Source organism: Streptopelia decaocto, assembly GCF_964273445.1.
Source record: "Streptopelia decaocto genome assembly, chromosome: 3".
In the NCBI taxonomy this organism is placed as follows: Eukaryota; Metazoa; Chordata; class Aves; order Columbiformes; family Columbidae; genus Streptopelia; species Streptopelia decaocto.
In genome coordinates, this window is record NC_138656.1 from 7,399,037 (window position 1) to 7,687,394 (window position 288,358).

Sequence of the window (288,358 nt, forward strand, 5' to 3'; positions counted from 1 at the left end):
CACAAACAGATGCTTGGGGCTTTTTTCTGGCTTCAGTCAGATTTTTTTACTATTATTATTATTCATTATTTTTTATTTTATTATTACTAAATTGGATAGTCTTGCCTACAAGATGAAATGCTGTGGCGTGACCTAGAGATTAAAGCTGCCTCAGAACCTGCGGGGGGATGTTTGAAATGGTTCAGGAAAGGGACAGCTGTCTTATCAGGGTAATGAGGAATTCTTGACGATGAAGGCTTTCTACCAGGGGAAGAAAAAAAAAAAAAAAAGAAAGTATTTTATAACTGAAAAGACAAGACTGGCAACAATAAAAGATGAAAATTTTGTTCTTCCTTATGAGTGGATGACTGGTGGGAAATCATTATTACAGATACTTCAGAAATAATCACCGTCGTCTCTTCTCAAATGTTACTTCTTAAAAGCCACAGACAGGTTTTCTTAAATAATGGTCTCAAAATCTTTGCTCCTTTCTAGAAGAAAACCGCTGAGCTAAATAACTGCTAGGCTAATAAGTACTTTAAGTTTTGGTCTAGTTGCTCCTTTATGAGCTATCGGCTTTAATGCCATCACCTTGAGTGCTGTGGCCACACAAAGCTGTCTTTGGGCGATGATTTTATTTTAGAAAACCTTAAGGTTATTCATCCTGTGGGGCTGGAGTGCCCACCTCTGCATCCTAATTGCAGATATCATCAGTGCTGGTGACGGACGGTGTTTCAAGGCAGCCCCTGTAAATAAGTGCAAGTTGGTGTAAGTCAGAGCCACTGAATTTGTTTTGATCTTTGAAGTCAATTTGTGGCGCTTGTGGTCCTGCTGCTGCCCTGCGTGTCCTTTTCTTCCACCTCTTCTTCGTTCCTCTCTGCCTCCTGCCACTAACACCCCAATGCCGCCGGCTAAGTCGGGATTTGTCTTCTAACAGCTGCTGTGAATCCGTGACCAAAACCAAAGCTTGAAATATTTTGAACAGACAGATGCTGGTACACGTTGACGGAGGTTTTGAGTGACTGATAGTACCACATACTGTGCTTATCTTTCTTCAGCTGTAGGAAAAGACAACAGCAAAGAGGAAAGATGCATTTTTGGGAGTTGGTGCTCTCATTTCCCCTTTTTGGCCTTTGCATATACTGTTTTGTCTTCAAGAAAACAGCATACACTCTTCATAACAAAAGCAACTTGCTTGCAAGACCTCAAGGAATTTGTCCTCTTAGGCCACCTGTCCTCCCAGGAGACATTCGGGCCCTCTCTTCATCTCAACAGACTGCTGAACCAGGGGCATATCCTTTTCTTAAAAGAAAATTATACGCAAAATAACATTTTTACTGCCAGTGAACGTGTGCGAGAGGTCAAGGCCAATCGCAGATCTTGTTTAGCTACATGGCATTGTTTAGTGTCAAAGCCAAGTTATCACCTGTGACTCCCCATAGCTATTTATTCCCTATCATTAACAGGGCAGAAAAAGCAAGTTGTGAATGGCATCACTGTGGTTTTAAGCACACACGGAGTGGCTGTACCTGCTCCATGGCTTCACAAGGGACCCGTCCTGACAATGCTCCTGGTACCGCCTGTGAGCAGCCGGCCTTGCCGCCCCAATCACGGTAATAAATGCTAATCCCCAGCACAGCCCTGTGTCATTTCCCATTGACTTTCTCGCTTCTGCTCTGCGTTTTATCCAAGGTCACAGCTCCAGGCAAGTATTTGTAACCCTTCCCTGGCTATTTGCAGGAGATTGTTTATTGCTGGAAATAAATCTTGTCAGGGTGTTAATTGACCTCCTTTCTAGTGTTTATTATCTTATTCTTCTCTGCAGCTTACAGAAAGGAGGTGCTCGATGTAATAGATACTGCTTGCTTTGCTGTTGAGCTTTTGGAAGCAAAGCTGGTATTATCCTTAAGCTTTCCCTGTAGCATCTGCTTGTAACAAATCTCAGCAACTTGCAGATTGAAGCCAACCTCCCCAGCAAGGCAGGAGGGTTACTCTCTCCCTTCCAGGTGGCTGCTGCAGTCTGGCAGCGATCGATAGACACAGGGCCATGAAACGAAGCTTCGCAGAGGGGCTGGAGAGCTGCCTGCAGGTGGGACCGCTTGGTTGGTGGTTGATTTTGCTGCTGCAGAAAGCAAGGGAGATTTCCTCATGCTGCTGCCCCCTCTCCCCTGGCCCCCAATGCTCTTTCCGTCTGGCTGCTGGACACCCCAAATACTTTATCAAAGCAAAAGGATGCTACATCATCAGGAATGGTGGGAACATGCTAATTAAGCAATGTGTTTAATGAGCTGGGAACAAGATCAGAGTTGACTGTGTAGCTATGAGGCCTTCTTTAGGCAGCAAGAAAACAAAAATATACGGAATAAGGTTAGTTAACGTTGTCCGCCTAAATGAACATTATAAGGACAAATATTCTGTTCACATGTACCCTTTCAGCAGCATGTTTAATTTGTTAAGCCCAAGTGGATTCATAAAATGAGCCCCTTTATCTTCATTAAAACTGATGAGAATGAATTGCAAGATGTAGCGTTATTATTCTGGCGTGATTCACTCCGTGTGCAAGCCTCCGAAGCATTAAAGAGTGCAAATAGGCTGCAGCACGGCCGCATTAGGCTTTGCCATCGCTAACTTGACAAACCTGAGCTGTTCACTCCCCTACCTCAGGATACATTAAAGTTATGGCAGTCCAGCAGCAGTGGCTAATAAAAAAAAGGCAGATAAGTCTCTCATTTAAGGCAGAATTAAAGGAACCGGTTTTCTGATGTCAAAAAGAGACTGCTACAAACCCACCAAATAGATGCCAAAACAGCTCTTCAGCCTTTACAAAATATTGCTGCATGTCCCTTATTGTACGACAAAATCGGTACTTAATGTTTGAAACCGCTCTTTCTAGGCGTACAAGGATTTTAATTGACATTTTCTTCATCATAAAGAGGCAGAGCTGTGTCACTTCTTGTTCTCAGATTGCCTGTAGTATGCACCTTTCTTTTGGTCTCTCTCGCTGGCGTTGATATTGCTTCCAGAGCTTTTCAAGGCTTTCTGAGAAAACTCATTACTTGGGTCATTAGTCTAAATTAGGCCAAAAAATAAATTTAAGAGTAAGCAAAGCATGTAGACCGACTGCTCCAACTAGAGGGTGCCTGTGGGCCGGGCAGAGCATCCTTGAGGCTCATAGATATAACCATAAACCTTCCTTTGTTTTGCAGAAGAACCAGTAAAAGTCTTATAGGAAATAGAAATGGCCTGTCAACAATGATGCCACATATCACAGCTTCAGGAAAAGGCATATATGGGACCATTCAGGAATGTGCTTTATGTGGACATAAGAGTAAAATGCTACAGCTGAAGGAGGAGACAGCTTCTAGGAAATAATTTCTTCCCTGGTGAAACCCTTTGGTGAAACCCTACGTGAATGCCAAATTCTTTAAACAGAAGAAGAGTCCACCAAGCACCACAATGCTTGGTTACAGGTGGGCACCAAGAGCTCATCAGCCTTCCTTTGCCAAGTATGCAACCCCAGCAGTAAATTATTTTTGCCTTGTGGGACACAGCTATGGCCTGGCCACCCAAAGCAGCTTGAAAGTGTTTGATATGATATCTCATCGGGAGAATAGTGTTGCTGCTACTAGTTCAGTGCCAGTAGCAATCTAATAAACAGCTATCCCAGACATGGTTAAGTGCTAAATGCAATGCACATATAGAGCAGATTAGACCTACTGTTCATATATTACAGCTTCATTAGATCAAATCCATAGCCTCACTTTGGCACATGAAGAATGACTGTCATTCAAGAAAAAGACTTCTTCTCTTGGCCAAAAATGCATCTTACCTCCAAACTCTCAATCAGATGATCACAGCATCTCAAACCAAACTATGAACACCTCTATGTGCTTTCTACCCAAGAGTCCAACCTGATTATACCCTCATTCGTTGATCAATCTTCTCCCTTTGTTAGACTTGTTTCTTTGAGATCCTCTGGGTGAAGGCCAGGAGAGGACAAGGTCTGTATCAAGTTCTGAACATGATCCATACAGAATTGATTTCCTAGAAGAGGCACTCACCCAGCAGCACTGCTACCGGAGGCACCTTTCTGCAACTCAACAAGCTGGTGCCATCCCTCCCACCCTGGATTTGGGTCTAGAGAGGGTGAATTCCTCAGGCATCGGGGAAGCTGTGGTCCACCTTGCTTTGAAGATTAAATTCAAGACCCTGCACCACAGTAAGAGCAGCACTGAGCATAAGCCTCTCACCTGATGCATTTTCAGACCCTCTCTGCTCCTTTGGCTGCTCACAGAGATGGCATGAAAAGAAGGCACAGTGAGCTTTGGGCAGAAGGGTAAGGAAAATGCCACCATAAGGGAAATGCAGTAGCAGGGAGCCCAGAGATGTGTCCATACCCAATGTTTCCCCAAGAGACACAGACATCACTGTGCACTGAAGGTGCAGCTGCTCCTGTAGGCACGTAACACTCAGTGAGCAAAAATGAATCCAGTGCCTCTGAGACTTTGGTTCATTTTGCTGTCAAGAGGGAAGGCATCCCCACCAGCTCCTGGTAATCAGATTTTGACTAGCTTCTCAATAAATTTCTTTTTCCTTCTCCCTTATTTTTGTTAAACTCCAGACAGTTGTCGCTTATCCACATATGTCTCGCTGGTGCACACTGTGACATCTGTTTAATGTGCTGTCGAGGAAGGACGAGGAGCGAAACAATCCCAGCATTTTGGTTATTAGTTTTTGAGGAGCTAAAGGCTCTTTGTGGCATTTCAATGTCAGGAGGAGACAGCTCTGTTCTTCTTCAGTGGGACTTATAAATATGGATATGAGGAAAACGTCAGAAATAAGAGGCAGGAAGAAGCAAACAGGCTGGCTCTGACCTCAGGGCGGGCACTTGCTCGCTGTGCTGGGTGTATGAAATCTGTAAATAGATGTACATAACCAGGGCAAGGCTTTTCCTTCATGTGTTTGCTTTTTAAAACAATGGGTAGACAAACCAAATTATTGCTTGGGTGTTTACCCACCTCACGACTCCTTAGAAAGAGATTTGCACATAAAAATCTCTTGTCTGTGTGGGAAAACTTGGTCGTAGCTTCTCCACCAGCACCTCCAGGCAAAGCTGGGTGCAGCCCTCAGGCACCAAGTAGCAGATGAATGTTTGATGATGCCACGTCTGTCCGCAGAGGGATACCGAGCGGCTGATGGGACAGCGGGGAGCGCAGAAACCTCCTGTCCCCTGAGGCAAAAGAGCAGGCAGGCATGCAGATTAACTTATAGAAATTAATAGTTAGCTCACTGGAAGACCTAAAGGCAGCACTTAGTACACGCAGGGAGAAGCCCATGCTGGGGAGCTTTAATTAAACTAAGCAGCTTGCAGAACAACATGGCAAAAAAGTGGATAAAAAAGCACGCGGTGCCAAGGAGTTATTACCATAAGCCCTCACCAGACATCCCACCGGGGACGCCCTCCTTTCCCCACGCAGCTGATTTAGGATGCCAGCGATCCCACAGCAGCTGATGGATGAGCAAGCGGGTTGCCAGAAGGGATCCCTGCTCGGGGCTGGCAGCGGGAGCGCGGCACAGCGCGGCGGCCGGCTTTCCTCTCATTACACCGGCGCTGGCTGACGGCCAGGGCTCTCGGCACTGTCTTGGCCCTGGCTGGGAGCAAGGAGCCAGAATTGCTCCATCTTGGATTTTGGAGCTTGCAGAAAGGGATTTGTTTTCTTTAGACTGTCTCCTTTCAGACGGCACAGCTCGGCTCTCTGCAGATCATGTAATTTTGTCCCCAGGCTTCTCTGGGCAATGTTGCGGCATTTGCTTGGCACCAGCATTTTTGTTGCCCTTTCTTTGCCAGCCTTCTGAAGACAGGTGCCCTTGCTCTGATCCAGTTTGGAGCACCAGTTTGAAAAACGTAGGCACTGGCTTTGCTGTTATTTCATGATGTTTTATGGTCACTGCTGGAAAAGAGATTTTTATTTGGAAGCTGCCTCGTCTGCTTATATAAAGGGGGGAAATCTCCACAAATCTTACAAATAAAATCCTCATGGTATAAAATGAACACATGCATTCACATGTGATTCCTCTTTAGTACCTCTTCCTCTTGGTATCTATAATTTAGCAGTGAACTCGGTGCTTTACACTACAGCACAATGGAGCTTCTGAGTGAGCCTGTGGATTACATGATTCCTCATGGGTGGGATTGAACTCAGAAATGTTTGAGAGAAGCCTAAAAACAATCGATGGATGGATCAACCCAAGTGAATATTTTACCTCTGCTACAGCCACAAAGCATCACCTACCCTTGCTCACGGTGCCCTGACTGCTGGGGAGGGGGTCCAGGATGCCAACAGAGGTAGCTGGACTGAGGATTTTCAGGTTCATTTCTGGGTTGTTTTCACTGGTCTTCATGGTCACAGGGGAGACAAGTTCAGAAAAAGCTGGTTCAGAGCCAGCATGCAAATAGCACTGCTTTCTCCTCTTCTGCCCCACATCACCCCTTATGGGGTTGAATTGCTCCATTGCACCAGTGGGCAGATGGTGGAACTCCAGCAGCGGTGTTTTCTAGCCCATAAAAGTGCTTGTGCAAGAGACACCAAACATCAAAACCATCTATTTTATTTGCTGCAGTGGGTCTGAAGGCAGAGAGCTCAGAACACAAGTCATGCTGCTGAAACCCCTTGCTGTTGGGCATTGCCGTGCGTGGGATGAAGTGTCCTCCACCAGCACGTGGACCGGTGGCGTGATGCATGTTGGAGATCACTTTGGCCGTGACAGGGGACATCGGATGCAAAGAGACGGTGCCAGGCACCCACTCCTCTGCTGCATAGCCTGTGCTCAGCATGTTGCCAATACATGGGAACTTTTACATAATCAATATTTGAGGGAGGGATAATTACCAGCTTAACTTGCCCACTGACATCAATATTATCAAAGAAGCCTAAATGCATGCTCTCTTTTCTGAGGAATTACCACCCTGTAACGCAATACCTTTGGCTCGTATCGATCCACCCGTGGTGGATTATGCGCAGCTGTTGACAGATAAGACCGAAAATATGTAACAGCCCCCTCAAAGTGCTGGTACCGTACAAAGCCTTTATTGAATAGCAATCTAAACATTCAGGCTGCTCCTCTCAGATAACCTAATCTTTTCCTGCGTTAACACCTCCGTACTGAAAGGAATCAATTATGTCTATCAGTCCATATAGATTGGGTGCTGCATTTTTGGAAGCTTACTCTTGTTCCTTCATTATTGGGTGATCAATAAATCCTTTCAGTAGGAGCATTTCATGGTTATGTAATGAAAAACATCATATAAGTTTGGCTTCAGTTGATCCTCCGTGTTGTTCTTTTTTGGGGGGGTTGGATTTACTTTTTTTTGTTGTTTAATGACTATGAATTAATCACATAAAGCAGTCTTAAAAACAGAAATCCAATCTGTTCTTTCACAAACTGGGCAATTATTTTGTTGCTTATAAAGAAAAAAAAAAAAAAAAGAAGAAAAGAAAACTAGCAATAATAAACCAGAAATGAGCTGTAAATATTTCATGTTTTCATTTTCCCTGAATTAACTGTTACTCTTCCCTTATTAATAAGCTACAGAAGCATTGTCATAGCAACAGCAGTAGCTCATTGAGGAAAACACAAGTGAAATGTAACCCTGAGGTGGCTGCAGCTCTGGTGGGACCAGAGCGATTGTCCAGATAGGCTCCAAGGGTGCTCCAGGAAAGGTTGTGCACACCAGCACACCAAGATAAAATGTGCCAACAAACTCATTACACCAGTGCTTGGGGCAGAGGAGGCTGCTCCTTTTGTTCTTGACACATCTTACGTTGCTCCACTTTTCTTCGGAAAGAGATCTGTCGCTACCATTGCATCTTACTGGATGCACCTGCAAAGCTTCTCCAGCTGAAAAGGTGAAGAAGACAGTGAATTTAAGCAAAAACACACCCAATTTTAAAAAAAAAATCATTGGAAAGTAAGTGTCCGGATTCCCCAAAGAATTTGCCATATTTCCCCAAGGTCACTGTGAGATAAACTGTTTATTTTCTTTTAAATCAAAGTATTCTGGAACATGGTATGGGTTTATCGAGTTTTCAGAAGGATGTTCTCTGTTTATGAAAAAGCTTTGTCAGTGAGGGAAAACTGTGCCTTGAGTTTGGATAAAAATTCAGCATTCCTCACTGAAATGTATTTGCAGACAAATTTATGGGTGTTTTTATGGCATGTATTTTCACAAATACTTTCTGCTGAAAAAAGTCTGACCAGTTCTGTGTGGCTTGTTTTTATACTATGTCCAATGGAGCACTGCCAACCCCAAACATGCACAAAACCCTCATGTGTCAGACATTTAAACCATTTAAACTGGCTTTTCTTAAAAGCAACAAGGGCTAGGGTTGCCACACCATTTCTGACTTCTAGGATTTATTTCAGTGATGTTTCCAGGTTTTTCTCTGCAAGCATGAATGGTACAGACCTGGAAGGTACAGGAGACATGGACACTTCTTTTTTGGTGGCCGGCTGTTGATGTCAGTCAGGCTTCTGTGGAGTGAGGTGTCCACTGTTTTCTAAGGGTTTGAAGATGTTTCTCTGTCACCTTTCCTCCTCTTTCAGCTGATCACCTCTGTCAGAAGAGATACAAAATTGCAAAATCTGGGATATTTTCTAGACGAAGTTTTTCACAGCAGCGAGATGTTCAGTGATGGCAACGTTGAATCCACGTCCTCTGCGGGCTGCAAGGCCACCAGCAGCACCGAGGCTGCTCTTTCAATGCCCCCTGGAGAGGGGCCAGCTCAGGTGCTGTGAAAAGGAGCCATTTATTTTTCCAAAGCTCTGCTCAATATCAGATAATTCAAGAGACTTTCTGCATACGTGCAGGAAGCAATCTGTGGGAAGCATCCTATCAAGCAAGACACTCAGGATGGTGATCTGCATCCCTGGTCTCCATCATTTGATGTTCATCTACAGGCCAGATTCAGCGAAGGCAGAACACCCTCAGCTGCTGTTTCACCTGGTTCGGCTGCTTTAGGTTTCCAGTTGGTGGCAGGCAGAAGATGAGCTTTGAAAAAGTTTCCATTGGCTCTTGCAGTACGACTGCTCCAAGCAGATTCGCCCCAATGTCAGGTCTAGTGAAGGCTTCATGGAGAGCCTGCACCTCCAAGGGTCTTTCATTCCTCCAGAGCCTTTCTCACCATCAGCCACAGCACCATGCTCTGCTCAGCACCAGACTCTCACATGCATTGGCATGTTGCTAATTGCTTGTTTGCTCCCCGCTTGTTCATAAAGATTTACAGACCACCCTACCTCCCTCCAATGGGAGGGAAATAGAGGGTCCCATTCAGCTTTTCAAGTGTATCTGAAAGTGCATTCAGGCTTTGTTTTCTGAAAAAAAGCCTGTGAACCACTGTACGCACAAAGATGTTGTTGCCAACAACATGCCCAGTTGTCTTAAGATGAGGGTGATTGCATGCAGATGAACATCAAGGTGTAGAAGAGCTATGAGAAAGGATGAATATCAGATGAATACATGCAGCCGTGATAATTACATCGCACTAAAGAAAATGTCAGGGAGACTTGATGAAGTGTTAATAAGAATGGTTTTCCAGGCTTTACTGTGCTAAAGCAAAAAAAAAAAAAAATTGAAAATGTGGCCCAGAAGCCATCAATGTAATAATAATTTTATGGTTCTCTTGGAGAGCCTGAGAGAACAGCTCTGGAAAGGACTCTGTGTCCCAGAGCTTCTCAACAGGCAGAATGCCCTAAATCCTACAAATGGGAAACCTCAGGCACTCATGCGCCAAGTCAGTAACTCATATTAATATTACAGGTGCACTATTTGGAAACACCACAACGGAGCTTGAACTGAGAGGCTGGGAAAAGGTGACACTTTTCCATAACACCTTCCATGGCAGACCATGCGCCGTGGAAGGCTGGGCTTCCCATAACAAGCCTGATGCTGGTCATGTTTCCAGGGAGGGTGAAACCCCTACGTGGTGCTCTTGGGGCACCTAGCTTTGCAATGTGCCATAATGAACTTAATGGAATAGAACAGAGAAATTTTCAGTTGGAAGTGACCTACTTTGATCATGTAGTCCAACTCCCTGACGACTTCAGGGCTGACCACAAGTCAAAGCGTATAATTAAGGGCATTGTCCAAATGCCTCTTAAATGCTGACAGGCTTAGTGCATCAACCACCTCTCTAGGAAGGCTGTTTCAGTGTTTGACCACTCGGTAAAGAAATACTTCTTCATGTTCAGTCTAAACCTCTCTAGTTTGTGCCTATGGTTCTGTGGCCCTCAGGAACCCCCTTTGCTAATGAAGAGAGTACTCATGTATGCCCAGAGCTGCCTTCAACATCTTGCAGGTGCTGACATGCAAAAGAGAAGCTTCACCAGGAATATGGCACCTGAATCAGGAGATAAATAAAAGTTAGGATTGAAACATGGTAACAATCCTGAAGAAGCAACTGAATTCCAGAATGTAAATTGGAGTGAGAAGCCCACAGACAAGGTTTCTCTCCAAGGAACACCATGGGGCCATGGAGTGAAATGGGCTAGAGGGGAAATCTCAGGTAACAGCCCAAGCTTGGCTTGGGTTGAGGTTTTGGGTTGTTTGTGGTTTTGGTTGGTTGGTTGGTTTTGTTTGTTTGTTTGTTTTCTATATAGGTTTTCCAAATCTGTAATCAGATGCCCAGCATTTCACTTAAATAAAATAAAGTTAGTGAAACATCTATAACTAAAAGCACTGCTGACAGAGAGATCTGAGACAGCTTGGCATCTCTAGAAACATCTGCCCCCAGCCTGGACTGGGACATTCCTGAAGTGCCTGGTCAACAGGGATTGTTAGCAAAGCCTTATTTATTCATTTTTTAAAATGGTTCACACATCTTCCAGCAAGCTATAGTGGCAAGTGGACGAGCCAGGGATGAGAAGTACCACATCAGTGGAGAAAAACCTGCTTTGCCATAGAGAAGCAGGGCATCGACTTCCTAGGCTGCCAACAGAGAGAAATATGGACCCCAGACAGACAGCCTGTCATCTTTGGGTTAAACGCATAAATTATGCTCTCCCTCTACACACCTTCAAAACAACAACGTGTCTCTCCGACAGGCACTTCAAATGGCAAGTCAGATGCCTGCATTAGATCCAACTTCCCCCCTATGGACTCCAGTGCCTCTATCAACCTTCACTTTTCTACTATTCATGGTATAATGATGTAATTAGCACTCATTATTACTGCTAAATAATGAAATACATAGCTATGTCATAAGCAAAATAGATATATATATGAAATACAACTATTATATAAAATATAATAAAATGCAAGTATTATACAATGGATAAGTATTATATATGCACTAACAACATCCTGGCCACAAACTAAAATGATATGGCGGGTTTCTTTGCGGTTCTTCAAGGCACACTGAATGCTACAGCTACTCATTGAACTGCCCGTCAATCTAGAGCAATTTGGTGCTTTTTGCCCCACACTGGGTAATTGTTTGGCTAGTTTGCTTGTAACAGCTGATTAACTGTGGCATAAAATACCTAGAAGCCATTAGCCTTCTGTAAAGCACTTATAAATGCACTCATCTGGTAATTTGTGGCTACTTCTTTGGGAAAAAAACCAAACCACCATGTCTACTAGGAGCACTTCTAGCTGCATATTTAAAATTCATAAATATTTCAGTGTTGAAATTTTCTCCTTCCCAAACTTGATTGCTCTAATATTCATAGTAAGTGAACTCCAAAAGACTGGAAACAAATGTAGTGTTACTTTTAGGCAAGGAGACAATTTCCAGCTGTATTCACCTAATGTAACCTCTCTAAGGAAAGGTCCTTGTTCCCCAGGCTTTGCTGACAGGCATTGTGCCCTCCCAGGGGTCCCTCTGGGGGAACACGATCTTTAAAACCTCTGCAATTCACCCTACGGCTATCCAAGCGTGCAATGAGGAAAACAAAGTAATTAATGTGGACCTAACGCATGCGATTTTTTCTGCAAAGCAGCTTATAAGTACTGAATTCATTAAAAAAATAAAATAAAATAGAGGAACAGGTTCTGCAGCAGCAATGTTTGTTTGCTCAGAAAGCCTCGGTCACAAACAAGCCTGACCCCGTTATAGCCTGAAGGATTTCTTAGTTCATGGGAAACTCAAGTATTGACTGAGTAATGGTTATAGCTCTTGCTGCTATTGGTGTAAATTTGTCCAAGAGGAAAGACTAAATCAAATTATTAAACAAGTCAACAAGCTAAAAATTTACCTTTTCCTCTAATGCTTCTGGCAATGGCTAAATGAACTACTAAATCAAACACATCATAGCAAATTAGCCAAGTATGTTACAGCAAAAATGAAGTTTAATGGCACACAGCAACTGCCAAGATTTTTAATCAATTCTTTGCAGCCTTAGTCTTTAAATGTTTAACAATGGAGGCATAACATAAAGAAGATTAGCTCAGAACACAAAAGGAAATTCCCTAGCGAAGTTAGCAACATGGAAAGTATTTTTTCCCCCTTCAGGACTGTCTGTACAATGGCACTGCATTTTCACACTAATTTCAATTGGAGTTTCAGTACTGCTTAAATTAAACAACCAAAACAAAACGTAACTGCAAATGACCGTATTTGCTCACATCCCCCTACATCTTTAAAGGTATGAAATGGAAGACAGGAAAATTACTAGGAGATAATCAAATTACGGGCTCACCTTTCACACTAACACAGGCTCTTCTTTGGAAGAAAAACAACATATTGTAAAGTTCCTAAAACTGCTACATATGCTTGCAAATTTTATACGCTTTTTTATATCTCCATCAAATACATGATTTCTTTAAGATGCAGTATTTTTTCTCGGGAAAAGTGTTGACGTTTCTGAACCATTTGGGTTACACAGTGAAACAAAAGAGCTTTATGGTGCCAGTTTGGCCCATGTGAAACCACCAAACATGAAGGTAGGCTTGAAGGGTGCAGGTAAGACATGAGGCCAGACAACGTACCAGTTTTTAAAAGCTGTGTTCCGTACACTTCAGGTCTTTCATCTTATTATATGCTGTTATATAGCAGAAGATATCAATGGTTTCTTCAGCAATTAATGGAGTCACATCAGTGGGAGTAAAAGGAGGATCAAAACAAGGTGCTGCAGCAATTGCAGAGAAACCAGAGAGGTGTAGGGCTGGGGGCAAAGGTATTTGTGACAACTTGGGCAAAGGACAGAAATGATGAAAAGACACATATTTGCAAGGATAGAAATGTAGAGATGACTGCTGTGACCACTGCTGAATGTTTAAACACAAAAGCATCGCTCATGGTGAGAAAGGGCTACAAGTGCATCCTTTCTGCACCTGCTAAAGTTTAATAATTTTGGCTTTTCAGGCAGATTGTAAATTGTCTATGTAATCAAAAGCTGCTAGGCAAATTTGAATATTGGCAAAACAAAAACGTGGAATAAAAATCAGTTGTTAGCTTACATAATGTAGCTCCATTAAGGTCATGATAACATCAACAACATTTGTCACTAACATTTGGCACTTGTCTGTTCCTCCCGGGATGCATTTTGGCAGATTTGTGTTCGTTTCTGCACACATGTAGCTCTGTGCTTATGACACAGGTGAGCCAAAGACCTACTTTGTGTCCGGGGAGCAAAGGTGGGATGTCGGGGGGGTTGCCGCCCCAGTGTAAGCTCACCCCACAGAGGCAGCATTGGCTTCTCTGCAGAGGAGCTTTGCCCATGGGGTGTCAGGCATTGGAGTTGGGCATCTCAGCCACTGCAACAGGACCTGGTGTGCCCCCGGACCGCTGACTGCCCTCCCTATGAGGACAGCGTCTGCTCATCCTCCTGCACACACCGGCTGGGCCATGAATATTGCATTGGGTTCACTGAAGAGTACTTAAATACAGCCAGCAACCGTGCGTGTCCTCCTAAGGAGGGGAAAAGAGGTTGCCTGAATTCACCCATCGGTGCTTGCAGGGATGTCGCCTGGCACCAGGATGTACTACAAGGCGAGGGGGCAAGCCAGCGAGGAGGTACCCGATACGGTCACCACAGCGTGTCCAGAAACTGCGGGTTAAACACCAAACGGGGACAGGAGCGAGAGATCTGGGAGCTGCACCCACCACAGCACCTGGAGCAGAGGCGAGTCTCGGAAGGGCAGTACTTAAGTAAAAAAAAAAACCATCATTTTTGAAACAAACAAAATATTTTAAGTGCAAAAATCTGACTTTTCTTCATCCCTGACCTCTTGCCAATTGCCAACTGAACATGAATATTTTTGATGTTCCTGAAAATATTCCTGCTTCTCCCCCAAAAAATCCCCCTAAGGAAAAAAGCCCATGGATCAATCTGCTTGTATTGCTTGTTTTAACAGCATCTCTTCTATATTTTTAGCATTATTGACCACAGCGCCTGGCACACAGGAGCAGCGTTACACCACAGCTGTGGTCTGCCCCAGAGACACCTGGGGACAACCCAGCCACGTACAGACAGAACCTAAAAGGCCAGATCGGTTTGGAGCAGCTAAAACCCCAAAAGAAAACCTGTAAACTAGCTAAATCTCCCTGGAGATTTATTTTTATTCACTTATTTTCTCTTTGCATGTGCCTTGGGCCCTGATGTAGGCTTCTACGGGAGCTCAGGGCACATTTCAGTACATGGATGCTCCTTACTCCTCCTGGAGCTGAAACCTTCTTTCTATATTCATTTCTCCCACTACTAATAGCTTTTTTTGATTTAAACAAATCCCCAGTTATGCATTCTAACGATGAGCAATGATTCATGAGCAACAGATGTCGGTGCCGGTGCTAACAGAGCGGCATTACTTGCTGCATAGTTTCAGGTGCCAAAATAACAACATTTATTAACCATCTCTACTGAGGCCACAGGAGCTTAAAAGTAGATTTTACTGCTGGCACACCAAAAAGCCAGTGAGGGTATCATTAATAAAACATTTACAAAATGTATGTCAAAGCTTGACTCCCCGCCATGCAGAAAATAATAGAGGGTTGGTTGTGTTTTGTTGTTGTTGTTTCTTTTTTTATTTGCTTGGATTGAAAGACTTATTATGAGACTCAAGATACTTTTAAATCAATAAGAAACGCTTTGGTATGTTTTATTTATTTATTTTAAGGCAATTCAAAAGGTATAATGAAAGGTTTTAATCTTATTTCAGAGATGTAATTAAAAAAATCTCAGCTTCTAAGCAGGTCAATATGGCTTGCTAAACAACATTGATTTTTGGAATATTACTGATGCACATAGTGATTTTTTTCAAGATAACTTCCATCTCTTGAAGAACTGTGTCACATATAATTTGATTGGTAAATACCTACTCTAAATTAAACTCGCACGGTAATTACAGGTGTCTCATCACAAATTATTGGAGAATTATTCAAAATGCTGAAGCAATTCTGAGGACACATGACAAATTTCCTTCTACTTCACATTTTGAACTAGACATTTGTTTGCAAGGGTTATGGGGGACATGAAGTCCCTGAAGTGGAAACTTGGTCCTACAGAACTTCAAGGGACTCTGAATATTGATTTGCACAGGACAAAGATTTTAGCTCTGGTTTCTAAATCAGGACCTTTTACCAATTTGAGGGTTTCTCGTCTGCAAATCTGGGCTGTTAATATGTTGTTTGTCTTGTACAGCATTACTGCTTAGCAATCACTTTGGAAGCTTTAATTGAAAGGGTCAGGCTGTTCCAATTAATCATCATTGTATTGCCCACAGCAAATACAAGGCTTGGAGTGGGGACCACTGCAATGGATTAGCTGTCTGATAAATCTGCCCCATTGGTTTCGGTTTTCCTTAGACTTGGGGTTAGTTTTCTGCAGGGGCTGGTGTGAGGGTGAGATGGCAGCTGGTACAGAGGGCTCACTCAAAAGGACCACTTGGGTATCGCTCAAACACTTTTAGTTTCAGCCTGCTCTGGTCTATGGGTGGGGATAGAGAGTCTGACTTTACTAAGCCCCACTTTACAACCAGAACCAGCAATTCTCCAGCTGTAAAGCAACCTGCCAACACAGGAGCCTGTCTATCACATCTCCCCATCAGTCTTTTCATTTTATGGCTCATTTAAACAATTCCACATAATTATTCCACAGGAAACACAGTCGCCATCGTACCTTTGAGGAGAAGGAGAGATGAAAGCATCATTCCCACTGAGGTGAGAGATTTCAACATTAGAGCAGCCCTCGTGCAATGGGGACACCTTATTAGCAGCTTTTCATTTAAGAATGAAACCCAGCTTGGGCTCCTTTCAGTGACGGAGACTGATCAGAAACGGGTTTATTTACTCATGATAAATAGCACATACGGCTGCAATGATCCTAAAATAATCGTCTGCTCTGAAAGATATGGCCTTCAAGAATGCTGCCTGAGAGAGGAGCCCAGCTGCTGTACATGAGCATCACTCCCATGTTTTCGGGGGACAAGTCTGCTTTCAGCTCTCTTAGCATGACTGAGCATTACCAAGTAACCTTAGTAATCCTCTATTAGCTTAAGGAGTAGACACAAAGGTATTTTGTTCCAATGCCACATCTAGGTAAATTCACAGCCATAACCCTCATATTACAAAGGTGTTAACGAGCACTGAATCAGGCTAAAAAGCTATTCTTGTAGCTATATACAGCAAGTGAGGTGCCACTTATTGCTCCAGTTTTCCAGCCAATCATAACTGCTTTGTTGGGTTTCAGTGAAGCTATGCTGATTTTCATTTTTACATTGTTCTTTTCCAGCACACAAGTGACAACGGCTCCAAAGACAACTCCTGGCACACTTACAAACATTTGGGTTTTGTCCTGCAAATACCTCCTGGTTACTGTGTCTGGTGCAGGGAAGAGTTCTTTACAGGAGAGAAGTGAACTCGGGTGCAGATGTGCACATGAGTTCTTTCTTCTGGGCTCCACCGGCAGGTCCCATGATGGGGACACCTAGAGTCCCTGGAGGTTGGGACTCAAACAGGGCTTTCCCAAAGGAGCAACTGAGGAGTTACTCCCAGGCTGATCACAGAATCATAGAACGGTTTGGGTTGGAAGGGACCTTCAAAGCTCATCTAGTCCAACCCCCCTGCCATGAGCAGGGACATCTTCACCAGATCAGGTTGCTCAGAGCCCCGTCCAGCCTGGCCTGGGATGTCCCCAGGGATGGGGCATCTACCACCCCTCTGGGCAACATGTTCCAGTACTTTACTACCCTCATTGTAAAAGATTTCTTCCTCATGTCTAACCCGAATCTCCCCTCTTTTACTATCACCCCTTGTCCTATCACAACAGGCCCTGCTAAAAAGGTCTGTCCCCATCTTTCTTATAGGCTCCTTTTAAGTACCGATGCTGATGGGCATCTGCTTACACTCTCACCCCTTCAAACATGTTTGTTTTGGACGCCCCTGTACCCAGGGTGCTGCCTGTCCTCTCTGTGCACCCAAAAGCTGCACAGCATGCAGGCGTTCACCCACAGTCCCCAAGAGTCCCCACGTCACACTGAACCCAGCCACGAGCCACCTGTGATGGACCCACGTGTACATGAGCACCAGGGGAGGCACACAAGTGAGATGGGTTTGCAGAAACTGCTCTTCCTGCAAGAAACCAATAATAGCCTTTATTGCCAAGAGCAAAATGAAATCATGGCTCAAGACATGGAGGAGATGAGGCTATGGGATCACCCCAGGGCCAGTGAACCGCGTAGATGTGCAGCTGTGTGCCATCCCTCTCCTACATGCAGCCTCGAAGCAAGGCCTGGGGCAGAGCTGAGTATGGTGTTTCAGAGTCAAAAATCATCCCCACTCTCCATTCAAACGCTGGTAAATATTAGAGGAGCAGCAGAGATGTTGCTTTGCTGCAGATGGAAACCACTAATAGCTCTGTGCTCTTTGAGGTTCATGAGGGGCAGATTAAGTGCATCAGAAACAAACAAAAAAAGGTGGTCCACATTGTTTATCTCCCTGCCATTCCCACAATAAATTTAAAATAATTCATATTCCACTCATACATGCATAAAGATGTAAAATGTAGCTTGTTATTTGGCATTTCAGCCTGCTGTACAAGCACCTGTCAATTTGAGTTAGAGAATCTCCATAAAGCATCAGGCAGGAATTTAGGAGAAAAAACACTGATTACTGGGTTTAGCTCAGAGAGGGGAAAAATATAGCCACAGTTTGTACGATGATACTTTCTGTTCATAAAAGGTGAATATTTTTAACAGCCCTAAATACTAAGTTTCAACCAGAGGGATGCATATAGGAGTATCGGGTGTGTACAGACACATCTCCTCCTGGTACTCATCTGTCACACTTTAACCCCAGCCGGCAGCTCAGCACCACGCAGCCACTCACTCACTCCCCTCTGGTCGGATGGGGGAGAGAATCAGAAGGGTAAAAGTGAGAAAAATTGTGGGTTGAGATAAAGGCAGTTTAATAAGTGAAGCAAAATCCACATGCGCAAGCAAAGCAAAACAAGGGATTAGTTCACCACTTCCCATGGGCAGGGAGATGTTCAGCCATCTCCAGGAAAGCTGGACTCCATCGCACATAACAGTTACTTGGGGAGACAAACATCATCACCACAAACATCCCCCCCGCTTCTTTCTTCTTCCCAATCTTTATAGACTCAGTATGACATCATATGGTATGGGATATCCCTTTGGTCAGTTGTCCCAGCTGTGTCCCCTCCCAACTCTTAGTGCACCCCCAGCCCACCCGCTGGTGGGTGGTGTGAGAAGCAGAAAAGGCCTCAACTCTGTGTAAGAGCTGCTCAGTGATAACAAAATCATTCCTGTGTTATTGACACTGTTTCCAGCACAAATGCAAAACACAGCCCCATACCAGCTACTATGAAAAAAATTAACTCTATCCCAGTCCAAATCAGTACGTAATCCTAAGGAAAAAAACGTTATTCCTCTCTCGAAACTGGATTAATTCTTGTTAACGGAAAAGGGATAAATTAGCTTTTGACTGATTGAAAGCTTTGAGGTTTAACTTAGCATATGGCTGTGAGAAGTAGCACTGCATCAGACAAATGGCTTCCATGTCACCCCGAGGTATCTGCAACTCCCTGTCCCTGCTGCATGTGCTGAAGCTCCCGTTCCCCCCAAAAAGTGCTCGAGCGTCATAAAATTACAACCTGCATCACTCCAGCTAACGGGTAGTAGATAACAGAGAAGGGCTTCAGGAGAAGAGCCAAATGCTGTGTGATGTGATGGGGACAGAACCAGTGCCTGCAGCCTCTGGGTTACCTGCATGTGTCCCTGTGGGGGACTACAGTGGGTCCGTGGATTCCCTGACAGAGGGCATGGAAACAGAAATTAGCCTTGAAGATATGAAGGCCTACCCGTGAGAAAGATGGGAGCAAAGGAGTATCCAGAGATGTTAAGGATGTACCCATGAGAGAGAAGGGAGTAGAAGAGTAACATTGATGATAGCAAAAATAGCCAATGAGATGTTACTGCTGTAACTTGTAACCAATAGTGAAGAGACACGTGAATTGGTAAAACTGTACAAAAATGCACTTGTGGCAATAAATGGCATCTACTACTTTCATCCTGGAAGAACTTGGTCTATGTCGTTTGTCCGTCTCAACCACGACATGTCCCTTTCCTGGAAGGCTGGATGGAGTAGTTCTGGAAAGGTAAGAAAATAGGAGCAGCACACGAGATTGGCACAGCAAGGGAAAATAGTACTTCTATAAGGCAAGCCTAGTCCTAGTTTTATCTAGTATTACGCCAGTCTTTTATTCTAGCTGTCCAGCCTTTCATTCATATTAAGAAAAGAGATTGCTGTCAGTTTCCAGCACTTTCTTTTTAATAAATGAGTTCAAAGAAAACTTAATCTGTTAAAAGATGGTTAATTCCCTAATTAAGCGTTCGTCTCCCTCTCTCATCAGTAACACCAAAAACATATCAAGACAAATTACCTATATGCAGATGCCTGGCAATAGCATCTTTTCTTCCTAAATCCCCTGGATAAATCCAGTTAACTGCAGCACGAAGTATGAGAGATAACACCTGAGCTCCCTCCCGACTTGCAGTGGGGAGCAGAGATGTCTGTTCTCTTTGCTAAGTTTTCCACCTGCTCCCTTTGATCACAGAGAGAAGACAGAAAGAAATACGTAGTGGAATGAACTATAACTTACAACCTTGCATGAGGCTTCACTTTCAAATCAGGGTATAAAAGGAGGGGGGAAAAAAAAAGGCCACACACCAGAGGTGGAATTTGGAGTGGCAAGCAGATGCCCCAGTGGGTCAGAAGGATGCGGACCAGCCCGGGCACTCAGTGGTTTGGTGCTGAAGGAGGGAAGAGCTTGAGTGGTTTGAGTTTTCCCTTGCCTCAGTTTTGGTTAATAGTGGGCAGGGGTTGCTCTTGCCTTATGTACCGGACTGGGAGAATAAACGAGGCTGACTCCATGCACAAGGTATCAGCATTTTTGTAGGTCACAGGCCACCTAAGAAACCCCACCCTTGTTTAATTTTGCCGCATAGCTGATTTGAGTGAGACATTTCATACATCCAGAAACAAGCTGTTTGGTTTTGAGAAACTGAGAAACATACTAAAAAATGTTCAGCAGAACTGGGAGCCTTATACTTTCACAGAATCACACAGAATCACAGAATCGACTGGGTTGGAAAAGACCTCAGAGATCATCAAGTCCAAGCCTTGGTCCAACTCCAGTCCATTGACTAGATCATGGCACTAAGTGCCATGTCCAATCTCAGTTTAAAAACCTTCAGGGACGGTGAGTCCACCACCTCCCTGGGCAGCCATTCCAATGCCTGACCACTCTCTCTGCAAAGAATTTCTTTCTAATATCAAGCCTAAATTTCCCCTGGCAGAGTTTAAGCCCATGCCCCCTTGTCCTATTGTTAAGTGCCTGGGAGAAGAGACCAATCCCCACCTGGCTATAACTTCCCTTCAGGTAGTTCTAGAGAGTGATGAGGTCACCTCTAAGCCTCGTCTTCTCCAGACTAAACAACCCCAGCTCCCTCAGCCTCTCCCCATAGGTCTTGTGTTCAAGTCCCTTCGCCAGGCTTGTTGCTCTTCTCTGGACCTGCCCCAGGACTTCACACGAAGGTTCCTGACTGTTCCCTCCTGGCCAGCCATTCCCAGGCATGGCAAGTGCTCAGGTTCTTGGGGGCTCTTTCTGCACATCCTAACCCTCAAGTGGTCCCTCATGTACCTTGCAGTGGCCAGAGAAGGCCACCCTGGCCACTAATGACATATCCCAAATGCCCCAGCCCCGCTTGCCACGTCAGGGGAACGTGCTTGCCTTGCTGTCACAAAGCTGAGTGCTGTGCATGGGGAGCGGGTCCCGTATCACCAAGGAAACACGCTGTCACCAGCCTGCAAATCCTTCCCAGCAATATTTTATATCCCAAGCCATGTTTTTATTTAGCGCCAAGAGCGAACCTCCCTCCCAGCCGCGTTTCCGCACTGCAGGAGCCAAAGTTCAGCCAAAGGGCCATGAGATAGAGCTACACAACAGAGGGAACACCACAAAGAAGTATGTTTGAGTAAAATGACAGTCGGTGAATACTCTCTAATTATGCCGACAAAAGAGACAAAAAGCACATACCAGCTGACACTTGGCTGTGCTTCCACTGTGCTAACTGGCTGCGATTAATGAGATGGCGGCACTGAAGCTAGAAAGAACCCAAGCCAGAAAGAAACCTCACTGATTAATTACAAAATTAAGAGAGACCCAGAAGAAAATCTCCCTACAATCCTTCCACTCTGCAGCCATCCTTGGAAAAGTTTGCCAGAGGAGGGGCAGGAGAAGTCTGAAAGGGAAGTAAGCCCCAAAAATTCAAAGTGATGTTTCAGAACTGGCCAGAGAACTTGCATGTTGTCCATCAACCTCATGCAAATCATAAAACCCGGTGGCAGGTGGCCAGTGATGGCCTGAAAATGAATAGCGCATTCGTGCTGTTAACATCATCGGAGACAACTTGCATAGATTTATGCTGTGCTAATGTTCATAAGTTGTTGCAAAGGAGCGAGGACAGATAATACCTTTGATGAGCCAAGTGCTGAGGCACAGTGGGACGTGTGCCGAGAGTACGAAGGATCCATACGGGAGAACTGGCACACAGCTGGTGTAGCTTCCCAGCTTCAGCAAAACCCTTGTCCTGCAAGAAGCAAACCCTTGTCTGGGAGCTGGGATACAGAGAACGATGAGCAGCCCTAGCTCAACTCTGATCCTTATCAGGCCCTTTACTGAATCAAACCCCAAAAGAACCATAAACCAGAAAGGAACGAAACATAAAATGGGATTGAACTGCCACACAACTTGTCTCGAAGAAAATATTTGGGTCTGATCCAAGGCTCAGCAGTCAGTGGTCATCTTTACACTGTTTCTAACAGCCTTTGGATCTGATCACTGTGTAACGTATCCTGTTCATTTCTTGCCAACATAAAAAGCTATAAAAAAGCCAAGAGAAATCCATTCATTTTAAACAACAATAGGGCAATAATGCTCACCAACTTCACAGTTGTTATGAAGACTAGTAGTATTTTCAGCGCATTAAAAGACATAAACTCTGTTTTAATCAAAAAGTACTATTAGTAAAAATAGTTGGACATCAGAAATAATTTACATTTCTATTACTCTAACCTCTTTCAGCTCAGACATTAAAGTCCAAACTTCCTTAGTATGCCAGATTCATACAGGAGTCACATATACATATGTAATTTGTAATACACATATTACTAAAGAAACTAAAATCCTAACCAACTAGTCAAAGCTCCTTTGTATTAAAAGACAATGGCTTGACTTCTTCCCTCCTCAATTTGCGCTAGCACAAATGCAGTTACTAATCACCTGCTCATTGAGTGAGCTCTGCTTGCATATTGAGCATATCTCATTGCCTGTAGTAGGATACCCACAGCACACTGCATGTGTGTGTCTGGGGGCAGGAAGGCATCCAGATGGGAGCAGAACTAAACAGTGGTTTCATCTCTTGCCTGTTATGGCCTTAAGTTGCGCCAGGGGATGTTTAGATTGGATATTAGGAAAAAAATCTTCATGGAAAAGGTTGTCAGGCATTGGAACAGGCTGCCCAGGGAAGTGGTGGTGTCACCATCCCTGGAGGTGTTTAGACAAGGCTCTTAGGGACATGGTTTAGTGCTAGAGTTAGGTTATGGTTGGACTCGATGATCCTGAGGTTCTCTTCCAACTGAAATGCTTTTATGGTTCTATTATTCTGTTTTTCTGTTTCACAGCATTGGCACCACCACACAGCCTCACAGCTCTGTGCTCTGTCCCTTACTGGGTCTCAGAAGATGGAGAAGAGCAGTTTGGAGGGCAGCAGGAACACAAGAAGGGTAACCACTCATCAGTGGCGCACTTCGGCTCATGCAGCTGTTGTCACGCACAAAGAGGCTCTGCAAGGGGGATATACACTGTACGTGTTGGCGGATGTACACCTCAGATAGGCAAAACTAAAGGGTCACTAAGGTGAGCATTAACACACCCATCACCCCTGTAAGATGCCTTGCGAACCTTGAGCAGTGGGAGATCTCCAGGCTGGTGGGGCAGCAGATCCAGAGCATGGCACTATTGACTCGCTTGACCTGCAGCCTGCAGTGCAAAACCTCTGGCCACCACAGAAATAATGGACCAGCATCTTTTTTCCACATACTTGGGCACGAAAAAAACCAAATTCTGATGATGTTAGTGTTGATTTTTTTCATGAATGAGTCAAAACTCACCCCCTGTTTGGTTTGACTATGCAGTCCACTTTCACACAGTATGCACCACTTCAGCTTATCCCACCTATTTTATGAACAGAATTAGCATAAAGATTTACACAATCTTTAGAAGACTGTCTGCCATAAACTTAATTTGCCTTCTATGTCACTCAAGGGAAATCAAGGACTGAGATAATCAATGAAGTTCACAGGAGTTCCTGAATCAAAAAAAAAGTCTTGAGAGGACAGAGTTTCTGTGTCAGGATGCACTTAGGTGTTAATTCAGGCAAATACATTATTTTCTTCAACCACGCTAACCCACAAGGTCAGTGATAATAACCTTCATGTTAGATTGCTTTGACCCATCACCACTGCTCTGGATTTGGAGAACGATAGATTCCAGTCTGGCTTTTTGCCACGTCAAATAAAATGAAAAAGCAATTTATCCAGCCTCTTGGAGGAAAATGATAGCACTCAAAGAAAAGGTGCTCAAGATATAATTTAATTTAGGTGTGATGAGCTTCACACATTTCTCCTGGGTAAATCAGTCAATGAAGTTTCCACCTCATCCATTAGATGTGTTAGACTATTTTAAACTTTAAAAAAGAAAACCCAAAACTCTTATAGAGCAGGCCAGGAGAGAAGGTCGAAGATATTAATAAAGATGATTGAAACAACATAACACCTAAAAAAATTGTGAGGTACCATCAGCCTGGGGCATATCAAGATGGAAACTGTACCTGAGACCAACCGAGATTTCCAAATAGCTGAGAGTGCCATCAATACAAGGGAGCTGGAGGTGGGCTCCTCCTCCATCCCCAGGATCTGCTCCCCCTTTGTTGACTCTCTGATGAACAGTCCTTTATGATCTCATAGCCTTCACCAGCTTGGTGCAGCCCTGTCTCATGTAACCACGGGAACTGGAAGCAAACGTGCACGGCAGACATGAGGAACAGGCCAGAGTTGCACAAGAAGGTACCTAAAGCCAAGGTGAAGCAATAACTATACATCTCATATTCCTACACGATGTGAAGATATATATTTTATATACTAAAGCACTTCTGGTCAGCATGTAGACAGTGGCCAACTTTGTGAAGAGGGGAAAGGACACAAAATGCACAGGGCAAAATAACAACAGGTACCATTAACATGTCTTTCTTTAGGGTGAGGTAGCAGAATACAAATACTTTGTTAGTATTTAGGTCCCCATCCCCAATTCCTGCTTCTTCCTGCTGGCCCCTCCAATGTGAATGCTGCCTTTCCTCAGTGTGAAGTTCAGTGTATACCTGTATCCTTACATGGACCAAAGTCTTAAAAGCGGGGAGAAAAAATGCATCCCAGCAAAGCCCACTTATGATTTCTGCTGCCAAGAGGAGGCCTGTATAAAATGTTGCCCATTTTACATGGGCAATGTATTGCAGGCACACAAATCTGTGCCTCCAACAAAACGCCCCGAGAGTGCAGATGCAAATCAGCAATTTGACCCTGTCGAGATACTCCACAGCAGCAGGAGACAGTAAAACATGAGGTGGTACCTTGTTCTTCACCTCTCCCAGTCTCCTCGGCCCACAGGGGACTTGGCAGCTTCCCTGTATCTTGGGATATTCAGCTGGAGATAAGGTCTGCTTGGGCAGGATGAATAATTAACGGCAAGCGCTTAGTGCAAATGTTTCCGTGCAGCTCTCACGTTGGGCATTAATCAAGCAGCTCCCTCATCTTTAATTGCCACATTGGCTGGTGTTTTCCCTCTCTGTATAAATGCAAGGCTGATATTGCTCTGGTCCCTGCTTGTTGTGTATTTACAACTAGGATCAGAAGAAACCCAACCTGCTCGGTGCAGATGACATTAAGAAGAGACAAGGAGGCAGCAAGGTTAGCTACTGTCAGCTTATGTGTGAAGGAGAGAAATGAGAAAGTTTGGGGTAAAAAAGGAGAATGTCATCCAAAGAGATTCAGGAAAAAAAGAGATAAACAGGAGGAGTAAACAAAATGAGAAAGCACTTGTTAGAGTAGGGAAAAACAGTAACATCACCAAGGTACCAGGAGTGCCCAGGAAAGCAGCCTCTCTGAGCTAAAAAAGCTGGTTTTGAGAAAGATGCTTGGAGAATCAGAAAACCAGCAAGGGTTTGCTGGAAGCCTCTGCTGCAGAGGAATATTGGAAAATTTGAGCATATGCTATCCAGTGATAAACATTCCTCAGCAGGGAACAAATTAACTGAGGAGCTCGTTGCACCCAGATGCTTAATTAACCAAACTCTGAACAAGCTACTTAGGGTGGCAAACAGAGCAGAGCAGCCTAAACACGGCACTAACCAGCAAAGCATCTTGCTGCGAGAGGGGGGTCACTGGATGTCACGGGCCATTGCTGGGTTGAAAGGCAGCAGGAGTGGCAGGTGAAAGGGGGAAGGCGCTTGGGTGGTTTCTGCCCAGGACACTTCATTGCCAGAACCTTGAAGTAGCAAAGCTTGCACCTGGATTTCAAAGTGAGCAAGTGACAAAAGGCTTTCTAATGGTCAGCAAGGTCAGAGCCTGAGCTAGAGCAAGTTAAGTCTAGAGATCTCAAATTAAAGCCACTTTGGGATGAGACAGGTCAATAGGCAAAGGTCTAAAAAACATCTTCCCACCTCTCTGCCAGCACAGAGGGGTTTGTCATAGAATCATAAAATCATTTTGGTTGGAGGAGACCCTCAAGATCATTGAGTCCAACCATAACCTCACTCTGGCACTAAGCCATGTCCCTAAGAATCTTATCTACATGTCTTTTAAACACATCCAGGGATGGTGACTCCACCACTTCCCTGGGCAGCCTGTTCCAGTGCCTGACAACCCTTTCTGTGAAGAAATGTTTCCTAATATCCAATCTAAACCTCTCCTGGCACAACTTGGGGCCATTTCCTTTTGTCCTGTCACTTGCTACTTGGGAGAAGAAACCAACCCCCTCCATGCTACAACCTCCTTTCAGGTAGTTGCAGACAGTGATAAGGTCTCCCCTCAGCCTCCTTTTCTCCAGACTGAACAGCCCCAGGTCTCTCAGCTGCTCCTCATCACACTTGTGCTCCAGACCCCTCACCAGCTTGGTAGCCCTTCTCTGAACTCTCTCCAGTATCTCAATGTCTTTCCTATAATGAGGGGCCCAAAACTGAACACATTTTCTCCTCATTTCACTCCAGCAACTTCCAGGTCTTCCAGTTGTGTATTTAAGCTGGACTTTGCTCTGTCAGCCCGTAGCTGCTGCACTAAGGCCCTGGCAAGGGCTGAAGGTTGAGCGGTTCCTCTGGCCAGTCTGTACCACACTGGGAAACCCAAACACAGGAAAGAAATAGGACTTGAAGACACAGCAAGCAAAAATTCATAGCCCCTGTTTGAATTTCAGGGCCAATTTCTGACTGAATCAAATTGCAATGCAGTCTGGTTAAGTAATTAATTTCTTCACACGCACACAAATTAACACGAAAAATGCTGCTGGTGTCCTGGGTTTCACCAGGCTTGAGATATTTGCTGGTTCTCAACCTCACTCGTTGGTGTCAACGCCTCAGCCACAAGGCTCAGCTATCCCTGTGCTCTGGGGAAGTGCTACATTCTCACAAACATTATTTTTTCCTATTTATATTCTTAGAAACAACCTAAAATTCTAAAAACCTGATTTGCCAAGTGTCCAGGGGGACAGCAAGTGCCTGCCTAGAGGTTTACAGCATTCCTCAAAGACTCTGGTAATTTCCCAGGAGACAGTGACTAAACAAATTCAGCCTTTCATCTGCAGCTTCCAGTTAAATCGCCTTCAACATAAACTCGGGAAAGCAGCCTGTATTCTAATCTTCCTTGGTTTTCCACAGCAGGCTCAGCTATGCAGAAGAGCAAAGCCCTGTCCTAAACCAAGAACTTGGCTTCAAAGCCTCTGTATTTCTGCAAGGGAGAAGATTATGACCATGTTGGCTTTAGAGCTGGGTCAACTTCTGGGAAGACTGATTAATCTCCAGCTTCCAGGCTTACATGCACTTAATGCTGCAGTCTCTCTAAGGTGTAACAAGGACACGATTTGGGTCAAACCCCTAAGCTCCTAACTGAAAGTCATTTAGGAGCCCATAATAAACTCTTGGAGAAGATCTCTAATTTTTTAAGATTTTGAAAGAAAAACCTCATAGGCTCCTCTCCTGAGCTCTCTGACTTCTGATTTTTATCAGTCCCCATGCTGTATTCCTCCATGCTGTGCGTGTTAATGGTCTTCTCATGGAAGTGCAGTTAACTCTCTTGACACTAATTCCAAAGCATTATTTTTTAGTTAAATGTACATATTGCAATAATGAGATGATCTAAGTTTTTTTTTTTAAAGCAATCCATGGAAAGCCTAGCTGATACAAGAGGATAGGGGGAAATATAAATGTCTCATTGGTTTCCAGTCCTGGCAGCGTAAATGCTGTTGCAGTGATTCACAGTTCTGCTGTACAGAGCAAGGACATGGTTACATCCCTGGGGGTGAGCAAATGTCAACAGCACAGCCAGGAAAAATCCTGGCTCCTGGTCACAGGGTGAAGAAGGGATTCAGGGTGTCTCAATAAACTGAAGCCAAGTTTCCGACCAAATAATTAGGAAATATTAAGCGGAATGCATTCCCTGCTCTCCGCACACCTCCCAGCACCAAGGCTGACATGATGAGCTGGATGCCGACTGCAGCGCTTTGCTTCTGGCGGGACAGCAAAGCCCTTTACCACCCTCACAGTTAATAGCACCGATTCAGCATTCACACCACCTCCACAGACACTTCCCTTCTCCTTTTCTTGCCTCAGAGATATTTACATGGGCTTTTCAAGCACTGGCATCGCTCATTTTTCAGGCCCGCTTAATTTTGCTTTCAGGAGGCTTGGCTGGTCTGTCAATCACGCCTTCATTCATATGGTCCAGGTGAGGAAAACCTGCTGCATTTTAATAGGCTCAGGTAAATCTTCCAAAGTCTGAGGATTTTATGAACTCCTGTTCCTCATCTGCTCACTGATCTCACCCTTTCATCTTGTCCCATTAATTCGCGGGGAGGAGAACTCCAGTTTTCAAAACTCTCCTGTTCCCATTTTTCCTGCGGCTGTGCCGCCGTCTCTGCTGTTTTCTCTAATCTGATTTGGATAGTGATATTGTTCACCTCGGATGTGCAGGCAAATCACAGCTTAATCTCGGCAGATAAAGGGAGGTTCACCCGGCTCCCACCATCTCTGCCTCGTGCTTTTATCCAGGAGGAGGTGCAGAGAGGCGGCAATCGGAGCGCTCTCCCAAGTCGATTTTGCAGACTGAATCTCCTTTAATTATGCTTGCACATGAATTAAATATCACCCCTTCCCTCATGCACACCCTGAGCTCTGTTTGCCAGGTGGGTGTGGGAAGCGAATGCAGCTGATTACAGCCCTGACTCACATGTGGCTGCAAAGGGAACCGCCTTGTGCTCCCGCAAAACCCTTTGCACGCAACTGCCATTTGCACACAGTTATTAATGGGCTTGCACTCCCATGGTGCAGCACACACACAGGCACACACATGAACCGAGCCCTAAGAACGTAAGTAAGGTATTCAAACATACACGTTGTGTTTTGTTTTTTAAATGCATGTTCTCGTAAATCAGTTTGTTCTGGTTTTTATATACTCTGAGGTGGGCTGATTCTAAGCACAATCCTAAAACCCAATAAACATATTTCATACTTCTCAAACACATGCTCAGAGCATTGCTGCATAAATCCCCTGGCAGGTCCTCAGTGCTGCTATCTGGGGCACTTGAAGGAGAGGTGGAAGCAAGAGAGTTTGCTCAACAGACATAATATCCATAAGGAAGTAAGATATGAACTGCAAATCAGAGCTTTTATCAATATAGAGGTGGATCACAGCGTTAAACTGGAAGAACTAGAAAACTTTGAGGAGCTGGGAAAAATGGAAATGGAATGAAGCTCAGTATTGTAGAGAGAGGGTTGTGCATTTGGGGATTACCAAAATATTTACTCTGTTGGGGGTGCACAAGATGAGTGCATGTTGGTGGGTGCTAATGCAAAGCAGAAGAAGACAAGATTTGGACAAGGGAGCTCTGCTGAGCCACCACCAGCTCATGGCTACGCAGGAGGGAAATTTCCTCCTAAATAGTAATAAGAAAAAATATTTACAGTAGAGCCAAAGATGCAACTATCAGTGTACAAGCAATCGGTGCTACATTTAGAGTATAGCAGTGAGATTTCTGGGGTGTACTCCTCAGCTCTTACTCCTCCTGTGAGCTTGTCTGTCCGACAAATTATCTCTCATTATGCTTGTTATTTCTGAACAAGTGGGGAAAGAAGAGCGACGTGATGAGATGCTGAGAAAGTCTGGCCAGAGGATTAGCTGTGAGGTTGGGTTTGCTCGCGTCCAAGCCTTCCTGGGTCAGCCAACTCATGGTGACAACCCCAACCTCCCCCAACAGGTGTTTATTCATACACAAATATGAATACAGAAGCTTTCTTTAAGGTTTATACAGAAAATTACAGGAAAAAACAAAAGGGTGAGAAGGGGAGAGGTGCAATCTGATTAAGCCCAGCCCAGTCAAGACAAAAGGTAAGTTCTGGGTGCTTCCAGCCAAAATTCTCTGAGGTAGAGGGAAGCTGCTGTCAATCCATTCCAACATATCAGTTGAAGAAAGGCTCATCAGCACCAGCTGCTTTTGCAGTCCCTGGTCCTTTGAGCATCCTTTGGCTGCATAGTCCACCCCTTACCTCTACACACAGAAAGCTCATGGCCAGGAGAATGACAACCCTGTGTCCTCCACCATCTACTGCCAGAATTTCCCTTGCAAATAACATTTTGTTCCTATGTACATTTACCTTGAAGCAGTTTGGCATTAATCAAGCAAAAATTATTTTAAAAAGTTAGCAGGAGAAAGGTGGGCTAACTCTGATTTTCTCCCAAGAAGAGCATATTCTCAAAGACCTGTGAGTTAATTCACTTGGGTAATATGTGGAGCATCTCTGCTTTGCTGCAGAAACACAGCTTCCTGGGGGATTTCCTTGCTAGGTTTTCTTAATATCACCTCTCGGCTGTCAGGTTTTTTTTCTGTACACATGCTCTTCTCCAGATTAACTTTCAGGCAGGTGAAGTCCCCAGCCAGATAATTTTGTGGTGAAATCACTGGATGTTTCAGGCTTCTACAGATCCCAGCGAGAGCAACGTGTAAGTACAGTCCATCGCTCATGGAAAAGTGAGACAGAATTAAGAAAAATCACCATAGAAAAATGAGACCGAATTAGCCAAAATTCACAGTAACAATCTATCACAAGCATATCACAAGGGACAGAGTTTCACATCTGAAAGGGCTTTTCAGTCCACCGCTGAAGGGTAGTATATAAATGCTACAGGTTATTTAAGTTGGCCTTTCGAGTAGTATAAATTGGTGAGTCAGCCCAAATATTAATCATGAGATAAATGTTAAGTCAACCTGAGTTCTTTTTCTTGGGTTTTTGAGTCTGCAGGGTCACATTTGTGACCATTTTTCTTTAGCCATGAGGAGTAAAAAGAAAATAAAATGCTTTTTTGATGAAAGCTGATACTCGCACAGAACTGAAGAATTCCCAACGCTGGGGTGTTTTGTAACCCCCAGCACCATGAAACACTCAGCGGGAGCTCACAATACTAAAACCACTACAAAGCTGCACCTCCCCTTGCAGGGAGAGCCCCCTCGCATTGAACTGCTTCTTCCAGAAATGCTCTTCTGCAAATCTCACACCATTCCCTTTGAAATGCTTAGCAGTCAACCTTCGGTTTGTGTGGTATACCATGATAACCAAATACAGTGATTATTTATACTTTTTTTTTTTACCTCCCCAGAAAGCAGCTTTTTAGCAAGAGCATAATAAATTATTTACAAGATAGAACAAAGCAAATTCGTTCTTAAAGACACACTCAAACATACAGAAAAAGAACTGTTTAAGCATAGCCAGTGTTGATATGAAATCATCCTTCTCTCTAGTCATTTAATTACTCCAGGATTAGGAGTGCATAAGTGATGGTCTGCACTTTAATTAATAAAAACATCCATTATTATTCTTTTATGTGGAGCAGTGGAGCACCTGGAGGCCTTCTGCAGCTGAGCTCCTTATGCCTGCACCCAGGCTTAGGAAAAATATGCCCACAAACACATTTGGATCGTGATAGATTCGACTGCTAGTGAACCTGGTCTCATCATACAGCAACTTTGAAATACTATACATTTTAAAAGAAAAAAAAAAGTTGAGTCCTTCAGGAAACTGGCTTTGGGCATATTTGAGTGATACGGGTGAGAGTGTCTTGCTGAGCAACAGCGCTTTGAAGTTGTTCCCAACTGGATAATGAATGATTAAAAGAACAAAGGAGTTAAGCCAAGTAAAACGCATGGGTGTGCCCACAGCACCCTTCATCTCTGGAGCACGCTGGCTTCCTAAGACTATTTCAAATGTGAGAAGGCATCTCCCTGCAAAGGAGTGCAGCACAGCACCTGACTGCCAACAGTGTTCAAAAAAGCCCATGTCAGCTCGCAGCCAAAATGCTCAGTGCCAGATGGATGACACACATCAGATATGTAGCCCTAGGTTAGAAGTCACAATGTGTTTGGGTAGGAAAAAGGCACCTAAAGACTCAGTTCGGCCTTGTGGGTGTTCTGGGGAAGTACGACATCTCCTACCTAAGTACTTGCCTAATGGAAGAAAGGTTTAGCCCAAGCCCTTCTCCTGTCCCTTAACACCAAGACATACTTTTCCAGGCGATGCTGCAGAGCAGCAAACAGGCACATGCTCTGGTCCCTGATTTAACTGCTCTGTTAATTCTCATCTCCCTTGCAAGGCTGTCACCAGCACAGTAATTGCTGCTGTGTCCTTCTTCCAGCTCTGTGCCTGTGTGACGGCAGTGCTGGGAAGGCTTCAGCGCTTCTCCTTCCAAAGAGCAAATCCATAGCTCATTCCAATCAGGGCAATCAGAAGAGGGACTTCCACTTGGGAAAACCTCCCTGAGTTAAACAGCCCCTGATGGGGCAATCTATGCAGCACCCTGAATAGATCATTAATTACACTGGAGAAAAGACAGAGACTGCTCAGCTTTTCCGTTTTAAAATCAAGGGGACTGCAGTTAAAAAAAGAACCAAGGACAGAACTGGTAAATAATGCCTCCTGAGCCCCTCTGAGATGTGCGGATGACACTCACCAGCTAAGAGATTTGCAAGTCACCTGCAGAAATGCCACCTGAGACAAAAGCACAGACAGAAACCGAAAGCAAAGCTGTTTAGTCCAAGAGGAATTATATGCAAGCTACAGACACTCCAATCTGAAAAGCATCCCTTGAGAAAGGATACCGGTGACCAAATCCTCTATTTTCAATTTGATATCCCAACTTCCACAGGAGAGGGTGTCCAGAAAAACACCACACTGAACTTAAAGCCGTGGAGGAGTCGCAGAAGCCCACAGCATCCATTTTTTAGCTCTGGACATTACTATGAGCAGCAGCAGGGGAGGTATAAGGAGACAGCGTAATGCTTGTTTGCAGAACTTTTATTGCTAATCAACATTTCCGCAGAGGTCCCCAGCCAGTCCCAGGCAGCGCTGGTTGGCCAGGCCATGGAAAGCGTCCTGTGCAATACCCAAATGGGGGCCAATTTCTGACAGAGACTCCAGCAAAGCAGTAATAGGTATAAACATGCCTAAGTGTGCTGAATCTGAGCAAAAGCACTTGCAGTCAATCTTTGTTCAAACAATAGGACTGTCTTACAAATTGCATACTTCCTTTAATTTCCACATTTGTTGTGAGATGAGCTAAATGCCTCAAGGACCATCAAAGCATCTCATTTAAGAAATATCACTGTATACAAAGGAAAGCTTTCCTTTCAACCAGCAAGAATGGCTTTAGAAGCTCATGAAAGGCTTTCTCTTGTTTTGTTATTCTCTGCGTTTAGCTCATCCATCTAGGGAAGTAACAAGGTGTGAAGACAAACTTTGTGATCGTAGAGGAAAGTTGCTAATGATTTCCCTTTCAACTGCTTGCTCAGCTTTACCTTTGCTAGAAAGCACCACCTGTTGCTGACAAAAGGTGTCATCTCCACTCAGATTAATTGTACTCACATTAATTACTAGTGTGGACCAAGGCTGACTGTGTATAACATCATTTCAACACATTAAATCTAACAAGCTTTAAGTAGAGCTTGTTGTAATCGGACAGCACATGGTTCTTCCAGTCAGATATACAATTGCTGACCCCGTTATTCACAACCAAATAATCCTTTTAGTGTGACTCGAACCATGACAGCCAGGTTTTCAAGCCTTTTCTTTCTCATTACTTCTTCTCCCTTTATATCTGCTTTTCCTCCCCTCCATCACAGTACATCACGGTACGTTGCCTCAGGGTTTATTAGGTGACTTGTGGCAGCCCATTTCCCGGCGAAGAGCCCTGCAAGAGCAATGCTCTGCTCTGCTGAAATTGCATCCCCTGAAATACACCACTTTCAGGATTACATTTCCCCACAGCACACAGCGAATGCCTCAGACTCTATAAAACATCACAGCACCACTGACTTTAGAATCATAGAATCATTTAGGTTGGAAGAGACCCTCAAGATCATTGAGTCCAACCAAAACCTAACTCTGGCACTAAACCACGTCCCTAAGGACCTCATCTACAAGTCTTTAAACATGTAGAGAGCGATAGAAACTTTGATTGAGCCCCAGCAGCAGGCGTGAGTTGAGGATCTGCTCCAGCCTCAACAGTCCTGTTGAAGATTTTGCTGATGCAATGAGAACAATAAACTTATCCAGCTACCACAGGGTCCAAGCAACTTCACGTGGGTTGCGTTGGTTGCAGCCTTCAGCTGACACACACAAACCATAGAGAGGATGAGCTGGTGCCACACCAACTGGGAGGCAACCACAATTTGGTCTCAGAGGTTTCCTAATGCTGGAGTTGGGATTAGTGCTACCTGTACCATCGGTAAATTTTCACTTGGCTCAGCACCTGCTTAATTAGCTACACAAGAACATGACAAGTGCAGATAAGAAATCTAAGAGAACTTGTACCTTAAGCATTTCTCTATCTGTAGGCAAACCCAACACTGCAGTGATGTTGCAAGAGTTCATTTGCCACCAGCCCAAAGGCATGTGCTGAGCCAAAGCCCAGCAGGAGATTGATCTTCCACTTCCCGGCGAGGCTCAACCCATAGATGAGGAATCTGCTTCCCTCAGAAGCTTTGCTCTGCTTTGAGGGGCAGAGCACAGCACCACAGAACCTGGCCAAAGCTCTTGACGGGCTAAACCAGCAGTCCAGAGCCTAAGAGCAATGCTCACTGAAGGGTTCAAAAGGACTTTTTCCACTAGAGCTGAACTTGATGCTTGGTAGGACAAAATCGAGAGCTGAGTTCACATGAGGCAGAATATCTTGCAAGCAGGGAGCTTGTAAACTTATATAATTTCTCATATAGACACAGGGCAAGTGTTAAGGTTTGATTGCAGGGTGACAACAAACTGTGGCAGATGTATTGTTAGCCCACTCTCCTCCCCCTCCCCCCCCTTCCCACTAAGGACAGGTGATTGGGGGTGAAAGAAGGACCGACAGAAGAGAGTTGGAAAAATTTAAAATGTTTTACTAATGCTACTAATAAAAATAGCATCTTGAAAGTCCCGGCAACTGCTCCACCAGATGAAGGGCTGGCACCCAAAGTCCTGGACTGGACCCTGCAGCCAACCGGAACTGGATTCAGTCTGTCACTAGGCCTCAGTTCGCAGGGACAACTCGCAAGGTCCTCTCCTAATGTCAGCTATAAGGAAAAGGGCCGAGATCCTCGTGATCTCCCATTCTATATGAAGTATCACATGAATGGGATGGAATACTCAGTTGGTCAGTTTTTTGTCACCTGTTTCTCATTGCCCCTCTCGCGGGATGTACATCTATCCTTATCAATAACCTCTCATTCCATTGCTATGTCTACCAAAACACTTATCTAGCTCTTCAGGAAAATGCAGCTAATAAGAAGGGTTTAACTGACAGGCAAATTCACTAAAAGAGAAACTTGTTTTTAACAAAACCAGGACATTCCACTCCTTATAACATGCCATTCACGGCATACTTAGACCTTGGTAATACAATCTAATTAATCACTACTACTACTATATATATATATATATATATATACACACACACTTATATACACAGGTGTAATTTATCATTCTCTTAGTCTATGGACCATCCCTTGAAAAGTTCATTAAGTTCTTTTATCACAACAGTCTCCCAGGGCAGGAAAAATGGTACATCTAGTACATCTCATGACCACTGTTTGTGGGTTAAAGACAAAAATTTCGAAGAAGTTGTCAGGCGCCACTCAGAGAAGCTAGCTCTGGTTTCATCACCACTGTCTTGATCTGAAAGACACTTATTAAACACTGTTAGTATGGCAATTAACATCACGCAGTTCAGTATTGAATATTTTCACCTAAAATCAAATCATCTTGAGGTACACACTGAACTTCTCCATCCCACCAGGTGCTGCCAGGTCCTTGAGCAAAACCAATCCCACGAATGGGCTTGCCTTTGCCTGAGGCAGGAGTAACCCAGACTGCCTTTCCTAACATGTTTTTCATGCGTACTACAGGGACTTTATCTCCTTCTACAGTCCGTAGAATTTCTGATTGGGCAGGCCTGGCTTGATTGATTGATCCTCTAGTGTTGACCAACCAAGTAGCTTTTGCTAAATGTAAATCCCAGTTTTTAAAGGTCCCACCACCCCGTGCCTTTAGTGTAGTTTTTAACAAACCACTGTACCTTTCAATTTTTCCAGAAGCTGGTGCATGATATGGAAGGCGATATACCCACTCAATACCATGTTCTTTGGCCCAGTTTGTCTATAAGACTGTTTTTGAAATGAGTACCATTGTCTGATTCAATTCTTTCTGGCCTACCGTATTGCCAAAGGACTTGCTTTTCAACACCCAAGATAGTATTCCGGGCTGTAGCATGAGGTACAGCATATGTTTCCAACCATCCGGTGCTTGCTTCCACCATTGTAAGTACATAACGCTTACCTTGACATGTTTGTGGAAATACAATATAATCAATTTGCCAAGCCTCTCCATACTTATACTTTAACCATCACACCCCATACCACACAGGTTTTAACCATTTAGCTTGTTTTATTTTGGCGCAAGTTTCACATTCATGAATAACCTGTGAAATAGTGTCCATAGTTAAATCCACCCCTCGATCGCGAGCCCATTTATATGTTGCATCTCTACCTTGATGCCCTGAAGCATCATGGGCCCACCGAGCTAAGAAAAGTTCACCTTTATGTTGCCAGTCCAAGTCCACCTCAGCTACTTTGATCTTAGCAGCTTGATCTGCTTGCTGGTTGTTTTTATGTTCCTCGGTGGGTCGACTTTTAGGCACATGAGCATCTACATGATGAACTTTTACAGGCAGACTCTCTATCTGAGCAGCAATGTCTTGCCACAGTGTGGCAACCCAAATGGGTTTACCTCTGCACTGCCAGTTGCTTTTGTTCCATTCCTGTAGCCATCCCACAAGGCACTTGCTACCACCCATGAGTCAGTATAGAGATAAAGTACTGGCCACTTTTCTCGTTCAGCAATGTCCAAAGCTGGCTGGACGGCTTTCACTTCTGCAAATTGACTAGGTTCATCTTGTCCTTCAGTGTCTTCTGTAACTCATTGTGTGGGACTCCACACAGCAGCTTTCCACCTTCGATGTTTACCTACAAGACGGCAGGATCCATCTGTGAACAGTGCATACTGCCTTTCAGTCTCTGAAAGAGTATTATACAGTGGTGCTTCTTCAGCACGTGTTACTTCCTCCTCATCTGGAGACATCCCAAAGTCTTTACTTTCTGGCCAGTCTGTAATCACTTCTAAGATCCCTGGGCGATTGGGACTTCCAATCCGAGTTCATTGTGTGATTAATGCAACCCATTTACTCAACGTAACATCGGTTGCATGATGCGTAGAGGGAACCGTCCCTTTGAACGGGCAGTCAAGGTGCTAGGAGAAGCTGTGCTTCAGTACCAATCACTTCTGAAGCAGCTCAGACTCCTTCATAAGCTGCTAGTATCTCTTTTCCAGTTGGAGTATGGTTGCCCTCAGATCCTTTGTATCCTCAACTCCAAAAAACTATGGGTCAACCTTGGGTTTCTCCTGATGCTTTCTGCCAGAGGCTCCAGGTAGGTCCATTATCTCCAGCTGTGGTGTGCAGCACATTTTTAACACCTAGTCCAGTCTGAACTGGTCCAAGGGCCACCATGTGAGTTACCTCACGCTTAATTTGTTCAAAGGTTTGTTGTTGTTCTGGGCCCCACTCAAATTGGTTCTTTTTATGAGTCACTCAATATAGAGGGCTCACAATCTGGCTGTAGTCAGGAATATGCACTCTCCAAAAATCTACAATGTCCAAGAAAGTCTGTGTCTCCTTTTTATTAGTAAATGGAGACATAGCTGCAGTTTTGTTCATCACATCCTTCGGGATCTGACAATGACCATCTTGTAATTTTATTCCTAAAAACTGAATCTCTCATGCAGGTCCCTTGACCTTGCTTCGTTTTATGGCAAAACCAGCATCCAAAAGAATCTGAATTATTCTGTCACCCTTCTTGAAGACGTCTTTCACTGTGTCACTCCATACAATGATGTCATCAATATATTGCATGTATTCTGGAGCTTTACCTTGTTCCAGCGTGGTTTGGATCAGTCCACGGCAGATGGTAGGACTGTGTTTCCTACCCCTGGGGCAAGCGATTCCACATGTACTGGATGCCTCTCCAGGTGAAAGCAAACTGCAGCCTGCACTCTGCTGCTAAAGGAAGAGAGAAAAATGCATTAGCAATGTCAGTTTTAGCATACCACTTGGCTGCCTTTGACTCCAGTTCAAATTGCAGTTCTAGCATATCAGGCACAGCAGCACTCAGTGCTGGCATAACTTCATTCAGGCCACAGTAGCCTACAGTTAGTCTCCACTCATCACTAGACTTAGGCACTGACCAAATTGGGCTGTTAAAAGGTGAGCGAGTCTTACTGATCACTCCCTGGCTTTCCAGCTGACAAATCAACTTCTGGATAGGAATCAAAGAGTCTCAACTGGTGTGATATTGCTGGCGATGCACCGTCATGGTAGCAGTTGGCACCTGTTGATCACCAGCCATCAGCAGTCCTACAACAGAAGGGTTGTCTGAAAAATGCAGCTAATAAGAAGGCTTTAGCTGACAGGCAAATTCACTAAAAGAGAAACTTGTTTTTAACAAAACCAGGACAGCAAGACATGGGGATTAGACCACGTCTTGGCATTTTCTCATGTTTTCCTGTTCTAGTGAGTCACTAACTTGCAGTGGCCTCTGTCAGACACCCTGTGGGGACTCTGCCTCTGGCCACATCTCACCCAGCCTCACCATCAGGAGCTGCACAGGACACGACTGCGGGCCTGCTCTGCAGAGCCCCAGGCTCCAAACACAAATGTGGGGTGTTCCCACTCATGAGTCTGAGCAAAACCCATCCACATGCAGCTCCTCTTGGGACTAGTTAATAAATGAAAGAGCCAAACCTGCCCTCTTTATGCAGGACTTAATAAGGCAAAGCTCTCTTACATATCACATGTGCTGAAAGGTCTGCGGTGTCTCACAAGCACAACCCACCCCAGGCCACCCCAGGAGATGACATCCATGGGGCTGAAGGAAGCTGGCAGGATCTGCTCCACACCCGCCATGGTCCCACATGAGCCTCTTCTGTTGGGCAGCCACCAGGAGCCCAAAAAACCCAAGCCCCATAATACCCAACCCAGCAAAACTCTGCTGCTTCGTGATGTCCATGTAGCCTCGTTATGAAGGGTTTTATCAATATGCTGGTAAGCAGCAAGAAAGTTAAATTAGTTCAGTTCATACATATTTAAGTACCACGACCTGCATTATCAAGCTCAGGCTCAAAATATTTGTAATGGCACAATTAGCCTCAGGCACATTATCTCACTAGTATCAGCAACTGTATGTATTTATTTACAAATGACACAGGGGGGAATTAAATATTGCTGTTGCTGTTGTCAGGGAAACAATCTACTTCTAAATTTTTAATTTTTTAATTTAAAATGTTGTATTCTAAGCAGGGATAGTCATTAAAATTGTATGAGAAAGAGGGGAAAAAAACCCTGGTGTATCTACCTATGGTGGAATTGATGTACACTGTAATTACAGCAGGTTACAGAGGGAAAAAATGTAGCTTTTATGTGAGACCATGGTTATGAATGTTTCTGCACATTACTTATGATTACTGTTGCTTAAGAAGGAGAAAATAATTTATTCTGCATGTGTAAATCCTTGGCAAAAATTGCAGGTTGGAATACGTAATTTACCTTGTGTACTGCAATTTTTATGCAAATACTAGGATCATCACCATAAAAAATGGTTGCTCAGTAGAGACAGATTTGTAATGATATAAATGATAATTTGTGTAGTCGAAGTTAATAACTAATATCCTAATTCAGTACTTTCACAGAATTGGTGATACCGAGAACATGCTCTCCTTGAGCAGATACCTTCCAAAGCTTCCGCAGTAGAGACGGACTATCAGATCTGTCAGGAAAATTGCTGCAAATCTTGTAAAGGCATTTCTGTAGGAAAAAAATGAGGTGACACTAAGAGGAAGACAGCATACTTTGAATGACATAAGGTGAGACCGCCAGTCTCCAGCCTGATGGACCCAGGAATTACACGTAATCAGTGTTCCAGCCTGTTCCTCCAAAAACATGAATCCCTGAAGATTTAGCACCCTCTGCAAATCCAAACTCACCGCCTCATTCCCTGCCCATCTCCTTGTGTTACATCACATTCGCATTTCACTTTGTAAACCAATGCGTGATTTGTGTGGCCAAAAGCCGATGCTGCACTCTCCGTCCGTACCCAAGCGGTGTGGGGAAACAAGCCAAATCGCTGCGCAGAGCTGGGAGCCGGGGCGGGCAGCGCTCATCCTGGGGATACCCGCACCCTTGGGGTCCTCCTCGCCGTCTGGCCACAGCTCTCACTCCCATCCCATGCACTGCGGGGAAGAAGCATTTTGTGATGGAATCGGATGGAAAAGCTCATTTATTTTGCTCCCTGGCCTATTTGTGTTACCTGAGCTAATAGCTGGCAAGGAGGGGCTCTCCGGGGTATGCCGTGCATCTGCGGAAATCCTGGCTTTGATTTCTCAAACACGCAAGCCATCTGTCAACAGCTCCATCACTGGGAGCAGGGGATGCCTTGGAGGCCACCTCCACTCCCGTGTCCTGGCGTGGCCTTCCGAAGCGTCCACGTGCCCTCGCCCACGCTCATCCCACATCACACAGTTGGACTGGCGGTTGGGGGAAAACGTGCCCAGAGCTGGGAGATCTGTGGGACAGCTCGACCAAACCCAACAGCCCTCCCACAGGCAGCCACTCCAGACCAGTCTGCCCAGTCTGCTCCAGTCCCCGTGGTGCCACAGGTACCACACGCACCATCCCACCATAACTGCACTGAGAGCAGAAACGTGGAGGAATATTTAATAATTAACAGTTGGTTTTGCCCTGAAGCCCATTAACAGGAGATGCATCTCTCTTTAATTACTGCTGGTTTTCACTCTCAGGCCCTTTATTCGCTTTCCTTTACAGCTCTGAAGTAGTTTGGTTTTCTCCCAAGTCTATCCCCAAATAAAATACCTAATAACACACGTCCTTGGACATTTTTGTGGTGGGGTTAGTAAGTCACAGCGCTAGCTGTGATTCTGTAGATGAAAGCTGAGGACATTAAATAGTGGCTAATGGGTTAACCCCTTGGTGTCAATAGGTTTCCAGCTTCGGTAACTCCATTTGATAGAGTTGGAAAATCCTTGACATTTCGCACCAAGGGGTTAATTTGAAAAGGGATGAGAGTTGTTTTCAGTTACAAGCTTGGGTTTAGTAATAGGGGAATGAAAAATTTAGATTACCTGGAGACCAAGCAGAGTATAAAATTGTTCTTGAAGGTGCATTTCTATGTGATGGTGAAAACAGGGGTTTTTGAACATCATAAAGCTGGAGGAACTGAGAGGAAATACAAAAACAAATGGGTACTCCAGCTTGCTTTTTTTTTTTTTAACCACCCACATGCCTGGCAATATGTAAGGGGACAGTTAACAAATTACACCCAGGGAATGAAAAGGGATCAACACAGCATGTGCATTTAATCTCTGAAACAACTCAAATTTAAACATGATTCACATTAGAAATGGCCTGAGCAGAAGAACCAGAGGAAGTGAACATCATTGGAAACCCCCAGAGACATCACAGAGTAGCTGCTTTGCACGATTTGTGGGAAGTCGTAGGAAGTAATTAGCTTTGTCAGGCAGATTAACCTGCGGAAGGGGTGTTAGACGTAGCTCTTCAGGTACCCAAGTGGCACCAGTACCCTCCTTGGTCCCCTTCTGCCACCACTAGTTTCCTGCATTTTGAATGGGTATGTACCACAGAATGAAAGTTTCCACCTGAACAGTGAATATTGGCTCAAGTGAAGACAAATCACAGGCTCACAGAACAAATTAGTTGTCTTAAGTTCAGCATATCTCCAAGGAGAGACACACTGAACACTAAATTTTCAGCACAGTGCTCTGGGAAGCCTCAATAACCACAGCCCCATCTCTCCTATCTGAATAATAAATCACTCAACCCAAGAAGGTCCTGTCCTCACTGATTTTCAAGGATATCATCTAGGCAGTCTCACTTACCAGCCTTGTAAAACTCTTTCTAGAAAGGTATTACAACAGCCTTCGTAACAGTATAGTGAATATTATTCCCTGCTTTTTGTTGTGTAATGTGCAGGATACCAGATGGGCATTAATAAAGCAGGCACACTTGTCCTGTAAAACCTCAGCTTGCAGGTAAAGGCCAGACTACTCAGTACAACTTCAAAATGCCACATGATTCAGTTCACACAAAATGAAATACACATTGCCAACACAATTGAATAGAGTCCCAGTTAGGACTGGGAAACCCTCGGCACTTCTCACTGCAAACCTTGCTCCACCACTAAAAGAGAACCAGGGAAGTGAACTCCTCTTGCACATCAGGTGTGCTGTGCTGAAGGATGCTCTCATCTGCTAGTGAGCTTTCCTCATTTGAGGAATACCAATTCCTTTCAGTGGATAATGCTGTGCAAATATTATTGTTAACACAGCTTAACAAATTTGTGATATATGTGTTTTTAGAACAAGCACTTCTTTTTATAATTTTCCTGCCATTTTTTTGGCTTGCTTCCATTCTCCATTGCTTTTCCTAATGACACGTAGTGCTACTGACACAACGGCTAAAGCCGAAGTCTGGCATATAATTAAGATGTTAAGAGGTAACTTCATCTGGACACATAAACCTGAGCACCTGCTTATGAAAGCTGGTGCCAGAATCAATACGCTCAGGCAGCTTGGAAGCTTGTCCAAGCGTCTGATTTCACAGGCTGTTGAGCAACCTTTTCATGTCGGAGCACAGAGGGCGTCCGCTGTACCTCCTGGAAGCACTTGCTTTCCAGAACTGGCAATTTCTTTTAACCATGCTGTACTAATGAACACTCCCAAGCTCAAAACTGGACAGATGTGAGTACAGGACAAACTGAGATATGCATCTAATTGCTCACATGGTCTTAAGCTACCCTGTCAGAGGGTTTTATTGTCCCTGTGTTGTCCAGCGCTCTTCCCCTGTTACTCAGGCACCAAGAAGACAAGAATTAGAGGTGGTTATAGACAGAAATGTGTCATGGCTTGTTTTTTCAGTAGCAGTACATTACCTTGTCTTATGTTGAAATCAGTGAGAACAACTGTGCTTTGATACACAGATAATTTCTGCTTCCATAGAACAATTCTTGAAGCTCTCGTTATTAGTATGCTCATTTGCACCATGAAAAGGAATAATTTCCAACCCACGCATCTCCTAGCTACCAGTCTTTGGGAATAAAAGACAAGTGTGACATGGAAGTCCTGAAAACATGCTGACATTTCCCAGGTCACATAATCATATCTTTTTTTCCTCCCTCATTTCTGAGATCCTGATTTCTGATGTAATTCACAATACCAAAAACCAAGAACACTGATTTTTCCAGAAGGTGACTAAAACCTGGTTTCCATTGGTGACCTCATCCATATCTTAAGGAAGCAGAAAAACAGATTACTACAGAATAACTACTAACCCTGTCTCAAGGTGACATTAAAATAGGTTAATGTGGAGAAAATACACTGTTGGGCAAGGATGCTGACAAAAGTCAGAGTCCCACAAAGACCTCCTGACCTAAACAAGGAGGTATCATGAAGTAGAAGGCTCTCTCTCCTCAAACACATTGTTTGAAGAAAGGCTCATGTCAAATGCTAATTACAATGGAAAAGAATATAGGGATGATCATGAAAAAGTAAGATGCCCCAAAAAGCTGTAGCATGCGAGACCTTTGAAGGCTTAGAAGTTCAAAATATGTAAAAAGATCAAAAACTCATGTTCTACTTTGCTACATCAGAAAAGGATGAGATAACTACCTCTTTTCAGATAATAAAGGGCTTTCTTCTTCTTCAATTCTTACCAGCACTTTCTTCTAAATTGTCTGTAAAACAAGAAAACAGAAAGGAAAGAATTGAAAACTTATGAAGAATGAGAACAAGCCATTCGAACAAAACTGCTATAAGATAAAAGAAGCTATCAAAAGAAACCAAGAAGGACTTAGAAAAAGAAACAGATCTATGAAGAAAAGTCTACAGACTTTTTCAAAGACTGATTTCTTAAAAACAACAACAAAAACGCTGCCAAAACCCTGTGTGAATGCACAAGCTGTGCTACGGGGAGCTGACACTTCAGCTGTCATCATGACACTGGAGAAAAATGTCAGTGTTTATAAAGAAAACACAATGATAAAGAATAGACCAGAAACAGGGCTCCCTGTGCTGCCGCTAGCATTTTTTTGCTGAGACACAAGACTAAAGCCTCTAGTCCAACATCTTGCCTCCATTTTATCAAACATCAATGTGATCCCTTAATAAGGCTTCCCCACACACCCACTCCTTTTAAAACTGTTTTAAAACTCAATCTCGAGAAGACAAAAGAACAATATCTTTTGTGATGTGGTATTCTTGTCCAGCTGGACAAGATCTTTTACTGATTTAACTGAAGCAGACAGGATAGTGTAATTGAATTTTACAGATTTCCCACAAAAAACAAACCAAACCAAACCCCATGTTTTCAGGTCACAGTTCTCCTTCCCTGCTTGTTTTAGTTTTGAGTTTCTTTTTTTGATTGACTTTGTTGTCATTCTTTTGAGAAAAGTGCATCCACAATAGCATTCTGCTCTGCAACCAAATATAACAAAACACTCTCTTGAAATAATAAAACAACAATTTAAAAAAAAAAAAAGTGGCAGGATCCAGCATATCAAAAATTCACTTCATAGGTCTGCCAAGAAAATATAACCAGGCTTCAACCCCTGAACTGGATCTCAAGGCCTAAGCAAATCCATAGAACTTAATTGCTCATGAAGACTTGCCCGCAAAACAACATCCTCTGTTTCCCATGGTGAGGTTGAGAGCCAACAATTTTTTCGTCTTTAGCTTATCAAATCTATTTTTTTTTTTCCCAGGATTGAATGAAACACAGAGAAAACAAACCCAAGGGTGGACATGAGAATCTTGCTAAGTGAAAAGTAATTAATTCCTTCCAATTCTGAGATAAAACAGCAAGGCGGCAGCATGTGAAGTTTCCAGCTTTATCACAGTCTAGTACAAATGCGTTTGTTATTCTGATATACAGGATAGGTCGCATGGACAGTAAATAGGAAATTCTGCAATATCTTTTAAAGGACCACTGATTAAACTGGACAGATTGGGTCTGATTGTCTGGAGCAACATATTCAGTGCCCGATGGCTTTATATATCTATTTATCTATCTATAAATATATCTATCTATCTATGTCTCTTTCAGTTCCTCATTTTATCTGCAACTGCTCTACCTCTTTCCATATTCAGCATATTCAGAGGAAGGGCACTTCTAGTTGAAGGAGTGGAGGGTCAAGACCAACCAGAAGGCTTTGCCCAAAGTTATTTTGCATCTTGATCAAGTCATCACGCAGAAAATAGCCCAGTATCATCTCCAGTGGGCTTTTTAGCCTTTTTTGTGCACTACTATCGATGACAAATTGCTGCAGAGTCAGCAAGGATATGAGGCAAATGGTTTGGTGACTTAAATGGAGGCCCAACTTCAGTTACACTGGTAGGAATGATGACCCCAGTTCAGTAAAGCACTTAAATACACGCATTGCTTAAAATGTAAAAAGTCCTGATACAGAAGTTAAGGTTTCACTTAAGGACTTTGCTGACGTGAAGCCCACAGGCCAATTACAGAGGCACCTAAAAAACCCAAAAAACAAACAAACAACAAAACAAAACCAAAAATAACAACTGTATGAGTCCTGGAGATGACTTTAACAATATCCTTGAAAGTGTTAATATTTTGAAAATAAAATTCATAGAGAATTTTAGAGCTTGAAGATACCTTTACAGAAATGCAGTCTGAACATCTTGAAAATAACTACTAATTTCAACATGCATCTCAGCTTTTCGACATGCATCTCAGCTTCTGCTGAAAACTTCTTATAAAGTCAGGATTTAAAGACCATAGGTTATAAGATCCATCATATCTTTAGTGATGAAATTGTTAAAAGATGCCTCTTAGTCCAGCCTAAGCTTGCAGTCATTGACTAAACTGTGAGTACCACTGAAGGATATATAAGAAGGTGGGAAAAGCTGGTAGCCTGGGGCTGTGGTCCTAATTGCATGCTTACACTTGTGTTTCTGTAGCTTTTAACTTGATGACATCTTAAACAGAGCGATTAATCAGCCTTTACTTTGTTATTTGCTACATACACATTTAACGCTTCAGGCCAGATAAACTAGCCAACATAAATTAGCCACTTTATTGGCAGGTTTATATCACTAGAGCATCTGGTCCTCCCTGAATTAATTTGTATCATAGACAGGAACCGAGTACAAGTCTTCTTTTAAATTAATGTGAAAAATATGAATATTAATATTCTTCACTTGACTTAACTCTCTGTCTAGTTGTGTTTTTCTTAAACAGGTTCTCCAAATCCAATGTGACACAAAGCGTGGGACTTACCTCTGCGAGTCCTGTGTGCTCAACCCTTCTCGCAGATCAGCATTTGCCACGTGGCACGATGGGGTGTGCTCATCAGGCTCTGCGCTGCTTGCCATGGAAAAGCACTTGACACTACTGGGTTTTTCTTCAGGTAGGACATCTGCAGAAACTGGGTTTGTGCAACACACAAAGCAGCTTGCCATTTCTTGGCCTGCCAAGTCTTTTCATAGAAGTTGCACGCAGGAAATAATACTCTACAGTTATGTAAAATTCATTATTTGAAATTCTTAAGCATTAATTCTTTATCATATTACATTGCAACGAGGCAGGAGTGGGAGCAGGCCAAGGGAGGAGACACAGAAAAGACTTTCTGGTTTTAAAGTGAGATTTAGGGTCAAAGTTCCCAGGCCACTATGAGAACCAGCAATAACATGCCCAGTTTCTGCCTCTGAAGCATTCCTGTTGAGTCACGAGGGTCAATACAGCCAAGTGAAGAATGATAGAATCGTTTTGGTTGGAAGAGACCCTCAACATCATTGAGTCCAACCATAACCTCACTCTGGCACTAACCCATGTCCCTAAGAATCTCATCTACATGTCTTTTAAACACCTCCAGGGATGGTGACTCCACCCCTTCCCTGGGCAGCCTGTTCCAGTGCTTCACAACACTTTCCATGAAGAAATGTTTTCTAATATCCAATCTAAACCTCCCCTGGTGCAACTTGAGGCCATTTCTCTTCGTCCTGTCACTTGCTACTTGGGAGAAGAGACCAACCCCCTCCATGCTACAACCTCCTTTCAGGCAGTTGCAGACAGCGATAAGGTCTCCCCTCAGCCTCCTTTTCTCCAGGATGAACAGCCCCAGCTCCCTCAGCCGCTCCCCATCACACTTGTCACCAAACTTCCATCAACACGTGCAGCAACATCAAACTCCAGTTCCTCTGCTCACTGTAGGAACCCAGCAAGCACCCAACCTCCACTTTCTGATTGGGGAAGCAGGAACATCACCCAATGACAGGGCGAGGAGCAAAGGGAAGACATGACCTCTTGGTCAGGGGGACAATATGTGCACAGGGAGGCCCGGGGAGAGATTGGAGAGGCATAACACAAGCACAGGGCATGGTAAGGATCACAGGGGCAGGTCCCTGTCAGTGATGAAGTGCAAGGGAATGCAGCACTCCAGTGCAGAAATGCACGAGGGAGACTGGGAATGGCTGAAACACAGTGCAAAACCAGCTGGGGAATCAACTGGTTTGTTTGCAATGTTTAGCTTAAAAACCTGGCTCCCAATTGAAGGAATTAAGATGTCTAAGTCAGATACAGTTAGACACATCCAAAGACATTAAAGTCTAACCTGCTGATAATAGGGCTTTGGTGGTTTAGAAATTTTACCCTAACTTTTGTTTTCACTGAAATGAATCAAAATAATAAAAATAATCTCAAAACTTAAATGAACCATAGTGATAAATTTTCCTTTCTTTTCTTTTACTCCTTCCATTAGAAATGCTTATTGTAATTGGCTAGGCTTAGTAATGGAACCCAATTATCTTTACACATCATATTAAATGTAAAACATTAGCGGTCCTATAATTTAGGTCAGGAAATAAAAATGTCACCATTGTTGTTATATTAGGCTTTAATAATCATTTTGCATATATCTTTGTAAACATTCAAGTTACCCAGGCTCTTTAACTCTTCTTTGGCAAACTATACAATTATACAGTCAAATAGTTAAAAAGTGTGTCTGGGAGGGGAAAAAAAAAAAGAAACAACAGTGGAGTACGAGCATGACCTTAAATGCCGCAGTATGCTTAAGGAAACAGAAGAGAAAATGTTCTTTCAGAAACAGCTTGGCCAGAAACTGAAAGGCCGCTCAGAAACCCTCTGTCCGCATGACACGTCACCACGGCAAATGAGTTGCTCTCACACCACCAGAATAAATCCTCTGAGCAATCGGGGAGGAAGCGCTCCAGGCTAAGGAGTAGATCCAAACGCAGTGTGAGACTCAGAATCTTTGTACAGTATTAACAGAGCAATTTACAAAAAAATGTTTGTATACCCCATGCTGGGAAAATGCAGGCACTAATATGAGAGCTGGTACAGGGGACAGGCTCGCAGTCTGTAACTGGAGTTGTTTGGATGCAGCTCCGCAGGTACGGAGGCAGATACCTGCTTTTCTTCCCTCTATTCCTCTCGCACCACAGAAGCGAAGGCACCACTCTGACTGTGCTCCACTGGCAGAAGGGTCCTGGCCCAAAAGTTAGCTGGTCCCATGGCTGCTGTAGTCAAAAACGCCTTTCCTGAAGAAGGAGGAGAACTCGCAGATGGTGTGTTTTGACAGAGTGAGCCCCACTTTGTCAATGTGCAGCGGAGACGATGGAGATTGCAGCATTGCAGAAAAAAAGCTCCTGAGGTATTTCTGTGGAATGAAACGCAAAATGTCATAAGGTTTACTTGATCAAATTGATCGCGACCACTTTGAAGAATTAAATGAACAGCAGAATAAAAAAAACCCAACAAGATCTCCATGGACTGTGAAAAGTCCTTTTAATAACCATCAGCATTTAAATCCATCTATAAAACCTGTCTAGTGAAATGTCTGTATAAAGCTCAGGAAAAGCAGAAAAGAAGTATTTTCCAATTTCCTCCCCTGCCAAGCTTAGTGACTGTTTTATTCTGTGCTTGTGTGATGCTTTCTGGTTTATTCTGCAGTCATGTAATGCTTTCTGCTAACCATGACCTGCTAATGCTGCCGTCTAGCATTACCAAACACCATAGCAGGTGCAAACCTCAAATCCATTCTGCAGGAATTTCACTACATATGGACACAAAAGGCCTTCAGAAATCCTTCCCTCATCAAGCCTCCACAATCCTTGCATCAAAAAGGATTTGTTTTGATCAAGGCCATCTGCACAAAGATTGCGCGACTTTCATATCATCTCAGAACCCACCAGCATCTTTTCACTGAGCTGCCCTCTAAATTTCATGGCTTTTAAAGCCTTACACATAAGAAGCATTCCCCTTCCCAAACGTTAATATTCACCAACTGCTGTGCAACTTGCATCCATTTCTACCTAGAGAAATTGTGACAGATGTACATTAACACAAAGTTTTCACATTCCTGATGGGGTTTCCTTCACATATGGGTGGAATTATTACAATCATTTAGCATGATTTAGTAAGTCATATTTATAACTTTTGAATGAAACACAGTATGTAAAACATTGATTAGTCAGGTGCTAATAAAAGCACCCATTGTTACCCAAATAGCTGTAAGGCAAATCTCATGTGGAGCACAGGGATAAACTCCTTTGCTCTGCTATAGACCAACCGCACTAAAAGAGAACTCGGGAAATTATTCACTCATCTTAGATGTAGTGGGAAATACATCTGCAAGACAGAACAGCACAATCTCCTATAAAGACCACAAGGTTGAGTTATTTGAATGCAGCAGCTTTTGGGTCACAGAAGTGGGTTCCATGTTCAGAAAGCAGTCCTAATTATTCACTCTTTTCTCAAGGAGAATTCCTCCATGCTCTAACAACCTGTTACCTATTTAAGTACCTTGGAAACCAGCTGTAGTAATTCCACAGAAAGCAAGATAACAAAAAAAACCACCAACAAAATAAAATCAGCTGGCACATAAGCTACTCTCTTGGCAGGACTTGGGGATTTTCTTTTATATTCAGATCTCCCACAGGTTGTACTAATGTTCATGAAAAATAATTTCATCACAAAAATGCCTTCAAGATGAATTCCAACAGACTAAGAGGTAATTTAAAGTGAGTAACAGATGTCATATCAACATTTGCCACAAACGGTTCACAAAGTAGGGCCCTTTAAACAAAGTCCCAATCCAGTAAAGCCTGAAGGATGAATATGATAGAAAATCAAATGTAAAACATGGCATTCTATTAGAGTTTTAGCACTGTGCTGAAAAGTTACTGCAGTAATTCCAGTTTATGGCTACTGAAGGCTCAAAGGTACCCAAATATTTCGCTGGAGACATTGCAAGACCTATTGCGTTCACCTTGGTATATATGGCCAGATAATTGACTGTCATGCCTTTCCTGTACAGCCATTATTCATTGTTTTGGCATGATAGCTCTAATGGCAGAGCAAAAAAATCCCTCTGCTATAAGGGTATACTTATCTGACAAGGAAACACTAGGAACTGCAGGTATACTTATTTTCCCAGATCTGCGCACAGGAATTGCTCAGTGAATATCACAGAATCTTTGAACATGAAAAAGATCCTTGGGAAAATGGCAGCAAGCGGACCCTGGCAGATTATGATGGAATTCATTTTGTGTGAAGGTTTCCAGCCATATGGCTTGGCATTATGTGCTCTTTAACAACCACCTCTGAGCAAATTAGCCCTCTTTTAAATCCCATATCTGCATTTGCCCTTGTTTGCAATACTGATGTATTAGCATAGCACAGAGCTGATGTGCCCTTGACACAAAGAAGCTGTTGCTTCAATGAAATTAAGGCAGATATGCTGGCTAGGAGTTAAGTCGCATAGTGAGGAGAACAGTGACTGATGGCAGAAGTGTTTGCTCCCCCCACAAGCATATGTCTCGATCAAAGAGCTGTGGCTGGGCAGTAAGGGGAAAGTTGCTCTGTCCTGTTGGCTGCAATGTAGACAACAAAGTGGAAAAAAGTGGTCACAGAAAAGGAAGAGCGCTCCTTATCGCTGTGTGGAAAGACACTTCCCAAATTCAGATGGGACAGGGAGAGGATGAGGGTCACGGCAAGCTGGGAGAGGGGCAGGGGCACATCCACACCAAGCACCAGAGGTGATGGAAAGAAAACTTTCAGAGTGATCCAGAAGATATGATCCAGAAGTTTGTTGCAAGGCAGGCAGCCACCGCAAGCTGCTGGAGTGGGAGCAAGGCTAGATGAAAGGACTCAGGGAGAGAATTATTTTCAAAGCTTTTACATTAAATCCATTTCCAGCAGCAGATATGATTTTTCTCTGTTTACCAAACAATGTTATCTGTGCCGAGTTAAAACTAGGTGGGAAGCACTCTTGTATCTAGCAGGCACTGGCAAGCTCAGGGTGCCTTTATAGAAATGTCCAGATTTTTTACAAATCAATGCTGTGACTTCCTACCAGCATTTCACCCCTAGCATCTAAATCATTGCCCCTAATATGCAAAGCACTACATTATAGCAACCCTACTTGTGCTAGGTTTGCAATAAAAAAAATACATCACTGCTACAAATATCCTCAAAGGCTTGGATTTATTACTTGGTTTTGTTTGTTAGCCTTTCAAAACTCTAGCCATTAGTTCTGGATTATTTAGCCTAGTAATCAGTGTTCTTCCAAATATACTTAGGAGTTTTGTTTCACTAACAGTGTTCAACTTGCTGCATTGCTGGTTTGCTGGAAAAGTTCCTAATTAGAAATATGTCAGCGTCTTAATGTGAGGGCAAAGGACCCAGGCACTGTAATAGGGTTGTAAAATGGGTAACTTAACACACCGATCGTGTTGGTTGCTCAGTCTAAACACACATTCAGGAGCACTAGTTTAGAGTGAAATAGTCTTGGCATGTACAAAACTCATACAGATCGAAAGCCAGGTTAAAAAAAAAGATATGAAATAGGAAAAGTAGTGGTTTTGCCCTCTTGCCATGTATTACAACTTTCATGGCCTTCAACTTAAAACTTATGACAGCCGTGCCTGCAAGTTTTAACTTTGTATTCCAAGTGTTTGCAAAGGAAAAAAGACTGGAGAAAGTGTTGTGAGGCCCAAAGATTATTCTTTACTTACAAGTTTGAGTAGCTTTGCCTCCCTTTTAATTATGTGAATAGCAAAATGGCAACCATTTTAAAAGCTTATTAAAAATCATTTTAATAGGGTTCACCTTTTTAGCAGTAGGCCAGTGTTCATCTCATGCTCAATCCATCAGCACAGCAAAGTCATTCTAATGATTTTTGCACTACTTTGTGATGTGGGGACCTCATAATTTTGCACATTTTAATATAAATCCATAACTTAATTTAAACTTATTAAAGTTATTACAATCAAAAAGCTTTCTGGAATGTGAAAGTGTTCTTATCATCCTTTCAATTGTGGCATATTAAAGAGGAGTTCAGTTCAATGACATTGTTCTCATAATCCATTACAAACAGCGACAGCCTCAGAGACCAATAGCAGAGCTTAGTAAGAATTGGATTTTTCATTAAACTTTGGTGTGTTTAAAAACTCATCAACTCTGGTACTTCCAGAAAGTGAAGAAACTTGGAGCTTTCTCTCTCCTGCTGCCATTTCTACCAATTTCCTCAAAAAAAGTCAGTGTTTTAAATTCTTTAAATGTAAGACTTTACAATTATTATAAATTATAAATATCACCTGCTAATATTTGACGTAGCTGAAAGCACAACAAACTTGAATAAGATAAACCTTACAAGGCTTTGGGGATTTTTGAAATGATAGGCTCTTTTCTTCAAAACAATACCCCTCTTTCAACACCTACACACCAATGTGACAGTCAAAAGCTCTACCACAAGGTCACAGAAAGTCAATGGCAGCAGAGTCAGGACTAATTAACTTGCTAATCCAACTTTTCACATTGGTTCCTCTCTCCTTTTAATATAGACGCTAGCTTCTCTCAGCACCAATCACATAATTATTCTGTTGACTAGTGTTAAGTGCTGCAAGCTCTAAATCAAATCTTGATTTGAATTATTCATAGAGCAAAGCATATGCAGGTATCAGCAGCTGTTTTCTACAGGACAGGAATCTGATTACAAAAAAAAGAAGAGACAGATTGAAGCATATTTCCTGACTCTGAAAAACTACATTATGCTGCAATTAGATATTTGCAAAGTAAGATCTTCCCAAAGAAGACTCCGGCCCAAAACAAGCAGACAGGAACATACTGCACTTCCAATCTGTGATCACAAAAATAAGGACTTGCTTAGAGAACTACGCCTTCTGTAACGCAGAGTGGGAGTGCTTCTGCCTTTGTCTCATAGAAAGAAATCATTGGGCATATGCAAAGGAAAATGAACACTTGAGGATCCTTTCCCAAATTAACCAACTCTATTTTGGACCTTTCCATTGGTGTCGTGAAGAGAAGAGAAAATAAAATTAAAAGATTACCTCTAGTGTGGTTTTTCAAATGCAAAACGCTACAGAAACACTATCACCACTAAATACAGTTTCTAAGCCTGGCTCACATGGCACCGACAGGAGATGGTGCCCCACAAAGACTTCAGGCTGGCAAAGGGCCGTGTCTGGGGTGATGCTATATACAGGATCTGAAGATATTATACACGTTCCCAAGAAAAACAGGATGCAAACTTCACATTGGATCTGCTTCCTCCATAGCTTGTTTTTTTTTTACGCATCAAGTGGTATTCAAACTGTCCAAATCGAGGTGTTTTACCCAAGCAGCGGTCCCAGCAGGCTCCTCCTGTGGTCTGCAAGGTTAACTTGGCCCTCCAGGTCATGATTTGGTTCACCACATTTAAGCTTCTTCCCCACGCCTGCCACTCAATCCATTTTCCCTTCCCTTGGGGACCACCTGAGGCTAAACCGGCTAATTAGGAGTGACTAATTGCCAGCATAGTGCTCTGATAGCTCACTAAAGTAGTTTCAGATCCATTTCTGGATCTGTTAAATATGAGCAAGCAGAGAAAGAATTGGCAGATAGCAAGAATATAATATAGGAGGTGGCATTGCTTTGGAGTACAGCAGCTCAAAAGGACGGGGGACCATACACAGACTATGACCAATATCTTCACCTCTAGCAATTCAAGATTCAGATCAAATGTCAAGCTCAGAAACATTTTGGTCTTCCGTGGGGTTTTCTTTTTAATTTAATAAAGAAAACATGAGGCTTCAATTCTTTTCCGCAACACCTTGACATATATTGCAAGATATCGTAAAGCAGATCTGAGTAAAATGTGTGCGCAGGACAGCATGTGATATTCAATATCTCAAGTGATATTTCAGGCCCTTCAGGAAGCACCTAATGTCACCTCTGGGTTTTACCTCCTGCACACACCCTTAGGTCATTACATGCAGCTCTGATTTCATAGCAATGAGAAAAAGACTGCCTGGGAGGCTACCTTGTGCCTGAAGGATCTTATTTCTGTGCAAAATTCAGAGAGAAAGCTTCTAAAATTATGACACGATCACCCAGGCGAATTTCTTTTGCAGAAAAACCAGGATGGCTGGATTCTCCTTACAAAAACTACAGCATTAGACACTGTCAAAGTTTTGTGCAAAGCTGCCTTGAGGAGTCAGAGGCAACAAATATCCCCAGAATGTATCTATCCCATAGGTATCAGAGACCCTGCTCTGGTCACACACGACTTGGGTGAGCACAGAGAGATTTTTTCAAGAGAATAAGACAGATTCGTGCATGTTTGACAAGTCACCACCACATCAGTCGTAATACTAAAGAGGGAGGTTACTTGCTTCGGATTAGCAGACATTAACTAGGCTCAGGACCGGACTAACTGGCTTCACATTATGCAAGCCAAGAATAAAGAAATGACTTGTTTTAATCAAACCCTTCCTGTTCACTTTGATTAGACCTAATCAGAAGCAAGGCTGTTTACAGATAAGGCTTAGTAGTCACTGAAAAAAAAAAAACAACACACAAAACCAAAAGACAAACAAACAAACAAAAAATAACTTCCCAATCAGTATCACCTTTTTTTTTATTGCATGTCTTACACCTCTACGTACAAGTCCACCCCATACACCAGCGATTTCCATCGCAAATAAATTCCACATACAGATTCTGCATATAATTCTACAGCCACGCACAATGCGCCCCACAAGCTCTTTGCTTGTGTGGGTTTTGTTGGTTTTGTTTAATATACTTGCCAATGTGACTGTATGTTTACATACATAATCTCTTGTTAGACTGAACTTCTTTGCTTAGGAGCTAGATAGGAGGAGACGAGATTGAAAGCTCCTACCAAAATATAGTGTAGCTCTTTCATAAGCGAACAGATTTACCTATATAGCTCCAAAATGTTGACATGGCTGCAAATGCTGGATCTACAAAAACAGAATATGCCTTTGCTAGCCGAGAATTTAGCCTTTGCTTTTGTTGTTGGAGCTACAAAACTGAACTATGGAGAGCGGTGTTCTTGCCACTGCAGTGGCACTAACACTGCAGCAGTCTGTGTTGGTGGTGGACTGAACCCAAAGCAGAGAGAGAAGCAGCAATGCCATCCACACTGCTCCTCTGGGCATCTTTAGAGGTACCTAAATTACTTTGGAACTAAGTAGGTGAGAATCAAGCTCTTTAAGCAGCTACATTCCATTAAGAAAAAAGAAGGACTCACATTTTAGCCCCTTGGGAAACTCTCCCTCCAGTTTTTATGCACAATGTAATGCAGATTCCTTGAATCAGGGTTACAGTTTCCCCCACAGCTATGCAGGTGAAAGCAGATTTTAGCGCTACCTCTTCAGAAAGTATTTGAGTGCCACTAAAATTAAATTTTACCCAGGGTAGTACTGAAATTTACTTGCATTCATACACCTTTTTGAATTTTTGTAATGTACAAGCATTCTGAGAGATGCCAGTTATGATTCAAGGTGAAATCGCTCTCCTGGGTATTCAAAATCCAAACTATTCATTATAGCTATTTAGAGTGTTTTTCTGTGCAAGTCTAATGGTATGAGCACATTATGTTGAATTACTATTATGCCGCATCAATTGAATTAACTTCTGAAGTCAGTCTACATCCCAAATTACAATCTTATTCTGCCTGAAATTCATTTAAAATCCACAGGACTTAATATTTCTTACAATGCCTGCACGCTAAAAGCTTAGATTCATTGGCTTTAAGCAGCTCCAATGGAAACTGAATTGTAGGCTAGCAGGAAAAAAAAGCAAAGGGCAGCTAGGGCTATGATTTATAGGTGCTCTATCAGTGCAAGTCTTCTTTTGGAAGGGAACAGCCATATTAAAAAAGATCAAAACAGATCTGACTAGTGAAGGAAACCAATCCTTCCTCCGGAGCACAAGTCAAAACAAGTCCTGTCAAAATCTATTCCAGAAAGAACAACAGGATTGAATTTACCGCGCATCCCTGGGCCGGCAGCGACAGCGTCTCGTCTGCTGGAATGGCCTTGGCAAACAGCTACCAAAGCACTTGATACGCGTCTCCCTCTGCTTTGGCGAAATCGGATGCCGGGGAATGACTGATACGCTTGCTTTGAAAATGCATTGCGCCAAGTTCAACCCAGCGTCCTTGGGCGAGCGCTCCCTTTATTCATCTGCTCACATCTGAATGTGGAAGGCAATGATTGGAGACCGGTAAAGGTAAACAGCTTCAAAATGTGATTTGTAGAAGCAAGTTGGGAAATTTATTCTGAACTGAGAGCAAAATACACTGTGATGTGGAGCTAAACTAGAGTTCAAACTATACGCTGTCACGTTTTCTGAACTTACTAAATTATGATAAACATACCTCCTTATTTTCTGATACTCTGCCATCTCTAAAAAAGGAAGAAAAAAGGTCTCTGATTTGCACATCCTATTTAATTATTTGGTAGTAATGGAGATGAACTTTTTATCACAAAAGCTCCAGTTTTTGAGGTAGGGATCTGAAGTTATACATCTCAAGAAATGCTAAAATTACTGTAAAGGCGTATATGTATTATATGTAAACTTACCTCTAAGCAAACTCTGCAAAACAGGGTTTCAGACTCTATCTTGAATAAGGCACTGAGTTTAAACAAATGACACCAAGGGGCTGCTTATGCTCAATGTTCCTTTTGCATCCAGCCTGTTGGACTGGAGCCTAAAATTAACTCATTCAGAAAATAACCCCAGGCTTTCACTCCTCCTAAACCACCATCTTTCTCTTCTTTTGCTATTATAAGAATAATATGTTGCATTTGCCATCGGCCTGGCTGAGAGTCTACGGTATTTAATCAAAGTAACATCTTATTGGTGTAGGATCAACTGCTGATGTACGCAAAGTCCTAATTTCGACTTACTTGTATGCAGTGACTGTAATCAATAAGTAAAATTAATTTTATTTACTCACTTTTTGAGGCCAACATGCCTTGCATGAGAAGCAGGACCACTCAAAAAAAGATGAAGCGCTTCACTGCTGAGTGCCGCTACTCCTCTTTGAGGGCTGCCGCTTCAAAGCAGAAAAGCCAAGGCCTTGGGCAGCCCTGATGCTGCACAGAGGCTGGAAACCTGATGTGTGAAATTGCTTGCAGTTTTACTGGCTGCAGGCAAGTCAAGACTTTGGTGTCGTTGCTGAAAAACAGTTATTTTTGGTTTTAAACGGTTATTAGAGGTTATGAAGGGCACATGGTACAGACTGAGTGTGCCTAATATATTTATCCTTGACATAGCTTTAACATACTCTGCTCTGGTAAGACCCCACCTGGAGTCCTGTGTCCAGCTCTGGCTGGCCAGAAATGAGAAAGATAATTTTTAAAATGAGGGTGGTGAAATTCTGGCCCAGTTTGCCCAGAGAGGTGGTGGATGCCCCATCCCTGGAGACATCCCAGGCCAGGCTGGACGGGGCTCTGAGCAACCTGAGCTGGTGAAGATGTCCCTGCTCATGGCAGGGGTGGCACTGGATGAGCTTTGTAGGTCCTTCCAACCCAAACTATTCTATGATTCATATAATTGATATTCACAATATAGCCCAACCAGACACACTTTTTTCTTGTCTTTGTGGATGCATCTGTGCTCTTTCCTCCTGTGCTCCTGTTGCATCCATATTCCTCTAGTGGGAAATTAAAAACATCAATCCAAGATGTTGCATTCTGTAATTTAGACTATGGCTATGAAACAATCTTCTCTAGGATTATCAAACACTAACATTTGCAGCAGTTCGCTTTTGTGCTAGCAGTCATATCTAGTGTGCATTCATGTCCGTAACAAAAGGAAAAGCATCCTTTTATCTTTCAATGATTATCAAATGTATTCTGAATGCTTTCTAAAGTCCTTCTCATTGAGATCCTTCTAAGAACAGTATTTACAACCACGATGTCGGAGGCAAACATTCAATCTGCAAGAGCCAGGCTGGTGAGCAGCTGGCTTTAAAGCTCTTCTTAAAAAGCTTTGGTGTTAGGGATGTTGTTGTAAGCTGATACTGGAGTCTAATAGTTTCCTTTTAATAATCACTTTGAACGGACACATAATCAGTGGGTTTGAAAGGTCTTTGTGTCTGGCATCAGAGTCGGGAAAAATCAAACAGAAATGGTAACTCTGACTCCACGTGACAGGGCTTTGGCACTAGAGAGATCAGTTCACCTGTAACTAGTATGAAGCGGGTTGTCTCAGTTAAAACATAATACAGGATGGGGCTGTGATACAAAGGCCAGAGGGATGTACTCCTATAGTTCATACTGAATGTTCAGATGATGAATCATCTAAAATCTCATTTAAATGCTTCTGTCCTCATGACTGCAAGGAAAACATCAAGAAATGAGGTCTCAGACAGACTCAAACATCTTGTTTGCCCAAATTCGTCAACAAATACTTTTGAGGGTCTTTTTTCCCCTCACATGTTTCTTTTTCCGGTTGCCATCGAGCTGTTAATTCTGAAACTAATACTACATTTAAAAAACAGAATGAATTCAAGTTCAAAGAAAGCTGCCATTTTCATTATTTCATGCTTTCCTTAAGAACCAGATCCTTGGAGCCATGCAAAACCAGCAGAATCTCACTTTTGAAAGGGAAAGGCAGAGCAGCTAAATTTAGAGCTTTGTTAAAAACAAACAAACAAAAAACCACCAAACCAAAAACCTAGAAACAACACAACCCAAAACACCAACATCAAAACAATCCCCTGGAACTTCAAAGGACTCAGGTGAGAATACAAACTAAAACCAAACCAACGCACTTGGGTTCTAATTTAAAGAATCTTGTTTTGGAAGCTTAATTTTGATTGTAGGGAACAGTAATATTTCAATCAGTTCAGTGTCTATGGTGCCTTCCCCAGCCAGTTCTACAGATTCAAGAGCAAAATTGAATTATGCAGTTCATACAAGATTTATTTCTGCCTCTTGCATTAACACCTATCACTGAAAACCTCATCAGATGACAGCAGGAAGTGAGGAGGTTAAGGACAATTGTATTATTAATTTTAAATAAATTGAGCGTGTCTAGCTTTTAAAGAGGTTCAAAGTACCAAGAAAAAAGAGCAGAGTCAATGCCAGGAAGATGTATGTGCTCCAACAAAACCTGAAGTAGGCTTCGCTTTACCATACTGTTCCAGGTTGACTTTCTTTCATTCCCTGAGCTCTGTAAGTGGCAGCAAAAGGAAACACACGACTCTACCAACTGTTGGTCTTTTTGTCGGTGCATCCTTGACTGGGGATTCTGCTTGTCCCCCTTTGCAATCCACAAACAACCTGAAGAAATGCAGCAGTAGGAATAGGGAGTGGGAAACAGGGAACACAGACAAGGAGACAAGCCGAAGCCTGGGGGAGTTTCTGTTTTCCTTTACACAACCACCTCTTGGGATTTTGTCACCGTAACATTTGGGGTTTTTTTTCTGAGCACAATGGTAACAACAAGAGCAGAAAAGAAAGGCTTGTGGGTCCATGACTGCAAGGCTTCTGACCAAGGAGTGAAGAAGCACAACTCAATCTGCTCCATCAGCTTAGACAGTTACTCCTGTCCAGTTTTTCTGGCTGCACAATAGGACAGTGGGGCTAATAATAATCTTCATTACTACAGCAAAGCATGAGTCTAAGAGAAGAAGAGAAACAATCAGGGCAATGATATGATATATGATATGCAGTATCCAAATGCTGTATCCAAAGAAGCTGGGATTTCAGGAAAGCATCTTTTTACTGTCATCCACAGACCTGACAACTCACTAAGGAATAAAAGGTAGTTTGCAGTTAAAATAGGAACAGATACATTCACTTAATCACGCATCTTGTGACATGTGTTTCCTTTACAAAGTTTTTGCTTAAAAAATAGAAAAAGGAAAACACATCATCTGATTTCATTTTAAAAAAGGATCCTATACTCTTATCTACTGATTTCTAATTGCACGAAAGGATAGATACACACTACCTTCTATTCATTAACTTTAATCAAAAGAATTCTTGGCTGTTTCATTTAAGGCGGATTTAATCAAGCAAGGTTGGCTCTGAAGTGAAATTAGTGTCTTTAGACTGCGGAACAATTAATTTAGAGTTTTTTTCTGCAACAGGTCCCTGATGAAATACTAAATTAATAGATTGCAATACAGCGTTTTGGATAGGTAATTTTAAATACAATTTAGGTGTTTTCTCGTAAGATGTATAGGCAAAACCTTTGTGCAAACTTGCATGCTATTTTTCCAAACCTCAATGGAAATGTAAGATATTGCTCAAAAGACTTTGCAGTACCAAAACCCATGAAAATAAAAGTGTTTGCATTGCAACTATGTATCATGCTAGAGATCAAAGACTTCTTCTCAGGTTCATCTCACACAAAAATAGTTCACATAATGTGCTTTCCTACCAACAAGGTATTGTGAAGCTTTTGGTTATTAAGCATTTGTACCAGGTAGGATAAATAAAATAACAATGTTTTACATAAACTTTGAGGATTGTGATTTGAAATCACAATAAATGCATAATGTGGGTCTCTCTGGAGTCTTTTACTCCAAGTAATTTCACCTCCATTATGATAAAATATGCCCATTTCTCGTCTCAAGCTAAAATAAGGTAACTCTACACAACCACTGTAAACCAAAGCAAACCCTACAGTCAGCCCCCCGATTCTAGTTGCCTTGAAAGGTACCAAACCCCCCCTGCTGTCCTCAGTACAAGAATCCAAAAGGTGATGCATAGCAAAAAAACGAACTCTTCCTAAACTGTTCCACAAAGGATGTTTTAGACAATTTTTTTTATAACTAGGTGCAAGGAAAATTTCCCTGACTAAAGCCACAGTGAGTCAAATAAAATAACAGTTTAGATATCTGCACTAGAACCAGTTCTCTGATTGTTGTATGTTTAGTTAATTGGAAGAGTAGTTTTGCTCCTACAGTGACTTCCAGTCTATCTGCTTCATTCCTCTGGATCAGACCGAGAGCTGCAATTTTGTTTTGGGGTAAAGAAAAGAGCCTTCAAGACCATTTCAGTAACCAGCTGCTGATTCCACCAAATACTTTACCCAGGTTGTTTGACTGAAACAACAACTTAACTTGTCTTACCCCTCACACAGGTATACAGTGGAGTTTGAATGTTAATTTGGTATGTGCATACTTTAAAAAGAATAAAAAGTAAAAAAAGAAAATGCTGTTACTCAGAGATGGCCTGTGCATGATGGCACTGGCCTAGCCAAAGCTGTACTATCCCACTTCAATCCAAAAAGTTCAGGAAAAACAATGTGAAGTCATAGCCTGTTCAAGATGTACAAATACCTAATGTAAAAAATTGAAGAGCAATTTTTTTGTCACCCACCACTGGGATGACAGCTCCACTAAGGATCTTACAATACAGAATATTTGTTCAGAACACTTATCAGACTGTTTATCAGGCTGTCTAGTCAACAAAGTCAGCTCAGATGTTGGATAAGAATATACATGTTTGTTGGCCTGGAAGCTGTGCTTTGCTTTTTCTGAAGGTACTGTATTAGTTCATTAGCTCTTGACTAACCATGTGGAACAACCAAATAAGCTTTTATACTATATGACAGCTCTAACAGCATATCACCTGCAAGGCTTGGAAGAGATTGCAAAGGGTTTTCAGAAAATCAATGTACAGGATCAGGTATGTAAGTCAACTGAATACAAACCATGTTTCTGCTTGTTACCAAGGTCTAATGCCCTCACCTTTTACCTGATCAAATTTCCACCTGAGAAATGTGCTATGGTCAAAGGGCCACGAACCCCCATCCCTTACAGAGGCAACCCATCCATCCACCTCATTCCAGATAGCCCTCTGAAGTGTGCTCAAGCTTCATATCAACCTGAAAACCACCCGGCAATAACACCCAGCGTTCTGAATACAAGTGCTGCCTGTGCCGTCTTCTACCATCACACTTTGCCTGCCCAACACTTTCTCAGTATAACTCAAGATGTACTTGGAGTCTTCAAAGCATCATGTGACTTTGGAAACCATCACTACCTAGGTGGTTTCTCCCACTGTTCGCCAAGTAGGCTGTAGCTATGTTAGCTGAAGCTCTCCAGTCGTTGGCCTACAGTATAGAGCCAGAGGAAAACACTGCAGAATACACAGTGGAAAGAAAATACCACAACTAGAGATCCAGACATAAGGGGGTTTTGACCAGCTTGTTGCATCAAATCCCTTGTCCTGGTTTTGTTGGCAAGAATGGTAACATTTACTTGACTCCTTGTCCTCTTTAACTTTCCCTGAGCCATAAGGGATCTTCAGTGTCAAGATTATTGAGTGGCAAGACCAAGTATACTATGTGGCACATGGCAAAACATATGCACGTGAACAGTGGTCACATATTATTTATTATTATTACTAGGTTTGCAAAATGTATACGTTGTAAGTTTTAATGACTTAACTTAGTTAAAATAGATACAATTTAATTCCAAGCTAAAAACTGGCTATATAGAGAGAGCTATAAGTACTGTACGACCATGATCAAAGCATCACTATACCCAGTAGTTTTAACATTTAGAAATGTTACATTAAAATTTGTTATTAAATCAATGAAAGGTCAGAAGGATTAAGGGATTAAATTTCTTACTGGTACAAAAATATGCAAATCAAGTACTAGACCGGAATGTGGCCATGCCTTTAGGCCCTCTATAGAGGACATGAACAAAAACCAGATTACATTTTGTGCTCCATGTACGACAGACTCACATCAAAAGTCAGTGGGAGGATGTTTTGTTTGTAGATCAAAGAAAAGGTGAAGTACGTAGAAAAAATTCAAAACATGCATGAAAATATTCCAGTTGGAAGCAGCCTACTTTTATATTAATTTCTCTAAAGCTCTACTTAATGCCACTTCAGGTCTACAAAGGATGTAATTCTTAATGATTTGCATGATCAGGTAACCCACATGCGGCTACAATACAGTTGTGGGGTGTATGGTTTAATTTTTGTTCATGCCCACTCTTCTTTCCCAAAACCACAGCTCCTGACTTTGGGCTGCAATAAGACAGGCATTAATATAGAAATATAAAGACTTAATGTGTGATAGGAGTCAAAACTGTGCCATCTACATGGCACTGCAAAAGAAGCAATAAAACCCAAACTCTTATAAACGCAGTAACCTTGTCCAGGGTAAAATTAATTTTAAAAACTAATTGAAAGAAAAAAAAAAATACATTTGGAAAGCTGGGTTACAAAATAAAGCTAAAAATGCCTAAATATTGCTTTCTTTCTGTCATGAGATATTTGGATATAATAACTATGGTAAAATAGCAAATCTTCAGCTAACAAATTGCATTTGAAGTAGCGATATTTTTTTTGATCTTTTGTCTTGCACAGAGACCATCTGTCTACAGCGAACACTTACCTCACCCACAATCTTTCCCCCTTAAATAAATGTATCTCCTATGAATATCTCTAAAGAGACGCTTGTTTCCTAGACTATGATTGTTTTTTTTACGGCAGTTTCATTACTTTGCAATCTACTGCTGCCATCTCCTGTGTTAAATGAGGCAGCAAGTAACTTCATTCATACAAGCAGCTATCTAACTTTCACCATATGGGAATGGTTTCTGTTGGTCAAGCAGAGAGCACTCCACCTAAATATGTTGCAGAAACCTGTTAAAAAGTTGGCATTACCTCTAAGTGACTCCGTCGTTCTGCAATCACTCGTTCATCCTTGTTTCCAAAGAGCTTCTTTGGAGGGAATTCTAAAGTGGCAAGCTGGAAGACATTAAATGATGAATCGGCATCAGAAGTGACAAGCTCAAATGAAAAAATTCTCTTTAAACTACAAAGCAACTGGGAAAAAGAAAATGCCACATATTCATGAGCTACACTATGTGCTATTCGCAAATATCACGTTACACATTTCTACTGATGTTAGTACGATCTGGTCTGTAGTACTGCTAAGATAACAACGCATTTTGTCACAAGTGAGTGACAGAAAGCAAATTTAGGAATTAGGCTGCCACAGTTTGCCCACATAAGGATTACAAAGCCGCAAATTGAATCTGATGTGATAACACCAACTAAGAACTATGAAAGATCTCTTCAGAAATTCTGTCTTAGAAGAATGCCATTAGTCTCTTAAAACCTGTGGTCTCCAACCACACTGTTGTGTTAATTTGATTGCCTTATGTTGTATCATAAATGTAAGATCACTGAAGTTACATTGAGGAAGACGGCATTGTGGCACTCCAGTTGACATCTGAGCTGGATCTGAGGGACCTTTTAGTTGTGTATTGAACTACAACTTCTACCTTCACAGTGGGGACAGACTCAAGAGCATGTACCTATACTGTGATGGCAGCTAAGATGACGGAAAATGGGGCTTCTTGAGCTGTAACTCAACTGTAGCTCAGTCACATTCAAATGTGTGTCCACGCTGGAAGCTGATAGCTTTAATTTCTGAAGAGAATCCACACGAGCAGGCAAAATCCCATTTAACATACTGAAAATGAAAACCAGGCAGCAGCACAGCTCCTGAAAACAGCTATTCAGATCTGTCCTTTTAGGAGTTCTTCCACAGAGGTGTTCAAAGCTATCTTCTCGTTTCTCTCTAGGAACTGTGGCAAGCTACACTGGTAAGGAAGAGAGTGAGGGAACTGTCTTCCTTTCTTGTACACTGACTAATAAAATGCTTGAACAAATTCCAGCCAGCTATATCTGGAAAGCACACAAAAGACTCAGGAGTTGGTAACAAGTACCAATGAACCTGGTCTGCGAAGCCGCTGCTGCTGGGAAGGCTGCACACGAAAGCATCATTTGTGTTTGCACTTGAAGACACATCAAAACTAATTTACTCCTAGTTCTCACTGTATGAGACAGAAATGTGCAACCTCACACTGGTATTGCTGGAGCTGTTCTGCAGGCGAAAGCCCTCTGTAAAAATGCCTCTTGCATGAATTCCCCGTGCCATTTGATGATATTGAAATAATAAACAAGATGCATCATTTTTAGTATATCAGCACATAAAGCACTGTAGAGAATTTATGGCGCAGAAGTATACTGAATTAAATGAGGAGCCTCACTATTAACATCGAATGTAAGCATCTTTAAAATAGAGGAGTTCTGCAATACAAATAATTTATGCCCATTCTCTGGTTCAACTCCAGCTTGGAGAATGAGTGACACAAAGTGATGAGAGACACTGAAAGGAGACGAAGGAGATGTCTGCTCAGCATCAGTCTCACCAGCGTGTCCCAGTTGTATTCCTCAGGTTTCTCTGACCACATTCTCAGGGTGCTGCTGCTTCATCTTGGCAGGACAAGCAGTACACAACCAAACTGTATCCTATAATTATGTCCTTGAGACCTACTTTCACTTCTTAATCTATACAAGATTATAAGTGCTAATATTTCTAAGGACTTCAAAATCCCACCCCTGCAGAAATTTTATTTTTTAAAACACTACTGCATGATGTAACTGCAAGAAACAAGCAAAGTAAAACAACTACCATCACAATCCCCTTCTGGCCCTAGAAAGACTGGCTTTGTATTTATTTACTGATAAATACTTTCATTATAGGATTTTAAATTAGTATGTTAAGAAACAATTTGCACTAATAAAAAAAGCTACTGCTACAACATCCTCAGACATACTCTGTAGAGTCAAAGCAAGGTATTATAGCTAAAATCAGGAATTATTTCTTCATCCAATATAATTTGAATTTAACGGACATTCTACAAAACTATGGGATGGGAAAGTTGCTTTTCTAATCTGTTAGCTTTCTGAATACGTTTTAGGAGAAGAACAGTTACATTTTCTAAAGCCAGAAAGCTTTGCTAAACTCATTTAAACCGAAGTAGCTACTCACATAGTTCTAACATTTCTTATCTCACAGATCACCATGATGCACAAATCTTTGAAAGCAAGTCAACAGAAGTCCATTATTACAGTCATGATTTTAATATGCAACAGAAAGGCCTCAGCCAGTACAACTGGCTCCAAAATGTTCAAATTTGCAACATGTACCTAAATGAAAATTATAATTTCAATGGTGATCAAGACCTGAATCTGAATACTTTGGACTTGGAGAACTACAGATAACAAGGAGTTCTATCCAATGGGTCAAACTATACTTGGCATATTATTTGTGTTTATATTACATATATTGTTATGCATATTATATAATCTATAACATATAATATATTATGTATTATATATTATAAATTATGTATACAGAATATACCTATCCATGCAACTATGTACTTGGAAGGATTTTGCATCTTGCAGGTGATGTATCACGAGGCACTGACCACCTCCTGCAGTCACCACCTCTATGGGGCTGGATGCAGAAGGCACAAAACCTCGTGGTGCTGGAACACTTCCATGTCCTGTTCTTTGCTGCCATCTTTCCAAGGGCCCTCAGCCTTCTCTCCTAGCCAAATGATTGGCAGATGTCCATCACGCAAAAAAATGAAGGCCATTTCTGTCCTGCAGATGACCACCCAACTATATGACAGAAAACCTCCAGCCATAGACTTCATCACCACGGCAGCAAATCTTGCAAGCCCTGAATTATTCCAATACGCTGTACTCCACTACATGCCAAGAGTCTGAATCCAGCAAAATAAAAGAGATTTAAAACTCGCCAGACTTGAGTTTCAGGCTGTCGAAACGCTTTTGCAGACATGACAGCACCAGTTTCAACTTGGTTCACAGCTTGAAAATTATCTTTGCAACATGAGAACTAGAACCATTCATGCAGCAATGTGAATTATGTAGTCCTCTATGTGACCGTGTAATTTCACTGTAATAGGAAGCTTGTCTATTGTAGTACATTGATCTAAAAATACAATATTAATATATTTAGCAGAGGTCACGTGCTTATATGTACACACCATTGATCTCTGTCACTCTAACTTACAGAATTATTCTTTTAGTGTGGGGAAAAATACATTGGTGTAAGAGTTCCACAAATATGTGAAGTGATGACAAAATTTTCTCATCTTGTCATAACAGTGGTTCTTTATAAAAAGAAAAGAAAAAGCCCAGCAATACAATTATACTGAAGTAATGACAAACGTTACAATAATTTTCTATAAAGAATCTCTATCCTGATGTATCATTTGACATACAGACTCTGAATGTAACACTGTGCAATTCAGAAATGCAACGATTCAAGAGAATTTTGTGGTTTATTTAAAATACTTTACTCATTTAAGCCAAATTGCAGTAGAAAATATTTCAATAAATCCAAATTTTGTTATTAGTAGGACTACAATGCCTTTAAGAAACGGCGCAGTAACTTCAGATGAGCTCACCCCTGCTATGGGTTAATGCACATAGCACAGTATATGAATGAGCCGCATTTGTTCTGTTGCTTAAATATAGAAGGGATTTGCAGGTGGAGATTTTGCATCGAGATGTTTGCCTCAGCGGAAACACCGTAAGAGAACCTCACACTATCTAGATTCAGGAGTATAAATTATTCTTTTAGAATTAAACGGCCATGTACCCTCTGGCTCAAGTTAATTCTTCAAGGGTCGCACCTTGACTACAAGACAAATATTTTGCGGCACTAAAAGGCGTAAGAGTGGGACTCTACAGGTAGCAAGGTAAACCATTTTACTTGCCTGAAATTTCTGCAGCACGCCCATCCTCTCCCTGTCCCCCTTACAGCAGCAGCAATGACAGCGTTTGGCAGGCAGTCTTTTTCAGCAGGGATGTTTTGTCATTTTTTAGGGCTGCTGATAAGGCGATATGTTTTCTGTCAGGGGAAATTAAGAGGCATATTCCCCGGCCTGACAGGAAGAGAGAGCTCAAATGATTTCCTGAGAAGCTTCTGCATGTAGTGTGCAAGAATTCTAATTTGTAGTTTGGCTGCAGAAGCATTGCTGCATACAAATTCTATTACATACATACGAGTGTGTACATGCACACCATGGAATAGGCTGGGACTACTCTTAGACCTAAAATGCAAAGCCAGATAATATTTTAAAACAGTAGAGACACACCTCAAGACTGCACATCAGCACATCTAATGTCTTTTAGACATTAAACTTTTTACAGTTAATGATGTTTATTCTATCTGGCACTCGTTGCTAGGCAGTAGCAGTTTTAAGGAGAGGCAAACAGTCATTTGCAATTTATTCCCTAATTTCTTTACAATAAATAAAGGCTGTGTTTCATTTCTGAGTCTTGTATTACTTGGGGGTATGCTATTTGTCTGTCTCAGTAACTGCATCTGTAAGAAGCAATACTTACCTACCATGACATAGTATTTGTGAGATTAGTATGATCTGGTTTAGACAGTACTTGGCCCAGTCCTCAAGGGGAAAGTGCTACATCCCTAGCAATTATTATTCTAGCAAATTTTAAACAGCTTAATGGATTCCTGTACTTCTCTCACTTTTCTGCCAGAAGATGGGTTTTAACAAGGGTATCAGCAGTTGGTTAATGCTGGTAAGAGTAGATGGCAGAACAGTAAGCAACCCTTTTTTTAGTCACCTATTTTATCTTATATACGACTCTTTGACATTAAGATTTGCCTACTTTGGGCAACAGTATATACCTAACAACATCTATATGGAAGCACAGTCCTTTCAAGTGAAACCATACATCTTCAACTACTGAGCCCTGAGAAGACATGTAAATTTGGATCACGACCTTCTGGAAGCCGAGAGAGTGCACATGAAGGCTCCAAAACCACAAAAGTCTCTGCCTGGGACAGGGTGAATTCTCATTTTAGGACTATTACAAAATGAAGCCATCATCATTTGAAGGGTGCCCTTTATTTTCTATTATATTCAGTTGGAGACTCTTCACTGACATTAACTGAAGGTAGCCAGGGACCTGCTGGATTTAATTCAGTTCAGGAGTTTTACAGTAGAGCAGAACATAATATTAATAGAAAGTCTTGTACAGTACTTTGTAGATCATATTTCAATATATAGTGGACCAAAGTAAAATACCACATAATACAGTCATGTAGGCTTGTCACTTCTGAAGTGTGAAATTGCTCCAAGTGTTATGGCTCCCTAAAAATTAAAAAAAGGGCCATTTTCAAACATCAAGGAAAAATCTACAGGATTTGAAAGATCTCATTATTTTTGGTGGGTAAAATCTACGTTATAGTGCCTACAACGTGGTAAAAGATTTTTTTAAGAAGAAAAACAGGGCAGACACTGATGGAGGCTGAGTCATCTTTAATCTTTCATCCCAAATTCTCTTTGTGCTTCTATGTTTTGATATATTTAAATGGGGGGAAAAGGAGGAAAAAAGAAAATTAAGAAAATGCTAACTATAAAATTTAAAAGTCAGTCTTCTTTCACTCTCCTGTTACTTTTACAACTCTGAATTTTCTCATTTTTCAAAGAGCACGTCTGACTTTTGATCCTTTGTACCAGAAATCTCTGTCATAGATGAGAAAAATCAAAGAGAAGAATGTGGCTTGGTTTTGCAGCCACTGTGGCTGCACCTGACTTGATTTTGCAGTGAGTAATGAAAGAAAAAACTGTCCTACTTTTAGGTTTTGAAGTTTAAACAAAGTAACTTAAGCCTCAGCTTCTCAAGATGTACTAAGACTCTAAAGAAATTGGACAAAAGCTGAAATCTTAACTAGGAACCGGCACTAAATATTCAGGGATTTGACAACATGGTAAAAAGAAGAAAGCTTAACTTCTGTATTTTTACTAGTATTTTGTGTGAAATAAACTGTGACACACCTATTCTAAACAATTTCATAAAAGAGCCTTAGGCAATGGAAAAGAGTTAACACTTAATGAACAAATTAAAGGCAACTTTATACATCCTGAGAAAAAAACCCACAAATACGGATCAATTTGAACATGTACTATCCACTAAAAAAGAAACCAACAAAATAACTTAAAAACCACCTAAGTCACATTTTCAGGTGATATAGCTCAAACTATTTAAAGTTCAAATGATGTTTTCCCAAATAGGAGTGAATAAAACTCTACACTTATTCTCCTTTTAGAAAAATAACAATATAGTCCTCCATCATGTAAGCCCTGCAGTGCTTCATTGATATGTATGCTGCAGGGAAGTGATGCTCTCAAAGGACAGGAAAATCAAAGACAATACTTTCCATTATCACCTAATCCAGGAGAGGGAATATCCAGGGGATTATTTTCTGGATATCCAGCTTGTCACCTACTTTTCCTTTTCTAATATTCTCTCTCAAAATTCTTTTCCATCTCTTCCAACATGTTCTCCCACACTTCCCAGCTTGCCTCTACTTTATTGATATGTTTTTTCCACCCTCTATGATCTAACTAATTATTTTTCTTGCTCCATCGTCCATTTGCCATATCAAAGTTCCTGTTCCACCCCATCCTCTCTACTATGTGCCAGAAGGAGAAAAGGATTTGATATTTTCAGAGGCAGGATAGATATCTGAGCAACTACAGATCAGCCAAAGCTCTGAGGTGGACCCATGTCAAACTTCTTCACGTAGCAAACTCCTTGGCGAAGACTGAAGAGCTTTTAAAGAGCAACAAAAGGCACCATTTATTATAACAAACAAACAGGAATAATTAATCTCCTAAAACAAAGAAAACTCAGATGACGAGGAAACAGAACTCCCCAGGTCTTCGTGGTGTTTGGGACCTGAGGAGCTCCTCCATCAGAGACACATTCCAGCCCTCTGGCGTTGTCCCCCCTCACTGCTACAGGCTGCACCTTACTCAAAGGAGACCAAAGAATTAGGAGACAAAGGAATTAGCATCTTACTTGTTCCTTGAGGGAGTCTGCTTTGAAAAATCCTAGCTAAATCAGTCAGCAAATATTCCCTTTCTGACAAATACAAGAAAGACCACATTGCAGAGTGATGTGATAGAGTTTCATTTTTGGGTTTTTTGGTCTGTGTGTGGTCTCTCCCAAATACAATTTATGCCACAACCTGGTTTCCCTGTTTCTTCACAGTGCAGCCTTTCCTCAAAGAGGAAGCTGTTTTGCCCCTTATACATGAGAACACTCTTTTCTCCCTGCTCTCCATCCTTTTTGCTCTGTGCTAAAGATTCACCTGCCCACAGAACTGCTTCAACCTTTGCATTTCTGGCTGGCAGCAGCGACTCCAGGTTTGCAGGTTGTTGTTTGCCTGGCCCCTAGTGCAGGTATCCTGGTGAGCCAGGTCTCTTCTCTGCCCTCCAGAACACACCCCATTTTGGCCTGAGCATCCTGGAGACCCTGTTGGGCTTAACCTGCCCGGTAAGCAATTCTGTAACTTCCTCGCTGTACTCAAACTGGCGACAATTCCTTGCCTTTTTCCTACTTACGTCTCTGGAGCGTCACCCATTTATAGGTACCTCCTCTGCACCATTTCCCTGTGATACTGGCACTAAGACATGCCAAGAAGCACAAGCACTTAACATCTCCTCCTGTAAGCAGATGCAGTTCTGTTCTGAGGCCCCTCAAAGTCTGGACGCTGTGACTAACCCCCACAGATCATCTTTTCTGGATTCACCAATACATGAGCATCTCCTCAGGATGCACAAGTTCTTACAGCTCTGCTCTCTCTAATTCTGCGAAACTCTCTTTAAACTTCTAAGATCTTCCCGGCATGCTTGCCAGTTACCTTCCTCAAAGACAGGCCCAACTGCATCTCCAAAGAACATTTCAACTTCATCTGTCACTGAAGAGGGCTAAGAATACAAAAAAGAAATTCACCTCCTGTGAACCTCTCTGAAACCTCACTCTGACGATGCAAAATTACCAAGTAGAAATAGACACCAAAGCTTCCTCTTTTATATTTCACTAAGTGTGCCTCACTGTCTTTCAGTTCTGCCCACCTGCCTATCAAACATAATCTGTAATTATCAACAAGGTTGGGGAGTTCTCACATCCAAGTTTCTCCTTAAACAAGCAGGCTGACCTGCTCAATATGCGTTTTTGGAGCTATGGTGAGATGTGGAGGCCACAGCTCACCACATTATTTTAACTCCATTTAGTCTGCCTCCTGCTGTTGAGAAAAACTGAATAAACTGCAGCCAAAGAAGTTACCTTGCATTATAGGGGTGTTTTTCTTTTCCTTAAAGCAATTTCTAGACTAGTCAGAATAATAACATACTGAAAAAGAGCTATAAACGATGGTTAATATAATATTTGACAAATTACTTCATTGTTTTGTTCATTACAAGCAGCACGATAGCATTTAAATACAGAATAACTATAAAAATGAGCAAGAGGATGTATCAAAGTTCATGTAAACCTTTCATAGTTCTATAAAATTATGCAGCTTCGGGCTTTTAATCTCTCTTATGAAAACTGGCAACTAATACAGCCAGGGCATCTTTCTAAATGTGAACTACTATCTGCATAGCTCAGGATTATCAACTAAGGAAAGAGGGACAAAAATTGGCTCAAATGCCAAAGAAAATATATTAATATATTCTGGCTGCAGAAAGACAGAATAAGATGGTGGAGGAACAGCATACACCAACCCAAAGGATATCATTATCTCACCTGTAAACCAGTCAAAACCGAAATAAAACATAATTAAATACTCTCCATAGATGTGGGAAATAAGCATGAAAAAAATTGTAACATACTATGGATTTTGCTCCCCTATTCATCTATCCCTTGCCCTAAAATATTGGTCTCTGGGGGAAAATTAGCAGTACCGCATGGCAGACAGTGGTCTAAGACAAGGGCACGTGCTGACCTAGAGAGTCTATGGGCAAGTTTAACACATATTCTCTATGATTTCAGCTCATGATTTTGCAAACTAAACATTAAGTTTTTGTCATGTAATCTCAAGTCATGGTGCTTGGTTATTTCTTTAAAGAAATGGAAACTACTGATGGGTTTGCAAGGTCACGTCTTCAAAGCTCAACACGTTCATCAATCTTCACCTGTGCATGGCTCAAATCCCACTTCTCAAAGAGAAGGTAAAAAAGGAATTTTCTGGTACTCTCTGCAGAGTTTATTTTCCTTTCAAAAATTATTAGGGATTTGATTCATTATCTTCCCACTGGGATTTCTAGCAAGGTTAAGGCAATGCCATGGTGACTATGAGGCCACTTCACCTGCACACCGAGAAGTCCCAATCCCATTTGACTTCAGCAACAGAAATACGTTCAGAGAGGAGAACTCACCATAGCAGTTTTAACAGCTCTTCCAAAAAAGATTTGCTTGTTGCGTACGAGCTCATCGCGGTGACAGCTGGCAGCACTTATGAAACATCCTCATCTCGTGCGGCCAACTGATGCCATAAATTTCAGTCACCCTTGCCTTTGAGAAATGCTAATAATGAAAACCCAAAGAGCGGTGATAATTTCTACTGCTGACTAGATGGATGCCTTTCTGACTACTCAAAATTAATGGCAGATCTCAGGGTCTCAACGAACAGCTGTCAGAGAGAAACACACCTGCAAACAAACACGCAATGTGCCTCTGAGTTTGATTTGTTACAGATATAAAGCTGCAGCTCTCACAACAAACTGGACTGATTAGAAGGAGAAGCCAGCTAGCCTTCTGCCTCACTTCAAATGATACAACCCGAGAAGGAGCAGTGCAAGTACACAAGTGGGAAGCCTAAAAGGAACTAATTAGTGCCCCCTCCAGCAGTAAGACTGAGTGACAGCCACGTAGGTCATACATCAATTTTCACTTATGTCTAGTCTTACAGACATTATAGAACTAGCTGCTTTATCACAAGACTAAAAACTAGCTGTAAACCTCATACAAATTCAGGATTTTCCTCCCACTATTGTTGTCATTAGGTAAAGTTGAAAATGACAGATAACTAATTAAATGTAATACCTTTAAAAGATACATTTTCAGGACCTTCCTTGGCAAAGGATTTTGAATCTGCAGGACAGAAAAAGCAATTATGGGGACCAGAAAGGTCATCGTTATGATCAGATTTAGAATTGCTCTTGAGACCCTAGATGCACAGTGGTGGGTGAGAGTAGATATTCGTTTCCAAGTATAACAGAATTTCTTGTTCAAGCACTTGAAAATAAATGTTTAGCAAGCAAGATCCATGTATATACCACATACAGAAGGAAAACTCAAAGACGCACTTGATTAAAATGACATGATATCGAAGCCACCATCATTATTAAGGGTCAGGGAGAAAACAGGGATGCGTTTAACTATTGCAAGTATTTGGGTTTGGATTACATGTCAGTAATTTCACATCTACTGTCTTGTCAGATGATTTCTAGAAAGCTATATTTCCATCCTCAGCAAGCACTAAATCACTGAGTCCATATACATGTGATGCTGCTCCACCTACACAAGTTTTAGTAACCCAAGAAAGCCGGGGCAAGCTACAGGATGACATGGAATTATTATTTTTTACAGCATCCTTAGAATGAGTTACAGCACATAGGAGCCTTCGGGTATGATCAGAATGGAAACTATGCTATTCTAGATATGTAAATCAAACCCTGCAGTACCTAAAGGGGGTACCTGTGCCTAAAGGGGATGTACCAGAAAGCTGAGAGGGACTTTTTACAAGGGCATGTAGTCACGGCTTTAAACTGAAAAAAGGGTAGATTAGATGTAAGGAAGAAATTGTTCACCCTGAGAGTGGTGAGGCACTGGTTGCCCAGAGAAGCTGTGGATGCCCCATCCCTGGGAGTGTTCAAGGTCAGGTTGGATGGGGCTTTGAGCAACCTGGTCCAGTGGAAGGTGACCCTACCCATGGCAGGGGGGTTTGGAACTAGATGAGCTTAAAGGTCCCTTCCAACCCAAACCATTCTATGATTCTATGATCTGAAACTATTTTACTGATAAAAAACCATGATTATGATACTATGCAATTCACTAGATCATTGAGCAGAGCCTTGAAAATCAAATTATCAAACAATCAAAGCAATTATTATGTCCAATGGATCGTGCATTATGAGATGAAGGACTCACCCCCCTCCAAATGTTGGGGTTTTTTTTTCAATTTCTACATTACTAATGTAAAAGACTTTTGCACAGCACAATCAGTGAAACCTGGCATTTGATGTCTGCCTGCAGTTTAATTGTATCTTGTGCTGAATTTATCATAAGACCTATAAAGCTAATGGTATTTTCACAGAGAACTATTTGGAAACTCACAGGTTTCATTAGCTGCTCAGGATAGACAAAAACCAAACATACACAAAAAAGCAGTCTCATCATTGACCAAAACACAGGAGAGAGGACGGGAAGGAGAGAAACTATTTCTGCAGGATTGCCTGTACCAAGCCAAGAAAACTTTGCTGCACAAATCCAGCACACAAAACCCCAGTAATCACAAATTAGTCCCAAAGCCAGGCTCTCACAAGGCTCTTACACATTCAGATTCAGTTCTACAACGAGAAATTCACACACTGAATTCATTTTCCCACTAGAAGTACATTGGGAATTGCAGATTATGCTGGAAGCAAATACACCGGGGTGGGGGGGTTTGCTGTATCTCAGGATACAGTCCTGGTTAGCAGCTATGAATTCAGAGGGACCATGCGGAATAAATACACTTCCCTGTAATCGAACTTGCACTGAACTACATGATACGGTTAGCAGCAATGTTTTCACACTTCACTTATGGGAACAAATTCTCCTGTTCATAGATATCTGTAGACTGATGTACTGAGCAAAGTCCTGAAGTTTCTTTTAAAAACAGCAGCAGCCAAACGTCTCGTGCTGCCGAAAGGAAGGCAAGAGAAAGCATTTAGGGATCTACTTCTTAAATCGCTTCTGTAGCTGGTGGCAAACTAAAGCTGATCTGGAAGTACTACATATATAAACCTGCAGGCTTTCAGAATGCTCTGAACATACTATAATTAGGAATGGGAGCTGGAAGCGTGTATATGACAAAATATGCTTCCTGTGTATGTACTTCTTGGCTGTTATAGGTGACAAGAATATGAATGTTAAAAATCTAAAATTATCTATACCATAATTACTGTAATTGGTACTGAATGAAGGTGAAGGCTATAATCATACGCTTGTATAATGGTATTATAAGGTTTACGCACAGATACGGATTCTAAAATTTACTACTTTGTTTTTCTTTCAATATTTATGGAAAGATATATTACTAAAGCTAACGAAGTTCCAGGCTAGAAAGTAAAAATTAAGGTTTACTATTAGTTTTGGTTTTACATTTCAAAAACCATTTTCTAAATGCTTTTCTATATACTTGCAATTCTGCTAGAGGTATTATTTTAATACACATCATGGCACTTGATATTTACAAGCATATCAATGTTGTAAATAATTTTCATTCTAATCTATGCTCAAACGTAGAGTTTCTTGCAAAAAAGCTTTTAGACTTTTCATGCACGCTTGGTGTTTGTCCTTAGGTTGCCATGTTAAATTTGTTACTCTTCTATTATGTTTTTCCATTGTATAAAAGCAAATTGACAGTGCATATTCTTGATTATTAAAATACATATGTATATCCAAGTTTGGTAGTTAATATCCAGAAACATTCTTCCAATCCAAGCAGAACACATCAACAAGCTCATTTCTTCACTGGATCAAATTTACACATACAGAAATAAATCTTAAAATATTGTCATATACTATGTGCACTAAGGGTTATGGAGCTCCTAGAGGCTGAAAAAATCCGAATTAAGAATCCATACACAGGCAAAACTAGACTTTCTAAAATAATGAGAAAACATTTGTAGCAAGATTTGTACCATCATGTTCAATACTATGTGCTATATCCTGCTGTCTCTAGTACATGTAACCCTTGATTTTAAATAGTTTCTTGGTCAATTTGGTTTCTATACATCCATCTCAATAATCATTGAACTTGTGAAGGGATTGAGACTTTAGTCACTGCAGGATCAACGCTTCAGCATAAACATTGAAGGTTTCAGAACAAACTAATATAAAATGTAATCTTAGAAGTTTTTAGTTACAGTTATGTACAGCTACAGTGCTTTACACTACCTACAACACTAGAAGCATCCAAATGTCCAGAATTTGGCATTCAATATGAGCATACTCCCTAGATCTTCTATATTAATTAAATATCCACCAATAAATGAGGCAAAAAGAAAAAGGTAAAACCAGCAGAGATTCAGGCTGGCCAGCTCTGATGCACCAAGCTTTCTCCTGCTGCCAAAGCAGCTCCCAAGCCCCAGGAGCTCACTGGTTACGTGGCAACCAGCTCGCCAGCCGTGCAAGCCAAGTGCCTCCAGGGTATTGCTTCCTCCTCCTTTTCCCTTTCCAGGTCATCCCAGGAGATTAACACAAATTTTACATTTGGTGAGACACTACAGCTGCACAGTTAAAAATCAGAATCGGCCAGATAGCCAAGACCTCAGCCAGAACGCTGCCCTAAGTGCTCTGCACAAGTCTGCTGCCTGGCTGCTCTGCTCCTGGTTTAATTTCTCTGTGTTCTTCCTTATGAGGGAGACCTCTGCATCTGTGCTAAGGAAGTAATAATTACATAAATAGAGAGAAGTTGCCTAATTACCCTTAAGGCTACTGGGGGGGGAGGGAGGAAGGGAGTGGGCAGAATAAAAATCCCCAAACTCCCACCAACTGTGTCTTAAATGTTAGTTAAAAAGTTGCATTTCTCTGTCAGTGATCCTGGACAAAATCTCTTCCAGAACCCAAGGATGCTCTCCTAAAATTAATGGCTTCATCTCAAATCCATTCCCTCACCATTATCTCTGCCAACATGTCACGTTGCAGATTTCTTCTACATATAACTTATTGGGAGCACCAGATGTATGGACCACTGAAAAAGAGAATGGAGATTCCTCCCTGGCAGTCACCCAAAAGAAGAGTAGGGAGGCAAAAGGAAAGGACAGCAAGATCAGTCAGTGGTGATTAAACGAACAGTTAATGCCTCTTCATTCATCAGCGGGGCAGAATTAGTCCTAAATAAGCGGGTCTATAAAAGAGTCTAAAAAGAACTTAAGAAAGGATTACAAAACTGGTGCCTATTATATTTTAATAGCAAACATGTACATAAAGTTGGGGGCTTATGGCTGGATGAAATGGGAAATGGCTTCACTGAGATATAACATATTTTTTATATCTCTTCTCTGAGATAAAAAACACTTCCAGTAAAAAAATTAACAAGCTACTTCGAGTGTTGAAAAATCTGAACTATTTAAAAATATTTTAAAAATAAGCTTGCAAGAAACATTTTGAATGCAATATGTTTTTAAAAACATTCACATACTATTTTTGAAAAACTAGAGAAACATCTTCTGCTCTTTGAGTTTCATGCAGTTCTCACAGGTATGCAAGGCAAAGATCAGCCTGCTAACTCCTCCCATTGACAAAAGCCTCGAGTTCAAGCCTCAATATTATTCAAACAGAATAATATTCTGTCAGAGATTTCTGATAAGCAGAGGATATTATCTTCAGAAATAAAAAGAAGCAGTATGTAACTCTCACTGACACTAACAATGAAAGCCCTTCCTCCGGAATACTACATTAAAAATATACTATACTTAATGTACCTGAAAAACCCTGTCATCCAAGCAACAGTGTCTAATCCCAACCTCAGAGATTCCTGATATTGATGTGCTACTGCAATATATCCTTCACACTCATTTCCCTGGGAAATAGCAGATGGGGGTAGATCACCTGGGAACTTTGGCTTGAAGGTATAAGTTTACATAGATGTTTCTGATATGGGTGTTATGCATCCATTCAGTCACGTAAGACAACAAAAACCAGACCAGCAGAAGGGGAAGCTGGCTCTAATACAACCTAAAATTCCTTAATAATTATAAACAGTCCTTTTGTGCTTTAGACTGTGAAAGATACCAATATACACTTACATACAGAATCCACATATTAAATACAAACACACAAATTAATACATTCTCTTAAATAAGCTAGAAGGTGATAGCTTCAGCACTCCTGTAGCAATCTTACCTATAGGCATATGTCCTTAACTCCATGAATTAATCTATAAATGCAAGCATACCTTTTAGCTTCTCTTTAGCAGTTCTCTATGGATTTGCTAATATTTTAAGTTGAGAATCACTATTAGTAATAAAAATGCTTCAATAGCTGGTGCTCCCCTTAACACCATGTAGACATTTTTATGGACATAGAAGTTTCAAGAAGATTCACAGGCAAGTCCATAAGCAGAGTCTACAGTGAAAGGCCCACAAACCTTGGCCTATAAACCTGGATGCAAACAGGAATTTAGGATGAGTGACTTCATAAGCTTTGGATTCAGGTAGGGAAAACAATCAGACAACCGTTTTTCTTCTCTCCTTTGAAAGAGGGAAGAAAGTGGTAGGAAGAGGAAAGCACTGGCCATCACAACAGCGCATCACTTGAACTTGCTGAACTAACGGGGATGGGAGAGTGAGTTTTCCCTCACAGCAAAACAAGGATAAGGAAGGGAAGGTTTTCTGCAGCAAGCAGCACCCCAGTAATATGTCGAAACCATGAACTGGTATGAGAAGATGAAGGAAAAGTTAACAAAGGAGGATCTTACTCTGAAAGTTCTCATTTCTCTATTAAAGAGCCCGTTTGCTCCTGCTTCTGACAATGACAATTAAAAAGTACATTCATCACAGAGACTACTGCAACTAAAAGCCAAGTATGGTCTTAATTAAAATTCCAGAAATAATAAGAGAGTCATTAACAATCTAGCAGCATAAGAAAGCTAAAGCTGAGCAATTGACAATCATGCAGACGTAAAAAAATGAGGCACTGTTAAAATGCTGGTAGTCATCTGCCTCTGGCACAATCTCACCTTGCTGCAGCTTCTTCAGTCTTTCAAAATTCGCATGTGACATATTTCAATTAGATACCCAGTTGTCAGCAACCACTTAATTACATTAGAAGAAATATGCAAGTATATAAAATATATGGCATATTATAAGACTGGAAGACATTTCTGCTTCCGAAAGAGATACTATTTAAAAGAAAAGAAAAAAAACACAAAAAAATCCTTCCTAATAAATCAGTTTGCCAATACATTCCTTTGGGAATTCAGTGGCAGCAACACGAAATGCAAGATCAGCAAATTATTAAAATACTGATGTAGTAACTCTGAGCTGAGCAATTAATGAGCTGTAAAGTTCACTTCTAAAAGCAGGACACTCATACATTAAACACGTCCGCAGTATTTTCGCTGTTCATTATAAATATTAATTTAGAGTTGGAAGGTGAACTATGCAAAATAAAATTCAACCCTGATGGATTCTGATAACATTGCTTTTAAGGATCAAGTTTCTCTGGAATAATATACAGTAACTAAGGACACAACTTTGCAAAGTTTGGTATTAAAATGCATTTTAGTGTCATGGTGAATCCCAAATTAGGTCAATGACAGATGAGCAGAAGCAGACAGATTATTTTCAATTTACCAAACAAACTGAACTCCTACTTACATTGCAAAATTAATCCAAAATTACCATACATAAAGGCCATTTTAAATAAAGGTAAAAATATGGGAAGCTATCGATCATTCACATATGCAACATTGATAATGAAATCTTCACTACAGCGCACATTACGCGTTTCATCCACCACAATGTGCTCTTCCCCTCTGGTAAACAAGGACACAGTAGTTTGTAGAAGTGCCGATCAGTGGAAGAAACGAACTGTGTGCCAGTCGAGTTTCATCTGTCCCCATACGTGCCTTTTCCTTCTAGTGCCCTAAGTCTCAAAGCAGGAATGGACGCAACAGCTGTACTATGTAAAATAAAGAACACAGTATCAGTTCTGCAAGGGTTTCCAAAGCCGGCACTCAAGTGATAGTAACTATCGAAAAGCAGGAGATGGCACAGCCAAATATTTATCTCGCTTCTCCTGAACTTCACTGTGCTTTGTATTTATCAAAGATACACATACTTGAACCTCACCGATAATTTATTGAAGGTTATTGCGAAGTGAAGGCTCATTAAAGGCTGGAAGAAGATACTACTAACACTATAAATCTATTGTTTTAGAAAGTAACATGACTAAACATTTTCTTCAAGTATATTAGAAGCCAAAACACATTACTATGCTTCTCCAAATAGTATAATATTTTAGGGAATGTTATAACGGCAAACTTGTGAGCCGTGGTATTTGCCCTGACTTCTAAAAATTGTTGAGAAGGGAACAGATAACATTAATGTTTATATTAATAATAATAATAATTATAATAATAATAAAACAAACTACTATATGGAAATTCGAACTTTAATCATCTGCATAGTTAAACAAATAGTTCCATTAATGTACTAGATGTGAATCTCAATAAGTTTAACTAAGACACAGACATATGGCAACACAGAAGTGTCAATCAGAAACAAACTGGCACATTAAACTAGACAATGTATTAACCTTGTGAGCATGACCGCAAACACAGAAAGAAGTTATTAAAAAAAAAAAAGAAAAAGAAAGAAAATTATCTGTGTAAGATACCTATAAAGTGAGTGGCGTAGAGAATAGAAAACATAGATAAAATCCACAGGAAAAATATTAATCATGAACTATTAATTACAACCAAAATAATTTCAGCTGGGAAGACTCCAAGATGAAGAAAACAATGTACCTTCGCTCTGTGCTAGGATATTATCTACTTTGTATGCTCTCGGATGCTAGACTTCATTTTGACCTAATAACACCACTCCTGTGCTCACAGAATCATTTTGGTTGGAAAAGACCCTCAAGATCATCGAGTCCAACCATTAACCCACCCCGGCACTACCCCATGTCCCTGAGAACCTCATCTGTGTGTCTGTTCAACCCCTCCAGGGATGGCGACTCCACCACTGTCCTGGGAAGCCTGTTCCAATGCCCGACAGCCCTTTCTGGGAAGAAATTGTTCCCAATATCCAATCTAAACCTCCTGTAGTGCAACTTGAGGCCATTGCCTCTCATCCTGTTGCCTGTTACTTTGGAGAAGACACATGGGTGTTGGTGTAGCACCCAGGGTTAGAAAGACCCAGCACCACAGCTACAAGGCTTACTCAAGGATTATTCCACGCCCACAAAAAGCCCCACTCCCTCCTGTAAAACCAAAAAGGCCTGAATTTGTACTGTGAGTCACAGAGGCTTGATTTAAAAGGTGACATTAATATACTGCAGCACACAGGACATTTTAATAATGGCTTTAAGAACATCAGATTCCTCCCAACCCTGATTACTACATACTACAAAGAAGTTGCTCTCCCTCTGACATAACTGTAGAAGCCAGATTCAATTGTTCCTCGATGTATTGTCAGGACTGATAACAGACTCTGGAAAAGTCTATGCAAACACATTTTCACAAACGGGGAAGATCAGTCTGCAGAAGGATTCAGGTGGCCCTTTTCTGTTTCAGCTGGATGACTGCCGAGCTGCTTTTTCAAGACTAAGATGCAATTAGGATATTACTGTCGACAGACTGTAAGTTTAACATCCAAGAGGAAATGGCAATTCATTCAAATCGAAAATATGATACTGATGTTCATTCAGAAGTAATATTTTTAAAAGCATATGTGGAAATAGCACTTTTCAATTCTCCATGCAAAACTCATTTTTACCTTTTTCCCTAATTCTCTCTCTCTCTCTAAGCTTTTTGTTAGATATTTGGTGTGTGGTAGTTTCAATTTCTGGTTTCCATACTGTATTGGAATGTCTCTTAATGACCAGAATCCCCAGAAAATACAAATCTATATATTTTACTCTTTAAAACTCAAGGTCTTTTCATGCTCAATTACTTTTTAGCTTAAAGAATATGTCAATGAAGACCAAGGAAGCACTTGCACACTATTGCATCTCTCTCTTTCTTGAACATATAAATGTTTTCTAATATATTGCCCATGAATATATGGCCTAGGCTTCTTTTCTTGTGTTAACTCTCAAATCAGGATCACTTCCATTGCTGGAATGATTTATTTCTTCTAATATCCAAGGGAACAAGTAGAAAGTAAGAAAAATGTTAATAATTAAAAATCAGATGTGGAAACCAAGAACTGTAATTCTACAAACGCTCAATTCCAATGAACTTAATCTCTGTCAGCCACAGCTGCTCATATCCCAAACACCCAGAGTCTCCCAGGTGGTCAGAATGATCAGTTTTCCATTCTGCAGAAACCTGGAAGCCACTATTACAAAAGGGTATCTGTGAGACAAGGCTCTTCTATTAAATGAGGAGTTGTCCGGATGACCTGACCTGACTGCAAGTATCTTACAATGAACGCACCAGCAGCCTCCAGGGAACGCCGCCGGTCAGCAGTAAAGGGAATTAATGGCTGGAGGCAACACACGGAGTCACAGTTTCACCGCTATATCCATCCTCTATCTAGGAGTCTTGGAGCTCTGAACTGCCAAGGGACTTGCCAATCTTACTAGAAGATGCAGCTGAGAGGAATATTGGTTTTAGGCATACAACTTTAAAAACAAACAAACAAACAAACAAACAAACAAACTTATTTTCAAGTCTCTACCTCCACCATTTTCTGCAAAAGAAGTTTTACCAAAACTTACCTCTGGGTACTTTAGTTTTAAAGTTTTATGCATTTCCCGAAAACGACTGTACCGCCTGAACACCGTCCACGTCTCATGCAGGACTGTTATCTATATCAGATAATATAAAAAGAAAAAACAGAAGTAAAACCACACAATGCGTAACACTGAAAACTTGCAGTATACAAGGTTATCAGATTAAAACAGACAATTCTTAGTTCCCTTAAATCATAAGTTTTTATAGGTTTACTTAATTTTTCTTTCATTACAGTCACAGTACTCCATTTAACAAGGAGCACTGATTGCAAAGAAAAAACACTGAAGGCATTTAATTCCTTATTCTGGAGTGGTTTGGAAGGCTGTAAATACATTTAAATATCCCAAATCATTCCTTGATGCAGCTTTTCAGCTCATAGCATTACAATCAGTGGGTGTTCCACTGATGAATGGACACCACCCAGCACAAGCACAGTAAAGGCTCTCTATACATTCACAGAAATGTAAATGTTCTCATACACACACATATACGCAGCTACACACACAGATAGTAAATATGTGTTTCTCATACACATGGAGTCCATTACCAGGATAGGATTCCAATTTGAAGGGTAAAAAAAATTATATATGCCGGCTTTCAGTAGAAGATATTCCTTTAAAACATTTTGTGTCATCAATATGTTGATGTACGTCTCATTTTACAGGAAGTTTCATTAAAATCAACAGAATTACCCCTTGGCTTTTAACCCTAAAGTGACTCCAGAAATGAAGGAGTAGATCCCTCAACTACTGAGAGTATCAGAAAGTTATAGAGTCACAACAGAGCAAGATAAATGAGTAGAAGAAAAAGAAAACAGCGCAATAAAGTCAGAGGAAACCAGGACCCACCCTCATCTCTCGTCCAGCCTTCCCCATCCCCACTGCCTTTGGCGTACTCAGAACAGGGTAGCCATGGGAACTGTTCTGGAACCCCCAAAACTATTGTGTGTTTTATGACATCAGGAACCAGGTTTTGGGTGGGGTGCTTTTTCCCCTGTGTTTACCTCTGTTTTTAGCTAAAAGACGCAAATAAGCAAAACTCAAAAACTTCTCACAAATATTAAAGCACAGGTTCCTTCTAGCACATCTCCACAATCCAAATTCATTATTTCTGATAAAATTAATCTTTTTTGTCACAAATAAGCTTGACTGCTACTAGGACATCTGCATGACAGACTATATTCCCTGTTAACAGGATCTCAAACTTTACAAACCAGGTGAATGGATTTAACATGCATAGGCAGGTTTAACAAAGAAAAGTAACAATTCAGGAACATGCAGGTTAAACTTATTTTGATTGACCAATTAATCATTTTGTTTTGAATCATTTGAACATAGAAATCACAAAACCCTTTAGGTAAACATTAGAGTGCAACGGCTAATCATAAAATACAAATTTGCTTTAATTCTGTATTTTAATACTTCTGAGTTGTGAAATTTTGCTGTGATCATTTCATTTGTATGCGATCTTTATTCAAAAATGACCTCTTTTTCCCCTCGAGTTTTCACAGCAGCGTGCCTTTAGGGAAGCAATCCAGCACAAAGCACCCAGGACTGGTCCAGCTCCACATTCTGGGGAAGAGCACGGATGTCATCTTGCCAATCAAGTTGTTCTCTGTGCATCTGACAGCTCTCTGGGTGATAAGTGGCACCAAACATACCCAAACCAAATTGCCTGCAGCCAATTATTTATTAGCTTTATTCTATAAAGCTTAATAAACAACTTGTTAGAGATGGACAAAAAGGAAAACAGCAAAGCCGTGTAGCTGTGCTGCCTAAGATCTGAAGGATCAGTTCTCTGGTGGCTTGGCTTGACCCAACTCAGTCCCTGTCATCTTCTTCATTTATTTTCCTAACTCCTGTAATGCGACTAGCAGGTAATGCATTGCAAAATCTTATTGTTGTTACTGCTGAGATTATAGGAAAACACATTTCAAAGCTAAACCAGTCCACAAAGCTTAACAATAATGTTATCAGAATCAGCAGGAGAATCACAGCTCACCTGGCATAGCAATAGCACTTCTAAAAAAGAGTATTTTATTTCTAAAGCTGATCCAACCAGTTTGGGCTGGGATTCTTTTTCTCCATTCAAAAAGCTGTATGACAGACTACATAGGCCCTGTGCATATGGCACTGAGACATATGCAGATCTTTTGGACAACAGCAAGTACAGCAAATTTGAAAAGCCCTTCACTTTTTACTTGTAATTTGCTAATATGGTAGTTAAAATATTTTCTTAATAATATTAATAAATATGGTTGAGTAAATCTGTAAGACAGATTTTCAAAATATTCTTATCTGGGCACTTATGTGATCCTAGACTTGCCTCAGAATTGTGACTTTTTTTTTTCCTTCAAGCACAACATTTCCTATGTTTTCTTAGAAATTTGAAAGGAGATGCTACAGTCCCATCTCCTTAATTTTTCTTCTACACGATGACTGACAGCAAATAACCTAACAGATGTTTTCAACTTATTTCACTGTAGAGCACGTCACAGAGTTTGTTGCCCCTCTGCCCCATATAAATGGAAGTAAAACCATAAAGGGAGGGAAAAATACATTCCACCTGATTCTGAAGCAACCAGAAGGAACAGAACATGCCCACCTGCGCTGGCCAAACTGTCTACAGCCATTGTGAAAGCTCATCTTGCTCAAAATGGACCTTGTTCAAACTGTTCCTCACGCTGTCTATGAATACAGCATCTGAAAAGCTAAAACCTGCTGTAAAATTTCTTAGAACCTTTTAAAATTCATTATTGAGGGTATTAAAACAATAGAGTTGAGTGAAGATGGGGCTTTTTCTCTTTTCTAATTTAAGTAGATATGAGGTGTTGATAATTTTCTTTAAGAACTCTGCATCAGTAAGTACTGCTTCTGCTGTACTCCAATTCTGCTATAGTTTGCTGAGCTCAGGAAGAAACTTTGATTAGAAACATGGACAGTTTGAACAGACCCTTCACAGCATTTGGCTGAACAGAACTGTGACCAGACCCAGAGAAAAGCACTGCTTTGGGGTGCATCTGCCTGGATCTTCTACAGGGAACTTGTCAGAAATTACTGAAAGGCTTTGAAACACAAGGAAAAAAAAGCAGGCGTTGAGAGAATATCAAAGAGAAGAAATAAAATGAGAGAAGTCAGAACAACCAGGAAAACTGAATAAGAATGAGAAGGCTCATCTACAATTTTCCCTCTTGGCAGAAGATCCCTTGCAGGGCTGCGCTCGGTTCCAGGCTTTGCTTCCATCACCTGGGACCCTGCGTGTCTCTATTGGAGCTGCTGCTTCCCTGCTCCTTCTGCCACCCCCAGGTACCGTCTGGAGCAGATGCCATTGGTTTTATTGATGCAAAAACTCTTCCCATCTGCTGTTTCCAGCACAGCCTTGTCTGAATATTCTGCACATCACAACATGAAAGGGAGAATAAAAGAATATTTTTCTGCTATTCTAACATAAATATGTTTAAACCTGATCAAGTCACTACTGTTTCATCATGTCTGTAAAGACAACACATAAAAACGTCACTCAAACAGAAGGGTTTTTTTAAAATGTATCTATTCATACTGAATAATTAACAGCAGATTGGTACAAACCGCTGCATGATGTCTCCTGCTGTAGAAGGAGAAGGTGCTACCTGAACTCTAATAAAGTATGGATTTGCTTCTATTTTGAACTCTTTCCAGTAGGTTCTAATGGGAGTCACTCAACAACTTAACATAGGATCTGCATCCAGTGGAAGAACCTGAGTGGACAGACCATCTGTCTAGATGGACAAGCTGCTGAACCTGCACTAAAAGAAAATATTTTTTGATAGTATATTAGGGTTGAAAGACTTAAAAACTGACTGTGATGGTGCCAAGAAAAGCAAAACAAGCTCTCTCTCTTTTGGCATCTGAAGGAAATAACCTTTACTATTGTATATCACAAGAAGAAATCTATATATTTGCTATAGATAGAAATTTGTTATATTTCTTCCTCTAAAGAGCAATATGTCAGGATTTAACTACGAACACAGTGACTAGAAATATCTACTGAAGAAAATACTTCTGAGATACCTACAAATCAAAGGTTTACAACTCCATTCAATCATCCCATGTCCCTTTGTCAGATTTCAAAGTGCTGTTACATGCAAATAGGTCAGCTACTGATTCTCCCAAGACTAAGGGGAACCTTGGTGAAAAAAGATTATTTGGGAGCTGGCAAAGGAAATGAGATAATCAATGGTCCAACCCTTCCCCAAGACCTAACACTTATTCTGGTGTGAGGTCATCTGAAAATAAACCTGAACAAAGGACAGCTGATATAAGGAATTATTTCAGCAACTGACATTGTGTCCTGACCCATCAAGAAGGGATGAAATAAGCAGGTACACGTTCTCTCCTCCCTGCCCTGTCTTCCTACTTTCCCCAGTTTTAAGGAAAAAATACAATTACTATACATGTATCCTGATTTCCCATAAAAGTAACAGCAGCTGAAGATTATAATGGATCTAATTATTACTGAGAGATCTGCAGGGGAAAGGTTTAAAGTTTTGTTTGTGCAAGGTCTGTGGATTGTAGCTTGGAACGAAATCCTGAGCACAGCAAAAGCAACCCACTGACATACAGAGACCTGGAGGCACAGGAAAGAGCATAAATAGTTGATTGATCAGTATAAGGGAATGACCATAAGAAACATCCCAAAGACAGCCAAACTAAGGTGCATAGGAGCTGCAATAAAATGTTTAGCGCTCTAAGGAAGTTGACAGCAATGGGATACAATTATTGAAGTGATAACCCATTCCCTAACCCATATGTCACCCATTAATTTTGCTTTGAGCTTCATCAAAGCAGTTACTTAAACAGCAGTTTCTTTCAGAGGCAGACTAGAAATGGCACAGGAGAGAGAGAAAAGGTGGTACTGGCAAGTAGGACAGAAGAGAAGAGCTATTCCATGTACAGCTCTCTTAGCCAGAGCATCCGCTCATTCCATGTCATGACTGAGGTGAGGTTGCAAGACTTGCTTCTCACAGAAACACAGTACAAGCCACAGAACTGCTGGAGCCATGTTTCATATGCATTTGTATCTCTCCTCAATATATCCTCCTGTTCTTTCCTGGTTACGAGTCTCACCCATTTCCAACATTTTTCTTTTATTACATCTGCTTCCAGGTAAGGCCAAGTCTTCCTGCACATACTCTTTAACTGTCCGTTCATCCTACGATATTGCAACTGCTTACAGTGGTTTTAGAGGTGAAGGGAGAATATTTGGAAAAGAAATCCACCAAGAGAAAATACCTTTTTACTGTATTTATCTTCCCTAACCATTATCCAGTTTAGTAAATCCTGTGTGCTGAAAGTAGCTGGCAGCTAGACCAGCCCTTGGGGAAGTTTTGTATGCGCTTACTCTTCTCTCAGCATCTCTTTGGCTCTGAGCTTTCGCTGGCCCCAGGAAATTCAAACGTTCAAAAGGCAGAAACAAGTACTTCATCCGCAAATTGTGTAGTGTGTTTCAAGATGAGAATTTAATTAGCTCAAACAGAGCTAAGATTGCCCATCTTAGTAAAAGCCTTTGGAAAAGAGAATGTGAGGATAGTTCAAAAGTGGTCCAGCACACCGTGAGGGCAGGTCACTCCTCCAACTCACACCAGCTAATGAAGCATCTGGCAGCCCATTCGGCAACAAAGGCTGCCAAGTCTGTCTCTGATGCCATGTACATCACTTATGCTACATGTCCACATGCACCGAGAGCACATTTCCAATTAGACTTCGCATCTTGCTTTGAAAAAACTCTGGCTTAGTACCAGAGGAAGCATAATGAATATGCATTTTCTTCCAACATTTCTGTATAGAAGATCAACTGAGGAAGGCACCAGAATGGAGGCGAAGCAGATAACATTTTGGAGAAGCAAGATCTTGGAAAAGCAGGGTGGGAAGAATTTGAACAACAAAGAGAGCCAGAAATGAATCAAACCTTTGTTGTGGATATGTGCAAAATACTTTAATTATGCTCTCATTTCAGGTAAATATTTCAAGTCTAATAATTTTTTATACCTGACACATCTCAGTAAAGGGCTTTGCTATAACCAATATGCTTATAACCAATATGCAACACCTTTAACAGAATTTTTTCACACTGGATCTGGAACTGCCCACCCCAAGAGTCTGACCATCACCCTCCTGCGCACAATCGATCCACTTGGAAAATACCTGTCTCTATAGTGTACTGTAGCATGCATGCCTTCTCACAGACTCTGGCATTTAGCAGTACTGAGGCCACTTAGACAATGAAAAGGGACAGAACCAAAAATTGCAGTTAGTAGAAACAAAAAACTACATTTCATTGGAGTTAGTAAAGTGATTTTTGGAATCTGCAGACTCTCGAGCATGTTTCAAGCTAGCATCTCCATCTTTGTCAACTGTGCTGCTGTCACTGTGAACACTGACGGCTGGACAGAGTGAACTAGGAACTATTTGGTTTTAAACAAAAGGCATTTTTCTATTATTATTGCTACTACGATGCTGCTGTTGTTCAAATGCAAGCAACATGTGTATGGAAAAACCAAACATTAAGGAGAAGCAAGTGAAAAGCACTTACCTTTATTTCAAACTCATAGTGCTCATCCCTTCCTTGTCCACACAGGACATAGCGTGGAATACTAATTTTAATTGGGTCCTTTAGGTCATCTGGATTTGGTGCCAGAGAACGACAGACCAGCCGCTTTCATGTGCATACCAAATAGGGAGAACAAAGGAAAACCAAAATCACTACGTAAGAAAAAAAAGAAAAGAACTTCACTAAAAATGAGAAAATGTTCTTGGCCAGAAAAACAGGGAAAGAGAACATGGAAGAGGTAAAATTATTTCACAAATGAAGAAATTACTTGAAAATAAAGTGGATCTCCTTTTATAAGCAAGCCCTATCATTTTGTTATGCATGGAAAAAATGAGGTGAAATGTCTTCAAAAATATTGCTTATTCTTTGAAAAGGCATTTTTAGCTTAGATATCAAAAACAAGGGAAAGCAGAAGACTTTGTATTAGCCCTCTTTTTTAAAAATATATGAATCAAGCATTCACAGCCAGTCATATTTTTCTATATCTTTATCTTTATATAACAAACCTGTTTACAGGCTTACAATTCAGAAATTCTTAGACTCTTAAATCCAAACTCTTTTTATAATTAAGTTATAACTAACACAGTAATCCACCATCAGAACAGTTTCCTACTATTTTATTTAAATAATATCTAATTAACAGAAAGCTCAATTATGATAAATTTTCGTGCTCTTGACAAAAAGTCTAAACAGGTATTTGTAATGAGGGCACATTCCTCTGACTAACAGCCAGATGGAATCTGTAAATCTGAAGTTAGTCAAAAATAAAACAATTTTGCAGCTGAAAAGATTAATGCTTTGCAGTGAGTGTGTCCACAAGTAGCATAAGTATTTACAGTGAATAAGTAAGGAAACTGCCTTTTAGGAAGTCTTCCACTTTCTCAATAGAACATATTTGGTCTGAAAAGGTTAATGAACTTGTACTTAAAAGACCACAGCACCATGACAAGTTATACTTGATAACAAAGATGACTGAGAAACTATCACTTTAAAGTTATGACCACGCTATATATTTGTACTTAGTGATGTTATCCATCACTTTTATAGATACTGTATTCTTAACATTCATTTTCGATCCCTTTGCAACTACCGCAAGACACGTTGCTTGGTCAAAATTCTTCAGTCTTGACCAACACTACCCTTCCACATGAACGTGCTCACGCCTCTGCTCAGTGACACCTGGTCTCTCTGGGGCAATGCTTGGGGATTCCCAGTACACGTGATGCTCTGTAGGAGCTGGAGAAAAGTGCGAAACTCATTCATAAATGCCTCTCTGAACGCTGTGTGTTACAGACAGCTTTTTGGCATCTTCATGTGCCTCTCGAGAAGGGCAGGCTGTTATTTCATTGCTAGTAAATTATAAATGCCAATGCCATTTCCCTTAAAATTAGCATTAAGACTAAAAGAAAATACAAAGAAAGGGAATTTTACTTCCAATTAACTGACTGTATCTAGAAGGTGTTTTCCACTAACTTCTTTTTTTAGTGAAAATACAAAAAACATTTGCATTGGAATGGAAAAACATTTTTAGCAACCTTTGTTTACACAACAAGTATTTTCTCCATGCCATTTTGCCCTTCTTCCACTTCTCCCCAGGTTACTGGCTTTTTCAACTAAAACTCATTTCTGGAGTGTAGAAATGTAATTCTTTCCTTGGGGCAAAGAGGAGTTCATTGCCTTGACAACAATATGATCTGTTTTAAAACAACAATAAAATCATAAAGCCACTCCTAAAGCCACCTCTGTCAAGATGTAATTTATTTGCAGTCATTTCCAGGGAAGTATTACAAACAGCTAATAGTCAGAGAGAAAATAATCTCAAACACAAAGTACTGTGAAAAACACACCATGATGTATTAAATATTAAATAATGCTTTGATAGTCATAAACATCGACCATTATGTTATGTTTCCTTTACAGTAGAATAAAAGAAATTGCTGTGAAGTCATTTGGCCACAAAAGTGCAGAATATTCATCAACTTAGATTTGAAAAGAAACGCAAAAGAGGAAAACCATGTTATCTGGAACACAACATGCATAAATATTTAACTTTGAGGTATAATCTGAAAAGGCATTATTTGCAGAAATTGCTGTCATTTAACTGATTAAGACAGTCCTTCCAGATAGAGCCACTCAATGTTCACTTTTGGCAAGGCTCAGAAGAAACGCCAACGTGATCCACTGTTGGGCTGGACTGACACAAAATGAGGGTCCAATTCATAACTACTCTGTCTACCGCATGTTCTGTGTGATATATGTACATACCTTTTTTGTTAAAAAAAACCCAACATACTTCAAAATAACATGACACACTTTCCTCACCTTTGGACTTCCTTAAGGTAGAAAGGTTTGTTATGATTAAAAAAAAGCCCTTAATTCTCTATCCAAACCAGTGTTCATCCTTCCAGACACTACTTACTCATCCAATGCAAGTCATTTCTTTTTAAATCCCACATGAATTACACTACCCTGTCTTAACATATGGTAAGAACAAATGGGAAATGTTCTTATACCAGTAGAGAGACTGAAGTCTAACTCTGTCTAGTAGAAGATTGCACCTCTACTGGCAATATGCTTACAGAATTTAGAATTTTAGATTAGATACCACTGTTTTTTCTGCCAAGGACCATCTTCCTCAAACAAGGCAGATGGCACATTCAAGCAACAGAATTCAAAGGTATTCAGCTCCCTTCACCAGGGAAGAAACAAAAGATGGGAGACAACAGCTTATTTATTATTTGAACATCTGACAAGGGTTAACAGGTAAAAAACAACCTTGTACCAAGCTAAAGTGAAGTCTCAACTAATGGAAATCTTTTATTAATGTTCAATACCTCCATTATTTCTTGGAATGTAATATTAAAGAGACTGTCAGAGACGCAATCTCACAGCATCAAAACCCCCATTAGTAAGCAGGCAGAAGGAGAGGAAAGTCAAGCCAGACAAGTTACATGGAGATAACTCTAGATTTAAACTTACTCCATCCTTCAGGCAGTATCCCCAGTCTCTATCTATTTAACAGCATGAGAAACATGTACGGAGATCATAAACCTCAAAATGTTTGTCTTACCCTAGGTATAGTAGCACGACCAAAGGTCAAAATGCTATTTAAAGCACAACAAATGTGTACAGCCTTTAAGCAGGTTCATTTTCACATTATACTTTCCATAAACACTCATATTGAGCGAAGTGAAAGACTTATTCTATTGTGTAGAATACTTTAGTATTTGGACAAAATAAACAGGAATTACTTAAATGACATAGTTTCCCACTCAGAAAAAGAAAGGAGGGGGAAATCTGTCAATGCTGTTCTTCCCAAAAAGTACAAAAGCTATAAACATTCACAGTATTAAGAGCACGCAGTGAATGTACAATAGGAACCTAAACATACCTTACAGTTCAAACAAACAAACAAAAAAGCCGATGTTTTGGAATATTGAGATCATAGGCATAAAACAGATGAGAATCATGAAAAACAAAGATACTCAGAAAGATTAAGGAAAAGGCAATAAAGGAGGAACGGAGAAGACATTAATGAAGGGAGATAGGAGATCGAGGGAGCCAGAAACTACAGCCAAAATGGAAATCAGAAGACACAGTTGTAATTTTAGTTTTGATCCAGCTACTACATAAGACAGAAACATTTAATTTCTTCACTTTCCCAATAAAATTTATATACAGCATATCAGAGACTCACAAAAAGTAAGTACTCAAGTAATAATGTTTTTTGCTAATATGTATGTTCATATTGTACAGTATTCCCTTACAGGTTTAAGAGACTCTTTTGCCTATTGATAACATAAAAGAAAAAAAAAAAAAAGAAAAAAAAATTATCAGTATTCATTAACGTATTTGGATTTCAACACCTAGTCAGATGCTTAATTAGCCAAATGGCTTCTTCACTTGAACTGAATGTTAATTTCCAGGTTTCCAAAGGGATATGCGAACTGCTTTGAAGAATTGATGGGATGACTGTCAGCTGAGTATTTATTTCTTTTTCACAGTATTTAGAACAAACAATTCCTGAATCAGATCCAACCTTGCTCCTTCTAGAAAACACAAGCTCAATTTTTGTGAAGTTCTCTTTGTCTGGAAAAACCACACATCGAATATCATTCAAACTGTACAACTGAAGGCTGTCAAATTGTGAACGCTGGCATGAAGCACCCGGAAAGTTAGGTGAAGGATAAAAGACTTTATTTTCCCTTAAGAGACCTATATGAGTAGTTGTAAGAATGAGAGTTCTATACAAAGTCTGCTTAGCAGAGTCTACTTTCACTGAAGAATACAGCAGTACATGAATATCAGCTAACGAAGGTTTAATACTTCCCATATTTTCATGGAGGAGGTAAACCAGATCAGCTAATTCAGTTCTAAAATTACAGGACAATCGTACTCCATTTGAAAAAATGAAATCATTTACTTCTGCTGTCCAGTCAAGTGAAATTTGCATCAAATCGTCTTTCAAGAGCTGGTGATTTAAATAAATAGCATCATCCGTTGTAGAAATAAAAAGGCTTATTATATCATGGCAAATTCTTTGAGTCAAGCGTTTGTTATAGGTAAATATTGTTAGTAAACCATCTTCAGCAGAACACAGAAGACTAATATTCTGTCCGGCAAAGCCAACTTGAATCTCCTTTATCGTGACAATGGGAACCTCATGAAGCATTGCCAAGGAACTCGGGCAGACGTCTTGTTTGACGGGTGAAACAACATAGAGGATGGAGCTGAACAAAAGCAAGCACGCAGGTTGTGGTTCAGGCTTTCTGCAATTGGCAACCACAAGCCAATAGACACCTCTCAACTCCTCCATTCTCATACAAATTTGAGGTAAGGCACAGGTCAAAAATTCCAGGACTTTTTCCAGAGAACAGACCTGAAGCTTCGAAAGGACAGCAGGAAAATGCACAAATTCCTGTCTTAACACAAGACTCTTTTCCAGCTCTTCATTTTCACAACAGCACGCGAATCCTTCGTAGGGCTTTCTTGCACAAGCGCCAGAGATCTCTGTGCTTGCACACACTGTGATAACCTCTTGCCCAGGACATTCAGGCTGAATGACATTTCCAGTATGAACTTTAGCATCATCAGTAGAGTTGGACGCGTCTTGATTCGTATCTGACTTGAAGAATATATTTACTTGCAAGTTTCTTAGAAATGGCAATTTTTTTATTAATGATACCACTTGTGTACATCTCTCACTTCTGTCACACAAACTTCCCAGCTCCTTAATTTGTTTCGTAACCACCGTACCATTGAGCAGCTGACTACTGGTATCTTTGTAGAGGCAGGAAAGCTTACTGTAAAGATAACCCAAGCCATAGCTGTGCTCTGGGCTCACATCGAAACGAGAAGCTGTTGACTTGAAAGAAATCAATTCAGAGGTTTCTTGTGTTGGAAGCTGAGGATTACTAGCCTGATCTTTGATTGTCTGGTGCATCATCTTAAACGGGCTGTTTTCTTTATAAGTTATTATTTCAGAATGCACATTAGACTGAGAAAAGTGAAGGCACAATACACTGTTAAAGCCATCCTGCTCATTAGCACCCATTAAGGATCCTACAGGAGACAGCTGTTTCAAGTGGGAACAATCAGATTCAGTTCTTGAGCTGCCAAAATCCTGAGAAATTGTTATTTTGTTGTCAAAATGATTGAAATTTTCAACCTTGCAGAGCGAATAAGCCACGTTATTTAAGTCATGACTTCGTAAAGAAGTAGATGAAACATTCTGATAAGGAACATTCTTATTCTTTAAAGTATTAATATTTTTAGAGTGAATTAAACTATTTTCAACGTCACAATGACAAGCAAAGTTCTCTTGTTCCGAATTATTCCCTTCATTCTCAAATGCGTTCTCTGATGTAAAAGAGGAGGAGATTCTTCCAGAACTGGTAAATAAATCCCACATCTCTGTATATTCCATCTGTCTTTTATGGCCTCTTACTCCTGCGTTGGCTCCACACAACTCAGAAACACAATTGCCATCTTTAGGCATAAATGGAAAGCCACAATGTGGCTGCCACTGTTGACTTTTCTGTTAAAGATTTCAAAAGAAGAAAACAGAAACGTCTCTTAAAGAAAATCTTTTGATTTGAAAATTTCTTAAATTGATGACTGATTTTGATTAGGTTTGTACAATCATTCAAAACCGGTACAATCATTGTACAATCTCTCAAAATTTGAGTGAGAGAATCCAAGAGAAGCGATTGAGATCTGATTCAGGAATGGTTGATCCGCCTGGCCCGTGACTGCTTTTCTTTGTACAGTATCCATTTCACTTTGATGATATTCGCTTTACTTGGAAATGATAGGAAACTCAAGGGGTGATGCAGAAATTTTAAGCCCTTTATTATTTTTCCACACATGCACACACACAAAAAATTCCTATAGTATCACAGATACTGTTCAAAGTCCAACACAGTTTAAAAATAAATGTAAAAGCAAAAACACAGTCCAAATTAGAGTTGTTGCAGCCCTCCTACTATTAAGGTTTAAAACCGTGAAGGTATTTGTGATTTACTCACCAAGACGAGTAAATAACCATGTTTCAAGTAACAGTTAGGCAACCAAACACAGTGGGAGAGGTCTGAGCCTCAGCTTAAAAATACATGTATGAACCCTTCATGACAAATTTGTCTGATGCTGCTATAGACACACTTAGAGCAGTCAGTTCCTTGTGAGTCAAAAATGCGAAGTATTCTGAATTCAGACAATCTCTCCTCATTATAAGCTTTTATCCTTCAAAAAAATCAGGAAAAGGATACTGTTCCAAATTAAGAATCATGACAAAACAAGGAAGAAACATCCACAATAACACCACAGCTTTCAGATAGAGAAAAGGCTATGTCAAATCTGAAAAAAAAAATCACTTTCATTCCAGTTGGCAAAACACATTTCTGTTTCTACTCGCCATTAATCTTGCTGTGAATTCAACATTCTAATTATGCAGCTAAACATTAAGAAATTTAATTATAGGACATGCCATAATTTAAGACAACCATTTCATTCTGACAAATTATGACTTACCTCATACTTCAGCTTGCGTTTAACAGTGCCATTATTAAGCCTCTCATTATCCTAACAATAAAAAGGTACAGGTGATTATTAAAAAGAGTGACTTCCTTGTACAAGTTCACTTAAAACAATTTAGAGGAAGAGATACTCTTTTTAGTAGCCAAAAATAACTATTTTCTTATTGATATTTATTAAACCATTGGCTTAGAAGTCAATCAGCGCAGTCTTGAGATGAATTAGACGATTAGTATTTAAATGAGAATTTGTTTGCAAGTATAAACAATTACCATTCTTCTGGATGGAATTTTATCCCTGTATTTTACAGAAATAAAATCAATATTTTTATTTCATCTGTAAGCCTCCTATTGCTTCCTATTGCCAAAAAAAATGGAACACAACATAAAACAGCCACTGGGAAAAAAATATGACCAAAATCTAAAACTGATATCCCTGATTTACTGTTTACTTTTTTGAAAATCAAAATTAAGAACATAGGAAAACATGAAAATTATTGAACAAAACTAAATCAGTTGTTACACATGGTATAGTGAAGGTCAGGATTTCCTACCCATCTCTGCTCACCTTTCCACTTTCTGCAGACCAGGACAGGCTAACGTCATTATCCTCAGCTTTATGATGAATATTCTGGAGCCTTCTCTGCACTTCTTGTTCAATAAAGGCATTTATCCTTCAAGATATAGACAATTTTTTTTAAAAGTAGCTTAGATAAAAATCAAGACAGGCTAAAGGGCTCTTCGAAATGCTTATGAACCCCCAGTACTGCACAACTGCTAATTGGCAGGCTTAATGTTAGACCAGGTTTTATCGCTCCTTAAGGAACATGGACTTTTAAGCGAGTGTTCATTTAACAGGCAAAGGTTAACAATTTGTTTTCACTATTAGACAATATAATGGAGCACAGGTTAAGCCACTGCTATGCATACAGCTCTGCTTACAAGTGGCACTGAGTGTACGAGAGATGAAGAAGAAATAGGAGGCTGGGGTTGCATCTTTAGTTATTTAATGGTTTGCTTTTATCACTTGTGCAATATCGGCAACTTGGGCTAACAAAGCTCTGGTCTTCAAACAGAAGGAATGTTCCAAGAGTTGGTACTAACAACTGTGTGTGTAAGTGTAAACAGAACAGAAAGGAAATAGATTTTAAGTGATACCAGAGAGCTACCGTATTAAACAATGCTTAAGACAATTTCATTTACTTTGTTACTTTAAGTCGATTTAAAGCAATTCCATATAGACAAGTAACGGTAAACACAAAAACAATTTAAATACATTTAAGCCTACAGTTTCACAAACCTCTAAACCAAACTGCACAGGAGCAATAGATCAATCTTTTGGTTATTTAAAGTAAAATACAGCAAATTAATTTTCTTTCCAGATTAGCCTTTAAGTACTACTACAGAATTTAATTAAAAAACAACCCTGGAGGAATGACAATTTAATATTTTTGTTTTCTAAAGCTGTTGTTTGCATTCCTATCAAAATATTGCAGAAATGCAGGTTACCTACCTATCGTCAACTAGTGGAGCAGCAGGCGGCTGTGGCTTTGTCGGGCTGGTAGGGAAAGCGGGGTGGGACAGTCTCTCTTCTAACGTTCCATGATTTCCCTTCTGACAACCATCGCCCTCGTAGATTTTTTGCTTCAGCTGCTGAATTTCCTGGTCCAGCCTATGAAGAGATCTTAAAATGTAATTCACTTTGTCTGGTTTAGAGCTGATTTCCATAGCTCTTGTGGGAAGTGCTGTAATTTCACTGGGACTGATGTACGTACGACTGTAAGTATTAATATTTTGAAGATATAAAAATAATAATTGCTCTTTAGGCACAGATCAGAAAATAGAGACTGATCAAAACCACATTACAACAGCAGTTTTAAGTTGAATAAAACAACTTCAGTAACTTCCAATGCAAAAGGTATCTAACTCGGAACATTAAATATTAATAAGATTTAAGCCATCTATTAGCAGAATTCAAATAAACTTTCCTCATTACAGAACTCTACCAATGACATCATTTATTAGCTTCCAGTGTGAAGTAAATTAATAAATAGGGAGGGGGAAAGAAAAAACTCAAAATACAGCACTAATAATAAAAATACTAACTAAAAAAAAGGACAGACAACCTGAAACGATGTGGCAAAAGATAGCTGAAGGAAAATCTTTAGGTTTTGTACTATACAAAGTAATCTTGTTTTCCAGTTATTCCTTCTGTCTGTATATGTATTTTTGAAAATGTACTTACAAAATTAAAAGCTAGTATTTATTTTATGAATACCTAACAAATCGTCTTTTGAAATGAAAACCTCCTTGATTTAACAAATAAATTTCATAACAGCCAGATTCATGCACAGAATAGAATATGTAAAATCCGATACTGTATTTTTGACAGAAAATGCCTAAGGCACCTATTATAAAAGAGGAAGCACTTCTTGCACTATTTATCACCTAGTCAAATTAAACTATATTATAACAAAGTAACCTCCAGCACACACTTTTCACTTGCAATGTAGCTGAGATGAGATTAGTAACACAGTAATAATCTTCCCCCTTTCCACAATGACTTTTTTCTCTAAAGGCAATTGTTTTTCTAGGGGTTACTTGAAAACTAAAGACTAAAAGAAAAGAAGTTCCTGCACAAGAAGGGGAAACAATGCAAAGTTGTGATTCTACCACTTACCCAACAACTGCATATATCTAAATGGAAATACAATGCTACAACTACTTTATTCCATCCTGGAGGTTAAACCAGAAAATTAGAGATGATGAATACTGAGGCTGAGGTAAAGCGGGCTGAATTGTTACTTCATTTTTAGAGTACTTTCTGCAGCACTGCCAGGAGCCATCTGCTCCTTTTGATTAGCAGCAAAACAATCTCGCATCCTGAGGGAAAGTGGATGGGAGGTGGCTGATGGATACAGCAGAGTGTTTGCATCTATGGAAAATCAATTTAACCACAAAAATCAGAATGACATTAAAGGAACAAAGCTTACCTCTTGATCTGTAAACATTCTACTACCAAAAGATATTGCTTTTTATAGCTATAAACTTATGCGCCTGTGTGATGCAACCACCAGTAAGTTCACTAAACTGTGCTTTGTGAACAATACATCTCATTGTCTCAAAGGTGACTCTAAAGATACTTCATGCTCATCCTATTGCCACAAACCTCTGTCAGCAAAGACAAAATGTGTATGCATTATTCCAGTATAAATTAACTTCAAATTATAATTCTGGAGGTCATCCTGTAGGTGAAAGAATTTGCGCTAACATATTATTCAAACTGGGGAAAAGACAAAACAAAACCAACCAGTTATGATGGACTTATGCTCATAGAGCAGTTCAAATAAATATTGCATTTAAACATTTTCAGAGAGTTAACACTGATCTGAACCAGAGCACATCATCACATAATGGTACCTAGCTAAACAATAAGAAACATACACAATTCATATGCTTAACATAGCGCCTGAGGCATTCTGTACTGTGAAGTGTAAACTCAAACACAAGAACACCACGTAGCCCGAAACATGTAACATATCATCATGTACCTTAATATTTTCTTCAGCCTCACAAAAAATTTCATAAAAATATTCTGAATTGAATTATTCAGGCCCATGAGCAAGCCACTGAAAGACTTCAAAGTTTTATTTAGTTTGTGCAAGAGGACTTTAAAGTAAACAAGAAAGGAAAAAGAAATAGAAAAAAGAGGAAAGATCTTTTCACTTCCTTGGTACCTTTTTCAAACCTTAGTCTTCTAGCTGACAATGTATTTTTTCACTTATCACACAATCCAGCAATCTCTTGAGGGCTAACTAAGTTGCCTATTTTTGTGGAGTGTCCAGCTGTTTATAGCTGACTTTAGTCAAGCGAGATGCTTAGTGTAGAAAACAGGATTTTATGTTGAAGGCAATTATGAAAAATAATGGCAATATCCACAACAAAATGGTAAGGAAAACGCTTAATTGACATCCACACAATGTGGCTCTAAACGCTGAAAAAGTGACCTTTACACAGCGTATAGAAAGGAACTATTCTCTTCTGATAATGGTTTAAAAGGAAAAGGATACAGAAGAGCTTTTCATCTTGGCTATAGGAAAGTTTCTAATCAAGCATCTGTTTGAAGAGCTTATGAAAGAAGAGCAGATAATTACTAAATACTAAAAGCCAAATGGCAAATGCTACCTCAAGAAAAAGGATATCACTGGTTCACCAATAATCACCAGTTTTAAAGATCTACTGTTAGCAAAACAGATGACACATTTTTCCACACTGCATGGATTAAATGCATTAATCCCAGAGGATTTTTGGTCAAGACAAAAATAAAACATAATATTTCTTCTTCTTCCACATAGGAAGATCCTCCCTTACCTGAATCACTTTTCTCTGACTCTCCCATACTTGGGCTGAATGTACAGATATCATGCGTATAACTACAGATATGTGTATAACTGACGAAATGGATTCCAACACTGCTTCTATTTGTAATCACATAGGGCCCTATTAAATCCTCTGTAGACTTTCCAATAAGTTTTAAAACCATCATCAAATTTTACATTGATATATGGCTACTCTATTTTATTTACCCCTGAAACCAACAGCAAAAATTAATCATTATACCTGTTCACTTTGAATACCAGAAGTGTTCACTACATCACCACTTGAGACACACGGTTTGCAATCTACTATCACTAGCAGTCTCCAAATCTTGAACAAACATCTAGTTTGTTACATATAAAGAAACAAAATGTTACATGTTAATGTTTTAAGAGAAAAAAGTTGTTAGATGGCACATGTTTTTGTAAGGGTAGATCATAAGGTTGGCTGAGCTTTCTAAGTAGGTAAAAAGATTTATTTAAGTGTTGTGATGGCTAATGCAAATACTATATTGCTGAGGATGGGATAAGTTTCTAAACAAAACCAAAATCCATGAGTAACCAAGAATTCTTTAAAGATCAATACAGAGTCTCATTTCTGGTTAAACTACTTGAAAGTCATCAAGAAACTCAAACACTGGGACACGGAGCAAGTTGCTCTCTCAACATGCAAGGTATAAAACGATTCACTTTTTGTGGACAGGTTTAATAAATGGAAGCTCCCACAACACTTACCTTTCTCGGTCTTGTTCGAGGGCTTTTTGCTCAGCTTCCAGACTGGCCTGCAGCCCGGCCTGTTCGCCGCAGGTGTTGTTCAAGGTGGCAAGCTTCTGCTTCTGCTCCTCGATTTCAAAGTCTATCGTCGAACGACGCTGCAAAGCAGAGTGCCTTCTTTCTAACTTCGCGACAGCCAGCTCCAGCGCCTCCCTCTGCTGCTTCTCCCTTGACTCAAGGATTTCTTTTTCCTTTTTCCGAACCTTTTCCTCCTGACGAGCTACATTGGCTGTGAATTCAAATGTTTCCTGAAGCTGCTGCAGCTGATTTGTGCTGGCTCTATACTGGGCAAGCTGCTCTTCTTTTTCCTCTATTTCCTTCTCTATTTGATAGAGAGTGTTATCTAACCCTAACAAGCCCCTATCAAGGACTTCAGAAGCCCTTCGTTTTTCTTCCAGCAGAGCTGGCAAATGATTACTTTTCAGGTACTCAAGCTGGCGTACTTTAGATTGGAGCCTGTACTCTGCTGGCTTTATCTTGTCAACTTCTTCAGCCTTGAACACAGCATCCACAAAGTCATCATCATCTCTCTTGAGATTTAAATGTTCCTCATGTGCAAATATTAAGTGTTCCAGAGCTCCTTTGCCATCTGCTATTTCCTTTTCTAGGTGATCCATTTGCTGAATTAAATCTTTTTCCAAAATAGTCAATTGTTCCAGTTGTTTCCTTTTAAACTCCACAAAATCATGCTGTGCTTTTTCTAACTCTTGACAGTTTTCATCACCTTCAGATCGGGCTTCCTTGACTTTCAAAAGAGACTCCCTAATATCTTCAAGATCTCTTTTCTCTTCTTCAACTCTTTGTACATCCCCTCTCTTCAGGAGCTCTATCATTACCTGTTTTTCTCTAAGTTGCTCCTCTAGATGAGTCACCAGCATCACCTGCTCCCTTTCCTGCTCTTCAAGTCTCTTTTTTTCTGATTCCAGCTTAATATACTGTTCGTCTTTTTCCTTTTTAAGTTTTTCTAGTTCACGGAAAATCTGCATTTTCTCTGATTTCTCATCATGATTAAGTTCTTGTAGTCGCTGCAACTCCTCTTTGACCCGGGCAAAAATTTCTTCCTGCTGCTTTGTCTTTTGAAGCTCTATCTCCTGTTGTTCCCGTAATCTCTCTTCTTCGAATTTTTCCTTTTCAGCCAGCAAATCCTTTAACCTGCTCTCAATGTGAACACTTCTCCGTTTCAAACTCTCTTCCTGTTTTCGAATTTCCAGCTGTACTATTTCTGTCTCTTTGCGCTGCGACTCTACTTCTTGCTGCATTCTTACAAGTTCGGCTTTGTCAGATCTTTGTTTTTCTTCCATCTCTTCTATTTGTTTCCTACAGTAAAACATTTAAATGCAACATTTCAAACTTTTCTTTTTTTTTTCCAAAAGACAACATATCCCTTAGAAGTTAAAATGGTTTGGACAAGAATTTTGCAGTATATATAGCAGTTTCTTTTTTCTTTTTAATAGTTTTGTTTTGCCACAGATTAAGACCTTACATTGCGTGGAAGTGACTCAATGCATGAGACAAACGGTAAAGAGATTCAGATAGTCTATACTGATAGACCATATCACTGCACACAGTGAAGAGTAAATACATATATTTTTATGTATACATCCATTCTTATATACACAAACTTGTATAAAAGGAGCTGATTAGAAATTTGCCTCACCAAATTTAGAGCCAATAGATTAATTGAAACAATGTCTTCCCTTTAGCTGAACCCAACTGAATTATTGATAAACAGGATTATAAGATTAGGTACAGATGTATCTGAGAGAGAAATTACTTTAGGACAAATTATTTTGTCCTGTGTAATATCTCGTTAAAGGTTCTAGTGCATTCCAAATGAGGATAGACTGAGACTTGAAGGTCACCATTATCCCCACGATACAACTGCCTGAATACAGAGACAACCTGCATATCAGATGGTTATTTTGCAAGAAGTCACATAAATTCAAGCACAAGTAAACTGACTTCAGCACAACCTGAATTCAAATCCTATCAACATAACAATGAGGATAACCATCAGTGATTCTGTTGCATCAGTTTTTGAATAACACCTCGAGCTTCAGAGTTTCAGGGTTTTTCTGAGTTTACTTAACTCAGTCCAACCACATAAATAGCTCTTTCAAAGCAGAGCCAGCAGTCTAAAGCTGAGATGACAGAAAGTGTCTTTCAGCTTATGAATCTAACCAATGCTGTGATCTGCAACCAGGTGACAGCTATTCCTTCTAAAGTCTCAGCAGGTATGATGAGCCAGAACAGTCAGCTCAGTTTGCCAGCTCACAACAATACTGATTGCAAAATAATGTTCTGATAAGTATGATGGGTATGCCCACAGCAGCACTGCAGTTTTATTGGAGAGAAACAGAGCTTATAATGTGAGTTTTTCTGATCAAAATTCAATCCAAAGACAACTAAATGATAAAAAAGATCTGAATAAAGAATGTAATTTGCCATCTTTAAAATAATACCATGAAAATTAAGAGTAATACAATTGAGCTTGTCTGTTACTAACCATTAAGAATTAACAGTTCAAGAAAATAACCAAATAGAAGACAAAACAAAATAAAATTACTCATATGAGGATTGTCTGCTTGCTGAGTAACACCATGTTTTCAAATTAATGATTTAAATGAGTCTACAACATGTATATATACACACACAAACACATGTAAAGACCACCAAGAATGTTACCTTTTACTTTCTAATTTTTCAAGCTCTTCTCGTTGCTGCCTCTCAAATTCTAGCCTGAGTTAACAAAACAAAAAGAACACAGTAAAAAGGTTATTATTTCCTGAATATGACAAAAAATAGGAAGCTATGATGTAATTCAATGTCTATTTAGAAGATCATAACAATGGTATAAATCAAAAGTCTTATAAAACTACTTTCTACAATAACAGAAAATATTTCCTTCATTAGGGTTAGAAATTAGAGATCATGCTGTCTGACACGAGTACAAACAAAAGTAAATGAATGTCGCGGCGTGGGGAGGAACTAATTAAAAAGTAAAGGTAAACAAGACAGATAAATGATTAGCATAGCCCCTGCAAGTTAACTACATGCAGACATGGCAATCAATACATAGAAATTGAATTTCTCTACCTTAGACAGATCGGTCCTTTTACAGGGAAAAGACTGCCATGGGAGGCAGGGGGGAACAGAGCGATCAATTAAGAAAGGAATTGATAGAAAAAAACATATTAGCGGTACAGAATATTTACAAGTCAACAACACTTTGTTTTCCGAGAGGTTAAATTGGTTAGATTCATGGAACATTCATCACATTACAACTCAAAAGTCAAATGTAAATAATTACTCTTTCTAAACACATTTTTCAAATGCCAATGACAGTTAAATTGATGCCCATCATCCTATGGTTTATTAACTTGGCCACTTCTGAGAAGGGAAAGAGTTACGAAACTAAGCTACGGCACGCTCATAGATCTTCCTTTTCCTCCAAAGAAACAACCTATGTTATTATAAGGTGACCTGTAGGGTAGAAAAACCCCAAACTCCTGTAAATGTTCAAGTATGGAACACAGTTCAAACTCATTTATCTAAAATATTTTGAGATTTTCACATAGTTAGTTTGATAAGGTTTTGAATAATCACCGAAGAGTATGTCTTTTTTAATATCAGCTCTTACTACAGTAGTACAGAAGTTATTTTAAGTTTCTTTGAAAGACTTGTTTTCTAAGGAAGTTTTTCAAAATAAATATTCTCCTTGCTTTTTCAAAGCATAGAGAACCTATATATGGACTGAAATACTCGACTAAATACACAAATATCCAGTTATTTCAGACCTGCTACATCTTAAGGAGTTTAAACGTTAGGAAAATGATTCACAAACACTGAAAAAATGCAAGACTGCCCCACAAGTTAACTTCAAGTATGTGAGGAACTGCAGCTTAAGATGTCATGACCACAATTATACAGTTTTTAAAACAGTAAGATAGATTTAGTATTTCTTTGTAAAATCATACAAATGCCTATGACAAAAAGGACTCACCCTTGGAAATGTGCAAATAATCCAATAATAATCTAACATTTATGAAGCAGTTTAAATGAACTTTGATTCCTATGTGCTCAAGCAGCATCTTTCTAACTGTTGCAATAACGGAGAAAGGCTAGTTTAACAAATTCCTTTTTTCCCTACTTCTCACAAATTCATAAAAAAATACTTTCTACAATGCCTAAGAGATTAGCAAATGTAGATTTTTATACACTAGTCCAGACATTTGGAGCCTTCATACAAACATCTCACCAAGAGCCCCTTCACGGTTGCATTATGACTGTCTAGGCTGGGCACTTCTGGGCACTATCTCAATGTTACAGCACGAGGAGAGATGAAAACAACTTGGTATTTTTAATTTTTATCATCATTTCTGTAGCAGCAATGCAAAATCCACAAAGTTACGCAAAGAGAACAAAGAGCTATCTTAATGGACTTTCAGAAAGGAAAAGCTTAATTTAATGGTTATAACACACCTTAATTTTTTCTTTAAGCTATATGTCAAAAGCCCTATTCCTGGCTACTGTCCACGTCTGGAATTCATAACTGTTAGCTGTCACTTCTTACCCAGGGCTTGGCTGACAAATACCACTATATCCGTCATTAGTCCAGTCCAAAATACTATATGCCATGGGGAATATAGTTCTGGTCTGTGCAAATGCAATGTCTGTCGGGCGCTGTCAGATGGAGACCGACTTTGCTCCAACAACTGGCAAGGATGATTTACAAATATCCCCATGCTTGGTTAAGCCCCAATGAAGTAAAGCATTTCAGGATCAGCTAACATAATGTGCAAAACCCAGGGCAAAATCTTTTGATATTTTGACTGTCCCATAAAACACATAATTTGGCAAATGTATTTTATACACACATAAAAATGGAAACTAGCTTTTGATTGATACAAGGAAAACAAGCCACCATAGAATCAGTCTGATATAAAAACAGATCAGTTGTGAAAACTCCATGATTTTCTCTTGGAAGAAGTGTCTCTAATACCTTCAACAGTGGTATGATGACAATCAGTTTTACCTTCCACTGAAATGAAGCAGGTGGTGCTCAAAAGGTTCAGGAAAGAAGAATGAACTATGCAGAAATGATTCTTTCTTCAGTGAAAATGGCTGTTTCCCAAAACTAAACTTGGATCACCATCAACACCCCAATCAAGAGCTTCCAAACACTAGGCCCAGCCGTTTTAAAAATGCATATTTAATGTATTTTAGACAAGCACAGAATACTCCTATGAACAGACAGGGTAACGCAGCCTGGTGTTTTGCTGCTATGGAGATTTGGTGGTGCCTAAAAAGGTCTGAGCTCCCTCTCCCACCAGGGTTTACTCACAGTGTCTCTGTTCTCTATCAAAGGCACTCATGCTGCAGCCTTTATTTCTGCAGGGGTAATGATGATGCCTTGTTTCTTTAGCTGGCTGCCTCTTTTCTTGATATATTTAGGAATTCACCACTTTTTGAGACCATTACCTCAGCAGTATTTGCTTCAAACTGGTTCTGAGTTCAAAGTTATTTCAGGACAGGAGAGAATCTGGGGAGGCAGGACAGGCTGCCAATGATCACAGAAACCTTGTGTCTTCAAGACACTAGTAAATAAATAAACCTCAGCATCACCAAAAACATCACTGACGATAACAAATCACTGCCAGTTTTACAAAGTACAGATGCAAGATTGATGTTTTTCAAATTAGCTTATGCACAATAAAACCCTTTTTCACATAACCCCCTGCTCCCTTTATAAATGTGAGCACTACTGTGAAGAGGAGAAAATATTAACTTGAAATTAAAAGAAAAAAAATACAAATATTAAAGACTAGAATCCACTGTTCTTTTGTAGATCTACCACAAAGGAACTTAATCTGATCATAGAATTAAATATTCACCATTTTCCTGGAAAACGTGGCATATCTAGTGATAAGAGCAGAGTAGATAAGCTGCAGAGAAAGGAAGTCAGTTCTACTAGCACAGTACTACAATAGCTTCATTTATACAGCAGAAAAGTATCATCTGGTACTACACATATTAGGAAAGACTGAGTACTGGCAGGACTACAAAGATGTTATGACAACATTCAGTAGCCCAATTTATGAGATTAATTAAAAAAAAACCCCACAAACATGCTAAATCTATGACAAGACCAACGTTTCTCATGAGTGTTTTTAGAGTTACAACACAATGTAGCTAATAAAAGGTCCACAAATGAAATCTTCAGCATAAATCTATGGGCAAAATTCTGTTTTATCCAAAGTTTATTATCTGAAGCAGTGTTGCATGACACCAGACTAAAGACAAAGACTGGCAAAAAGTAGAACAGAGAATTTTGCATGTTAAGCGTAAATTTTATGCAACTATACGGGAAATCAACTACCAAACACAAAACCCCCACACACAACAAAAGCCACACACAAAGACCACCCATCTGAATCCACAATTAAATATAACACTGGTTTTCACACAGCAAAGATACAGATACAGTCAGCAAGATCCATCATTTATCTGCTTTCACAACAACTGCAGGTTACCCCACAGGCTCCTCTGCCATTGATTGCTAACCATGCTAAATCTTACAAGCTGTTTCTTGTAGCCTACAGAAATTGCAAATCTAGCTGCTAGCCTTTAGCTTTTCAATACTGAAACTGGAAGAAAAGATGGTCTTGAAAGTGCTAAGTTAACAAGCAGAATGCTGGTCAGCTACAGAAGTCATGAAAAAAACAGCCAGATACTGAATCTAGATCTACACTGCTGGCGGGCAGTTCGCGATTACATTATGAGTTACGGTCTACTGTAATAAAGGGTCGTATCAAAGGAAGTTGTCCACATCCTCCATTGTCCCTGATTACAAAAAAAAAAAATCCAAGCCAAATTTAGTATAGGATATTCTTTTTCATCGGCACTTTTCCAGGAAGCAAGGTGCTCACTCCCACCTAACGCCTTGGATACAACTAACGTGGCCACAATCACCATGGCCTTCGACAGCCAGAGATGGGATTTACGGAATGTTTTACCCAGGCTGAGCAGTCACCACGCAGAAGAATCTCCAAGGCAGCACTTCACTTGCTCAGCAGCATTCCCAGCACAAGCACCCTGCAAGCCACCTAAATCCTTACAGACATGGTGCCATTGGCTTCAGACTATTACTAAGACCTAAATGCTTGGGGTCTGCTTTATTCAAAACATGGTTGCTTTTGTTGAACTTGCAATTAGCCTCAGGTACCAGTTCCCTTTAAAGGAATTTCTGCTTTCTGCAGCATTATCTCTTTGGACAAGTTCAACACATGACCAGAAAAAACCCAGTGCTATTGCAAAGGAAAACCAGTGTTAGTAACAACATAAATAAATGTAAAATTATGATGAAACCCCAGCCTAAGCTGAAAAGCTGCTGTTGCCAAGTTTCCCTCCATAAAGATGTATCAATTGTGGAAAGTACTTTGTTCTACTTATTTGTAAGACCAGGGCTCAGTTAAACTGTGGTGCAAACTCCAGAGCCTACCTTCTCTTTGCAGCAGTCAAAAAAGCAGTAAAAACATACTTGAGATTTATTTATTTTTAATTACGGATCTTTTAGGACAACAACACTTCTGCACTTCCTGGGCAATGCGTATTATAAAGTATGGCATCTACTGTTTTAACTATAGTTTAAGAACCTAAATATAGGGATGAGAGTTTAAATGATGAATATGCAACCATGAGCTTCCTTGCTTAGAAAAAACATATGTACATAGCAGTAACTATGGAACAACCTCAGACAGGTTTTATTGCTCTCACACAAGTGACAGTCATGCAGATCTACATTCCTCCTTAATGTGAGCATTAAGCATAATCCTTTCTTCTGTTTACAAATTAAGCAGGACAAAATATCTATTCCTGCAAGCCAGTTCACAAAGATTAATTGAATGCAGACTAGCAGGAGAATATCAATACTTAACCCTCTGCTCAGAGTTTATAGTCTAATAAAACACAGGCCTGAAAGTGTTCAGGAATAGGAGGATTATTTCACATAATCTTATCCTCAATTTCAACAGCAACAGCACTCTCATAATCACACTCAAGAAATGAAAATAAAAGTTATAAAAAGTTTTAGGAAAAATGGTAGTGTTTCTAAAAATTGCTGCATACGTTGATAATTTAATTCTATTATTCATAATGTTTGATTTCCAGGAAAGCAAGGCAAGATGTTTGAAGAGCTGATAATGAGAAGGGAAGCTATATTCCACAAAACATATCAGGGAAAAAGAAGAACTTGCTGCCATCTTCTCTATCATAGAGACAATCAAGTAACTCTCCAGACTTTCTCCCTCTCTTGTATTTTTTTTTTAATAAGGGTTATTGGAAAAATCCTCTAAGACACAACTTGGCAATATCTGAAGAACATATGAACTTGTTGGGCAGGTAAATCATTCTTAGGCCCATCTTCGACTACGCCTCCTTGCCCATATCATTATATTTCGCTGCAAATCTGAAAAACTAAAAGTGAGGCGATGCTGCAACAATCTGCCCTACTCTATGCTGACTGTGAAGTCAAAATCAGTACTGTGGGCTATAATGCAGTGATTCGTAACAGTATTGCAGCAGAGTAATGTTATTAGTCAGAGAAAAGCCCACAGTAGCTGATCAATAACTACAGGTAACAAACAATACCCAGGAACTTTCCCCAACCCACAGAAAATATTTTATCAGTAACTGTCACTAGAAGCTTTTAGATAGAACTACTTGAAAAGCTAAAGAAATAGAAAAATAATACATATATTTTCTGATGTTCTCTTTCATCTCTGTCTGAAAAAAAGATGTAATTAATCAGCAACTGGCTCACTATCTTGAAATGTCTGTGCGTAGCTCAGTAGCAAAAGAGTACCAGTCACATTTGAAGCAGTTATTATATATACACACTGTTTTTAACACATCGCCTAACTTGAAGTTATTATTACCTGTCCAATCTTCTTAAATTCTAATGGATAAAGAGCAACCCCACAGTAAAACCTGGGGATAAAGCTGCACTATCCAAGCCTCTAAGTCAATTTCTAGTCAATTTTTGAAAAGGTGGTTAAAGTGCCTCATCTCACACCCAATTCAAAACAGAGGCACTAGCTATTGAAAAAAAAATAAAAAATAGAACAAAACACCATCAATTTTCTGTAAATCACTTTAAGAATACTGGTAAAAACATTAAAACCAGCTTCTCTAAAATAAGCAGTATATGTCATTGTAAGTGTATAATAAAGCTGGTTTCTACATCCTAACTTGTCCACCTACTAGGATCTATATAGGTAAGAACAGAACACATTAATTTCTCAGCTTTTTTGTGCTTATATTGGTACTATATGAACTCAAGAAACCTTAATTTTCAGTTTATAACACATTTTTCTCAGCAAAAATAGTTAACTTTTAAGAAAGCATAAACGCAAAATTTGTCACGGCGTTATTGTGCTGAACTGCCTTGGTTATAACACGAATGTGTCCCTGACTCCAGGTACAACTTTCTCTGTGTCAGGTCTATCCGTGGGGCTGTTTGCTGGTGCAGTCACGCTTCTTGCATTTAAGTAGAAAAGTCCCAGGTAAAAGAAAGTTTTAAACAGCATGGAAAGTTCCTCAGTGTCCCTTCACTCTATTTTCTATCATGGACTAGTTCAAATAACGTTTCTGAAAGATTCTGGCTTCATTCAGAAGTCCATTATTTAGCAAGCATATACTATTAACCCAAGAACAAAATATGTTCTATTACTGCCATCTGGAACACTCAGAATGAAGATCAGTTGCAATTTTAACAACCGCATTTTAGAAGGTACTCACCCTGGATTATAAAGCATAACTGCTGACAGGTTCTCACAAGATTTTGAAAGATCTGTCATAGACAAGCTGAAGGAAGACAGCAGTCCAATCTAACAACAGACCATAAAATAAATGTATTAGACAAACACTGATGTGCTTACAAACTCTTACTTTGTTTCACTCGAAATATTAACTAAAGGATGTGATGCAAGTAAAAAAAGGTATTCTACAACAATCAAGGTACGTATACAACAATCAAGGTACGTATACAACAATCAAGGTACGTATACAACAATCAAGGTACGTATACAACAATCAAGGTATGTATATATTAGCAAAAAAATTGTGAAAAGGTTTAAATTTCCCAAACACTGATTTAATCTCACCTTTCTTTTCTCCCTTAGTTTAGCAGCTTCTTTGGGGTGGTTAAAGCGAAACATATTGGTTCTTCCAAGTAATATAACAGCACCTGATGAGAAAAACACACACCATTTACTGGCAATATAAAAAACCCACACATGTTCACACACACAAAGGTCAATCATGTTCGTTCAGTTAAAAAATAAGTATAGGTAGAGGAAGCAGTGGAAACAGATGCCCCAATTTGACCTATACACCCTTCAACATCTTTGGAGGCTACCAGAAGGTACCAAACACAATGGGAACATCCATAAATGTGACTAAGAACAAACTGTTATCCATCCACTACTGGTCGCAGTCAGGTTTGAATTCACCTACACTGAAAGGCCCAGTTCTCCATAATCTGGACTCTGATTTTCTTGTTTTTCTTCTTTGTGTAGAAAAACATTGAGGTTTATTGTCACTCAAAGCAGGATTACTAGACTTTTATACCCAATAGTTATTTTCTGAGGGAAGAACCATGAATAATTCATATTGCTCAATGCACATCTATTATTGTATTTTATCAGTCAAGGTACAGGTCACAAATAATATAATTCTGGGTAATTCCTATATTTTAAAGACAATGGCACCTAGATGAAAACTTCCCTACTAAGAAGTATATTGTCAGCTATGTGTCATTGCTGTCACAACATGGAAGTCTTCCAGGTTCACCACCACAGAATCAAGCATTTATCTGTTGGTCAGTGTGAAGCATTTTTAAAATGAAAAGGACTCCATCACCCTCACTTTATGAAAAATAGTGCACTTCCACTGTTCACTGCAAACAAACTCTTACCATCTGAGAATGAAATGCTGTCCTTAATAAGGAATGCTCCTCTTAAAATTATCTTACTATTGACCCAAATAAGGCCATCCAGTCTTGGCAAATAAACAGCAAAAAGCATTATTGCCACATCATTGCTTCTCACTGTCTATGCAACACCTCAATTTTGGACCACAGGAACTCAGGTTTATCTCAGTCTAATCTTAAAAAGAATTACCTTCCCTAAAGGTGCAAAGTCATTTTGACACCACCTCTGTAATTTGTGTGATGCTGCAGGTTGACCTTTCCTTTGGGAATTGCGCTGGGCACACTTTTTATGTAAGGATATTAAAAGGGGTCCATGATGGTCACAATTGCTGTAGTGAAAGGGCCAAAACTGTTTCTGTTTACCACCGCTTCATCTGCTCACCCAAACCTGTTCCCCTCTTGCTGAATGCCTGGAGGGGGATTTGGTGACAGCAAGGACTTCTATGGAAGTCCTTCAGTTATCGAATCTTAGAATTATTTTGGTTGGAAGAGACCCTCAAGATCACTGAGTCCAACCATAACCTAACTCTGGCACTAAACTATGTCCCTAAGAATCTCACCTATACATCTTTTAAACACCTCCAGTTACTTTCAAACGAAGATAAAAATAATTAATGGTAAACATTTTTACCATGTTACTAAGTGGAAGCAACTTTAAATAAACAGATTATAATTTCAGAACATTTACAGATATAGATACATGTTCCCAACTTGACAAATTTAGGAGAGGAGAGAGGGGATTAACAGCATGTCCATGACAGCCAAACCCAGACAATGGATCATATGAACAACTCCTAAGTTTCTCTTTTACTACTTGTCTGAATCCTACGATCATGAGCCTAGAAGAAGATGTGGCATCAATCTGGATAGGAGGAAGGAGAAGGGACACATACATGCCACATGATGCATGGCTATGGAAGTATTCAGTGCACTAACATGGCCAACGTACAGATTAGAAGGGGAACTACGACTCCCTCACTTCTCCCATCACATTCCTCTTTTGTATCCAAACGTGTCACAGGCATAATTACTTCATGATGCCACTTATTGCATTATGGAACCTCTCTGCAATTTTTATTTTTTGTTTTATTCTATTATTAAGGAAAATCACTACAATCTCAATTCTCACTTGATAGAAGCCCCTTTAAGAAAAGAAGTCTGGACAAAACCAGACAGTCATATTTCCTAAGCATAGGTGGGATTGTCCATTGTTGTACGGTGCAGCTCCCCATCACAATGCAAGTGTGCAAAGAGCAGCATAAATGTCATCATGGAAACATAACTGGATTTGCTATGGGGTTTGCTTTCCATTTATTTACTGTAAGCAACAATTCTTGTTCTCCTTGACTCTTAAATGGCAAAGTAAGAAGTTTTGTCAAATGCAGTGGCAGTACTAAGAACAGCAACAAAAACTAAGCAAAAGAAGTCTCTATCATTCGTGAAGCTCTGATCTCTTAATTTAACTGGCCTACACAGAGCAATAGTTTGGAACTGTGCAAACAAATGTACCTATAATTAAGATTCTTTCAACTTCTAAAAGTCATTTTCCATTTTTAAAAGTTTTTTTTTAAATTAATGAACTATAAAAAACAAGCAGTGGGAGGTTACGTTAAGTACGGAAGGGTTGGCAGTTTGGCCTAAAACCGGAAAAACTTGGTTTCTAGTTGAGGATAAATTTAAGGTAAAGGACAAATTACGAGTATTAATTCAGTCACCTCTAGAAATCCTACCATTTGTTCTTCAGAATAAAAAAAAATAGTTGTAATCTGCATTTACACAAAAAGGCCACATCAGCCAGAATTCACAAATGCTGGAAGTAATCTGAAGAAGGAAGTGATAATTAATTAATATGCTTTTTTTTTTAAAACTCCATGCCAGTCTAAAAACTTAATACATTTTCAAATGAACAGTTATTAATGATGAACGGAAACATTTAAATATATTAGCAGTTAATCAGCATTACCTAAAGAGGATGTTTAAGGAGGCTGGTACTTCATGCTGTGAGACTAAATGCTAACACAGCTAAGACTGACTGTGCACGAGCCATTAAACTATTATTTCATCAGCTTTGCCCACCTGACGTCATAACTGCCATTCTTCTGTCAGACTCAGGCTGGCTACACAAGCTACAAGTCAGCTTATACAGCTGGTTTTCACAATTTAGGAATGCAAAGGAACGCTCTCCCCTTCTTTTGAGTTGCAAATTTCTTTAGAAAGACAGGAATCGGGGAAGAAAAAAAGTCGTGTTTTCACTCTTCACAGTACAAAAATCAAGTTGTAACATATGCCTGGAAGAGGTAAATCGCATCCAAACTCCTACTTTCTTCTATGGCGCATCAAACCTTTCCTGCCTTTGAAATTCAGTAGGATAAAATTAAAGATGAATCATTGCAACTGCAATTGTTTTTGTTTACAGTGTTATGTGCATTAATGCCAATGTTTCTATTGCTAACAACTTATCAGTGGGATTTAACCAAATAGAAGATAAAGGGGGCTGGGCTTGTTTGGTTTCTTCTTTTTTTGCCAGTATCTGTACAGAAACAAGTGTGTTATGCCTCTGGTTTTGCATGAAGAAATAGACGCTTTCCAAGATCAACGTCCTCTCTCTACACCAAAACTGAAAGGGACATTTGAATCACTTGTTTGAGTTCAGAAAAGGCACCAAGACTCTCCGTGTTCAACTCTGCATCCTTCCCTTGTTAGAATAAGCTTATAAGCTCACTCTGAAAGCTCCTTTGCAGGAATGTAAAGTGACTTGGTTTTTCGGCAGCAGAGCTGTGTCTCAGCCTCACTGCTCAGGCCTTCAGCTCACTGCTAAATGGCAAGATATTCTGGGTGCTCCTGGAAGATAAAACATCCCAAATCTCCTCACCAGCTTACGTGTTAGCTCGTCCTTTCCAGGCCAACACAATGCACCTTTGTTCCCAGCTGCCCTGCCTGCTTTTTCACTTCCAGATTGTAAAGCTTTTATATTAAAATTATAATTCTCTAAATTTCCTCCATAAAAGTTAGCCTCCCCCTTTTTGTCATTTCCCTACAGCTGCAGTGAACAGATACTCCAGCTGAATCTCCTGCTATTCAAGATGATTTGGCAACAGTGTTAAGTAGGACTGGCCTGAAGCTTCGGGAGGTGTCTCTGATATTATTTTAGTCCTACAGAGACCAATATTCTTTCCCTTAATATTACAGCAACCTAAGCAATCTGGCACAGAGTTTCATTTATGTATAAATGTGGAATGAAATCAAAAGGTAACTATCAATTCATACTCAAGATTATGAAGTGACTTAAATTAGTAAAGAATTCTCTTTTCACCACATGGCTATGCTTTGACAGAACAAAAACTTTGTAGCTCTCCTGATCGTTTTGGGTTCTAGTTGAGAACACATGGAATTAAAATTGATTAAAGAATACCCTTTTTATACACACACAGATTTTTTCAGTGCTGTTGCCAGAAAGAAACAAAGATGCGGTATCAAAAATGACATTACACTGGGTAATACCTTGGTTTAGTTGTGTGGCCTCTGTAATCTGAATACCATTCACAGAACACTGTGCTCCATTCAGCGGTATTAGATTCACAGTACCGTTGAGATTCTCAAAGATGCAATGCTCACTTTCCAAATCAAGGCCATGAAGAACTAAATACAAAGAAATAAAACAGCTTAATTAGTCTTTCAATGACTAGTAATATTAGCATGCCGATATTAGTTTATTAAGGACATAGTGCACTAAATATTTGAGAGTATCTTTTCTCTTTATTCTGGACAATGTTTTTTCCCTTCTTTCATCACATCCTGCATGCCTAAATGTCAACACTGTTTATTGTTTTATTTTAGTGGAAAGAGAAGTGAGCTGGGCTGCTTGGGTTTTTTGGTGTAAAGTTCCTTCCTCCTATGTTTTAGCACCAGATTAGCAAATGCTTCTTTCCTTCTGATAGCAAACGGGAAAGCAAAATTTATATATTTGTGGAGAAAAGGGTTTTTTGACCCGTTTCTAGGAAATTATGAAAGCTTCTTGACCTTAAAGCAACCATGCTGGTCTGAAAAGAAAGGATATGATTTGTGTTTGTAGACTAATGATGGCTGAAATAAGGTTCTTACCTTCTACTATATTCAGGCCTTTTATCAATCAGTTATGTTACTTTCTGTCTCTTCTTCAACTAATGTATGATTGTCTCTACCTGTATTGTTTAATACCACAAAGCAAGTTTGGTAGTTTCATTAAATTTATATAGAAATTTTAATCCAGGCACTTTTGACCCACAAAAACATACCAAATCATTGTATTTGACTCTCAGTCTCTCACCTGAGAATTAAAGGAGTCCAAAGACTCCTTTAGGTGTAACAATATAACAATACAGTCATTATACAAAGGTTAAGAGAATGACTGTGCAGTAATTGAGACAGGTGCTGTATCAAAGAGGATGGTATTTTTAAATGATGCTATTTCAAAAGAAGCGATAAATAAATTAGTAACAAGTATATGAATAAATTTTAAGCACACAAGCTATTCTAGGAGTCATGCTCCTTGAAGCAAATCACACATAATTCAGCTCTCAAATTTTCTAAGACTTAATATATGCAAGAACATATAGACTGCCAATTGAAAAAAGGAAAAAAAAAAAAATGAAGCTTTGTTCACATATTGAGACAGAAGAAAGAACGTCAAAAAATCCCAGATTCCATACCAATATCCTGTTCTGTCACAGCATCTTCTCTGCCAACATACGTTTGGCCCTCCTAAGTAAGAGAGAGACATACATTATTTTCAGTTGAAATCTCCCTTCCTCCCCCACAAAAAAGTTATCCTTCCACTTACTCTGAGTGACCTGAATGAAATATATCTTTAAATATACAAGAGAAAAATTGGGTAGCATTATTAGAATGCTTTCACAGTCAATAATTATACAATATTATTAACAAATTCGAGTTTCAACTGTCCTTTATATTTTTGAGGCAATTAATCTACATTTGGATTTCAAGTCAAGTTTTACACTGAAATGAATGAAAACTCAATATACATGGGCAGGAATATTAAACATTTATCTCTGGTTAACTATTTGACCCTCAGGATAAACCTAAACAAGTAAATTAACAGATATTTTAATTAAATCAGTTGCAACCTCTTAAGAGCTTTTCTTACTGCAGTGGAGAGATGTAATGAGCTTTTCTTACTACGGTGGAGAAATGTAATGAGCACTATATTTAGATAGAAAATTAATACTACAATTTGTCTACTGACAAAAAAATAATCATGAGGCATAGGGGGGCTGTGGAAACACAGATGCGTATTTACCTTCAAGTGGTACAAGATGATACCTGTACTGAGCAGATCATCATCAATGCCAATGAGATGAGGCAGTTCAGAATCCAAAACAACACCTATCCCTTCTTTCCGCAGAGCCAAGGTTTGTTCCTGTAAAGGACAAAAGTCTATTTATTAGGATAAGCACGAAATACCACTCTTCCTTCTTTTTCTAGAACACATTATATGTAACTTATTCTCTGTTACATCACACACCAAAAAAAGGCACTGTATTTTTTCTTTAATTGTGTCTTTTATATTTCCATTAAGCATTCCAAATTTGCTTTTCACAATATCTGTGAAGGTGTTATTTGAAAGAAACCAGAAAAACAGCTGAATTATACCAGATAAGGAAGATCAATCAAGAGCATAACAAAGCAACGCTGTCTAAAAGCAAGCTACATACCACCTTGCATAATGGTGAGGAGAATTTAAAACTCCTCAGAATTCAGTATGACTAAGGTATAGAAAACTGGAAACTCTTTGACGATCCTTTAGATGAATTGAACCTTGCTCAGTAAAAACCCCAGACACCTGAAAATTTGTTAAGTCTAAGCAGTTAAAACTTCAACCAATGCAAGAAAAGTATTGACAACAGTAAATAAATGTAAGAAATATTTGCAGCACTTAATTTCAATTCTTCAAAATTCCTTTGGGCCACCTTGTACAGCCACCTGTAGGATGAAGCGCCATTCAGTAGGACAAGTGAGAGACTTCAACCTTGGATAAATATAATGAGATGTAGTACTGATCAGACAGTCTATGCAACAAATAAGAAATTCATGATAGCTTTGAAGTAAGTTTTAGTATTTATGAAGTTTATTTTTCAAGTTGAAAAAAATGCTCTTGGCTTTTAGGCCTGTAAGATAACAGCAACAGAGATTGTGAATGCGTACACACACCGCCTTTCAAAATTAATGTGTTTTTCTACGTAAAGTCATCAATATGCTTTCTTCAGAGCCAAGCAAGACACTACACTGGTAGTAAGAAAAAACAACAGCTAGATTGTTATATGTATTTTCCCAAGTACAGCAACTTGCAAATCTGAAGAAAACAGATGTAATATCTCATTTCCCTGCACAATACAAAACATCATCAATAGTGACACTGTTTAAAAAATTCTAAGTATGGATACACCTGGGCAAGACCAGATGATGACACAACATACAAAGGACACTCCAAAATAAAACTGGGAAATCCCACTCTGGCCACGGATGAATGAGAAAGGTCTCCCACATTCAGAAAACCATAAAGAACCTGTGATTCATGTTGCCCTGCAGCTCTCTGACATTCAAACTGCACCTGGCTATTCCTTGGTATTATAATAGCGTCACCTTATAAAGCCAAAAAATACTGCTTAAATCATGGTTTGAGTGAAAAAGTATTTTCAGTCAAAAAAATACCTATCACATATTAAATATTTATTGAGTAGCATCTACTGTTATACATAATTTATAATGCTCGTATACGACGAGGCTGAAGACTTCCAACATTGACGACTGGTGGTCATATACACAACTGCTGGCACCTTTGCCCCAATGGAACTGATAAAATATTAAGAGCTGAACACTTTTTCCCCAGCATAACAAAGCATTTGCCAACATCCCTGACTGAGAAAAAATGGACTTCCCAGGAGGCCAACAAATTATCACTGGGTGAGAAAAATATCTCACAAATAATTAAGAATAATTGTAAAAATGATTCTTCACTTTCCAGTCTTTTAATATTTAATGCATTTTTACTATATTCAGAAATGTAGCATATATAATGATGATTTAAAATACATGTGTTGCTTAGTTAGTCAGATCTAAAATTAAAGAGCACAAATTAATTGAGTTTCTAAACGTTTATTTTGTAAATTACTACGATTCACACACAGAATGCATCCTGTTGATGGAAGCATTATCATAAATGCAGCGCACAGTAGCTGCGATTAACTAAAATGGTTTTTTTCTTTACTACTTGTAAATTAGCTTTTCTCTTCAGATAGTTTACTAAAAATCCTCAATCTTAATTAGGTATCTGGACTAACTGCTAAACTTTAGGCATTTGGTTTAAAATTTAATTCCAGATTCAAACGCTTCTGCAAGGATGCCCCCAAACACCAAACTGTGCTCTTTCGCCCTAAACTGAAATCACAGAAACCTCTTTATCACTCTCTTCTCCCACAGTGAGAGAAAATGATAAAGGTCAGAAAGACGTAGCCAAATTGTCCCTCTTTCATCCATGACGGCATAAGAAGGATGCTTCTGAAGGAGGACAGACCTCTTTTGAAATAAATTGAAGGTCTGTAAGCTGGTATAAGACAGGGAAATTATTACATTTGAGCCACGATTTGATTCACTTGCATTTGCGCAACACAATTTTAAGAAGCAGTGAATCCATAAGTCAAATGACAGGAGCAGGAAAGGTCACTGTCCCTATTAGAGAAAAACACTAATTCAGAAAATTTCTGAAAACCTTAAGGTACAGTTTAAGAAAGCTGAATGTATTGCATGCATCTTTGCTTCAATTATCCTTGAACAGAAAAGTGTACACGTACTCCCTCAGTATTTAAGATGAATTCATAAACTCTGGAAAATAAAGCAAGCCAAGTGTTATCCACAAAGGAGCACTCCAGTTAATATAAACAGCTACTGTGTGAGGAGGAAAAAAGGTTTTCTTCTTTAGAGGCTCCTAGATCAAACAGACTCATTTGAAGTCAGGACATGAGAAAACCCTTCCTCGAGCCAAGGTTAAAATAACGGAATCATATTCTGTATTTAAATAATAGTCTCTTTGAGTTTAGCTCTGACTCAGCAGTCAGAAATATCCTGATATAGTAAATTCATTAACACTTCTGAAAGAGATACAAGAGCTATTGTGAAATCTCATCCCTTCTGCACTCATGTTCTAAGTTCGCTGTATTAAGTGATACGGGGGCATCTCCAAACTCACAGCTAAGATATATTTCTGCAGTTTAGAAACAAAATGTTTGTGTAAAGAACTTACTTGAGCCTATGAGTTCATTCATCTTCACAGTATACAACTGCTCATGATAAAGAACACCTTCGTGATACATAGGATTTCTTTAAATGCATTTATTTACATACATACAAACACACATGAAAATGGAATCACAGAATTTTACTTTTTTAGCCAATAGGATATTGAATTAAACTAAAAAAGGAAAACGAGCCCAAAAGATATTTCTAACATCGCTTGACCGGTCTACCAGTAGAGCAAAATATATGCTGCTAGTGGCCCAGCACATATTAAAGAGCACACGCAATTAGCACACTGCCCTTTTAATGAACAGAACCTCTTAGAGGAGTTTAATTTTTGTTACACTTTCCAATGCAAAAACTCCGCTATTTTATTTAAAAATCGAACAGTTAGTGGCTGGCACACAGTCCTGAGAATACACTGTGCAGACGCTTTCAGTAAAACATAACATTATGCTGGCTAAGTAAATTGTCCAGATGTCTATATTTAAATTATGCAAAAACACATAATACCAAATTAAAGAAATTATGGGTAAAAATGTGCAACAGCAAAAGTCTTTGCATTAATATTTAACCAGACTAGTAGAGCAGATTCTTACACTAACAGGTACTTTGGGTACATTTGATTTCACTGAAAATATGCTATTATACCCTGAGTTCACAAAAATGTCTGAAGATACTCGGTGGCCCGGCGCTAACATCAAGCTCTCTATAAAATAAACAGATGTAAACTGTACACAAGGGAAGTTCTTAATTCTAAATTGCTTTTCCTCCAGTTATGAGTTCAGTACACCTTGTGTTCCCTTTAAATCACTGGAAACAAATGTTTCATACCTACAGAAAAGAAAATATTCCATACTGCTCAGAATTCAAAGGCATCTAGAAATGTTGATTTCCAAACCCAGCAGACACATGGCATAAAAGAGGCTACGCAAACAGAGAGAAGAAGAAATATGGATGAAGTAGACTCAGTTGGTTACTCTAATTAAAGTGGGTGAAAAACTCAGAACTTCATTTACAGTAAGCACAGAAAGGCTTCTGGGCAGGATTGTTACCTCCTTGCCATGTTTTATATGCCAAAATCAGGTATTTTCAGACCCTGCTTCACCTACGGGGCTATTTAATGTGAAACTGTATAATTTTTCTTTAAACAACAGCACAAAGGACAAGAAGTTTGAAGTTTAACTTAAAACCAGATTTCCTAGTGCCTTAATAGCCTGGAGAGCACTGGTCTCTTCTCCCAGGTAGCAAGTGATAGGACAAGAGGAAATGGCCTCAAGTTGCACCAGGGGAGGTTCAGATTGGATATTAGGAAAAAAATTCTTCATGAAAAGGGTTGTCAGGCATTGGAACAGGCTGCCCAGGGAAGTGGTGGAGTCACCATCCCTGAAGGGATTTAAAAGACAGGTATATAAGGTTTTTAGGGACATGGTTTAGTGCCAGAGTGAGGTTATAGTTGGATTTGATGATCTTGAGGGTCTCTTCCAACTCAAACGATTCTACGATTATCAGTAAATACACCTTAGAGATTTGTGTCACCAGTACAAATTCTGAGCCTCTTTTGGCTCCTGCTAGTTTTTTAACTTTAAAAAATTCTTACAGGAATGAGTTCTTTGGCTACTATGAATAAAAATCAACATAAGAAAACACTTCTCATTCCCATTTACTCCTTTTTTTCATACAATGAAGTTGTTTTATCCAGTCTTTCTAAGGGAGTAAGAAAGATCACAGAATCACAGAATGTTAGGGATTGGAAGGGACCTCGAAAGCTCATCCAGTCCAATCCCCCTGCCGGAGCAGGAACACCCAGATGAGGTTACACAGGAAGGTGTCCAGGTGGGTCTTGAATGTCTCCAGAGAAGGAGACTCCACAACCCCCCTGGGCAGCCTGTTCCAGTGTCTGTCACCCTCACTGAGAAGTTTCTTCTCAAATTTAAGTGTACCCCAGTTTGTACCCATTACCCCTTGCCCTACCGTTGTTTGTCACCGAGAAGAGCCTGGTTCTATCCTCATGACACTCACCCTTTATATATTTGTAAACATTAACAAGGTCACCCCTCAGTCTCCTCCAAGCTAAAGAGCCCCAGCTCCCTCAGCCTTTCCTCATAAGCGAGGTGCTCCACTCCATCATCTTTGTTGCCCTACGCTGGACCCTCTCCAGCAGTTGAAACTCAAATTTGAGGTTAAAATAAAATTATTTATATCATATACTGATTCACTATTCAGCATTTTCTGCTTTTGGCAAGTTACCTTCCAAGGGATCTGTGCACAGATGGGGCAAATATGGAAACAGCACTTCTGAAGAGAAATGCCTCCTCTCCTGGCCACCTCCCCAACTTTGCAATTTGTGAAACGTTCCATAATTCCTGACATTTTTGAGAAAACAAGAGGAAAAAATAGTTGGGGGGTTATTGTAATTGTCTGTCTTTACCTAGCCCTTTCTTCTTAGTTTCCACAAGGTCTAGCCCAACAAGCCTATAGACACTGTGCTTTCATGGATATCATATCCCCTTTAATAATGTGCAGCTTTCTGCTTCTTTGCATAAACAAAGTACAACAATGCTACCAGTGTTATCAGCATTCATAGCTTTATATTTTAATAACATGCACAGTCTGTCTTATTAAGAGAAAAAAAAATCACTACATTTAATTTGCATTAGAAAGCAAAAACCTGTGTAGATTCACTCACCATCCCGACAACTGAAGAAACTAAACTCCAATTTACCAGCACAATTTTTCACTTAAACTCTGTTAACCTGTAAATCATTTCTGCATTTACCTGCAGGTTGTCATCACATTATAAAGCCAAACAAGCCAAATTATGGATCAGTGAGGTTTTATAGAATAAAACCCAGAAATAGTTTAGCTGAATAAATTACTAGAGCTTTCATCAAACAATTGAAGTACAGGAGCTAAATTATTCTGCAATTTTCCATATTAATATACTGCTTCAAGACTGTAACTAAATTATCCAATAATGAGGAACTCAGATCAACAAAATATTATCTTATTATTGTACGCGTCATCTGTGCATTCCACAGAAGTCTAATTTATCTTTAGAGTTTAAAAATTTTCCAGATATGTCATTGGGATATCCGACTCTTTTATTATTCCTATATCACCCTGAATACACTTATGCATTTATCTACATTAACGAAATACTCTTGTAAAATATGAAAGCTTTCAGTGCAAATGAAAAAAATACTGTTTATCATCATGTTTGATTCCCCTTCTTCTTCATTTTAAGTGGAGGAATGTTTTGCCTACTTAGAAGCAATTCTCCAGCATGCAATTCCCTCCTTACATAAGCTTTAAAAATGTTGTTTGCAACTGTGTTAAATTCCATATGGCACTGGTAAACAATAACTGTCCTTCATGAAAACGTCTCTATAACTTTGTTCTCGTTCTCCGACTTGTACGCACTTCTGCACGGCTCATGTAGTTGCGGAAGCCTCAAGCCTGATGCAGAACCCACAAAACATTTCTATGGCGTGTACTCTGGTGTTTGACCAAATGCTTGCAAAGCATCAACCCGTTACCAAGTCCAAGGTCTCTGACAAAAGCCAGTTTGTGACTACACAACAAGATCACCACCCTTGTATCAAGCAGATGTAGGTCATGGCCGAGCATTGGCTCCACCTTATTTCTTCTTCCTTCCAAATACAAACTTTTTAACTGTTATTTCCACTCAGAGCTTATTCCCACAATTTGGGTGGTACAGTCCTAATATTTGGAGAGGTTTTCAATAGATCAAAAATAGCAGGATTTAAGAGGAATGCACTGCAGGCAGACTTCTGTTTTTTATTTACAGAAGTTATATCAATAATTCTAGATTTAATTCTTCTGAAAGAAAAGCGCTACATAAACAGATGGACGACTCTGAATTTTCAACTGCATTGCAGGCTAATTATTATATTTATAAAGAGGACACAGCCAACTATTGAAGTTGCACTCACAATATTAAGAGGCAAGCATATTAAATTTTCTGTAAAGTTGCCAGTAAGCCCTACAAAACACAAGAGAACTCACTTGATTGGTTCTGTAATTTAAGCAAAATTTCGGGAATTTTACCTGTGCTTAAAATTCCAGCATTGTTTCTCCTACCTGAGAGGGAAGAATTGAAAGTGACCTCCTATGTTACCAAGTGCAGCTCCCAAATATCCTAATAAATAATTTTATAGATTATGCTTAGGGTCTTATCCCTTATATAAGGTTATTTTTTTCAAGTATTTGGTCTGAGCTTAACTAATAGTTCATATTCATGTATTTTGCATTGTTATTGACATTCAGATGAAATAATTCTCTTCCTTCTCCGGCATTTATTCATTGATACAGTTACTGACAGCAGCCATATCCACTCTCCTTGCTGTGGTTTTACCAGGCCAAGCTCCAAGCGCCTCCTTTCATACAACCAGACTCACCAGACCCAGGTATTTCATGTACCCTCTCAAGGGCATCTCCCTTGACCTTAATGACTTACACGCTGTTTTCCCAGGGTAGACGCAGTGTAGACAACTGCACCCCTGTTTCCCACTCACTGCACAAAACATCTATGTGACTCTTTCAATATTACACTTCTCTTTCATGTGGACATACTATTTCATGAAAATAAAGTCTCATGCCATCCTCCTCCCCTTCCGTGGTGTATTACGTTCTTATTAGTCCCAATGCTTTTGCACTGCAAATTATTTACCAGCAATCACCCTTCTATTATTCTAATCCTTAGCCATCCCGTCCTCTGCAAGATGTTCTGCTAAACAAATAATGTCTCCCAGCTTTAATATCAGCAAACGTCACTGGTTAATGCACCTAAAGATATTGCTAAATGTGATCAAGCCCAAAAAATGAGCTCCAACACCACCTCCCAAAAAACTCCACTACTACTACCGAGTACCACCACTTCCATCACATCCTCTGTATAACCATTTTTATTTATTTAAGTTTTAATCTCCACACTGTCTAATTAAGAAAGTGGTTTCCTCTGTGTCACGGAATCAAATGCTTTACTGACACCCATTGAGATGAGAACCAGTCCCACAGCTGTTCCTAGCAGGGATTGCTGACGGGCCGAACCAGATCCACACACACCAGCTAACTCTATAAACAATCACAGACTACAGACATTATTAATATTAAATAGGAAATGACTATTTTAAACCCAATATATTTAGAGGAAAGAATTCAGTTATGATCATTCCCATTCCAATTTTTGGGAGACATGTGGAAGAAATAAATAAGCCATTTTAAAGAACTCTTCACAACAAAAATGAAAATTAAATTCTCCTCACTAGTCCAGCAAATACAAGTCATGCAGGAGGTGATATTAGTTAAGGTTTTGAGTCCCTCCACAATTTACTTCAGCATAATGAACATAGGGCAGAGTAGCAGTTCTGAATTTAACATTTGCATTTAGCTTTAAATGTTTAGTTCCACTAGGCAGTATTTTAGCAGACTGTTTTCCTTTCATTTCATGTTGAGAACAGAGTTTATAATGCCTTTTCTGGTATTGATGAAGGTATAGCCACCTTACTTTTTTCCCCAGAAATAATATGCTAGTTTTTATTAGATCAGTGACAGCAAACAGAAGTTGTCACTTACGTGGAGTTTTTAATGCAAATTAAAGGACTACTAAAAGGTCAGAAATCACCAAAAATATAATCCCTTTGATCTCAAGGCAAACATTTGAGGATGCTACAAAAAGACAGAATAAAATGCCCTTTAAAAACTATCGGTTTGATTTTGTGTGCACAAAGCATAAAATAAAATAATTGGGGCTTTAAGGTGGCACCAATGGCATTAGCAACTGCTTCTATGTGACAAAGTGATGAGGATTGTTGATGCTCTTCTTTTGTAAAGCTGGGAAAACACATTTTTTCTTAGCAACTATACCTCCTTAATTCAAACTCCTGTGAAGTAAATCTCATCTAAAAACAAACTTGAATTCTGTCATTAACAGTATGCGAGTTATACGTATGTACGTATAATTATAAAGTCTCACTATATACGTAGCGTACTATCAATTGACCTGAATTCTCTAAATCACAGCATTTACAGTACAACTTGTGAAAGCCAGGAGAAGAGACACAGGAGATGTCCACGATCTTTAACTATATTTAATGAAACTACAGTTTGTTTCAAAATTTTAATAAAAATGAACAATTTGCAATAGCCCCACAGAGTCATTTAACTGTTTCAGAATGAGGGGATGCCACATGCTTGAACTGTAATCGTAATAGAAGGACCTCAATTTTAATTAAAAACAATAACGAATCACATGTATAGATTCCAAATAAGATTAAAGCATCCATTTAAAAAAAAAAGAGAGTAGGTCAAACAAAGAGGATAAACATACAAAAAATAAGGAGAAAGGGCAAGATGACAAGGGTATAATTCCCAAAATACATTCACAAAACACAGGTACTATTTGTACCAAAGGGAAGTGTCCTTTAAAAATCATTTCAATAAAACAACCTGTACTGCAAAATCTATAATCTGGCATCAGTCCCTAAAACCAAGGCCAAAATAAATATACCTAATGAAAAAAAATACTTAAATCATATTTCATTGCCAAGACAGACATTCCAAATATTGACTGAACGGTAAAGTTCACATCACATTTTGGATAAGTTTATGTAAAACTGAATGGAAAAAAAATTAGAAGAGAGGGAATCTCTCATGATCTATATTATCTAGTCTACAGTACATTATGGCATTCTCGGTAGACTGTAGTTTTGCCAGATTTGAGTATTTTTCAAACTTAAGGCCAATCCAGCCAATGAGAGTAAATTAGCACAGCTTTGCCAATTACTAATGGAAAATAATTGTTCCTCAAAAGATACAAACCTGCTGTATCTTTCGGGAGAAAATGCAAAGAAATCTACTCAAACCTCAAGAAGGTATCACTGACTTCTGCATTTAGCTGATTGATCTGAATCCTAAGTCAGAAAACTGTCGTCTTTTTTGCATGCTCAGAAAAACCTCCAAGGGCCTAATTTTTGCCAGCTAGTACAAAATAATAAAAAAGAAAGTCATATTTGCCAAAAGACGTATGACACTTGTTATATTTACATACTGTAAAAAATGAGGGAAGCTTTTCTCCTTCAGTGGCAAATTTTTATGGTATTTTTATAATCCTACTGAGATTTGCAAATGTTGGTGCACAAATTCTGCGTATCATGGCGGCCTTGTCTCTCACCTCAATTCTCAGCGACTCCTGACAGGTATCACTGCACCTCAAAAGTCTAGATCTAGCAGAGAGAATTCATCCCACTATGTAAACGAACTCAAAAGATTAATGCACTGATATGGAGTACAACGTAGCACTTTTCAATGACTTATAATGACCGGCAAGTAAATATCACCATCCACAACAGATGGAGGGCAAATCCACTCTTTCAAGCCTAGGCCTTTGAGGCAGCCAAGACACTAAGAGTTTCACATTTTCAGAAGTTATATAGGACTTCATAATAGGTCTAATGTTAACTCTTACAATAAAAAGCAGACTAGGTGTTTGAAATATTCATTAACATGAACTGTCAGGAGCACATTAAAAATATCTTCTAAAAATGTTGCCAACCAGGACTAGGTGACATGAAAGTCACCTTGAATTTCACATGTACAGTGTCCTTTCTTAATGAAAACCAGTTCATAGGCAGATTAAGACCAAAAAGATAAGTGGTAAGCAAAAGCTTATGACTTCTGAATACCACTTGTGGAGTTAGGACAAACTTTGATATTGCTTTACCAAAAGCTCTGCATGGATTTAACATTTAAATATGTTATTTTAAAAATAGAGAAAACTTTCAGATTTCCTATCTAAGGCAGCTTACACTTGGACAAAACTACAGAGAATTAGACAAACCTAGAGATTTAGAGAAAACTACAGAGATTTAGACCAAATATAACCAAATTGTCTCCCAGGCATATTTCAATTAAGTGTCTTAATGAGTGTTTTAAATTCAGCTAATCAATTTAGGTCTTAAGAGACCGGCAATTTTAAAGGAAAAAGGCCAAAACAAAATTCCTCAGAAAGAAAACCTCTCAGATTTCTCTGGGTTAGGGATACAATAACATTTCCCTGGGTCTTTAGCCTTAAAATCCTCCTTTGCCTTTCTGCTATGCTCCCTAGATATGATCCACACTCTGAAACCAACCAAGGTCCATCAGACCACATTCTCCTTCCCTCCACATCTCAAAACTCCGTGTTGCATTTTGCAGCCATCTGTCCAGTGACTGAAACCAGAGAAAGAAATAATGAGGGACCATGACATGATCATGTAATTAAAGACTGTGTCAATAGAGGTAAATGGCAGCAGGATTACTGTAATACAGTTGGGCATTATAAATATCTACATTTCAGCTGCCCAAAAGTGTGACTTTGTATTTGCCACATTATCAGTTGCATTTCTCAATGGAAAAAGCTTTCCTTGCAAACATTAAGTTAGTATATGAATCCAAAAAGACAAAGAGATCTGTGCTTTCCTGTAGGGGCCAATTCACAAGTCAAACACCAGAAAACCAAAACTACGTGCCTTTCTTCCTCTCTCACCTTAACACAGTTAATTCTTGGTTACATGATATCACTCTGCTTGAATAATATTTATTGTCTTCCCCAAAATTCAGGCTGTCCCTGCAGCATGTAACAAGTAAACACATGAATATTGCCACACTGACGTTCCAAACTCTGGTTTTCTCAGAGTTCCCATTAAAAAACTGTCACCACAGATGCTGCAGAAACTCAAATGACAGGTGGATCCCACTAGAAAAAACAAACAAACAACAAACCAACCAAACAAACACTAAGGACATGTCATTCCTTCATGCAAAACATAATCCACAACGAGGTATCTTGATTTTTTTCTTTTTTTAAGTTTCTGGGTAGCTTACCTTGCTCCTTAGAGCAATCAAGCTTTCCATGATGACGAGGGTATGGGATTTTGAACTGCTTCCCTTGACCAGAATTTTGTCTTTAAAACAAACATCCCCACATTCAACTAAAAAATTATATATATATAAGTCAAACACAACCACAAACAAACAAGGCAGAAGAGTCCAATTACTGCTTTTTCCTCAAGACTCAAAGTACATTTCCTTCAGTCACGTCAGCACCTTTCTTCACCCACCATCACCCCACCAAACCCTTGTGCTGACCAGGCCACTATCCAACCAAAATTAGTGGTCCAGTGTTGTAGCCTGAACTCAGGAATGCAAATTCCCCCTACTTAATGCCAACAGACATAGAGGGAACAGCATCAAATGGCTGTTCCATGTCAGCAGCCCCTAAAAACCAAGACAGATAACTCAATCCTGCCCCTTCCTAAATTTCCATAAGCCCCCCACTTAAATGCATCTCGGCCCTGATTTTCCAGAAGGAGCTATTAAACAACAGAAAAAAGACAAGCAGAGAACAGCACACTGAGCGAGTCTAGCAAGGAGATGAAAGAGCTTCAACAAGGAGGTAATAAGCTAATTTTGCTTCTTATGCATCAGGCTGCTTCTTCAAATAATTAAGGTCTGAGCACCTTTGGGCTGCTACAGAATATAAGAAGTCGAAATGTTGTTCTTCATGAAGAGTTTTGTAATGTAACTCATCTCCAGATTTGTTTCCTTATGCTGTATGAACATAGTCACAAAATGAGAACTCGAGGGGAAATGAAAAACAGTTGGAAACAAAATAAACTCCCAGCCTTTGACAAGCAAAGATTTGGAGATGTGCTCATGCAGGAAGATACTTGTCAACAGAAATGTGCCATACGGAAAAATGCGAGAATTGAATAAAACACATTCAGAACAAATCTTTCAGCAACAGTTTGTCCAGATGCTGCAAACCAGACTTTTAGAGAAATTAAATGTAAATATTTAACAAAAAGCTTTACAGAAGTTGACATTTTGAAGACAAATAAGTCCTTAACGGGTCTGTTGCGGACTGCTTGGTCCTAATTATGCCTTCTGGATTTACCTAAGGGTAAAAACTCCAGACGCAGAAATGGTGATATTTATGGATGAACTATTACTAGGTCAGAAGCTGCCCAAAATCACAAATCTTTTGCTGAAAAAGTTCCTGCAAAACAATGAGATTTCTTTCACACGGAAGGAAGTTGTGCTGGGGAAAAGAAAGAATTAACTACCCCAGAGGGGGGCTGGACTACATGACCTTTGAAAGTCCCTTCCAACCCAAACTATTCTATGATTCTAAACACGGTGTTTTTAAGGTACTCATAAAGCCAAATCCAACCAAAACAAATAGGAATTAGGCACCTAAAATACTTTCAAGAGCTAACTGATGTTTCAGTACCTAAAATAGGGGTAACCTGAAACACCAGCACATTACCCTCCAACAAATAAAACTGAACCTGCACGGTCTTTAACAAGAATCTATTGGATGAGTCAATCACTGCTGACAAGATTTTTTATTTCCTTCTGGGAAGACTGGAGTGGAAAGAGAAGGATATTAAGTTATATTAGGTTGTCAGGGCTGAGTATTCTCTATACTATATGTCTCAATAACATCCTCATAGTCAGAGAGGAAAATATTTAAGTGTGCCAGAAAAAAAATGCTCTGCATAATAAAGCAATTTTGCTATGGACCAGCTGGAAAAATCTACAATAACAGTGGCAGAAAAATGATTTTGAAACAACACAGATATGTTCACAGAGCTTTTTGCATTTTCGTTGATGGGTTAAACTATCCAGACTACATGCTGAGAGATGGAACAGACCCACTCCTTACTTTTAAATGCTGGAGGGCCTCCTGGATGACAGGCAGACATTTCATCAACATTTTTCCAGACAACTAGCATATCCATAGTCATCGCGCCAATATTAGGAAATATTGGAAATGTATGCCAGGAAACACTAGAAACGCCAGCATTAGCAAAGTTATTGATACGATGACTTAGAATGCAAAAAGATTTCTCCAAGCACAATATTGTTCAAAGAACTAAAAGAGGAACAAGGAACTTTACTGCAAAGCATGAGAAAACATTGGATGGATGGATGGATGGATGGATGGATGGATGGATGGATGGATGGATGGATGGATGGGAGAAACAAGAGGTAAGAGGAAAAAAAGACTTCAAAAGATTATGAAATCTGGTTTGGGCTTACTACTAACAATTTCTTAAAAGATGAAAGAAGCAGCACAGCTGAGTATTTAGCTTGTTGTATTTTGGATGGGAACTGGTTACATGGAGACCCTTCTGGCTCTTCAGGATGGCTCCCTTACAAAATACCTTCTGCAAAGAGATCAGCCCAGACAAAACACTGAACAGCAGCTGAAAGAAATTCAATTGTGTCTAATCGTGATTGACAAGACAATTCCAGGGTAAAAAAAAAAAATATCTCTCTTCCAAGAAAACAACTTTGAAATATTTGAGATTCCCATTAAAGTGGCAGCCTACACATTAACTAGGAAAAGCTGTTTTGTTCCATATTGTATCAGTGTTTCTGCTCCTTTCCTTAGTGGGTGTCTGTTAAACAAGCTTTTTCTGTATTCTATAAAGTTGTATACACAATATCAAATATCTGTCCTATGTTTTACTATGTTCAGGTTCACAGATGTATGATTTCTAGAATAACAAAATAAATTCTGAGTACCTGCTACAGGTGCTATTTGGGAGGCAAGGGGAAGAGAGGAGGGAATATGGAACACACCATCAGTGATGAGGCATATCCTTCTTAATCCGTGGACATGTCAAAGCTATGTTTTGTACTATCCTAGGACATTAATAAAATGATTTTGAACATTAAATAATATGTTTTTCCTTTATAAGCAATAAATAATTTATTTAACCATCAATTATGAAAGAGGATATTGATTCCCTCATATTTTAGGTAAGGTACAAATTCCCACTACATATTCTCTTTCTAATCAAGGGGACAAAGAAATAACACCATCTCTCTGGCTGCCACAGTCAGTTTAAGTACAATTAAAACAAAAAGTTTAGTAAAATTAAAACTCTTTAGCCTTCCAAGAGGAAGAAATTTCTAGTATCCAGAGCCATAAAGATAACCACAACTGAGGAGAAACTTCCCAGATTTTTCGCAGTCTCCTAGAGCTTTAGGCCACATGATCCCCGTCAATCAAGAAAACCCATTAAAAAGTGTACAACAACTAAGATCAGAAAACTGTAGTTTTGTTGTGAACGGCTTACTGTGAAAGTGCAGATGCTACAGCAGCAGCCCACACAGGCATCGATAGCTCTCTGAAACTAATGTCAATTAAAAAGGCAGATGCAGAACTGCTCAAATGACGAATTGCTAAGATAGTGAAGCTAAAATGATGGAAAGTTAATTATGCTATTCCTTTAAAGAATAAGAGAATTACAGGAGCAGGTCTTACTCTCATAAGGTCATTGTACCTTTTCCATTTTTCATTGTTTCTATTTCCCCCTCAAAACTGATTGCCGCGTGCTCACTGCTGACATGCAGCTGTCTATTATTATAATACACAGAAACCCTGTTATTGTAGTGGTACCCCAAAGCGCCACTATACTTAACAAGCTGCAAGGATTTCCATCAGAAGCCTTGGCAGATTCAAGGTAATTCCTCAGGAAACTGGGCCTTCATTCCTAGAATTGCAAGGACAAACTTAGCAAGTTGCAGCGTCTGCTCCTGGACACTTTAGACCTTCTACAGACAGAACTACTGCTGACGTCTGAGAAAAATTCCCTGAATAGAACTGCAGGATTTGGCTAATTGTTAATAGAAGTGCCTGCTTGGCTGCTCAGGCTTCCTGGATGCTAGCCTGCAAAATCCTGTTCTCCAGTGGCTTATAAAACTCAAACCATAAAGGCTGCCATTTTCCCAGCTAGAGCATCTGCTCCAGGCTGGTTTCTGCCCTGACCAGTCTGGGTTTAAGGGAAAACTCTTCCTCTTGTTCAAAAAATGAGGTACACAGAGCATTTTGCTATGTCTCAAGTGGCTTCATCTCTTCCTATTCGTGACACACTGAGCATACACCAGTCTCAAGGGAAAAACAAGTTATATGTTGCAGCACTGATATTTTGGGCTGAGAACAAGACTTTTCTTGCCATTAGTGATCCTTCCTAGCAGGATTAACTATACCTTCCAACTAAGAGACAACAACTCTACTCTCAGTATTCTTTGTGCTGGTATCTAAAAGGGAGAACGGGCCTGGCTTGAGGAGAAAGAAACAGACTATCTTAATTCATCCTCTTCTCCCATATGTATTACAATACAGTCTTTAATTACATGATCATATATTTTCTACAGGACCTGTGAATAATTCATTCCATAGACTGTACTCTGGGAATGAATCAAGAGAATGCAGTGAACTAGACTATTATCTACAGGACTCCTACCTCATCTGTTGCTAAAGCTGCATGATGAATGAGTCCTGGAATTGTACAGGAAAAAAACAGTCTCATAGCTAATACACTTATTCATTTTAAAAGCTTCTTTGGTTTTTGTGTGTTTCTTGGTGGATGGGAGAATTAAGAAGTGTGTCACTTATCTGGAGTTGTGTTTTGTTTATTATTTACCTAAAAATTCACCTCTAGTTCTGCAGAGATGGATCTAATGTAATAGATTAAATCTATTAGTTCCTTCCTCAGGGACAAAATGTAAGCCTTGCCATTGAAAGAAACTGAAGGAAGGAGTAGGACTATGCAAACTAGTACGCAAGAACTACCAAGGAGGGAAAAAAAACCCAAACAAAAGAAAAACAAAAAACACACCAGACTTCAGGATTAGCAATGCAATAGCAGTGCCTTTTGCAGATGAAGCTGCACAGGCTTGGTTGCCAGCACATCCTTGTCCCTCACAGCCCAGCTGCTGAGGTACAGAGATTGAATGAACCTGAAGAACAGTCCCATGTGCTCAAAGCCATCAGAATCATGCAGCAATAAACTCCTAAATACACTGCTAAAAACACCAGGTGAATAAAATTGCTCTAGTATTCATAGTCAATACACACTGCCATTAGAAACAGTTCCTTGGTGAAGGACTCAAGATAAATTTATGGGTTTTGTCTAAAATGTTGATACTGAAATGCTTGTTTAACCTTCCATAATCAAGAGCAATGAGGAATTTATATTGTCTTTTCTCCTTCCTACTGCTTCTCCGCTGATCCTTTAGAAGAAACAGCTTTCAGGGTATATTTCTTCTTCTATTTTCTACAGGCTAAATCGGGAACTTCCACTGCTTTCAATTTAGCTCCCCTTCCTGCCACAAGAAAATTAATAGAAAAGCAGACCAAATACCCAGGAGGAATTGTTGAACAAGTGGCATCTGAGCTGCAGAAAGGATTTCAAAGGCAACTCGGCAACTCGCTCTTGTCTGACTCCCTCTCATTTGAAAACCTCCTACAAGCCCAAGGGATGGATTAAAACTAAGCATGGCCTGGATAATCTACAAATGCAGAGCCCCCGTTGTAAGGAGGGCAGCAGTGAAATACTTGGGAGTATGGTTATTCCTAGAAACCAGAGGGCCTCTTTTGGAATGTGTAGCCTGGATCAGCCAAACTATTCAACCCTGCCTTAATCCGTGGTTGGTGAACTCAGAAACGGCGGCCTCCAACCGTGCTTCTCTGATGGTCCAGGTGGTTTGAAGTGGGTAAAACGGTTTAAAACTGAAATAAAAAACAATCAGTAGCATTAGGCATCTCTTGATTGCAACCTTCTAGCAGAAACTGAAAGTTAAAAGTGGTCAGACCAACCGCAGAGCCATCATAAGCAGCTAAAGAGGCTACAAGAAAGAAGGGAGGTTTCTTAATAAGATGAACACAGGTGGCAGAGACAGACTTGAAATCAGACAACTATTTCTTTTGAAATCTACTTTTGACTGCTGCACTTGGCGTTCCCCAGGTGGCTGGGACCCTTTCAATAGCGCTTCTATTAGGAAAAGACCTACAGTACATCAGTAGCACCAGTTCCCAATTTAGTATTTTTTCTTCCTCTGACAACAGCAAGCCAATGCTGAGAGTAGACAAAGCCCTGAAAAAATCACTGGTGAGTGAAGAGCAATGAGAGCTGCTCTCCTGAAGAAAAAGTAATGTGTATCTCAGGACAACCATAACACCCCTTAAAAAGTTCCTGTTTGTTTGCTTTTATAGGAAATTCCACTGTATTTCTTTCTTCTCAGTCAGCATTGTCCTCAGCATACATACCAGACTGAAGAGAGATGATCAGTTATAATAATAGTCATAATTTAATAATGGCATCTGTTCCGTAATACACTATGAAAAAACAATGTCTATCTATGGTAAAACAGATCATGTTGGGTTGATCTCTGTCCAAACTCAAACTCCAAAACAGAAATCCGTGTGTTGGCCAATAGCATAAAGATCCTGGGATGTAAATACATTCATTTCATCTTAACAACAACAACAAAACATGGGGCAGGAAGATACAATGCCACATTTTCATGTTCTGGCTTCTGAAGAGACCCCTATAGAACAAGACGCCTATCAATAGCGGCTTTGGGGGAGAGAAGCTATGTGACATTTAGTAACGACAATTCATCCCACCTTTAAATCTCACAACCAGAGCAGATGATTTTATAGACTACAACCACTGCCAGCAGCTGCTGCACCTGGGAAATAAATAAGTAATGCACAAGGTCAGGTATAAGCAAACAAACCCTAAGAAAATCAAGAGCTAAACTAGATATTACTCGTCTTCATTCAGGAGGCAGGAGTTGTGGGTAAATACTGGATTGAGAACAGGAAACATTTCCTTGTTGCCAGACAACTTTCTCAAAAAAAGATGGGAAAACCCCCCAATTTTTAAAATTATAATGTACTGACGTTCAATTCTAAATGTACAGAAGTGATTAATGAACAGAAGAATGTTAAGGAAAATGGTCATAAATAGAAGCTGCACATCATTGCTTCTGGCTTTTCAACTGCAAGATCCATTAAAAGAAAACAAATAGTAGAAGTGGCCTGGTGAAAGATCTGTATGTGCAAAAGCCTGTTTGCTTTCTCAACAATATTACCTGGTCAAATAAAAGATACCACCTCTTCCAGAAACTGTTCTTTTATATCTACAAAGCATCAGAGCTATAATAAAGTTAAGAAAATAAATATGTTTTAAAGGCTTTAGGTAATTTGTGAACTACTCTAGATATACAGTATTCTGAAAAAGAGAGTTGAATAATGTACTGACAAATAATTGCAAAAATTTCAAATGTACATAACCACTTTACAGTGCATCCCACCTGTGAATTGTTGTTTAGAAGCATTTCTGTCAAAACAGTTACTCAGGTTCTTCGGGACTTGCTCCTAAGCCAATGTTTTGGCATTTTCATAATCTTATTTTAGTAGATCCGAACAGCAATGAAAGTCAAGATATTGCAAATCATTTTGCCTTAAAATATCTGTATTAAATCTGAATTAAGCATGCAGAAAAAACTGATTTTTGTATCTGCAGTGACATCTAGTGTAAGAAACCAAAATCACATTTAAACAGGCTTCTAGAAAAAGAAGCTATCATCATTTATTGTGATTTCTGACTGAGATAGGCAAGAATAATTAACATCAGCACTTTTAAAACTTTCTTAGTATCTTGTCTTCTGCATAACATTCACAAACCAGCTAAAGGGAATCCTACTAAGCGTAACATGTTAATAAGAGACTAATTCAAATGTGCATTTTTCCTTTCCATACAAATTCAGTTTGATAAATGTATCACAGTATCACAGTATGTTTGGGATTGGAAGGGACCTCAAAAGATCATCTAGTCCAATTCCCCTGCCAGAGCAGGAACACCCAGATGAGGTTACACAGGAAGGTGTCCAGGCAGGTCTTGAATGTCTCCAGAGAAGGAGACTCCACAACCTCCCTGGGCAGCCTGTTCCAGTGTCTGTCACCCTCACAGTGAAGAAGTTTCTTCTCAAATTTAAGTGGAACCTCTTGTGCTCCGGTTTGAACCCATTACCCCTTGTCCTATCATTGGTTGTCACTGAGAAGAGCCTGGCTCCATCCTCGTGACACTCACCCTTTATATATCTGTAAACATTAATGAGGTCACCCCTCAGTCTCCTCTTCTCCAACCTCAAGAGCCCCAGCTCCCTCAGCCTTTCCTCACACGGGAGATGCTCCACTCCTTCATCGTCTTTGTTGCCCTGTGCTGAACTCTCTGCAGCAGTTCCCTGTCCTTCTTGAACTGAGGGGCCCAGAACTGGACACAATATTCCAGATGTGGTCTCACCAGGGCAGAGTAGAGGGGAAGGAGAACCTCTCTGGAACTACTAACCAACCTCCTTCTAATATACCCCAGGATGCCACTGGCCTTCCTGGCCACAAGGGCCCAGTGCTGGCTCATGGTCATCCTGTTGTCCACCAGGACCCCCAGGTCCCTTTCCCCTACGCTGCTCTCTAATAGGTCATTCCCCAACTTACACTGGAACCTGGGGTTGTTCCTACCCAGATGCAGGACTCTACACTTGCCCTTGTTATATTTCATTAAATTTTTCCCTATCCAACTCTCCAGCCTGTCCAGGTCTCTGGATGGCAGCACAGCCTTCTGGTGTGTCAGCCACTCCTCCCAGCTTAGTGTCATCAGCAAACTTGCTGATAGTACACTCTATTCCCTCATCCAAATCATTGATGAATATATTGAATAATATAGGCCCCAGCACTGACCCTTGAGGCACTCCACTAGATACAGGCCTCCAACTGGACTCTGCCCCATTGACCACAACTCTCTGGCCCTAGTTGTTATTCTGTTTATCCTATCAGCTTTTCTAAAAGAAAACAAATTCAGCAGTAACATCTGACAAATTTTTTCTGCCAGGTCCATAGATACGCTACCCTATTTTAATTTTGCAGGGATTTTTGAACCTCTTCCTCAAAAATTCAAGCAGAAGACAACTTGTAGAAAGGAAACAAAAACGAGAAGCACACGAGTGTTGTCTAATACAGATGACAAATAGAAGAAGTTATAACAAATAAAATCAAAGTACAGATTTAACTCTCCTATTAAAAGTACAGTTATGTTTCAAACACAGCCAACAGACATCATAACCAAGATGCAACACCAACATGTCTAACTAGGAACAACTTTACAAAAATGATTCACTTACTGAAACGTTAAAAATCCTTAGAAACAAGCTTTTCTCTTGCCAAACATACAAATAAACACATATGTCAAAACTGAAAATGAACAGTTTAAATACAGTATGATGCATACATTGTTTTGTATATAAATGCACATCATTCTTAAAACTCTCTTTTTTCCATTCAGCCTGTAAATACAACCATTTTAGGACCTGTGTTCCAAAGTTTCAAAGAGGTCTCAAAAAGCCACAGGTACTTTTTAAACTCAGGATTAAAGCCTACATTGGTGCCTTTCATAAAAACAACATTATTTGCAACTTTCCAATAACCAAACTTAACCAACGGTAAAACAATTAAAGTTATACAATCACACATATAAAGCTGTAGTTTTTTTGTTCATCACATAATTTTACATATATAAAATGTACGTATATCTAAATTTAAAAAAAAAATCACCACCAGCTATTCATTAGTGATCAAGAACTAATATATTATGCATTCAGTTCCTAATGTTCTAGTAATCATACTATGGAATAAGCACAAACCCCACAAGATCTCATTGGTTGCGGAAGGTATTGAGTGGGGAAGTGTCACAATGACAGATTTTTGGACAAGAATTACATTCCATGACTAATGCACAATCACCAAGTACTGGGGTAGAACATAAACCAAGTGAGAAGAGGAGGAGCCAAGCCAGTCAAGGTTAATAGGAAGTAACAAAAAGACCGAAAACAGAAAAATGGTGATGTGTGCCCAGTCTTTACAGGCAGAAGAACGGAGATAAAGGTGTATAAATACCATTCAGCAACTGCAGCTTAAAAATTATGTAGATTAAAGCAGCATTTATAGAGAACACAACACACTGCTCTTGACAGGGTTCACTACAGTATACAAACCAGCATGGAAAGGAAATGATTAAAATAAAAATCTGTTAGCTTCTGCCACCCTAATCAGCACCTCATAAATAGTTACACAATTACTTTGAGTTTTGGTCTCCTAGTGTCTTTGCTGGGTATAGCCAAGATTCATAAAGAAAGAATATTCTTCCATTTAGGTGAGTTTGCCTACCGAAATAACTGATATGAGTCTTTATGTATTCATCAGAGCAAATTAAGACTATTTCATCTCCCCAAAGACGCATGATATAAAAAAAAAGGTACCTGTTAATGCTTGAAGACAGGCATACAAGCAACAGTTTTCTTCCTCGGGTAGGAACAACCATTGTTAAGCCATAAAAATGCACTACTAACCTGCAGTACTCAACCAAAGGGCACAAAAAAAGATCAAATCAACAGTGTTCAATAACATATTTACACAACATGCGGTAAAGGGCTGCAGCAGAATTAGTATTATTGATGAAAGTGAGGCTGTGCCACTAAATCCAACAGGACAAAGCCAGTTGACGCAGCTACTGGTTAAACTATTGATCATGAGAATTAGACACATACAAAAAAACCTCTGTCCTTTAACAGAATCCATGAAGACAGATCTCCCTGCATCCTTTCACATCAGCTGAGCTCTGCCACACAAAGCTAATGACATGATTAGATGCAAACAACAGGATAATGAAATAAAGGTAACTCTAAATCTACTTAAAAAAAAAAAAAGTCTCTACCTTAATGCTAGGTGCAAAAAATATACATCAAAAGAAGGCAAAAGCTACACAAACAGTAAAGGGGAGAAGAAATTTAAAATGAAGTTGGGAGGGAAAAAAAAGCAGAGGATTATATAAAGGAGTATACATTTTAAAGAGATTAATACAAAAGCTGCTAAAGGTTAGAGAAAGAAATTGGAACATGCACAAGAAATGGCAAAAATAAGACGCCAGTAAAAGAAAAAAGATCTCTAGGAGAATGACAACACATGCAGGCAAATATAGAAGCCACATCAAAAGAAATTTTGTACCAATTAAAGCCTCAAAGAAAGAGAAAAATCGAAAGTTGGATAGGTTACTCTAACATCTTAGAAAGCATCCGAAGAAATTACAGACCCCAGGATTGATCTTTAGCAGAACAATACATAAAGGGCTAAACTAAGAAAAAGAGCAAACAGTTTTTCTTCCTTCCTCCTCTTCTCCTCAGGGCTATGTACGGAAGATCATTAACAGAAGGGGAAAAAAATCCATTGAAATTTTCAGTGACAGCCAGATGAAAGCAAAAACCTAGAGTTAAATAAGTGCTGAGGTTCCAAGCCACCTGAAGATACAGGAGCAAAGTAAAGCAGTGCTAGTTTGTAAAGTACAATTCTTTCAATAGCTGGTAACATTTGATGTAAGCCAAAGGTTACAGGTTTCAGATAAAATGCTATCACTTTGGCTTTCAATTCAGTATTTTACCCAATGCTGAAGCATCATTCTACATATTTATTAAGTTTATTAAGCACTAAACTATCCTCCCCTTGATTAAAAAGAGCAAGAGGGGATGGAGTGTAGCACTAGGTAAGTAAGGTTAGAGCGTCATAGAATCATAGAATCATTTTGGTTTGAAGAGAACCTCAAGATCATCGAGTCCAACCATAACCTGACTCTGGCACTAACCCATGTCCCTAAGAGCCTCATCTACATGTCTTTTAAACACCTCCAGGGATGGTGACTCCACCACTTCCCTGGGCAGCCTGTTCTAATGCCTGACAACCCTTTCCATGAACAATTTTTACCAAATATCCAATGTAAACCTCCCCTGGCACAACTTGAGACCATTTCCTTTTGTCCTATCACTTGCCACTTGGGAGAAGAGACCAACACTCTCTATGCTACAATCCCTTATTTGTTGTATAATAGTGAGGAGTTCAAGCACGAAAGCAAACATCATCACGGAAAACAACACTTGTCACTTCAGAGTGATTAACACCACCATACCTCATATGGAACCAGCACAAATTTAAACCCCCCATGTATGCAGTGTTCTAATCTCTGCATAAGGAAAATGGGAGGATTTGGGCTTTAGGTGAAAGAGAGCGTGTTATCAATACTCCCATCACCTGTCCAAGACACGTCCCATCTGACAACAGCATATATGAAGGATTATACAAGATGTTCACAGCTGATAATGACATTCAGCCACACAGACTCTGCACCAAATCCAGAACTGACAACATTTCAAGATAGGGTAGTCCAACATCCCCAGCCTGAAGATGCACACCGTGATGGAAACCCGTAACTTCGGGTGAAATGCACACAGACAAAAGTCAAAAGGGATAAAAGCTACAAGCAGAAATAATGAAGAATACTGGGATGTGCATGTCAGCTGCACACATGGCACTGTGCCAGCTGAAATAATTGAATTTTAAGCTGCCAAGTACTTTTTATCAAAACCTTGCCTTCACACGGTATTCCCTCTTCCTCAGTATTTTCTAGCTGGATAGTATTTTCCATTCTCTATGAATTATTTTTAAGGTAGGATTTAGATGTTGCTGCTCTAATTTAAAACAAGGTTCAAAATAACTGGCAAGGGTGAAGAAGTTTGAGGAACATCTTCCCTGCAAAACAGAGAGCATCGCTTCTTTGTGAGACCTGATGAAAGCGCTGTGTTCAGTAAAAGCCAGGTAACTTTTTCCAGCAATATCTGTTAATCTAGTAGAAGATACCAACATGCTCTGTGAATCTTGCTTCCTGTATTTTACAAGCCTTATGCAAAACCCTTTCAATTATTTTGGATTTAAACATGAACAGATTTTCCCATTGCCCTGTGAGAAAAATTCAAAACCATGTGAACTCTCATATTTAGAACCTAGAATGAAAATGCGTAACTACATATAATAGAATAGCAAATAGCATTCAGCTACTAGTAAGTGCACCTGCATCTAGCAGGCATGTATTAATAGGTAATAGGTAGCTGTTTACATTAATTTTCAAAACCTACTGCCTAAAAGATTCGGAGCAAAAGGTGTTAGGGACTGAAAAGCAAAAGGTTTTTAATTCTCCACTGTAGGGCAGCAACTATCTCAGGACCGTGAGCCCAGGGGGAGGCAAGGAGAAGCAGGTTTTGATCATAAATAAATGCAAACGTGAAATTCTAAGTACTTTAATGAAGAATGACCTGAAAGATACTGAATTACGGCATGGAAAAAGTTGCAGTTGTGGCTGTGGTGTGGTGGACACTCAAAGCCAGTCTCTCAAGGGGTGCTGAGACATTCTAGTTTTACAAATGAACAATGTGTCAGGTCTCTGTGTGCAAGGGGGTGTACATCAATAATGAAACAAAAAAGCCAGTGAAATTCTAGGAGCCCAGTACAAGAAACACAGCTGCTCTCCATAGTTTAAAATCAGCTTTGTAGCTGCTAAGCCTGGCAAATTTTCAAACAGCCCTTTTCCACTTGTATGCTGGCAATGATTTCAGGAATCATTAAACAAGGAGTGAATAAAAGTACTGATATCTTCAGTAAAACTGGGCAAAATAAAATAATACAACCAAGAAAACTTTTGCAGATTTTCAGCTTTCAAGGCCAAGAAAGTCTTATCAGCTTTAACCCAAAAGTGAAATATAAGCTACGTTAATGTACTCAGATATCAGCATATAAAAGAGCAAAATACAGAAGCCACGTGAATTAAACTAACAAAAGCTCCATAACAGAGAAGCAAAATCACAGCTTCTGTGTTTTTAAGTCCTGTGTTCAGCTATTTAACAAATGCAACTTTCCCTTGTTTATAGGAACTGTTCACTTAACAACTTCTACAATGCTGTATTTTCTGTGGAAGAATCAGTGCATTTCCAACATTGAGCTCTAAAGACTTCCCATACGCTACATCATGTTCACTTTCACAATTGATGAAAATTCACAAACTCTCCATGTGACAATGAACTCCCCAATCTAGACCTGAGTAAAGAGAGGCTTAATAAAGTTCTATGTGCATATAGATGCTTCAAGGTAACAAAATAACAAAGAAATAATGTAAAATTGGACCGAAAACATCTTGGAGGAATATGCAAATGGTAATTCCCAGTTCAGTAGGTGGACAGACATTAAACAGTCCATTCTGTCACGCCATCTGCTAGGCAGTTACCAACTCTGCTCTGTTCTCCATGCTATTTGTGCTTTATTTTTAAGCACGGAGTCATTCAACTTACTTGGAAGTCAGATAAAAGACATGGTGGTGAACTTTCAAAAAAAATTAAAGTGATACACAAAAAGAAAAATCAACTACAAAAATCAAGTTTCAGTGATAAGGGGAATTAAAAAATTACTTCTAAATGCTTGCTTGAATTGCAGTCCAAACAAGTTTATGTACAGCAAATCATGAATGCTTAAGATTTGTTTTCAAAATGTTTATTTAACAGGGTAGTTAAAAAATTTGGTAAAAAATGTCAGTCTATGTTACGGAAAGGAAACTGTGAATTATTCCTCTGTGTGTGCGCACACACATGTGCTTATATACGTGTGTGGAATTACAAAGCAGCCTATTAAAATATCACCTTAATCATGAGCCAAATGCCAACATAAAATCTTACCCATACAACTGAACAGCAGCAAAGATACATGCAGAGAACACAAAAGTCTGAAGTCTACATCATGCAAAAATCACAGCACAGAAAATCACCAAGTTGCCCCCTTGGATCTGTATTAAATCTACAAAACACAAGAGAGCACCGCGTGGATTTAACTGCTCCAGATGTAGTCTGGAGTCATATAAAGAGCACAATGTAAACCAGCTTATGTGAACCAGTTGCAAAAATCCCTGTGCTTGGGACTCCAGAGCATACTTACCTCAGATGCATCTGTCTGGTTTGATCAAGACCTACTGGAGGAGATTCAACTGCAGAAATCCCATTGAAAGCTGTTTTTCAAGTTTACAAGCCATTGCTGACCGAAACATGAATCTGAAGGCCAATGCAAAAATCTGTATCCACTATGCAATACATTCACTGAGATGAATGTAAGATAAAACGTGATTATTCACAGGTCTTATTGATAGAACAAAAACACCAAGAGGATGAGAGATGTACTGGTGCTTCTGCCATGTTTTCTTCGTTTGTAACTCAATAAAAACATGCAGCATTTTAAAGATTTGTTAAGAGAGAAGCTGTTTTGCACCAAGGTCAATATGGTGAAAACAAAGAAAGAGTTGTGCTCATTTTTATTAACAATTATTTAAAACCTTATTCAAAAATAGCAGCATACCTGAATATTTGCTCTTAGAACAGAAACATTTTTGAAGAAAAAACTTTTAAGACTAGTTCAAATGCCAAGTTGAAAATGTATTTGTTTTCCTTACTTTCAAGATATCTTGAGTTTCATTCCACTTGTTTGTCCACTCTTTGGTCAGTTCTTGTACCTATAAAATAAAACAAATACTGAAAAAAAAAATCACATATCTTCTGAAGTCCTTGATAATGCATTCTCAGAGAAGTATTAAATATTTGTGCAATTCTTTGTGAACATTAGTACTTAAACATCTAGAAGAGCACTGTTGCTCCTCCAATAAGTGGCCATACCTACAATTTCTCTCTCTCAAAAAGAAAGAAAAAATCTTATTTATAGTATAAAACAAAACAAAGGACAGGAATAGCCACTTCACATAATGGCATTCATTTTGGAGGAAATGGAATAATTCCATTAAGTGCTTCATCAGTCCTACAAAGTCTACTGCCACAGATTGATCCCTTCGCTGTAACAAAACAGCTCCTTTCCTACAGTGCAAATAGGCACGTTCAGGCTAAAATACCCTGCAGAGAATGGCATGCAGAGGAAAAATCAGACAGGCAGCCTTCAGGAGAGAATCAGAGTAGAGTTTGCTGCAACTTAGAAGTCACATACTTGATCAAATTCAGCACACAAGAGGGAAGCTGCTGGCAAAAGCGTTACAGACAGGGACAGTATTGGCTATGAACACTTAGGTTTCGTCCATCTCATGAGTTAACTTTCACAGTTGTCATACCAGTAAAGGTTCCTTTCATTTCAGAGCCTTTTGGGCTTTTTAGAAAGCACTGCATAGAGGGTGCTTCAGGCACATCCACCTCAAAGCTTTGGCTGACTTGGAATCATAAATCACCTTGAATACAACATGTATACAGAGAGACACTTTCATTTATTAAATCACCAGATTTCTGTGCAGGAATTAAATACAGAGACTTTTGAAAACATAAGCAATTTTTTTAATTCACTTCAACTGCAAAAAGCTGAAAAAACCCAAACCAAAAAACAAAACCAAACCACCAGCTACATCCCTGTATTACTTTATGTATAAAACCATTGTAGAAAAAGAAAAAAACAACACAGGTAATCAGTGCAGTTCCTCCAAACATCTCCACATTTGATATCTCCAGCTTACCATCCTACTTGTCTCTGCAGATCAGCTGCAAATTAATCAATGGGAACTAAAGAAGTTTTTCTCATCTCTATATCTCAAGATTTCAAAAGACAAAAGTAAATACATCTTTCAATGCACCATATGGGTCCTAGTGTTGCTTATCAGAATGTTAAAACAAAAAATAATTCAAAAAAAATTAAAGAAAAGCATGGAGGTCCATAAGTCTATTTACCATACCAGAATAATTTCTGTTCCTCAGAAATCATTTAAACATTGTTGCTATATGAGAACAAATCAGCTCATTAAAGAAAGCCTCCATATATTTGTCAGATAATTTAAATATGGTGATAAAATCTTTAGATCTGTATAAACAAATTAATTATTGCACTCATTCAATTATTAAAAAAGCCATAAACTGCAACACCTAGAAAGACTTTTCAGTAATTATGGCTATTGTAATTATCATGAATAGTAATCACGTAACCTTCTAATGAGGCTGACAAAAGATAATAAAATATGCTCGATATACTCCCCACGCAGAGGGGCCAACACTTCGGAGCAGGACAAGCAGTGATTACTGTCAGAGCATGAATAACATACTGTAATTAGCAAATAGTCAGCACTTCATATTACTCAGCTACTGTTAGATAAAGGCCTTATGTTTGTGCCCAAAAATAAAACCATACTACATGTACTAACAATATTATCATTCAGCTCTGATCCAGCTAACCTGTTTTCTAAACCTCGTATGAAGATGAAAAAGATAATTTGCAACTGAAGGCTCCTACTACGGTTACGCAGGTCCTACTTTAATTTTTGAACACAACACAATAAGGGTTCTTGCATATACTACCAAGTTCTGAAATGCGTTTCCAGCAGAAACTTGGCTTATGGAGAAGCCTGGAGTCTATTTTGCAGCTATAGTTCATACTAAAACACGTGTTTCGTCCAATTTTGTCAGGAGGTTTATTTTTAGAGTATCATTTCACTGAAAAGTTTCTTTTAAAATTGGTTGTACCAGTGGGAATCCTGAAAAGCACAGACAGACACCGTGCCAATTACTTAGGTCAAAACAAGATTCTCAAAGCAATGCATTCATTCTCTAATTGTATTAATAAAGATCCAAGCAGCACCAGCATAAACCTTACCATTTAAACCACCTAAGGAGCCCCTATTTTTTAAAAGCATCATCATCTATAGTTGATTGGCAACTTCTTGACAATATACAGAACTAAATATTTGCTGCCATGTAGGTGAATGACTCCATATACTTTCCTCTCCTCTCTTCCAAAGTCTGAGTAACGCTATTTTTTTAAAAACAGTTTGCAGTACCATGGTGAGAGAAAATTAAATTGTGCATCCAAAAAATCCTGATAATTATCAACACTATTGCATCCAGGCTTCCCCACTTTTCTTTTTCTGGATTAAAAACTGCTTTATGAAATTGTAACTCACCCTTGCTTCATTCTGCTGAAGCTTTTCTTCCATACTTAGAGCTATTGGAGAATCCAAGAGTGCAATCTGAAATTGTAAAGAGTAAACATAACCAAGTTTAGAAAAAGAAGGAAAATGTAACAATTTCTGGCTGAATCAAAGAAATGCAATTGTTCAACTTTTAAAATTGTTTATGATAAAGTATTTTAAACTGCAATATATATAATTTTACCTTGAAATACTGTAAACAGAGTAATGAATCTTGTCAAAGCAAATACTTCAAATACCAGTTATCGATTTGAGGGCACTATTTTCATTCACTATGGATATACATGCATGCAGACACTGGAACCAGCCACAAGTTTCTAACAGGTAATTCCTGATACATCTATCCTTATATTTCTTATTATACATCAATAGTTAACCATTTTGCTATAATACTTATGTGCACTGCTTATCTTTAATATATATTAATGTAACTGGCCTTAGAAGAGGAAAACTACTATACAACATGTACACACACACGCAATACTCATTGTTCTGTGACCTTCTGCACTGAATCCAGCACTATTTTTTGGTAACCAGTATCTTCAGTGATCTACATAAAGATTTGCAATACAGTATTCTGGGAATAGAAAGGAAAACTACAAAAGAAATTAAACCGAGATTTATATTCCACTGTGCATACATAACACCACCTGCTGTTTTACCAACCATCACAAATTCAATTAACTTCAGCAAGTTTTCTATTGTCTCCCACACAGCCATTTATCACATCCTACAACTGAAACAGATTTATTTTGCGATATCCACTGTTTTACAGCTCAGAACTAGGTTAAAGCATTAGATCTTCAAAGGGGTCCAAGTTACATCTACTTCGATAACTCTAAATCAAATCATATTCTGAAAATAAATTAATTTTCCCCTCCTAAAGAATAAAGAAGAAACACAAGTACAACAGAGTAATTCAACCCCATGAAGAGTTTTCTAATTGTTTGTAACAAAGCAGAGCTCTCCGCCTCAGTCATCTACAATGCCTATTACAGCTTCCAACTGTGGTCCCATCCCCTTTTTCAGCAAATATTTTATAGCATGAAATCTTGCTGAAGTACCAGTCTTCTATTAAAAAAAGTCTGTGCTGAGTGACATTTCACATTGCACAGTCTATCTAAAGTAAAATTAGATGGTTCTACAAATAAACCTGAAGTATCGTTTCAGATATTTCCCAATCGTATTTGCTCAAGTATGAAATCTAGCAGTCCCAAGTGACATTATTTAGAAAAGACGACTGGCCTGGGCCAATTGCATATTCCTTACTGTTAGTTTGGTTTCACTATCCTGGAAAGAGAGGAGAAATAAGCCTGAGCTTGTGCAGCAAGTGTTTATAACAAGAAAGAGAGCTGTGCAAAAGGGAAGCAAAGCATGACACACATTTTCTTACACCACCACTGAAAATACTTTTACATATTTAGCATGTTACGTGCTTTCCAATGTACCATGCAGCCAAACACATACACACACACAAAAAATTGTTCAAACCCATCTATACTCCTACATTTTAATATTTATACATCTTAAATGCTTTATACCTTCTACCAATAAATAAAGTACCTCTTCAGTCCATCAGGCTAGACCCAGGAAATAATGTTACTGCTCAGACTCCGTATGCTGTGGTGACGACCTGTTCCACAGCACACTGCAATCAAGCTCTGATTATATCAAGAGAAAGCTAAAAGCTTTGGGATGACAATTTTTCCCCCCTTATGTTAAAAGAGGTAATCTACTGGCCATATGGAAACTGATTCAATCACGAAAATAATATTCATTCATAGCCTCATAGAGCTTGTTTACTCAAATCAATATAATGAAAGATAATTATCTCATTACATTCTAGAAATAGATGTTATAACTCAAGGAAAATTACACATAAATTTCAAGTAAAGCTAACCTGATTCCCTTGAGCAAGCAGGGCTTTTAATCGGGCTATTTCAGCTCTCAGCTCACGGATCAGTTTGACGTTAGGATCCTCATTAATAGTAGGCTTGTTGATGATGTTTTTGGCTCTATTTGCATAGCGAAGTGTACTTAAAGTTTCTCCATAATTGACATCAGCAGGTGAAATAGCTAAGATGAAATCAGAAACAGTTTATCCAGCAGCATATGTTTCATTTAGTAAAGTTAGTCTATATTTTAGAAGTCAGATAAACTTAATGTGGATGAAGAAACAGAAATATATGATTAACCAGTATGGCTACAATTAGTTCCAGTTCTTCACCTATCTCCACTGCTTTCATGTCATTATACCTTTGGTTAAGTAAACACTGTATTAGAATAGTGTATTAGAATAATCAGGTCCAACAACCAAGCGTTTTAAGGAAATCTTGCTGTCAATCTACTTAACATTTACATTTCTCTGGTAAGCATAAACATCCTACGTGAATACTTCACAAGCTTTCTTGGAATGTTTTTAGAAGAACAGTGGGACAAACAGTATTTTGTAGTTTTCAATGTAATCATGGCATGGAAAAGTCACTTCAGATAAAAACACAGTAGGTTCAGTCCAAGTTTTGAAGAGAAATTAAACAGCATTCAAACATAAAGCAGGCACAAAAAGTAAAACATATGAGAGCTGCTATAATTTACAAACCTAGCTGTTCTGCTGAGCTGCAGGCATCTGGCAGCACACACAACTATTACCTAGCTGATGCATCAAGAGAAATTGGTATTATTTTTACAGGCAATTTAATCAGGAAAAACAATGGAGTTTAAATGAAAGTGCTAATGCTCTCCTTCACTTAATTTTCCTAACAATATACAAGATGTTCCCAATTAAAAAGATAATTACTGCATTCAAATAGATGAGCAAAAACACAGAAGAGAACGCCATGCAGAAATGCCAAAGGACCAGAAATCAGTAATCAAACTGAACAAGAGACCCAGAGAATCCGACCATGAAAACACCTGTAAAAATTATCAAGTAACCAAAATATTCTGCCTTTCCTCATTCTCTCAACAGTAATAAATATTATTCTTGTGGTAGAGACTCCCTGAATGAGGGGAGATGCACTTGGCAACAGACTATACTTCCCTTGCTCACGCTATTACTTCCCTACTTTATCTACAGTCTCCTCTGCACTAAATTATTCTATTTCTGGAAGGATGTTACAATACGTTATAGAAATATGACAAATGGGAATTGGATGTTTAAGAGCCTTTCCTACAGTCTGAGATGATCTTGCTGCTTTTTTTGTGTGTTTAGTTACAGAAAAGGAAGGCCAAACGGATCTGGACAGCTTGTCAGGCTCTGTTCGGCCGTTCAGCCGCATTACCAGTTCAGTTACTGTTGGAGAAAAGATCAACCATCAGGGCTCTGCCCAGCAGAAGCATCCTTAATAGACAAGGAGGTAGCTGAAAAAGCAGCTGGGCACTCTAACCATTAGTATAGGCACTAAAAGCTCACTATGTTTCTATAATTTCTCTTCCCAATACCTTTGTCAATTAAAACAAAAAAGAAAAAAGAAAAAAAAAAAAACACAAACCACAACCCAAAACAAGTTACTCAACCATCCCTAACATTCTCTGATTGTGTGATTGTGTGTGATTCTGTGACTGAAAGAAAGCATCAAGAAGAAAGATGTCAATACAGCGTGATTTAAACAGCCAGGAAAAAAAAAGCAGAGTTTGGTCCAAGATCCTCTCTTGGTACTACAGTGATGAGCCCAAACAAAGAAAGTGGCACGGATTCTAAAAACAGCCCCCAAAATCATGCAAACAAGGAACTGCTACACTGAGAATTTGACTGTAACAAAACCACTGAAGACCCAGAACTTAACCCAATGCATTTTATTCCCTCAGTTCTGCTCTCCCACCATTCCCAAGAGAGGATGGTGAAACTCCACTTCATTTGAGCAGGAAAGAGTGAGAGAAATTTCAGAGCTGCTCTTCTCTTCACACCTTATATCCAAAATCCTCCCCTTCCCTTAAACATCCTCCTGGCTTCACCTGGTTATTTTGGGAACGGAATTCCCATTCCAATTTGTTCAAAAACCTGCAATAAGTGTGCTACAGGTAGGTTTTTAAACCAGGTGATCCTTACAGAGCTTCCTACGGGTAAAAAGGAAACTGTGAGAAAAGTTTGCTAGATGACTGATTATAAATAATTAAATTTAGACAGAAAGTTAAAATACTGTGTGCATTCAAAAAGCAGGTTAAATAAAAAAAGACAGTCTTACCCACTGAATGTCAAATGAGACCAGGTTGTTTCTGCTACTAATGCAACAAAGCCAACAGTTTTGGAAAGGCAAACCAATTCACACATTAGTATTAAAAACATTCCAGCTTTACGTATGTAGTCATTTTTTTTACTGGGGATCGAAGACTGTAAGCAGGGGAGGAGAGGTGTAAGGGGAGAGAAGTACAAGACTTTATCTAGAGCCAGGTTTGAGCATTGACCATAAGTAACAGAGCTGTCTGGAATACGAGTGAACCTCAGGAATAAGCAGGAACTGTTACTTGAAGTTTAACTGATCGGATTGGCCGTTACACTGGGTATGTGTCAAAGAATCACAGCAGTGAGGTAGATGAGCAAACGAAAGAAATTAGGCACATACATTTAGATGATCCTTACTTATGCAAACAAATGTCTAACGACTGCACATACACAGTCTGGATGCTTTGTTACCTTTGTGACCAAACAGCCAGTGACACATGCACCCATGTAGGTAAAAGCAGGGTGTTACTAGAAGACTCAGAAATAAAGAAAACATGAATACATATAAACAATTTTCTGCCGTAACAAAGCATCTGGAATCTCATTATTTACAGCCACTCTTATTAAGAATGCACTATTCAGGATTCAAAAAAAAAAGTACTTTAAAACACACTTACTGGCAATCATAATAGTTTTAGAGTTTCCTCCTAGGCTATCTTTTAACAGCCAAGTCAACACAGAGTCCCTGTAAGGCACAAATACTTGTTTCTTCTTTGAAAGAGGATTTGTTGCATCCTGAGATAAATCAGCTGTGACAAGGAAATAGGAAATAAAAAACCAAAACAGTTTTTGAAAATGAATGGAAATATGTATGTGTTAGACCTCTGCTTGTGTAAGTAAATATGAACAGAAGTGTAATGATAAAAAAAAAGACAAGTATAAAAGCCGGTGACTTACCTAAGGCAGAAATTACATTTCCCAGAGTAACCAGAGACTTATTAATATTCCCTCCTTCCTTTAATCTAACCCCTGTGGCACCAGTGGCATCTGCTCTTTCACTTCCAGCAAGATCTACCAAATGAATCTTGCTAACAGTCTCACAAGGCATTTCAGAATCAAATTTAGCCTACAGAGAAAAACACAAAGAAAAGTGTGTTAAGCTACCAAATTCTGAAATTTTACTGAATCCAACCTAGTAGCCTTTTTCATGTCATGACTGAATTTAACTTGTTCACAAGAGCAGAGCTTGAGAAGACAAGTGGATTAGAGATGCCACAGAAAGGCATCTGAATTGCTGGATTACTCCCACACAAGCACTTCTTTAAATTGTAGTACTTGCAAATTTCTGGTCATTTATGCACATGCACTGACTAATGAGAGTTGCTATTTACACAATGCACAGTGACCACGTGCTGATACCATTTTATTATGCTTTCAACATATAAAGTTACAGCATACACAGACATATTTACACTCAGTTTCTCCCCCTGCCTCCAAGTTCAAGTAGGTAGCAACTGCAATTTTATTCTACAATTTTAACCGAGGTTTCCTCTGATTTTTATCTTAATTCACCTAAGTCAAATCCGACTGTCCTGTCTCAAAATTCCTTCTACTTTTACAGTACAACAGTAGAACAAAACCTTTCGCTGCTTGCCTGTCATCTTCTTTCAAAAGCTTTGTGATGAGCAAACCATCATTGGTGAACAGCTGGTGCATGTGATTTTGTGTATGTCTGGCAGGGAGAGACATGCAAGTTCTGTCAGTAGAGCGAACCACCTCTGTATTACCTTCTTTTCATTTAGCAGGTTATCCATGGACCATTTATAAAGCTCCCCAAAAACAACGATGAAGAGCAGGAGCCATTAGAAAAGGAGTTTACCACATATGCACCAAAAGATCACTATGTCCTGAGAAAATGTGTTAAATCTCTCAGTTTTTCCATCAGTAAATCAAGGAATATAAATAGTTTTCCACTAGTAACAGAGTCAGCAAGAAAATGCTCAGAAAACACTTCTACACTATGATTCAGGCCATGGAGACAGCTAGTTTCATAAATCTCGGATGTGATTCTGTGATAACACGAGAGCTCTCACACAACATGCACCTCACCCACTCCTCCCCATTGCAGCACCGTGAAACAACCTGGCACCAGTCTCTGTTATTCAGCCTGACCTCCCTATAATTATCTCCTCAAAATCAACTAAATATCATTTTAAGTAATCCCATTACACTTCAAATTTTAAAGATTATAATCACTGATAAACATATTTATAATTCTCAAAACAGTACTTCCACACTTTTAACTTTCCCTAGCACAAGACAGCAACATATTCCTTTTCTACCCATACCTGCTTATTTGACAACCTTATTTTTCCATTATCATATGAATTATTGAATCTAAACACATATTAAGACAAGGGCTTTTGTTTTGTTACCTGAGTGAAGTTGATCGTGAAAATGGCGTGCGACCTGCTACTGACAGCATTCATTCCAGTTGCAGCCGTCGTTCTATTTATATTTCCTGCATCCATAAGTTCCTCCACATCAGTGTAATTTTGCACTAAATGTTTAGACAAGTCTGAAGAAAAGCAGAGTGTTTCAGTATGCTCATAGGTGCACTTGATTGTCGTTGCAAAAATATTCAAATTACCCTCACTACTGCAAAGTATTGCTGCAATTAGTGTTTATTGTCGTACTTGTTTATCAGTTAAGGAAAGGAATGAGGCCTCATGAACAATGGAGAACTTACACATTTACAGTAAATTAAGAAAAAAATATGCAATCTTACTAAAGTATTTAGTGCAATAACATAAGCGTAATCCCTCAAGAGACATGAACCTTCCCTGGTAGAGGACAGATAAAGACAATTACTTCCTAACAGGTTGTTTCCATCTAAACGTTAAAGACTTATCATTTATAGGCAACAAATCCTTAAAACCAATTGCATCTCTTAACGTTGTTTAAAAATGTGTTATAAATGTACAGATAAAGCTCTATATGTATAATAATCTTAGAACTATGGAAGCGAGTGGGGATACAAAATGAGAGGCTATTCTCTTTTAATGCTTTTATATCAAAGGAAAGCACTGTATCCATCATCATTTAGATTTTAAAAGATTAAAATGCCCTATGCAATTAGACATGACATTTTAGAATATATAAAGGCAATAAAATATCCAGTGCAAAACACTGAAAGTGTTTTTACCCTCAACATAAGGCCCTTCTTTTGGATGTTCTCGTATTCGTAAATTGTTCGTTTTTGATGACTTCCGTCTGAGAAGATCTCTCACACGTTCATTATAAATTTCTAGATAACTGAAAGAGAAAGGTTGGAAAAAGCACTGACTGAGTGTTTAAGGAAAGGAAAGTCACGTTAACACTGTGTTTGAAAGCAAGATGGATCCAAAGTTGGCTTAAGATACTAGTGACTACAGTGCATTTGTATCATAAGGAAAAAAAAGCCAAAAAAGAAGCGAGTAGAAAGGAAGCAGACATTAGCGATATCAAGATCTCCTAATGTCAGCCTGAAATAAAGGGTAAAAATAAGGAACATGCTGTTCAGTAGCAAAGGCATTTTCACAATCATTTACGTAAAGCAAAACGTACAGCTGTTGGATTGAAGTTAGAAGTATTGTGCATTTTGACTACGACTGCCAACAAAAAAATCAATTATAGGACTGAGGCCAAGCATGGAAAGTTATTTGGAAAACACACACTTTTCTCAGAGATAAAGTGAGACGGGGTGGTTGTAACTGAAACAAGTTTGATAAGCAGCAAACTATTAACGTGCCAAGACCTACCTGACTTCTGTTCGAAAGGATGCCTCATTCCGCTTTGTTTTCTCACTTATTTTGCTGAATAATCCTTCACAAATTCGAGGTATTAAACCTGCATCACCCTGCAATAACAACAGTTCTTATTTCGAAGGCTGTATATGCATGCACAATATATTTTGAAGAATAAAATCCAAGATCACTAGTTGAGAGTTCCGACATGCAGAAAATGGGGGGGAAAAAAAAAATCAAAACTTTTCAGCAAATACTTTCCTGCCCTTTATTTAACTGCAGTCACCTTGACACTAATCCTCGTGTTTACTGGAATGCATAGACTTGCTCCAATTCTTTGCTGTTGGGATATATTTCGCCCTTTGAATAATCCTAACTGCTTAAAGCAGAAACTGGCTCCTCAGAGCAACGTGTGAACTGTCTTATCTCAACACTATCTTTTCTAACTTCTTCCATCTCATTTCACCATGGACTTGCCATCTGCAGACAACGGGACAGGATCCATCTACCTGCATCCGTGAGCCATTCTCATTCAAAGCCCAAATCCCCAGCTGCTGTCTTTAAAGATGCAGCAGAAGATAAAGTAGCATGCAACGGCAATATTAAAACTACATTCACTGTATCTCACAGTACAGCCAAATTAAATTTGATATTCTATTCCTGAATGTTCGACTCTGCAGTTAGAGTTTTCATGCATAAAGTTGGTTGAATAAAGCAAACTGAAAAAACATATTCCTTCTCACAGATCCCTACAGACCACACGGTTTACTAGCAGGGCTGCCACTATCCATTACAGGGTCCTTGCCACTTCAGCTAACAGCAGGATGTCATCTTCCTGGTTACGCTGGCACTTGAGAATTGAGCCTCACGCCAGCGAGGCTGTTGCTGCACCACTGATGTCAAGCACATATCGGAGTGCGAGGCAGCTGCTAACAACACTGAGATACCCAGAGGCTCAGCGTGCAGCTTTCCCCTTCCCTGTGCTCCAGGGAAGCTTCATTCCCTGCCCGTTGCTCCCTTCCAGCCAAGAAGCAAGGCAATAAGTCAAAGCCAGGCTTTTCCCCAGCAGCAGAGTGTCACACAGCTCTGGTCTCAGCTGCCAAGGAGCTGCTTCTTCCCTGCCACCCCATTCGCACCCAGTCTGATGAGGCTGATGACCAACAACCTGCTGTGCACACCTCCTGAGGAAAACAGCAGCTAATGCTCCTTCAGAGCTGAAATGAGTGAACGTGGCTCTCAGGAATGAAAGAAGAGGACGTATACATACAGATGAGCTCTGGGCTCCGAGCTGCAAACTCAGAAGCAGCTTACAAAACAGTCTGTCAGCTACAATTTGCCTCCAGTCCAAAAATGCAGAAGATACTTGATGCGATGGACTAATTCCAATTCTATGCGTCGCTGAGGCAAGAAGTGTTCTTGCTTAGAGATCGGGGCCTTGTAATTCAGCAGGAGGCAACTTAGGACAAATCAGACCCAACATCCAACATGAGCACAGCCCAGGCACCCAAGCAAGTTTGCCTGGTGGGACTCTACAGATATCTGGCAGCAGGAAAACACAGAGAGTGGACAAATCTGCAGCAGACTCTGGCAGAGGGAGCGTTCCTTGGGCGAAGATTTCTGTTCTACTTGGACTCCCATACAAAATCCAACACTTTTAGCCCAAGCCCACTCCAGTCTGCTCCTGTGCTGGTCCCCTCTGTCCTCATTCTTCAGGTTCCCACTGCATTTTCTGTCCCAGCAGTCTTCTTCCAGGTGTTCCTCTTCCTCTTTCCTTTGCCTAGATGTAACTTGTGATTCATCATGCAGTCTCTTCTTTATTTTAATCATACTCTTATCCCTCCATTTTGCCCTTTTTTCAGCTCCTTCCTCCTCTAAATCACAGCCTCTCTGTCCTTTTCAAACCAGGCTTCCTTCTTTGAAACAATAATCTGTTCTCTCCTATGACACCTAGCCCTTCATCTGACTGCACCCTGCTTTAAAGAAAAATAAAGTACAATAAAAAAACACCCCCACCTAGACAAAGGGAAAAAGTTGCAGCTTAACTGGGCTTTTTTTGAGACTTTGGTAAGAAAGGAGCCACCTTTGTCAATATGTATCAGTATCCAGGTAAAGCATCATGGTTCAATGTTGGAATTTTCCCTTCACCTTTTGTTTTTTAAGCCACAGGAACAGGAAAAAGTAAGACTTTTCTTTCATCTCACGCTTGGAAACACCTGAACAGTTTTAATTAAAGCTTAAGGATAAAACATGAAAGATCCATCACAAAGTTTTAGGCAAGTCATTAGTGTCTGACATAATTTAGCAACTGCAAAGAGAGTCTTAAAATATGAAATATTGGTTCTAATCGAGTAACTTCAACCACAGCAATATAGTGATGATAAAGGAAGAACACACAGTTCCCAGCATTCTTCATCAGTAAAATATACATCTCACAGAATGTATACTCTTTATTAGAAACTATATTTAAACGTTTTCTCCCTTTTTCACTCCCTACAGCTTCAGGGCAGGATCAACTACATCTTTGACAGGTTGTTTTCTGGGTTATAGTTTCCAGCCATGGAAATCTGAAGAACCAAAACAGGGAGTTCACTCCAGAGCTTAATTTTCTCATTAAAAGCCTTTCTTCCCCTCCACATTATTCAACCAGAAAACTCCTTATTGCAATTTAAATATACTGTTTCTTACCCATCTACCTTGGACACAGAGAACAAATAATTCCACCCCCTTCTGCAGCAGCCTTTCACGTCTTGGAAGACTTTTGTTCCTCCACAGTGTTCTTTTCTCTGCTTACGCAAGTCTGACCTTCTTGATAGATGATATTTTATACATCTCTGATCATTTCAATATCTCTGCTCAAGACTTATTCTAAGTGGTTCACATATTTCTTGAAATGATTGCTGCACACGGTATTGCAGAAGCCTTTCAGAGCCAGGAACAGCAGATATTGAAAGGAAAATGAGAATGGAATTCATACTTTTTAAGGAGAAGTAAGGAAAAAAAGAAAATTTATTTCCAATTCAAGTTTTCTTATAGCAAGGTAGTCTCTCTGACAGGGCCATCAATTTTCAAGCATTTAACTTGGCATCTGAGAATATTTTATACACACGCTGTACAAATCCAGATTAAAGTATTTATGTATCATGGCAAGAAGATTAGACCTTTATTACTGAATAGTGTCAAACAAACTTCAGCACCTGTTCATTTGCAAAATGTCTTGATGATTACGGTCATTACATACAGTGAGGCAGTCTCATAAAAATGTCACTTTTATAAATTTCTGAAATAGAAATCCACATCTAGGTCATAACATATTTTCTGGTTACAAAAGTCTAATCTGCTTACCATATTGAAGTCAAATATAAAGCTACTTCTTCAGTGACAACTGAAAAAGATTTACAGCTAATTTACTCTCCTAAACTAAAAGAGGTGCAAAGTGGCCAATCTTACTATATTTCAAAAGAGTGATCTACTTAAGGAAGGACAAGTGATAGTATTCCCCTTTTTCAATTCTGCTGGGAAAAGAGATGCTGCGTTGTTTTCCCCCCAAGGTCTAAAAGAGAACAAAACCTGCAGAGGTTGCCTTGCAAACAGGCTTCATGAGTCCACCCTTTTAAACTGCTCCACTAGGTTCCTTATGTCCTTGGGCAGTCATGGAAGCAACTCCTGTCCTTCACTCAAACACTGCCAAATGCTCCTCTTGCAGGGTCTTCACTGCAGTGCTAAACAGGAGTTTAACCTTAAAATTCAAGTTACTGTACCATCTCATAATGGTTTGCTGAAACTTACCTTTAGCACCTCGCATCCCCAGTTTCTACTCCTCACTTGGTAGCCTTCTCTAAACAGGGCTCAAGGACCTATTTTAATCTTTCGACCCTTCAAAACAGGCCTAAAAACCAGATCTCTTCCCAAAGAGCTGATCATTCATATTCTCAAAATCAGTATCTTCTTTCTTGCCTCGAGTTCGGCACAGATAATCAGCAGTAACAGTTGACATTTTTGGTTTTGTTACTGAACAAAAATATTTGCTTTTCATCCAACATAACGGAGTATCACTTAAAGACACTTCTTCCAACTGTAAATACCTACCCATAAACAGCTTCTAAAACCTCTGATTACCACTCCAAGGTTCAATAGATGGGAGGTCAGTAGCATACAGACAGGATCAGCAATGATAACGTGTTCTTGCAACAGCATTATTTCAACACAATGCTACAGAATAAAAATGCACATTTGCAAAATCCAACATACCGCATTTCCCATCATGGTGTAGGACTTCCCAGATCCAGTCTGTCCGTACGCAAAAACACAAGCATTATAACCTTCGAAAGCAGACCTAATTACATCTGTACCAAGATTCTTGAAAACCTAAAAACATAGAAAGTTTTTTAAGACAAAAGAAGCTTGGGGAAAAAATTTGTCATCAGTCGGCAATCCAGCACGGCAAATATTGAACAATAAAATGCCACAACATAAGCTATTGGCATCAACCAATGATGTTTACTATAGGACAGGAAATTAGTACTTCAAATATAATACTAAACTTTACTACTGTGTTTATCTTATAGCACTGCAACAGTATATTTACTTCTTTTTCTGTCGGAGATCTACTTGACATGCAGAAGTACAAAAACAACACAAAACCACCAACCACCAAACCTCCTTCCTATAGCTCCAATTTCTTTCAGTTTATCTCAGACACTTCATTTACTTTTCCTTATTGTTAATCTCACTCTTTGTATCTTTGCCAGCTCTCTATGTTCTGCAAATACTCAGCCCCTTCTCAAAAGGAAAGGTTTCAATGATCCTGTCGGTTTCTTGGTTTGTGTTTTTGGAGGGTTTTGCTTGGTTGGTTTTGGATTTTTGCTTTAACCAAATGTAAGAAAATGTCCCGTTATTTTCTCTGTATTTCCTCCCTAACTGGCTTTTACATATATTTATTTTTAGGCTGACAAACATGGAAACGTGTTGGTTTTTTTTTTAAATGCGGTATGTGGCCTTCTATCATCAGTTGGCCCCTTTCCTTTTCCCTTAATATATACAACCTGGTATCGATTCCTCCTCCACATCCCATAATATGGGAGTCTGTTCTCAGCTAATAACCTCAGCTCTCAACAGATGCCTTCAAGCCCCTCCCAGATCCCCAGCCTTTAATTATCCATCCCTTTCCATCCATCCCCACACTGGTCAAGGAGTAACACTTGGTGCAGCATTTCTCTCCATTAAAATATTAATCTGGGTCTCCCAATCCAGACATGATTTTCAAAAAAAAAAAACTCATAGATGTTTTACATAATTTGGCTACTCATCTGCAGAATGTGTGGTTTAAATTAACCAAGGTGTACAAGTCATTACTGATAGCAAATGGCACACCCACACAGTATAATCATGCTGTGCCTCCCTTGGAGGAGTGCTGGGTAATTTCTTTAATCATTAACACTGAGTTGAAAGCATGCCTTTGGAATACTTAACTTGACCTTCCCTTGAGCAAAAGAGTTGCAATTCTGTAATCTGTGATACTTCTCAAAGGGGAAGAGTATAAAGATCAGCCAAAGTACAATTTCACTTGTCATTTGAAAAGGAGCATCTTAGTCAAAGTCTCCCTCCTAAATAACTGCTCCTTTATTTTTCCACCTCTTTTTCCCTTTCACTATGTCCAAGTTTTTACCTCACCATCTGAACCAAGTCTTCATGCACTAGTTTTGACTAGTTTCTCTTTTAAAAATGTGTGTATGCCTTGCAAAATGATATGAGATAGTATATGGGACACTTACAGTCAGTGGTGTCTAAACACAGAAGCTTAACACAGGTTAGAAGAAAATACATTATCTGGATGGAACTTTGACAGAACCAAATGACTGGGACACTGGTTTATCCCAGAAGAGCAGTAAACTCATCAAAATTCTATTTGTTTCTCGTCCATGAATAAAAACTAAGTAGCTTGATGGTAAATTGCCGCTCCCACTCCAAATTTCTAATACTAAAGCATAGTTTGCATCTACATATTAATATGCATCTGCATATTAATGCAGCATGTAGCATTAGACACCCATTTATTATTTTTCTGCCTTTCAGAAGGAAAAATATAACAATCATGAACAAAGCACACTAGGCAACCACATTACCAACAATCAAGATCAATTTTATTCCGTGGCACAATGAATGTGAATGAAAGACATCCTTCTTCTATGCCACCGGTGCAGCAAACTGGAAATTCTGCAGCAACTTGATAAGAGCTTAACTACAAAGTCTTCCAATTAAACACAAAATGAATAACATAAGCAAAACAATAGCTTGTGCAATATTTGTTTAGAAATCGCACTCCCATGGTTTGAAAACTCCTTTTGTTTTCAATGTGCTGCGCGCACTGTAATTAAAATGACACTTGACGCGGGGACAATATTTTTGTGGCTGAGAAAGAGAAGTTTGTGTTCTTGCCAGTAAGGATGGAGGAGGCAGTCTGGGGCTGTGGGACACGCTGTAATAGCAGAATATGGAACACAGACATCTAAGCCATGTTTAGGATTTATTGTTAGCATCCTATTACTATGAACCATAAAGCTCATAGGTTTAAAAGAACAAAAAAAATTGCTGATCCACTCTGAAATAGAAGCAAAATGGCACCAATGAGAAGGAATTTAAAACAGCAACTGAAGGTCAGAACTTTAATTGACAGCCGGCCTGATGAAAGTGAAGAGATCTGATGAAGAATGGGGAGACCCCAGGCTCTCATCTTGCAGTCAGCCCAGAGTGACACACAGGGCGTGGTGGCTTCAATTGGGGGGTTATAATTGTCCCAAGTTTTTTTTCTGCTGAGGATCCCTCTAAAGGAGGCACCCAGCTTGAGCTGCTCTATGCTCTACCTTGCAAATCAATCATTTATTTTTGAAGATTTTCCGGAATCCATGCCTGAGTCTCCCCTATGGAAAACCTTATCTAACACAAGGGAGGAGAAAGAAGAATCTTCTTCAATGTGTACCAAGACTTTTGGAAAAAAAGAAACAAAACCCACTTCAATCAGATAAGAATGTTTCTCTCCAAGTGAATTAAGGATAGATACTGGTTTCTCAAAAGTGATTTTTTTCAAAAAAGCTTTTCAAAAACAAATTTAGTGATCAGAGAAGTTTTCTAATTTGACCTTACAAGACAAATCAGACCAGAGAAGTAGAAAGAAGAAATTTAGCCTGCTGTATTAGGAAACACGGCACTTAAGAAAACAAAACAAAATTCAAATTCTCAGGCACCTAGGGAATTTCTAAATTGCACAAGAAGCACTTTCAATGGAAAGAAGTTTAAAAGAATGCTTTTAAGGCAAAGAAAAGGGAAAAAAATCAATTATTAACATTCAGAAATCCTACCATTTCTTGACAAACAAAGCTGGGACTTTCACTGTCTGCTGAGAAATAGGAAAAATCATAGGTAAAGGTCTTAGTTCTTTCTCGTCCTGGGTCTCCACTACCACCCTCTGGTACCTATTTAACAAACAAAAATAGAGTGAGAGAGAGCTGGTACAATACATCTTGATGAAGTAATTAAATTTTTTTTACACTAAATAATCAAAATATAAATTTAACATAAGGATATAAACATTTAGAAATTTACAATGACAGGTTAGCCTGTTATTCAAACAACAGCAAAAAAAAATAGCAACAGATATACCCTTCAGTAAGGACAGTAATGTTACAAGACAGCACAGCAGGAATTATTTGGATTTCAGCTTACTGCTCCCTAACACCACTCTACATTTTTGTCACTTATATTCAGTTCAATCAGTCCTGTATATGAAATTCAGTTTACAATAAGGGATTATCCCACATGTATAAATAAGAGCCCGAGAGATCTTTGCATTGTGAACAGCGTTTCAATGTGGACTCATAATTAAATGGTGTTACCTACCTGCTGCTTAAGGCCAGCATCATGCTCAAGACAGGACAGCTTGCACTACACTTCAGCAACAGTCACTGCTTCTGAATCAGTCCAAACAAACCATACACTGAAACTCCTTTCATATATTAATATTCTTCATTGGAAACTATTTTGCAAAAACCTATTTGCTGTGCATGATTTCTCTTGCCAAGAGAAAAGTTAAAATATACCATGAAGAGATCATAGCAAGCGATGGGTACTTTGGATTTAGTTCATTTTCATGGGAATCCCTGAGGACGATTTCTACAGATGAAGCAAAGGTTTAATAGCTACCAGGCAGGTACCTCTCTTCTATTGCTGGCTGTCATCTTCCACCTACATAATGACCAGAGTGATAAACCTTAGGAAAAACCTATGAGATACAGCCTAGAGTGGTTTGCAGAAAACTGCGGTGCAGTAAGTTAACAGTTTAATCTGTTTCCCCAAAGGATTACTTCAACAGTCTATTTTAAAAACTAAGGGCTATTCTCCACAGCACAGTGAGCACCACTGTTTCATCCAGTCATATTTTGTCAGATATTCAGTTAGGAGTTCCTTCTTTAAATTGTGTTTACTCACCTTTAAGTTTGTGATTGTCGTTTTGTTTTTGTCCATTGAAATAATAAACTTCGCATTAAGTTCTTTCTCCCTGAAAGAAAAACAAGACTTGAGTATGTTAAATAAAACGTATCACAATAATCCACAGCCATATTTCCACTCATGAGGTCGCTTGCCACAATCAGCTACCACGGGAATTCATTTTTATTTCATTGGTTTTGTTTGGGTTTTTTGGGGGTTTGGTGTGGTTTTGTTTCTTTGGTGGTTTGTTTGTTGGTTGGTTTTGTTTGTTTGGGGGTTTCTTGGGGGGAGGTTCTTTGGTGTTTCGGTTTAGGTTTTTTATTGTTGGTTGGTTGTTTTATTCTTGTGACCAAAGTTTACTTATTGCTGTGGGATCCAGTTGAAGTACTCAGGTTTGCCTCCAAATCCTTTCATCTACAAAGAGAGCAGCAACTCAGGGAAACCTGCTTCCGGAGTTTGACTCTGCAAGGCAATTAAGTGGTTTATACTTGATTTTAAGTACTCTGATCCACAGCCCAGTGAAGTCAACTACCTGGCTCTAAGGAACTACGAAACAGAACATTATAAGATAAGACCTGGCTTCTTACCACCGTCCTAGCAGTAGCAGTCCCCATTTACCCATATAGCCTAGGTAACAGGGACTAAATATTTAATCCACAAGACATCAGTATTTTAAACTTCACTTAAAAACAAGGTACTCAACATTTTTTTGAGCTGCGATGCCCATGGCAATGCGCAAGAGAGGCTCTGCTGCTAAGGGAATGTTACACAGGTCTGTTGCTTCCCAGAGCACAATGATTCCAGGAAGAAGAAAAGTCCAGTTCTCCAGCAGTGTTCTTGTACATCCACATTTATTTCACATCAGTTGCTTCTGACTGTTTTCAAAACTATCATAAAAAAATCATTAGCTTAGTGTCTAAAAACATCATGTATCAACCTGCTTGCTAGACATGGGATTTCACTCCAGTTAGTCGTAAGAGTAACACAGGCTGCTCTTGAATGAAAACCTGAAGCATAACATCTCCTGTGTTGTTAAAAACACGTGAGAAAAAGCGATGGAAGAGGAGGACTGTTATATACACCATACAAAAGCTCGCTCCCCAAATGCTGACAGACATGCCTGTTCCAAAACCAGCTGCTAAATCGCCCGACAAACTGGTGTGCCTGCCTGCCTGGTGCCAAGGAAAGCAAAGGGCTTTAAAGTAATAAAGTGCTGCTTTACCACATTGCACGGCATCTCAGAGATTACTGGATATCTGCTTGCACCAAGCAAAATAAAAAGGAAAAGCCTGAGTTCAGGATCTTGGTGACATTTTCTTACTCGTGGCGCACTAGATCACCCAGGTCTATGTTCATCAGCTGACACCGCAGCTCCTCTCTATTCACATTCAGTTTCCCAGTAGAAATTGTAAAGAAAAGCAAAACCCCATTTTAAAATCTACATTAATGAATAAAGATTAGGCAAATAAAAGTGCTTATTTAAATATCAACACATTAAGTTATTTTCTAAGGTAATAAAACATATAATTGTTATAATTACAGCATTAATTATACAACTGAATTTAGATCTACCATAGAGACACGTCTTAAGATATGCCTCTCAGTCATTTCCATGTCATCCTTAGTAGCTTTTACTAAGGTCTACACTTAAGAGACTGAAATACTAAGATGCAGCTATGAGTAATAAACAAGGAAACTGAGAAGTTTCCAATGGTATTTTTAGTAATAAAGAGATTTTGACACGGCAGTAATGCCGCCTGTGCATGGCTACTACTCACCCTGCTTCCCAAACTGCCTCTACCTGTCTGTAACTATTTGCTCAGCAAAGTTGTAATAAGTAATGTGGCCCAATTAAATGGTCTATATTCCCACAAACATTTGTTTCAAATATAATTTGTAACCTGCTTCCTATAGGAAGTTCAGAAGGACTCTAAGGGGGAAGTAATTATTGCTTTTTTGTCTGGATTTCTTTATGCTTGAGATATATGAGAAGAAATAGTAAAATATGTTTGTGCTTTCTTTCTCAGAGCTAGCCAGCTCTCCATATTACAAAACCTAAAGCTACGCAATAATGGAAAAAGGATACAAAATAATCCAAGTCTAACACCCATGTACAAACTACACACAATTCTGAGAAGTCTACAGTCATTAATTTTTGTGTTAACACCAATAACAATATTAAACACTAAAGAATGAGGATTTAAAAGTGAAAAAAAAAAAAAGCCTTGTAAAGCACTAGCCAATAAAAAAATTAATAAATAGAACCCTGCGTTCTTGTAGGGGAAGGGATAGAGAGAAGACAACCTGAAAGAGGAATACTAAGATCAGAATCAATAAGCCAACCTGCAAGATGTGAAAAGAATTAACAGGAATCAAATGCTAAACCCTCATTTAAATATATGAGACAGCTGAGTATAATTTATTGTACACATAAAGAGGTTGAGAGGATCCCGTAAAAAACAACTGCTTGCATGATGCCAGTCATTTCCAGGCACTCACTTCATGCAGTTCAGCAGGGTCTGAGTCCCTTCCAAAAGTTTTGATTGCAAGTTCTACCTTAATTAAAGGTTCATGCTGTAAACAGCTGTATGGCAGTATTGGGTACCATTCTGAGAACCTTCAGGGCAAGGAGAACCCTGCTGCAACCAGCTACTCCTCCAGCATCCCTAGAAACTCATTTCAGCCCAGAGAGAAGCCCCAGCCACTACCCAAAAAAACACCCCCACCAACTCCATCCCCTTCATTACAAAGCAATGTAAAGGGGCTGGCTGCCAAAACCAGTTCACAATTAATGCTTTGATTTAAGCAAGCCTGCTTCCCCCCAAGCCCAATGTGTTCCCACAGCGGTGATTTGGGCCAGCCTCCAGGCTTCCCTTGCTGCTGTTTCATACACCACGTGGAGCTCCAGGATCACAAGGGAACGAAACTTCTAACCCGTGATCTCATGGCTCCAAACCAAACTATGAAGCGATCAAGGAGACAAGTTTCTTGGCACAGATACCAGGAAATACAGCAGCCCAGTGCTACTATTGCTAAATTCAGCTAGTCATCTAGCAATTAATGGCGAGGAGGAGAAAGAAGGAGAAGGAGAAAGAGAAGGAGAAGGAGAAGGAGAAGGAGAAGGAGAAGGAGAAGGAGAAGGAGAAGGAGAAGGAGAAGGAGAAGGAGAAGGAGAAGGAGAAGGAGAAGGAGAAGGAGAAGGAGAAGGAGAAGGAGAAGGAGAAGGAGAAGGAGAAGGAGAAGGAGAAATCAGAATGACTACTTCAAATAATACCAGCACTTTGTTTTAGTATAAACAGTATTAATGTTATTACCAAGATACACTTAAAAGAACTAGTCTACTACTCTTGCAATGGGATAACTTCTTAAAACTTTGCCCAAGTAAGGCATTTATCTATTTTTTTTTCACCACAAAGGGCACACGGATTATGAAGAACCGCCCTAAACTGAGTATGATTCAGAAGCCATATCAAAACACAGCAGTTCCATGGTAGCTCAGAGGTAGATCTCTTTATGCCAACTTTCTTTCTCTCCTTCCTTTGTATTCCCTACTTATTTTCAGGGCAAGGATCAGAGCAGCTTTTGCACCTCCATGGGCATCTGGTCAAAATCCTACTACAGGTAGCTGACTATGAGCACTATCTCAAGATTTCAAGGCAAATTTCAGTGGCATCTGTTCATTATGTCACAAGACTTTCTCAACATCCTCTGACAGAGAAAAGGAAGAAGAGCACCAAAAAGCACTGTTACCTCAAACATAAATCAACAAGGAAAGCTTTAGAAAAATTCTTATTACAGACATGCAAAATGTGTTTGGTCTTTTTCCAAGTTCAAGTTCTTTCCTTTAAGGTCTTTCAATGGGATGTTCGGTTATTTAAATAGTGCCTTTTTATTGATCTCTTCTGTATTATTCAGACACTAGAGCATTTATTATAGCTTATTTCATTAGAAAATCATGATACTAGGTTTTCCATTAAAATAATACTACGGGAATCAGTTCTGTTTACCGTAATCCCTTTCAGTCATAACTCTGAAAAGAGAAAGATGCATTTCATCTAGGGGGTGGGAGGGGAAAATCAAAAAGGACAGGACAGAAAGTGCAATCAGTTTTCCCAAATAGTGTTTCAAAAGACCACTTCGGAAAACCTCCAAGGCTGCACAGCCAAGGACACAGGCACTACCACAACTGCCTGCAGAGCATCTTTGTGTCAAAATGGAACAACAGCCTGTAAAATATACTCTTGGAAATTCACTTAGCTATAGACATCTAACAGAACGTCTATTGGAAAAGGATTATACTGAAGAGCAGACATGCGATTTTTGTTTTTCAGCTACTCAAAGACATAGTCTGAGCACTTGTAAAAGCAACTCAACCATGCTTAATGGCTTTTCTTTTCAGCAAAGTGCCTGCTGCTTCTTATATTCGCATTTGAGGCACAATGTTACGGATTTCCTATTTTATCGCTCTGCTTGTTCAATACCCAGGTGTATTTCTGAGGTCACAAAGTGAAAGCATGAGGGTTGCTTAATGACCAGGAAAATTCAAGGTAGATTTAACTGAAAAACAAGCACAAAGTGTGTCACAGAAAGAACTTGGCTTTTTCTTGTAGCTTGGTAACATACCAACTGTACGTTTGCCCTGATGTCCCATCGAATTACACAAACCAAGAGCACTTCCCTTTGTTTGAGTAACTCTTAGAAGGGGAACATTCAATTCAACCATATACTTTAAAAAGTCAAACAAAAACTCTCCTACACAAGAAATTCTTTGTTACTTTCTGTAACTACCAGAAAAGCAAAGTTTGTGCAATCTGAAATATCACACAATTTCTCTTTCCTATTCAAAGGTTTTTGTTTGGTTTGGGTTTTTTTTAACTTCTTCAATGTTTATCAAATAACTTTGTAGAAAGTGCATTTTTTTTAAATGTGATTCCATATCTAGGTGCAGTCAAAAACATAAATCTGGAGGTCTGTATATAAAACACATTCATTACCCTTTGGGTTAAAATAAGTTTTTCCATAAACATTGATAACAAACAGTTTCAATGTAACGTTGGCTGAGATCTAAAATCAGAACAAGTCAAGCAATCTGATTTAAACACAAGATTTGGGGAATCCATTGTGGCTTGAGTTACCAGTACTACATGACTACACTGTATAAAAAAATCACAGTCATCTCCATAGTGGGGCAACAGCCCAACAAATCCTGATCTCCAATGACCCCATGCTCTTGACCGATGTCGCTACAAGCCCATAATCAAATGACGCAAGCCACGTTTACACTAATATAGTTTAAAAGGCACTTCTTTCATAAGGGGATGGCCTTTCAGTACTGAAAAGGGGCCTATAAGAAAGATGGAGATGGACTTTTTAGCAGGGCCTGTTACAACAGGACAAGGGGTGATGGGTTAAAACTAAAAGAGGGGAGATTCAGGCCAGACATGAGGAAGGAATTTTTCACACTGAGGGTGGTGAAACACTGTCCCAGGTTGCCCAGAGAGGTGGTGGATGACCCATCCCTGGAGACATCCCAGGCCAGGCTGGACGGGGCTCTGAGCAACCTGATCTGGGTGAAGATGTCCCTGCTCACGGCAGGGGTTAGGCTGGATGAGCTTTGAAGGTCCCTTCCAACCCAAACTATTCTGTGATTCTCTAACTACACATTGTACATCAAGCAGCATAACTACAATTAGTCATCCTTCAGCCTTGGTTTGAGACAAGGTCCCTGGATGGATCCTCTGACAGCCAGGAAGGGCTGCAGCCTTCCCCTCATTCAGGAGAGCTCTGCAGCCTCTATACAGCCACCCGTGTTCTCTGAACAACACAACTTCATTATCTTCCAGACCTCTACCAAACTGTCAAATCTGGCTGACAGCAGCCAACAGATTCAAAAGCTGCTTGATGAGAGCGGGACCGGCTGACAGACAGGCTGCGCTGTCTCTCAAGTTTCACCTCAAGAAGCCAGACAAGAAAAAAGCAGAAGAAAATCCTGGGAACTGAAGTGAAAAAAACCAGCTTTCTACGGATACCATTGCGATTGTGTCTCAGTAAGAGAATGAAACCATACACGTACTTGGTACTTCAAAAAACAGTTTTGTCAAAAAGCCCATTTTGTGTGGGCGTAAGGTTTTCTGTGATCAACATAATCTTAATAAGTTCCTAGTGCAGACCCACATTCTCTTTTCTGATACCTGTTTTGTAAAAAGCATTGGCAAACTTTGCAAATACTTAAATGCAAATAGCAAATAGTTAAACTGTGAACTTCCGTCACAGTGCAGCAGAAACCAGAATAAACCCAGCGACAGAGAAAGCAGAAGCAGGGGAAAATCTTGTACATCTCATGAAACAGATATATTCCCTTAGTTTATATGCCAGTACGTACCTATCAGCTCTTGTATGAAGGACAACCTAGATTAAATGCCTTTAGCCATAAGAATAAATTTTACCAACAATAGTGAAAGGCAGTAGTTTAATCTATAGCTGTAAGGCTCTCCTGCAAAATGAATATACCCATGTCCTTGTGCTGTCTTCTCTCAAATGATATCTAGCTTTTTGGGGGAAACTATGCACACTCGTGGTAACAGACCAGTCATTATATTAAATCATGTATCTGACGTGCTTTTTAAATTTGCATTTTTAATAATATTTTAGGTAAACTTCACCTCCCAACAACTCAGATCAGGTCTGGTAGATAGCCACAAAAGCAAATTTTTAAATCACCAGGAAAAGGTAACTCAAAAAAAAAGTTAACGTATCCACACATGCCATGGTCAATGATCACATAATAACCTGAAAAATATTTAATGTTCAATTAGCAGACTACCTCGACAGCAACTTTTTTGCTTTGCCTGTGTAGATGGAACATCAGACCAGGCTCAGTAACGGTCTTACCAGTAGGAACTAGTCCTGCATAGCTAAGTTTTAAGATAACCACACGTAAAACCTCTTACCTGCTTCCGATTTTGGCCTTTAAGAAAATGTAGCAAATGCTAATCTTTGGCAGAAGCAACATAAAATATAAACTCAGACACAATTGAGTTGATTTGAATGACAGCCTGGAATTTTGTTGTAACTATTATTATGACACTATGAAATTTTTCTAGGACTCCTGCATTTTAGTCCATGTGATATTTTGCTTTTAATACCTTGTTTCTTCTGATTTGTTCTTTTAGTCCTGCTATCCCAAGTCATAAAGACAGTATTGACTTGACCTCTTGTGTACAGCAAAGCACGATTCAAAGAAATCACGCTGCTTCTCTGCAGTGCCCTTGTATTTTGGGGCAGGAGGTCCTCAAATTAGAAATTCAAAACTAAAAAATTGTACCTGATCTCACAGATCTATTAACCCATCAAGTAATCCAAAAGGCTGTTCTGTTGCTATTTCCTCTACTGAAACACATGCAGGCAATCTGGACAGAACAACAAATTATTTCAGTTATGTAAGCACAAGTATCTTTCGAATATATAAGCATTCAGAAAAATAATGGGTGTACTCCAGGTTTCTGTATCTCACCACTGCTTTGTATTTACAACACAAATGCTTTGGAGAAGAATCTTCATAAAGAACAAATATTTGAAGTGTCTGAGTTTTCAACAATAAGAACTTCAGCCCATCATCAATTAAGATGCTGAGTGCCACGTACACCCTCTGTTAGATGACTCTGAAAAACCCTCTCTGAATAAATAACCCTGGCTTTGTATTCATAGCAACTGCAAAATAGAGGACTTTGCTCTTCAATTCAGTCAGCTGTTCTCACCAACAATACCTGCCTTTCACATGCTCAGACTTCTAAGAGTCTTCAAGTCCAAGAGCTCACTTAGGTTAAAAGAGCTGAGTGCTAATCCCATTTATCTAAAAACTGATCTTAATTTCAAATAAACAAGACCAGAGAAACCGACAGGCTCACCTTACCCTCACTTTGTTTCATTATGAAGCCTGCAATACAGAGAGACTCATTACCTTTTACTCTGCTGGTCTCGGGGAGCTCTCAACAAAAAGCAGCATTTGAAAGTATTTTATTGCTCATCATTTTAGTGATATAACATAAGTAAGTAGCCTGGTAACGTGTTTGATAGCACTGAAATTAATTAGGAAACACTATTCTAAAACTTGGGTTTTAAGTTCAAAATGCTTAAGATCATAACGTTTTGGGGATTAGAAATTGTAAATGAGGCCAATTTAATTACGTTGCCCCACACATGCCCACGCTGCTGCTGTGCTCCAGCACCACTGGCACTGGAAGGTCTTTGTTCTTCAGCGCTAGGGAGGGGGACAGACCAAACAAGGTAGCGATTGTGACAAATCCCACAGGCTTGAAAACCTTTTGAAGCACTTGCATTAATGCACTAAAAAGGACAGAAAAATAAGCTGATGTAAACAGAGGCTATACGTGGGCGTCCTGATCTCTGGTGCTTTATGCAAGATTAACTGTCAGTCCCAGCCATTAACTCTTCAGTCAATGGGAATCCAGTATTTTGCTGAAACTCCTTAGAGCTCCTTTTGCAGCAATCAGGTCTGTTCCGTTTTTGCTGCTCACAAACACAAGGATAAATCTCTGCATTTGGGACTCTCTCTCCCTCATACATCTTGCCCAACACATGAAAAGCCAAGATCCCATTTTAAAGACTACACAGGACAGAGAATAAACTGGGTATGCACAAAGTTGTGCAATAACCACCACAGAGGAAGTTGGAGGCAGAATGGCAAATGCAGGAGCTACTTATAAGTCACCCAGGTCTGGTCTCACCTTCCCATTCGAGCAAGATAATTTCCTGTAATGACTTTCTTCAAAGGAATTAGCTCTTCCCAACTGCCTGGGCTTTCATTCCCTTTGGGAGACTCTTCCACAACCTGCACTATCTCATTAGCAGTAATTCCTTAGGTACAGTCTAAGCTGATCCATTATTAGCTTCATTCCATTACTCCCAAGATGTTATAAAGGAGCCATAACTAAATATTTAATTCCTCTTTTCAACATTTAAGCCCCGCAAATATTTCTCGATTTCCATCTCCTAATCCATTCTGGTAGTCATAACACATACAGTATACATTTTGCTCAGTATTTTTTGAATCGATGATTCCAGACATTTCTGTTGATGTTTTCTAACGTAATTCAGCTGTTAAGGTTCCAGAAATGCGACTTCAAGATATATTAACCCAGAGGCTCACTGGGCAAAGCCCCAACCACAGCTTCAGTGTTTGGCTCTGCAAGATATTTGGAAACAAGAACTGCACTGTATTGTATGACACTCTCAAGTTCAAATTCATTGGTTCTAAGCAGAAAAACTTCAAAGATTAACCTCGGAGGAAAAGGACATAGAAAAGAAGAGGAAAGCAAGCTACAGGCCACTGATGTTCAAAGACCATGTATTTCAGCAGGGGTGAGAAACTCTAGAGACAGAAACCACCAGAGAGTGCTGCTATTCTCTACTGCTTCTACCCATAAGTTGCAGCTTGCAGTGCTGCTGGCTCTGGCTATTGTGGAAATGCCTCAGGAGAGTCCAACAAGTTTTTCTAGACTATCCTGACCTGTGGCATCCAAATTCCCAGCCAACTACCATCCTTGGTGTTGGCTTCTCCATTTGGCTTTAACTTTTCATTTTATCAAAGGTCACACGCTCAGTCTCCGCTCCTCACAGCTGCCCAACGCTGCGTTTTAACACCCCTTAGGAACACACAGCCAGACCATTTGAGATTTAAACTCTTCAGGAGAGCAACTATTCTGCTTCACATTTGAAATGTTCTCTTTAAAATAATTTTGTAAAATAACTTTGGCGTTTTTCCCCCCACCTCATAACTGCTGCTTCTTCCCATTCTATACAACCATACCTGTACTATTTTCTGCTACTTACTGCCTTTATGCCCCCCTCCCAAAAAAACAAACAAAAAAACCAACCAAACAACCTTGAAACTTAAAAAGTAACCATTACCCATGCTACTATATTGATTATAAGACCTTCATCACCTCTTATCCTTGCTACTGACAACCAAGTCCTTTCTGTAAGCCCACTAGGTTCTTATTTTTTTCTAATCCTTACAAGTTTGAGTCAACGCTCTGCTGTGGGCAAGCTGTCATTTCTACTTCATTTGCTTCAACAGCAAGTTCTCCAACCTCTCCTCTATTTTCATATGGTCCGCTTGCAGCCTTACAACGCAGCTTACTACATTTCTTTCTCAAACATATGATGCCCGTAGATACCATTTAAAGGAGCCTCACAGGACATAGCACCTATGTTTCCCAACAAACACTGCTATCTCAATTGCATCTTCATTCCAGAACAACTGACAGCAATAATGACAGCCATCAACTACCATGATTTAAACTTTTCTCATCTTTGAGGGCATTTTTACATAATTACAAATGTTTATGCCACTTTTTTTTGTTGGTACCCATGCTTGAAGAACACACGTTCAATGCATTTAACAAGCAGAACCCTCCCTAGCACTGGTCAGATACCATCTAAACCAGGGACCAACAGCTCCTTTCAGAGCAGAGCCACCTGTTTTCCTACCCACCTCTCCTTTGCTTTCTCTCTAAGTCCTACATACTAAACCATCAGGTAACATGGCCATACAAGGACCATTTCATTTCACCTATAGGGAAAAACTGATCTTATTCTACACTCCTCATAACTGAGCGAGTACTAGATTTTTGTGCTCTTTCACATCTGGCAGTCTCACTGTGCAGAGCTGCAAAGGCCAAGTGGATGAAGCACCCACTGCTCTTCACCCCACCCCAGAACCTGGCCGTATTCACCGGGTATCACCACCTCATCGCCAACCAGACCCATCTGCTAAGCACATCTTCACTCAGTTCAGGGAAAAGGTAGTGATTATGAAGGAGAGATGACGTGTTCATTGTCATGCCAACACTCACCTGTCTGGTCCTCACAGTACTAAGGGACCTGTCCTGAGGAGCTGAGCATGACCACAGTGAAGAATAAAAACTCTTACTGCTGTTTGCTTCTCTTGAGGTGGTGAGAGATAATAAATAGAAAATAAAACCATTTCTTCATGTACCTTACAAAACAAAACATACTATACTTTCATTTCAGACTAAGTTCTGCTAGGATCAACTTTACACGATCCAGGAACTCAGATCACTGTCTACACCTTTAGGCACTGGTCCAACACTAACAACAGAAGTAGCATGCTGACAAAGGTCATTACACATATATATGTATACATATACACAGATACAGCTTACTCCCAGGGAGAGAAGTGTATCTACTCTGAACATTTTCACAAAGGAAAAAAATCTGCTGGAGGTCATTAGGTGGGTTCAAGGGTTTGGACACAAAATACAGCAAGGTGAAAAGGTCACATTCAGAACAGTTAGTCTGTCTTGCCAACTCAGCATCAAAGTAGATTTTTATTGGATTTGCACTCACCCACAGATAAAGGCAAAGGCAAGAGACAGGCACACTCACCCCAGGAACACTAGAGCCTCACCTATTCTTACAGATCTTACAGCTTATTTTTATAGTAGAGAAATTGTACATGATTGTAAATCAAATCACAGGCACCATTATTAAAACAGAAGTTCAAACACTTAACATAAGAAATAGCAAACTCAGCTTGCTGATAAACGGCTTATCCTCATCGGTACTGTAGTTTAGAAAGTGACAGTACTGCAACACTTGGCTAAATTTAAGCTTTGAGCTACATTACTGTGATCACTCTGGATCCTTTTACAAGCAGCAACCAACAATCAGTGCTCAGAAACAGTCGCAGCAAAAATTTCACCGTGCACTTCAGAGACAAAAATGATATTCAGCTATGGGTGTCCTTGCTTGTAATCACTCCATCTTTTCTCACTCTACCTGTGTTACACTGATGTTATACACATTTTGTCAAAACACTCTATCTTTACAAATTCATGAAAATGAAAAATATACACAGTAACCATATTTTAGACATAGTAATTCATCATGAAACAGCACCTCATTCCCTTCTCCCCTGCACTGGAAATTCTATAATATATTGCCCGTGGATTTCTTTTGCTTCTCAATTCTAAAAAGCAAGGATAGTTAATTATAACTTTCATACTGCCAGTAAGCTCCTACCTAAATCACTTGTACACATCCAGAAGGAAATTAAAATTTCAGCTGGCTCTTCACTGTTTACCTGTTTATCTCTTTTAGCTGCTAGAAAAACACTCTAGTCACAAGTTCCTTGTAAAATGAAACTGCTTCATTTCCATCTCTGTCCTTTGCATTGCTATATTAATTTCAGTGGTTGAAAACTCTGCTGTTGACACTAGGGCTTGGATTGTGCAAGCGGTTATTTTTAAAGATAATATAAAGTTGCTCCTAAATTTCCCATGCTACTCTGACTCCAGCTCTGCACACAGATGAGTCACTTAGACTTACAAGCATAACTGAGGTGTAATAATGTAAAACCAAGAGGGCCAGTCTTACATCTAATGAATAATTACATGGAATGTACTTGTGGATTTAAGTATCGACATTGGCCTGGCTTTTAATCCAAACAAATCCCAGAGTCACACAAAAGCCTTCTCTGAGCAATAAAACATATTTTTCACCTCCCCACTATCAAACATAAAAGCTGTTTGTCTTCATGTGGTAATAACCATATAACCATGTAAAGCACTATAGCTACTGGCACACATTGCGGTCCTCCCCATCAGTCACTTCTGTTTCAAGAGCAGATCTAAGGAGTGTGTGCATACAGGGTTAAAAATTGATAATTTAAAAATTAAATCAAATTGGAATTTCTATGTCACTATACTGGAAATATCAGAGCTGTGGGAAAGTCCACACAGCTCATTGAAATAAACATTTAAAAATGCCAAGAGCACAGGATAAGCACAGGGAAGAAGAACTTAGTGCAGTGCAAAACCCCATGCTGATGTTTGCTGCAACTTCTGCAGTTAAGGACAACTTATGACCCTCGTTTACTTCGTTCAGACAGTTAAATACATTAATTAGTTTATGCAAATGCAAGAAACAGATTTAAAAGGTTAAAAAAAAAAAACCCCTCAGACAAAGCTTGTTTTTCTCTATTACTTCGTGAATTGAAAGCCAAACAGAACATAGCTAACAGGTGTAAGAAATTGAGGGGCCCAAGAACTAGTATCTGAAAGAGTCAAGTTGATATTTCCTTTATTAAATATAAAAATATTTGTTCTTATTTAGCATACTTTGAATGGTTTAATTTACCTGACAAAAAAAAGTTAAAAGTTTGGTTTTCCCAAACACTAACTGAACTCTAGTTTTCATTCAGACAAAATGTGACATAAAATGCAAATAAGAAAGGATTACCCCTCATTCTTCTGAAAAGACTCTGAGCAGACGAACATAAAGCAATGCATTCACTTGAACTGTGCAGATGCAGTGTATAATACAAAATTGAGAGCCAGCATTAGGTTAGGCTTAACAGCATCCCAAATATCTCACACTATGCAGGAGACAGTGACTAGTAACCAGTAACCCAAACTCATCCGTGCAGTAAGTGAAAAGTGCCTCAAAGCTGATTACACTTCTCTATAATCCCATTATTTTACCCAGGAAACAGCCATTCTGAGGAACGACAGGATCTTGATGAGAAACTGCACTTTGTGAGAGCAGATATGGGATTCTCCAGTCTGGTCCTTCAAATAATAAGACAATGAATGAATGCTTCTAGTGACTGTTTCAGAAAATGAACCTTAGAAATAATGGTGACCAAAATCATTAACTTGCCAGAGCAAAATACATCACCCAGCCAACTACACCTCCCTGCAGATTTCTACTTGACGAAGAAAACCTAGTCTTCTGCCAGCTGGCAGGTTTTTAGCCACTTTACAGGTACATTAAAATATAAGCACAAGCTGAAATTCAATTCAGTATTGAATTAGGGAAACAGAAGGATAGATCAAGACTCACCAAGTAACTTGACTTTCTAAGCTCATGCTCACAACTACTTTCAGAGTAATAACTGTAAAGCTATTAGACATCATTTTTATTGCATTATCCAGAGATACAGTCAAAAACCTCTAGTGTGACCTCTGTGTAACACTATTTGGGATGTTAACTACTTTAAGAAGAATGGTCAAGGGCTTTGCAACAGCACTGAAATGAAGAAATTCCTTCTAGGTCAAGCAAGAGAACGAGAAGACTTAAAATAAATCACAGAAAAAAAACAAACCTGAAATTTGTCACCTAAGCAATGCAATAGCAAGTAAACCTTAAACAACAACCCCCCCCATCACATGATTCATTCCAAGATCCATGTTCATGACTTATTACACAATTAGCAGCACTATGACACCACACAGTGCAACTGCTCCATAATGCAGGAGTCTTACCAATAACCATTCATTTACTGTCTTCTCTAATTAAAAATGACTCATGAAATAAGCTGCATTGTATGATTAAGCTTTGAAAAAAACAAAGCAAATTTAGAGACACAAAATTAAATTTAACTCTATACAGTATCATGGTACAGATTTTAAAAATAAGTGCTGCAGATTGAACACGGGATTGAAAAGTTCTTTTGAAGAGGCAGAAAGGCCTTTCCTCTGTAAATCACTGCAGTGACCCATAGAGTGAAGGGAAAAGCTCAGAGAAAACACATACAAGGGAAACCAATAAAAGCTAAATATTATTCCTGCTCCTGTCTTAGGGGTCACCACACCTTCACTATCACAATATGAAACCTGTGAGATCCTCTAAGGCTTAGAATCTGTTTTACAACACACAGCACACAAGTCCAGCACTGACTGAAGGAGAGAAGCACCACCGACCCCAGCACCGCGTCTGGGCTGCAGTACTGGGTGCCACACCAAACAGCAACCATGCCCCTGAAAATCGAAACTCAGATGCAACATCCCATGACATTGAATCCAGCTTCCTGAGAATTATTTACAAGCATCAAGCACCATCTCATAAATAGCAAGGCTGTAACAACTTGAACTGGAAGGCTCTTCACGGTTTGCTTAGCTCCACAGTCAGGCAGTAGTTTTCAGAATAAGGTTATTCACAGTTTACCCTTTGCCACTTAGTACACGGTGGCAAAGACTATGTTGATCACACGCGGCCTCTGCCTGCCCTGCTCTTAGGTTCTTTCTTTTCCATCATTTTCTAGGTGCATTCTGATCTAGCCCCATCCAAGTTGCTCTCCAATGTGCACTCTAGATGCCAGGTCCAGAGTCATTGTCTGTAATATTCTTTTGCCACAACATTTGCAAACTTCTGCTCACACTTCACCTGTTGGTGATTCCACTGCCTATCACAATTACCAGCCCTTTTCCCTTCTGCCATATGCTTTCCATTTCCTTCTCTTCTGTCTCTTGGCAAGTCATGGTTCTAGTTTGCAAATAAAACTTCTCCCTGCTACCAAAACACTACAAATAAGAAGTCTTATCAACACTTTAAGACCTACCCTGTCATCAGAGATGCTGAAAGGAAGAGTGAAGTATATATACAGAATAATTTTTAAAATTTATAGAAACCATATGGTTAAATAGCAGGGGGGTAAGCAAGGGGGAAAGCAAGAGGATGTGACAAAATTATTCACCAGCCCTGACCCCTTCATCAAACTGACTCAGCTCCATCAAACTGCCTGAACTACTTGAAACCAAACTGCAATATTTTCCCCCTTCCAATCTTCAGCAAATTTTATTTTCATGTTTGTTTGTTGTTTGGTTTTTTTTCCCCCCACTGAAAATGACAAGATACAGACTGACTTTCAGAACTTGGCAAATTATACTTATATTCAGAATTATAATTATATTCAGAACAAGGGAAGAAGTAAGAGCTCTACCAGTAGAATCTGAACATTTTCTACATTTCTCTTAAATTATATAATTAAAAAATAACTCTAACATGCACATTATGCACTTGTTTCACCAAAGAGTGTTTATCTCCTGGACTCATCCCAGGAGGCAGGTGAAAAACTCTTGTCAATATAGTAAGTGGGGCGGACTGCCTCTTTTATACTGTGAGCTTAAGCAGCCTACTAATAACCTTTAGCAGAGTGGCTCCTCCGCAAAAACTGGCATTATAAACGAATTAGACAATGTTTCTTTTTCTAGTCGGTAGAAGGGGTTGCAGTTGCCAGATGAAATGAAGTAGCTTCCTTTCACATTTCAGAAGCCTGGTTGTACACGCTTGGCAGGTCACTGCCTCTCAGTTTCCTAACTTCACCAAAGTAAACTTTTTTGTCATTACAAAAGAAACAGGCGAACCGATGCTTAAGACCATGACACAGTGAACTTCCCAGGAAAGGCCCCGCACCTTCCAACATAACGGGGGAGCCACTTCCCAGCCCGCCGGGGAGCAGCGCTGCCGGCAGCCGCCCCTGGCACCCCGAGCGGCTCAGCCCCCAGGTCCCGGGCAGAGCTCCCCCTCAGCGGCCACCGCCGGCACAGGTGCGACACGGAGTGTCCCGCACCCCCTGCGTGAGCCACCGCCGGCGGCTCTGGCGCTGCAGCCCAGCGCCTGGGACCGCGCAGCCCCTGGGGAGCGAGGCGCAGGAAAGGCCGGGGCGGCCCCGCCACCGGGCCGCACTCACCTGCGGTTCATGGGCCGCACTCGCACGGCCACCTTCACCGAAGCCATGGCTCATCCCCGCCGGGCCGCTCAGACCCGCACCTGCTCCAGTCGCCACCGGCCCGGCCCAGCCTCGCCCCGCCCGGCCTGGCCCCGCCGCCGTCCCGCCCGCCGGGGCCGAGTCCAGGCCGGCTGCTGGCCTAGGCCATGTCGCTATGGCAACCACCCCCCGAGCGGCTATGGGGGCTGTGCGGGGTCAAACAACGTCACAAAGCGCTGCTCCGTCCGGCCCCGCCCTCGGCCGCGGCGGGGGAGGAGGAGGGGAGGAGGAAAAAGGAAAAGAAAAGGAAAAGGAAAAGGAAAAGGAAAAGGAAAAGGAAAAGGAAAGAAAAGAAAAGAAAAGAAAAGAAAAGAAAAGAAAAGAAAAGAAAAGAAAAGAAAAGAAAAGAAAAGAAAAGAAAAGAAAAGAAAAGAAAAGAAAAGAAAAGAAAAGAAAAGAAAAGAAAAGAAAAGAAAAAGGAAAATGAACAAAAGAAAAAGAAAGAAAAAGAAAAAAGAAAGAAAAAAGAAAGAAAAAGAAGAAAGAAAAAGGAAAAAGAAAGAAAAAGAAGGCTGGGAGGGGATGCCTTGGGGAGGAAGGGTACAAGGGCCATACCCCAATGTTTATGTATATAGTTTATATATTATATATATTATCTATAATATACATGTATATATTTATATATTTAGAGGTGTGTGTATCTGCCTATACATACATATACATGTATATACACACAAACACCCCCTATCGATATGTATCTCCCCATTATCTATAGGGATATATACACAGTTGTAGGTGGGGATGGCTATATACATATAGACCTGTATATATACCCCTGTATACACCCCATATGTATCTCTCCTTATATATCTACACACCCCTGTGCATATACACACCTCTCTCGTCTGCCATTTGATTCAGCAATGAGTTAAATCATACTTTGCTTGAAACTCCCATCGGTTCAGTCGGACCCATTAAATTACTACACTCTACATGTAACATCTGCAATTTCAGTGAGGAACAAGTAAGTTCTACAAGAGGACCCAGGAGGAACCTGCCTTCTTAGGGCTGTGTCCTGTAGCTAAGCTGCTCAGTGGATGTTGGAAGGGTTGAGGCTTTAGGAAAGCCGCTCTATTCTCAGCCTGACTTCTGCAAAACTTGCCAGAAAGGGATATTTTTGAGACTTTCATACACAGATCACAGTGTGTAGACATCAAACCAAAAAAGCCAATCTAAAGGTATGCGAATATGCTTATCCACACCAACCACCTCAACTGCTTTTCTCTAAAAATCTGGTAGAAAATATAGCGTCAGTTTCTAAATACTAAATATTTTACACTCAGAAACACCTGGCAAAGTTTGTAAACCCAAATCCACACCAGACCCAAAGCACACACATTCCTAAATACTCCTCTACTCCTGTGATATAAATGTCTTTGATGAACACACGGTTCAGATACAGTTAACGAAGCATTTCCAAGGTTTTTTCTTGCATTATCACAAAGAGCCCCTCTGCTGCCCTTCACTTGGAGCTGGGAAAGCCAGTTCCACCTGCAGCAGAAATTATCCGCGGGTCTTAGAGGTGGCATCTCTGAAGCTTCTGTGAATCTCCAGCCTGCTGGCAAGATGAGCGGCACTGCAGCTGACCAGCTCCTGACCGCTGCCTTCTGCACTTCCTTCTTACTCCTAATTGACCTCTTGCAATGGACCTGCTCATTCAGAAACACCTTCAGACACATACCATCACTTCCTGGAGTTGCAAAACAGGTCCCAAGCCCACGAGATGACAGGCTGGGCCTTACTAATAACAAGTGGTACAAAGTCTTTCATTCAGGCCCTTTAATGCACACTTCCCCATGATGATGACCAGTTCCCTTTCCTTATGGTCACATGCAAATAGCCTGAAAGGGCAAGAATTAACACCTCGGCCAATGGTTACATCTCATCTGCTATAATCCTTTCTTCCCATCACAGTTTGAAATATGTTTCCATTGTGCCAAATGGGGGACACATCGACTAGGACCTCTACCTCAGTGTGCTGAGATACCCTCCAGGCGGGCAGACAGTGGAGGGGACAGACAGTGGATGGGACAGACGCACAGGCACCTCCCCATCCCGCAGGACTCACCATCGAGATGGAGCTCATCATCAGCCCTGCTTCAGTTTGCTGATAAGCAAATCAGTATTTGCTAATTCAATGCAGAAAGCTCAATGCTTGCTGCTAAAGAGATTAAGAGGTTCTTCCATGGCCAATACTTGGGAGAAGGTATTATCTTGTCACGGATCGATCCATCAGGAAAGTTATCCATCTCTCCACTCCTCAGAATCCTTTGGGGACAACACTTGCTCAGCATCATCCTCCAGCCTGTTTCTGTGGGGCTTTTGTCACCTGATGTGCCACGCAGAGTCAGATGTTATGTCTGCTGCGCGTTGTGAACTCCTTCATCTCAGCCAGGGGAATCGTCCTCTTCCTCAGGCTGCTCTGATTTTCCAATCTGTCAAAATCACAAGGAATAAACAGCATTGCCCATTCCCAGCAGCACACAAGCACCATCCTTTTGATTCATATACACAATTTTCCTTTCCTGAGTTCATGCCCAAGCCAAGTTTTGTGTCAATATTCATACCCAGTTTGCATGGAATGCGTTTGTACATCTCCAGTTTGAACTCACACTTGTATTCAGATGGATAACTTATCAAGGGGACAAGTGCCCTGCTGCGAGCCCCAGCGAGTACCAGGGCTTCACTACAGTTTCCCGATGGAAGGTCCAAACGGAGCCGCCTGATGGGTGAAAAATAAAGGATGTCACTGTATTAAGAATTAAACCAAGTGCTGCATGAATCCACACTAAACAAGGAGAATTATCCAATTTCCAGCAGGTCTCAGCATGCAGCATCAAGTAAAAAACAATCAAGATGTCAGCTTGAAATTCTCCTTGGGAGCTGTGCAGTTTTAATGAGCTACTACTGGTGCCAGGTTTTGGTATTTCCCCCTTCGCTCCTTCCTACGGTTGCCTTTTTAATGAAATGCCACGGACATGGAGCCGGACCATCGGCCAGGGTGCTGCCAGCAGCTCAGGATGGGAGCAATGAATTTGGGGCAGCCCCAGAGCTGACACTGCCAGCACCATCCTCAGCAGTGGCTCAGGGAGAGCAGCAGCAGCCATTGCAGAAGACACGGCAGGACCTGGTGCCTTTGGCAGCATCAGCAGCGGCTGCTGCTGTGCCAGGCTGTGTGCCAGCACTCTGCTTGCCACAAATGGGGAAACTGGCTTAAACTGAACAGTAGCGAGTGTCCATTTCCCTCGCATCTTTGTCATCTGCATCCATCCCTCTCATTGACCTTCATGGCTGGGGTTGTTCAGCCTGGAGAAGAGAAGGCTCCATGGGGACCTTATTGTGGCCTTTCAGTACTTAAAAGGGGCCTGTAAGAAAGACATGGACAGACTTTTTAGCAGAGCATGTTACAACAGGACAAGAGATGATGGTTTTAAACTAAAGGAGGGGAGATTCAGGCTGGACATGAGGAAGAAACGTTTTACACTGAGGGTGGTGAAACCCTGGCCCAGGTTGCCCAGAGAGGTGGTGGATGCCCCATCCCTGGAGACATCCCAGGCCAGGCTGGACGGGGCTCTGAGCAACCTGATCTGGTGAAGATGTTCGTGCTCATGGCAGGGGTGGCACTGGATGAGCTTTGAAGGTCCCTTCCCACTCAAACTATTCTGTGATTCTGTGGTCATAATGGTGATAATATAAACCAGAAGGTGACCATTCCTTTCACACTTGGAGGAGGGACTACCAGCAGCTCATCTGGCAGCTGGATGTCGTGGCTGGTGAACACTGCCCATCTTTCCAGGTGCATCCCTTCCTGGAGAGCCCTGTGCCCATCACAAATGTTTGGAGGCTGCATCATGAGAGGTTGGTACCTGAGGCAGTGGCCTGTTTCCAGTGCAGACAGCACATGTGCAAGGATTCTCCAAACTCCTGGCTGAAGTATATAGGTGTCATGGTTTAACCCGAGCCAGCAATACAACCATGACAGCTGCTCGCTCACTCCCCCCAGACCCCACCCCTAAACAGGGGAGAGAATTGAAAGGAAGGGAGAAACTCATGGATTGAGATAAACAGTTTAATAAAATAATGAAATTACACTAATATACTACTAATAATAATTTTATATATATATAATGGAAATAGAATATATAATATAATGCAAATATATAAGATAATACAATTCCTCACAAACTCCATCCACACCGAGCAGCCAGTCCCAGGAAGCAGAACCTGGTCCCAAACAGCTGATCACAAAGAGAGAATAAAGGAAAAAAAAAAAAGGCAGAAAGGCCCAGAGGCATCTGCAAAACAGCAGAATGGCAAAAGGCCAAACTAGAACAGGTCTCCATCCTGACTTCAATCTGACTCCGTCCCTAGCCAGAAGGTCCCGACTCTCCTTAAATATGAAGCATAATGCTAATGGCACAGAATATTCTTTCTGATCGGTCTGGATGCCTCACACCTCTGGGCAGAGAGCTCAGGACCATCCTTGTTTCCTGGACAACAACAATTAAAAACATTAACTCTGTCCGAGGTGTTATCTTCTTGTTCTTAAACTAAACCCAAATGACGGCCATACTAGCTATGAAAAAGAAAGGTTTCTAACTGCACGAGGGAAAATTAACTCATTTTCAGTTAAAACAGTGCAATAGGGAGATGGCTAGCTGGGTTGAAGGGTGTCCTCGCTGGCACCCCATCACCCAGACCTTTGTTTTAGCCACAGGGCAGGTGCAAAGGGGTTAAGGCCACCCTGGCTCTCTTGTTGGTTTGGGGAAGCAGACACAGCCCCTGGTCCCGCCACAGAGGGACCCAAGAAGCCACAGTGGCGTAGCTGTGGCAGGATGAGGAAACACCAAATTTGCACAAAAAGTTTCCTGTGGTCTGCTGGACCACACAAAAGAATGAAGTTTGTAAATACCCCTTGAGTTGGATCATCTGGGGGAATTAATCAAAGATTCAAACTGCTGGGTATACATCATCATTTTCAAGTTGTTGTGTTAAACTTGATCCCGAACTGAACCAGAACAGCTTCAGCCAAAGCGTAGTTAGAACTGAACCACAAAGTCACCAGCCTGACTCTGTGCTTCTTTGATCCACTGCTAATGGGTTAATTAATTCTTCCATGAGTTGAGTTTCCTTTTGCTTTGCTTTCCACCTCCATTTAGTTTCAAAGTGTTTTAAACATACTTCATGTGGGAATAAGCAAATAAGGTACATAACAATGGAGAAACAAGTTTACTGCTTATATCCTTATATATATTCTATAGGAGACAACTTTCTCCTTTGACACATAATTGTCACTTTGATCTCTAACGGGGAAAATGCAGACACTTAAATTCTATTTTAAAATATTAATGAGAGATGGCTTTGCACAATAGAAGTTTGCCCTACACAGAAACTTTTCTCATTACAAAGAGCACTCATGAGTTTCACAGACTATGCTCTAGCATTTTAAATGTGCTGTTGGCTTCTTAAAAATGAGGTTGTTTTCGTCCCCTCTCCTGCTTAACTTGCAGTTAAGGAGCCTGACAAGGAAAAGTATGGTACAGAGAAGTGGAAATGAAGAATAAGTGGTTGTAGTTGACATTTAATTTCTGCACAGTTGGAAACAGAAGTGAGATTGTCTATTGTTCAACTCATTATTTTTCCCAGCCACCCAAGAATGGAGCAATTTGTTGTTTCTTTATTAAATATAATAAGGAGATGTTCTGATAATTTCTCCATATCAAGTTCTTATTATTTACAATTATTTACAATTCATGGATGGTGCCAGCCTCTGAGCTCTCTCATTTGTTCTGTTTTCTGGTGTATCTTTCAATTAACATAGAGGCAATATGTTATGTCCAAAAGGTAATATGACGGGGCTTGATAAGCAAGCAAGCCACAGAAAGATCTAATAACGTTTAATGAATTATTGCAGTGCCGTGTTTGAGACGTTCTCTCAGCAGCACCCTGGGATTTACACAACACATCAACATGTCACTACTTGGGATCAAGAACAGCTGTATACATCAAGGCTCTGTCAGGGCCAAGTTCTGGTGTACGCCACTGCAGTTTTATCCACGAGGCCAAGGGAGTTCCTTGCACACAGCACTGCCATTTATTCCTGGCTTTTTAAAACTCAAGCACTGCATTCCCCCTTGCTCTTTCCTCTGAGACCCCTTTTATCGCCTTTATTTGTATTAAAGATGGAGGAGGTTTGGGGCTGCAAAGTCTCTTCCAGACTTTCCAGTGAGACACAGGACTGAGGACGTGTTGCCATCTCGTATCCCCAGCCATGCTGCACCTCAACGAGCCACAGAGCTGAAGGGACCAAAGAGTTTAGGAGTAAGAACTGTTTCTTCACTCTGCATCCTGAGAAGCGAAGCAGATGATGCTGATGCCAACATCCCCACCAAGCAAGACATAAAGGTTGTGAAAAGCATCTGTCTAGCATCTTAAACCCAGGATCTCAACTATGGTTGCTGTCAGGGTATTGAGGTTTAAGGCAGGAAAGGGTCCTTCAGGTATCCACCTTGGAGGACATCAGGCTGCAGACAGAAACCATGAGTTGCATGGAAGAAATTAAAAAGCAAGAGCAGCTTTCCTAGAGGCCAAAAAGGTTTGGTTGATAGCATACGGGAAAGGAATAATAATTAAGCTTGCTTTCTGTATTTCCAATGTTATTTCTATTCCTTCTCATGGCAAAGTCCATTTTCTTTTGCCTAGATTGGTTCAGGGAGGAAATTAGTGAGCGATTTATACTGTGGGTTTAGGGCAACTGATAATGAATGACTGCTTGAGGCTGGACACTGGAAGGTCACAGGCACAAAAGGTATCTCTGTGTGTGTTTCACACTAAGTTTGTTCCTTGATCTTCAGCAGTTACTGGATTTCCAATGGAAATGAAGGTTAGCATTATAGCCAAGCTCAGAATAAAATAAGAACAACCTGGGAAAATATAAATTGATGCAAAGCTGAAAGTAAAACACTGAAAATCATTGAGAAGTCTTGTACTGACTTCAGTGCAATTTGATCAATATCTACAGGGAAAAGCAGACAAATACATTCTTGGAATAATGTTCCCTGAGAAAACAGTTAGAGGATTTGGATAAGCCAAATTTGGAGAGAAATAAAGAGATTATTCTGAGTTAGTACAGAGCACATTTATGTCCTAATACACTGCTTCTACATGAAATCTTGTTGTATTTAACATTAAGATTAGGATCAGTGGAAAAACAGACTGGAGTACGGGTCAGCCTTCTTAATAAGATAAGTCTTTATCTGTAATCCCCAGGGAAAGAGACGGTATAGGACTGAGCTGCTGAATATGGTAATATCCATAAGAAAACTATTTGAGGAGGTACTTGAAAGGCGGCACACACATCTTCAAAGGATCTACAGGTTCCTCTTGACTGGAATGAAATATTTAGGCAGTCTGGAAAGCAGTTTTCCTGTTACTCGCTCATGAAAATAAACATAACCTTCATTCTAATCAGGCTAGTAAGCCAAGTCTACCACCCAGCGTGGCAGCGTGCAAGTCCTGCTGAGATTTTCAAGGGGTAAAAGAAATGGCAAGAGAAGAAACAGCAAACAGAAGTGAAGGTGCGATGAGAGATGAGGCTGGGGAGGGCAGGGGGGCTCCTGCTGAAGAAAAGAGCCCATGGGAAGCACCAGGAGAAAGAGAATGAGTGACTGATGAATACAAGCTGTGTTTTTGCACGGGGTGGGCAAGGGAGGATTCAGCCTTTTGGGGGAACATCCCGAGAAGCCCACTGCTCACGTCCATCCCTGCACTTCCTGCACATCCCCTGGAGATCCACTGAACTGACTCCACTTTTGTTGTCCAAAAGATAAATTGGCTTCAAAGGCCAGTTTTCCCTGAATAAGGAGTAATAACTGCAGGGCTTGGCCTCTTTTGAAAGGCAGATGGACGGGTAGAGTTGGTGTGCTCTCCAAAATCGCTGTCCGTGTTGCTCCAGCTGCAGAGCAGCCTCCATGATGAGGGCATCCCTTTAGGGCCTGCCAGGGTACCAAGCCCATGAAACACACTCCCAAACACGGCCCTCAGCAGACAGCTTTAGATGACTTCATTCAGTGATGCAAAAAGGATTTCGTATACTGTTCATGAGCAGAAAAGTTGTTCAGATAGTCATTAAACAGCCCACTCAAACAAAACAAAACCCAACCAAACAAACAAAAAAACAGATTTGGGGAGTGGTATATATTTTTAAAAGTGTTTGGGGGAGAATTTAGCAAGAAACTAACATCATCAGAAACACTTCTTCCTTCCAAGTTGCCAGTGTTACGTGCTCCCAGTTCCTTTCAGAAACAACCCTCAATAATAAGAAACTACTCATTTATTATTAAGTAGTCTTTCAACTTGCAAAAATTATTTCCTTTTTAATAACACCCGCAAAGGGCTTAGGCAATGCTCGCTGCAATTTACGCACAAATCAAGCCAAGCAAAGTATTTTAATAAAACTACAGCTTGTCATTCTTACTTCATTGTGCTTCTTCAACAAGATAGAATTAGATTAGGATCACACAAACCAGAACAAGAAAAACAGGTTTTATGTGTCAGTAACTGCATATAGAAGATGTATTTAATATGAATAATAAGTATGCACGTCCAAAACAAATGCAGAACCTATTCTCCCTCTAGTGGTAGATGTTGCTCCTTAAAAAATATAAAATAAAAGGCATGGAGATAAATCACACCACGCTGGAAAAGAAAGAACGAGTGAAAAACACCCGAAACTGCTTTTCACATTTCAAGTGTCTACTAGTCTGTTCAGCAATGTCTCACTAACAGATCTAATGCTGCTGGTCAAGGGCAGGACACCAAGATCTTGCACATCCTCCTGCATCAGCTACAGCAAGAATCATCTGGTTTAAAACCACATCCAAAATTATTTCGTTGGCGAGGGGCCAGCTGCCTTTCAGTTGCTGAATTACTGATCCAGCAAAAAAAAGCACAAACCCCATTTCTAATCTGCCATATAATGATTACATTAAAAAGTTGCCCCTCTTCGCTACAGTTCAAAATAGAAGAAACACTAAGTTATGAACGTGTTTTTGCTAAGTACTTCAATTGATACAGCTTCCTATATTTGATATGAGGTATAACTAGTATTACAATTATTCAAAGTAATATGACTTTCTTATTGGCAAAAAGTTGTGCGTATAAACACATAAAACACTAATACAGTATTTTACTGATACTTGACTGCATAAAAAAACCTGATAGCATTTGTTGGCTGTGAGAAGCATCATCGCTGCTATAATGATGATGGCATATTTAGAAAATTTACATGGGATATTGTTGCACACATACTTTCAGATGATAAGCGTTGCCAGAGAGAATTTATGTTTCCCCTCCTTGCCTCGGGATAAACATGGTAACATTATTATCGGCAATAACAATTTATATTGCTATATAAAATGTCTGGAGTACCCACTCAGTCAAGCCAGAAAGCCCATGGCAGCAGATATGCTGCAGCAGAGTTCCTTCCGTGCCAGGAATGCGCAACCTGAACAGGGAAGAAAGGTAAAAGAGCATGGGAAGAAAGAAGGGAAAGGAGACACACAGAGTCACGCAAGCAGTCAATGAGCACCTAAGAACACAGGTTTTATGAACAGAGGTTTTAGGCGCCATGTGCTCACAGCCCAACATCAGGGTCACACAGACCTGATGGAAAGGGCAGAGCCAGAGCTCAGTGTATGTCATGTTAGAAAACCAAGGAACAGCCCCCTGTGTCCCCCTATCTAATCCTTCCACTGCTTAAAAAGAAGCAAAAGACTAAGGATATAATGTTACGCATATGTTTTATCTCGTGTACCTGCCCAATCTGGCATGCCATGGAGAAATAGGCCTTGCCTCTAAACAAAAGCCAACTTGCTCATGTATGAAATTGAGTCTAGTAAATCAATAAAGTCCTGAAATTTAAGTGCAATTTTAAGGTGTATTTACCATTCAAAGGCTGAAATAAAACACCTCATAACAGTGTTTAGTCAGAAGGCGCATTGCTAATCCCATGTGGAAAAGCAGTGGTAATCAGTCTGTTCCTGCACACTTGACAGCGAAGGAGAAGCCCTGGACAGTAAAGGCTAAATCCAGATCACAGTTTTCAGCCATTATGTTTGTAACGTAGCCCTAAATCAGCTGTCAACTAATACGAGTCCCAAAAGACGTCCCTTTGACTAAGAGCTTCTTGCTTGGTCACATCATCGTGGACATCTTCCAGCTGTCCACCCACCACCAAGCAGGCCAAAGCTGGTGTTCATCTCGCTGAGCAAAGGCATCCTCCTAAAGGCAGGGCAGTAGGCACCTTGCCATTAGAGAGGCTGTACCCATTGCAGTGGTTTCACACAGCCTTATGTCTTCCAGGAAACCATCTTACTTCCCACTTTCTCTCTGAAGCTGTTTAGATGAGGCCTCTAACACAAAAGCAAACTCAACACTTTGGGGCTCTCTTTTGTTCTGCTTTGTCTTTCCTCAGAAGCTCCCCTCCAAGGAATGAGTTCTGCCTCTTTAATCTCCCCATTTTCACATTCCATTGGCTGGAAAGGTCAAAACCACAGGCACATTTACCGAGGCTTCTTCCTTCAGAAGCCGGGTAATACCTTTCACAAGATTGTTTTTGCTTCTCTCAAGAGATATTTACCAGAGGTTAGTGCACTTTTTTTTTTTCTTTGGAGATGATTGCTATCAGCACTGGAAGAGCTTCCCAAGATTGCTAAAAGGAAATGTCATATCACGGTATCTAATTTCCAAAGTGATGGTACAAAACAGCCTCTCTGCATGCGACCCCAGAGCAGTGCTCAGGAGCTCTGTATCACTTTCCATCATGGGAAGTTTTGAGTATTATTACGAATTTAAACACTTCTCAAGGAGCACTATTTGAATAATTAAGAACCAGATGTAGGTTTGCTGCTTTCAGGATGATTGCAATTGAAGACACATAAATGGCAGGCCAGCTGTCAGAAGACGAGCGAGCTTTCCAGGGTGACGGGCACGGATAATGGCAAGCGCTGCTGCTGCTCACCCCTACGTCCTTATCCCCAGCGTTGCTTCAGCTGAGCTATACTTTCCACTGAGCATTTATAAAAGATGTATGGAGTCATTTTACAAGAGCCATGCACACGAAGATTGCTTTTCTTGAAGATTAAAGAACAGAAGGACTAAAAGCAGGCTAGGACTTTCATTATAATCAGCCCTCTGCCTTGCAAGGAGTCTCCTGTATGAGAGTCCAGCAGAGCTCAAGGACACTGAGATTGTTCAGTGTATTCCTTTTAGACACATATAAACAAAATATTCTGAAGGAGTGGTAAAAACCAAAGAAGCAGATTCATAAAACTTTACAAGATTTCATTGCCCTAGCTAGGAACTGACGCTAATCCCTTGAGAGGCAGCAGGACAACATAAGGTGCCCTGAACAGAACAAACCTTTAAGAAACTCTACCGTATTATGAATGCACAAATATGAACCTTATGTCTTTCCCACTAGAAAATATTACACATGATAAACAAAAATAAAAGCCCTCAAATTTAGGTGAAATCCTGACCATTCCATCTGCATCCCTGGAACTTACCACAGTCCTGTCTTAATTCTGCTCACAGGCAAGCCTATCTAGAAAAGCCCAGTCACAATTTACCAGGTTTTTTCTTTGCCTTTTGCAGTAAAACATGAGCATCCCTCTGCTTGTTAACTAACAATAACACCTGATGGTCCCTGATCCTTGCAGAGGCAAGTCACCTTAGTTACACTCTCCTTATGTCAAAAGCAACAGCACAAACACTTTATTCACTAGTATATCCCATAAAACTGTATTCTACAGGGTAGAGGAGATTTTTTTCAGAGCCCTTGCATGATGCTGTTGTTGGCTTAAGCTTTTCTGATGTTCCACATTTCTAGAAAACCATTAGCAAAACGACCTTCCGAAATTTCCGTCAGCCTGTGCAGGCATTCATGTTTGCAAATGATAGAGATCTCATGTCTGCAAAGCACGGGATTAATGCCGCCGCCCCATAGCCCTATCATCAAGCTGGCATCCCTATACTTTCATTACCGTTTCCTGGCAACAAAGCACTGAGGCACTTTTATGAATGCTAACAATCCGCATTCATCCCACCGGCAGACCTTTCCAGAGAGCCCTGCTGAAATGAATGAGCGGATCAGCGGTATCAGCTCCTGCAATACCAGACTCAAACACGAAATCTTCTCTTTTTTTTCTCTCTGCACAGAGAAAGCACTATTAATGTGACTTTTTTATCTAAAAATCACTTCTATTTTTCTTTCTAGGGATTTCTTTTTTGAGTCATCCCATATTATTTCACCCCAAACACATAACAATCCCAGTTCTGTTCATATTGCATAGAACAAGCCTGTTTTTATCAGGAAGTTTGGCTTTATCAGCTGGGTGGTTTGATGGTTGGGGTAATTTTTTTACAGTTTGCAGGATCAAAGTGTGGCAATGTGACAAATCTACTGCTGGGCATTTAACAGGTCTTTATTTTAAAAAGGAAAATAATTAGCATTTCCATTTTTAAACAGAGATGAAGGGGAAGGGGAAGGGGAAGGGGAAGGGGAAGGGGAAGGGGAAGGGGAAGGGGAAGGGGAAGGGGAAGGGGAAGGGGAGGGGACGGGAGGGGAGGGAAGGGAAGGGAAGGGAAGGGAAGGGAAGGGAAGGGAAGGGAAGGGAAGGGAAGGGAAGGGAAGGGAAGGGAAGGGAAGGGAAGGGAAGGGAAGGGAAGTTTTGAAATATATGGAAAGAAAAATGAAAATATAATTATTCCCTGTTCTTGGTTACGGAGAACTTCTACCAGGATTCTGATACCAGGAAGCTTCTCTCTTTCATTTCCATCATGCTGGTTATATTAGATTATGCAGGGTATCTGCAGTCCTCTGATGAACATCTCATTTTACTCTCACTCCTCACAACTTCGCTGCTCAGCCCTGGTAAGGCTTTAGTTAATGTTGTGGTGTTCTAACAAATGAACAGACCCTTACACACTGTGCCTGCCTTGCCCAAGGGCTTGCTCATGCCGAAATGCTGTCAGCTCCACAGCATACAGAGAAGATACATTGCCTGGTCTCATCATCAAGAAAAAACACTTTATTTACAAATAATTAATACATGTGCTTGTACCAGTGTTGTCTATATTCTTAATACTTCAGTGTCTTAAGGCAAAGTTTGTTTGACTTGAAAAAGGTCTGAGCATACCCTGGAAAAGTAAATTTTTTGTGCTTTTCCCTCTGGCAGCTGGCTCTGGTTTGAAGTCAGAGCAAAGAAACCTTGTCATTAACACAGCTCTGTGATTGTCTGCATAGTGAGTTTTCCCCCCTCAATGATTGTTTTCTTGGAGAAAACTAAGTAGTGAGGAAGTGAGTAATGTGTTTCAATCACACTTAGCAGATCTAAAGGGTTAGCTGCCCCTTTTTGTAATATACGGCTGTGGCTGTGTTAGCCTAAAATGAGTTTAAGATGGATTCCCTGCAGAAATGGTTCATGGCATATCATCTGGCTGCTGAGCAGTATTTCTTAGGGTGACAGCATCCCCAGCCGACTCACTCAAAGGCTTTGATTGTCGAACAAAATCAGCATGGGGATGTTCCCTGTGTATAAGCAGATGTCCCACAAAAACAAATAACATTTCTGAAGGACTCACTGGAGAAGGGAAATTCAACCCCTGACAGATGAGCCTTGACACAACCTACCGCTGTGGACATTTATACATACATGTGGTCTCGGTACACGGGGCAAGACACCGTTACGGCCAAAATGGACCGGGGGAAGTCACACAGGGTGCAGAGATGTGAGCACCAAGCACAATAAACAATATTGATCCTCTCCTCATTGATAGACCCACTTAAGCTAAAGGACAGGCTACTCCCTCCTCAGGGTATGGATTTCTTCCTTCAACTGTCACCCGAAATTGAGAGTTCAAAGTTTACTGAGGTCCAAAGGGGCAATGTCAGTCCCAAGCCTTGTTCATTGCTCAGCTATAACAAGCAGGCATGGATGCAGCATGATAAAGTCCAAATGCAACCGATTAGCTGACTCTCCCTCAGACATGGTTTTAGATGTCAGTTCCCCCTCACAGGTCCTGTTTTCAGGAGATTAGAGGCTGATTTACCAGAGCTGCAAAGCTTCAGGCTGTACCTCACAGGGCTGTCTGCAGATCAGCAGCTTGTGCTTGGACACAGACCCAAATCCAGTATAAGAGAATAGGATCAGAAATAGGTTTGTACCTTTATTTAATATTAATAATATTGCATGGAACAGGCTACTGAGATTTCATCTCTGTCACAGAAAATGCATTCAAATTTCGATTTGTTGTTACTTGTGAATGGTTAACACCGCTTTATTCTTAATGCAGTGTTAGGAAGGGCTAAATATTCACAGCGACTGATAAACTAGTTAAAACGTAGACCAAAAAGCCTCAAACCCTAAAAATATTTTACATTCAGCAAACAGAAAGAGACTACACATTCTTTTTTATTGTTTAGCTGAGATGCCGTATAATTTGGAAAAGGTAGTATTGGATTTCTAACACTTCAGTGCAGGTTTAGGAGAGTGGAGTCTAGAAGGCAGCGCTGTATTTTGAGGCAATGCTACCCAAGAGATGCATCTTCACTGACAAACTCATACAAGCTTGCTCTGGCCTCCTGGTCCTGTCCTGTGGATAGAGGAGATCTGGGAAGATCACTTTTCTCATCTGTCTTATGACTTCTCCACTCCTTCTTAGATGGTTTCCATACCTACCTGAATCAAGCAGAGGAGTGAAGAGCGGTGAAACGCTGCCATCCAAGTACCTGAGACCATCAGCGGTTTTGCAGAAGTCATCCTTCTGTGCTTTTGTCACCCTGATGTTATTGCTTCATGAGCTTGCTAAACTACTGTCTGAGCAGAAATGCCTCGCTGTGCTGGAAATCACAGCTTTGGCAGCGACGTAGACTTACCTTCGGATACCAACCGCAAGATCACATCTGCACATTTATCTGGAAATGACTAACCTCAAGATAATGAAGTTGTATCAGTTGAATGGGATTCTCCCAGATAAACTATCACACAGATTCAAGGAGGCGGAAGGAGGAGTATGGGCAGACTTCATAGTTTCTCTATCTTGCAAGAAAAGAACAAAATTCCTTTTTTAATAAAATTTTTCAGTGCTTGAAAATGTCCAGGTGTTTTATCCATTTTATAAATAACAAAACCTTTTATAAAAAAATTACTGTAATTTATAAAAATACTCTTAAACGGAAGTTCTTTTGTCACCACTACTTTTCTCTTGAAAAATTACAACCAGTTGTATGTGAAATAATTACCTTTCAGGCTGAAAACAGGAAATTTCTATTTGATTTAGGAGGCTGACTGCTTAATATTGTATAGACTTACTTTGTAACTAGAAGTGTGGTGGAAAGGATTGTCTTAATCCACCTGTGCACTTAATTTTAAGCCAACAGATTCATACATTCATATATCCAAGCACCTGTTCTCATTTCACTCTCTGGAGGTGGGAAATTTATTCATGCGGAGGTAAGATCTCATCTCACAGAGCCAAGATTTATTTTTATGTTACTAAAGGCAAGATGGTGTAAATCATTCTCTGAGCTGAGTCTTTCAGAAAGCCAACACGCACAGAGCTGATCCATGGTGGAATTCTGATGGCAAGGAGATTGAAGCCACATTTGATGTTGCTTTTGACCTACACTATTTGTTGATATAAGGGTTTTTTTTAAGGGGATGGCACAGGAGAAACCAAACGCTTGGAAGGGGCTCTATTACTACTGTGGCTAAATGAGAAATAAGCATTGAAAGGCTCTCCGGCTCCCAGCACGGCTGCAAACATAAGGTAGCACAACAGAGACGGTCCTTTCCACAGCCAGCCAAGCTTTAGGAGTGCTAAAAGAATTTATGGTCAGCTCGAGTCTACCAGATATGGCAAATTTACAGTGAACTCAAGCACCAGAGGTGGCATGATTTACCATCAGCTCCCCAGTGTCTGCTGTGACTGAGAACTAAACGATTTAAAACAATAAATGTTTGAAGGAATGAGACAATCAAAATAACTCACGAGCTATATTAGTATCCATACAGCACAAGCCCAGGCAGAACTCGCTAGAGGGGCTTCCTACTGCTGTTTGCTGAAACTGCAGTAGTTATTAACCATAAGACTAGTAATAAACAAGGTTATTTATGGCTTCATAGCTTGATGCTAGCATGGGTCTCGGCAATTTCAAGATTGAGCTGGCTTGAGAAGGAAGCATTTAGAAATCTAAGAGGTTTTTTAGAGGACCTTATCGTTCACGGAGCCTCACACTTCATGCTGACGGCAAGCTGCCAGCGCTGTGGGAACCCTCAGCTGAGGAAACCTCCCTCCTCACAGAAGCATAGAATAGTTTGGGTTAGAAGGGACTTCCAAAGGTCATCTAGTCCAACACCCCTGCCATGAGCAGGGACATCTCACCAGCTCAGGTTGCTCAGAGCCCCGTCCAGCCTGGCCTGGGGTGTCTCCAGGGATGGGGCATCCACCACCTCTCTGGGTGACATGGTTGCGGTGGTTCACACTTCCCCTGGTTGGTGAGGCTCTCTTGACTAAATTACATTGTCTACCTGAAAGGTCTGCCAAGCAGTGTATTTAATAACTGAAAGTATAAACTGCCAAAAATAAATGTTAGACAAATGTATGGTTGTTCTTTTCTTCTAGATCGAGTAGTAATACACTCAAGCATCTTTTTAAGAGATTATGAAACAGTCTTATTAAAGGAACTGCAGTACACTTTTCATCTTCCACGTGGTGTTTTTGTTTGCCTCACTCCCTACCAATGGGTGTTTTATTGTCACCCAAAGGGGGTCAGCCAGCTCCTCTTCCCAAATGGCTACAGTTAATTCGGGCACTTCAAATGATGCTTTTCCGAGTGCTTTGCCACACATTTGCCAATACTGACTTTCTCCTGCCATCACGTTGTCCATCCACTTTGCTTTGTTAGTTTGCAGAGATCAGGTATCCTCAGCCTGCGAACACTGCGGCCTCCTCAGCTCCTGGCAGTTCTCACTGGGGGATGTCAGTCAGGAAAGCTGCCCAGCAACCACTGATTTATAGGACCCAATTCCTTCTATTCTACACCTTCCAATTGAATATAGATCCCTAAGTTGTTCACCCTTCAAAGAACCTTTTCTGTCTTAAATGTGAGGTGTCATGTATATCGACTTTGCAAGTGCCCACAGCACCACTGTTTGCACTTGCGAGGGAATTTCCTGATTTCCCATAATTCTGTTCACTGCCCCTGTCCATGTTCCGATGGTTAGTGATGTGTTGTGTTATCATACTCCTTGATGCAGCAGAACACATCGGTCAAAGGCTACAAACAAAGTAGCATAGATGAATCCAGCCGTATCACAAAGCATTCACACATGTGTCTTTCTAGCATGATAACACACACATAGGTGAGATGAAAGTATTTCCATACTGATAAATTAGAGTGACTTATTCCACAGTCTTCATACAGGAAGGTAACAACTGTGAAAAGTGTGAAGCATCGTTATGTGTATCTGGACCAAATCAAAGCTGTGAGGATTGGATGATGATGTGCAGCTTCCACTATGTGCAGCTCTTGGCTCTTGTTCTGCTTTAGTTCAGAGAATTGCACTGAATTTAGAAAAGGAAGAAAAAAAAAAAAGAAACAAAAATATTTTTATTACAGGTTTCGTAACAAACAACAGCAATAATAATGAAACGCTAGGTGACCTTGACCTTGAGCAAAGGGCAGGAAGGGGGAAGAGCAGTAGCTACAAAGATATTTTCAAGAACCCTCTGCTCTCTGCTTTGCTTCTCCAACACTGTTCGACAGTCTCTGAGGAAGCAGCTACCTGTTGGAACTGGAACCCTGTTGGTGATGAATTATAACGGCTTACTAAGTTGCTACAGGCATTTTTGCTGAGAAACTTGAAATATTTTTTACAATACTTCAAGCTTTCAAGGACTTCTAAACAAATGACTGTTGTATTGAGTATGAGAGCACTGTAGCTCTCTGTTTGGGGATTAAGAAAACAAAAGTAATCCAAATAAACCTTGGGGAGAAGGAGGGGAAGCCAGCCTGAGGAATGAATGTCACTTCTATCGAACCGGCAGGCAGACTGTGAAATCCCACCTGAGGAGCAAGAAAGACACAGCTTTTCTGCTTTACTGCATTCAAATTCTGCAAGAATAAATCAGCTGCGCTTAAAATGACTTTGAGCAAGCATTAGTGTGGCACGATGCGCTGGAAGAATTATAGAAGCCATGAATTCATCCTTACTTTGTGTCAGATTGAGTTTTTTCATGTGTTTGTTTTCTTTAGAGTGTCTTCTCTATGAACCGTTTAAGGATTTTATTTCAAAAATCATTTATAATATGTCAGTATCTTTGATTCCACAAGACAAACTCCCTTAGCTATGTTGACTAAATAAGAAGTAGTTTTGAACACTGTTACTGTATTATAAAGTTATGTGGACTATACTGGTGATGAACGTATAAAAAACAGTCAGCCTTTTTTGAAATATCATGGTTTAGTGTATACTTGGATTTCAAAGTTATGCTTTGGCTTAACAACTACTTCTAAGACAATAAACAAAAGAAACAAGAAAAATAAATAGGACGTGAAAACTTGACCAAGCTGTACATATCACGTATTGAACTGGTAGCATGTATGCATTTCATATGGCACTGTACCAGCACACTATTTCCCATACAATACAATGCTATAAACAACTGAAGCACACACTATTCTCTTCAACCACTAGGTAACATCTCAATCAATGGTGCTTTTTTTTTAATTTGCTTTTATATCCAACTCAATGTGATCCATGTTGTTATTTACAGGCTTCCTAAATACCATGTTTCATTTTACTCAAGTGAACTTTAGAATCTGGAAGTAATGGGTTTTTTGTCTGAAATGTAACTGAACCAAGAACTCTCTACCTGACATTCCTGCCTCTTCACAAAGGGATGGCCTGTCCAAACATAATTTATAGTTTAACTGAGAGCTATCTTATTGATTATATTCCCCCCTGCCCCAAGAACTTCTTTTTAATATGTAACCAGGTCAAACCTTTGCAACTTAAAATTGTTTCTGTAAAGGCCTGCATAATTATTCATAGAAATGAAGGTATGCAGCCTGCAAAATTATTTCAAAAATTCAAAGGCTGCAGCCTCAATCTCTACTTTGTTTATTTATCCTGAGCAACCCCTACCCCTCGGATTTTCAAAGTACCTTCAAGAAATTACATGCTCAAATACATTGCCTTTTTTCATATCAAAACTTAAAAAAAAAAAAAAAAGTTAGCTAATGACTGTCTACAGGCATTTTTGAGTTACTTCTTCTCTTAAAGAACCATAGAATGTTTTGGGTTGGAAGGGACCTTCAAAGCCCATCCAGTGCCACCCCTGCCATGAGCAGGGACATCTTCACCAGATCAGGTTGCTCAGAGCCCTATCCAGCCTGGCCTGGGATGTCTCCAGGGATGGGGCATCCACCACCTCTCTGGGCAACCTGGGACAGTGTTTCACCACCCTCAGTGTGAAACATTTCTTCCTCCTATCTAGCCTGAATCTCCTCTCCTTCAGTTTAAAACCATCACCTCTTGTCCTATTGTAACAGGCCCTGTTAAAAAGTCTGTCCCCATCTTTCTTACAGGCCACTTTTAAGCACTGAAAGGTTCAATAAGGTCCCCATGGAGCCTTCTCCAGGCTGAACAACCCCAGCTCTCTCAGCCTGTCATCACAGCAGAGCCGTTCCAGCCCTCTGATCTTCAATCTCCACAATGCTGTGTCAAGTGTTAAATGTGAAGAGACAAAAATCGCAACTAACTGCTCATCACTGTACTGGCACCAAGCAGAGCTTAAGCCTGGGGCAGGAAATCCTCATTTCAATCACTGTCAAGCCTCTCTGCCCAGCTATGACCCCCGTCCACCTCAGGGCTGATGGAAAGACGGACCGAAACCCAAGGCGTTTCTGCAGGGTTCACCGTACTGCACTGCAGGCTGCTGGGCTGTGGGGGACTATGGTGGGTCCGTGGATTCCCTGACGGAGAGCATGGGAACAGAAATTAGCCTTGAAGATATGAAGGCCTACCCGTGAGAAAGATGGGAGTAAAGGAGCATCCAGAGATGTTAGGGATGTACCCGTGAGAGAGAAGGGAGTAGAAGAGTAACATTGATGATAGCAAAAATAGCCAATGACATGTTACTGCTGTAACTTGTAACCAATAGTGAAGAGACACATGAATTGGTAAAACTGTATAAAAATGCACTTGTGGCAATAAATGGCATCTACTACTTTCATCCTGGAAGAACTCGGTCTATGTCGTCTGTCCGTCTCAACCACGACACTGGGCCTCTGGGATAAATAACCGATATAGTTTGCTACCCCATGATATTGAAATCCAGACGCTTGCAGAATGGCTTCATAACCCATTTCCCCTTTTATCTTGCTGCCCAGAGCATGTAGTCATTACCACTTAAAAGAATGAATCCTGTTGGCAATTGCTAACCTAAAGATACCCTGTTTCTCCAAAAATAAGACAGGGTCTCCTGTTAATTTTTGCTCCAAAACTTAGTACTTTTTTACATGTATAGCTGCCTGGACACAATTTAAATTGACTTTTAAAATGATCTGTAACTAGGGCTTATTTTTGGAGTAAGGCTTATATTTCGAGCATCCTCAAAAATACTGAAAAATCATGCTAGGGCATATTTTCAGGGTAGGTCTTATTTTGGGGGAAAGAAGTTACATAAATCCTTTCAGTTTTAGGTCAGTCTGTCCTCTAACAAAAGTGAGTGACTTGCAGAACAGCCCATCAGAAACTACAGATCATGCTGACCTTGCAGCTTTGGACACTTCGAAACCTGCACAATTAGTTGAGTCTTAAGATGTTGAGACTCTTGGATACAGTGTCCTCTACCTGAAGATTGCTCATACGCTAAAATTATGATGTAACCAGTATGCCAATGTGTAACCCGCTGGGTCTTCAGGGCTGCCCTGACTGTGATAAGATTCTGTATACAGTGGCTGTTGCTTTTCTTCCTGGCGTGCTGGCTTTATTCCATCATCCAGACCTGTGCAACTCTGCAATAAGCAATATCTCGTCGCTGTGTGTAAATTCGGCCGGTTGGAAGCACGCGGGGAAAAGAACCATTTATTTGAGCCAACAGCCGCGCCAGAGCCTGAGTGGCCCGAACCAACATGGCGCCCGCAGAGCAAACCCCGCACCGGGCGGCAGCCGGGGCTGCGCATGCGCCGCGCCGCATCGATGCGCCGGCGCTCGGCATATCGATTGCTGCGGGAGCGGCTCTGCTGCTTGCGCTGCGTCTTCGCGCGCGCGGGGCAGGGCGGGAAGGGGCGGCCGCCATCACGGCGGGAGGAGCTGAGCTGAGCTGAGCTGAGGTGAGGCGAGGCGGGTAGTGTGGGGCTGGGGCCCAGGATGGATGGTGTTGCTGGGGGTTGGGGTGTTGCCGGCGGTGGGAGCTGCACTCCCCTGGGGCTCCGGCCGCGCCTTGGCCGCTGCTAACAGCTCCCCCGTGTTCTCTGCCCGCAGGCAGGCCTGCAGCCGCCGCCGAGGATGGACATCAGGCCGAACCACACCATCTACATCAACAACATCAACGACAAGATTAAGAAAGAAGGTACCGGTGCCTGTGACTCGCCGTGAGAAGGACGGATGGTGTCACACCGGGCTGGCTGCCACGCCTGGGCATGGGCTCTCTTATAGGGCTGGGTGTTTGGCAGTGTCGGGGTTTGAGGGGTCCCCGGGACTGCTCTGAGGTGCCAGACGAGGGGACCGTGCACCCAGCTCAGCAACCGGCTGCTAGTCATGAATCACAAAATAGTTTGGGTTGGAAGGGACCTTCAAAGCTCATTTAGTGCAACTCCCCTGCCACGAGCAGGGACATCTTCACCACATCAGGTTGCTCAGAGCCCCGTCCAGCCTGGCCTGGGGTGTCTCCAGGGATGGGGCATCCACCACCTCTCTGGGCAGCCTGGGTTTTACCACCCTCAGTGTAAATAAATTTTTCCTCATGTCTGGCCTGAATCTCCTCTATTTTAGTTTACAACCATCACTCCTTGTACTGTTGTAACAGGCCCTGCTAAAAAGTCTGTCCATGTCTTTCTTACAGGCCCCTTTAAAGCACTGGAAGGCCACAATAAGGTTTTCTTGGATCCTTCTCCAGGCTCTCTCACGAATATAACCAACAATGTTTTGTGTCATACTAACTTCTAATTAACTTTTATCACAGCTTGCCTATAATTATGATACATGTCTATCACTTGAAATCTTTAAACTATGGCTGGATAGTAATATATGTGTTACAGACATGTCATAAGTTATAGCCATATTATGTAAACTGTTGGTTTCTGTTCTTTAGGATAAATTATGGAACACACAAGATGAGCTCATAATTCCTTTTATCTTTAAATTCTTGCAGCAATTAAAATCAGCAAGAGTAGCACAATGTCTTTTTGTAAAGCAGGGGCTTTGTGTCTAAGGAAGCTTCTTATTGCCTCTCTCCTGTGGTTCTGTAGCTGACTGCGTAGGTTAGACTGTGAATAACTGTAACGATAGGAGTAAGGAGAATATCCAGTGGATGCTAACAGGCATGTTGGTATAGATTTCAGTGGTCAACTGTCCCTTCTCACTGAAATGTGGGGGCATTTGTACACTCCTCATTTGTTTTAGCACCGTGCAAAAGTTGTGAGTGTGACATGAGCCAACCTGCTTTGCATCATCCTGTTAGATGCTGCCTTGCAGTTACAACAGCTCTCACTAGAGACAGATGACTTTGTGTTGGGAATTATAGATCCTCAAAGTGTGCCGAAAACAAAATCTCTTGCCCTTATCTGCTGTGTATTCAATGTCTGCATGGAACCATTCACTTAAAACTCATGCTTTGCTTGTATTCTGAAGTGATCATTGTAATTTATTTGTTATTGTTTGTGAATCGAGTGACTGGATCTGACTAGTACTAATTGAATGTTTCTTCAGGGTGCTTCAGAGAGAGATCTGAAAGTGGGAACAGCTTTGCTGAGGAATTATTTATTAACTTGTCAAGATGGTTCTACTGAATAAATTTAACTTGGGGCTTTGTTTATAGCTTGTTAAGTGCACTGTAAGCTAGTAAGTCTCCGTTATGAAATTGTGTGGGTATAATTTTTATATGTAGAATTTCAAATTACCTGTGAAGTCTGCAAATGAGATTTTTAAAAAATACAGATTTTGAAGTTATTTTTAAGGAAAGTGTTTTGTTAAAACTTTAAAAAAATATATAGCACTGTGCCTGGTCAAGCACAGCTGGAGAAAGTGACAGTGGGCTGGTATCACCAAGTCTGAGTGAGAAACAAGAGGCAGTGCTCTTAGGATTTGTGAGGTAGAATGATTACACAATAGAGAGGGTTTATTTAGCTTGGTTGGGTAAAATTCAGGTTTAGGGTGGCTTGTAGTCAGGTGTTTTTAAATAATGAAAACAAATCCACTGCAGTTGTAAGGTACAGTATGATCATACAAAAACATAATCAGATCCAGAATATAAAAAAACATAGTGTGTGACAGAATTGATAAAAGTTACAAACAAAATGTTGAAATTTAATTAGCCTTTCAGTAGTTACTATTTTGCCATGTTCTTGTTTTAAGTCATACCTCTTTACTATTGCATGTTAAAATGGGGATTTTCTGGTCAGTCTTTGGCTGTCATAAATCATACTTGAGTGTGTGTGTGTCTGCATATATATGCATTTGAAGAAATGTGTATACATACCCATGTGTAATTGTTACTCTCTTAGAATGGATGATGGTACAACTGTTTCCACTACCTGAATACTCAAGTTGTGAAACCGAGTGTTATACACAGACTTAGAAAAACTGGGCAAATAAACTCGTACATGTGCAGTTTTGACTAAACTCATGTAACGTCACACTGTGAGAGCTAAAGCTGGCAAAAAACATTGTCCCTGGAGAGCAGCAAACTTCATAGAAGTGGACATTTGCCTGTAACCTGTTGTAATCTATTTTTTCATATTGTCAACAGAACTGAAGAGGTCCCTGTATGCGTTATTCTCACAGTTTGGTCATGTGGTCGACATTGTGGCTTTAAAGACTATGAAGATGAGAGGACAGGCCTTTGTTATATTTAAAGAACTTGGTTCATCTACCAATGCTTTGAGACAATTACAAGGCTTCCCGTTTTATGGGAAACCAATGGTAAGTTATTCTGTTCTCTTTTTAAAGCAAAAAAATATTGCCATGGTACAATACAGTGTATTGTGTACTTGTACTGTTATTTGGTCGCATCACGTATTGATAAACATATGTATTTATGCAAGTTAGAGGGATGCTGGTGAGACTGTAGTTAAAACGCACATGGAGTTTGAACTTTTCATTTAGATTTTCTAAGTGATTGCTTTATGTTTTTGTATGCTGGACTATAGTTTTTAAGATACTCTCATTTTCGTCATCATATCTTCTGTTGAACTGATTAAATTCATTCTGTAATATTATTGAAATTAGTTGCTTTCAGTTAATTTATCTAGAGTAGCCTTAATTACTATTATGTTAATGATAAACAGCTGGAATATGATGCTTCCTTTGTGAGGTAACAGTGAGTATGGTGAAGATCTCTGCCGCTTCCTGTGGCAGAAATCAACAGATGTGACCAGTGATTTATTTTTTGAATCAATGGCTAGTTCTGTTTTGTGCATGCATCAGATCACCAAACCAAATAACTGAATTTTAGTGTACCTTCAGTGAAACAAATATACTGCTGGTTGATAGAACATCATTTAATAATGTGCTTGATAATGTGTGGAATAGCACAACAATTGACACGTTGTTGCCTGCTTGAATAATTAAGCATCTCTTGATTCTGCAACTATTTGTGAGGTGTAATGATACATGCAAATGGGCTGCTTGACTTCAGTGATAGCTTTGTACATCTTGTCAATGACAGATGTTACAAAGGTGCTGTTAGATCAACAGAGCTCCAATGTCAGTGAATTAAAATTACTGATTTCCATCTTAGGGTTTTTTTAGAGTTCCATAGTTGTGTTCAGAATTACGAGGAATAGATATGCTGTAACTATACCTACAGTTTATAGCAATATTATTAATACAAGAAGTTTCTGCAAAACAATGTGTAAATGTAAAGTTAAGGAAGGTGGTGCAAAATGTTCAGTATTATTACCGCATTTTTTTCTTTTTTCCTTTTAAAAAGCGTATTCAGTATGCAAAAACAGACTCTGACATAATCTCTAAAATGCGTGGTACTTTTGCCGATAAGGAAAAAAGGAAGGAAAAGAAGAAGGCCAAGTCTCTGGAGCAGTCAGCAAATGCAGCAAATAAAAAGGTTATCCAGGTAAGTTGCTTCTCTGTTTACACAAAAGCTATTTTAAATAATTTTTTAAAGAATCAAGTGTTGTATTTTGGTACTTCTCAATTCCTTAAACTGTAGTCTATATCTAGTGCTCTTGAGCACTCACTGTAAGTTGAAAGAGGAGGATGGTTACATAGTCCTTGCTGTTCCTTTAATTTTTTTTCCCTCCTTTCCTATTACCAGATGAAAATAAGATGTAGGGCAAAGATACAATAAATCAAAGCAGAAACTAACCTCTTTTTAAAAAGGAAAAAATGGAAGCATGTGTGCTTTACCAGCTTTCAGTGCTCAAGCAGTTTTTCCCTTCAGCGTTTTAATGCCCTATTTGCTCTAAGCACTGAAGAATGGTACATGGGAACAAGATAATTCTTTCACAGGTGGATGAAAAGGAGTTGGAAAATCAATCACTATATACAAACCTCTTAGGAAGAAATAATTGCTACTAGCTATAATGGCAGTGGCTTTTTTTCTGCTATTACGTATGTCCTGTCTAGGCCTTCATTTTCAGACCTGCTTCCTTCCTGTCTATTAAACTAAATTCTATAATGTGGAGAAATAGTGATTTGTTGGATCTGCTGACTTGACCATTAGTCAGATCAGATACTACTAATGTATTATCTTTGCCTGGTTTTGGAGTTCAGCAAAATTCATGTGCTTTATGTTTCCCTTTGGGCAGTATCTTATAAGCAACTTTAGCATACTTCTTGAGTTGTACAGAAACATGGCGATATGTGTTTATGTATTTCTGACAGAACACCTCTATAAAACTATTTTGTACTTATTTGATAGGGAGCAACACCAAATTCAGCCAGTGCCCCAGGGACTGCAGCACAGAATCAACAGGTAATGCTTTTTTTTTTTTTGTGACTAAAAGCACCGATGTTTAAAATTATTCTCCAGGAATAATAGTTTGTTACACATGGACACTCGAGGGCATACTTTACAGCTTCCTTTTTGTTTTATGAGACATTTGTCTAACAGTGAAATTATAGTAAACATATAAAAGAAGTCCCACTTCTCCTATATCTGGTTGACATGAAATGAAAATCTGAAGTTTCTCAGAATTATACAGAAAACTGCACTACTAACAAATCCCACTTAATTCTTAAATTTGGACTATGTTTAGTATTGGTTGAAGGATTTTTAATTTTTCATTGTTAACAGATTCCTTTTAACTTGCTTTGTTCTAGTAGTGGAAATGGAGAAGGAAATGTACACAGGGTGCTGGAATATCTGCCTTAAAGCTTCCTTTCAGGAGTTTTGGGTTCCTCTGCTCACTTTTTTTCCCATAATTGTCTCATTTTCCAGAGGACTGTGTGGAGATGCAGTACTAAAGAGACAGAATTTGCAGGAGGGCAAATAATGTAGAAGAATCTCTTTGCCTGCCCTGTATCTCTTTCTTGAGTACTATTATTGGAAATTGCATATGCAATCCACAGGGAAAATGTCTTGCTCCCAGTCTGCGTTTTCTTTCAGCTGCCATTTGTAACACAGCACAATATGTGTATGTCAGTTTGCATCAAAGCACAACACAGAATATTTAGATATTTGTTTGAACTTTGGAAGTTTATTTTCTCATGGCACTGCCTGGAATATTTCCATCAGCTCAAGGAAATTGTTCTGCTGAAGCAGTAACTTACTTGGCACCGCTATTAGGACATTTGAAGTAGTGTCCAGTTTCTGTTTATTTTTGTAATTTCCTTGATGACTTAGGAAGGTTCCAGCCTTTCAGTCCAGTGTCAGCAAACCGACTGCTCAGCTTTGCAGGTTGCTGCAAATTCATATTATCAGACAAATCTGTTAGATAAAGACTCTAAAGTTTAAAATCTAATGGAGTTTCTGATTAATACATTTGAGTAGAACACTGTAGTAAAACCGTGTGTGTTTTATGGGTTTCAGTTGCCCAAAGATATTCAGTATTGTGGTACTACTCCAGATGCACAGGGTATTTATCTTGGCCTCCAGCTGCTCTTCTAGAAGGGTGCAAGGCTTTCCTAGGTTCTTCTGCTGGCATGTGGGTGTTTTGGGCAGCACTACAGCCCTGGCAGTACCAAGAATACTGCAGCATCAGCTGCTGAGATGTCTAGTTTAAATGACACCTAAGACAATACGTTACTGCGATTATTTATTTATTTATTTATTTATTTATTTATTTTTGGTGAAAATAAAGAGCCTCTCCAAATTAATGCATCATTGTAAAAGAATCAAGGGGCTATGTGTGCATATTGCATGAGGGTGCACTGAAGTCCAGCTAGCAGTTTTGCAAACAAAGCTAAGGATACATGAGTCTTGGTTCAAATAATCATGCAGACAGATGCAGAGGAACAGATAGCTGCGTATAATCTTCTGAGCTTTGATCTTCTGTTGTTGCAGGTGCCTGATAACCCACCAAACTATATCCTTTTCCTTAATAACTTGCCTGAGGAAACAAATGAGATGATGCTGTCCATGTTATTCAATCAGTAAGTTTTGAATAGAAAGGACTTCTCCTTTGAATTCTTCTGTTACCTGTATGCTTTTTCTTTTTTGGCAAGCTGACTTTTTAGAAATGAGAGTTTCTTCTGAAGGTATTTCAGTTGTCTTACTGCCAAGATTGCAGATGTCAGTTCTGATGACTTGGTGCAGAAAGCAAATAATATTTTATTCATAGCTGGTTTGATTATTTAAGTTACGTGCTATCAATCTGCACCAGATTAAAGCTGGTGACTGTAATATTAAAGACTTCACGACAGCAGGAGCAGTTTTTAAACTAGCTTTGGTTGCTTCTATATGTGCGCAAGACTGATTAAATTGCTTCCATGTCATGATCCCTAATTGAGGCATAGTTCTCAGGACTGGACATCTAAAACCCTTCAATTTAAATATTTCATTAGTAGTAACTACTATACTAGTAGATGCTTATGATGAGGTCTTATGGCTACTGAAGAGAAATGTATTATCAAACTAGGAAGTGCTATCTGACTCTTTCACTTTATTTTAAAGGTTTCCTGGATTCAAAGAAGTGCGCTTAGTGCCTGGGCGCCATGATATTGCATTTGTGGAGTTTGAAAATGAGAATCAAGCAGGAGCTGCTCGAGATGCTCTCCAAGGATTCAAGATTACGCCGTCTCATGCAATGAAAATCACTTATGCAAAGAAATAACCATATGCTCCTATAAAGGACTTCTGTGGCTAGGGGTTGTTTTTTTTTTTTAATACGATGGATGATACTTTGATCAGCTACTGTGTTTGCTGTTCTCTGCAGAAAACTTAAGACTTGTGTAAGACTGCCAGAATGACTAGGACAGAAGTAGGATTTCCACAGATCTACTGGATAGTAAATTTTTGTGTTGAAATACTAATTTTTATAAAATAAATTTGGTTTATGGTGTTTTCAAGCCATGTTTTTCTTTGAATCTCTCTTACTTGATCTGTTAGGCTTGCAGACCTTATCCACTATATTAGTTTAACTACATTTTAGGTGACTTTCATTTCTTAGAAGTGAGTACTAGAAAATTAGTTGTTTTTCCAGAGCAAAAAGCTTGAGCAGGGATGCTAAATGATATCATATTTAGAATAAATACAACACTCAATCTTCAGCTTCATTATCAAAGGGACAGTCACTTTTCAGCAAGAATAATTTTGTCACTTAAGAAAAACGGATTATTGTCAGGTTTTTTTTCCAGATGTGGGTAGAAATTGATGAGAGTTTGACAGCACTATTGTTCAACTTGGTTTTGTCTTCATATAATGGTGGCTGGTAGTAGAAGCAGGTCCACAGAAGAAACATAAAAATTTATCTTTTGTCTTCTGCTCTTTCCAGCCCTATTACCAATGATTTTAATACACAGTTTAGGAAGAGCTTTCTGGCTCTTTACAAAGACAGTGTAGATGAGCCGATGATCTGGTTTTAAGACAGATTTTCTAAAATACATGTCCTAGTGCTTCTGGATGTGATTTGTTGTTGGTTTGGGTTTGGTTGTGGTTGTTTGGTTTTTGCTTGTGGGGTTTTTTGTGTAGTTTTTTTCTTTCTTTTGGTTTTGGTGTTTTATTTTTTTTGATTTGTCATAAACCTTTACAGGTCTTGTGTGATATGAAATACACTGAAGTACATGAAGGTAGTTCTGTGAGTTGCAACTGTTCTAAATATTTGGGTGCAACAATTACTTCAAAAGCTGAAGTGTTGTGTTCCAGTGATGGAAGACCTAGAATGATATTTTAGGTTAGGAGAATAACGAAATTTACTTAAAATATTACTATATTGTGAATCTCACAGTATCTGTTGCACGGTGTTGCCTAGGATTGCATTCAGACTCTTGCAGATTCTTGTTTGAGAGGAAGCGGTTGCACTGCGTGCTCATGTTGCACCATTCCTCACTTGGACACTTTCTCTGTGAGGCCACTAACGACCCTTTCAGATGAAGAAGTAATGGGACAGAGTTAGCATGGTTTCCTTTAGAAGTAGTTCAGGCAAGTATTGGAGTAGCTGGTGTTACAAGGAAGATGTTTTGCAGACTGGCTACATTGCAAGTGTTGAGGCTTTTTGTTTCCAGAGTAATTTGGTCAATGGGGGTGGGAGGAGGATGCTGGAAGCTGTAGCCTTTCTGTCGTGGCTGTGGCTTGGTGCAGCCCGTCCTGTGTTGTGTGAGCTCAGCTGTAGCTGCAGAGCATGATTCCCCCAGCTTCTGTTCTGAAACACTTGAGATCGGACTTAAACCTGCTCTTTGGACAAAGTGCTGCACCTTCAGGGAAGCATAATTGTTTTGTATAAAATCTTGATATGCTTAATAGTTTTGGCATGTCCACTCAATTCCTGAGAAAAAGTTATGCATAAAACTAGCTATGTAAACCACTTCTTTTGCACAAGACCTAAAAAATCTTTTATCTTCTTCTCCCAGAGTACATTGCAAGATTATTCCCCTTTTAGTGCCATCTCGACTACTGTCATACCTCCATACGCGTATTTTTTTGTTCTTTTTAGTGTTTTTTTTTCCTGTGATTTCATGAATATACTTGCAAGTGAGAACCATTTCAATGTGCCTGTAAGGGAGCAAAAGTGACTATATTATTTTCTCATGAACCTTATGCTTTTTCTTCTGCAGTCATAATATTATAGGTATTAGATATGCTGTCTTTGCATCCCAGTAGTCTGTGTACATGATACCATTGCATACCACAGCTCTTCACCTTCACTTGCTTTGAAGGGTTTGCATAGAGCTGTGTATGAAAGAAGTTAGACACTTCATATGGGAGGCTGAAGGAATGAATAATGGGCTGGAAGAGGAGAGGAGAATACAGTGAAGTCAGTTGTTATAGGAGGGTGATGCTAGAAATTGCAAGATGCTCTTTCTTTAAAATAGAGCATGGGATTTTTTATGACAGTTGACAGCTTCCTCCGTTCTGCTTGTGGACTGAAAGCTGGTGCAGCCAGCAGCTCTTGAGGCCTCCTCATGAATCAGGTAGGTTATCTGGAGTGACATTTTGGGAATTCCCAAACTTGCACTTGGTCATTTTTAAGGGCTGATCCAGAGCAGCCTTCTGCAGCCTGACATCTGGGATGCATATTGCTTACAGTGCGGTAACTCCAGTGGCTGTTCCTTTTATGCATGTCTGTGCACCTATTTGAATTAAAATACTTCCTATGAGTCTTGCCTCATGTATGCTAGGACAAGATTTGGGGAAGTTAGATGAATTCTAGATGTTCTCTCCAAGGTTTAAAGAGGAACATTTAATTCAGCCTGTGGCACTGTATGTTGCTCAGTGTCTTGCATCTGCAAACTCAGCTGAACTCAGCTATGTCAATAAAAGTGGTCACTGTCCTGGTGTAACCTGTGTGTTTTGCTCTCCACAGCATTTCCCTGTGGAAGGGATCTTGTCTATGTGGCTGTGCAGTGCTTGAACCTTTTAGACTTCAAATTTAAATTGCTGACTTGCAAAACCTTTTTACTGGGTTTCAGCTCCCTAATGGTTTGTTTACATTTGCATCCATGTGTTAGGGTCCTAGCAGGTCCTTTCTGTAGACCAAAACAGGAGAATCTCTGCCACAGAGGGCTGACGGTCCAGTGAAGATTACACTTGTCAGTCAGCATTTGTGAAAATAAAGAACTTGAGGATTTGGAAGGATGTAATTTCCTTTGCTGCTTACCAGGGTCTGACTTAATTTTCATTCTTGAACTTTTCTTGATGTAAGATTAAGATTATGGACAACTACAGGAAGGTTTAGAACATTTAAATAATACAGTTACTGACTGAAATGTTAATGCAGAACAGCTTTGGGAAGGGATTGAGTTTCATGAGCGAACCCTGAGGTCTTCCGCCCGCAGCTCCTCTGGTGGGGTGGAATGTCACCCTGATCATTTCCCATTGGCCCGGCATGTTTGTCCAGGTGTCTGCCTCTTCCATAAAGGATGGGGATCGCTGGATCCAACACATTCAGCAACCACTGCAGCAAAGAAACAAAAATGACACAACCTGTTTATTTGGTTGTTTTGTGTGTCGGATTAATGTGTCCTCTTGTAACTGGAATTTTCATGGACAAGCTTGCTAGCAAGAAGCTGTGTGCTGATGACAACTGTGTCTGTAAGTAATTCTAATTTTGAGAATGTGGTCTTAACAGTGACTGCAGTGTTTGGATGCTGTAGTGTGAGGGAAAACTACTCTGCTTATTTAGCTCAGTTATATTTGCATTGGTTTGTCAACTTTAAAAGCAGAGTGGTAGAGTTCGTGTGGAATGTCACATGCAGTTTTACTGCAAAAAAAGTTTATGTAAGGGACATTTTTCATTCCAGTGAAAAGCAGGTACAGAGAGGATTGTAACTTCCACTGCGAACATTCTTAAGCTGTTAACTTTGCTTACTGGAGAATATAAAAATGAGCAGAACAAATTCTTGAAAACTCTTATTTATTTCAGGATAACCTACTTTCTCTGTAGATACAGTTTTACATGTGTGCACACATAAATTCACATATACTTTGGTAGAGAGAAATATGAGTTTGTCTACTTCATTCATGTATTTTTGTTGTTTTGTTTTGTTTTGTTTTTTTCTAGACACCATTTCCCTTGCCAGAGCAGAAGAGGATTACAATGCTCCAGACTGCAGATTCATTAATATTAAAAAAGGGCAGTTGATTTATGTTTACTCAAAACTAGTGAAAGAAAAAGACTCTGGAGAATTCTGGGCTGGAAGTGTAAGAGGAGATTCTTGTGTATATGAGAAAACCAGAAGTAGATTAACACGCATTTCTGTCAAGAAATGGATGCTAATGCTGAGCTATTGTGGGTTTTAAAGAAGCTACTTAGTTTTCAAAGTGAATGTTTAAACTTAAACTGATTTAGGAGTCTTGAGGGTTTTAAGCTTTTTTTTTTTTGTAATGGAATAACTATATGGTAATTATTAATGGAAGGGCTTGACAGTTTTTTCTGTGCCTGTTTGCTGAAACTGGAGGAAAAAGCTTTTACCACAGTTGGTCATAAACCCCTTAAAATTAAGGGAAGCAAAGATAAACGTTAGCTGTATTTATAAAAGATTTCCAAATAAACTATAGGCAGTATTAATTTACTCCAAAAATGTATGCCTGGATCAGAACTTGTGCTAATGGTTTGTTTCATGTGCCAGCTAATTGGAAACTAGGAAATCTTAAACCAGGGTAAAAAACACTATTAGTCACTGCTTTTGACTAAATTACAAACTAGCTCCAACCAGATGAGAACTGTTTTCAGGGACCTAATTATACATCTCCTTGCTTGAAGGTTTATGGAGAGCAGTATGAAGACCATATGGGGACAGTTGGTTATTTCCCTAGCAGTTTAGTCTCAGAACAACACGTCTATCAAGAAGCAAATAAGACTGTTCCTACAACGGTAAGGAATTTGCAAAAGCCCAGCTGGCTACATAATTATACTTGGCTGCGTAATGCTAATTTGCTGTAAAAACAAATCATAATTGTGGCAGTTGATTGTAGCATATCACAGGTGCTTAGGGATCCAATCTTTGGGCCTTTATACAGGCAAACAGCCTCAATAAAATCCCTAACATAAGCTCTGACATTGCAAGCATTGCGAATACTGCATTAAGGGCTTGATCTTACCAGAGTTCCTATTGATTTGAATAGTATTCCTTCAAGAAGTTTTATCCAAACTATTTGCAGTACATTGCAAGAAGCTTTCTTTTTTAGAGTCTGGATATTGTGGTGTGAACTTCAGCAACACACATAAGCACACTTTCTCTTAATTGTGTTTATAGATTGACACTGTCATAGAGAACTTCTGATTTACAGTCCTTTATGAGAAAGCAAGCACTCTTTCAAAGGTATTGGTATGGCTATCAAAAAGCTGAATTAAAATGTGAATGGAAACACGCTAGTGTTCTGTGAGTGAGCAGGTTGTATTTCTGAAAGAGTAATTGTCCCCAAGGAAGTACAGTAGTGTCTCATACACCAGACAACTCTTAATTTAACTGAAGATCTGAAACACTTCACAGAGCAGTGCAAAAGGGGGGTCCTTTCTCAGAGGCTGGTATGGTTTAGTTTACAATTAACACTTACTGGTAGCTTATTTCTGTGCTTAAATTGAGTCCTATGTTTCCAATAACTACCTTCATCAATGTTGAATATTTAGCTATATGCCATTTTGAAGCGTATGGCAAAATACAAGTAGTGTGTCAATCTTGAAATTCTATATAGAGTTTTTAATCCTAGGTCCAGATTATTAGATGGGTTTCATTAACATAGAGGAAGTAAGTGAAAGAAAGAATTTTGTTTCATGTTAATAATCGCTAGGATTTGCGTTGTCACACAAGCTTTATTTGAGGAAATGCTTTTCTTGACACTATATTCAGTTATTCTGAATTTGGCCTAGAGGCACTGCAGCAATTAATTAATCACAGAACATGAAAGAATTGGTAATATGTTTCTAAGCTCTTTTCTCAACAATATGACAGCCATTCTGCTGCATGGCAAGCTGAACTGGAAGCAGAGGTAGGTTAAAGCAATGTTGCAGCCTGCAGGCTGACTCTGGGCCCAGAATGGGCTGTTGCCAGGCTGCAATGCAGAACTTTAATTGGAAGGTAATTTTCTTTGGCAAAACTAGCAACGTAGACTTTCACAGGGTTTTTTTATCCTTGTTTCACATTCTCATAACAAAAATGAAGGGTGATACAAGTATGTTATTTTCCTTGTTCTGCTGCTCTCAGCTGTATGTTGCAAATGTGACCTTAAGGATATGACTGTAAGTTCCCATTTAAAACTGTCTGCAGCACATCTGGACCCATCTGTGGATGGGCCTGCTTGTTTGCTCCAGCAATGTCCCTTAAAGATGCTTTTTTTAATACAGAGCTAGTGTTGCACACTGACAGAATTCTCTTGGGAAGGGTGTGAGAACCAACCTTCTCCACCCACCCCTTCTCCTACCCCTGAGCTCTGGTGTTTCATTTATATGAGGCGTCCTGCCGATGCCCCAAGGTTAACAATTAATCAGCATGCAGGACTGATGGAAGCACTGGGTGGCACACACAAATGGCAGAGGAACCTGACGGGCAAAAGTATTAGCGGGGGAGGCACATGCTGCACTGGAGAGAAGCCTGAAAGAGGACATTAGTCTGGGGGCCTCTGTGTCTCTGAGCCTCCTCTTATTTTGTTTCTCATTTTTGATTTTGTTCTTTTTCCAAAAAGTAACTTTCCCTTTTGGAGTCAATGCCATCAGCTACAGACCCTGCTAATAAACACTTCTGCCTGTGAACTTCTCTGAGCATCCTTTTGTGCAGCACTGGGTAATCCATGCCTGTTGGTTGCTGTTTGAGCAATACATTTTAGGAGATTTTTTTTTTTTTCCGCCAGCGCTGCTACTTCTGATTCACACTAAATACAATAGACTCAACACAATAGACTGTGTACTACAAAGTGGTGTTGGATTTGCCTGCCTTCCCTCCATCACTTAAAACTGGCCATTTGCTGGCTAACATGAGAGCACTTTCATTACCAGCAAGCACCTGCTCTGAAACAGCTCCCTGGCTTCTCCTTCCAGTGGACAACTATACGCAATACGCTGGGATAATGTAAATATTGTACAGTTTGAGCACCACAGCGTGATAATTCCCTGCAGCAGAATCGAGATCTACATAGCTGTATGAGGTAATAGTGGGAAGTTAGATGAAAGCAATCTGCTGTGAACGTCTGGCCCATGCTGGAAGTTTTCGAGCAAAAATACTGGCATTCATTTTCTAGTCACGTTTCTCCATAGCAAGTGTATTGCATAGCCTCAGTCTGTTTAAGGCATCTTTTCATGAGTGATTAGGAGCTGTTTAAGGATAAAGGGTTACATATGACTAATAATTGCAGATATGGATGTGGGAATAAAAAAAAAAGAGAGAGATAAAAGAAGCATTTCAAATAGAGAAGGTGGTATTGTCTAGTTCACTTTAAATATATATATCAGAAACAAATCATTGCAGCTGTGCGAAAGGAGTTGAAAGACAAAGGACCTTTTTCTTTTCCAGAATTGTGTGAAGTTACTTTGTTTACAGAGTACATTATTGTGTATTTTGAGTATATTATAGTGTATTTGGTGTTTACATCTACTTATGTACCTTTGGGGGTGATAAAGGAATGTTAATCCTTCATAATCCCAAAGCATCTTTCCTTCTTTTTCAGGACATCGATTTCTTCTGTGAATAATGCTGGAAGCAGCCAGGTAATCTCTTGGCTGCTACTCGGGAAAGCTGGCAGGAGGAAACCTGGACACCCTCCCTCGACGCACAGCCTTGTCTGTAATGGACGTTTGTGAAACAAGTAATCTGTCTTCAAATCAGTAAAGTTTTCATTTAAAGGGAGTGATTTGCGATGGGGAAATAGCCCCAGGCAGGATTTGTTTTTAGACATTTTTTACCTGTGTGTACTTCATTACTTGTTAATAAAGCTAACAGCCTTTGAATTGCTTTAAGTCTTGTGTGCTATAAATGTTATGTCTGGGATTAGATGTGCAATCTCGACTTGCACTTCCCTGCCACAACCTCACACCACATTAGATATTAAAAATAATTTACTTGGGTGAGCCATGTGTGACTCGCTGGAATAAATAACTTTTGTTGCAAGAGAGTGCCAACAATTCAGAAATCACTGATTAACTAACTATGGGCCTCAGCCATGTGTCAGAACAGTATCTCGCCCCTCGTGTGTGCTGGTACGGGGCATGTTCAAGCTGAACCTGTGGCTGAAGCAATAGGACGGGGTGAGGCTGAGGACCGTGCCTGCCTAGGGGCTTCTTCCCCGGCTTCGGGGCACCACAGCGCCTAGTTTCCCCCCGAGTGCTGGTAGGGAAGACGGTCAACCTCTGCTGGATGCCGAGCTCCCCCTTGCGGCAGCGCGGCGCCAGGCGCCTCAGCCGGCGCAGAACCTTCCAGAAGGGCGGGGCCGAGCGCCCGCCGGCGCGGCAGCCAATCGGAACCGCGCTTTTGCCCGCGCCTGCGTCTGTGAGGGGAAGGGTCTCCTGAGGTAAAATGGCCGCGGGGTTGGTGGGACTGCTGCTGTCAGTGCCCGCTGGGCTGGTTATCGCCCCCTGGGCTCTCTGCTGCCTCCACTCGGGGCGCGGGGACGTGTGGAGAGGTGTTGGGCTGAGCATCCTGCCCCCCCCCGCCCGGTGTGGGAGGTTGTGTTACTCAAAGGTGTCTGTGGCTGAAGGTGGTGGTATTCAGCCCCTGTGCTGCCAATTCAGCCTCAAAAAGCAGGTTCTTCAGGTGAAGTTTTGTGTTTTGGAGGCGTTTGAATGACAACGTTTTAGGACTAGCAGTACTTGAACTTGTCAAAGGCCTCTGGCGGTGTTTGTGAGCAAACAGTTACTTTTTAACAAAGTGTAATATTTTAGCTGGGTGGTTCCTACTCAGCACAGTTTTCCAAGATGAGGTGTCTGCAGTTGCATGCATTCATTTTAGATAGTCTTGCTACTTGGTGGAAATGGATCCTACACCTCGGCACACACTAGGAGCGGTGAGTACCAGAATAGTATGTGTAACAGTAGGTGTTTGCAAAAAACACACAAAATAGATTAAATTGCCCTGTGGATTTGAATAAAAATTGTGATATTTAGCACTTGCTATTGGAAAATACAAGTTTTGCCTCAAATCATCACATCATTGCTTAAAGTTATTAACGTACCCAGTTCTACATGGGCGTATAGGAGGCAAATGTAAAAAGTGTTATATAAATTTCTCCACAAAGATACTATCCTATTCTCTTCCCATGCAGTGCAAGAGCTCCAGGCAAGAATGGACATTTTGTGGTATAAAGTGAGACCAGTGTTTGTAGTCCTTGACGTTGCAATTAATCCAAAAAGCTTGCGGGCATAACTGGTTCCAGCTCCTGTTTGCTCTCTAACCAGCTTCTGTGAGCTATGGATATTTCAGGATAGCAGAACAACTAAGAGGAGAATACTTTCAGTGCAGCTGCATACGACAGAGCATAGGTACGTGTTTACTTTCCTTTTGGTGCTTGTACAATGGTCAGCATTTGGCATATCGGTGAAAAAAAGCCTGCTATGACTTCCTCAGGCAGTTGGGGCCAGTCTGGGGCCATCATGGCAGAATGGCCAGCATGTGTTTATTTCTCTTTGCTTTTGCCCTGGCTGCCATCAGAGACCCTGTTCTGCAGTTGTCTCTTCTGTGCTGAAAAAAACCTCAGCAGGCTTTCAAGAGGCATCAAAGTCTGTCTTTGCTACTTGAAAATCTAATTCCGAGGAAAGTAAGATGAGGGTTCACTTTGTGGTATTCATAAAGCATCTGGCTGTGAAGAAGCATTGTACTGGCAAAGCCACTAGTCGACTGAATTCAGTCTCTAATGTGCAACTGTTGGATGGTGTCCAATCTAATGAAGCTTTATAGCACCTTTAGTCTGCACAATGTCATAGGCGCTTGTTTCATATGCCCACATTGTGTAAAACCGTCATCTCACAAGCACTAGTGACCTATGCTATAACCTGACTGCTGGTGTGATAGACTAGATAAATTTATAGCTTCATCATGTGACTTATTAGCAGGATCCTTTTTTGAGTTGTCCAAAAGAGAATTGTGACTTCATTCGTCAGTCACCAGGGATGTGATACAATGAATGCAACAATTCCTGATCTCTATGGTCGTTGTCTCTCTGAGGTCAATCTCTTCACTATGTGAATTCTGCACTGAGAAGGTGTGTTGGGTAGATTCACTTCGCAAAGGATGATGTGGAGAAATTGCAGTCTGACGTGGTCTTCTCACTCTAGAGAAGAGGCACAATGTGCCTCAATTGTCATTATTTTGTTGTTTCACAATGTTTAATTAAAACTCCCATTGCTGAGGCTTGATTATTACTTGAGAATCTCTTGTTTTTAGAGGAAAATCTTAAGTTTCTACCATTTACAAATGCAGGGAAGCAAGACAGCCTTAATCTTAACAGTACTAGCACCAAAGGTAAACAAAATTATCCCAGCCTTGTATAGTGAAATCTGGGGGAAGTGGGGAAGGCAGAAGTGGCAGGGGAGCACAGAATGTCTGTAGAAAACTTTTGAGTGCTTGCAGTTGGCAGCACTATTAGTGTGAAGTTGACAGTTAAAGATCAATAGTTTTGATGCTGAACACAGATCTGCTTTCTGCATTTCACATTCTTAGGTGAAGCTCGTTTCAGAACACCACAGCTTGCCATTCAGACCTCTAAGTGTTCATGCTGTAGCGTACCTGGCTGAAATAAACAGGAACTGACTTTCAGGAGGAGAGTAGAATCAATATTATGCTAGGAGGCAGTGGAGGATGTTTTTGAATTTCTAGTTTCTTTTTCCCCTACGGTGATTATTGTCCTTGCAGTTTCCTTACAGAAATTATAGCAGTTTCAGTGTTGCTGTTTTAGTAATACATACACAATATCTTACATGCAAGGTGTGCTATTTATATGACAACATCTACTGGTCTGTTTCTATTCACTTTATCCCAGCATAGGGGAAATACACACCCAGCTTGATGTGTATTTCAGTTTTGCATTTAAACAAGACTGTGGAGGACTCTTGATGTGCCCTTGTACTGCAGTCTGAACTTGTGACCTCATGGTATCTATTTGGCTGAAATTAGCCTTAAGTTTTCAACCTTAGGTGCAGATTCAGAAGCTTTTAAACTAAACTATTGTGTATTTTTCAGCAAGGTTGGTTTTGAAGGAGTGTAATACTCCTAAGTTATTACCTGAAGTAAAAAGCTTGTAATTAAGCAAGCCTTCCTGCTGCAGTGGGATGTGATCCTTTGTTTGCGGGTGCGAGCAGTGCTGTTTGGCAGGCGCAGGCTGACATCCAGTGGTTGGCTTCTGCCTGGCCATGGAAAGGATCGGCTGGTGAGCAGCATCACAGGGACACCCCAGCTGGGAGGCTCATTCCTTAATTATTCTCATAGTGACAACTACTTTATCTAAAATCTGTTTTTTTAAAAACTTATGTCCATCGTCCCTTTTCCTCCACAGAGCACCTCAATAAAGATCTCAGATCAGTCTTCTTAATAAACCTCTTGTAATTCCTGGGGGATTGGTTTTGGGTCCCCCTGAAGCTGTTTCTTGCCCAGGACTAACAAGTCCAGCTTGCACAGCCTCCCCTCTTGGGTTTGGTGCCCCTGCCCATCTCTGCACAGAACATGCTCAAATTGCACAGCAGCAGGTCAGCTTTCACATTTGGCTTGTTGCTAACAGTAAGGATGACTGAGTTTATAAAGGATTCACAGATGCTTATCTAATTCTTACTTGTGATGCCACTAACATTTTACACTAGAGATTTTTTCCTAATTACATATGCTGATGTAAGCATACTGTTATCTGTTTTACTAACAATAAACATGCCTCAGGACTTACGAAAGTGACAGAGTTGACTCAGGGCTTTCCTGTAATGTGTTTCTTCCACAGAAAATGTGTCCTTGCCACCACAACTTTGTCATACCAATGCACCCTGACAAGAAGAACGCTGTGTGTTCCTGAAGTTGGGCTGGCAGGTAGGGCAGTTGCATGAGAGGATGAGATGGGGTGACCTCTCATCTGAAATGTAATGGTCTGAACTGTCCTGTTCACTGTCACCCAGAGTACTTTGTTTGAGCTGGCTGTTGCAAGAAGATACCTTCTAATATGAATCGGAAGTGTCTTGTGACCTTAAGATTTAGGAACCCTTGTTATGGAGTGGCCAGGGAAACCAAAGAATAACTGGAAAATATTATTGCTAACCTTGGGGCCTGAGTTGACTCTTAAAATAGTGCTTGCTATTAAACTATTCCTGATTTATGATTATTTACTGGAAATATCTGAGTTAAGCTTAAAGATAGGTCGTCTTTCTTTTCTCTGGCAAAGGAGAGATGCTTTATCTTCTGTTGGCTGACATTGACCTGTCTGCAGGGATTTTTTTCTCTTACAGCATCCCACTACTGCTTGGTGTTCTTGAACTGGCATGGTATGGCTGTATCACCAGCCCTCAGGTGACTGATGGGTTTGTGGAACAAAGTGGCTTTCAGGCTTAAAAATTGCTGTTTTTTCAGAGGTGTGTGGAAAAAAAAACCTGCTTTGGGATGGATGAATAGTGTTACGTCAATACAAATCATAAGGAACCAGTGTGAGGCTGATAATTTTTCCTGTTCAGACTGAAATTACACTGCCAGCCAAAAAAAGCAGGAGCTCAAAATATATGGTGTTAGGTAAAACTGCATGAGCAAATAGCGTTGAATGTATATGCATGTAATAAATGAGTTCCTTGGCATGGCTTAAACAAAGGTGTGAATGTCCTTGAAGAGTGTAAAATGCGAAAGAACACTTAGTCTTGAAGAAGTACACAAACTGTAAAGCTTGTATTATATCATAGTGCAGGGAGAATGCAGCTTAAAGATGGCTCACCTGTCTGTATTGTAATGTTTTGTTTTATATATGCTATAGCAAAGCACTGCCAATTGTAAGGTCCTTAAACAGTGGCAGTGAGGTTAAGATTTGTTAGAGGGTTACCGAAGTTTGTGGTGTTTTTTGTTTTTGGTTTGGTTTGTCTTTTTTACCAGATGGGGGAAAATTCCCATAAAAGGAAACTGGGCTCCACTGTTGTAATTTTGTCACAGGATTGTGTAAAATTGCTTAAGGGGAGGATTAAGTTTGGGGGTGTAGTACTCAGCTCTTAATCAGATTAGATTTTTTTTTTTTTTCTTCCCTTATGGCATACCATTTGAGGCCACAGAAAGGATCAGCTGGTGAGCAGCATCACAGGGATACCCCAGCCAGGAGGCTTATTCCTTAATTATTCCATAGTGACAATTACTTTATCTAAAATCTGTTTTTTTTACTGATGTTTTGTTGGCTGAAGGTTGCTCAAGTCCCAGGCAGGCTTTCTGGAAGCCAGAGGTGGAGAAATCCCTCTTCATGCTTAAAAAGTCAGGGTGCTGGACATTCAGCTGTGATACAGGGAAGTGCTCTTTCTAAATCCTAGTATTTGAAACTCTAACTGCATCCTACCAGTTCTCATTTTTTAAGGTTACAAGGGCAGTTATTGGTGGCAGAAGGGGATGGTTCCCAGTTCTGTTGCAGAATAGAGAAATTCCTCTGTAAGAAAGAGATGCCTGGGTTGTTTTTTAGGCAGTCTCTAGCACTTTAAGCTGCAAAAGGTAAAATTGCTAGCAGTGGTCTAATGTAGAGTCAGACTGGTTTAATGGGCTGTATAGCATGTATTGATCATGATGCTAGCAAAAGTATTAAACTGCCTTGCATCATCTTTGATATGTAAATGGCTTTCTGTGATATTCCACATGCTGTGCCTGGAAATATCTAGAAGATGTAATAGAGAAATGATAAGCTGACTGCTTTAAGGATATCTTTAAATATCGTTATCATTCTATGTTACCCCTTAAAAACAGAATTGTCAGAGATTCGAATGGGAAGGCAGTTCTGAGAAAAGGGATGAAGTAATAATTCCCAGGGGAAGTTTGAAGTTAAAGGACTGTAGCAGTATGCAAAATAATAGGAGAAGCAGAAGATGCAAAGTCACTATGAGGTCCTCAGTGTGTTATCCCACTACACTGTATAATGAGGAGTTGTAGAGAGTTAGCAAAACTTCATATGGGCTGTAGCTCCTTCTCAAGGCTGTGCAAGTAGAGAGCTTAAGCAATGCCTGGAGGAGCAGACCTTACCCAAGTAGCTGAGATCTGTAATCATTTTCCATTTCTGCTATAGACCCGTTTCTTGTGTCTCTTTCTGTATAGCAAATCTGGCCTCTTACTATCGTGTTGCCCTTTCTCCTTGGCATATAACTCATCTTGCTAAAATTAGTATTTTAGCCTCGGTTTTGTGGGAGGAGACAGTGAATGTTAGACCCTGGGCTCAGTTTTCAGGGGACATTTGACATTTGGTTGCAAAGATATGATATAAATCCTTGAAATAATTCACAGTCCTGAAGGGTACTCTATCCACCATGGTCACGGTCTGAGAAAAGCTCTCTGTGAGATCACTGCTGTAACTCAAAGCAAGAACGGTATTGTAAATGTAAGAGTGTACCAATAGGTAAAGTCTCCTGGCTTGAATTATACCAATGGGGATGAAACAACTGTGGACTGAAAGGAAGCAGTGAGAGATGGGGTAGAGGGCTGGGGTAGAGAGATGCCTGGAACCTTGAAAGAGCCAAGAGGCGCAGACCTGACATTGGAAATAGCCCAAGTAGGGGGAACAGGGCACAGATGTTGCAGGTTGTGCATTCAAGAATGCAGCCATCCTGTGTTAGATGAGAGATTCATCTCTACACTCCTGGGACTACACGTGATGTCTTTGCAGTTAGTAACTCTGGATGGATGCTTCTTTCAAAGTTTTGCTTAGTTGCTCTGTGAACCTCTTTCCAGTCACCGTAGCTTTATCTACTTGGTGGGCCTGCCTTGTTCCACTTTCTGTGTTGCAAGGATACTCAATATGTATCAGACTTGGCTACATGTACACAGCCCAGAATCATGTTCCAAGGTATGGATGTGGCTCTTGAAAGCTGCTTGGCCAGGTGAGTTTGACATTGTATCTGGTGTAAATTATCCCTGTCTTTCAACTCGATAAATAGCTTCCATAGCACACCACAGTGTTTTAACTCTAATGCTCACAGCTTGTTTTTAGCCAGCTCAAGGCTCTCATCCTTATGCTGCTTTTTGCAGGGTGGACAGACTTGTGGATCTTGCTGTAACTTGGAAGAAAAGGTCAGAGTGTTGTGGCCGAAGTGCCATGCTTTTCAACAGGAAAAGCTGCATGTACAGAGAAAGCCTTATGTTCTTAAACCTAGTCAATAGAGGGGAGACAGCAAAATCTCTGTCCCTAAGGCATTACCACCACCTTCTTCCCTGGGGAGACGTAGTCTTCTGCCAGAACAAACTCAATGTTTTTTCACTATCTTGTGGTTTGTTTGTACTGTAGAATTGTAAGCAGATGCTACGTGTTCTTAAGGGTTTGAACTGCCATCTTTTGTTCCAATTACAGAGCTCTGTTCAAAACGTACTTTTTTGTTTTCTTTTGTTTTAAGGGTGAGAAGAAAGTGCAGAACGAAGTATCTATTCAAGGATACTTAGAACAGTCATGGCATAAAAATAGTAGTTCTGTCATTCAGGCTGTTAATTCAGCCTTTGTTATTTGCAGCATATGTGTGTGTAAAGTCATAATATGCTGCTGGACAAATTCTTCTTTTTAGCTTGTGGTTTAATTTGTGCAGGATAGACACACTTGGGCACTAGGAAAACATTGAGTAGTTTGGAAGTTCATGTAATTTCTGAGTAAGTGTTAGCATGTGTGTAAGTACTTTCTGGGGTTGCTTCAAATTGCCCGAATATGACCAGTGAACATGGGGAGTCTTGCCGGCCAGCTATGGAGCTTTTTCAGAAAAGTGATATTGTGTGAGTATCTAGCTAAAGAGTCTATGGAGAGGAAAAAAAGTGTAGTAGAAAATGTTTATTTTGACTCTTTCTGCAAATATGCATGCTAATATTTTCCCACACTCTACCTGTCAGCTGAATACCACTGTAGCTGTAGTACAGTGAGTGATGGATATGCTTCTTGAAGTATTCCTCACACTGACAGTTCTGCAGCTCTGCTCTATTCTACCTTGAGCTGATTGTGGCACTTTGGCTCTAGCTGTGCTGCAACTTAAATCTGGCAGCAGCAAGGCCCCTCCCTGCAGGCAGTGGCTTTTTCATTCTCTTCAGTTTTGTACCTGCTGATGGCTGGTTGTGTGTGAAGAGCAGCTGGTGTGATTGGGAAAATTGGTGGATTTTAAAGCATTTCTCTTTGTCGGAAGCACAGTGCAGCATGTCTCTGTGATGTAATGGAGCTTATTACTCTGGTCTTCAGTTGGTGTTGCAATGCAACTTAAAGCAGCAGAGTTCTGTATATTTAAAGTGTGACACCTTGGTCATCTTGGTGTGACCATCATGAGACTCCCACTCATAAGCCAGCCTTGTTGGTTTCTTCATCTGCTTGCAGGCACAACCTGATCTTTTTTCTCAAAAGTTCTGAAGTCAACTTCTTTAAATTTTTCTCTTTCCTCAGGTAACATTTTCTTTTATAAACAAGATGAAGCTACTTAGAGCCATCCATTCCTACTGATAGCCTAGAGCACAAACATGCAAAAATCACGCCCTGTTATTTTTGGCACAGTCTTCTTGGGGGTGGGAATAACACCTTGCATCTACTCCTATGTTGGGGTTGCTGTGGTGCACTCAGAACGAACGACAATTGCTACTCTGTCTCTAGCTAGGAAAAAAAATTTAGGATTCAACCACTAACATACATGATGGTAGCCCTAAACAGTTCTACTAGCTTATGCTTTTAAGAAATTAATTTGTACCCCTCTTATATTTAACACCACCACCAAATTCCTTCTCCCATGATGTTAAAAATGGTAATGTAAGTGAATCCTTTATTGTTCTAGTCTTAGAGAACCTGCAAGATGTTCTTCGAGATCTATAGGCAAGTAAAGGATGTTGCCCTCTTGTCATATGCAACAACAGTTTCTTCACTGAAGCACTACTGAGATTCACAGAGCTGTCCTCAGTCCCCTTACCATGCAAAGAACTGGTTTTATTCAAAGTATAGCTTGTTCCACGCATACCATGAACAGTTTCCCTACCAACCCCTTCTTTGTCAGCATGGGTTTACTGGCATCCCACAGGAGTTCAGGCTGTAAGGCCTACGGAAGTACAATCAGCCACATTTTCTAACCCCAAATGTATCCTTAAATAGATTTAACTTCTTCTACAGCTGGCACTTTATCCAAACTAGAAGTGCCAAGATGGATGTGTACACAAGCTGACCTCTTCCAGTCTTCTCACAAACCACTGCAGGGAAAATATTCAAAGTGATTGTACCACCACATAGAAAACTAAGTGCCTTCACAAAGCTGGCTGCAAGCCCAAATGTTAGCAAGCTTTGGCAGGTAGTGTCAGCCACCCCCTCTAATTTTTGGGGAGAATGCTTTTGTTTTAATCCTGGCAGGCACCTTTTTAAAAATAAATTGTACTTTCTCTTGTTTCTGATCTTAACTGATGAACGAAGAAAAACTGTTTGAAGATAAAAGCTATTACTCCTTCAGGAGGAAAAAGTAGCCTTAGTCTCTGTTGGGTACAGGGTGTGCATCTCGGGCAGCATCACATCTTGTCTGAGGAAAATGAGTAGAGACCCTATCCTGCACAAACCTCCTGCTCAGTCTCTCAGTTACCACAAAAGGTTGTGACCAATATATAATTAGGAGAAGATTTTTGGTTGCTGGTGACTAAGTGTGTTGTTTTGGAGGCCTCAGTTTTGAGGGAAAGTCAGTTGAGGAATGTATTCTAAAAAAACCAAACCAAACAAAAAAAAAAATCCTTGTGATCTGTTCTGTGACACATTCTATCACCACTATCCTGCTGTGAACTATAATAGCTTAAGGGCTTCTCCAAGGCATAGAATTAGGCTGTTAGATCAATGGTTAAGTTCTGTTTTGCACATCTAGTGTTATCCTTTTTGTGATGGAGGGTCATGAAATTTATTTAACATGCTGTTTGTTTCTCTGAATTGTGACATGAGGTGTATTAAAGATACATTTTTGTGGGCTCTTTTTGTTTCTGTGGTTCTTAATGTGGCAGTTCATGAGTTTCTGCCTCGCGTGGCTGCAGAGGCTGTTCTAGTAAAACTTGTGTGAGCCTGATTTTCTTTGAGTACCTGAACACAGGGATGTTCTAGGTTTCCCGCTGTCACAAGCTACCTAGCTAGAAAATAATGCTTCATTTTGCTCAGATGAAAACTTTTAGAGGCTTAAATACCTTCCATGGTGCAAATGAAGATCTGAGCCCTGTAAACTTAGTTTCCCCACCTGGCAGTGGGGAAACACTCAAACACTTTTGGAAAATGTTGACAGAAGTCTGGTTTTGTTTTGTTAATCCAAGTGATGCTTTTACTGACAGAGCTGCACCTTAGGGGCATTCCCATTTTAAATTCTTCAGGAGCTAGAATTGATTATGTGAACTTTTGAAGCTACAGTTTATGAATTTAAGTATGTCCCGAGCATGGGGAAAGAGTTTGTGCCGCAACTGGGGGTTCACTGGGATTGTTGACTCATGGGTTCCTGACTGCAAAGACTGGGAATCTGCAAATGCAGGGCAACTGATCATGTTTTGGTCTTTCTGTGTATTAGACAAGACCAGACCCAGGCCACCTGAATGTTATCTCTGTCTTCATCTTTCTTGCTGTTGGTCTGACATTCAAAGATCTGTCAAAGGATGGCAATATTAAGGGTAACCACATTTTCCCAGGAGATGTGCTGGCAAGAGCTGCAACAGAAAGGCCTGCAGCAGCATCACATAGCTGTGTCGGTAAGGTGAATCTCACAGTGAGTTGTTGGTATGTGCAGCTTAAAATCTCTTCCTGGAGGCTTCCCCATAGCTTCCTCCCCACTAGGCTTATATAGTTCCTAGGTTCCATAGAGTTTCATGGAGCTGAAGAGACAATTTTCTCTGAGAAATCAGAAGCAGCTGTTGCTGAAGCTTTTGAGACAATGGAACAGATTTCTGTTTGAACAAGTATTTGAGAACAGAGACAAGATCTCTTTGGACACAAACACCCTACTGGCAAAGTGGTGTTGTTTGTTGTGTGTGATGTGGGTTTTTTTGTTGTGTGTGGTGGGGTTTTTTGTTGGTGGGGTGTGTGGTTTTGTGGTGGTTTGTGTTTGCTTGTCTGTTTGTTTTCCCCTTACAGTAGGCAGGCTGCTGAAGATTCATAGTTATTTTGCTTTAACCTGTGGGTGCTCAAGAAGGACACTTTGCAGGCTGTTGTTAATGGATCCATAATTCTTAGCATCTGATGCACTAGTTTACTGCTTGTAAAACTCAAGTGTGTTTCATGCATGTGCAGGTCTGCTTCCTCCAGTGTAACAGGCAGGTAAAAGGGGGCGTGTGCCTGGAGATCTTCAGTTTAAAGGAATTAGGCTTCGTATATCTGCAACTTTCATATTCTGGCTGTACTTGGCTTATGTGGGTCTTCTGGGTTTGTGTTTGTGGTGTTTTTCTTCCCCTTTTTCAGCCTCTGCTTCCCTTTCAGCCTGCATGAATTATGTCATAGCATCAGTCTCAGCAGTATTGATTTAATTCAAGGAAAATAATTTGGGCTCTGCGGTATTATGTGCCAATAAGCTTCTTATAGAGGGTAAGATCTCTTAAAATATTTCCATCAAATACCTGATAAAGAGGAAGGGAAGTCTGCTGGGTGATACAGTGAAATAATAGCTGGATCCATTTGGGCACCCTTTTGTAAAACAAAAGGCTATTTGCATTTGATTTAGGAAAACAATAAGTTATTGGAGGATGAAAAGCCTGCTGCTTTTTTGATAATATACATCATCTTATTAAATCATTCTTTGCAATTATCTGCATTTGTTGTGTCATATTTTTATGCAATGCTTTTGATGAGGATTTTATCTGAGAGTTGGGGGTTGTATATCAATATCCTTTTCTATTTCATTTGTAGTTGTTTGTTTCTGCATATGCAGCTGAAATTTTTGTTGCTGTGGTTGCATGTCAGTTAAATGGGAATTGTTTTCTCAAAGGGACAGTCTGTAGCTGTTGAGGTGCTAAAGTGAATGATGAAAAAATCACTGAAGTAATTTTACAAATTGCTACAATCCTGTTTTTAGAAGGCTCTAATTTAAAATTCTGTAAAGGATAGCTTATACTTACAGCTCTTCATATATACATTTAATCCTAGATTAGATTGTATTCAGATTTATTTTAAAAAAATCAAGATTTTAATGCGTTACTTTGTACCAGCTACAATGATTGAAAGAACTATGTTTAAAATGAATCTGGGTAACAGCCGATTAAAAGTGCTCATTTAGCACTTTTAAGGGGGGAAAAAGGATTGCTTGCAAGAAAGAGGGCAATTATTAAGCCTGGCTCAGGGCAAGATGCAGTAAAAGGGAAACACAGAAGCAAGTTTGTAGGGTCAGAGAAATGCAAGGAAACAAGATTGAAGATCATGAAAGCAGATTGACAAATAGAAAAATAATAGATTCTTCTGGATTAGCGGGTACCATGAAGAAAAGAAGAATGTGTTACAAAAGCTAACCCTCCCTTTGCCTTTTTCTTTTTTTTTTTCTTTTTTAAGGCTGGAGCTTGAAATTCCCAAACAGACTTTAAAGTTGTGCTTTTCAAAGCACATAGCAATTTCATCTGGAGGAGTGACACTGCACTGTAGTTCTGTAGAAAAACAGATTGATATTGGTGTTGTCAGAGTCCTATGAACGTAGGCAGAGAAAACAGTATTTCTTTCATGGTAGTTCTAGGGCTGGCTGGTTGGTTTGTAATCTAAGCTATAATTTGGAGTAACACATCATTGAGAGGGTTGGGTTTTTTTATTTTGCTTAGTACAAAATATTTACAGTTAAATGAAGGGAAATAATTCTAAGAATTTGGTTGATTGTAAGCTGTTTTCTGAGAACACCTTGGCCAGATTATTACAATATTCTGACAAGCACTTGTGCTGCTGGAGGGTTTGAGCTGCCGAAGCAGCCACAGTGGTGCTGCTGGCACTGGATATGCTGGCTTGAGGATGTTGTGGTCTGGAAAGAATCACTGCGGGTAGAGCTGGTGTATCAAGTCTCAGGTGGCCCTATTTGAAGTTACACGGGTCTCAAGCAGTGCAAGACTTACAAGACATCTCTAGCCATACTAGGCATGCCACAAAATGCAAATCTTCTAAGTCCTGGATGTCCTTGTCTTTATTAAAACTCGAGTTCTTCCGACTCTCTTTTAACTGTATGTAGCAGCATCCCCAAGCAGTATCACTTGCTCTTAAATGCAGGCTTAATGGCATTATTATTTCCAAAAAGAATGGCAATTCTGTTAGAATGCCTGTGTATAGAAGACTAATTCTATAATTACATGAGTGAAAATGGCAAATTTTTCATTTTACGACACTGAAGAAACTCAAGTACACTTGATTGCAGTATGCTGATGTTTATTTACCTATTTTTAAAAGTATTAAACAGCAGGGCAGAGTGAAAGGGTGTGGTTGTGTGTGTATGTTGTTTGTTTGTTTGGGGGGGGTGTTTGTTTTTGTTTGTTTGTTTGTTTTAAATCTAAAGTTAGGCTTTATATTTGTTTTGCCTGATGCCTATTCTTAAGTTTGGTAGCTATTATAGTTGGTCGATGTTTTTCACGTGGGAACTGCTGTCATGGACTCATGCTACAAGTTGTCATTTTCAATGGGCAGTCATGATTTGTAGATAACAAAATACAGTGAAAGGATGACTGCTATGTTACAAGGCTTTCCAGTGCCTCTCATCCTTATTTTGGTCAACTTCAGAGCCTGAGATACAGCTTATCTTCATAGAGCTTTTTTTGTTTTTGTTGCTTGACTGCCTTTATGGACTCCTTTGGGAGAAGTTCTGCTTGATTTATTTGCCAAAACCAGTATCACTGTGAATGTGTGAGCATAACATTTTGTGCTCGCCACTTGAAGCATGCTGGTTACAGTGCCTCTTATTTTTCTGCTATGCGCTTTTAAAAGCTTTTTTTAGTAAAGTTACTGGTTTCAATTTTCTTCCATGAGTGGACTACGGACATTGTTACAAACAAGTCTCTTTTAACCAAAGAAAATCCTACAGATTCACCCAAAATGTGGAATGCAGCTGAATCGTTTGCAACAGTAAATAGAAAGGCAAGTGCTTTGAATAGATGCAATACTCTCAGTGTGGAGTGCCTCCTTGTACCTTACTTTCCCCTCTTCTCCATGTGAAAAGGGTTTGTTTGCACCTTCATTCCCCTCCAATTTCTTGTAACAGCACCAGTGAAGGGGAAAAGATCAAAAAGGCAGGAATGTGGGGAGTTTCTGGCTCTGACTTTAGCACCTGAGTGAAGGAAGAAAGTCTGGGCTCTGCCTGATCCCTCTTCTGAGCAGAAGTGTGCTCAGGGTTCTATGGAGAGAAGGTTCCTGGAGCTGTGGGTTGGACGTGCACTTAGTTACTGCGTGCTCCTGTCCTGATGACTTAACAAGGATTTGTTGTCTGGCTTTGATACGATTAATTGCTGTGTTTCTAGAATGCTGGACTCATTTTCAGGGAAGAGCTTGTTTTGCTCAGTGTAATTCATCACTTACCCAGTAGTGCACTAGACAGAAGAGGCCTTATAACAAACTCAAGTTCACCTCTGCAGTGACTCAGCTGAAACTGGTAATTGTATCTGGGGGAAGAATTTTCTTCTGCAGCTGTGGAGTATCTAATGTGGTGTTGGAAAAGCTGCTTTGTCTTGTACCTCCAGAGGTATTTTCCATGTAACATTGCAAGCTGCTGTCCTTTGATGAAATACCTCAGCCATGTGCACAGAAGCCTTTGCTGAAAGGGAGTGATTTATCTTGGACTTAATGTTCTACCAGTCATAGGGGTTTAAAAATGGGTTTTTTGTTTGTTTTGTGGTGTTTTGTTGTTGTTGGTTTTGTTTTTTTCCTCTGAGCTACCTCTTGCACGTAGGGGAAAAAAGCTCCTGCCTTCAGGGGTATTGAGGCTTGTTAGACAAAGCAATGCTGTGGGTGGCTAGTTGCTTTCCATCTAGTTTTGATGGGCCTTGACAGCTCGTAAAGTTTTGTGTAAACAAACCTGACAAGTAAAATGTGCTTATTGATCTAATTGAAAGAAACACATTGTGGCTTTTCTGAAGTTTTGGTTAATGGGCCAGTTCTCTTTGTTTCAGAATTGATTTTTATATTTTTTCCTCCTCTCACATAAGTATGCACTCATTTTTAAGGTGCAGGTATGACCACAGATTCTGAGCAGCATCATCTTAACTGTTCAGTGAGCTGAACAGTTAGGAAGGGAGAAAGGGGAGGGTTTATTTGTGAATGGTGCCTAAAATTCCGTACGATGTACAGTTTTTCAGCTGACCAGGAAAAAACAAGATTATGCTATAGAGTGCCAGCAGACTTCAGGGGAGATTAAAAATTCCTTGTACTTGCTTATACTTTACAGCTGAAAATCAAGAGGGCAAAGCAAGACATGACACAATACATAGTGCTACAGTAGTTTGGGAACATGGCTGAGCACAGAGCCCAGGTCACCCAGTCACTGTTATGTGTCTTATACAAATAGTTCCCTGAGGCTTCAAAATATGGTTCTTCAAGCTTATATTATAGCTACTCCAGATGAATTGCAGTCCATGAAAAAGCCCATTTTCTAGTGATTTGGCCCTACCCAGAATGAAACCTAGAATCTCACTAGGAGATTACTACTTACATCTTTTCAGTGGACCTGAACAGCTGGGGACATGTAAGCAGTTCAACCACTATTAACCAAAAGTATGTCAGTGTGTCTGTGGGTGGTAAGATTTTTGAAAATGGAGGATGAGGAAGCTGGGGGAGAAGATTCAGTGTTCAGTGTAACTAGGAAAAAAAAAAGTGTGGCTTTTGTTTTGTTAGTTAAGGGAGGAAAATTATTATTTGGAAGCTGAGTGGAAAAATAACAAGATTTGGATTTTGTGGTGGGGTTGGAAAGCTGAAATCTAGACTGAAATGTAAGAGAAGAGGAAGACGCAGTGACAATGGTGTGTGGTATCTGGGTTTATCATGAAGAGGGAATAAAATTGTTGGCTGGTAAGGCAAAGCATTGGTGTTGATCACATGGAGTCAAAGCCTGCGAGGGGAAAAATGGCTGAAAGTAGAAGCGATCACAACAGGATAGAAGTGGGAGGAATTATATTTGGTCAGAGCTATTTGTACAGAACTTTCAGTCTCTGTAGTAACTACATTTAACTTGTTACCGAGAAACAAATTGCACTGTGTGGCCTAAATGAGTGAGTTTCATTTCTTTTTTGCTACTGTGGACAGATATTAGGAGCAACACAAGTGTTTTCAGAAGCACAGCCATCTGGGAGAATTGCCCTTGCTAGTCTCTTAAGATCCTTGCTGTGTGTCACTGTGGCATTGCCTGGAGAAGAGATGGGGATTCCTGAGCCTTGGCACAACCTGTGACGTGGGGAGGCTGCGGAAGGTGTTAGCTCGGTCAGAAAGGGATTTCTGTCTCCTTTCATGGGGAAGGGGAATGCTAATCAAGGATGACGGAAAACTACGTTTGCAAAAATGCTTCTGTTACAGACTAATTTCCATTTTTAGTTCAGTGGCCATGAAAATCTTCATGGAAACAAAACCATTTTCACTTGGAAGCTGTAGGGTTTGATTTGATTAGAGTTTGAACAAATAGCTTAGCTTTACTGCATTCATATCAGTGTAGAGCAAAGTCAAGCAATGTCTCAATGGCAGGAGCAATTAAGCTATTTTTATTTCAGTGTTAAACTCATTATTTTGGCAGAGAGACCAAGGCCTTCTGGAACACAAATCAGCTGTGTCCATTATCACTAAATGCATTGTCTTCATACAGTTTCTCATGCATCCTAGTTCTACATCACAGATACTAGTTTGCTGTTGCTTTGATGAGTTAAGAAAATAACAATCTTGAAACAGCCTGTCTCTGTGGCACAGTGGTAGCTATATTCTTGACCTTTAGTATTCTTGCTCTTGAAGCCAAGCTCACTCTATTCAGCATCAGTATCTTGTGCCTTCTGAAAGTAGTGAAAATCAGGAAGGGGAGATGCACAGAAAATGAGAAAAAGTAATTTCCACTTGCACTTGGCCGTCAGAGTATTGTTCCTGTGTCCATGAGGATGGGAACATCCCTCTACGATTTTCTGTGTATAAAATTGAGTAATTGATCTCACACTGAATTTAGTCAGACTGTTTTTCAGTAGCTGTACACACTGAGCTTGCCTGCTAAACATGGGTACGTGCATTACACGTGTGGAGAGCGTGATGTTAATGAGGTCAGTATATATACAGCTACTTTGCGCTCATATAAGTTTGTTCTGTTGTAACTTGGCTTGTTTGCACAGCTGATATGTGCTAGTTTCTATATAACTGCAATGTATCTCTGCTTTAAAAACATGGACTTTAAAAACTCCATGAAAAATATCTGCAGAGTACCTGACATTATTTTTTTTTTCTGTGGGCTGCTTTATAAAACCCAGTTTGTAGTAGAAAAGCAGCTGTTATATAGAAAAGTCACTAATATGCCATGAATTGTTTTTCTAACTTGGGAGTTCATGCGTATGGATTAGATGGTGGCAGATGACTTAAAACGCTAGCTCTTCTCTGCCTCGTTATTTGTGAAATGCAGCAGCTCATGTCACTTGCAGATCCAAGAGTCAGGGTAGCTTTTGCTCAACAAAATTGCCAGCCCCTTATTTCTCCCTTGTCTCTTTGCTACTCATTAGGTTTTAGGTAGACTGGCTTTTCAGCCATGAAGCAGTAATTTAGTTTTCAGCACTACATATGTATTTTAATCTTAATGGCAGTTTGCAACATGCTAATTTAGAGTGGAATCTTTTCCTGCATTTCCATTTTCAAGGACCCCGGAGTTCTATTAAACTCTCTCTGTGTCTATATAAATGCAGCTACTTCGTTAGCACAAAGCATTTCAGATACAATGTGAAAGGTCAGGTACACAAAGCTTTCCTGATAGCATTTCAGAAAGGATGGTTTTTATTTGGAGGGGGAAAGAGAAGAAAGGATGGAACTTAAGGGAAATTTTAAATGCTGTGTTTACAAACAAAGCTGTAGAACAAGAATGTGTTGGACAGATGTGCTGCTGTTACACATCTGTGCAAGTGTTTACTGCAATGCTTTAAATGTACAGGCCAGAGTACTGTTTTCTGTCGGAAGATATGCTCACTAAATAAGATACCTAAGTCAAGGTCATTTGTACAGATGGTCCTAACAATTGGTTACTTAGAGCAGGAGTTTTTCTACTTGCAAAAGCACTTCCCTGACAGGAGGTGTTATCTGTTGTGATTGGAGAGGGGTCAAAAAGAATATAACCCAATCAAATAAAAATAAAATTAATATGGTGCATATCTATAGAGCCTTAGTTAAGTTGGTCAGAATGCAGTATGAGTTAAGTCTAGTACAAAGGTGCTGCTTCAGGTACTGTTTGGGAATTTTCTGGTAGGGAAGGACAACAGCAATTTTCTTTCAAAGTCGTAACTCAAATCTGACTGACTTCAGTCACTCTGGAGGCAAGTAACACCTTTAAATGTTTTTGTTGACAAGAGAAAAAAAATACAGCACAAAAAACCCTAAAACTCAACAAAACAAAAAACCCCAACTGCTCAAGACTTCTGTAGCTTGGGACTCTTGCCACACTGGAAAATGCTTGAGAATGAAAATATTGGGGGAAACAGTCTAGGTGGTTATGGTGAAGGCCATTTATATCCCCTCAGACTTTAACTTCCATCTTGAATATGAGAGGAGTTTTCATTGGAACTTAATTGTTTTGGAGAAAAGCTTTGTCTTGAGTGAAGAAACATCAGGAAAAAAACTTGAAAGTGCTTTTTGGCTTGATTTCAAGTGTACCAGGCTTTGGCTTTGTGCTGTCATTGTGCTCCATTGATGTGACCCTAATGTCTAGCAAAAAGATCTTTACTCTGCAGAGCTTCACTGAAGGAGAAACCGAGCACTGACAGGCTGCAGAACAAGCAGATGCCATTGGGTGGCAGAGGAGACTAAACCATGCAACAGCGCAGCGAGTGGCTCTACATCTTCTGTTCACAAGTACAGGGAAAGGGATCAGACAAAATGTGCCTCAGCTCCTTGCTGATATTTTCTAGTGCAGGGGTGTCCAACTCATTTTCACTGGGGGCCACATCAGCCTCGCCATTGCCTTCAAAGGGCTGAATGTAATTTTAGGACTGTATAAATGTAATTACTCCTGTCAGGAACTGGAAAGGCAGAGAAGGGTAAAGATTACTGTACACCTAGTAATAGACCTAAGAACTCTGCAGACCAGCTTGACTCACTGCACTAGAATTCCATGGAGAGTCAACATAATCAGATTGCACAGTTACGGGGTGGGTTTTGAATAACATCTGTGTCCAAAAGCAACATATGTTTTTACCGTTGTCCTTTTTTTCTATTTGCTTCTTATACAAAAGATAAATTATTGGCTATTTTAAAGAAGGTGAAATGGGAAAAAGCTCTCTGATTATTTTCCCTTCTCTGGCGTACTGAAAAATTAAATATTGGTATTTTTCTTCAGTAGGATAGTAACATATTCCCATTTGCCTGTTGGGGGTGAGGGGCGTCTCTTATGCCCTGAACTCTACTGCTTCTCCACTCACTGCTCTATCTGTGACAAGGTTACAGAGGCACTTCAGGATTATAGCTTTAAAGAAAGTGAAAAAATAAATTTTCCGAGTTGCAGCAGGGGGTTTCCTCTGACAAAACAGTTCTGCATTCGCCTTGTTCTTAGTTTACTAGATTGGTTTCAATTAGATTTTCCTTGATTTATGGTCAGTGATATTTGTGCTGCAGCGGACTCTGCAGTTCATCACTTGAGGTTTCTGCACCAGTTCAGTGCCAGCAAATTCCCAGCTGGCAGCTCAGGTGCCTGCCATGAAGCAGGGAGATGAAGTATGTGGTCACAGCCCTGGGGGGGACCTGGATGAAGGCCACGTGTTGAAGGAGCAGCTTTGTCTCCTCTCTTGCGCTCTCTGTGTGCCATGGCGTGGACTGGGGCACGCGTCATACCACCTTGGAGTTGTGTGAAAGCTGCCCCTTTAACTAATGATGAACCTTTTCTGCACATCCTCGGTGAAAATGTACCTGCTAGTATAAAAAAAAAAAACCCAGAGCAGCATCTGGTAGGTGAGCAGCAGACGGCTTGTCAGTAATAAAGTCCAGTTATTCACTTCCTAGTATCAATGAATAATCTAATTTCCCACTACATTGAGGAATACTGTTAATTGGCTAAAACTGAAGTATGGGGCCTGTGTGGCTGGTTAAAAACAGCTGCCTGGAGACTTCAGGCTTTGCAGGTTTGGCAGGAATAACACTGTTTTTAAGACCACACAATTTCTGTATGACAGCATATGGAAATCAAATAGCAGGGAAACCACAGGCATCACTAGTCACTGAAAAAGGAGGGTGTTACAAAGTAATTGTTTGCTTCGTATTTTGGAACTATTTCCAGCGTAAACTTCTTTTCTAAAGCAAGCAAGTGGTGGACAGTGTCAATGAACCTATGTTCTCCTTTGCAGACAGAGCCTGGGACATGCATACATTCTACTTGTTCTGGAAATGTAATTTATGATTGAGGCTGTTCTCTGATTCATAAAGAGCATGGAAATCATTCACCTAGGGCCTGAATGCTCTGCCATGTGCTTTCTTTCATGTTTAGAGTAAAGCTTATCTGCCATGTGCTAACCCTTCTTCTCTCCATGCTGCAAATTAAAGTAATTAGCAAACAGAAGCCAGCTTGTAGACTTTCCATTGAAGCTGCAAAAGTACAAACAAACAAAGAAGCATCAAGGCACTTTTTCGTTCTTGTTTAAACATTACAAATGTCACTGATCACTTTACAGAATTAATCTTGGAAGGTTAAAAAAAGCCTAACAGCAGAATGATTGTGAAAGGGTAGGCAGTGAAAAGCCATTAGGGTGAATGTTAACGCAAGTATTCTGCTTGTCACTGGTAGTGATTCAAGCAAACATGACACTTTACTGTAGCTTGGCTGAAGAATATTTCTATAATACAGAGAAATGAAGTGTGTGGCAAAGTAAATGCACTTTTAAGAGCCATTCTTGGAAGCCAGTTTTGTTTGTATCATAGCCCATCACTAAACAAAGCATGGCTGCCCTTTTCTGTGCTTTTGTGCTGGGACTTTCCATTCTTTGTGGTGAGCTACAGCAATGTGGGTTTCCCGTTGGGAGGGGAAACTTTCCAGGAAGGTGTAGATGCTAAATGAAGCAAAGGGTTGCTTCTTTGCTTATGCAGAGTTTTGCTTGGAATAGTAACCCAGATTATGATAGCTCCTCCAATGATGATTCAGGTTCAAACATGTCTGGGAGATCAACTCTCTGACTTTTTTTTTTTTTTTTTAGTAGTTGAGAGGTTTGTGGATGGCTGACAGGTTGTTTAAAGTTGCTTCTCTTTCGCAGTAACATGTTTTGCTTGCTTTACTGCACTATGGGCAGCCGTACCACTATCTAATTTTCAATAATTTTTAAAATGTATTTTCTTTTAGTACCTCTAGTTCTTGGTTGGATTTAAAGTCTCTGATGCTCAGCCATACTGAGCTCCTGCATCACGTTACAAAGAGTGGATACTGCAAAATTTATGGGATCCCCTTCTACCAGGAGCTGAATAGATAGATGTTCAAGTGCCTTAAATGAGTCAAAGCTGCACTGTCTCTCTGTCAGTCAGAGCAGGTTGTAGGAAACAGTCCAAGTGAACATGGTGTGCTGGCCCCATGTACTGTTACACCCCTCTTTTGAATTCTCCTGTGTTGTGCTGTAGAGATGGATCTGTCTGTGAAGGCCCTGTTATTTGGCTCATGAGAGGCTGACTCACGAGCCCCACAAGCTAGGATAAATGGCAAGATTCACAAACATAAATCAATCATCAGTGGGCCTAAAGGTTTTGTTTCTTTCAGGATAGTGGGTATTCCGATTTCCTTCAGTGCAAACAGTGCTGATTAGGCTCTGAAAAATTGAGTGTGGACAGAATACAGTGCTGGTGCGTTCTCCGTGAATAAAACGTGGTTTTATGCAACAACTGTTTTTATGCCTCAGCTGAGGTTGAACTTGTTTTTACTGGTCAGACTATTAAAAATGTCACGAACACAGAAATGTGTGCACCATTTCTAGATAACTACGTAAATAACCTAATTACCAGTCCAGATTTTTCCCCTTTCTATTGGTGTTAAAGGCAGCTATGAAACAGAACTAGTTTTCAGTGAATAAAAGTTCTTATTATACTTGGACTTGATGGTAAATGAGTCATGCATTCAGGCAGTGGATAAAGTTTGAGAGAAGGAGGCAAAACTATTTCTCTACAGTGTCATCTGTATCTTCATTTTATGAGTCATGACATAAAGAAACCCCATGAAACTGTCTCCAGGTATGCAGCAGGGGTCCTTCATCAGGAATAAAGATGTAGAAAACAATCCTACCCCACAGAGTGAAAATCCAAATATTGCTGTCAGTGTAAACATTTTAAAATCATACTTCCCTGAGCTGCAGCTCAAACAACCTGTGCTCTAGCAATGATTTTTTTTTTAATCTGATGACAAAATTTTCAGGATTTTGAATCAACCTTACTTCTTGTTCAAAATGTCTTGCTTTGCTATGTGTGTTGTGGTTGTGTTTGTTTGTGCTGTTGTTTTTGATTGTTTTTAAATGAGTTATTACTATTTGATGGGAAATACTGAGAAGAAAGCTTCATGGATGAGGAACTGGCTGGGTCATCACATCCAGAGAGCAGTGGTCAATGTCTGGATGGACACCAGTGACAAGTGGTGTTCTTGAGGGGTTTGTAGTGGGATCAGTACTACTAAACATCTTAATCAATGACGTAGACAGTGGGATCGAGTGCACCCTCAGCAGGTTTGCAGATGACACCAAGCTGAGTGGTGCAGTTGACACACCTGAGGGATGAGATTCCATCCAGAGGGACCTGGACAAGCTCGAGAAGTGGGGCCTTTTTGAACCTCATGAGGTTCAACAATGTTAATGCAAGGTCCTGTACCTGGGTTGGGGCAACACCCGATATCAATACAGGCTGGTGGATCTCTGAGATACTTGTTTATTTTTCTCTTTCTGTATCATTCAGGTGTTAGGGAGGTGTGAGGACATCCTTCAAACAGAAGATTTCACACTAGGTGGAGAGTTAACAGAAGGGTGGTCTTGTTTTGGGATGTGTGTTTACTGACATATCCAGAGGTTCTCTGAAATTCTGGTGTAGATTCAGATCTCCTTCTGCCTGATGTTTCTTGTGACCTAAAGCTTAATTAAGATGTTTGTTTTACCATGTAAACTCTTAGAAATGTTAATTTCCCTTGGGCATGGTTTGTTGAAGCTATCTCCTGTCTAGATGGTAAACAAAAGTGTTAATGAAGTGTTAATGATTGCTCCAGTATATAACTTGGAGAAAAACAAATAGCTCATTTTGAAATAAGTGCTGCCTTTCCCTGGAGCAGTGTGTGTGAGGGTGAGAGGGCTTGGAAAGAGAGTAAAAGGATTCTGTGCAGCCCTTACTCTATAGATCTTCACATTATAGGACAGCCTTTTTTATACCTAAGATGCGTGATGCTACATGTTGCAGATACATGTAGTCTGCATATGTATGTATGAGTAATGTCTGTAACTCATTATTGGCTTTTAGGAAATACTGTCACAATGAGAGCTAACTTCTCTGGGTTGATGGCAGGTTTGTGCTGCTGAGGTTGAATTTGGGGGATAATATAATAGCAGGATGATGCACAAATGGGAAATGAGGGTAAAAACAGTCTGGATAATGAAAGTGGAGGTTGTTCCATAACACAATACCTCCTCTTTTATGTTTGAATTAAATTCACATTTGTCTAGATATCACTTAGATATGCTCAGTGCCACATGAGAAAGGAAATATAGGAGGTTATTAAATAAGTCTTACATGGAGGAGGGGAAGACAGAACCAGGAAAGAGAAAACCCTTTAGAGTTTTCTACTGTTGTTTGTTTTAAGAAATCTATTTCTGTAGGAGAAATCCTGCAAGAAGACAGACTGTACAAATTAAACCTCTTAGTGACAAAGTTAGACAAACCAAAAAGTGTCATTGCAGAGAAGGGGTCTTGGATTGTCCTGAAACCTTGAAAACAAACCTCTGCCGAGTCCAGGACCATGGACTTAGCAACGCATAATAGGAGCTCCTGCTTGGGGCAAATATTTTTTTTCAAAACTGGGCATAGTTAAGAAGAGTGAAAGCAGCTTTAATGCCTTTGCAAACAGTGATAATGTTGGTCCTCCACTGAATACAAACAGCAACCGGTTCAGAGAAGAGTCATGTGAATGGAGGAGATTGTCAAATTTGGGGTCTGAAACAGCATGTGGAACCTGGCAGATGGGTTTGAGTGAGTGGGGAACCGAGGGGGCTTGGCCTCTGCTGCTCCTTTCAGGGCAAGGGTAACTTTCTGTAAATATCATAACAAGTGTTTTGTTTCAGGGACCCTGTTACACCTTTACAGTGGCATGATTTTATTCTATTGCTTTTTGTGACACGGTGCCCTCTTTGCAACAAAATCTCTGCATGAGCTGCTTACTACACCTGGCAGACCTGAATATAAACTTTGTAACATTAGGCAAAAGCGCTAATGAATTGGAGATCATGAGTGAGTCCTGCATGGACAAAGCTCTAAGGTAATGTACAACAATGTTTATCAAACACTATGATGGCAAATATGTACAAGATTTTACAGGTTGGGAGGGAAACTGGCAACTGCATATTAGCACAAAGCTTCAAAGGAGTGAGGGGCAATGTGTTTCAAACAAGATGTATTAACAGCATGGCAGGTGGGGTGATTTATAATCACATTGCCTTTCTTCCTATGAGCATTTTCCCTGAAATGTATTGTTCTGTGTACCTGGCTACACTAGGAAGAGAAGCTGTTTACACATGCCAGACTCCAAATAATCCTCAGTTTAGCCTGAGATTCAGTTGACTAAGTATGGACTACCTGCTCACTGTGTAGGTGTCTGTCTCCGTGCTAGTCACCTTAAGCTGTCATCTTTTTGCCTTTTTAGTGGATAAAGTCAAGGGAGTCCAGAGCACGATTTGTTTTACCCATGCGTATGTTCATCCTTTTGGTCACACAGATCATGAGTTAAACTCCTCGGAGCAGGTTGTAGGCATTTCTACCGGCTGCAGGCAAGTGGTAGGTCATTTGCACATGTGTTGGCCTGTGTCTGGATGTCTAAATTTAGAATTTTTTGCAAAAGTCATCTCACCTTTCTTTTCAGCATGACCAGCGAAGGGTAATGATAATTTTTCTGCATTGTTTCCTGGACTCTACTTTTGGTAAAGTGTTTTAAATGTCACAAAAGGTGTCGTGGCTTAGTATGCAAGAATGAACAGCTCTTCAAAAAACTGTTAATTTCAAAAGATAGATAAGACTCATCTATGACTTGAGTAGGATTTCAGCCTTGGCACATATGGAGATTATGCAACATCAGAAGGTAAACAAATTAAAGATTTCCAGGTATATACTTGCAAGCTGCTGAGCAGCAATTTGCTTAGAGGTGCTGGTTTTCCAGCAGAGAGCAATAGAGCAGGAATACAGGATGGGTAAATGTTTGCAGGAGGAAGATAAGCTTGTTTGTGATGAGTGCTTATCATGAGTTGGGTCATGAGGGCAGCTAGCATGTCATAGAAAATATTCTGTTCTCTCTGCAGCTTACGTATGTCTCTTAGCTCGAAGTGCATCAGAGCTTTAATTCAGATACAGTAACTCTGCTTCACATTGCTTCATGCTGGAAAATAGATCTTTTCCAGTGAACTAGAATGAACAGATGCAGTTGCAAACAGCTAGCAGATGTTAGAAGCAAGTGAGCAGAAATTGGCTTGAGGGGCTTGTCTGGGAGATCCAGATCTCCCTGGAGTCAGGAGACAGGGAAGGAGCTGAGGACGTTTTCCCTGAAGAGATGGCAAACAATGCAGGAATGACATTTTTAGTTTAGGTGAGCAAGGTCCCATTAAATTTCAGAAATCTCTTCTATTGCCACCCTTTCTCCCTGCTTTTTTCTTTTTAAGAGAGTCCAAGCATCTTACGCTTGTTGCTTGGCAGCCCAGGTGAGACTGCTGTCTTGAATGCATATATTTAGGGCATAAGAAAGCCCAACAATTATTCTTCTTACTCTCCAGAAATTGTCAAGTATCTAAAAAGAAAGTAATGGCCTTTCTGTTACCTTTTTGCAGAGCTGCAGTGAATGGGAGAAAATGATAAATAAGGATAGGGCCATGTGAAAAAGATAAAGGAAAGAAAAACATAATTAGTCCCAGATTCGTTCTCTGCACCTCTGAAAGAGCTGATTGTTCCCTCCTACCAGTTTTGCAGAAGTTTTAAGCAATCTCTGTAAAAGGGTGGGCTACTGAATTAAAAGCTGAAAATTACTGTTGTGGGTAAGGTGCTTCAAATGATGCAGGTTGCCTAGTTAATTATTTTATGTAAGGTTTTACACATAGAGCATTAAGAAACTTTGTAATTTACAGAAATCTATTTTCAGTCTGCTTGTGAGACCATGCTGTGCTGTTGTGCTGCTCTGTTTCTTGGAAACAAGATGTTATGAAGAATCAGTTGATGTGGTGTTTGGTGTTGTGTTTGCTTTTTTAAATAACCACAGAGGCCCCCACCATTAATAAGGAAAATCTGAGCCTGTGAAGTGGAAGTGCAAAATGGATCTTAAAGCAGGTGGGTTGCCTCCGTGCTATTAAATACAGATGGATTGAGGAGTGGGTGGAAAAGGCATTGTATCATTCAATCCAGGAGCCGAGACTCCTGATTTAAAGGACAAGGTGGCTTAGAACATGGGAGTTGTAACTTCCCACTGATTGCAACAGAAATCATGAAACAGCTGAGGTTGGAAGGCACCTCTATATATCATCTGGTCCAAACCCCTCCCTCTAAACAAGGTCAATTAGAGATTTTTTCAGTGCTGCATCACAGAATTGCAGAATGGTTGGGATTGGAAGGGACCTGTGGAGATCTAGTCTGACTCACCTTCTAAACCAGCTTCCCCAGAGCAGATCACACAGGAATGTGTCCAGGTGGCTTTGAATGTCTCTAGAGGAGGAGACTCCACAACCTCTCTGGGCAGCCTGTTCCAGGGCTCTGGCACCTCAAAGTAAAGAAGTTTTTCTTCATATTCAGAAGGAACCTCCTGTGCTTCAGTCTGTGCTCATTGCCCCTCATCCTGTTGTTGGGCACTACTGAAGAGAGTCTGGTCCCATCCTCTTGACATCCACCCTTGAGATATTTATAAACACTGATGAGATCCCCTCTCAGCTTCTCTTTTCCAGGCTCAACAGACACAGCTCTCTCAGCCTCTCCTCATAAGAAAGGTGCTTTAGGCCCCTAATCATCTTCCTAGCCTACCACTGGACTCCCTCCAGTAATTTTGTCCTTAAATTGGAGAGCCCAGAACTGCACACAGTACTCCAGATGTGTCCTCACCAGGGCAGAGTAGAAGGGCGGGTAAACCTCCCTCGACTTGCTGGTCACATGCTTCTTAATGCATCCCAGGATACCGTTGGCCTTCTTGGTCACAAAGGCACATTGTTGGCTCATGGTTGACATCACCCAGAACTCCCAAGTCCTCCTCTGCAGTGCTGCTTTCCAGCAGGTCCACCCCTAACCTGTACTGGTGTCTGGGGTTATTCCTCACCAGGTGCAGGACAGCTGGGTATTGTCCATCTCCAAGGGTGAAGATTCTACAGCCTCACTAGGCAACCTGTTCCAGTGTTTTGTCACCCTTAGAGCTTTCTTCAGTCTTTCTTGTTTAGTATAGAATGTCCTGTATTTCAGTTGGTGGCCATCTTGTCCTGTCACTTGGCACCGCTGCCCCCCTGTCCTGTTTCTCTGTACACACTGATCCCCCTGAGCGGCCTTTTTTCCAGGCTGAACAAGCCCAGCTTTCTCAGCCTCTGCTCATGTGTCTGATGCTTCAAGTCCCTCATGTTTGTAGCCATTTACTGGCCTCACTACAGGGTGTCCATGCCTCTCAGAACTAGACCTGGCATTGAAGATGTTTCACCACTGCTGAAGAGAGAAGGATCACCTCCCTTGACCTCCTGGTGAGTCTGAACAGAAATATATACAATGATAAAAGATGGGTGAAGTCTCTTCACACCACCACATTCCTGTCCCAAGTTGGAGGAGGGTGGTGCCTGAATGCTTCTTAGATATCTGTGCAAATACGAATGCCAGGCGAAGCGGATGTGGCTTTGCAGCTCCCCTAAAGGTGAATCTTTTCCAGAAAGAGATATTATTTAGGGTATTTCACCAATTTTCCTTGCAGTCTGTGCTGACCTCCTGTGCTGGCTCTTGTGGAGCACCTCGACTCCTATGTACATTGTAAAGCAAGGGAATGTAACCATGGGCTGAGTACCCCTCTTTTGGGGCCTACACATGCCTGCACCCCTGGAGGGGCAGGGACCCATATTGGTTTCCCACCTTTAAAGAAGTACAATAGCCTTTCTTTATACATATTGCAGAGTTATCTTGAAGGTGTACTCATTAAATGAGCTCAGAGGAGAGAATAATGGTCACCATGTAAGTATATATTAGATATGTTAAAGGCTCAAATAAAGAATATGAAACAAGATCACCAGATATCTTCTGCAGCCCTTGCTGGGGCTGAGAATCTTTTAGTGAATGAGCACTCTCAGAAATGGTAGCATGGTATTTGACTGTAGCTTAGTTATTCTAAGTAGAGAGGGAAAGAGAAGCTGATGATCAATATTGTGCTTGCTATCAGTTAAAACCAGTCGGTAGAAACAAAGTACTACCTAATGGCAGCCCTACTTTATTTTTAAAATAGGATAAGTGTTTAAGTATAGTGAGTACACTGGTATTATATTTCTATTAATGAGAAGGCAGGGAAATTTTTTTCTGCAGCAGCATCTAACACAAGGCTAGCTTCAGCAATGGTGTTTCACTTGCAGCCAAAAAGCCATTGTATGTCTTCTGAGTAATTGAAGTGACACTACTGATCATTACCATGGAAAAAAAAAATCCTGTGCAAATCTCGGGGGGAGAACATATTACTGGTTGGGCATTAAATCTATACTGTGTCTACCCCGGCTGCCCTGCTTTGACTTGTAGTTATGGCTGATATTAACCTATTTAGCAGGGGGTTTACTGTCACTGTTACTGTAGTTAATGTTACAAATTCCTCATCCCGTGCTGTTTAATACTGTCTGTAACATCAGCCTCATCCAATATGATCTGTGAAGCCCAGATGTTTTTTGTGAGATTGCCCACACTCTCTTAAAAGCAGAGAGTAGTTTGCAGAGCAAAATTAAATACATTTAGATCTCTTCTAGGAGTTATGCCTTTTGGCATGACTAGTTACTGGTAGATCAGGACTTTACGAGCTCTTATGTAGAGGTTGGCTCTGCCATGCTGTCTACACCCTGTTGTAAACACTGTCCCTTGTGGGGTGGTGAGGAGGGCAATGGGGGCAGGAGATGCTATCACTTGATTTGAGTCACTGATGTAAGGCCTGTGCAGCCTTTCCAACAGAGCAATTTTCTTCATTTAGGAACAGACCTCTGCTTCATTCCCCTGCCACTAGTCTAGAACAGAAAACATCTCTACTGTAATAAGTAATGCACCATTTTTTGAGTGGAGCTTTCCTATGACATTTACAACTTGAGCACAAAATTGTTTTCTTCCAGAGCTCTTACATTCTGTAACTACCTTTGCAGGCAGCAGTGAAGTGGTATTTCATAAAAGGGTAACATCTTTGTTGTTCGGGGGATGATAGCAGTTTTGTGCACTTAACTTTGCAACAATATAGAGAACTTGTTGTCTCTAGTACATGAGTGGCAGATCAAATGATACAGAAAAATAGCTAATCCTGTTTACGCTGTCCTGTACCCCCTTTTTCCCAGTGCTCCTGAAGGATGATTCCTTTTAATTCCTTCAGTTCAAACATGTAACTCCTAAAGGAACAAACTGTTGAATACATTGTCTTTGCCTGCAATGGAATACAAATACCATCTATTAATCCAAGTGGCAGACTGTAGACTGGTATATGGGTAGTTTTAGTATGTAACTTAATTACAAGTTTCTGCTCATGTGCTTGGAAATCAAATGTTTTCAGACTTCTGCACTGTATTCAGCTAAGACTTGCATCTGCGCTCTGTGCTGTATTGGTTACCACAAGCTGTGGAAAGAAATAATAATTTGATTGCTAATTGTATGTAGTAATAAACTGGGCATTCCTGGTAGCTTGGATTTGCTTTGTGTGAAACTGCCAAAACTTATTGTCAGCTTCTGTACTTCCGGACTTTGATGTAAAACTCTGAAGGGGTCATAAACAAGTGAATTAAAAGCCACAGAAAATCTGGGGTTTATGTTTCCGTCGGTGATTTTAACTATGCTATTTTAAGATTAGTAAACACGTATGTCTTTCATGTATCTATTTGTAATTCTTCAGCTGTTAAGTTATACCTTTGGGGAAAACCAAATACCACATAAAGGTGAGAATAGTATTTTTGATATCTTTTGGTGACTTATTAGTCTGGAAAATGTATGACATTGCTGTCATCACAGTGTCTTAAGCAAAGATGAGGTATTACTGCAGCGACAACACGTGTGAGTGTGTGATAAAGCATGTTTATTAATTGAACAGTTGCTGTGAAACTGGGGGAAAAAAACACTGTGTTTATATAGGATCGCTCTGTCGAGAAGAGATCTGAGTAATGCCAGTCACTCATTCTGTCCTCACAAAGGTTACTATTTCCTTGGTTACACTGATTCAAACATGAGCCCTTCCTGAAACATAATCTGAGGAATGATCAGGCTTAAAAAAAAATCAAACCAAGCAAACGTTCCCCTCCCTATTCCAAAGAAAACGTATCAGAAGACAGTTTTGATTTGTTTTTCATTATGTATATGCCATATATATGTTCATATAAAATCCACATATAAACAAGAACTGGTAGATATGGTTTAAAAATCAGCTTTATGCTTCTCATGGCAGATCTGCCAATGTGGTATCTCTAGGTAGGGCGCAAAGACAATGCTGAGAAAAGAACTGTCATCTAATGTTGGTGATAATTTACAGCAGTTCTGGTAAGAAAACAGTTCATGTCACCTACATCCTTAGTATCAATACATTAAAAACAAACAAACAAAAACTCATACCCACAGCACCCAAAAAAACAAAACCCCACTCCTCAAAACCCACTGTAGGCTATCTGTGAAAACTTCATTCCAGATAGATAGGGAGATCTTTTTGATGTTTGGTGTCCCCAGAATCTTTAGGTGAGTAAAGTCTTGCCATGTAGGAAAGCATTAAGGGTCATCGTAGTTGGTTAAACGTAGAACAACAGATGGGGCCATCTAACCTTGTGCTGGAACTAGGAGCGTCCTTCTTTTTTGGTCTAATGCTGAGTAGATTAGGCTGAAAGATTGAGTACTGGGGAGTAAGACTTCTAATACAGGGTGTGTTGTTAGGTTTGTGTTTTGTTTCATGCAGATGTAGTAGCTTTGACTTTTGAGAGCACAGGCCAATGTAGAAACATTTGAAGAAACAATGAAAATAGATGTCTGCATAGCTAATCTGGCTTCAGGTTCATCCTTTATCTAATGCTAGTGCAAATTTTAATATCTTCTTTTGGGAGAGAGAGGAAAAAAAGAAGTCACCATTACAGACCCTTCCTTCTGATTTTTGTTTATTTTGTCTCATAATATACTAGTATGAAATTTCCTGTCATTTCTAGAAAAATTAAAACTTTGTGTCCTCTGTACATCTCTCTGTATTTGCTGTAATTTTGGAAATAGAAGAAAAATCAAAGCCCAAAGGAAATGGAGTTTCTGCTTCCAGCAGGCAATTTTCTGGCCCTTATTTAATATTGAATGACGTACTATAAATAAAATAAATTGTGATTTGTGTTTCTTCTTTCCTCTATGAGAACAAAAATCTGGTACTAGTATTTAAGCTGTAGCTATGTTCTATGATTAAATATTGCCTGTCATTCTGCAATTAGGAAAGGTACCAAACAGAAAGAAACACAGAAACTGAATTCAGAGAAATGAAGGAAAATACTGGTGAAACAGGAAGCATTTTAGAGATTAGTATGATGCATTGTGAAACAAAGGCACCTTCCTGCCAATGAACAAAAGGGTCAGGAAACTGGAGAGCAAATAAATCTTTGCAGTGAACTTCCAAAGAGACTTGACAGTTTATCTTATTTTTGCCTTCATAAGTCTAACATTGGTGGCCAGGAAGTAGTCAATTAAGAGTTGTCAATTAGGTCATTTACCTGACCAACCTAGTGGCCTTCTAAAATGGAGTAACTACATCAGTGGACAAAGGAAGGGCTATGGATGTCATCTATCCGGACTTCTGTAAAACCGTTGACATGGTCTCCCGCAACATCCTTCTCTCTAAACTGGAGAGTTATAGATTTGATGGGTGGATGAGGAACTGGCTGGGTGGTTGCACCCAGACAGTAGTTAGTGGTCAATGGCACAATGTCTGGATGGACGCTAGTGACAATGAGAGTGGTAAAATACAGGAACATGTTTCCCAGAGAGGTGGTGGATGCCCCATCCCTGGAGACATTCCGAGGCCAGGCTGAACAGGGCTTTGAGCAACCTGGTATGGCTGAAGATTTCCCTACTCATGGCAGGGGGTTGGACTAGATGAGCTTTGAAGGTTGTACAGTTGATAGTGCTTTTTGTGGTCTCATGGAGGTTCTGTACCATGCAGTGTCTTACCATGAAGTCTAGGTAGGAATCCTAATTTTCCAGAAGGTATTGACCTTGTGTGGTAGCTTGGAAGATTTCAGACTAAACAAAGAGATTGAAACTCTTTAGCATAATTGCTATGTAGAATAAGTTTTTGTTGTCTGTAAACATAAAGCTTTATAAATTACCTTTATGGTGTCTTTTCAGGATAGATGAGTTGGAATTACATTAATACTTCTTAAACAAGGAACCTCTGACCAGGGAAATGCTGGGACATTTCTCTGCAGCACAGACGTGATGCCTGTTACAGAAGTACAAAACTTCTTATCCTCAAAAGCCATAAATGGCTTATTAAGAGCACTTTGACCTTGTTGTCTTATTAAATTTGTGGCAAGGTGTGAGCCTTTAAAAAGATTTAAAAGGGCTTGTCTTTGTTACTTTGAGAGAGATGTCATCATTAGTCAAAGCTAAGAGTCTGCTTTTGAGTTGAACTTTCAGCATTCATTCCATAAAAGAATTCCCCATACACGCTAAATTCTGTAAAAGTGGCCAACCAGAAGGGTGGATTTTGGTTTTCTTTTTTTGCACAGTAGTCACCTACAGAACAAGTCATACAGTTTACTCATCATTACAGGGAAGCTTTTAGAAAGTTATGGTGACATTTAGTCCTCTAAACTGGAAAGTCTGATCTTAAGTTTCAGTACCAGCAGTTTCTGGCTTAGTGTCAGGCTCTGGTGAGGATACAACCAACCTGTAAAGAGCTTGTTTGTGTTTTCTGGGAAACCAGTTTTTAAAGACTCCTATGGATTTTTAAGAGACTTGTTGGATACAGCTTTTGGGCAAAACTGGAAATGGTGGAGTATTCAAATTTTGATCCCAGCTGAGGGCTACACCACTTAGAATGCTGGGTCAGAATCTGGTTATGGCCAGTATCAAAGATAGCTGAAAATAAACCCAACAAATTAACTATGTTTCTCTACACATGGTCACCTATAAAAGGGTCCTGGAATAGGAAATGAGGAGGTTCAGTAGAAAAATATGGGTTTAACTGCATTAGCTGTAGCTTCCTGGAAGATTATGGAGGCACATAAGAAGTAGCAGGACATTTCCTGGGAGCTTTGATTTATTTACATTCATTTTTAATAGACTGAAGTGTTTCTGACTTTGCTCCCATATACTATGTGTAGCTCAATGCTGTATTTAGCTCTTACCATACCTTTATTTAGTGTGTCTCAACTTTTAAATCTTGTCTTTTACCCAGTGCACATGCTCTGAGCTGGATATTACTAGTTTTGCATCTCTGGTTTATCTGGAGTTCAACTAAAGCTCCCTTGACACCCTGAGTGCTCTGAGTAGGGTGGCACTGTTACAGGGGGTTGGAAGTATCTGCTGAACTTTTTAGAGTTGGGATTTTTTTCTGTAAATGGAGAGCACTCATCTGCACCACTTTGCTAATTGTAGACTGTACTGTGATTAAAAGGACTGAGAAGCAGAAATTGGAAAGGAAATGAAGCTTAAAAACAAAACAATGACAAAAAGCCCATAGGGTTCCCTAGCAACAGGGATTTACAATTTTCTAGTGCCAGACTGCTTTTTGAGAATTTGCCCCAAAACTAGAATCAATGCTCTGCTGTCCACTTGGGGGCATAGGAAAGATAATTAAATGGTTTCATTGCCCTGGGAGTGATGAGGAATGTTGAAGCTGAGAGAGATGCTCTCCAGGGATCATGTACTTTAGATTTCTGTTTCTGATGCTTCAAATGACCCTCTGGAAATGTGTTCACCTCTTAATTATCTTCTATTACGTATAGTCTTGTTTATTGTCTGTCTTTTTTCCGTTCTCAGAGTTTTGTTCTAAAACTTTACACTAACTTTTATACTACTGAGATTAATATTTACAATGCAAGATATGAGTTTGATTTGATCTATAGACTAAAACTAATCTGCTTTCCTTGAGCAATAGAATAAGGCAGCTGAGTTTTCAACAATGTATTTTAAGGCTTTGTTAGTGTCCTTTTGTTCAGGTGCATAGAGAGGAGGCACCACTTGTACCTACGTAAGTCCTTGGTATCCATATGAGGCTCATCTACAAATCCTTCTGTTATAAATGGCATTATGATTACAACAGTTAAACATCTGATTACTTTTTTTCTTGAGAGTTATAACTAATGTTTTTCCAACCCTGTGTCATTGCAAAAACACCTCCTCATATAAATTGCTTTGGTACACACTGTACACATCTCCTTGTGCTCTAGATATAAGAGGCAGCTTGAGACTTCACTTTGTTAGCTGCCAGTATTGAATACTGACCTAAATTAAAACTTCATATGCATAGGGACAGTGGCACATTCGGCTTTAGTTCATCTGACTATGTAGGATAATGGGTTGCTATGGTAAAAATTGCGATGATGACAGGCCGTGTGACGTCAAGCTAATGTAAGAAGGTTTTAGCAAAATGAAGAAAATACATTGAGAGAAATATTAGGCAGATATTTTGGATGAATAATGCTCTTTTTACTTAATGAAAGGAAATACTGTTCTACCTGCATTACTTCTCTTTGGCCAGTGAATCCAAACCAGATGGGGCTCATGTAAACACCTGGCCACTTGTTCTGATCAGTGTGCTCAGAAAAATGAGATCTAATTGACAGAGAAGCATTGTCATTTCATTTCATGCAGGCAATTTCTACATTTTTGAAGATTAAGCTGAATCACAGATGCTTCTGTGAGTGAAAGAATAGTGTGTTCAGAGGAAAAACAAGTATGTCCAGGAAGATGTGTTGACCCTCACTCTTGTTATCCAGGTTTCCTAAATCTCCTATTGCTGCTCTTTTGAGAAGTATGAGGTAGAACATCCATCAGTTTTCAAGATTTGTAGTTCGGTGAAGTCTAATGGATTCACACCAGGCTTTACTAGGCATCACTTCCATCGTGCTTACAAACTAAAGTTTTGTGATTATGTTTTGGCTAATTTGTCTCTTTCAGTACAGTGGTGAGTAAAGGGCAAGAGAGATACTGCTGTAAATGAAAACAATTACTGTCTTTAGTTCTGAGGAATGAAGATATTGGGAGATGTTGTTATCAACTAATCAAATCACAACATAAAACTGCTTAGAAATACATTAATGAATTAGTAAAGTACCTGTTGAGAGGGCACGATGACACTTAAATGAGTTCTTTTATATTTGAATTTGACCTGCAAGTTTTCACTCGGAGATGTTAAGTCGTTTTTTACAAAGAGGATGCTAAAATGTTCTTCATGCCCTGGCAATGGTCAATTTATAAAGTAATACAGTAACAGCCATAAAATGGGTATGTGGGCTGCAAAGTGGTGAATCTACTATTCATCTAAGGTGAGGTTTCAGTATTTTTCCTATATTAAATACAGCACATTAGGTACTGCAAACACTGTATTTATCTGTGTAGTAGTAGAGTTTTTGAAGGTTGTGTTTGTTCCTAGTTTTTACTTTTAGGAAGGCACTGTCAAAATATTAGGTTGACTTCTGCTGTGACTATTAGGGGGGCGCAGAAATTGGTACTGATAGAGCCCACTGGAGAGAAACTACACATTCATCATTGTCTAGGTCTCTGATTTTCAGAGGTTTCTTCAGTGCCATAAGTAAACTGAATTACAGCGCTGCATGTATTCACAGCTATTCTCACTCTATCTTCAAAAGTGCTGTGTGGCCACTTAGTAAGGATGGACAAGTGGACCAGTTTTCTGTCACTTGGGATTCTCCTGTAGTCAACGCATATGCTGTTGTTTTTTTTTTTCCCTTTCTTTTAAGGAGCTCAATGTTTACAGTGCCACAGAATTCAGATTTCATTTATATCTGTTTGTGGTTTTATGAACCCTTCTCACATTGGTCTTACGCTTCCCTATGTCTTACCAAGAACAGAAAATTGTGAGCCCAAACTGGGAAATAAATCTAGATGAGCTTACTGGCTCAGCTACCATGCTGTTGCTCAGCAGAAAATGTATATGAAACTTGCTTGAGCCTGTAAGAATGAGAAGCTTACTGGCATGGATAAAGAGCAATATAGCATTTAAAGTATATTTATTATAATTGTCATTCAGCTGTTAATCCCTTTTTCTGCAGATATCTACCCATGAGTTCAAAGTATGATACCATTTTTCATTTTCTTTTTTAAAGGATGAAATAGCCTTGCACTTGACAGTTTGTTTACAGCCTGAGCTGATTTCCTGTCTTGTGAGCTCTTTGACTGCTGGGCTGAGAGAAAGGGCTGCAGGTTTCCTTTAGCACTTGACCTTATGTCTTTCCATTCATCACATCTTATTGTTGGTGTTGTTTTCATCTGGAAGAAGTAATTTTCAAAGCTTCCTTTCAGCTTCTCTTCCTCTGGTTTCTAAAGTGTTGTTTTGTTTTGTTTGTTTGTTTGTTTGTTTGTTTCCCAAATTGATTTTTTTTTCCCCTCAACTCTGCTGCGTGCTGGTTGAGGAATTAATATTTTAAATCCAGAATATATAGAAGGCTTCTGTGTTGCCTCTTCTCAAAGCAGTATTGAAGCCCAATAACATTGGTGGTGTTGTGGCTTAACAACGGGCAGGAAGATCTCATTGATACTTCCTAGCGCCTACCCCAGCTCTGGTGTTATGTTTGCCCTTCCATAGTCTCTCTGGGTCCTAATGTTGGCTCAGGTGAGGGTAAAGGGTTTATAGTGAGTTATATGACTGTCCCAAATAATCATCACTCGGAGGAACGTGGTGTAGTTTTTAAAAAATGTTTTCTAACAATCTTATGCCTTTTTCTTGACTGTCTTGTATCTCCCCATTACATCCAAATTTACTATATATATGGTGTGTATTTAATTTGCTGGATAACTGTACTTTGTATGCTATTACCCTTATGATTATTTTTACCCAGCTCCTGGCTTTGCATTTACTTTTATCTGCCCATTGGCAAGTTCTTTATAACCTGGGGATCCCCAGTGTTAGCTCTGTCATCCCATGCCTGTGTGCCTTACATCAGGGGATGTTTTTGTGGGTGGTTTGGGGTTTTGTGTGTGTGGTGGTGTGATTTTTATTTTATTTTATTTTATTTTATTTTATTTTATTTTATTTTATTTTATTTTATTTTATTTTATTTTATTTTATTTTATTTTATTTTATTTTATTTTATTTTATTTTATTTTATTTTATTTTATTTTATTTTATTTTATTTTATTTTATTTTTCTCTCTAAGAAAAGAGTAATCTCTTTTGGGATGTCTCAAATGTTCTCAGCTGAAGGGTGACGTGTAGCCTTTGCAGACCAGCTATTGGGATAACCCAGCAGATCTTCTAGGGCTTGACCTTCCCAGCCCTCACCTCAAACACTTCCAGGGGATGCCTGGAGCCCTCTCTGCATCGCCCCCTGCAGAACAGATCTGATACCCCTTGGGGAAATCCTGTGGCAGTTACTACCACAAGGGGGATAGCAAAGATCAGCTGGTACCACTGAAGGAGTTCCACATGGGTTAAAAGCCTCTGTGTTGACTATGTAAAAAACCTTTATAGGCTGTAATAGGCCAGAGGGCTGCATTTTTAGTTCCTCTCTTCTAAGATACTAAGAAATCTGAGTAGCTTACGCAGGAGAACTGTAGAATAATACAGGCTAAGGTACAAAATCTATTTTTCTACTAGTGTTGCTATGATGGCAGCTTCAAAAAAAAAAAAAAAGCTGTATCTATAGTCTTCCCATGTCAAAACAAAACAATCCTCTCTTCCCCCCAACTGCAACACCAAAAATACCTTCAGTAGAATTTTAACACAGAATTTAACAGGATTGAATTAGGCTATCAAGCAAACTGACAGATGGCTTTTCTTCTACAAAGAAAGCAGTTAAGTAGAGAATATTGTGCCAGCCTCTAGCTATTGAAATATCATCAGTTAGATTTCCCTCCCTTTCCTTCTCTACCCCCTGTCTTCCCACCCAGGCTGCTGGGTTGATTCCCTGGATATGCGCATCACAGGCTGCTGCATTCACAGTCTGAGAAGCTGGTTGGTGCCAGCTGGGCTTCAGTGCCCAGATGTGTAGGGACAAGTGCGGCTTTTTGATTTGTGACCTGGTGGAGATTTCATAACTGCTGTAACACCCCGCTCTGTAGGAGGGTGTCTTTCTGCCAGCTCACCCTGGCACAGCCAGCCATGTCAGCTGCAGTTGCCCCAGGTGGTGTTTGAAACCAGTCCAGCACCTTACCTTGTTATTGTTCTGGATTTACTACTGTCACAGTCTCCTCCTGCCCTATCTTCTCCACTTTCTGCCATCAGTTGCTCTTTTCCTGTATGTCTATCACTTTCTTACTCTCAGTCTATTCCAATCGAGTGACATTAATATATATTGTTGAGGCGAGTAAGAATAAATTGAGAAGAGATGAGTATGAGAACGAAGACTCAACAATGTGTTCTTGATCAGGATTTAGATGCCTCATTGGAAATACAAGGAAAACCACTAGTTGGAGTATGTACTCATTTCATACAACCTTGTCTCCATTGTGCTGAGATGAGACAGTGGAAAAACTACAGGTTCTTTTTGCCCTCTAAAAACACTCAATGAAGCCAAGTTCCTTAAAGAAGCTTGGAAGTTAAGGTGCTTTTTGGTTTGTCTATTCATTTCTCATATTCCACAGTCTTATGTAGGGGTGCAGACTTCTGCACTGGTGGATGCTTTATCAAATAAAAAGACTACAATCCAGTCTCCTTTTGATAAGCAAAATAATTGGATTTCTCTATTCAGCCAGCATCATGTTGCATTTTGACGACTTGGTAAACAGCATTGTCTGCCAAGTCTTATGTCTTTAAAATTGTAGGAAACTAGACTATTGCTCTTAGAAGTGAAATAGATGATTTAGATTTGTGTGTCATCAAAGTGCTTCACAGACAGCTGAATTCATCCTGGTTTGTAGACTGTGATATTTTAAATTTGTTTTTAGAATTTCATTTGAAAGTTGTTGAAGGTCAAGTACAAAAGTGTTTCTTTATCACTTGTAAGCTTCCAAGAGAGAATACATCCTTTGCTTTTAGCTCTTCTGATCAGAAATGTGACCTGCCGTTCACATGTTCCAAGATGTAAACTCCTGGGTTTTAGCACCTTCCGGAGGAATGTATTCAAATGGGCACCCTTAGCACTGGTTTGAGGAAACAGAAGATTCCAGGTAAGTGGGTGTCATAGCAAGTATTAGCTTGTGTCTGTCTTTGCTATTAGAAGAAAATAAAGGAGAGGAAATGAGATCTGCTAGGGCTTTACCTTGTATTGACAGACACCTGGTGACAGTATTTGTAATCCAATCCATTCCATGTCTTCAGAGGAAAATACTTGGGGGAGTGGCCTTACAAAGAACAGTCTTATTTGCAGAGTGGGAGGAAGGTGTAAATGGCCCAGAGAACTTGTGAGTCCGTCCCTTAGGTGCTGTTGTGAAGGCTGCAAATAGAGACAGCTTCTGAAAAGTCAATGTTTGCCAGTAAGTCAGTGAGAAAACTCAGGTATGTGCAGAAAAGCACTTGCAAGTGGAGGTCAAGACTTGAACCTGGCTTTTGGTTTAGTTAATTTGCTTTTTTCTGCTTGCTTTGGCAACCCCTGTAACCATCATTTCTCAAGTGAAAGATGCATTTGAAGCCTGGAAGAAAATGATGCACATCAATGATGGCAAATATTGTACTACTGTGATTATCAGATTGTAGGTCCAGCCTGGTGCCCAAGGAAACTGATGAGCTCCCTTGAACTTCAGTGAGCTCTGCCTCATGGCAGCAGAAGGAATACATCTTCCTGCCTTGGATTTGGCTCAGGAAGTCTTACACTTTAATTCACTAGCTATATATTTGTGCACAGGCCTGTATTTATAAGTGCCCTTTCCAATGATAGCTTATATTTTTATATCCTTCTGTCTGAGTGCAAAATTGGAGCAAAAAGAAAGGTTTAGGTTGAAAGTGGTTGCACACATATATGGTATCGCACACTAGATTCTTTCAAACCACTGGAGATTTCTGATTTCTCCCCACCACCACCAGCAGTTGTCCTCTGGATGTTTTCTCCCAGCACTGAGTGTTTTGTGGTGTGTTCTTTCCCTCTCCCTCCTCCTTCCCCCCCAGTTTTATTTATTTTTATTTGATTTTTTTCACATTACATTAAGTATTCTTTTATCCTTGCTTAGATCTGGAAGATATTACCATAATCAGAATTTGCACTGAGAATAGATGCAGAAAATAGCTGTTTTAAGTGAATATTTTTGTTGACTGTACCAAAGTCCCTTTCTCCCCGAATGACCTGACATGAGATTGAATGTTAGCAGTCAAAATGATATGAACCAATGTGTGTCTAACCTGAAATACAGATAATCTAGTTTTAGATTAAATTTATTTAATCAGACTTTTTAATTTTAGTTTTTTCCTTCCCTAATATTAAAAATAAACTACTTTCAGTAAAGCAAACGGACTAGGTGAAGCTTGTATGATTTGGTAATTTATCAGTGTGGCTGCCAGGGAATAGGACCCAAGACTTTCGTCGGCTGCTTTGAAAAATGTGTGTTTGCTTTCATAATGGAGCTGGAGTGCAGGCAAGTACATGAGGTTAGGGAACTGGCTTATCTCTTTACACAGAAAATGTTCTGATGAAAACATGCTGATACGTGCACAATCATAATTAGAAATTGTGGCGTTTTCTGAAAGAGGAGAAAGTCAAATGGAACTGTAAAGACTGCAATTTTCCCCCTTCTGTAGAAAGCACTACCTTAGACCTAAACTAGTAAGGAAGAACGAGAGAAAACTAGCAGAAACAGGAATATGAAGTGAGTCGAGGCAACAGATGTTGTTTGGCACCCTAAGTTACTTTCAGTTCTAGCATGAAAAATGTTAGACCTTAGTCCATTGCTAATATAAATCAATTTAACTCCTGTTCTGACCTTCTTTGTGGACTGTGTCAAATTCTTACCACAGGAGAATCTGACCTAGTATTAAAAAGCTTGTGTTAGTATGACATTAGGAGCTCTTGTGCCAGAGTTGTCAAATTCAATGTAACTTAGTTCAGCAAAACGCAATGTGAATTTGTAATGTGGAACTGGTTGAGGACACTGTAAATCTGTCATTCAAGCTATTGCAAGAAGTAAAGTTATATTCTTGAAACTCGAGTTCTCAGACTGTAAGTTGATGTAGCAGGGTCTGTACTGCTCTGGGAAGGTCCGTGCTGAGCATTGGTAGAACAGTTCCAAATATCAAACTAACAGGATAATACAATGTACCGTTTTGCACCTGCACAGATTATTAATGCTCTTCTTGCTGCTGTTTCTTCCCTGTAATTCATACCCTATCTTGCATGGGGCTCTTATTTTGCAAATAGATGTTTGTCATGAAACTGCATGTAAGTAGCTTTCTTTTTACACTACACTGCAGAAACTGAGGGCAAACAACAGTGTGCAAGTTTTTCCCCAAACTTGGCATTTACAGACATTTCTCTGTACACTTTTTTGAGTGTCATGTCATGAAAAATTCTGTAATGAGATGCATCATCTCTGCCCCTTCCTGTCCTACTCAGCTGATGCTCCTCAGTGAAGGAGTGTACTCTGTGGTGTAAAGCTGTAGCCTTTTCCTGCAAAATACTTGAAATTTGCCTGTGTATGAGAGTCTCTGATATTCATACAGGGTGTTTTGGTTGGGAGAACTCTATGTGAGTGGGAGAGGGTTGAGGGAAGTGTCGATTTTTTTATTGTGGCAGATATGTGTTGTCTAGAAAAACATTTTCCTGCTGAATACACACATTTAATTTCTCTGGGTAAGTATCTTTAGAGGAATCTTGAATCTCAAAATGTGGTAATAAGGATAGTTAGTGTTACTTATGAAAACTATTCTTTGTCTATTTTTCATTTCGGTTTTAGATTGTATGGTAAAACTTTTGAAAAGCAAAAGGTAGAACTGAGGTATCAAAAAAAGCTGCACACTCACTTCAATAAAAGTCTGCATCTGATCTATTTTACTTTTTTATTTCAGTGTAAATATAGATCAGACATTTTGTCCCTCTAGCCCTTAAATGTGACATCTTAAACTTATTCATGCAACAAATACTCCCTTAACTTTAAAGCAAATGAAAGACAAAGTTCATCTTCATAGCATTCAACTTTCCATTTATGGTTTTTCTTTTGCAAGACTGAAGCTACAGGTCATTATGACACAGCATGCAAATACTGTATTATTCTTACTGAAGTTAAGGAGATATGAAATGTTTTTGACATTTTCCAGAATAGCTGTGGTTAGGCTGTCTGAAAGATCAAATCTGGATGCGAGCTGTAGTGCCATAAGATGAGTAGGAAGAAGTAAAATGGCAGAAGGATTTTATGTTTTGGGATTTTAATGATTTACAGTAACTTTGACATCTAATACACTGATTTGGGAGAAGATATTCATTTTTTCCAATTTTAAACACCACCTTTGTAGCTAATTGTGAAATTACTCAGCGTTATCTACCAGTATAGATTATTATATACCAAAATCTGGTACCTTAGCTTTGTCAGCTCAGGTACAGCTTGTGTTTGCAAGATGCATTGCTTTGATTTTGGAAGGCAAGTTCTTGAAACAAAGCATTTGCTTTCAGCTGTGATTTGTTGTTGGTTATTTTGTTAGACTATGGGTTGTCTGTGTGAAGAATAATATTTATTACCATGTGTTTGTTTATGTGCGCAGGACAGTCACCTCCCCTTCTTTTTTCCACACTACAGCATCAGTATTCAGAGCTCAGCACTGTAAGACTGGAAATTCACAGTTGAATTTTGTGTAAACAGGGCCGTGCCCTCTCCAGGGATATTGCTGCATGGCATGTGAGCTTTGCCAGACTTTGCCATTTTGTTGTGAGCACCAGTATCCCCAGACATGCGGCAGGTGGGGGCAGCAGCAGGTGCCTGTGTACGGTGCTGCTGATCGTGCTTGTACCTGGGTGCTACATGATGTTGCCTCATACTGGATAATCAAAGTCACTGAGACTGAGCAGGGGCATTACTGCGTTTTCAATCTACTGTCTACCCACCTGCACACCCAGGCACTTCGCCTCCTTTAAAAATACGGGTATCATAGAAAAAAGAGCTCAGTTATTCCTGACATAACTAGAAATAATGGTAAGAGAGTCATTGGGAGTTGGGGATGGAGCAGACCATGAGGTGCTTCTATTAGAAAAAAGGAGAGAGAGTGAGGGTAGGAGAGTTGTAGGAAGAAAGGGGGCTGTGACATAAACTTTACTTGCCTGCAACCCAGCAGCAGCAAAGCGAAGATAATTTAAGAAATACACTGCAACTTCATGCAGTAAAATATGATAACTCTGGGTACAGTGAATAAGTCGTAAATTCCTGTTTGGGGCATACATACTTCTTATGTGAAAGTGAAGCATTGATTTGTACAAATATTAAGTTTGCAGGATGTTATGCGAAAGGTATCAGCTTTATAATATTTAGCATTATTTCCATCAGTAGGTCTCAATGTACTTTGAAGAGGATGGGTGGACCAACTCTTCATCCCCATACACCTGGCTTTGTGGAAACAAAGCAATGGTGTCATATCAATAACTTGCAAAAGGTGTCATGACCCAGGACCTGCTCTGCATGTTGGACCCCAGGGCAGGGCTCTGTCCTTTTCCGCCTGTCCATGCAGATCTACATGTGAAAACATGTACTACGTATGACAGCTTAAGGTACTTTACAGAAAAAGACACTGGATGGTTTTCCTGTTTACCTTTTCGCACAGCTAGGACTCCCCATCAGTACAAGAAAAGAGGAATGATAAGTCACTAGTATGAGTGAACAAATGGCATGTGGAGATATGCTTTTAGATTTTCTAAACCAATGATTGAATCTTGCTTTGAGTTTTGCTTTATCAGCGGGAACTCAGCCTGGATATTAAGGCCATTGTGTTTTCATATTGTGATATGGCATTTGAAGCTGAACTCTTCACAGTTCAAATATCCCCATCCTCTTGAGCCCACTGAGGCTTTCATCACCTAATTGTTCATTGTGTCTGAAAAATTCCAGCATGTCCCCAAAGGCCTCTCTGCCCTCTCAGGTGCCCATGGGAGCCCTGCACACAGAAGGGAGGCAGAAAGCTGTGCTGCTTTGAGCATGCTGCTGAGCACGGGGAGAGGTGTGTGCTGGGATACGGGGCAGAGAGGAGCAAGTTGGATGGATTGAAAGCTCTTTTAAGATGAGCGTTGCCATGGAAACCACCTCCTTTCCTCTGTGTGTGCAGAGGTATGTTGGATGCTCACCTCTTGTGAAGTGAAGCTTGTATCTCAGAGCTGTGGTGCAGAAGTGCCTCAGAGGTCGCTGGGGCTGTGGCTGCGGGAGCTCAGGGCTGCCTGGGTAGAGCTGCTTCCAATGCTGCAGCTCAGGAGCTGGCCTGCAGTTTGGCCGCCTCATCAATATCTAAGCTCTTGTGGCTTCCTGAGAGAGGGAGCAAGTGTGGTGCCTTGTCAGGCCTGCTCTGATGCCTTGAAAGCATGACTGAGTCCCATGGGACAGGGAATCTGTATCCTGTTCTAAACCCTGGACATGAGTCCCCTTTTGTGCCTTGATTTATCCTCCTGTAAAATAGCATAGATCTTTTTTTCTTCAGTTACAAAAAGATCAGGCCAACATGATCTGTGATCCAAACTGATAAGAAATCCTCCATAAAAAGCTCTTTAAATTAGTCAAAGAAAAGACACACCACCTAAAGTTGCTATATATGCTGAAGAGGCATCTGGTACCTCTTTCTGTGCCCCTGCAGTCAAAGAGGGTTTGCATGGCAGGATTCTTCCTTGTAACCTAATTGCTAGGTTATTTGCCAAAGAAACCTTAAAATTCCTACATACCCATTCTATGCGGATGGTTTGATTTTTTTCTTATTGGTCTTGTAACTCTGGGACACAGGACACATAGTGAGGGGTGCAGTGTGTAAGAAGGCACTGGAAGCTGAGCTAAGGAGCCTCTGGGTGAATTGCCCATCATAAAAATCGATCCTGGAGTTGTTCAGGCCTTGTGGCAGGGCAAGGCAGTGTGGCAGAGCTCGGCAGAGAGGACCTGTACCCCACCTCAGGGGGACTTGAGTTCACATGTGTGTCCCACGGGACACATACACTGAGGTGTAAGTGATTAATATTATACCTATAGGACTTCGATCAGATTTTCAGTTGCTACTTTGTTAATTTTGTAGGGGCTGGAAGGTGTTCTGTATTTATGAATTGATGTCTGTTTGGTTCATGCATGTAAATGTACCTGAAAAGTCTCTCAGTTCTTCTGGGGTTTGTTTGTTCTATCTACACAGTATGATATGCTACCGTTATATTTTGCTTTCCTGAATCCATCTTTGAATCTTTTAAAATGATTGATCACTTTTTCTTGTTGAGGCTTAAATCTTGCTCATTCTTCTCCTCTGTTAGAGAAGATATCCATGTTTCTGTCTGGAATAGCACTTATGCCTTTCTAATGGTGTGTGACATGCCTCCTTTGTTTTAACCTAATGCAGGTTAAAAAAACAAATAGCCTGAAAACATGATTAAGTGTTGTGATTGTACTTTACTTTCTATGTTTACTGAGCCTTCAGAGTTCCCCCTTTTAAGGACCTTTATTCTGTAGAAAAAATGGAAGCTGTGAGTTTGAGAGAAGAATTGGACTTCAAGAGCTGGAATTCCAGGAGAAACTTTGGCTCTTGGATGCAGATTTTGTTAGTGCGTCGGATCTGCACAAATCTTTACAACTGTTACAGAGAATCACTCCTTGTGGAATGTATTTCTTGGTCTCTGCTCCCTGTGTTTATGAAATGGAGATCTCGTGCCTTTCTGTCATCACTCCAGAGGCAGTCAGTCTCTTGGCAGGATAAGGAAAGGCTGTTTCTAATTACTGTTTGCTTCATGCTAGTGCTGCTTTCAAATGTTAATGATGCAGCAATAGTTTAGAACCATCCTTTTTTGTTTGTTTGTTTTTGGACTTTGTGTGCTTCCTTATTTACCTTCTGCAGTTATTATAATACTTTATTGCATTTAAAGATACAAGGGAAAACAAGAGACCAAAATCCATTGATATTTTAAAGACTCAAATTGCTCTGAGAACAGAGCAGGGCAGTTTGGTGACTGACATTTACAATAAGCCCAAATACACAGGTCTTAAAAGTTCTCCCAGCTCAGAGCAGGTGTAGATGAGGGAGATGTGGGGACTGTGAGATAGTCTAGTCTGTTGACACCCTTCTGTGATCTATATGAAAACTGTTATGAAATCTTCTAGTTGAATTTATATTCAAAAGTGGGGCTGTGTATGTAAATTCAGAGCGTCTGTGTGTGGAAATTTAGGACCCGTGTATTCCTCGAATAGGCATCATACTATTTATGGCTTGCCCTTGGGCAACTTAGATCATTGTAGAAAATCTTTCAGAAAGCTAGTATTTTAGATAAATGCATGGTAGTGAGGGTACAAAACTGTAATTAGCATGTGTTGACTTAATTGTTCTGGAGTGTGATAGGTGTTCAGATGGAACTTCAGTCATTGCTGCTTGAAACAAGGTTAGATAGTTGTTTGTTCTGGAAAAGTATAAAGCTTGCAAGACTGGATATTTAACACCAAGATTTTCATTGTCTGGGAGAGAGGAGGTTGTTATGTAACAGTGAATCTGCCAAGGAGAATGGAGCAGCTACCATTGTGAAATGCAGAGATGTTTTTTAATGGATGAAGCAGACAACTATTTTTTATGAGGGTGGATGTTGCTGAGGGTTGTGGACAATGGCAGAATCAGTTTTATTGTGTTCCAGCGTAATGACGCAGTGCAGGAAAGGTAGTGCTGAATCAGAGCTACTCTGTAATCATTCATCAGGGTCAGGAGAAGGGTGTTCTCTGCAGTGGGAACACGCTGTGCCCGAGCACCAAGGGGGACATTACCAGCCAATATATGAGTGTTCTTCCAGGACAATGCTGCATAAGAAATGGGAAGGATGGATAAACAATTTACTGCTTTTGAAGCTTGGGTTCCTGCTGAAAGAGATCTGAAAGAGACCATTTAATTGCACAAAGGTCTGTCCTCCCAGTGCAACTTGTTTACCTCAGCACACTGACAAATACATATAAATAATGATGCTGAAGCAATATGTAGGTTATTTTCTTAAGAATTCTAGACAGTCTGTGATTGTGAGGAAACACCTTAGTTCTCAATAAATTTCATTATTTGTAAATCTAGATACACCAAAAACCTGAGCTATGGCGTTGCACCTACTCTGCCACAGGCACTTTTTGATATTTGTCATTATTAAGAAAAAAGGAATGCAAAATATGTAAGTTCAAGTGTGGTAGTAATAGCTAAGAAACTACACTGGGACCAATTTTACATGGAAGAAAAACAGATGAGCAAAAATACTGTACTATTTGAAGTAACACAGAGAAGTATTGAAGCTAGTACTTTAAAGTCTTTAGAGTAGGGGTCTAGAAAAAGGAAACCATGCTGGCTCTGAACATAAATTGTTCTGTGATCTTGAGTCTTAATGAATTTAAAAAAATTGCAAAGACATTTGGATCCCTCTGATTTTCAAAGATATTAGATGGTTATACCTACCCTTAGTGATTCCCATTGCTCTCTCACCTAAGGAAAAACAGGATTTAGTGCTCCTGTATTTTGAGGAGATATTACTAGTAAAATAATGCTAGAGCTTGGTTCTCTGAAGTGTTGCCTATGGAGAGTGAATAGATCAACCACATAAATGACATGGGAGATTATGAGGCTAGTACCATTTACATAAGAAAACGTTCAGCAATTGTTTTCTTTTTGGTAGAATTTCTCCCAAGTCACTAAAGATTCTTCTGAGAGACGAAGTACTTATTCCTGTTATCTGAATTCAAGGGTATGATCTGAAGGCTTGTGCTAATCCAGAACACAGTATTTTCCAGCTGATTTTTATGGTGTTATCTTCACACTGTAGTATGAACCTTTAATCCAGTGATGGAGCATGTGAATAGGGTGAGCTGAATGCAGGGAAGAGCCACAGTATTTTGTGGAGCTCCCTTTGGCTGTTGTGCAGAGAGGGAGACTCAGGGAATGATCTGCTCCTGTAAATGAAGGTGGGTGCAGTGATTTTTTTGGCACTGCTGTACTGATTCTGTGTTAGTCAAGAGGTAGGGCTGGGCATTCTTAAGAGACCTTAATTTGTGCTCCAGGAGGAGAATAGTTGGTCACACAGAATATGTTTTTGGAGTGAGGGACCACAATCTAAGTCCTCTTAGCAAAGGTCCTGTGGTCTCCCTCTCCACCTGTAAAGCCTTGCAGGGTGACATGTATGTGAAGAGAAGAGACACAGAGTCAGACCTCCCCAGGAGGAGCAGGGGGTTGAACTCAGGCTACCCATGGCTCTGATGAACAGGAGCAGTGAACCTGAGCAGACACGCACCTGGCTGCTACGTGCTGTGACACTGACTAATATTTCTCTCTAATGGCACTGTAAAGCAGCAACTTTGTAGTGTGTTATAGGTAAAAGGCACTATTTACCCCAGATTTTACTGCCTGCCAGTGTCCCATTACCGAACTGTGTTAACAACAGAAATGCATGACGGAGTTGACTTAAACACCATCTGGGGGCTAGTTTCATGACCACAAGACAGATATGCAGAAGATAAAGCTTCTATAGCTGTAAGGAATATTTGACAGAAGCCTAATGAATAGCTTGCTAAAATCCTTGTGACATCCTAAATATATTTGAGGTAAGAAGAGTGATAAAGTGCAGCGGGTCATGGCTAAAAAGCAACCTTCCATGCAACACCTCAAACTCTTAAAAATCAATTTAAAAGCCTTTATAAGAATTTGTCCCATGTCAAAAGGGCTAGGCTGAAACCTGTCAGGAAGCAAGTTGTAGGGATCTGAGTCAGATGCATCCAAGGAATGATAAGAGCATTTAGGAACTCTGGGGAAATAAAGAACTACAGTAATTCAGCCCCCAGTGGAATACAAAAAAGGGGGGTGGGAAGTAAGAAAAGAAAAAGATGACATTTACTAGTAACTGAATATCTTTTGTCCTGAGGGGCAATTCTTCCAGGCAATGTCATGCAGATGATAGATTTGTACTTTGCAAATTGTTCTGGGGACCGTTGTCCCTTTAAAGAGAGATCCCCTTCTGGGCATTTTGTTCCACATAAGTACAGCTTGTGCAAATGAGGAAATCTTTCCTTTGTTTTAGTAGAACCTGGGGAGCCTGTTTTGTAATTGGAACAAATGCAGGAGGGAATCCCTAATGCTCACTACACCAATTATTCAGTACAGTGCTTTCTCTGTTACTAAAATATCATGTTTGACCTTGTCTGAATCTTGGGGAAGGGGCTGAGCATCTGCTCGGCAGTGGTGGGAAGAGAGAGATGCTGAAGGCGAGGTCATGTACAGTTCTGTCAGTCTGGAATGCAGTTCTGCTTCTGTGGTAGGTTTCTAATATGACTTGAGGCAGGTTAATTGGTGCTCTCCGATTGACTTTCCCTAATGCCAAACAGCAGTAATAAAGCCACTTTCCTCACAAGGGTACCATAATGGCTAATGCTTTCTGAAATATTAGGTATGATAAAGGTGAGGAGTAGCGAAGAAAATAGATGCTGGTTTGAAATTTATTGTGTACAGTCTGTGCTTATTTAGCTGTGCTAAATGAGCTGTAGCATATAATAGAGAATACCTGAAACTAGATATTTTCTTTATTAAAGTTATGTGTTTCTGGCATTTCTCACCCATCTTTCTAATATGCTGTTGTTATGGCAACAGTGTTTCTATCAAGAGATTAATGTGAACTACTAAACCCTCCTTGCACTTTTACCTGTTCTGACACACTCAAGATGCTTAAATTCATATGTTCTTGAGTTGCGTGGGTTTTTTTGTTTTGTTTTAACCAGAAGGAATTTAATCATAATTTTGAGCAGAACTTTACTTGCTCAAAGAGGACAAAGTCACATCTGCTGTTAAGTACTGTTTTTTTAACACAACATTTATTTTAAAAATGCTATGTCATATTTCCTCTTTCATGTCCTAGAGTTGGACACAGAGGCATCCACAGCAACCTCCTTGTAACTTCTATAATCATGGATGAGTGGAACCAGTATCACCAAGTTCACACATGATTTACTACAAAGGTTTGTATTTAATTTTACTTTTGCACACCCTATTTATAAGCTCCTGCGTTCCTCTAACAAGAGCCTGTGGAGAGAGGAGATATCTCAGATATGACAGAATGTGCAGCTACATGCAGCGGTATCAGAGCTACCTCTTCATCCCCCACAATAGACAATAACAGCAAAGTGGCTCTCTGATAGGATCATGAAATAGTCATGAGGAGTCCCAAAATAACAGATGGCAGTAAAGTGTTATTGGGTCTCCTAACCAAGGGGAATGTAGGTGTGTGATATTACAAGCTTCCAGATGGCAGAATATGGAAAAGACAGCTTCATGATCTGCTCTTATGAATCCTAACCACTGCGTGTCACTGATGAATGAAAGGTATAATTATTTAGTGGGGTGAAGATGTTTTTTATTTCTTCGAGTGCTATTTCATTAGTTGGACACGTTAACTCAAGTTGCCTTGTGAAGTATTTTCTGGGCAGATAGAGTAGAAACTTATGCACGGTTCTGTTCAAGTGCTAGGTGTGTTCTGTTATTTTCCTTAATTGTGCCTCAAATCTTCAGTTTTATTGCTCTGAAAATACCAGTAATTTATTAAAATGGCTAGAAAGCACCTCATGAATAAATATCAACCATGATCAAAACTTGTCACATCTTGGTAACACTTCATACTGAGTTGTGCCTTTAGCTTTGTTTGGAAAACATTCTTCAAGATGGATTTCTTTGAAACAGCATTTCAGATGTGGCAGTCCCAGAAGGTTGTGACTGGAAATCCTAATCGTTTTACTAATTAGTTGCTTACTACAGTGGATCTTGGGCAGTATCTGCTTCTATGATATGAAAAATGTAAACTACATCCTGATGTTGAGTAAATAAATTGATTTTTATTATATTAGTCTTAACATATATCTCAGTGAAAGGGTAATTCTGGGCTGCCTTCATTGCACATTGCTTGAAACACAGTTTGCAATTGTAGTGTTCAAGGCAATATTTGTGTGTGTTTGGGATTTGAAGGGGAAATGAGGGCATGTTGATGTTCGGTTTAATTAAAAAAATTGCTGCTAATCTAAGCAAATGTATCTGAAGATATTTGCCCGCTCTTTATTTCATATATATAATTTTTAGCTTCTACATTGGCTTTTGCAGCTAGCAGGTGGTTACTGGCACTGGTCTCAATAATCAGCTTCTATGTGACTTTTGTGTATAATTTCAATCTGCAGGCAGCCCTGAGAGAAATCATTTTCTTTGCCTATTGCTCTTAGGCTATATCTCTATATGTTAGTAACTTGGTACATGAGCAGTGAACCAGTAGATGAAAACAGTTGGTACTATGGCCCTTCGATGTACCTTGTGTGCTGCTTGTCAGGTTTGTCTGGGACTGGGTTTAGCCTGGCCTTCTGGACTGAGTGCCAGCATTAAATGGGCTTCGAAGCTGACCGAAAGGTCAGTCATGGATTCACACTCTTCCGTACCAGTGAGGCTTGAAAATGCAGTCCCTGAGCTTTTTTTCAAGGTTTTGTTGCTATTGCCCTGGTGCTCTTTAGGGTTCTGGGCAGTTTTGCAGGCCCGAGGTGGGAGCAGCGGCATTCAAGGCAAAATTTGGTGCAAATATTCTCAACTGGTATTTATCAAATGTTCAGTATCTGTGGATGATTGTTGCAGGGGGGAGGTGAGAAGGTGATTAATCCTGATGGTGTTCCTAATTCTTAGTGTGTTCTCTTACTGAGGTATTTGCACTTAGATGTTTGTATGGTAAGCTGTTTATCTGGTTGCTTACTTAGTTGGGTTTTTGCTCCTCTGTCCCCCACATATCTGTTTCCACTGAAATACCTCATACTTTATGCTGCCAACTTGGACCTTGTGCTTTGTCCTTCATGACAGGCCAGTGGAAAAAGCCTCATTAAGGTGCTCTCAGATACATTAAACATATGAATGGGCAAGGACAGGAAGGTGGAGAAAGGAAGGTCAGAGTCAGTTTTTGTCTTTCAGTCATCATTGGCCTGCCTCTTACTGTACTGAAATGCCACTAGGCACATTCCTTCTCCACACAATGATATCTGTCTTTAAATAGGTATGAACAAGCTGCAACTGACAGTAGTGCATTTTGCCCAGTTTCCACATCTTTTAAACCATGTTTTCTAAGCTTTTCTTATTTGTTGGTTAAGCTAATCCTTATTTATGTAAAGGAAAATACAAAGATCATAACCTGCTCTGATGGGTTCCCCCCACAAGCCCTGTACTGGTCTCTTTACTAGTTGCACAGTGACACTAGGAATTTTCTGTAGTGTACAATAACCACTTCGGAAAAAAAATAAGGTTTTTGGAAACCACTTAAATATAGTTCTGTCATTAGCAGTGTTCATCATTCATTGGTGTGTGTTAGCTGACCCAGTTCATTTGCATTGCAAATTAATGTAATTTTCCATTGATGGCTATAAATGTGTAACAAGTTAGATTATTCATATGTAAATATTCTTTTGATTAAATCCATCTTCACTTGCTAGTGCCCTAAAATGCTTTGATGTTTATTCTTCCATAGGCTTATGGACCAGTATTTCAGCCATGTTGCATTTTTTCAATGATTTATATCTGCACTCACAGTCTTATATTTTTCATTCATTAGAAGTGACTAACTAAGAAATTTGGTTCCCTCTATGTCAGGGTTCATTATCTGTTTGATCAAAAAATGCTCTTTTGGTGTATTTCTTAAAATTAATTGGAACACTTTTTGCAAAACTCTTTTTCCACTCCCCCTCCCCAGGTTAAAACAGATATTAACTTCTGAATTCTGGCAAGAGAGGTTCTTTCACATTATTACGTGATGTTCCTAAGCCTCTCATTAGTGGGCTGTCAGTTTTACAGCCAGAAGGTAGCCTCCTCCTATAATAACTCTGGGAATTCTGTTTGAAACTATCATGGCCAGTTTTATTTCTATAGTTAGTGATTATAAAGATAAACTTCCATGTTAAGCAGCACTGATGACTTACAGGCTAATTGCCATCAGTTTACAAAAGCCTTTTAATTTCCAACTGCCCTTGGGACCTAGTCTTGAAAAATGCTTGTGAATAGGTTTCCGTACACAGCAATGTTGTTATGTGCTGTGCCACCTACGACCAAGCCATAGTTTAGATGGTTGGTTGTCATGCTAGTGATGCAGAGGCTGGACAAATCAATAATTACTGTCAATATCCACTGCCGTCTTGTGCTGTATCTTAATCAAAGAGGCTGTTTCATCTTGGATCCAGTAATAATGTGCTACAGACAGACAAGTGTCTCAGCTATCTATGCAGAAGGACATACGTGCTTTTGTGTAATAGACCACCAGAAGGCATAAAGGCTAAGAATATAATTCTTCTGGTCTCAGAAGAAACTCATCCTGATTTACATCCATGTAACTGAGAACAAAATCAGACTCTGAATGTCTTAGGAGACATTATCCAATTAGAGAAAAGGTCAGGTTTGCACATTTACTGTCTATAATAGTATTTTTCTTCCTCAGTTACTGTTGGTCAGACCTGTGTGTGAAATGCAAATGGGCGTGTGGGGGAGTGAGAATGTCATCTCATAGAGCAAATTTGAACAGGAATAGAAAGTTTCCACAGAGAATATATTCAAAGCAAACTTGTCCATTAGTCACTTACCCCTATTGCTTTTCCAGCTACCTTTCATCTCTTCACTTGCATTTCCTAAACATTTTCTCCTTATGTATGTAATTATAAGAATGCTAAACTTGGGCTATCAGTGATGCCCTGTTGAAAAGAAAAAGACTTAATCAAAATTAATCCATGATTCTAAAAAAAAGGGAAGAGGAAGCAATAAATGTGCTGTCTTCCCATCCGAGAAAGGGACATAACTGTGCAGTAGCGGATCCATTGTTGTTCAGAGACACTTAACAAAACTGTGCTGGTTTATCTTGTGAAGGCACAAGGGCCACACTTTAGATATAATTGGCTCTTAAAGTCCTCTTTTATAGAGAAACAGAGTGATATTCGTCTTCCTGAAGACCTTTCCAGCTCAAGCTCTTCACAGGGAAAGAAATGAAGTGTAGAGTCCAAGATTTACCAATTAGTATTATTTTTTTTAGAATTATGTAACATGATTTATGTTAGTATAACTGAAAAAGACTTGTAAAGAACTTGTGTTTTCCAGCCTAAGATACTGGGAAGAACAATAGCAAATCAAACTGGCGTTTCCATGGCAGTGTAATTTAGGAGCTGTGACAAACAGACTCCTGCGACAAAGGGTGCAAAGCTGGCAGAGTGTCCCCTCTGCTGCTAGCACTGCCCAACATCTACATGACTGAGACCGTATGATGGAGAGAAAACCGCCTTTTTTCCCCTGCCTCTTTATCCCCCTGGCTATACCAAGACTGCAGTATGCCTGAGTAAGATGAGCCTTGCATGTATGTGAAACTATTCTGACCGAAAAAAAAAACCAAAACAAAATAGTACATATGTTTTTCATTTATATTATATACTGTTTCTCTGTTCTTTTTGCTACTCCTCAAACATGCTTTGTCCAGGTTTAGCTTTGCATTTCTTTGACTCTTAGTGAGCTGTTCATAGCTGTGGGGTTCCCAGTGCCAAACCTGTGCCCCATGTCTTATCATCCCATGCCTGTTCTTCTATTCTGCAACCTATATCTGTATTCCCGAGACCTCTGATGTCATGTCAGGCTGCGTTTCACTGCACTACATTATGTTAGTCATAGAACCATGGTGCAGTACCATACAAAGATACACTGAAGTAAAACAAATCAGCCATAGACACCTAGTCAATTGGAAAATAATTCCCCTTACAGCTAAATGAAGCTAAAACTAGAGTTGCAGGCAGGTCAAGATAAGTTCAGTTAGAGCAAGCATGATAAGTTTCAGTCCTAAGGCCCTGCAAACTCAATACAAAGCTTATGTGCTATTACTCGCCATGGCAATACCATATCGCAGGGCTAGCTGGTTACATACTGTATCATGAATGCATCTGTGATGACTGGCTATGCTAAAGTAGGACAATTGTTCAAAGGCTATTTTGAGAAACGTTTGTTCTCACAAATGAAAACAGCTATGGGAAGATAATTTCTAGTATTTCCCTGGTGATTCTATAACTTAATAGTTTTAATCTGTAAAACATTATTTTCCACTGCGATGTCATTGTTGATGATGAGTCATCTGATCACCATGGGTTCCTTAAAACAGGTATGTTCCCAAGAAAAATAATTCATCAAAGAAGTTAACGCACTTTATGTAACACACTTGGGAAATGCTTTTCCAGTACACAGAGTCTGAGGAGCTGCAGGCAGCTGTCAATGGAATGTGATGTGTGTAGGTGTGGCAGGTACGGCTGGGCATGCTGTTTGGGGATTTTATGCTCTCATACCAGTCTCTGGTTGCTGCCAGGTCTCTCCTGAAGAGACTTGTGTAGTGAAAAATGGGAGCAATATTCTAGTTGTTTTTCTACTTGGCCCACTGAAATAGCGGAGAGCCAGGAGTGTTGATTTGAAAGTATAATGTGGTCACAGCAACTGATGCATCCTACCCTATGAAACTGGTGTTAATGTCTTAAAAAGACATGAGAAAAGGGGCAAGAGAAAACTCAGTGGGACAACTGTCAACCTTAAGACAGGCTCCTTTCAGTTTCTTCTTCTGCCCCTTCACCCCTCATTTCTCTCATACTTTCTGTAGAAGTGGAAAAAAATTCCAAACAATCTTTTCCAAAAACAGGCTTGGAAAGGTTTACGGGGCTGCCTCTCTTGTGGCCATAGCTGGTAATGGTTCTTCCTGGGACTGCTTCTCTCTGCTGCCTGATGCTGTACATTCCAAAAGCAAGCTTTTGTCTGTAAATATACAAAGCAAATTTCTCATTTTATTTTGAGAAGCATTCAAGTTTCCTCCATAAGCAATATCTAAAATATAAGATTGTAGGAGAGAAAATACGGCGCTGTGGTGTTCAAAAGTAGACTTTCTTCAAACTTTGGAGTTCTTGAAATATCTTTCCTTATAGGCTGGTCTAGCTGCTGAAGCAATGACTGCTATAGCTTCTCTGAAAGTAGAAAGTCTGTCAATCAGGCTGTGTTTAAGAAACGTACTAAAAGGAACAGTAGGACCCAGCCTGTTAAGAAAAAGAGGGGTGGGAGAAAACAAACAAAAACACCACACAAACAAAACCCCAAACATACACCAAAAAACCCACCAGCCAGGCAGATTCTCGATGCCCACATAACATTAGCTGACCTGATAAACAGCTTTAAAGTATAGAGTTGACCTGGAAAACTCTCTGAAGAAGTTAGTTACTTTCTTTGTTTGGATCTGGTTTTGCAGCTGAATGGATATGACAACCAAATCTGGCAGTATCCTAAGTATCTGTTCCTGCAGTATTGTTGTAAGCGGGGACACATCTGCTTTACGTTGAGATGCTAGCTTCACCCACCTAAGATACAAAAATGAGCACTAGGGTATCTTGTTGAAGGAGAGAAGTTTTTTCAACTTATGCAAATCATCTGCAGAGCCTAAAATTGCCAGTCTGTGATCTTATAAGAGCTCTTAAATGGCAAAGACTGTATTACAGACCATACTGAGCAAGCTTCAGCTTCTGGTAAACCTGTTTTCTACAACCAGTTCTGCAACAACCATGTGTAAGGGGACAAGTGAGGTTAGCGTGCTCCATGTTACTGTCACAGCATCCTAAATTTGTGGGTGCTCTTTCCAAGGATCCCGCGTGGCATGGCTAAGCTGTTTTTGGAACTGTAGGTATGAATTTACCTATAGGTCTCTCGCTATGGTTTCTGAAGTCAATTTAATGCTTCTTTTGTATTGATTAATAACACAAAATGGCACTTTGAATTTTTCTCTTCCTGAGGCTGGTATGTATTTATATGATCATGAAAACACAGCAGTGTCTGCAATATACATAATTAGGAAGATCTCTCTTTTTCTCGTGGCTTGCTACAGCCAAAGACTAAATCCGTTTGTTCTCCCTCTACTTATTCCTCCCCATATCCAGATGAGTGAAGACATCCTAATATTAATTCCTGTTAGAGGAATGGAACATACACTGCAATTAATATTTTTATATAACTTTTTATAACTTTTTGCAAACTCAGTACCCCCAGAGACTGATGATTGACAGGGGGAGATGTTAGAAGCTGCCATTTTAGCTGAGAGAAATATTCACTATTGACCTTCAAAATTATATAAGTGCATTGAAGGAACATTATTTGTACCAAGTGCCCTTAAGAGGGCGCTTATTCACCACTGCATTTGTTGTGAGCATCATCTGTTATAATAATGTGATTTAAAAATAATTTTCTACTGCGCTAGGTTAACATTTCACTGCAACGTGTTTGGGCCAGTTATAGTTACTGGCATCAACACACGAAGTATACAACAATATTGCATTAAGTAGGCTTAATTTATGTAATGGTTCTGTCACTTTGCAGGAGTGCAGTTTCCACCTAAAAAGGCAGTTGCAAAGCAGTTCTATACCTCTTAAAAGAAACAGTGTTCCTTTGCACAACTGCATTCTGGTTTGATTTGGAGTTTTCTTTGGCTCTGCCTTTGCTTTTCTGACAGTCATCAGCTGTAAGAAACTTGAGTGCTTCATCCTGTGCGGTCATCTTCCTTTGTGAGTAAATGATCACCTAATTAGAGGTGCAGTAGAAGACTCTAAAGGATACGAAACAGCACTGGCAACGAAACTGGGATATCAAATGCTTATTTTTTCTAGGCCAGCTGCTGAGGAATTATGTCCTATTTTGTTAGAAAGAATCTTTCTGATAAAAGTCCTGCTATATGATGCTTGTTTGTAATGATCATGGCAGCTGGATGGATGTGCCAGTGGTGTCATCTGATCATTTTCTGCCATGTTTCCAGTGTCTTCATTTTCAATTTGGCTAAACTAGTTGAGGTATCTTTTCATCCATCTTGATGTTGTTCCCATAAGAGACTGCTGCCAGCAATAACTTCAGGAAACTTCTCTTGGCAGAGACCAATCTGCTGCATACAGGCAATGCTGACGACTTTCATATTATCTCTTACTCGTTTAACATAGTGTAGAACAGGACTGACAGTGTGTACTAAGGCAAAGCTCTAGGCAATTAATCGCTGGTTGAGCTGTATAATTTATAAATTACTGATTTTTCATAAATAGGGTTTGCCAAAATATCTCCAGTTGTCCATACTTAGATCTCTTTATCACAGTTTATTACTTCCCACATAAAACATTGAAAAATGAAAGTGGTTGGTATAAACTTTGCATCGCTATAATTGGATTCCACTATATAATACTAGCAGTAATTTCGAAGTAAATACGTATGCAATTTTTCTATCACATACATGAACACAAATTGTACTTACGGCATTCTTTGGAATATAAGGGGAGCTGATTTCCCTGCCCTCTCCCCAGCCCCTTCCTTTCAGATTTGTTGTTTTTATGTGGACTTAAAAGGTTGCTTAACTGGAGACAGCTAAACTGTATCACCAGAGCTGAGCTCTGCCAGGCCAGTTGAAGAACTGACCTTCTGCTTCAATTTTAAAGCCTTCATTTTCCATCTATAATTAATTGCTTTCATCTGAATCTGAAGGAGTCAGAACATGTCTCAGTGGCCTGTGCATGAACATTGTGTATATGCCACAGACTGACTAACCAGATAATCACCTTACAGATTCAATTCTGCAGCAACATGGGATCTTAGGGTGATAGATATCCAAACTTCACATCATGAATTCATAAAGGCATCGCTGGTTATAATTTCAAAACATGCTGAATGTGTGTGTTCTCATGAAGCTTTGTGGTCATACAGTTGTACCCGTAAGGGCAATTGCTCTAAGTTACTTTTAGGTAGCAATGGAAGTTGATTTATTTATTTTTTAATTCTTCCATAAGTGAAATTCAGTCTATACATTTGTTTCTCCCTCACAGATGTCTATGTGGCATTCTTTACCTGAAAACAGCAAATTTACTTCAGCGGTGTATAGAAGGATCTGGCTTTTTAATAGCTTTCCATATCTGGTCGGCCTTTGTTTAATATTTGTCTAGACATAGACTAGTGATATTAAGAAGCATATATCTCTAGGATAACATTCAACTTTTGTATCACTAGACAGGATATAGCTTCTGATATTGGAATAATGAGATCTTGTTGGAGATTATGAAATATTGCTCTGCCCCTACATCACCAGTTAAAATGAGTCTCATGAAATAAGCACTACCTTTTGTGCTTGAGGTTAATTAACGAAGACACTTAACTACTTTTCATACATCTGTAGGACTGTTGTGCCTTTTCTAGGCCTTGACCAGCTTATTGAATACTTTGGTAACAAAGCTGATGAGAGCCATACCTTTTTTTCCTTCAAGAAAATAAATTCTGTTTGAATATGTGAAAGAAATTTTGTTATGGTAAAGACAGACTCTTAGGGGTTTACAAGCTTATGGAAATGGTTTGGTGGTTCTAGAGGTTTTGGCGCAAAGCAATGTCTGCACCCCTCATCTTCATATTTTGTTGCTAGTGCTGGGGGATCTTGGGTCTTCAGGTGTTCTGTGTGTCATTGTCCTAAGTCCTTACAGGTGCCACTGGGTGGGACTAATGTAATAGGTACTTGGTAAAGAACAGTGAGAAATCTGCCCCCTTTCTGCTACTAGGAAAAAAGTCAGTTTAGGTTTTCTTAGTACACTGAGCTGATACCACTTATTTAATATCTGAGAAATTCCTTCACTGGCTCAGGGACTGTGCCAGTGTCCTGGGTGAACACTTAAAGCCGTTGCTTATGTGACATAGCAGGCTCACAAAAATGGAAGAGCTGTTTCAGTGGGTGGCAGTGGGGACACTTGCCCTGAGACCTTCTCAAATGTTTAGTAACTTTATTGGTGTTGGGTTTTTTTTGGGGGGGGAGTGGGGCTATGTTTCAACTGCTGACATTGAAATTTTCTGTGTTGCTCTCAGTGGAGTTTTAGGGGAAATATTTCAGCCAAGAACATGCTGCTGTTCACAAGTGGAATCCCTTCTAAAGGGAGAATAGATTGGCTGGATCTATGGTCTCATAGTCAATATGAAACGATCCAGGCAGAGATGCTCCTGGAAAAAGATGCTGTAATTGCCACTAGCAAGCATTAGCTCCCATCACAACTCCAACTACTGCTGGAATATTTTCTACCCCATTTTAGCTGCTTTTTTTGTTAAGGCAAAACTAACATTTTCTTACACGAACTGACTTAAACCAATGTCTGAACCTGACCTTGTCATCTCATGTTGTATCTTGCATGAGAGCTACTGCACTTGTACAAGAGGTTGTTTGCAGCGCTCTGGAGTAACACACTTCAGCTTATGCAAATTTTGCCTTTGAAGACTGTTTATGGTGAAGAGTTTAGCAATACAGAGCATAAATAAATTACGTAATGATACTAATAATGGAGTTGCTCAGGCATTGATTACAGCTTCATTAAGTGAGATTACTCACTCTCATCTCTGCACTACAAATTAGGTTTTGATAATTTGACCTATTCTCTGTTTTAATTTAGTGAATTAGAAAAATAAATTGCCAGGGCGGAACACTTAAAAGATTTTTGTAACACTTTGTGAAATGTTTGTTTTAAATGATAAAAATCACCCTCATGTCCCTGTTTATTCAGGATGGGCAAGCTCATCTAGAATATTTTTAAAGGTGATGTTTTTATATTAAAAGCTTTGGGGGCCTTTATTTTCTTTCACTTTTATTTCCTTAGTCATAATAAATCTCCCTCAGTCACAGTTTTGGGTTTTGTGGTTGGTGTTTTTTTGGGGTGGGTTGGTTGGTGGTTGTGTGGTTTTTTGGTTTATTGTTTTTTTCACAGAGTAGATAACAAACAATGTTTTGATGCAATAAATTTCTTGTTAATCATTATTCTATACATGTCAGGGAGTTGCAACCCAGTCTGGTAATTGCCTCTGGAATTCTGTCTGAGGAACTCTATGCTTTATGGAGATATGTTTTCACACAAAATCAGAGATGCCAGATCTCTTGCATCAGCAAGTGCAGAGTGGAATTTGCCAGCATGTGTGCTAAATTAACTTCAGAATGAAGGGCTTTTGCTTTAAACATAAACACTTGAGTAACATATTCCCAATTTCTAAAACTTTGTGGTCTGCAGTATAATACAGAAATGTGACCACAAAGTCAACAGTAGTTAATTCAGTTTTTACTACAATAGGTGGAATGAAGGCTGTGTCGACCTTCCATGAGATTTTGGGCTGTGAAGTAATGAGTTACAAGCTTAATGCTTGTTATGGTAACTAGACCAGCACTCCACGGGGCTCAGCTTTCTAAAATATATATATATATATATATATCTTACTGTAAACGACACAGGTAATTTTCAAATATCTCCGAGAAAACTGCATTGGGGTGAACATTTGTTTTGTGTGTTTTTTTTTACTGTGATCCAAATGTTAACTTCTCTTGTGTAGTTCAGTTCCTTAATGGCTTAATCTGAATAGGGTATTTTGACATGAGTCTGAAAGGTTTATTATAATCATCTTTACAATGAATTAAAACGTGTTGATTAATATGGTTGCCATTAACTTCGAGGAGTGCTTAAGAGGGATCTTGATTCATAGAAGGCTATTGTACAATTTAGAACTTTAATGTAGTTCTCTCAGGTTGGAGTCCTAATTTGTAGGTTACTCCGTATCTCATACTAGCTAGTATCATTTCCCTATCCTCCTTTCCCCATAAATAAGGAAATCTTTGGGATCACTCCAGCAAAAATGTACACAGGATTCTCCTTCCAAATGGGTTGCACATTTCTTAATATTTAAACATGAACTGGATTCCTAGTCTATTACTGCATAGACAAAACTATCAATCTTCAGTTGTATAACTGACTAAATCTTATTCATATGGATTTTGAAAGCTATAGGAAGAAAATATGCTGTAAGGTAGGATCCTGAATCTCAATTTTTCCTTCCTCTCAGATCCAGTTATTAAATACATGGCCTTGAATAACTTGTAGAAATTTAACTTATTTTTTGTATGCTTAGTTCAGCTTGTTTTTACATAGCTGTCTGCTGTTGTTTTTCTGGACAGCAGTCAGAAAAACGAACCTTGCTCAGTAGAGTAGGCTCCCAGTGTCAGTCAAATGCCCCCACTCTAAGCTAGTCTTTATTTATAGTTTTCTATCTGCTTTTCCATTGTATCAGCCCTCAGTGTGTCAGCCGGGTATCAAACTGCTGAATTAATAGAAAAACTGTAGTAAAAAATACTAGCACAAAGGTGCTAAATGCCTCCACGCAAATTACCCTCAGCACTAATCACGTAGGTTTTGTGAGAAACAGCACACTGAAATGTTCATGAAATGATCTTACTCTGCCTTCAGCTTTTTAAAAATAGCCCCCAAAACATGCATAAACATCAGATGCTGTGGAACAGACCTCCCCTGCTAACCATTTGTAGCTCTAATTAACACAGATTTACATGGTTAGGGCATTTCAATGCCTGCTAGTATCTGTATTGTTTATAAATGTGTGGTGTCAGATGTATATTGATAAACCTTTTTCTCATAGTATCAGCATTTCTCCTTTTTTATTTACTATGACAGAGGTGGAAGTTTTCATTACTGTGACTCTTAAATTAGTTACAGCAGATCGAGCCGAAAGGTTTCAGCGCAAATACATCGCTTTTAACAATAACTGGTGGTGTGCCTGTTTACTAACACCAGAATAGAGCTCTTTTAGTCCCAAGATGATGGGGAATCCTTCAGCAAATTAATTTATCTTTTTCAAAGATAAAATTCACTGAATATGCAGAGCAGGGCAATGGGTTTTATTGTTACTCTTCCCTCTTGCAGAAGTACGTATTTCGCAAGAAGTCAGAGAGACCGTCTTGTCTTTGAGCATGTGGATGGGGCCCATGCACAGTGTCTGAAGGATGAATGAAAGATGCTTGAGTCTCTCTGCCTTGGGCTTGACATTGACCAGACAAAACTGGTTTTTTGTGTTGTACCAGTAACAGTGGCTTTGCTTCTGGAGAATACCTGAGCCAGAAGCATGGTACCAAGAGCAATGGAGTCTGCAGCATCTCTGATCCTGACACTGGTGGTCTGTCATGATAGTTTAATATTTATGGTTCCTTTTATCTGTCCTGCAGGTTACAGATGGTTCTTTTTGTTTGGGTTCACAGCTTACGCTTGGGGTTTGCCCAAATTTCGAGCTTTTCTTTGCAAGAAACAAATTGAAGTTCTTATGCTGTCTCATGTGACAAGGAGCTTGATCTTGAAATCAAGCACCAAGTATTGCAAGATATATAGTGAAAAACCCAAAACCTGCAGTGGCAAGTAAGTAACTTTTATATGTTCCTTCATATTTAGATCAGCTTTATGTTAACTTGTAGCCATCTCTGTCTCCCAGAATCCCTAATTTACAGAAATGTATTTTTTTCTTCCTTTGCTTTTAACCCAAGTTCATACTTCACTCAAGACCATTTTTCCCTCTTAAGTTTTCTAGCCTTATGCTCTATGCAATAGCTGTAGGTATGTAACAGGATTCTCCAGCTTCCTTAACCATTGTACCGTGACAAATTTGGACTTTGCACTGGGTTTGTTCAATGTTGCTAAATTCAGATTAGTTTAATGCACCCAGTGACACACAGAAGATTTTTGGTTATTCAAGTTTAGCTGGACTAGCACGGAATGCATTATTTAACAGCTTTTGGGAGTTTGTCATGTCAGACTGTGATGGGCTCCTTGGCATCACCTTGCTGTCTCAGAAGACAGATCAGCCAAGACCTTTTCCGCTCTCTTACTCTGTATCTGAAGTAGCAGCTGAAAGTTGCAAGCCTAGCCCAAGTGTGCTGTTCTCAGAGCGATGCTGCAGAAGCCATGGATGTGTGAGGTACCCAGACCTCCTATAACATTGTGTAATCGTTGCTTGCTCCTTGGCTGTTACTTTGAGGCTGTCAGTCTCTTGCAATGGTGACATCCACCCCCTGGGAGCCTGTGTCACACCACTCAAACTCCTTCCCTCGTGCCTTGTCACTGAACAGCCAGCCCAGCAAAGGCTTTTGATCACTGTCACTTTGGCTTGGGTCTAGAGGTTGAAAGCCTCTCCCCTCTATTGATTTATTAGTATAATAGCAGCAGGATTGAAACAAGGACATGCTTTTCTGTTTGGCCTTCTACCAGCTTCTTGCAGCTCAGCAGTAGTTGGTGGGATGTGGACTACCTGTTGTCAGTCCGGCTCCCCCCTGGAGCGGTGCTGCAGTGAACACTCTCACACTGCTGCCGCCAGCCAAAACGGTGGTGAGTGCCTCACATGCTCAGCAAGCGATGTCTTTAACCAGTCAAAGCTGATGTAAAGATGTCAAGAGGAAACCATTTTGCAGCATTCTGTCATGAGTTTTATTGGTCCAGCAGAACCACAGGATTCCAATTGGAAAGCCACCTAGTAGTGCTTGTTTCCCAGTTGGCCTCCATATTGACATACCGGTCCCCCAGAACATTTACCAAAGGCAACAGACAGCCCCTGCAACAACTAAACTAGACTGAAGTAGCATTGTTCTCCTTTAATACCTGGAAAATCCATACAGGGAGAATAAGCTACTAATCTAGATGCTGTGCATCTGTCAGAACCAGAGCTCAAACACAGATTTATTCTTTTTTGAGGTCCAGTCTAATATCTACTAAAGGTTACACTCTCTTTTTAGGTTGTGTAATTGACTGCATGAACCCTCTCGCATTCTGTCTAGCTTATGATATGGAGATGTGATGAATTATATAGGAATTTCCCTAGAAAAACATTAATTTTGGTTAAGATTTTAAATTGAGATATTACTGCCAGCAAATTTTTGTTGTTTTTTAATTTTTTGGAACTTGCTTTCTGCAAGTGGCTGTGCCAGCCCCCAGCATTTTAAGAGATGGCCTGCATTTGGCTGTCACATTAACAGGACTTCCCTCTAAGAACTGAAATGATACCCATGTTTTGCTTACAACCTAATCAGAACTGCAGCAGACAATGTTTAAAAATGACATTTATTATGACGTTTTGCTAAGCAGCAGATGTGTTTTTGTTCAAGCATGTAAATGTCAAGGAGCAGAGCACCTAGCAACCAGTTTGCAAGATATTTTCATCATGCAAAGAAGGTTTGTGGAGCCTGTTGGCAGATCTACTTTCCTCAGTGCTCACTAACTGTCCCAGCTGCAGTCTCAGTTCTCACCTTTTTTTTAATTAGCAGTCTATCTTAGGAAGTAAAATTGCCACATGATAGGTGTACCCCAACCAGATGTTTTCTAGCTAGCCTGGGTCTCTGAAACCAGTCCAGAGACCTGTTACACAGGGAGGGTGGTAGACTTAAAACCTTTCAGTATTAAATCCTTGTATTGTAAAATGAGAGAAGGCTTCATGATCATCCAGTCCATTCCTGTCTCCAAAGGCAGGACTTGTGTCACCTCTGGCAAGAGTTTCTTTCTAAAATCTTCCTGTGATGGAGATCCTGCCTTTTCTCTGAACAGTCAGTTAGAAGAACCACTGTCCTTATTGGCAGGGAAACATTTGGTTCTCTCTTTCTTCACAACTAACCTGAATTTTTTTGACTATAGATTTAAGCCTAATCATTCTGTCTTCTACTTATGATGCTCATGGAGAACATGCAGGATTGCAAGAGCTGCTCTTGTGGTCCAGAACAAATGTCTAACAGCGCAGTCCACCTCCAACAGCAGCGACAGCAGGATGGCTGAGAAGGAGTATGAACAGGATAAGCACACGTGATGCTGTCATCTTGCAAAAGCACAGCCAGATCCATTTTGGTCACAGGATTTTCGGACCCTGTTGTGGCTTCTCTGCTTAGTAACTTGCAGGAGATTGCTCTTCCAAGTTCTCCATTTACATCTTTCTCACTTTGTGACAGGTTTGGGTTTTTTTTTTTTGTATTTTTGAGTACTTATACATCTTATCCTTTTTCAGATGACTCCTCTTTAGACTGAACGTTCATTGCATCTTTTCTCATAGATCATGTATTCTAGACTTCTGATCATTTTGTAATTGAGCTATGCCTTCCTAACAGCGTAGGTTCTTACACTGGCTGTATTACCTCAGCCAAGCTTCACCCATGCTGATATTTACCTTTTTTCTGTCCCACTTACATCTTATTGATCTCATTATTAACATGCTGTGTTTTCTGGAAAGCATGTTCTGTTACAGATAGCATAATCAGGATTTTTGTCAGTGATTTAGACATGATCTGTGACTTGCTCTTGAAGATGCTTCTGTTCTTATTGAACTAAATGGGACATGAACGCACTCGCTCTTCAGATGGCTACGCTTGAAATCTGTAACCATGGAGAATATTTATACATCTCCTCTGTGTCTGAGACCCATTCTTGTTGTGACTGAGGCTATTGTTAGTGAGCAGTAATCTTTAACTTATGCTGAAAATGAATGACCTTTTTACCTTTTTTTTTTTTTGACTAGGCAAAGGGGTTTTCTTAAACACATTCCAGCCAGTCCCTCCAATTTTTTAAGGGATGCTCTTACATAAAAAGAAAAGCTTGTGCTTCCCTACCCTGCTGTCAACTAAGTGGTGTGTTCCTGCAAGTGGCATGTCCAACATATGAGTGTCACTGTATGACAGCGCATTGCAATGCATTTAGTATTGTGGCTATAATAGGAGAAGGTGATTGATTAAAAACCCACCTCCTTTTCACATTTTTATATATTTTGTTGTGAGGGACATTCTATGAGTCTCCAGATGGGTGAATGTTTGTATACATAACAATACCTACATGTCTAACTCCTGCTTAGTTTCCTAAGATTCCTTTGAGTAAATATTTGTTAGATTTCTGTGTTGCAATGGGCAGAGCCTTGAAAGTATCTTACAGATATGCTGCAATCATATGTGGGCTAATACTGAAAATTACACTTGCTCATGGACACTGGACAAATAAATATTTAAAAGGGAAAATCAAATGACTGCAAAATTCAAAGAAAGGTAAGTCTAGCTGAATCCAAGGGAGGCCAAATACACGTTTGGGACTGTGTTCCCCTTTCACCAAAGCAGCTTTGCTGTTCTTTGCAGGAGTATTGAGAAGAAACACATGAAAGTCTGTGGCTCTCAGTTGGTGAAACAATGGGAAGGATGGAGTGATGTAGAAAAAGACAATTGGATGTGGGATCAATCCTGGATGTTGTGGTGTGCTCTGTCATTGATCATTGAGAATATGTGGGATGTGAATGAGTCGATAGGATGTTCAGAATCTTAGAGAACAGGTATCTCACAGAATATCTGTGTGACTGAGCGAGCTTTGCCTCTGGGAGGAACGCAGTGAGGCGAAAGCAGTTGGAGTGAGGTGTCCTTGTTCTAAGTGGCTGCCTAATTTATTGGTTTGTTGCTGTGCTGCTTTCTCAACGGCTGACTGGTTTAAGGTGGTATTTTTTAGAGCTGTGTACCGATTGTCCAGTCATATATATCTCAGAGGGATCTTTTTAAGAAGGATTACATTTTTGGAAGAAAAAAAACAATCTTCCTCTTCATCCCTTTTCCTTCCCCTGCCAAAATTAAACCAGCAGTCAGAAAACTCTGACTTGGTGCAAGCTGGAAAATATCAACATAGTCCTGAGTGCTGACAGAATCTTGCTTCTCAGCAAGCTGCAGCATTTTCTTTCCCTGTTAGAAAGCAGTTGGAAGGAAGGAGGGTAATAGATCTGGCAATTTTGTGGGTCCTCAGCAAGTATTCTATTCTGACTCTTACAGCTGTCCCAGCAGCTGAGTCTTTCCCAGACATTAGAAACTTTATCACCACTCCTTTCAATCCAAATATTCTTTAGCTTTCATTTGCAGAGAGGTTGCCCTGACACGGCAAAGATCACGGGCTGTATTTTTCAGATGCTGTTGCTGCATAGCAGCTGAGTTTGCCAATATATCTTTAATTTCCTTTTGGCATCCAGTCCAAGGGAACGTGCAATGAGCAATTTCCTCAAACACAGTATCAGTAGGAAATTCATCTTGTTCTGTGCCAGCTAGGTGATCTAAGCAGGGGGTGGTATGATTTTTGGCTTTGATACTCTGAAACATAAATTGGAATACAAAATCAGCCTCGGTACTTGTATGTCTCTGCTTCCCCAGGGGGCATTTCAAGTGATAGAACTGATTCTTTATCCTGACATTTTTTTCGAATTTCCTTATACTGTAGCTATCAGTAGGTTGTGTACAAAGTCTATGTAGTCTACCAAACCTGTGAAAAAAAATTATTTCATGGTAAGGAGAAACAGTTCAGAAAACAAAAGAAAACTATGCAGGGTAGTATTATACTTCTGAGTCTTTAGAATCAGCTCCTCAATTGTTAATTGACGTCCTTAGTTTCTAATCCTGATTGCTACAAAACCACACTTATTTTCCTCAACATTTACTTCACCTATCACTAAATTTCAGTGTTTTTATCTGATTATCTTTACCTCTCTTTATCTTCCCAGTTCACAGGATGGGTGGGGTTGGAAGGGATCTCTGGAGATCATCCAGTCCAACCCACCTGCTAAAGCAGCTTCACCAGAGCAGATCACACAGGAATGTGTCCAGATGGGTTTGAATGTCTCCAGAGAAGGAGACTCCACAGCCTCTCTGGGCAGCCTGTTCCAGCACATTAGTCCTCAGTCCCTCTCAGCTGGACTATTTGAGTGTCCATACTGCACAGGAAGTTTGGGACACAAAGACTTCAGTGTAGATTACTTGCCTCCGCCACCTCTTCTTTCTCCTCCCCAGGTGGGTTCCCCTCTGTGGTGGCAGTTTCTTGGGGTTTTTTTACTCCTTTGTCATTGCTTGGGCACCCACCTATCTTTGAATTAGGACGAGTTTAATTGTGTTTGTTTGCTTTGCATAGATGCACTTTGCTTTTCTTGATAATCAGCCTTGATCATTAAAGTTTCCGTCCTTCATTACTCCCTCTACTCTTATCATGTGGTAGTTCAGATGGTGCCTTCAGTTCCTGGGGTTTTTTTGAAGCCATTTTCTGAAGTCTCATTTGGTTTCCCAAGGCATCTGGCACTTGCAGTCACGCAGTGACTGTGTGTGTGTGGATGTTGTAGTCTGTCCTCCCTTCTCCCTGATGATTTTTGAGTCAGCTTCAGCTACATTTGATGGAAATAGATGAGGAGCTGGACATCTACAAAGAACATGTTGATGTGTTTCCCACAGAAAAGGAA

The 288,358-nt window shown here is 40.1% G+C and overlaps 4 protein-coding genes across 16 annotated transcripts; 2 read left to right on the top strand and 2 right to left on the bottom strand.

Moving 5' to 3' along the window:
- Nucleotides 1-48,375: 48,375 nt before the first annotated feature.
- LOC309437627 (kinesin-like protein KIF16B) lies at nucleotides 48,376-182,112 on the bottom strand. 12 transcript variants are annotated; one of them, XM_082048188.1, is made up of 27 exons: nucleotides 181,928-182,112; nucleotides 165,412-165,481; nucleotides 164,286-164,399; nucleotides 161,179-161,295; nucleotides 156,946-157,043; nucleotides 156,351-156,460; nucleotides 155,581-155,723; nucleotides 154,103-154,271; nucleotides 153,823-153,954; nucleotides 150,884-151,059; nucleotides 148,957-149,022; nucleotides 146,467-146,526; nucleotides 119,244-119,363; nucleotides 118,636-118,687; nucleotides 117,449-117,586; nucleotides 113,121-113,203; nucleotides 112,756-112,844; nucleotides 105,643-105,696; nucleotides 102,919-104,274; nucleotides 99,321-99,479; nucleotides 98,376-98,481; nucleotides 97,806-97,856; nucleotides 90,759-90,881; nucleotides 84,173-84,262; nucleotides 74,558-74,605; nucleotides 64,469-64,552; nucleotides 48,376-49,170 (listed from the first exon to the last, which is right to left on the bottom strand). In XM_082048188.1, the coding sequence occupies exons 1-27, from the start codon at nucleotides 181,972-181,974 to the stop codon at nucleotides 49,012-49,014; spliced, it is 4,014 nt and encodes a 1,337-aa protein (XP_081904314.1). In that variant the 5' UTR covers nucleotides 181,975-182,112; the 3' UTR covers nucleotides 48,376-49,011. The 12 variants fall into 12 exon arrangements, 8 of the variants coding, with proteins under 8 accessions (XP_081904314.1, XP_081904318.1, XP_081904317.1 ...); XM_082048192.1 differs by lacking the exon at nucleotides 181,928-182,112 and adding an exon at nucleotides 177,478-177,537; XM_082048191.1 differs by lacking the exon at nucleotides 97,806-97,856.
- On the bottom strand, nucleotides 93,853-96,687 carry LOC309437559 (uncharacterized protein; the record flags this gene model as incomplete). Its single annotated transcript, XM_082048103.1, has 1 exon — nucleotides 93,853-96,687. The coding sequence occupies one exon, from the start codon at nucleotides 96,685-96,687 to the stop codon at nucleotides 94,636-94,638; it is 2,052 nt and encodes a 683-aa protein (XP_081904229.1). The 3' UTR covers nucleotides 93,853-94,635.
- Nucleotides 182,113-203,328: 21,216 nt separating the features above from the next.
- Nucleotides 203,329-210,762, top strand: SNRPB2 (small nuclear ribonucleoprotein polypeptide B2). Of its 2 annotated transcripts, none has more exons than XM_082049666.1 (7): nucleotides 203,329-203,396; nucleotides 203,558-203,647; nucleotides 206,045-206,217; nucleotides 207,227-207,367; nucleotides 208,175-208,228; nucleotides 209,759-209,847; nucleotides 210,368-210,762. In XM_082049666.1, exons 2-7 carry the CDS (start codon nucleotides 203,584-203,586, stop codon nucleotides 210,525-210,527), a joined length of 681 nt encoding a protein of 226 aa, XP_081905792.1. In that variant the 5' UTR covers nucleotides 203,329-203,396; nucleotides 203,558-203,583; the 3' UTR covers nucleotides 210,528-210,762. The 2 variants fall into 2 exon arrangements, with proteins under 2 accessions (XP_081905792.1, XP_081905793.1); XM_082049667.1 differs by having other exon boundaries at nucleotides 203,374-203,408; nucleotides 203,560-203,647.
- Nucleotides 210,763-213,540: 2,778 nt separating this feature from the next.
- Nucleotides 213,541-218,285, top strand: OTOR (otoraplin). The gene is made up of 4 exons (XM_082048743.1): nucleotides 213,541-213,943; nucleotides 214,413-214,552; nucleotides 215,115-215,225; nucleotides 218,012-218,285. Exons 1-4 carry the CDS (start codon nucleotides 213,772-213,774, stop codon nucleotides 218,033-218,035), a joined length of 447 nt encoding a protein of 148 aa, XP_081904869.1. The 5' UTR covers nucleotides 213,541-213,771; the 3' UTR covers nucleotides 218,036-218,285.
- The last annotated feature ends 70,073 nt before the right edge of the window (nucleotides 218,286-288,358 follow it).

Bases quoted from the DNA above. Each gene is read 5' to 3' on its own strand.
- LOC309437627 (XM_082048188.1), bottom strand. From the start codon at position 181,974: ATGGCTTCGGTGAAGGTGGCCGTGCGAGTGCGGCCCATGAACCGCAG. The intron at 113,204-117,448 runs GTATTACCCAGT...TTTTCTCATCAG, and splicing joins GGCCACACAACTAAACCAAG to GTGCTGTTATATTACTTGGA. The intron at 104,275-105,642 runs GTAACATTCTTG...GTTTTACTGTAG, and splicing joins GAAAAATTAGAAAGTAAAAG to GAAACAAATAGAAGAGATGG.
- SNRPB2 (XM_082049666.1), top strand. From the start codon at position 203,584: ATGGACATCAGGCCGAACCACACCATCTACATCAACAACATCAACGAC. The intron at 207,368-208,174 runs GTAAGTTGCTTC...CTTATTTGATAG, and splicing joins CAAATAAAAAGGTTATCCAG to GGAGCAACACCAAATTCAGC. The intron at 209,848-210,367 runs GTAAGTTTTGAA...TTTATTTTAAAG, and splicing joins CTGTCCATGTTATTCAATCA to GTTTCCTGGATTCAAAGAAG.
- OTOR (XM_082048743.1), top strand. From the start codon at position 213,772: ATGGGGATCGCTGGATCCAACACATTCAGCAACCACTGCAGCAAAGAA. The intron at 213,944-214,412 runs GTAAGTAATTCT...GTTTTTTTCTAG, and splicing joins TGCTGATGACAACTGTGTCT to ACACCATTTCCCTTGCCAGA. The intron at 214,553-215,114 runs GTAAGAGGAGAT...CCTTGCTTGAAG, and splicing joins GAGAATTCTGGGCTGGAAGT to GTTTATGGAGAGCAGTATGA.